The sequence below is a fragment of the Lissotriton vulgaris genome, chromosome 11 (assembly GCF_964263255.1).
Source record: "Lissotriton vulgaris chromosome 11, aLisVul1.2, whole genome shotgun sequence".
In the NCBI taxonomy this organism is placed as follows: Eukaryota; Metazoa; Chordata; class Amphibia; order Caudata; family Salamandridae; genus Lissotriton; species Lissotriton vulgaris.
Window position 1 is genome coordinate 53,230,167 of NC_141699.1, and position 243,793 is coordinate 53,473,959.

Consider the following 243,793-nt stretch of genomic DNA (forward strand, 5'->3'; position numbering starts at 1 on the left):
CATTCTAAAAATGGACGACATGTCCGCAATAGCTTAAATAAAAGTTTGGGTGGGACAAAATATGCAGATCTCACGATCTTAGCGAAGAAACTTTAGATGTTCTGTCTGGAGCACAAGATCGCACTGAAAGAGGAATATCTTCCAGGGAAAATAAACACTTCTGTCGATTGGAACTCAAGATCCCTTTTAGATCACATTGAAACTCAAGGTATCTGTTTTTTAAGGACCCTCGACAAAATATGGGGCCCACTTGAAATAGATCTCCTTTTGAGCAGACTAACCTTCCAATTGGAGAAATACTTTACCTGGATGCCAGACCCGGGGGCTCTTGCAGTGAACACATTTCTCCAATGCTGGAAGAAAGTCAAAGCATATGTTTTTCTTCCTTTTGCAATGAAACAGAGAGTTCTACAGAAAGTCAGACAAGATCAATGTTCCCTTGTACTAATAACTCCCTTCTGGCCATCTCAGGCCTTGTTCTCCTTTACTCTGTAACTAGCTTGCAACATTCCCTTTTTAATTCCAACCGAACCAGAACTTCTAACAGACATGGATGGAAGGGACCACCCCCTAGTACAATCGGGTAATTTGAACCTTCTTGCCTGGAGAGTGTCAGGAAATTCACTGAAACTCTACCCGGAGAGACTTAGTCCCCAGGCACTCACTACAGGAATAACAACCTTTGGAGATGCTGGGTACCTTGGTGGCTGGAGAGGAACCAATAATCTGCGGAGGCTCCTATTGTCCATGTAGTTAATTTTCTTATAGAACAGTTTGAAAAGTGCCCCAGTTATAGGACAAACAAATGTTATACATCTGTTTTCTCTGCAGGCCATGCCCTATTCAATGGTAAGACTGTAGGTAAAAATGTCAATGTTTGTAGAGTACTTAAAAGTGTTAGAGTTAGGAGACCTCCTAGACTCAAATACGAATTTCTTTAGGATGTTAAACTAGTATTAGATCTTTTCACTTATTGGCCGGATAAGACCCATTTGAATAGAAACACCTATCCATTAAAATTTCAACCTTGTTATGTTTAATTTCTTGCAGAAGGGTTTCTGATGTCAAAGCTCATGAAATCACAAATAGATCTTTTAACATATTTGGAGTTAAATTTGAGATAATTAGAAGAACCAAGACTGTGTCTGATTCATCTTTTACCCACGTTTTGATTTATGCAAAAACTTAGCATGGTAGATTGAATGAAGGAGTACGATTGCAGAATGAATGATCTCTGTGCTCATCCTTTTTTAACCTTACAGAGCTATACCTTCATCTTCATCTTCATCTTCTATTACCAGATGGGTTAAACTGTTATGAATCTAGCTGGTATTGATCTAAAGAAAATCCAGGCACATTCCCTTAGGGGTGCTATGGCCAGTAAGTCTGTCTGGTCTGGTGGTAAGTTAGACGATATTCTTAAAGCAGCTGACAGGTCTAATGTTAATACGTTTGAACACCATTCCTGAAAACCAATAGAACACTTGTCTGATGTGGTCCTTTAAGGCTACCAACATGCATAATGGTAGCCTGCTGTCTTGTAATGACAGTGCCATTCTCCTATTACCATTACTAGAGAGTCTGGATTTCATTAAAGACACAGAGGCTAACATTCTTCCACCCATCCCTTCCCTTGGATGGTGACGCTTTACCTTATAATTCTTTTTTATTTACTACTTCACCACATTTAAAAGTGGCCGACTGTTCTGTGCTCATGGCTATTGTATGAACTTAATGTTCTGTTCTGGAACTTTACTTTTATGATGTATGCTTTCAAGTGGCTCTTTGAAGTACACATTAAAAGAAATATGCATAATCATAGCTTCTGTTTCTTTAATGAAATCCAGATTTTTTAGTCATGGTAGTAGGAAACTTGCAATTGTGGAGTGGAGTGGTGTGGCTCACTGGTTAGAGGCGGCAGACCCGTAAGCAGAGAACGGCCCGGGACCAGGGTTCAATCCCCGACGCGGCAGGGTCCAGGACCAGGGTCAAACAGACTCGATAACTCTCGCTTCAGTGCCTACTCTAACCAGGGAACACACTCGGCAACTCTGGGCATTAAGCTTGCCTCATCTCTACAACGGCCCCCCACAGACGCCGGGGATGCCTGGTTTCACCTTGGAGATACCCAGAAAGGGACCATCTCACAGGGAAAACCAGGATGGGTTCCCCAGCGGTCTTCAGCGCCAGGATACTCCTTGGAGTGACAGTGCGCTTTACAAGTACACCCGTACACCCACATTTACATTTACATTGTCATGATTGCTGATATTTAGATTATATGTACTACCAAAGGATTTTTATTTAAAAAAAAATAAATCTACCTTTTTTCCCCTGGTTTTCTAGTGTTCTGAGTGTTTCTGCCAAGCCATGTCTTCCCGCGGCCAAACGCGGTACAAAACGGGGTGGTGATGGACGGAGCATCTGAATCAATCAAACACTCACACCCAGTCAAAAGATTTGTACCCCTTTTGGCCGCCATAAGTGTGGCAGGGTATGCTTAGACGTGAGTCCCTTGCTCACTTTGCCACAGGATTCAAGCAAGCCAGGCTGAAGACGGCTGGAATGCCAAAAACTGATCCTCGGAAGCTTGTTTCTGGTCCAGAGAAGACATGGCTTGGCAGTTCGGGCTGGACTGTTCCCATGAGGCACAGGGTCAGACTAATTTGTATATAGACATGTCTGAACTGGGGTGGCAGAGTGGGCTAAAGAGCGGTGATGGATTAAACCCAGATCTTTTGACTGGGTGTGAGTGTTTGATTGATTCAGATGCTCCATCCAATACCATCCCCTTTTGTACTGTTTTTGGCTGCCATAAGTGTGGCAGGGTATGCTCAGACGTAAGTCCCTTGCTCACTTTGCCACTGGATTCAAGCAAGCCGGGCTGAAGACGGCTGGAATGCCAGAAATAGGTCCTCGGAAGCTTGTTTCCGGTCCAGAGAAGACATGGCTTGGCAGTTCGGGCTGGACTGTTCCCATGAGGCACAGGGTCAGACTGATTTGCATATAGCCATGTCTGAACTTGGGTGACAGAGTGGGCTAAAGAACGGTGATGGATCAAACCCAGATCTTTTGACTCGGTGTGAGTGTTCGATTGAATCAGATGCTCCGTCCATCACCACCCCATTTTGTACCGCTTTTGGCCGCCATAAGTGTGGCAGGGTATGCTCAGACATGAGTCCCTTGCTCACTTTGCCACTGGATTCAAGCAAGCCAGGTTGAAGATGGCTGGAATGCCAGAAACCGGTCCTCGGAAGCTTGTTTCCGGTCCAGGGAAGACATGGCTTGGCAGTTTGGGCAGGACTGTTCCCATCAGGCACAGGGTCAGACTGATTTGCATATAGCCATGTCTGAACTGGGGTGGCAGAGTGGGCTAAAGAACGGTGATGGATCAAACCCAGATCTCTTGACTGGGTGTGAGTGTTTGATTGGTTCAGATGCTCCGTCCATCACCATCCCATTTTGTACCGCTTTTGGCCGCCATAAGTGTGGCAGGTTATGCTCAGACGTGAGTCCCTTGCTCACTTTGCCACTGGATTCAAGCAAGCCGGGCTGAAGACGGCTGGAATGCCAGAAACCGGTACTCGGAAGCTTTGTTTCCGGTCCAGGGAAGACATGGCTTGGCAGTTCAGGCTGGACTGTTCCCATCAGGCACAGGGTCAGAGTGATTTGCATATAGCCATGTCTGAACTGGGGTGGCAGAGTGGGCTAAAGAACGGTGATGGATCAAACCCAGATCTTTTGACTGGGTGTGAGTGTTTGATTGATTCAGATGCTCCGTCCATCACCACCCCCTTTTGTACCGCTGAATATTGCCAGCATGTGTTATGGGTATTTTCACCTGTTGGTTAGTTGTGCGTGTGTGGGATGTTTTTGCATAGAGGCATTTGCAGGATAATTGGACTGCTTTTCCTGTACAGAGTAATTTACAGCATGTTGGGTATGTATTTTCAACATTACGTATTTGCATTATCTTCGTTTTGTATTTCTGTAGGGTTCTTTTGTAAAGTATCATGATTGTATCTGCAGTTCAGGGTACAGCAATCCTAAGGGCGTTTTGCAGTGTCACAATTTTCCAGAGTTATCAGTGTGCACCCGTTATGATGTGGTATGTTAAATGTGCATGTGCTGTCTTGGGATATTTGCGGCATTGAGTGGGTGTGCTTATGGGGGGTGGATGTTGAGTGTGCATTTGATGGCCTGAGGTTATTGCTGGAGTATTTGCAGCATGCAAGTGGAGGATTGCTATGGTAGGTATTTGGATCATAATATTAATAATATTAATAACATCTTTTATATAGCGCCTGGTTACACTAGAAACAGTGTGTCCCCGCGCTTTAAAACTAATTACTAGCACAATACCCCAGAGAAAGAAAAAGGAGGCCACAGAGGAAAAAGGACAGGAGGATCTTATGATTTGGGGAAGAGGTAAGTTTTCAGTTTACGCCTACAGCTTATCTCAGATGGCTCCATCCGAAGCTCAATGGGGAGGTCATTCCACTGTTTGCTGGCTAAATATCTGAATGACCGTCCACCCATCCGTGCCCTCTGAATTCTAGGGATCTGAAAAAGCATACAGCCCTGAGATCGTAGGAGACGATTGGGGTAGTACTTAGTCAGTAACTTTTGAAGATAGACAGGACCTCTCTCATAAGCAATGCGGTGGGTCATACACATGCTCTTAAAGATAATATGCTCCAGTATAGGGAGCCAATGGAGTTGTGCTAGGTCTTGTTTCCCTGAGGATCTTCTAGAAAGGTTGAGTGCAAGTCTTGCTGCCGAATTTTGGACACATTGGAGCCTATGTAATCCTTTCCTACTCAGGCCTAAGAACAGGGAGTTGCTATAATCGAGATGGGGCGTCACCAGTGTATGGATTAACATTTTCCTGCTGTTCACAGGGAGTGAGTCCAGGGTCTTGCGTAATGTCTTCAGAATCCCATAGCATTTCCCTGCTATCCCTCTAGTGTGGTGATCGAAGGATAGAGTCTCGTCCAGTTTGACCCCTAAATTTTTTACCTGTTCCAATGGTTTAGGGACAATGCCGAGTTCATTAGGCCACCATGCCGATGACCAAATGGATGGAGATTTCCCCAACACCAAAAGCTCAGTTTTATTAGCGTTAAGGCATAGGCAATTAGCATCCATCCATCCTGCTAACCCGCTCAGACATGATGAAAAATTGGCTGAGGCCTCTTCCGGGGGCTTAGACAGTGTCACCACTAGCTGGGTATCATCAGCATATGACACTATCTCAACCCCGTATGCTGCAACTAGCTTGGCCAGGGGTGCCATATAAAGATTAAACAAAGTTGGGCTCAAAATTGAGCCCTGCGGCACCCCGTGTCTGAGCGAGCGCACCTCGGACTTAAAAGGAAGACAGTATACTTGGAATTGCCTGTTCGCCAAAAATGAACACATCCACTCGAGAGCCAGACCCTCAATACCAGCCTTACTGAGGCCAGAGAGCAGTAGGGGGTGGGAGACGGTGTCAAACGCCGCTCTCAGGTCTAGTAAAAGGAGCGCGGCTGTCTTCCCCTGATCAACTCTACTCCTTAAAAGCTCAGTGGAGAAGAGGAGTGCCGATTCAGTAGAGTGGTGCACTCTGAATCATGACTGCGAGGGATGCAAATGCAATCCATTCTCCAAATATTCCGAGAGCTGCTTGTTCACTATCTTTTTCACCACCTTAGCACAGAAAGGCAGCAGCGATATAGGTCCGTAATTATCCAACTGCATAGCACTCAAATGTTTTTTTTTTTTTTAAGGGAATGACCTGCGCTATTTTCCAGTCTTCAGGTATATGACTGATAAGAAAAGACTGTTTCGCCATGTGGCCTATATGAGCTGCCAAAAGCTCGAATTGATTCCTAAGGAAGTTAGGACGAGCCATGTCCTTTGTGGAGCCGGATTTAATGCTGCGTATAATATTAATGTAATGTAAATGTAAATGTAAATTGATACTTGTATAGCGCACTACTCACCCGCAAGGGTCTCAAGGCGCTTGTACGAATACAGCTGTGGAACCCGTCCTGGCTTTCCCTGTGAGGTGTCCACTCTTGGGCACCCCCAGGGTGAAGGCCAGGCATCCTTAGCGTTGTGGGGGCCGTTGTGGAGATTAAGTAAGCTATTGCCCAGAGTTGCAGAGTGGGACTCTATGATTAGAATAGGCACCGAGGCGAGAATTATCAATTCCGTGGAATTTTGAACCCAAGACCCGCCGAGGCAGGGAATTGAACCCTGGTCCCAGGCTAGACCTCTGCATCAGGGTCTGCCGCTCTAACCATTGAGCCACACTTCTCCATTCATATTCAGCAGCTCACTGGTGTTAGGGACCGCAAACTGATTAAGGCACCCACTGTTCATCCTCTCACTACCAGTGGAGGTAATCCTAGGGGGTTCTACCAATACCTCTGGAAAAGTTTTGTATATGTTGTCCACTTTCTGCACAAAACAATCGGCAATAGCTTCACACATATCCGTAGAATACAGATCAGGAGCTATAGTTCTCTTCAATGAGGCCAATTCTTTGTAAAGGACAAAGAGTTCTTTGGTGGAGTTATCAGCCAGTTCAATTCTGTTCTTTAAGAAATTGCGCTTAGTAGATCTAATCAGTTTATGGTAACTCTTTATACTTGTTGGACATTTATTTGCAGTGCGGTGACATCTGCAGCATGAAAGCTGCACATTATCAAAAGTATTTGCAGCACCTTGTTTGTTATCTTTGCTTGTTTATTTGCTGCATGCGGCAAAAGAGACCTTCTCTTTTCTACCAATCTGACTTTGCTGCAGGAAGTGCATGTAGACTCGTTCTCTCAGTTCAACGTTGCCTTCGCCTTGTAACACACGTTTGCTTATTGTCTTAGTTACTGCCACAGTATGTCTTTACATGCAGCATGCAGCGGTACCAACATGCAGACAGCGGAAGTCCGTGTAAGCACAAGGCCTTCTTTGATCTTACTCCACCTGCAGCATGTGTGCACCAAATCTCTCCACTTCTCTGCCATTCTGCCTTCACCTGCAGCGGGGATGGGGTAGAGGAGAGTAACCTTTAACCGCATATACAGCTGCTGAAAATATAGTCTTGGAAAACATGCCGGAGGAGTTCTTTCCATGTAATTGGACAACCCCTTAATGCATAGATTAGCGTTGTGGAAGGACTCAAGGCGAGCTGAGGGAAAGTGCTGATACCAGTGAAGGTGCCTTACTGCTCTCCCTGGCTCAAATAACATGAAGCTATAGGCTTTGCATACATGTTTTAAGGTCTACTTCTCATTGCTTCTTGTAATTACTTTATTTAAAATTTACTTCAGGTTTTCGGTCTTTTAAATGTATTATTATTATCCTAATTTCTCAAATTTGCTTGAAAATACACCATTTGTCCACTCTTTTTTCAAAATTTTCTCGGGGGGAGAACCCCACCGAGCCCCCCCATAGGGTGTTTGGGTACACTCACTCGCTACAGTAAAGTACAACGATTATTTTACACCTCACCACTTTCAATTGTCACCAGTCGCCACTGAACACATTTAGAATTTGGGTGAGTGTTCCTGTGCACTATTAGGGACCAGTCTAAGAGTTCATGAAAGAGCTGAAATTGGATCATAAATCCAAAGCTATTCTGAACAGAGGTCCTTAAAATTTGTTTGCCCAGGGCCCTAAAAAAATAAGTTTGTCCCAATGCCCCCAAAATCCTCAAGATGTCCCTGACCTTGCATACCCCTTTCATTCATATACCGCCGAGAGAGTGTACCATATTTACAAAGCAACATCAAGTGGCTTAACAGCACTTTTAAATATGGTGCAGTACATTGCACCACAGGATCGCAAAAGAATTGACATTCCATTGGGGCAATACCCTGGGAAATATGCCCCCTCATGTGTTATATCCTGTAGGAAAAAAGAAGGAAAGTGTAATCGAGTGCATGATAACACTGCCTCATTGCTGCTGATTTTAACATTGCTGCTTTTAAAAATTACATTTGGCTTCATGATTACTATGTCGCCCCCTGTTTCAGTTGTATATTTTAAAACTGTGTTGTTACTTTGCCTTTTTGCACATCCCTTCGCGTTTCTTACCTGCCTCACGTTCCTCCTGCCTGCGCCCCGGTCCACCACATGTTTTCCTGTTTGCTGTGGAGGGCACAAGCAAGAAATTGGTGTCTCTGCCCTCATTGGCCTCAGAGAGTCACGTGGGGCTCGACACTCAGGCCCAACCTTATTTATCTCTATGGCTTCCTCCGCGCTCAGCGGACGCACGCAGTGGGCGCGTGCCAAAGTTGCGCCTAAGTTCAGCCCGTCAGCGCTGAGTGTGCGCCAGGGGCCAGGGATGCTATACCTAGTTCTCTCTGTTCCCAAGTAAGTGCGCTTTACTACTTTGAAGCTCTCCTGGCCTTGAAGCCCCCCAGAAAGCTTTGTTACTACTCACTTTCCCCTGAGGCGCTTTTACGTGCTCCCACTTGCAGCTGTAATGACAAATACAATCGCCTTAATATACTGAGCACTCTAAAGATCAAGCCTTCTACTGAGATTCCTGAGTCCCCTCCTTTGGTTATTGAAGAAGGCTTTCTTATTAATACCAGATCATTAATTAAAAATAACATCGCCTTCAAAGACTTTGTTTCCTCCAGGAAACCGTCCTGGGTATTTATTTAGGAAACCTGGGCGTATGAATCCTCTGGTCCTGAGCGTGTTGATGCTATTCCTGAGGGCTATACTTTATCTCGGATGGACAGAATTGGGCAAAGGGGAGGAGGACTGGGTATATTACATAAATGCTCCTCCGTCTGCCGTAATGTAAATGTAAATGTAAATTGATATTTGTATAGCGCACTACTCACCCGCAAGGGTCTCAAGGCGCTTGTACGAATACCGCTGTGGAACCCATCCTGGCTTTCCCTGTGAGGCATCCACTCCTGGGCGCCCCCAAGGTGGAGGCCAGGCATCCTTAGCGTTGTGGGGGCCGTTGTGGCTTTAATTTTCACCTTGAAAACTCGAACTCCAGTGATATTTCCGTTTTGGTGGAAACGTTAGCCTCGTGTGGTCTGAGCCAGCTTGTTGATAGTCCCACTCATGTTGCCGGCCACACGCTGAATGAAGTTTTCTCTAATGATCCCAGACTAAAGACAGGTTCCTCTATCCCTTTGGCGTGGTCAGATCATCTGACCATTCCGTTAGAGCTTAAATTCTCTCTTTCTGTCCCCACCTCTACCGACCGTAGTAACTGGGAACTAAGAAGGAGCTATAGGGAGGTCAACAACGAGACACTTGCTCCATTTATGAACAGACTGAGGCCTCTCATCCTGAGGAATACTGATGCCGCTGCCCTGGAAAGTTTCCAACTCCATCTCGGGAGCAGTAGACATCTTGGCCCCTGCTAAACAGCACTACTCTGCCAGAAAGAGTCCCTCGGCACCCTGGTTTTCCGACTCCCTTAGGCTGCTAAGGCAGGGCTGTAGAAAGCAGGAGAGGTGTTGGCTGGCTCATTTTGATCCTAAGGAGAGAGATATTCACAAACGCCTCCTTAAAGAATATAAACTGGCCATAATTGAGGAAAAGAAGGCTTGTTTTGTTAATCTGACAGCCTCCCTCAACTCTCCCAGGGATCTGTTCAAGATTTTAGACTCCCTTTCCTTTCCTCAGATATCAGACCCTTTAGTGGGCTCTCAGGAGCTCTGTGATAAGATTTCCATCTTATTTCATGCTAAAATAGCTGATATCTATACATCACTACAATCACTTACTGTTAATCTGCCTGCACCCCCTTCTATTGCCCCTTCCTTTCCTGACTGCCGGCCGAAGGATTCCTGCCCCAGTTTTCTAAACTTCCCCCTTCTTACCCTGGAAAGGATTAACCTGCTTCTCGATAAAACAAAATCGGGCTCCCCTCTGGATCCCTGCCCTCTTAAGATACTCAAGAAGTGTAGGGAGGTGCTGATCCCTCCTCTTTTAGAGGTGATGAACCTTGCAATCCTGGAAGGAACTTTCCCACTTTCTTAAACCTTTCCTTAAAAAGGCCTCGTTGGACCCCGGGGTGACGAAGAACTTCCACCCTATATCTTTGCTACCCGCACCAGCAAAGATACTGGAGTCACACCTTAACTTCCACCTAAGTTCCTTTTTGGATGAATCTAGCCTGCTGGATTCATCTCAACACGGTTTTCATAGAGATCATAGCACTGAATTCGCCCTTACAGTGGTCATCAATAACATCCGTTCGAAGGCCGACACGGCCCAGACTACCCTCTTGATCCTGCACGACCTTACGGGAGCATTCGAAACCCTGTCTCCTACTGTCCAGGTCACTCATCTCAGGAGATCGGTGTCCGAGGCGCAGCTCTGAGCCTCCTGACCTCCTCTCTCAATCAAAGAGAACAGAGGGTGAACCTGGGTGAATTCCTTTCCTCTTCCAAACCTGTACAGTGTGGGGTCCCCCAGGGATCTTCCCTGAGCCCCACTCTTTTTAACATTTACGTGGCCCCACTCGCCAGGTTAGTAAGATCTTTTGGGTTGGAGGTACTGTCATACACCGATGACACCAAGATCATGGTCTCCCTCTCCCATTCGGTGAGTTCCTCCGCTCTTAACTTCAGGAATTGTATGGATGCTCCAGAATTCCTTGAAGCTAAACGGAGAGAAGACAGAAGTTCTGATCTTTGGGGGCAACCAGGTTAACTGGTCAAGTGACTAGTGGCCATATTCCCTTAGGGCTTGTCCCATTCCCTCTCAATCTGCTAGGAAACTGGGTGTGCTGATAGATACCTCGCTCTCCTTCGATCGTCAGGTCAGTAGGACGGTTTCCACCTGCTGTGGTATCATCAGGATTTTGAGAAAGATCGCTCATTACCTCTCTCCTGAAGCTCGGAAGCAAGTCACTGTTGTTCTCGTCTCCTCGAGACTTGATTATTGTAATGCACTTTACTCAGGCATTAATAAGAACCTCATTCAGCGCTTACAGATTGTACAAAATTTGGCGGCCAGAATGCTTCTTAACCTTCCTAGACTCTCCTCAGCCTCTTTAGCCAGGAATAATCTACACTGGCTTCCCATCCAGTCTATGGTCTCATTTAAGATCCTGTGTCTTGCCCATGGGGCCCTGTATGGTTCAGGCTCAGAGGGCATTAGGTCCCTCTTACATGCTTACTCTCCCTGTAGAACTCTTCGCTCTTCCAGTAAAAATCTTCTGGTAACCCCTCGATTTTACAAAGTGAGGTGTGGAGGGAGAGCCTTCTCTTCCCTGGCGCCCAGGCTGTGGAACACTCTTCCCCCTGATTTGGCCGGACAACCCTCTATTATGCTCTTTCGCAAAGCACTAAAAACCTGGCTCTTTGCAGAGGCGTACCCGTAGTTCTGCACTAGAAAATTTACAAGTTGTATGATCTTTCAGGCGCCTTGATGCCCTTGGGCTAAGTTGCGCATTACAACACTCCATTCATTCATTAATTCTTTCATTCATTCATTCTGTGCCGCTCATAGCTCAAGCTTGCCTTCATCTGCCGTGTCCGACTTCCTGGGACACCGGAGGGATTTTGCTGCTGTTTTAGACCTTGTGCAAACCGGAGGGTTCTCTTGAGGCTGTTCACGGTTCCCGCTCCGCGAGTGCCGTCCACGTGGATTGACTTTCGAACTTACACTCACCGAGGGACTGCGAGGCCCAGCAGGCTATTCCAGCCACACCTTCAGCCTCTTCCCTCGGTGGTCACGCCCCTGCCTGCCTCCTTATTACTTTTCGCGGCCCCCGCTTCGCGGGAGCAGCTCATAGCCCAAGCTTGCCTTCATCTGCGTGTCGGACTTCCTGGGACACTGGAGGAATTTTGCTGCTGTTTTGGACCTTGTGCAAACCGGAGAGTTCTCTTGAGGCTGTTCTTAGTTCCCGCTCCGCGGGTGCCGTCCATAGGGCTTGACTTTTGAACTTACACTCACTGAGGGATTGCGGGGCCCAGCAGGCTATTCCAGCCACACCTGCAGCCTCTTCCCTCGCTGGTCACGCCCCTACCTGCCTCCTTATTACTTTTCGCGGCCCCCGCTTCGTGGGGGCCGCTCATAGCCCAAGCTTGCCTTCATATCCTGTGTCAGACTTCCCGGGACACCGGAGGGATTTTGCTGCTGTTTTGGACCTTGTGCAAACCGGAGGGTTCTCTTGAGGCTGTTCACGGTTCCCGCTCCGTGGGTGCCGTCCACGGGGCTTGACTTTCGAACTTACACTCACTGAGGGACTGCGAGGCCCAGCAGGCTATTGCAGCCACACCTGCAGCCTCTTCCCTCGGTGGTCATGCCCCCCGGCTGGATTACTAAAAATCGCCTCATTTGCCCCGCGTCGCGGGACCAGCCGGGCTAAGCCTGGGCAAAGGGCGGGCCGTCTGAGGCCGTCCGAGGTCGGTTGAGGTTGGGTTGGGCCACCTCCTTCGTCCTGTTCATCCTGTCTTTCTCTACTTTCCTGGGGAGGTATTGTTGTTCACTTTTGGCTCCCTATAAAAACTGTTTGTCTCTCTTGTCTTTTTTAATCATGCCCTTACATTCGGGAAATCATTCATCAAAACAACATGTGGTCCTGAGCATACGAAAATAGGGAAAACCGTAGATATATATAGATCACAATGGGGTTCTATATAGTTCAAAATTCCTTGACCAGCCGGCCAAAGAATATTTATTGGTTCAATAAATTTATAATCTCACAGATACAACAAATAACCCGTGAGTTACGGGTTACATTGGGGTACAGTCCTGTGCCATGCAAGGAGGGGAAAGGTGAAAAAGTAAAGGTAAGTGAAGAAAATTTATCAGGCAAACAGTGTGAGCTTGCAGGTCACTGGTATAAGTTATACATTTAACGGTGTATCCTGGATTCATTCATACAACCAATAGTATCAGGGAAGTACATGTATGAACTACTCTAAGGTCGACGTTTCGATCCCCAGCTCGGATATTACGGGATCATCATCAGGACAAGTAAAATAATATTGCCTGAACACAGTTATATAACACACCTGTTTTGGGAAAAATCAGAGAAGGAGAAAACAAAAAGATATATGTACAGTCAATACTTATGCAGTCAAGGCTCACATTATTGCTACAGACTTTGCATTCGGAAACGCGGTGGTAGGTGTTGCCGTGAGGCGTGACTATTCCGTGCCCGGACTTTGATAGTCATGCAATTTAAACAAATTTTTAAAAAATTTTTTTAAAAAAAGGTCATCCATTCTGGTGTGGGGGGTACTGACTGGACTTGTGAGTGAAGGTGCTTTTGGAATCTTTCAGTGAGTCGTGCAATTGGTGATACTTGTGACAGTGAGAATTAAGGTGTGTTGGTAGGGGCCGCGGGTTGGGGGGGGCTCATGAGGCTTGTCAGAGTGAACCTACCAAAGTGGTGGCTTGAAAGCGGACCTGTCTTCAGATAGGGGGAGTACTTGATCGGTCAGCCGAGTTGTTCTGTTGGCAAATAAATGGGGTTAGGGGACGTCACCAACCAGGATCAGAGGAATTATATCATTCAGGCCATTATTTACCTTAAGGGGTATAAATTTCCATAGGTTGTTATGGATTCTGCGTTGGGGCTGGGATTGATGAAGCCCAATCTAAATTACCAACTTCTCCTCGGTGTTGGTCACTCGATCGAACTTACATTCGGGAAAAGAACAATCAGTACAACTGCAGACTTCTAGTGGGGTGGTAACTGGTCCCCTGGACGCATTTTTAATTAAGGCGACCGGTATTCTGGAAAAGGAGATAGCCTTTGCTGAGAAACGGCTATCGCTAGATCTTATTACGGGGAAATGCTACTCTATTGGTCGCATTGCTTCAATGGTTAGCCCCAATGCATCCACTATGAGTCCTATCCTGATTCCGGACCCTGTGTTGGTAGATGTTCACCCCGAGGTTGAGGGATCATTTTTGAACTCATCTGATGGTGGCTAACAATCTAGTGTCTCTATTGGTAGTGGTGGTGGGGAAAGCGTGTTAAATGCTAGCCCAGTGCAACTTGTTTCTACTAATGGAGAGTCCCAAAGGAATATGCCCTGCAAGAGGAAGAGAAGGAAGGGCCCTCAGAAGGGGTGTACTTCTAAAATTCCCAAAACAAATAGTACACTCCAGCCTATTTCTGTCCCAGAAACAACTACCTGCCCCCAGCCCACACTGGAATTTAGTTACTAGCCCTGAGTGTAATTGCAAAGATGATGGCCTTTTAATCAAAATGGAAATATTAGTAAAAACACTTATGCTACCCTTATTAGAACGAACTAGACTAATGAACTCAAAACTGGATTTGCTGGAGAATCTTGTTAATGCCAATACTGACATATTAAACAAGTTAGTAAATGCTCAAATCACACCCTCTATTCCATCTAGCATATTAAAACCCCCAGGAGCTGTTGTTACAACTAAGCAGCCCCCTCAGGCTTTTGTTAAACAAACTGATGCCAGGCCTGCCACAAATAATCCTGTAGGGGTATCTTCCAGGGGTGGGAGCTTGAAAGATGACACAAAACTTAACACTAAGTCTGCCACTGTTTTGTCCAAGCTTTGAACCCTGCGAAGGGCAGTTCCAAATTGACCCCACTGACTAAATCAAGTACCAGAGCATCGGGGAGTCAAGACAAAAATTCCATCGCCTTAGCTCAGAAGGTTAATAAACAGGGCCCCCCTTGCACCGACTTACCTCCTGAGGCTACTCCTTATACGATTGTCCTAACAAGTGTCTCAACCATTAGGGAACATATACCAGAATCCTATGGGGATCTTAAAAATAAAGTTGTTTTCTGGTTAAACAAAAATAGACCCCTTCCACCCTCCTCTGCCACGGAGATACTGAGTGTCAGAAGAGTAAACTTGCTGGGACACAGCCCGAAGGACCTGGATGGGGATTGTATTATAGTAAATTTTAGGGATCCTTGGGTGGTGGACTTCATACGTAGGGAAGCTAGATTAGGGAGGATGGGTGACGTGCAGTCATTGGGTCTTAGTTATTTTTATCCCAAAAGAAACATTGTGCCCTTTGCCAACCTCCCAATGCCTAGAAGAAATGATGGGAGATACCCAGTAGACAGGACCACATATACCCCATTCATTCCCCAATTGTTTAACCGCTTTGAACCACTCTCTGGTTTGGAGGGCATTGACTGACTCCATCCCGTATTTGGCGGAGAGAGTCACTCTGGCAACTTTGTAAATAGGGAAGTTGGTTTATACAGTATGGCTCATTTTGCCAGTCAAAAGGGGGGGCATTCGAAGATAGACGAAGTTCCTGGGAGAGTTATAGATGGTAACTCCCTGGCTGGTTTTCCGCCTATTGAGGGTGGGGATCTAGGCCGAGAGCTGAGGGCTTCAAATCAAGATGCTCCTTCCACTCAGGATATGGTACTCAAAATAGCTTCATGGAATATTGCAGGACTAAAGGGGCGAATAGGTTCTGATGACTGGGCAGATTTCATAGATACTTTTGACATTTTAATATTTCAAGAGAGCTGGGCTCCCGATCCAAACTTTCGGGCAGGCTTTCTTAATTTTTATAAACCAGCAATCCAGGGTACCAAGGGTAGAGCTTCAGAGGGGCTAGTAATTTGGGTTAGGCAGTCCATTAGTTACACACCGGTAGAAATTTTAGTGAATACTCCCGATATTTTGGGGATTAAGTTATGTAGGGAAAATCACCAGGATATTATTGTTATCAATATATTTGCTCGAGGCCGTCCCGGCGGGCGATGCCCGGCTATTATAGATGAGTTGGACTCCAACCTTGAATTGATTGGGAGAGATAATTTAATACTTATAGCGGGGATCTAAACTGAACCTTTGAACCCCTGATGAGTGAGGGTGAGGACTTGTGGTCTGAGGAAGATGCTGTGTGGAATATCCCGAATTTGTACTGAACTATGTTAAAAAGGGTACAGAGGCTGCCTTGCACTGGTTAGGGCTGTGCTTAGAGTGGGGTTTGAGAGCGGCCAATGGTCGAACGATTTCTGATAAAGTTGGTCACCCTACTTTTGACAATGGGGTTAGTAAAAGCAGAATTTACTACATTTTGGTTAAAATGGAGTTTTGGTCTCTCCTGGAAGACATGGTAGTCGTGGTCCGTCCTGAGAGTGACCATAACCCGTTGTCTTTAAGTTGAAAGCTTCCTGGTGGCTTTGGCAGGTCTCCGGAAGCTACGTGCATTACTACAGAGGCTGTTTTAACCAACAATAGAAGGAGGGCCAGATGGTCCAGGGTCGTGGAGGATCCCACCTTGTTTGATGGCATATCTTTGGAAGTTTCATCTACCTTGAGTGCCATACATGATCTATCTTCTAATATGGAAGCAGTCCACCAGATCAGCGACCTACATGAGCAGTGTTTCAACAAGTTGAAGGCCCTCCTTACCTTACCTACAAAGCATGGGAAAGAGAAAGTAATTGGCACTAGCATGAAATGGTATAATAAAAAATGCAGGGAGGCGCATAGTGGGCTTATAAAAGCTATTAAATCTAGGGTAACCCTCGATATTAAACTGGCATGGCAAATGTACAAGCAGGTTCAGTGGGAGGCAAAGAGATAGTGGGACGAGTGCTATTGGTCCGACCTCTATGAGGCCTGCCTATCATCTAACCAAATTAAGTTCTGGGAAGTTGTGAAATGGGTCACAAACCCTGACTCACAGACTCCAGTAAATTACGTCTCAGCGGAAGCATGGGTGGACTTCTTTTCTTCCCAGTTCAAAGATCCAGAGCATGCACTCCTCGATGTCCCGGTGAGTTGGGCATCATTGCCTCCTTCTCCCCGTCATTCCTTGGTGTTTACGAATCATGATACAGAGTCTGCTCTCCGTTTGGTTCAAGTAGGGAAAGCACCTGGGATGGACTGCATCCCGGCAGACTTATTCAAGACTGCCCCCCAACTTTGGGTTGCTAATGCTATTGCCAAGGAGGCAAGGATCCCAGAGTCCTGGAAAGGTGCGGAATATTCTTCCTATTTTTAAAAAGGGGGATCGATCGGTCCCTGGAAATTATCGCCCTATTAGTCTCATAGATTCCCTGCAGAAAATTGTCGCAAGGATGGTCCTTGCCAAAGTCCAAGGGTGGATGGAGATGGAGAGCATTCTCTCACCGCTGCAGGCTGGCTTTAGATCAGGCACCAGCACCATCGACCAGGTCTTCAGATTTACTCTGACATACTGGAAGGTGGTGCTGTTGGGCGGAGGGTCCATCTACGCTGCCTTTGTGGACCTTAAGTCTGCTTTTGATCTTGTGCCTAGGGCAAAGTTGTGGGCTGTCCTGGGTAAGTTAGGATTGCCGCCCAAACTCCTTGAACTCATGGTAAGATTGCACGAGGGCTATTTTGCTAAAGTGAGGTGGGGGAGACAGTGGCAGGTGACGGACAGCTTTCCCGTAACGCGGGTTGTCCGCCAGGGGTGCGTTTTGGCACCTACCCTCTTCCTATTATTTATTAACCAGGTGGTGAAGTTTTTTGCAGACACCCCCACTGATGCACCCACATTGGGCGGGACTAAATTCCCATTGCTCATCTTCGCTGATGATACATTACTCCCCTCCAAGACACGTAGGGGTCTTCAAATAGTGATTAACAGATTTGAGGATTTTTGTAAATTAAATGATCAGCAAATAAATGTTAGCAAGACTAAATTCATGGTTTTAACTAAAAATCGCCCCATTAAAAGCCACGTTAGCATGAATGGAGTCGACCTTGAACAGGTGGATGTCATGACCTACCTTGGAGTGACCCTAGACTATCGCCTACGCTGGAAGCCTCAGGTAGATGCTCTCCGCTTAAAATTTGTACGCCTTATGGGATGCCTAATCCAGGAGCAAAGAATGTCTTTAACCAAAAGGGTAACACCTGCACTAAACATTTATGAAGCAAAAATTAGTTCTGCCATCTTGTATGGGGCTGACCTGTGGGGTTTTATGGACCTAACCCCCTTGGTAAGAGTCCAAAATAAATTCTTGTGCAAACTGGTAGGATTACCCCAATCCACACCAACAAACCCCTTTTGTTGGATATGGGTTGTAAGCCGATAAATGAGATGGCACGGTACCGGCTGGTAGCATTGTGGAGACGGATTTGGACTTTGCCAGATCTAAGCCTATTTGCCAATGAACTCGCAGAAGTGAGATCAATTTTGGGTTCTGGTAATATTCCATGGCTCCGTGAGGTGAAATTAATCTTGGAAAGTATGGGACTTAGCCAATTGTGGGCTAACCCGGGGTTTACTGCTTTCCCCCTAAACAAGAATTTAAAATGCTCTATTGGGCATCTGTTAGATACCAATCTGGTGAGCTGTCAGATGCTGCCACCCTAACAATTAGATTCTTGGTGCACACATTGGATCCCTTATTGGAGAACTATTAGGATGTTATTACCAGGAGTTTGGACAAAAAATTATACCATCAGTTTAGAGTTGGGTCCCTGCCAGTAAGGTCCTTTTCCAAGAAATGGCATGGCCATTCAACTGAGTTCTGCCCCTGGTGTAATGATCAAAAGGAGAGTGTGGGTCATTTCTTCTTTGCTTGTCCTGCCTATTCAGCCCAAAGGAATAAATGGATTAGGCCCATTTGTCGTCAGATGAATATTGGAGGGAGTGCAGAGGCCATGTGGGCTCTAAGAACAAATACCTCAGAGATTGTGATCATAGGTCTAGCAAAGTACCTAGGGTGGGCTTGGGTTATCAGAGCTAGACACCTTCATGTATCTTGATTATCAATTTTAATTACGGGTATTTCTTATACTGCGTCTTTAAAATTACTGTTTAATCTTTTTCTTAAAATGATTAACTGTTTTGGAAGAAAATATGATGTTTTGAATAATATGTATGTAAGATCTGGTTTTTATTCCTTTTATGTAGACTGTCTTTTATGATATAAAAATCGAAATAAAGACGTATGAAACTGAAAAAAACATTCATTCAGTAAGATTCTGCATACAATTTAGAACACAATGTATTGGTCAAGCATCCTGTATAATGATACAGATGCTGAGCATCAACTCGCATTTCATTTATTTTTTAAACATTTATTTAACTTTTTTACAACATGGCACCATTTGGTGACACAATAGGGCTGTTTTTAATTACACAAAATAGGAACATTGCCTCACCTCGCCGATGGGAAGTTCACAAACCCAGTTGAATAAATGTATATATCTTTCGAGTTTTGACATATCAAACCCTTAATCTTTTTATTTCAAATTAAATTCTGACTCAAATATAAAACTCATGCTTACCCACACTAAATTGGTATATTCTGATTTGTTCATCCTTAAATTGGTGGTGGGTGGCTATGACCACTGGAAAAATACAGTTGATTTGAAATCAGTTTGGGGTTCCAGAACCTGGCAGATGCAGGGCACAGACGCTTTGTATCATGCCTGTCTCATTCTGACACAAATGTAAATGCTTCCATGTATCAAACTACCTGTTTGGGTTTAAGCTACTTCTAAACAGCTGAATGCTCCTGCCATTCGGTCCCTTGCGGAATGTTACTGCCACTTACACCATTGAGGAGTTGCTGTCCTTCTTTACGAATGTAACATTCAATATCTCGATTTTTTTACTCCATGGGGGAGGGGGGGTTGGTTTAGCAACCTATTGTAGATGCGTGTCAACTGCATTTCCATACTAGGGCTCCTGGGTGCACATAGGATAGGCCTGGTCCAAGTTTTTCGAATGTACATTCAGTTACAACTCATTCTGTTGGTAAATTATGTCAAAGTTGCTTATTACACTCAACCCTAGCTTCTGTTAAACAACATCTATCAATTTTATCAAATGGTTTGGATTTATCTGATTTTATCAAAGGCCCGGTAGACCTAAACATTTTATTTATGCTACTCACAATGAAATATGGAAATTGTCTCAAATTGAAGCAGCTTCACGTTTAAGGGCAATAGATCAAGCTAATCTTGAAAAGTTCTTGCTGTGGTCGATAATAGTATTAATACCTTTCTTCCAGGATATAAACCTTAGACAGCATTGTTTCATTTGTTGTTGATATTGTACAGGATGATGTATCATTATTATATCATGGTCAGAACCAATTACGCTCTATTATGCAGTTAGCATGGACTTTGTAGACACTTAAGATGGGTGGCGTCCCATGGGACAATGTCAACTCATCCTCATTGTTTTTACCATTTAATTTGACTGAAAGACAACAATCTATGTCCATGAAAGATGCCACTTACACCCTTTTACAAATCGAGAAATTAGACCCCTTGCCTTTCTCAGTAGTGGAAACAAAATCTGCTGTGTGGCGTGTTCATGGGGTGATAACACTGCCTTTCTCATTATTTAAATTTACATCATGCATGAAACATTTTTCCCCAGGCCGCTTTGAGCCGTTACGAAATTCTTTCCTCAACAAAATTTGGTCTCTACCTTTCACATTTAGATGTTTGTGGGATGACACAGAGGTGTATCTGACTGGTGAATCTTGTGACTCAACCATTGGCCACTACCTCATGTGTAAGAACATACAAATTCATGGAGCTTGTAATTTAGAGGCACCAAATTTGGCATGTATTTTAAAAGGTAAACCAATCCCCTCTATCAAGCCAACTCTCACGCTCTTGTCAAATGGCAGTTATTTAATTTTAAATAATGAAAATGATATGTCATGTTAAATGGGATCCCATACATTGTGATTGTATCACAACGTGTAGTTTGCTGTAAAAATGTGCTCCTTCCTCCCTCACATGGGAGTTTCAATACCTCGATTTGGCCTTCTATTCCTACCTTGAGGTCAGAGTTCGACAAGCTGAGCCGAATAAGAGCCTTTTTGGCCCAGAAGGAAGTTTCTTTCACTTTTGCCCGAGAGACCTATGTCTTGCAGGTGGCTAATACAAGAGCAGCAGTTCCCGCTCTTTAAACACTGACCTCTCACAACATTTAGTTGATCTAATTCATTCTATTTTCAATGCATCACATACAACAGGGCTGGTGCATTTTTTTAAGGTTGTAGGCTCCGGCCTTGTAACATCTTTTCAGACTATTTTTGGTGTGATCCCAGCTTTAATTCAGTTTATTTTTTCCAGTCTCTTTGGTGCGTTGCCAATAACACTCGCCTTAGCTGCTCGCGTTTTCCTGTTGATCTCCATGCTCATAAATAGCTGCTCCTCTTGTGGTCGTTCACAAACCGGCCTTGCTACAGCTGCGTCGCAACTGCATGCTTGAATGCTACAGTTCCTTGCCACTGGCATCTCTAAGCGTGGCTTATAGTCTGTCTTTCCACTTTCCATCATTTACTTGCGTGCAAATGATTTTCACATGCTTCGAATGTCAGTTTCAGTGGGCTTTGGATCTATGCCTCACAAACACAGCGTCTCCTGACCCGGATTTTGAGCTACTGATGAACCCTCTGGTGTCTCACGAGCAGGAATATTCTGGTTTTGGTTTGAAGGCATGTGCTGCTGTGCTCAGAGTACTATTAGCTCATGATTTCCTACATAGGAGTTACATCGAGTACCATACAAGTTATCCACCTACTGTACTTGATGCACCTATGTACTTGATGCACCTATAATTAAAAAGCAAGCCTGCAGCTTTGAACTTTTGAACTGGATGGCGTCTACTTTTTCGGATGAGAACAACGATTTCCCATTGGAAGCTGTTGCAACTTACTGTGCTTATACACTGATGGATTGATTTTTTTGCCACCATGGAGTTTCTTTTTTCTTTTCTTCTTTCCTCTTTCACATCCTGTTGGCTTTTTTCGCTTTATGTTCACTCCAAAATGGATCTTGGCTCTTCTTTGCTCAGACCTTTTGAACTGTGTTCTACTAAGGTGACTGTGCGTAGGCCTTATCAAAGGGGAGGGTGTAAGTAATAGTAATACTAGAACAGGGGTACAGGGCGAGACACTTAACTGCACTCTATCCACTATGTCTTGGTCTAGTTATATTTGTGGGTGCCAGAAACCTGAGGCCACATACCCCTAGCCCTACAAAGTCAATGCCCTAAGGCACTGTATACAATTCAACAAAAAATGGTTCAGCACACCATACAATATATAGTAACAGTGTTAATAAAGTTAATAATATCAATAAGCCATGGAGTTTTCTTTTCTTGTTTTATTCCAAATCTTTATCAGTGAGAACCAGTCTCCAGATACTTTAATGGGTAGTTCAACTACCCATTCGCGGCTACGACCGAGAAGAACGGAGATATGCTGTTTGTCTAAGGTGAATATTGATATCACTGCCAATGGATGTGAATCTTGGCATCCAAATTTCGTTTCCACTCGGTACAGCATTCACAGAAATCTGACTAGTACATCTTAAAATAAGGATCTTTTCCATTAAAGTATCTGGAGACTGGTTCTCACTGAGAAAGCCCTAGAACACAGAATCCAAGACGTAACCTTTGATAACTATTCGCCCTGAAGAAGTCCCTCGGACGAAACGCGTTGGCTACTTGTGTGTGGAGATTTGGAATAAAACAAGAAAAGAAAACTCCATGGCTTATTGATATTATTAACTTTATTAACACTGTTACTATATATTGTATGGTGTGCTGAACCATTTTTTGTTGAAAGGGGAGGGTGTTGTGATGGTTAGGAGGTGCCAGCGGACGTTGCTAACTCAGCATGAGTTTGTGCCTTGCATCACAGCCATGTTGCCGCTTTTGCACACAACACTACATACATTGGTTCCTGTAAATACTTATGTTTTCGGTGCTTCACATGGGAGCTGTCTGCCTTGCACTATTCTGCTGTGCACTGAGTTCTCGTCTGTACATCGTGTTCAAGGCCAGAAAACAACACCGCTGGTTTAAACAGCTTTGGTCCGTCCCACGCACATATAGACATAACATGGAACGCAGCTGCGCTTCCGAAGATTTTAATTGCTCTTAATATGGCAAAGGTTGCATGTTAGATGCACTTGGATTGTTATGTGTTATGTTATGTTACTTTGGTTTGTATAGCGCCAGCTCACCTACAGGTCTCAAGGCGCTTTAGACCAAAGGAACTACATCATATTCTTACCAGCAGGGGATGAAGTAGTGTATATACTATCATATAGATCCAAAGGCCTCCCTAAACAGAATAGTTTTCAGCTGCTTTCTAAAGCGAAGAAGATTAGCCTCTTTACGCAGGGAAACTGGCAACTTATTCCACAGCAGTGGGGTAAGTATTGAAAAGGATCTTCCGCCCTTTGTCGCCATTTTAAAACGAGGACAGGTCAACAACTGAGCATCAGACGATCTTAAAGATCGTTTCGGAATGTAAGGCGTCAAACGATCCTTTATATAAACAGGTGCCTGCCCATATATATTGCCTTATGTGCTATGCACAAGCTTTTAAACTCCACCCTCTGTTTCACGGGGAGCCTGTGAAGCCTGAGCAATAGAGCCAGGTTCTGAAACTGGGATGGTGCAGTGAGCTAAAAAACGGTGTTGGATCTAGCCCTGATCTCTTGACTGGGTGTGAGCTTTCTGCTTAATTCAGAGACTCTGTCCCTCACCACCCCTTCTTGTAAATATTTTTGTCCACCCTAAGCGTGGAAGGGTATTCTCAGATGTGAGACCCTTGCTCATTGCACCATCAGGATTCAAGCAAACCGGGCCGAAGACGGCTGTAATGCCAGAAACCGGTCCCCGGGAGCTTGTTTCCTTCCCAGTGTAAGAATTGGCTTCTGTAGTTTGGTTTGCCCTGTTCCCATCATGCACTGGGACAGGAACAGACTAATTTGCATACAGCCAGGTTCTGAAACTGGGATGGTGCAGTGAGCTAAAAAACGGTGTTGGATCTAGCCCTGATCTCTTGACTGGGTGAGAGCTTTCTGCTTAATTCAGAGACTCTGTCCCTCACCACCCCTTCTTGTAAATATTTTTGTCCACCCTAAGCGTGGAAGGGTATTCTCAGATGTGAGACCCTTGCTCATTGCACCATCAGGATTCAAGCAAACCGGGCCGAAGACGGCTGTAATGCCAGAAACCGGTCCCCGGGAGCTTGTTTCCTTCCCAGTGTAAGAATTGGCTTCTGTAGTTTGGTTTGCCCTGTTCCCATCATGCACTGGGACAGGAACAGACTAATTTGCATACAGCCAGGTTCTGAAACTGGGATGGTGCAGTGAGCTAAAAAACGGTGTTGGATCTGGCCCTGATCTCTTGACTGGGTGAGAGCTTTCTGCTTAATTCAGAGACTCTGTCCCTCACCACCCCTTCTTGTAAATATTTTTGTCCACCCTAAGCGTGGAAGGGTATTCTCAGATGTGAGACCCTTGCTCATTGCACCATCAGGATTCAAGCAAACCGGGCCGAAGACGGCTGTAATGCCAGAAACCGGTCCCCGGGAGCTTGTTTCCTTCCCAGTGTAAGAATTGGCTTCTGTAGTTTGGTTTGCCCTGTTCCCATCATGCACTGGGACAGGAACAGACTAATTTGCATACAGCCAGGTTCTGAAACTGGGATGGTGCAGTGAGCTAAAAAACGGTGTTGGATCTAGCCCTGATCTCTTGACTGGGTGAGAGCTTTCTGCTTAATTCAGAGACTCTGTCCCTCACCACCCCTTCTTGTAAATATTTTTGTCCACCCTAAGCGTGGAAGGGTATTCTCAGATGTGAGACCCTTGCTCATTGCACCATCAGGATTCAAGCAAACCGGGCCGAAGACGGCTGTAATGCCAGAAACCGGTCCCCCGGAGCTTGTTTCCTTCCCAGTGTAAGAATTGGCTTCTGTAGTTTGGTTTGCCCTGTTCCCATCATGCACTGGGACAGGAACAGACTAATTTGCATACAGCCAGTTTCTGAAACTGGGATGGTGCAGTGAGCTAAAAAACGGTGTTGGATCTAGCCCTGATCTCTTGACTTGGTGAGAGCTTTCTGCTTAATTCAGAGACTCTGTCCCTCACCACCCCTTCTTGTAAATATTTTTGTCCACCCTAAGCGTGGAAGGGTATTCTCAGATGTGAGACCCTTGCTCATTGCACCATCAGGATTCAAGCAAACCGTGCCGAAGACGGCTGTAATGCCAGAAACCGGTCCCCGGGAGCTTGTTTCCTTCCCAGTGTAAGAATTGGCTTCTGTAGTTTGGTTTGCCCTGTTCCCATCATGCACTGGGACAGGAACAGACTAATTTGCATACAGCCAGCTTCTGAAACTGGGATGGTGCAGTGAGCTGAAAAACGGTGTTGGATCTAGCCCTGATCTCTTGACTGGGTGAGAGCTTTCTGCTTAATTCAGAGACTCTGTCCCTCACCACCCCTTCTTGTAAATATTTTTGTCCACCCTAAGCGTGGAAGGGTATTCTCAGATGTGAGACCCTTGCTCATTGCACCATCAGGATTCAAGCAAACCGGGCCGAAGACGGCTGTAATGCCAGAAACCGGTCCCCGGGAGCTTGTTTCCTTCCCAGTGTAAGAATTGGCTTCTGTAGTTTGGTTTGCCCTGTTCCCATCATGCACTGGGACAGGAACAGACTAATTTGCATACAGCCAGGTTCTGAAACTGGGATGGTGCAGTGAGCTAAAAAACGGTGTTGGATCTAGCCCTGATCTCTTGACTGGGTGAGAGCTTTCTGCTTAATTCAGAGACTCTGTCCCTCACCACCCCTTCTTGTAAATATTTTTGTCCACCCTAAGCGTGGAAGGGTATTCTCAGATGTGAGACCCTTGCTCATTGCACCATCAGGATTCAAGCAAACCGGGCCGAAGACGGCTGTAATGCCAGAAACCGGTCCCCGGGAGCTTGTTTCCTTCCCAGTGTAAGAATTGGCTTCTGTAGTTTGGTTTGCCCTGTTCCCATCATGCACTGGGACAGGAACAGACTAATTTGCATACAGCCAGGTTCTGAAACTGGGATGGTGCAGTGAGCTAAAAAACGGTGTTGGATCTAGCCCTGATCTCTTGACTGGGTGAGAGCTTTCTGCTTAATTCAGAGACTCTGTCCCTCACCACCCCTTCTTGTAAATATTTTTGTCCACCCTAAGCGTGGAAGGGTATTCTCAGATGTGAGACCCTTGCTCATTGCACCATCAGGATTCAAGCAAACCGGGCCGAAGACGGCTGTAATGCCAGAAACCGGTCCCCGGGAGCTTGTTTCCTTCCCAGTGTAAGAATTGGCTTCTGTAGTTTGGTTTGCCCTGTTCCCATCATGCACTGGGACAGGAACAGACTAATTTGCATACAGCCAGGTTCTGAAACTGGGATGGTGCAGTGAGCTAAAAAACGGTGTTGGATCTAGCCCTGATCTCTTGACTGGGTGAGAGCTTTCTGCTTAATTCAGAGACTCTGTCCCTCACCACCCCTTCTTGTAAATATTTTTGTCCACCCTAAGCGTGGAAGGGTATTCTCAGATGTGAGACCCTTGCTCATTGCACCATCAGGATTCAAGCAAACCGGGCCGAAGACGGCTGTAATGCCAGAAACCGGTCCCCCGGAGCTTGTTTCCTTCCCAGTGTAAGAATTGGCTTCTGTAGTTTGGTTTGCCCTGTTCCCATCATGCACTGGGACAGGAACAGACTAATTTGCATACAGCCAGGTTCTGAAACTGGGATGGTGCAGTGAGCTAAAAAACGGTGTTGGATCTAGCCCTGATCTCTTGACTGGGTGAGAGCTTTCTGCTTAATTCAGAGACTCTGTCCCTCACCACCCCTTCTTGTAAATATTTTTGTCCACCCTAAGCGTGGAAGGGTATTCTCAGATGTGAGACCCTTGCTCATTGCACCATCAGGATTCAAGCAAACCGGGCCGAAGACGGCTGTAATGCCAGAAACCGGTCCCCGGGAGCTTGTTTCCTTCCCAGTGTAAGAATTGGCTTCTGTAGTTTGGTTTGCCCTGTTCCCATCATGCACTGGGACAGGAACAGACTAATTTGCATACAGCCAGGTTCTGAAACTGGGATGGTGCAGTGAGCTAAAAAACGGTGTTGGATCTAGCCCTGATCTCTTGACTGGGTGAGAGCTTTCTGCTTAATTCAGAGACTCTGTCCCTCACCACCCCTTCTTGTAAATATTTTTGTCCACCCTAAGCGTGGAAGGGTATTCTCAGATGTGAGACCCTTGCTCATTGCACCATCAGGATTCAAGCAAACTGGGCCGAAGACGGCTGTAATGCCAGAAACCGGTCCCCGGGAGCTTGTTTCCTTCCCAGTGTAAGAATTGGCTTCTGTAGTTTGGTTTGCCCTGTTCCCATCATGCACTGGGACAGGAACAGACTAATTTGCATACAGCCAGGTTCTGAAACTGGGATGGTGCAGTGAGCTAAAAAACGGTGTTGGATCTAGCCCTGATCTCTTGACTGGGTGAGAGCTTTCTGCTTAATTCAGAGACTCTGTCCCTCACCACCCCTTCTTGTAAATATTTTTGTCCACCCTAAGCGTGGAAGGGTATTCTCAGATGTGAGACCCTTGCTCATTGCACCATCAGGATTCAAGCAAACCGGGCCGAAGACGGCTGTAATGCCAGAAACCGGTCCCCCGGAGCTTGTTTCCTTCCCAGTGTAAGAATTGGCTTCTGTAGTTTGGTTTGCCCTGTTCCCATCATGCACTGGGACAGGAACAGACTAATTTGCATACAGCCAGTTTCTGAAACTGGGATGGTGCAGTGAGCTAAAAAACGGTGTTGGATCTAGCCCTGATCTCTTGACTTGGTGAGAGCTTTCTGCTTAATTCAGAGACTCTGTCCCTCACCACCCCTTCTTGTAAATATTTTTGTCCACCCTAAGCGTGGAAGGGTATTCTCAGATGTGAGACCCTTGCTCATTGCACCATCAGGATTCAAGCAAACCGTGCCGAAGACGGCTGTAATGCCAGAAACCGGTCCCCGGGAGCTTGTTTCCTTCCCAGTGTAAGAATTGGCTTCTGTAGTTTGGTTTGCCCTGTTCCCATCATGCACTGGGACAGGAACAGACTAATTTGCATACAGCCAGGTTCTGAAACTGGGATGGTGCAGTGAGCTGAAAAACGGTGTTGGATCTAGCCCTGATCTCTTGACTGGGTGAGAGCTTTCTGCTTAATTCAGAGACTCTGTCCCTCACCACCCCTTCTTGTAAATATTTTTGTCCACCCTAAGCGTGGAAGGGTATTCTCAGATGTGAGACCCTTGCTCATTGCACCATCAGGATTCAAGCAAACCGGGCCGAAGACGGCTGTAATGCCAGAAACCGGTCCCCGGGAGCTTGTTTCCTTCCCAGTGTAAGAATTGGCTTCTGTAGTTTGGTTTGCCCTGTTCCCATCATGCACTGGGACAGGAACAGACTAATTTGCATACAGCCAGGTTCTGAAACTGGGATGGTGCAGTGAGCTAAAAAACGGTGTTGGATCTAGCCCTGATCTCTTGACTGGGTGAGAGCTTTCTGCTTAATTCAGAGACTCTGTCCCTCACCACCCCTTCTTGTAAATATTTTTGTCCACCCTAAGCGTGGAAGGGTATTCTCAGATGTGAGACCCTTGCTCATTGCACCATCAGGATTCAAGCAAATCGGGCCGAAGACGGCTGTAATGCCAGAAACCGGTCCCCGGGAGCTTGTTTCCTTCCCAGTGTAAGAATTGGCTTCTGTAGTTTGGTTTGCCCTGTTCCCATCATGCACTGGGACAGGAACAGACTAATTTGCATACAGCCAGGTTCTGAAACTGGGATGGTGCAGTGAGCTAAAAAACGGTGTTGGATCTAGCCCTGATCTCTTGACTGGGTGAGAGCTTTCTGCTTAATTCAGAGACTCTGTCCCTCACCACCCCTTCTTGTAAATATTTTTGTCCACCCTAAGCGTGGAAGGGTATTCTCAGATGTGAGACCCTTGCTCATTGCACCATCAGGATTCAAGCAAACCGGGCCGAAGACGGCTGTAATGCCAGAAACCGGTCCCCGGGAGCTTGTTTCCTTCCCAGTGTAAGAATTGGCTTCTGTAGTTTGGTTTGCCCTGTTCCCATCATGCACTGGGACAGGAACAGACTAATTTGCATACAGCCAGGTTCTGAAACTGGGATGGTGCAGTGAGCTAAAAAACGGTGTTGGATCTAGCCCTGATCTCTTGACTGGGTGAGAGCTTTCTGCTTAATTCAGAGACTCTGTCCCTCACCACCCCTTCTTGTAAATATTTTTGTCCACCCTAAGCGTGGAAGGGTATTCTCAGATGTGAGACCCTTGCTCATTGCACCATCAGGATTCAAGCAAACCGGGCCGAAGACGGCTGTAATGCCAGAAACCGGTCCCCGGGAGCTTGTTTCCTTCCCAGTGTAAGAATTGGCTTCTGTAGTTTGGTTTGCCCTGTTCCCATCATGCACTGGGACAGGAACAGACTAATTTGCATACAGCCAGGTTCTGAAACTGGGATGGTGCAGTGAGCTAAAAAACGGTGTTGGATCTAGCCCTGATCTCTTGACTGGGTGAGAGCTTTCTGCTTAATTCAGAGACTCTGTCCCTCACCACCCCTTCTTGTAAATATTTTTGTCCACCCTAAGCGTGGAAGGGTATTCTCAGATGTGAGACCCTTGCTCATTGCACCATCAGGATTCAAGCAAACCGGGCCGAAGACGGCTGTAATGCCAGAAACCGGTCCCCGGGAGCTTGTTTCCTTCCCAGTGTAAGAATTGGCTTCTGTAGTTTGGTTTGCCCTGTTCCCATCATGCACTGGGACAGGAACAGACTAATTTGCATACAGCCAGGTTCTGAAACTGAGATGGTGCAGTGAGCTAAAAAACGGTGTTGGATCTAGCCCTGATCTCTTGACTGGGTGAGAGCTTTCTGCTTAATTCAGAGACTCTGTCCCTCACCACCCCTTCTTGTAAATATTTTTGTCCACCCTAAGCGTGGAAGGGTATTCTCAGATGTGAGACCCTTGCTCATTGCACCATCAGGATTCAAGCAAACCGGGCCGAAGACGGCTGTAATGCCAGAAACCGGTCCCCGGGAGCTTGTTTCCTTCCCAGTGTAAGAATTGGCTTCTGTAGTTTGGTTTGCCCTGTTCCCATCATGCACTGGGACAGGAACAGACTAATTTGCATACAGCCAGGTTCTGAAACTGGGATGGTGCAATGAGCTAAAAAACGGTGTTGGATCTAGCCCTGATCTCTTGACTGGGTGAGAGCTTTCTGCTTAATTCAGAGACTCTGTCCCGCACCACCCCTTCTTGTAAATATTTTTGTCCACCCTAAGCGTGGAAGGGTAGTCTCAGATGTGAGACCCTTGCTCATTGCACCATCAGGATTCAAGCAAACCGGGCCGAAGACGGCTGTAATGCCAGAAACCGGTCCCCGGGAGCTTGTTTCCTTCCCAGTGTAAGAATTGGCTTCTGTAGTTTGGTTTGCCCTGTTCCCATCATGCACTGGGACAGGAACAGACTAATTTGCATACAGCCAGGTTCTGAAACTGGGATGGTGCAGTGAGCTAAAAAACGGTGTTGGATCTAGCCCTGATCTCTTGACTGGGTGAGAGCTTTCTGCTTAATTCAGAGACTCTGTCCCTCACCACCCCTTCTTGTAAATATTTTTGTCCACCCTAAGCGTGGAAGGGTATTCTCAGATGTGAGACCCTTGCTCATTGCACCATCAGGATTCAAGCAAACCGGGCCGAAGACGGCTGTAATGCCAGAAACCGGTCCCCGGGAGCTTGCTTCCTTCCCAGTGTAAGAATTGGCTTCTGTAGTTTGGTTTGCCCTGTTCCCATCATGCACTGGGACAGGAACAGACTAATTTGCATACAGCCAGGTTCTGAAACTGGGATGGTGCAGTGAGCTAAAAAACGGTGTTGGATCTAGCCCTGATCTCTTGACTGGGTGAGAGCTTTCTGCTTAATTCAGAGACTCTGTCCCTCACCACCCCTTCTTGTAAATATTTTTGTCCACCCTAAGCGTGGAAGGGTAGTCTCAGATGTGAGACCCTTGCTCATTGCACCATCAGGATTCAAGCAAACCGGGCCGAAGACGGCTGTAATGCCAGAAACCGGTCCCCGGGAGCTTGTTTCCTTCCCAGTGTAAGAATTGGCTTCTGTAGTTTGGTTTGCCCTGTTCCCATCATGCACTGGGACAGGAACAGACTAATTTGCATACAGCCAGGTTCTGAAACTGGGATGGTGCAGTGAGCTAAAAAACAGTGTTGGATCTAGCCCTGATCTCTTGACTGGGTGAGAGCTTTCTGCTTAATTCAGAGACTCTGTCCCTCACCACCCCTTCTTGTAAATATGAGCAATAGAGGGGACGCATGAGATCTTCTAGGAAGCTTAAAGATTAAGCGTGCAGCGTCGTTAAAAACAATCTGCAGTCTGTTAATTAGGTTCTTAGGCAAGCCTAAATAAAGGACATTGCCAAAGTCCAATCTTGATATTATTGTGGCCGAAACCACAGTTCGAAGCATAGATTCGGACAGGAAAGGGACTAGTCTGCGCTGTTGCCTAATTAAGCCGATGCAGGTTCTCACGACGGTAGAAATCTGGGCAGCCATTGACAGTTCTTTGTCAATTTTTATACCCAGACTTTTTACATTTGACGCTGGTATTGGAGTGGGCCCAAGTTCTTTTGGCCAAAACAGGTGCCCCCAAGTTGATATGCCAGTTGACACCACCAGAACCTCCGTCTTCTCAGGGTTGATTTTCAACAAGTTGTTAGTCATCCAACTGACTGTGTATCTAAGGACCTCTTGCACATGTGTCTGTGCCCCATTTGAGTTCTCAATACTAAATAACAATTGGGTGTTGTCAGCGTAATTAAACACTCGACAGCCCATATGTACTAGGGACTCAATAAGGGGCTGCAGGTAGAGGTTAAAAAGCAGTGGTGATAACGCAGAGCCCTGCGGGACCCCACATTCCACATTTCCCGCCTCGGAGATCTCCTCTCCCAGTTGGATCCTCTGCCGCCTCACTATCAAAAAGGACTTTAGCCATTTATAGGCCATGCCCTTTACTCCAAAGCCAGTCAGTCTGTCCAGGAGAAGATCATGGCTGACAGTATCAAATGCCACTGATAAGTCTAAAAGAATCTGGGCACTTGGTTTCCTACTGTCAGCCATGTCTCTGAGCTCATCCAGCACCGAGAGCATCACCAACTCGGTGCTGTGGTGTGCCCGAAAACCTGCTTAACGCCCCTGGAGAAGATTGTATGACTCCAGAAAGGCAGACATCGACTGCAGCACATGCTGTTCCAGAATTTTGGACATATATGGCAGCTGAGAAATCGGTTGATAGTTTTTTAGGTTTGCTGGGTCAGCTCCTGGTTTCTTTATCAGGGGTCTGACCCAGGCCTCTTTAAGCCTCATTGGGAGGTATCCCACCTGCAGAAGGCTATTTAAGAAGGAGACTATGTGATCTGCCAAAATAGGGAGCGCTACCCGGAAGACACTTGGGGGACACGGGTCCGCCGGTGATCCTGATTTTATGGAGGACATGAGGTGCTCAAGCTTAGTAGAATCAAGCTCTGGAAAAGTCGAGATAGTACAGTTCTGAGGAATATCAGTATTCTGTCGCGGGGTAAACCCGCTTACTGTATTGCTCTTTATCTCAGAGAGGATAGTCTCTACTTTCTCTAAGAAGTATATTTGGAAAGTATTACAATCAATCTTTGTATCTGCATTTACCGGTTTCTTTGTCAGTTCTGACAAAATATTGAAGGTTTCTTTCTGCACATTATGTGCCTGCTTAATGCGGATATCAAAATATTCCGCTTTAGCAGCCAATATGCCTTTATTATACCCATTTAGTGAAGTTTTATATTGCTCCCTGTCAGTATCATCCTTTGATTTCCTCCATCTCCTCTCCACGCAACGGAGCTTCTTTTTATATTCTCTCATGGAGGGAGTATACCAGGGCGCACCCTTCTCCAGCCCCTTTACTCTTTGTAACTTCTCCGGGGCTATCTGATCGATTGCCTGAGATAGAGTCTGAGTTAAAAGCAAGTAGTCCTCATCTAAATCTCCAGTAAATGGAGTAAAATGTTGTGGAAGAGTATCTAACAAGGCTTGTGAATCAACCTTCTTCCATTGACGTACTCGCTTCATTTTTGGAGCTTTAAAAGGGGGTTTCCCATTAATGGGATAGCACAATAAATAAAGTAGTGGTCTGACCAGATACAGGGTAGAACACCTTCTATGGTAACTTCGGGATCTGAGGTCCAAATCAGGTCAAGCTTATGTCCTTTGATATGTGTGGGGCCTTTTACAAGTTGTTTCAGGCCAATTGAGGACAAAGCAAGTTCGAGTTGTCGAGATACTGAGTCTTTGATGGATTTTTCCCAGTGTAAATTAAAATCACCGGTTACCACCACTTTTTGGTATCTGGAGCCGATATCTGATATAATGGGGCCAAAAAGATCATTAAATGCTGGCGTAGAATTAGGGGGTCAATAGATTGTAAGAATCACCAGACATGAATTCTCAAAGACAAATTTTACACCAAGTAGGTCTGCTAGATACAACGATTCTGCTATTAGGTTTTCCAGTAACAGGTGCTTCTTAAATAAAATTGCAACTCCTCCACCTTAAACCTTTCCAGCATGAAGAGCTGTGCTTGTCCGGAGATGTAAAACCTATCATCTAATACTTGAGGTAGGGGGTTCCACTGTCCAAGCCCAGAGGTCTTCCTTTGATATAATAAACATAGCTCGTAGCATGGGGAGGGTGGTAAGCACAATAGGGCTTAATCCACTGTCATTATAATAATGCTTTCCCCATTTGTACTTTATGGTATTGTAACTATGCTGATTAAATTGTTTGCATGCATTTCTTTGCTTACATTAGCATGTGTACTGCATCACAGAGCACATTAGTTGAAATAAACATTTTAAACTATACAGTGTCTCGGGTTACAAACATTGTGAACAGGTATGAGTGTCTAAGCGAAAGAGTGTCTTGTACCCACAAATTCTGAGAGAACCTGAGTCGCATTGTTCTAGGATATCGAATCACTGGTTGCACTGCTGTAGTACGGAGAACGATGAGATACTTCAGCCAGCCGGTATGGGTTTTCTGGGCACTGAGGCATATTTTTGGTGCCCCACAATGCACTGAGGTCCTGGTTTCCTGTGCATAGTTCTGTGTATATGCAGAATCCCTGCAAAACTCTCTGAAGTCTTCCACTTCAAATACTCAAATAGGTAAAAGTAATGGACCGCTGTCACCACCAATTCAGAATTTTGCTGGAACCTAGGACATTCTGCTAGGAAGGAGAACTGCTGTGCTGGTGATGGGACTGCCACTGTTGTTAACTGCTTTGCTACGTTGGCCTACCGCCTGTAATTACTGTGCTGTAGGAGGGACTGCCACTTTCCTACCTGCTTTGTTGTGGTTGGCCTGCAGATTCTTGTCTGGGAGTTAGTATAACTGGACCTCATCTCCACGTCCTTGCAACCAGGTTCTCCAAGTACTTGCTGACTAGCCTCCTGTTTTTGAAGTCTCAGGGCTATCACAGACTTCCTTTCACTCTGCTTAAGCTGCTGGACTCTGCCAACTGTGAGCCCTGCCCTGCCAAGGGGTGTCAATCCAGTCTTGTGCCTTTAAAGAGGGTTCTGAAGCTGCTTTACTACAAAACACAACACAGTATTGACTTTGTGCCAATTGGAACAGACGCAGTAGCCTATGAAGCCGGCTCAGAGCCTACGGATGATATCCCTGGGCAGCTCAAAGACAACACCGGTCTCGACTTTGCAGTTTGACACCAACACAGCACCGATCTGAACACATCCCAGTGTGGTTTGATGACGACACATCCCCACATCGAAGACACACCCTTGCAGCTACATTACGACGCACCACCATGGGTTTGATAACAACACTGAACCTGACTGTGAGGTTTGACTACGATGCATCGATCCAACTGCATGAATCGGAACTCACAACTTGAGTCTTTGGTGCCGACGTTAGCTCAAGCCAATGTACTTTTTCACCAAGCCGTGCAAGGGGCCTGTAGCCAGCCTGCTCACCATTGCGGTTTCCCGGAAACTTCGGATTTATCCCAGGCCAGTGTGACTTCAAGTAACCTGTACGCGTTATTGAATTTTAAGCACTATATTGCATTTTATTCTTTTAAAATGCATAGCTAAAGTTTAATTTTTTTGTTGTTTTGTTTTTACTATGATAAATATTCTCTATTTTCCTAACCTGGTGTGTAGTTGTTTGTGGTGTTTTCTCTTTGTTACTGTAATTAAAGTGTGAACAAATACTTTACACCTTGTCTATTAAGTTAAGCCGGAGTACTCTGTGCCAGCGTCGAGAGGGTGAGCACATGTTAAGTGCACATGTTAATTCAGGATGTTCATTTGGCTTGCAGCTGTGAAGGGCATGAATCTGAGGCAGATGGGTATCTGTTTTTTCCATCTACAGTCCCGACAGCCATAGTGGGGTTGCTAGTGTCTCGCTGGTACAAGTGGTTTGTTTGTGCACAAGTGTAGCCAGATGCCTACTGGTTAGTGAGTGTCACCAAATTGCCCAGTTTGTTTTTGTGTGGCAGCAAGGCTTGATATTTTAATGCCAAACTCCTGCTAGCCCACGTCCCCGGGAATTGCTGTTGAAGGCGACAAGATGTCCGGCCAAAGGGACATGCACACTTTCAAAAGTGCATGGCCAGCCCAGCCTCCTCCCTGCTGCTGTCCCTCTATTCGGGATGACAGGTGCAAAATAAAATGGTAGTAAATTATTATTTTACTATTCATCTCGGGTGCTTTGTAGGGGAATTTAAGTGGGGGGCGCTCCTACGCTCCAATGGAAGAGCGCCCCCTGTTTATAAGGAACTGAACTGCTGCAGGGTTACTTGTGTGTCCAACATTTTTCAGACAGCAATAACAGTGTCACAGTTAATTGATTAATGGTCCTGCTGGAGAAAATATAGTGTTGTCTAGTGGCAGTTTGCTCTCACCATACATTAGTAGTACAGAGGGTTAATAATCGTGGTCGCCCCCTTCCGAGCGGGGAGGGTCTTCCCGCCTCCGGCTAGAGTTTGGTCCGGGCCCTCATGGATCCGGCTTCGCCTCCCCCGGCCCGGGTTTCCTCTCACTCCAACCAGGGTTTGAGACTCTAGTGGTATAAACCTGCAGTGGTATCATTTACCAGTTGGCCAGACCTGCCACGTTTGACACTAAATGTACGCCCCGAATTCTAAAATAAACAAAAGAATCATTTGCACGTGGATTTTCTGTCTCCCCATGCATGCCTCTATGAAACACACGGGCCTGCTATAGAAACATGCAACAACATTTGGGGGACTTCCAAAGTATTGTACACGGTGTAAAAGAAAGGTGCTGTGTTTAGTTATTTATTTTGTGTTACTGAACAGGAGTGTTGTGCGAACCATATTGAGAGCTCCAGCAGGTGGCGCAGTGTCTGGACTTACCCTTGCTTACGGCACATGACGTGGGCACTATATGAATGAAAACCCTTCGCTGAGCCCGTGGGAAGCAGCAGGAAGCAGCCTGAGCAGCCGCCTCTGAGCCCTGGGGATGCCTCTGGACGGGAGCGGGGTGCTCCCGGCCGCTGCCTGGCTCTGCGCCGCCGCCTTGATGCTGAAACTCGTGGCGCTCTATCTTCAGCATCGGAAGCTGGCCGCAGGCTTGGCAGGGTTCCCCGGACCCCCCAAACACTGGTTCTTTGGTCACGCCGGGGAGGTAAGAAGGGGCGGGGGAAGGGGGGGGACTTCCCAGCGCCTTGACTCGTTGGCTCAGCCGGACGAGGCGCAGTAAAGAATCGAGGGTGCTGCTGCTGTGACTTCTAACACCGACAGCCGCTTCTTGAGATGCCACTAAGGAGACACCAGGGGGCTTATTTACAGGTCTCTTGCGCCGCTGGTACCTCACTTCTCCCTATGTTACAAGTGGCACGCCAGTGTCACATGGGACTTGTAAATAAGCCCCATTTATGAGAAATGATGCGTCGCTGCGTGAAAGCAGTGATGCGTCACTTCTCAGTGCGCCCTCCTTGCGACATTCCTGATGCGTCATATTTAATGTATGACGCATCATGGCGCAAGGAGTTACAGATACGTCAGTATTTCTGACGTATCTGTAAGCGCAAAAGTGACGCATTGCTGGAGTGTGTCACAAAAGTGACGCAACTCTAGCAATGCGTCCTTTCACATGGGGCAAGCCCCATGTGAAAGGGCTTGCATTAGTCTTACGCCTGCTGTGAGGCAGGCGCAAGTTTTTGACGCAACGGCGTCCTAAAAGTGACGCAGTGAAATCTCATAGATTTCACTGCGTCACTTCTACGACCCTTTCTTGCGTCAATACGCCCCCCTGCATACATTATACCTGGCGCAGGTATAATGTGGCGCAAGGGTTTACAAAGTGACGCATCTATCTAAATGCGTCACTTTGTAAATATGGCGCAACAAGGCGCATTTTTTACGACACTGGTGCGTCACAAAAAGTGACGCACCGGCAGCGTAAAAGTGACGCAAGGGCTCATAAATGAGGCTCATATCTTTAGAAGAGACAGGGACAGCATTTAAAGGTTTGAGCCAAGGGTCTGGTTTGGTTCCAAAGCCCGAGCTGAGCTATCAAAGGATGAAAATGGACAAAAAAATCTCACGACAATAATAATAACAGCTTTCAGACCGAAAAACATACTTTTCAGCATTGAAAATGTATTTGTACCACATGCCTTAGCCAATATATTTGAACTCTTCCAAGACATCCATTCTTTCTTTCGAAAGATTAGACTAAGGAAATGTTTTGAATCGCATGCACCAGCTGATAACCCTCCCAACTATAGGCCGATCTCCTTACTTCCCTTTCCCATTAAGATCTTAGAGAAGTGGGTAACTCGCTCTCTTTCCGGCTACCTGGAACATATTGGGTGGTTCGATGAGGACCAGTTTGGCTTCCGACCTGGTCATGGGACGGAGACCGCACTTGTGACCGTGCTGGACAACCTGCGTTCGCGTGTCGACAGTGGTCGGGCACCCTTCTTGGTGCTGCTCGACATGTCGGCCGCGTTCGACACGGTCTGCCATCGGACCCTGGTTCGGAGGCTGGAAGAGTGCGGGATCTGCGAGGGGGCCAGAGATTGGCTGATTTCATATCTTGAGGGCAGGCAACAGCTGGTGTCACTTCCACCTTTCAGCTCGGAGCCAAGGAAAATTGGACAGGGGGTGCCACAGGGCTCGGCCATCAGCCCGATATTGTTCAACGTGTACCTTCGTCCACTTATCCAGCTAATAAAATCTTTTGGGGTCTCGGCATTTAATTATGCCGATGACACTCAGCTGGTGTTTTCCTTAGAAGGGAACAATGCGATTTCGCTGAGTACCTTCCATCGCTGTATGGCAGCTACAGCGGACTGGCTTCGAGCAAACTCTTTGCAATTTAATAGTGCGAAGACGGAGGTGCTCCACTGCTCCACTGATCGGATCCCGCGGCCTTTACCCACTGATTTCTGGCCTAGCACCTTTTCTGAACCAGTGTTGGCATCGGAGTCAGCCCGTAATTTAGGGGTCATGTTTGGCCCTAACTTACAATTAGACCTACTTGTCAATAAAACCACGGGAACATGTATGATGCTGCTCCGTATGCTACGCAGAGTTTTGCCTTTGCTCCCCGCCCAGTCCAGGCCGGAAATAGTCCGTGGGACTATTTTAAGCCGGCTTGATTACTGTAATGGTCTTCTCCTGGGGGCCCCAAAAAACTTGATAGGGAAGCTGCAGAGGGTGCAGAATATGGCTGCTAAACTGGCCCTCTCACGACCCAGATCCAGCTCTTCTACTCTTGCGCTCCGCGATCTACACTGGCTTCCGGTAGATCTACGGGTCCAATTTAAAGCGGCCTGTTTGGTGTTTAGAGCGGTTCACCTCCTAGGCCCTATCCCGTTACAAAACATGTTTTCATGGTATTCTGCCCCACGTCTTTTGCGGTCGTCATCGGCTCACCTTTTGGTGGTGCCTAGGTTTCAAAGAGTGAGGATGGGCGGCCGCTCATTCAGAGTGGCGGCAGCCAAATTGTGGAATTCACTCCCACTCACTCTTAGGAGCCACCAGGACTATCTTCCATTCCGGAAGGCTTTAAAGACCTATCTCTTTCCCAAGTAATGGTTGTGCGTTTGTGCTGTTCAGTGTGGGGGTTCTCTGATCAAAGCGCCAGGATGCCCTCTGGGTGACAGGTCTGCGCTCTATAAGTATGCTAAATAAATAAATAATAAATAAATACTAGCAAAAGTTTATCCTTACCCTCCATTTTTACCCCCACCCTTGAGCAAATAGGACAACTAGAACTAGAACAACACCTCAGATTCATCCCCAAGCCCATATATAACCTTAATAAAAAATACATTTCAGCCATGAAAGACCTCACAGCCAATAAATCACTTACCATAAAATGCTGTGACAAGGGAGGAGGAATTGTGATCCTAAATACCAACGATTATGAGAATAAAATGCTACTTATGCTAGAAGATGAGAACTGTTATTCAAGCAATTACACCAACCCTATATTAAAAATTCAAAAAAGGATCCTACACCTCACAGATCAGGCACTAATAGAAGGCTCAATTATGACCAAAGAACATGAATACCTCAACCACTCAAAAGGCAAAGCAGCTTGTAGATACGGGGTGCCCGTAATTCATAAAAACATACATAATCCCCCATATAGACCAATAGTCTCCACAATAGGTACCACAACTGAACCACTGTCCAAATTTGTAGATAATCTATTAAGACCATACATCCCTTTTACTAAAACACTAGGGATATAATCAACAACGTTGAACATTTGCCTTTCAATTACCACCATGAAGTATTAGTGACTCCAGACATCGAGTCACTATACAGTAATATACCGCAAGTAGGAGCTATACAAGCTACCAGCTGGTTTATTGACACATTCAATAAAGCATGCTCTAAACCTTTTATCTTTGAGCGCCAGGACACCTCCTGGTAACAGAGCGCTCTACAAATGTGATGAATAAATAAATAAATAAATAATACTTACTGGAAACATTTTTTCCTTTGGCAGCCACACTTCCCGCCAAACCAAAGGTGTGAATATGGGCGCATCTGTAGCACCATCACTAGCCAACATTCACATGGCCATGTGGGAATCCAAGTTCATCTTCAATGAAATTGCCCCTTTTTTTGAGTCTGTCACCCACTGGTCTAGATATATCGATGATATCTTCTTTATCTGGACCGGTGGGACAGACACCCTAGCTGATTACATCGAATGGCGGAATCTCACAGACCCCAATTTAAAATTCACCTCTAACAGCAGCAGTTCCCAAGTGGAATTTCTTGACATCAATTTACTCAACCGACTAGGACAGTTAGAAGTGGACTTACATATCAAACCCACTGCACGCAACACACTTCTCCATTTCAAAAGCTTTCATCCACGTAACCAAAAAGATAGCATCCCATTCTCCCAGTTCTTGCGAGTCAGGCGCAATTGTTCCACCCTTGCTGACTTTGACAAACAATCTGTAGCAATGAAGCTTAAATTTCAAGAAAGAGAATACCCACAGAGGCTCATAACAGAATCATATAAAAGAGCGAGATTCTTTGATAGAGACAGTCTCCTCAAACCACAAATTTAACTAGCAAAGAAAATAAATTAGTTTGCATACCCAGACACACCACTTCTGATTCCACGGTGAAATATATAATCAACAAAAACTGGCATATTCTGAATTGTGATGCAAATGTCACTACCAAATTAGAGAAACCTATTTATGCCCACCGTAGGAATAAAAATCTAAAAGATATCATAGTCCATTCGAAATTTGAAGACCAAACTCCCAAAATGCCCTTTATTCAGAAATCAATAAATAATCAGCTCCCCATTCAAGGTACCGTCAAATGTGCTCAATGTAAATCCTGTGACTCTATTATCCCAGGAGAGACATTCACGCACAATGTAAACAAAACTCAGGCATCAAACATGTGGAACTGCAAAACACAGAATGTACTATACCTCATCCTGTGTCCTTGCAATTTAGCCTATGTAGGAGAAACAGCAAGAGCCATACATGTTCGCATTGCTGAACACAGATCGTCCATCAAAACGTTAAAAATAAGGGCACCTCTAACCAAACATTTTCACGAACATAATCACAAACCAGAAGACCTACGCTGGCGCATTCTTGAAAAAATTAACACAACTGATTCCAATAATGGCACCGGTATAAGAAAAAAACACGAGGTCTTCTGGATTTCTACGTTAAATACTTTCAAAAAAGGTCTCAATAATGACCTGCCTTGAGAGAATGCCATAATGTAGCTTAATACCCAACTCCACGCTAGTGCTAGCCAAACTGCATCAATACATAGGACCATTGTCACACTTACGTAATAGATTTCCCCCACTAAAACTCGAATCAGTGCTTCTGTTTAATATCTTATAGCTCATTACATTATGGCACTCGTAGAACCCATCTCAAAACATGAATCTCGTGCCCATCTACACCCCTCTGATCCCCCCTATTGTCAGAGCCCCTCACACATACATGTTCCACTCACTCATCAGAGTGGAACATGTTCTATACCTCCATTTGCTATCTGACACATGGGTCCCCTCATTGCATTACTGCATTCTGCATGTTAGCATTTACAGTTTATTTATTGTCATTATCATTTCCCTGTTGTGAAATGACCAATTAAAGTAAGATATAATACCCCATTCCGCTATTTGACACATCGGATCCCTTCATCTTCAACTAGTGCATCCTAATATCGGGTCCCATCATCTCCAACTAGTGTATCCCGTACGTCATGATTTTATAGATTATTAATTTATTTTCATTATTTCCCTATTTTGACATGATATATTTAAGAAATAAATAAATTTAGCAATTATTTGCTGTACTGCTTTCAGCTCGACCCGCAGCCTCCTGCTAACATCCATGGTGATGGCTGCTTCCATATTTTGCCGAGCTCATCCACTCTACCTTTCTTCTATGTCAACGATGACGGCTGTCACGTGACACGTAAGTCGCCCAGTAATCTCGAAGCACGTCACACGCCAATCACAATTGGCATTCCCTCGGTTATTCCGCATTTATAACCGCAAGAGTCACCGCGTTGCTTCTGCCATCCAGTAACTCTTCTAATTGCCCCGACAGCCATGGCAGCAGCAAAGGAGGTGCCAGTAATTGTCCATATGTACAATGCCCATGTGTCTACATGGGAGATTGAATGTTTTTTAAACCGGTTTTGCGCAAAGGTGAGGGGAGATATATTACAGAGAAATAAGTTTGGAATCTGGAATGGCAAGAGAAAGTTTTTTGTGATACTTAAACCAAACCCTGCTGGGGGAGTGACCCACCTCCCACAAACCTTTGCATTGGGCCCAAACAGAGGCTATTTAAATTACCCAAGCCAACCACAATATTGTAGGAACTGTTTAAGTTTTGGCCACCTTAAAGAAGAATGCAAAAATGAGGGTCGCAAGTTATGTGGGGACATAGGCCACAAACACACCGAATGTAAAGCCCCCATATCATGTAACCTATGTGGATCCAAAGAGCACCTTTATAGAGCATGCCCAAAGATTCTCATATGCGGCATCTGCAGCTGCCAAACATCACCAGCCAGACGATAGTAAACCTTACGCCGCAGTACTGGCACCATTAATCTTTAAGACAGTTAGTGATGGAGGCACCAGGTAAACACCCAACACAAAAAAACAAGTAATACAGGTTGCACCTACCACTACCCCACAGGCAGAACAGGATCAAACCAAGGAAAGTACACAGGTAGTAGAGGAAACTCAAATGACAGAAATAGTGGAAAGTGAAAAGAAAGTTAAAGAGATGTCAGACATAGACTCACAAGTGGAAGACAGGGAAATAGATTCAGATTGTACTCTTATCCCTACAGATATATATAACATCATCAAAGAAGCCAAGGACAGGGCACAGGAAAAAAGGGAAAGAGAAGAACAGACCTCCTCAGAGGAGGAAACAAAAACCACTGAGGGCCAAATGCAGATGGTTAAAAAAAGAAATAAAATCAAAATTAAAAAACAAACGGCGGACCCAAGTTGTCCGGCCGCAACAGAACAGAAGGAAACTAGGAAGAAAACTCTACCAAAAGAGAACTGCTCAGGGTCCAGGTATAGTGTACTAGGGGACCTCTCAGACTCAGAAGACCTAGGATATAGCTTATTCTCACAAGAGGTAGGAGTAACCCCCCACAAAGATCTTTTGCTACAGTCCCCATACTTAGGGGGAGCAGAAGAAATTGGCGGGCAAGAGACGCAAAATAGTGAAAGCAATCAGCAAATATGTGACAGCATCTGGTCGCCATTGAGCTTTGAAAATGTTCAGGTTTAACATGTATTGTATACCGTGCAGAGTAATCACCATTGCAAATATAATGTTTAACATCATATCATGGAATGCCCGAGGAATGGGCTCACAAGTGAAAAGAGCGTCAGTGTTTGAGCTCTGCAAAGTACAAAAAGGGGACATTATATGTTTACAGGAATGTGCAATTCCCCACTCCACGGACTACAGTCACATATCCAAATATTGGGAAGAAGGCCCCTCCAAATGGTCTGGGGGTGGAAACAAGAATGCTGGAATAGGCATTCTCCTAAAAAACAAAGAAATGTCAATCCTTGATACTAAAATTATACAGCCAGACAGGGCTATGATGGTCACCATACAATACAGAAACACCACCTTTAAGGTCTGTAATATTTATGCACCAACCGACAAGAATGAAAGAATGTCCCTGTTTGAAATGCTCCCACATTTTATTGCAGGGGCAACCCCAATGGTGTTAACAGGGGATTTCAACTGCATCATAAACCCCACAGACAGATGTGGCAAGAAAAATTGTTACGAAATTGATAAGTCTACAAAATGTCTCAAAAACATGTGTAAAGATTTGCAACTGTCAGATACAGGGGCAAAATCAGGGTCAAAACAAAGGTTCACCTGGGAAGCAGAAAGTGGCAAAGTCAAATCAAGAATTGATTTCATTTTCACCTCCAAAAATATAAAAGCAAGGAATTATGAAACAAACGAGAGTGGTATGTCAGACCACAAAATCTTGAAAGCAACCGTTGAAATCTCAAACATGTGTTAAATGGGGAGGGGTGTGTGGAAAATGAACATCTTGTTGTTACAAGAGGAAAATATATGTAAAAATTACAGTGATATGTACAACAACTTAAAAACCAGAAAGGAAAGTTTCCCATCCTTAGCAGAATGGTGGGAAGAGGTAAAAAAACAAACAAAACTTTTTTACAGAAAACACAGCATGATCAAAAGCAAGGAAAGGTTTCAAAAATTTGATGAAATACAACAAAGAATGATCACGCTAGAAAACCTGGAAAGGGGTGGAATGGAAGTAGGGGAGGAAAGAGAAAAAACAAAAACAGAACTGAAAGAATGGCTGACACAATGAGGGAAAGAACACATTTTTAACTCCAGGGTCAAGATCTTTGAGGAAGATGAAAAGTGCTCAAGGTTCTTTTTCAAAAAGGCACAGCAAGTGCAAAAGGTAATGAATGAACTGAAAGACAGAAATGGACAAACACAAAAGGGCACAGAGAAAGCAGGGAAAATAACAACAGCCTTTTTTTCCCATTTGTACAAAAAAGAGCCATCAGATATAAGTGCATGTGAAGAATTTCTAGGGTCTTTGCAGAGCTTTTTATCCCAAGAGGAACAACATTTTCTAACCACCCCCATTTCAGGAGAAGAACTCTTCCAAATCATTCAGGAAGCCCCAAAAGGATCACCCCCTGGGCAAGACGGCCTTCCATGGGAGTTGTACAAAGCTTTATGGAGGCTTATTGCAAAGGATTGTTGGCTTATTGAAAAGGATTGTTGGAGTCTGTTGAAAGAATGCTTGGAAATTTTTTTTTTACCCCCCTCCTTTCCACAGGGCATCATCAAACTGCTGGAGAAAAAGGGGGACAAGTTGGACATCAACAATTGGAGGCCAATAACCCTCTTGAATGTGGACAGTAAGATCCTAAGTAAAGTCCTGGCAGGAAGATGCAGAAAGGTGCTGACCTCCATCGTGCACCCAGACCAAACATGTGCGGTCCCAGGAAGGAAAATCTGGGACAGCTTGACCATCATTAGAGACACATTGTGGTTAGCGAAAGACAGCGGGAATCCACTAGCTATCTTGGCCCTTGATTTCCAGAAAGCCTTTGACTCCCTAAGTCATGAATACCTTTTCAAAGTGCGCAGGAAAATGGGATTCCCAGAAGGTTTCATCAAAACTATTGGCTTAATATACACTGGATGTGAAAGCCAGGTCCTTATAAATGGTACACTATCTGAGGGGTTCCACATTAAATCAGGGGTCAGACAGGGATGCCCCTTATCACCGGCACTCTTTGTATGTGCAATTGAACCTCTCCTATGTGCCATCAGGAAGGACAAGTGCATAACTGGCCCTCTGGTACCGGGCAGCCAAGGCAAACAGGTCAAATGTGTACCATACATGGATGATGTCACCATTGCTTGCACTGACGCTAGATCCATAAATAGAACTATCCTTATAACCCAACTCTTTTTCCTAGCAGCTGGGCTACAGGTGAATGTGGAGAAAACGCACTGCATGACGGTGGGACAATGGGACAAACTGTCTCAGCTGCCAGTGAAACCTTCCAAAGACCCAGTAAAAATACTGGGGATTCTTTTTTCATAGGACATGAAGGGAGAAATAAACTGGGAGAAGATCCAGACAAAGCTCAAGCAGAAAATGGCGCTCTGGACGACAAGAAAACTTTCCCTGGAAGGGAAAGTCCTGGTGCTGAAAGCAATATGTCTACCAATCCTGATGTTTATTGCCATGATTTTCCCTCCATCATACAGGTGGACAAAAGGGACACAAAGACTTTTTGCAAACTTCTTTTGGGGGTCAAAAATTGAAAAACTAAAAAGAGACACAGTTTTCAAGCTACCCACAAAAGGAGGGAAAGACCTGCCATACCTCCATGACTTCCTGATGTCACATTTTGTTAAAAATGTACTGGGCAATGCAAAGAAAGACTCACATGTGGCTGCCTACACACTGTTTGCTACAAGTTTCATCTTATCAAGAGTGGGCATTTGTAAACTGGACAATACAAAGCCTTTTTTACTAGAACCACCCCCTGTGTACAAAGGCATCAAACCTTTCTTCAAGAAGCTGCAAGAGAGGCAAATTCAAGCGAAGGAAATCACACCCCAGATGGCCTTAAGCAAAGAACTAAAAGAAACGGACTCAGTGACAATGGTAAACAACTTATCAGAGAAGCAATCAGGGAAGGTTTGGGAGATGGTGAACCACAAAGACTTGACAAACTCCCAGAAAGACTTGGCATGGATGATGGTATCCACATGCCTACCAGTGAAGCAATTCCAACATGCAAGGAAACTGGCAAAAACAGCAAGATGCCCAACACCAGGCTGTGCAGCAGATGAATCCCTGATGCACTTCATTTGGAACTGCGGCGGAGCACAAAGCATGTGGAAGGCAATGGGACAGCTCATTAAAGAATTAACAGGACAGGCATCCCTGTCCTATGAACTGGTTCTCTATGGTTTGGGCATGAATTGCAATGCAAATAAGGAAAGGACGCTATGGAGAATAATAAACTGCATGAAAGAGGCGATGTGGGAAAACAGGAACCTTTCCTTATACAAACACCAAGCAATCACGGAAAAAGAATGCCAAAAACTTGTTTTCACTAAAATGTTCTCTTACATGTGCATAGACACCCATAGATTTGGACAACAGTGGGCAAAGGAAACCTGGAAAATCAGGAGTTGGTCTGGATGGGTAAAATGAGAAATCTTGATGGAAAACCACCAAAGATTGCCTATGTGCGCTTCTTTGAGAATGGTTAAATGTACAGCACCCAAATATAAGGGACTGCTTAAAATGTAAACCTGACATATAATTTTAAATATAGTATATTTTTACAAAAAAAAAAAAAAATTTGTCTACCCAGTATCAGTTTTATTTAACCACTCAGTCACCCCTTGGACTTAGCTATTTTGTTCCCCCATTAGAAATTAGATTTCTTCGCCATTCTGCACTTACCTATGTTCAGTTAGCTGGTCGTATTATGACCTGTGTCACCTTGCTCTTCCCATTAATACTAGCTACCATTCTTAAGTCAGGTATAGCTACATATAGTTACAGTACGAATACTATTATGATACTGGCTAACACATTTGCTGAGTTATCAACATGCCTCCCCACATACTCCTATTGTGGCGCCTTAATGCTACATCTTTTAAAACTGTTGTTAAAAGATAACAGCTGGCCAGTCATCCTGTTGCAATAAATGCCCCAATAAATACTTGTATATATTGTTATACCAGGGTATGAAGATACCTTGACCACTATTTACTATATGATTTCCATACCCTGTTATTAAGTTTGATACCACCTTTTCGTCCACTTTTTAGATAGCACATATATAGGGAACTCTAACCAATGTACATTAGTTTACCATTGCCACATATTAACATTGACTACTTTGGAGTTAACTACCATTAAATAGGTATACTCCACGATTAATACCACTATTACAGAGTGAGATTTCCATCTTTAGTCCCAATAAGATGCTAAACATAACAGCTAGTATTTAGACAGCTATCTAGATAGACTAATTGAAAATATATGTTCCACTGTTCCATAGGACACTTATCCCTGTCCATGCAACGTACCTTCTGACTTTTGAATCCCCCAAAGTCACAGACGAAACACCGGCTGTAAAACTGTTGTTCGTATCAAATAAGGTAATACCAACATACTTTTAGCGCATGAATGCACTATCATCTTTGTGTTTATATACTAAAACAATATTCCGCGCAAAATAACACCCAGCATTGCTATTATCTGTTTTATTCACAGATTTTTTTATCCATTTATCCTTCATACCTATATATCATTAAAAGACCACTTGTTCTGACCTCAGGACACGAAGAACCTAGAGCTTTCTTGAAATTCAAGGTCCATGATAACAAACAAGGTAATATCTTCAAACCTTGAGCTTGTTTACGCTATACCCCCCTGTTGTTTCTTTTTAAATTTAAGTACTTGGTTTCAAACAACATTCAGCATAGTTATCTACCATTTTCCAGAGATGTATTTAACCTTACTCCCTTGATGTCCATTCCCCATCAAAAAACCCTTTTTTCCTCAAGACTTGATGAATCAAGAGCTTTAATAATATCCGAGGACCTTGTTACCTACTCTTAGTCCTAACATCCTATAAAGTTTGTTCTGTCAGATATTACTTACTTGTCTTTGTAATCAGTATCATCCCAGCCCTGAGACATCAACTTAGACATATATTTTTTAATTGTTTCAGAATATCAAAGATTCTCATATACAGGATAATTAATTGCCCTACGACCATCCAGGCTTCCTGTCTTCATGTATACAGGTACTATCCATGACATTCACCTATTTGATATCTGTCACTATGACTTCGCTGGGTGTCTCAGCACTGGCAGTGTACAATTGGGAATAGAATGCAGAGATTCTGCTGATTATTTTGCTGGGGGACATAGTCCTTCCTGCAGTGTCATCTCACAGCTCTGTTATAAATGAGGAGGCGTGTGGCTTCCTTAATAGATTTGTGAGGGTTGCCTGGGGTTGTCCCCTTCCCCATATCTGCCGGCCTGTGCCTCCCTGCCTAGATATGCCACCTCTCTCTTGGCCTCTGTGTGGTATTCAGTCAACCTTTGATCTCATGTCTGCAAGTGTAGCGGGGTTAGGGTTCAAGAGGTGTTGCTGTTCCGGCAGCGTGATTTCTGCCTTTAGCCCTTCTAAGGTACCTCTGATAGATTTGCCCTAGATAGGCCCCATGCAAATATGTGATGGAGGGTCAGCCAGCAGGACCAGATGCACCGGTGAGTGGTCCGATTGGGCATGCCCCAGGTGGTCCGCCGATGTGGCCCAGGACGTGACATCTTGAGTAACGAGGCACAGATCAATGCAGGGCCAGGAGCCATGTGTGGTGGATACGCAAGTGCCTTCGCATTTGTCAGCTTGATTGTTTTGCCAGGCATTGATCAGTTTGTTGTCCTCAGTAAGCGTGCGCAGTGTAGCAGTGGCTTGGGGGTGTTATATGAGTGCAACCGAGTGATCTAATATGTTATGGGGTGCAATTTTGTAATCACCGCCCCATACCAGCTGTAGGGGGCAAATGGAAGAGATTAGTCTCCACATGTGAGTGTAGAATTTCTAGGTTGTAAACTGCTGCAAGAATTACCGACTGAGCGTAAAGAATCTCGGCAAGTACCACATATCTACCTTCAGCGTCAATGAAGGTTTGCATGGTGGGCCATGGTAAGCCTTTCCTAAATAGTATGGTGATACCTCAACCGTAATTGGAATAGAATGAAGAGTAGGATTCCCCTCAGTGTCTCAAACACATTTTGCCACTTTGGTGGCAGTGAGGTGGGGTTCTTGAAGAAATCATACGTCAGCCTTGTGTATGTTAAGATATGCAGTATGGTCCACACTTTGCGGTAATCGTTCATGCCTTCTGATGTTCCACAATAGGAAAGCCACCTAGCTCATGCTACAGGTTCAGTGGGGTTGCAATGTAATGCAGTCCATTGTCTACAGTCGTGCCAAGGATCGGTGTGCCATTGTCAGGTCCTTCGTGGTTGCTCCTCAGGATTGGATCGATGCTATAAAGGGGCCCACCTCTAGATCATCCCAAGTCTGGCTGTCAGGGTCACAGACTGTTAAGGAGATCAAGCAGGGGAAAAGGTAGGTCCGGAGGGGAACTGCTGGGCAACTGGAACCGAAAACCTGTAGATACAGAATGCAAGGGATGAGTTGTAGGATAACCTTCAGCTTGGAGACTTACTATGTACTATACTACACTTATACCTCACCTGCTAATCATACAGGTGTGCAGGAACGAAGGAGTGATATTAAGGGCTTCTTCTACTTCCCCTGGTTTCCTACTATAAGACACAAAAAATGAAAGCATAAGAATCCCAGTCCCACTCTCTTCCTGTGGCCCGATGTATATAGACAGATAAGATGTAAATACACCTACCCAGAACTGGGAATGAAGATAACCAGAATGCCCGGGACAAACACTCAGTCTATAACACTCCTATTCGGTATTTTCCTGTTTATAATGAAAGATTCCCTCTCCGAGGATATATATGAGTAACAAGTTAATTGGGTAGCACTGGAAGCGAAAGTGTCAACCCCAATATGACGCATACATCCCCTATATTGTTTGATCACCAAATAAGTTTCTGGTATAACAGTAGCAACAAATAAACCCAGCATAAAGCAAAACACAGCGTCTATACAGATCCGTCTCTGTAAGCGCAAACAGTAAAGTGATTTTCCAGAAATGAACAGGCGGCACCTAAGCCTAGGTGTTCAGCAATGACGGGAGCAACGCGCTCCCCGTAAGAAGCTCTGGAACCAATAAATCGAACACCAGGCTTCACAGAAAAGGCACTTAAACAAGCACACCACTCGAATATGTGAAAACCTGATACAAAGTTCTTCGCTCTTGATATGGGCGCTTCCTAAGCCCCACCACAGTAATCCATATTCCAGGAGTAAGAGAAGACCGGCAATCCGCTCTCGTTGCGGGCGCTTCCTAAGCCCCACCTCAATAATCCACAATCCGGTATAGCGATAACAAGCTTACCGCTGTCTACCTCCAAGAAACGCCCGCTAGAATTCAGGAAACACAAGCAGGAAAACTGCTCGCCAAGCAAAATAATCGGCAGCGCTTCCCTGGGAAAACGCCACGATATCCTTTCCGGTCGCACAGCGTCATTCTAGCGTGCCGCGCGAAGGATCATGGGAAATGTAGTTTTTTACTCCATACAGAATCGCATAGCAGTCAGTGATTTACCAGCGGCCGGGGAAACCTGACAGCCATAAAGAATAGTAAGATTTTCAATGGATGCAATCATTGTCATATTTGCAGTCAAACAATAGAAACCATTTAACAGAGCCCAGTAGTCAAGTTGCCCTGTGCTAAACCCCCAAAGAGCTATCCGTCCCTCCCCCTACTCACTCCAACCCCCCCAATTACGTTAAGCATCATGCCACCCCCCTCCAAAGGACCCCCATATTGTAGATTGCCAAACGGACATGGGAATTATCCCTTTCGGGTGTGTGACTAAGCTAGATTTCCCCTTAGCCTATAAGGCAGGGCGACCAAGCGTTAAAGTTTGCAGTTAGCGCCATGTGCCAGCCCTGAAGTCAATCAGTATCGCTGGTGCGGCAATCTGCAGACGCAGCAGGATGGTCCTGGTGGAGGCACTTTTGCAGTTGCTTGGCATCTGTCAGTGCGGCCTTCAGGTCTGTGAAGATTCTGGGTTTCTCACCGAGTCAATGCAGAGGTGCGCAGGGTATAGTAAGGCATATGTGATATGGAGTTGTTGGAGTAGTGGCCTAGTGGGGAGAAATCTCTGGGCAGCTTGAACAGTTAGAGTGAAGTCAGGGTAGAATGAAAGTGTGCTACCATAGTGCCTGACCCCGCCCATTTCTCTGGCTTTTCGAAGAATGGAGTCACGGTCGCGATAATTCAACTAGTGTCAGAGACTAAAGTGAATTCTTACCACTGGAAATTGCACATGAGCACAAGTGGACGATTCTCTATTCTCTCTTCTGTTAACTTGCTTGGATGCCTCGAAGATAGTTCTCAACTCCCTCTAAAAGATTCCCTAGAGCATGTTTTAGAACTTGACTCTCTGGAACCCTCCAGGGGGAAGGGGGAGTGGATAAAATAAGAAAATGGTAGAAGAGACTGCTCTGGAACTCTTCCTCTGCTTGTCTTGTCTAGTCTGACCTGCAGACTTTAATTCAGAGAAACCTAAATAACGATAACAGATTGATTACTCTTCAAATTCCTACACTACTCTATTCTATCTTATTTCTACTCTGTGGAAGTCTTTACCTAATTTATCCAGAGATGTGCTTCTCTTCTCTTACGTCTTTTTGAGGGTTTTTTCTTATCTTTTCTGTATTAACCTACGTAACAAGAGTAATTATTAACTTCTAATCTTTTCCTTAGTTCTCCCTGCAACTCCTAAGGTTATGGACTCTTACCTCTATTATAAGTTTGATATCTGTACATCATCCATTGTTCAGTTTGGTAAGTTCTTCTTGTTTCTACTTCCTAACTCTATTTATATGTGCCTATTTACCTATTAGTAAACTACTGTTATTCTATTCTCAGTGTTTGTGCACTACACTACTCTATTCGTGTTTATTAACCTATCCTAGTTCTATAATTGTATTTAAATATTGCTTCTTCTTCTTCTCTTTCAGGAAATTATCGTGAACTCCCAACACAGGTAAGCGCTTTTCATATCTTGATAAATATAGTCTGTAACCAGATATAACTACAGGGTACACATATTGCTTCCAAATCAGTGACTTATCTGAATCTTCATTTCTTGTCTTTTGTAGCTGCCATATCGTTTCTCCCTCTCTGGGTGACTGCTACCGGTGGAGACCTTGGGACGACTTGAAGAAGAAATTCATATTTCAGGTAACTTCTTCTTCACAATTAGAATTACTAACACTCGAAACTCCTCTTTTCTCTCCCTTCGAACTGTAAAAGTGCAAACAATATTGCGATTCTAACTCGCTCTCGATACTCTTTCAGGAAACTCCAGAATACTAAACTAGTCTCAGCGAATTCTCAGCTGAAGTGCACAGCGGTTGGCGTTCACGCGCTTCACATTACCTGAAGCACCTGGAAATTGGCAAACCACTAGACTGCCAACCCGCAATCACTAGCGGCGGCCATCTTGAGGTTCATATCGTGAACCAGTATTTTCCGATTATTTTGCAAAGGAAAATGCACATTGTCTTTCTTGCGTGATTTCCACTGCAGGGTGGAAATCACTTGATCATTAAATCTTGGGGTTCTGACAACCAGCGAGCTATTATAGATCTTGGGTGGGGGGGCCCAGATGGAGGCTGCAGGCCAAGGGATATATGCGTCCGTTTGCAATGAAATGTTTAGGCAAAACTGTACCAAAGAGTTCGCATCGCTGTGGACTCGGGAACACCAATGATGTGGATATTTTTTCTGCCGAGCGAGATTTGAGATCTTCGTTCTTTGTGCAGATGATTTTGAGGACTTCATCCATCTTGAGGAGTCGTTGCCGGTTTTCAGGACCGATGTCATCTGCATCAGACACCCTGGCCTCGAGTTGTGGGATATGGGTATCATGTGTTGATCTGCTGCTTGATTTGGTCAAGGCGGGAAGTCAGGTGATCAGTTTTAGAGTTGATGGATTTTAGGCTGTATTTAACCTCAAGCAATATGGCACGAATGCTGTCATTCTGTATATCGGGTTAGTCCATCTGAGAGGCCTGCTCAACGGCCTCTGGCGGCAGAATGCCACCCCTGCCAGTCCCTTTGCCTCCAAAGATGAGCTTGGGCTGTTTACCATCCGCTTTACCCATCGCAGTGGCTTTTGGGGTGGTTTACCAGTTGGAGGGACTGTTGGCAATGTCGACATGCAATATTTATGATGCAAGGCCAGGATCAACGTGGTGCACACAGCAGGTCCTCTTGCAGCCCTACTGCCCACCTAGGTCATGGGTCGCACAGCACGCACAGGTCACCCAGCTGTCAGCATTCAGCCTACATGCACAGTGAATATGAGGTAGCACGAGGGGAGCAACAACTCGGTATTCATAAGGCAGGGTCCATCTAAGGTTCCACTCAGAGGTTCAACATCAATCCTTCCATATGGGCTCAGCGTGGTGGGCTCGCCCGTTAGGCACAGGCTATGGCAAGGGCCATGAGTCCGGCGGACCAGTGGGCGATAAGCTGGTGCATCCAGCACTCCAGGGCCTGCAGACACACAAATAAGAGGGGAACTCAGTTATCATACTGGAGAAAGCACGGCGTGGATAGGTGGGCCGTGGTGTTGTGTTTCAATTTAAATACCCGTATATAGGTCTACCTGAATCATGTCCTTATATAGGCATAACTCGCTTTGCCCTTATTTAGGCATGAAATCCAAGCCCTTATTTAATGAGCTATGCTAACCAAATACAGGCATAGTCACCTACATCCATCCATCCCATTTCACAACAAGTTCTTAGAAACCAGACCCTTAAGCCAACCGGGACTTTCCCTAGCAAGGATTATGGATTTCTCCAAGAACCCTTCTATTATGTATAAACTACTATTCCTTAGGGGTTCATCCATGACGTCTTCCTCTGCCCGACTTTATGTCAATGCTAACATTCCTAAGTACATTTCAGGTATAAATATACCTTCCCTTACCATGACAAACCACGGCAGTTACAAGCTGCAAGGTTTGCCACGGCAAGTTCGGAAGAGACCATATCCCGGCCTGACGCACTGACCAGACACTGTCATCCCTGCTCACAGAGAATCCAGTCTCCAGTGTTCTGACTCCCTTCGCGGGTTGTTAGAATTTGAGACCCGGATATAGATTCCTATCAATCTCATTCTAAAAGTATAGAGCTGACTAGAATCTAGAGGGACTCTGGACATACAAACTTAGTATATACCATATTATAGAAAACAGCACCTACTCTTATCTCGCATCACCCTTAAGTTAGGTACACCGGGGTAGGACTATTTAGAAGTATCAGACAAGTATACACATTTTAGCCTTTGCTATTTATGTATGTATATATGGATATATGTCATAGCTAAAAAAAAACAATGCTATTGCAGTATTATTTCTTCCTACTGCTTACGCTGTGCGTATTATATTTTGCTTTATGTCTAATGATCGTAACAGCTCATATCTCTTACACAAGAAACAAGACTGTTCAATAAATGCCTTTATTGAAACGCCCATCTATTTATTTCTGTGTAACCTCTGGAGAAACTAAGCATGCACGATTGACTGAGTGAAACTGTTATCTATAGTTTCCACGATTCTGAGACATGTTCCAATTCAAAAGTGAAATAAAGTTGTCATGTTTACACGGTTGTCCAAAAGTAATCCCTTTTTGTTTATTTGAGAAGTTTCTAGTGACCTCTGAGTTACCTGGCACACACAAGTAATTAAGTTTAATGTACTCGATAGGAGTATACTGACCATAGTCCAATGCAAAAAACTATAGTGTATATTATTTCAATGTGCAGAGCCTATAAGGGAAATAGGAACTACACTACATGGCGCCCAACGTTTGGTAAGGCACTAATTTAACGGTAATTACTGAAGAAACTCAGTCGTGCTTTTCTCAGAGAGCCCTACTCATTATACTCCATAAGACGTCTGGAGTGGGTAGGGATAATATCCGCCATAGCTGAGTAGGACGAGAAACGGCCATCTATCTATTTCTGTGTAACCTCTGGAGAAACTAAGCATGCACGATTGACTGAGTGAAACTGTTATCTATAGTCTTCACGATTCTGAGACGTGTTCCAATTCTAAAGGGAAATAAAGTTGTCATGTTTACGCGGTTGTCCGAAAGTAATCCCTTCTTGTTTATTCGAGAAGTTTCTAGTGACCTCTGAGATAGCTGGCACACACAAGTAATTAAGTTTAATGTACTCGATAGGAGTATACTGACCTTAGTCCAATGCAAAAAACTATAGTGTATATTATTCCAATGTGCAGAGCCTATAAGGGAAATAGGAACTACACTACATGGCGCCCAACGTTTGGTAAGGCACTAATTTAACGCTAAATACTGAAGAAACTCAGTCGTGCTTTTCTCAGAGACCCCTACTCATTATACTCCATAAGACGTCTGGAGTGGGTAGGGATAATATCTGCCATAGCTGAGTAGAACGAGAATCCTAAGTATCAGCTGTTTGGTTTATTCAATGTTGAAGGATACAGTGTTCCAAAATATTGTGCACCTTATCTTTGTTTCCTTGAAACTTGTTCTACATTTTTTAATAAACAATGTCCACTAGGGGGGGATATTATAGATGCGGCTGACCAAGCCGTAACAAGTTGTGATGTTACAGGTTTAAATGAAACTGATGAGGGTGTTATACACATCCATCCAAATTTAAGGAGAGCCATCACTGTAAAACCTATGAAACATGTCCTAACAATAAGAGGTGGAGCAGTTTTCGTGGTAGAGGCACATGAATCTTTTCAGACAGAAGTATTCTATTCATGGATAGTCTTCCCAGACTCAAATCCAGTAACACGTGTTTCACTTCTTCAAAGAAGATGATCCACCTGAGGAATACATTCCCGTCAAGGATGTTGAATTTCCACTCACATACCAGGAGCATCAGCTCTGGTTTAAAGGCACCCTAAATTATTACAATCACATTACCAGGCTCGGTCCAGTAGATAGACCAGGGGCAACATGGCCGATGTTAGCCGGCTACATACCTCATCCTGACATTGATGCAATGTCAGATAAGGAATTACTAAATTAAATACTAAATTACATACAAAAATTAATAGAATTACACAGTTAAACCACAAACTGTCTGAGGGTCCTGAAAAGGAGTCAGTTAAAAACAATCCTACATCTTCTAAAAAAGAAGTGGGAAAACAAAAAAACATTTTCAAAAGAGAAATGATCTCAATACCGAGGTAGGTCTCCTCAAAAGGAGCACTCTGATAGGAGGTATAACCTCAGGAAGAGGGATAATTAAAAAAAACCTGACAGGAATCAAGATAATGATACACGTTCCTCGCGTACCTTTTAGACATCTTCACAGACATCCGAAAAACGAGGATGGTCAGAACACAAAGAAGAACGTGTGAAGTCCAGAGACAATCAACTCGTTCAGCAAAACAAACCAAAACCTTGTTGCACTAAGAAAAAGGTAGAAGGTCTGAAGATCAGACATGCCGAAAATCGTGAGGACACAATTCAAGAACGGAGAATGGGCTCAGACAATGCTGGACCGTGCAGCAGAAGTAACAATAGCTCACCAGAACCCGACGGACCTTCTGGAGACAGTGGACTTGAATAAGTATATAACGGGAAACATCCTTTACATCACTGGAGGGCGCTATAACCTAAGAAATAGTAAGATTTACTATTCCAACACCTTCCCTACTGTACGTAGACTGGTGTTGGAATAGTAAATCTTACTACTCCTAAGCCCAGCGCCCTCCAGCACAAGTCGTTGTATTGATTTGCGTTATAAAACCTGCAATGGTACATACCGCGATCATTTTGATTGCGTTGTTAAATCACATTTGCTCTGAGCACTTTACCACAGCTTGCCCCTGCTGACATACTTGTTTTACTAATAAGGCTCTTGTAAAGTGGTATACCTTTTACCTAGGGCCTGTACTTCAAATTCTACTAGAGGACTGCAGCACTAGTTGTGCAACCCACAGATGTATCCTTTCAAACCTGTCCATGGCCTGCATGTGCACTTTACTACCACTTCAACTTGGCATTCAGAACTACTTGCCAAGCCTTAAACTCCCCTTTCATTACAAATGTCACCCCTGAGGTAGGTCAAATATAACCTTAAGGGCAGGTTGCCATGGAGGTAAAAGGTAGGACATGTACTTGTATGTTTTGCATACCTGGTACTGGCAAACAGCTTATTTTGTCTTTCACTACTGTGAGGCCTACCCCTCAAATAGGCCAGCATTGGGACTTCTTTAATACACCTTTAAGTTGTAATTCTTGATCAGAGAGGAGTAGCTTTATCATATTTTATATGTTTTAAATAGTAATGATAAATCCCCCTCACTGATGATGTTGACGCTAACATTAATGTTTTAAAAATGCCACTTTTAGAAAGTGACATATTAAAAGGGGTTGGGCCCTTTAAGGCAGCTAGAATGAGCTTCTCAGTTATGTAAAACAACAATATGTTCTAGCTGCCTCTTCAAAAAAATTAATGATTCCAAAAGCAGGGTCCAATAAATTGATTATCTTCCATCTTGTGTTTGTTCACTTATATTCTATAATTCATTTTGAGAGATATTACAGTTTGTAACATGTTATAGCGGACCACCTTGTCGTTTTTTACACTCAAATCTGTTTTATACATATAACATACTCTACTGTGCCAAATATTCAAAGAAAAAGGAAGGAATTCAAAGAAATACAAATATGTGTGACATTACATGTGTGTGTCTTTTAAAAAATGAACTTTTTCAAACAGCCATCAAATCATGAATTGAACCAGCGGAGTCAATGACTCACTTATTCAAAAAGGTGACTCCTGCTAATAATACCTCTTGAGGACTGCTGGCATAAGTTTTAAGTGGGGTTGGGAATCTGCCAATGTTCCCACTATTTAGTCCTCTTTCAGCAGGTTTATTTCCCAAGAGATCGTGTCAACGCGTTTCGTAATCCCTTGTAAATAATAGGGTTCTCCTCAGGACAACGAGTGGATCACATCTGTAAATATTAATGTATAAATCTCTGTTAATATCATTACTCGTTCTTGCCCTCACTCCACATTTTGATGAGTTGTTTGAGCTGTATGTCAAAAAAACCTTTAGTTATATTTTGCTCCTATGCTCATGTCTTATTTAGAACGCAAGTTCCACTTGGATGAGTCATTTTCCGATTTCCTGTCGGTTGAAGTAGATTATTGGTTTCGCACTCCACAGGTTAATATGCCAATTTCTTATCTGTAGAACAAATATTTCAATTCAAAATTTCTTTATTTCGACCTTTATGGCTATAAAAGTACATAAAACAAGTATTACTACATAATCAGCACACATGATTCTTGCAAAGGGAAAGTGCACATGCATTGCAACATTAAGAGAAAGAAGAGTTCTAAATATAAAAGGAGCTAGTTCAGAGTTACTGTTTTTAAAACAATAAAAAAAGATGCTTAACAAAACGTTAATACATTTTGTTTGCGTTTAAAGACTAGAATTATCGAATAGACCCAGAATTTAAAATAGATGACCGTTCACACCACATAGAAAATGAGTAACGAGTAACTGAATACACAATGGGCAGACTGATATCATATTTTAGGATCCTATAGGCCTCCGCGCAATACTTTGTCCCAAGGTTCCTACATATCTGTTGTAATCATCGGTGTCTAGCCTTCTTGTATGCCAGGCAGACAAATAAAACATGTTGGTCTGTTTCTGGTATATCTGACTAGTGTGTCCACATTACAGCGACTGTCTGAGCAGCAGTATGCAGTGAATGTAACTCCACAGGCTGCAGCTACTGCCCAAGACAGCACGGACAGTGACTCTGAGTTGCTAAGTCATAAACCTACTGGAGAGAGAACGGGGTTCTGTCTAGTGGCAGTTTTGAGTTGACTCACCGTAAAGAAGCGCAGAGCTTTAAAATGCCTATTGCTGAGAATGTCTGTCATTATATCACAGAACTGTATTTTAATTCTGATTGGTCAGTGTGTTACTGCTTTTGTCACAGACATCCTATTGTTACTTGTGGTTCAGCTGTACCAGGCAACAATAAAAATGTCATAGCTAACTGATTACTGTTCCTGCTGGTGAAAATTGAGTTTTGGCTAGTGGCAGTTTTGACACACCATAAATTAGTACAGAGGGTTAATATGTCTGCTGCAAGGTTTAGGTCTTGGTTGATCTTTCGAGATCTTTTTAGAGGTTCTTTTTAATCAAATGGATGTAATTATCCTATGTGTTTCCAAGAACTTTATTTCTTGATTTTGCTTGTGGAAAAGCGTCACTCTCAGTATCACACATTTGGTTGTTAAATGACACCCGTAAGTACACAGAAATCCTAAAAATGTCAAACAATAGCAATTTGAAACCTTGGCAGCTATGAGGTTTGTGCTCCACAAATAGCACATACATTACATACACGTTTGTAGACTTCATAACCCCAGGCGTGCTCTGCGCTCTTCAGCTATATACTTTACTAGGTCTGGCATGCACTGCAATAACTCAGCTATGTTATGCACACTCTTGATATTGATATCCAGAACCTCCTAGCATACTTCCGTTCATTTAAGGATGGACATAGGGTGAGAAAATTGCATTTGTTGTAACTAGAAAATGGAGACAAACCTCATTCTCTTTCCATGTGATTCTCTTTGTCTTGTTAGCTCTATGGTGGAGTTGCTAAAGTTTTACGTTGAATTGGGAGTAACTGTGCATGTAGTAAGCATGGGCAAATTTTGCGAATTTGTGATCCGCGAATTTACGGATTTGCGAATTCGCGATCCGCAAAATTCGCGAATTTGCGGATTTTTGTTTTTTTGCGCGTTCACAGGGTTTTTTGCGTGTTTGCGGGGCTTTTTGCGTCTTCGCGAGCCACTTGCATAGCGAAGTTACCCATGCAGTCGTTTATGGGAGAGGAAGAGAGAGATAGATAGATAGATAGATAGATAGATAGATAGATAGATAGATAGATAGATAGATAGATAGATAGAGAGAGAGAGAAAGAGAGGGAAAGAGAGAGGGAGAGAGAGAGAACGAGAGAAAGAAAGAGAGGCCGGATCTCTGAAGGGCCAGATTCCTTCAAATTAACTTCAACTTGGGCACTTGCTGCTAATTGCTTCCTGGCGCCTCGTTGCCTACTTGTAACTATTCTCTGACCCTGCTTCAAGGGTCAGAGCAGGGTCAGAGAATAGTTGCAAGTAGGCAACGAGGCGCCAGGAATTAATTAGCAGCAAGTGCCCAAGTTGAAGTTAATTTGTTTGTAACCCTTTTGTAAAAGGTTACAAAGAAATTAGGTTCAACTTTTGCACCTGCTGCTGTAACCCTTGCTTGGCTGAAAATTCGTCCCCGCTGATTCGCAATTTCGTGAGATTCGCGGATCGCGAAATCGCGGAAAATCCGCAAATTTGCCCGCGAAACGGATTTTACACCCACCCTTAGCAAGGAGAGCACTGGAAAAACAATACATTCAGATTTTTGGGCTGTAGGCATTGTCTGTGAGTACCAACATTTTATGAGCCACTTCATTACATTATTAAACTCCCACCACACACTGAATGGTTCTTGAAAGGATTAGAGGGCAGTCCATGTATGTGCTCACCAGAGACTGGATATTTTTATGTCTAACCTGAGAATTACTTCATGTCTGTCCTTGAAATCATAAATATGTGTAATGTAATGTAATGTAATATAATTGTAGCAATTTCCCTTCTGGGCCTGCTTTGGTTCTCCCTTATTTTTTGCACCTTAACGTTTTAGATTGGCTCTGATCTGCATTGCCACATATAATAGATTTGTTTTTGCAACATTGTCCTAGGCAGTATATGATGTTTGGTATTCAGAGACTCTTCTTGTGATTTTGCCCCCTCATCTCGTTCAAGGTTGCTAGGAATACATAACAACCTATGGTACAGTTTTATTTGTTGGTTCAACAACAGCTCCTAACATCTAGACATAACACCACCACACAGCTGCATCATCTAACACAAACCTTTATGATATGAACTATATCTTGACCTCTAGGGGGCCAGAGAGGAGAATATTGGGGGAAGATTAATGTTCTGGAATGACAGCAGTGCCCGATACACAGCCCTGTGTAAATGAAGTTTACACTCATGATGCGGAACACCTAACTGCATACATTAGCTATGAGGTCCTAGGCAAATCCTAGAGATTGCAAATGTATTCCTGTACTCACCTAGTAAGGGTAGACCAAAACAGATATATAATTTTCCATGGTTGGGATGTTTGTCCTTTACAGTTTGCTACTAATGCTAATTGCCTTGTTCAGTGCATCTGCCTAATGATCGCTGCTCATGTGCTTCATAACAGACTATGATAGTTTCAATAAATGTATTGCAAACTTTGTTCGTGCCTTTCTTAAGTTTACTGTGGGCATGCGTGAGTGAGTATGCAAAGGGGGAGATCTGTTTTTATGGTTTCACTAGAGGGTCATGTTTAAAGTTGTAGAAATTACATGTTAGGCTGGAAAGGCTAGGGGTTACGGTGAGGCACTATGAGCTAGCCATGATTGGGTCATCAGGTTTTGACACCGTAGAGAGACACCGTACCTACACTATGACATCCTGTGATCCTAATCCTCAGTTCAGCATAACTATTGAAATCCGTGCAACAAAATAAGTGCTCAAAGCACTGTCTATTTACAGCTGATCCTGTCCCCATACAATATAGTAGTTCTTGATTAGTAACACATTTATTAATTATATGTAAAATCATTATAATTTGTTAAAAAGACACTTGATAAAATTAATGTCTGTAGTTCTACACATTTTCAACCGCTGTTGCATTGCAAATACCTGTTAGAACTGTGCGCAGACACTGCAATGGCAGGTCTCCGATACTTTTTCAGGGCTACTCATGAGTAACCCTGGGCAAAGCACTGCGCTATGCTCGCGTAGTTTGCGCTACTTCGCAAGTAGCACAGTGCAAACATGCATAGCGTAGCGTAGTGCAGCTGTAATTTTTTGCGTGCTCACTGTCCTCAAAGTTAAGTTGGCGATCACAAGCGTGGCAAATAAACCTCCCGGCAAGATTCTCAACGTGGAGAGGTCAGGTTTCTCATTGCGAGTGGTCGCGTATGCTCGCGACCGCTCGTGATGAGAAACTACCAGTCCGCGTTGGGAAAGCTGCTGCTCAAGTAAAAATCTACTCATGTGGAAGAAATCTACAGCTCGCACTGTGCAAGATGCCGTTTTCAATGATTGCACAGTGCCGGATGCTTGTCCGCACTGTGCAATCATTGAAAATGGCATCTTGCACAGTGCGAATAGGGTACTAAGCAGTTCGCGTAGTGCTACGCGTAGCTAGCGTAGTGCGAAGTGCACTTCGCGTGGCTAGGCATAGTGCTACTGCGCGAACTACGCCCAGCCCTACTCTTGAGGGTGGCACAATCAGTGCTGCAGACCCACTAGTAAAAGACACACAATTGATGGACAGACTGCAGAACAAATCCAAACATTCACCACCAGTCATCGGATCTGGGTTAAATCCATTAATCTTTTGCTCACCATGCCACCCCTCTCCTTTGAAATTTTTTTAAAAAATGGATACACAAATTCATTGAGAGCTTTTATAGACAAGATAGGATGAAATTGATGGCGATGTTAACATGATGCAATAATCTGTGTGTATTCTGGGAGAACTGATTTATTCTGTTTCTTCAATTCCACAGTTTAAACAAGATGAAGTGGAGCTGGCCAAGTTGATGTCATGGACACACAAATACAACTACGGATTTCCGTTATGGATGGGAAATTTCTATGCATATTTGCTCATCAATCACCCTGAATATGCAAAAGTTGTCTTCGGCAGAGGAGGTGGGTATTTATACATTTTTCACATTAGGAATATCATGGGGTTAAAAAAATTTAGGGCTACATATATCAAGTAATTGTGTGTTTGCAAATGTGCCGATAGACAGAATTTGCCTGTTTGGGAACACAAAAAAATCTTTTTACATGTACCCTTTTTGCGATTCGGACCTGTTGCTGAGTCGCAAACTGATTTTGAGATTCAGTAATAAGTAGGGGCGTGTTTAGGGTGTCTCTTACAAATACCACATTGTAACAGTATGTATGAATGTTTTCTGACCTTGAATGCGATCGCAAAACATTTGCAATTTACCACATACTTCAAGTAGGTGGTAACCCATTTGCAAATGGAAAGGTGTCCTAAGAAACCCCTTCCTCTTTGGGATTGTTTGTAAAAGCAATTTAAGAGCAGGCATTGGTCCCACAGACCACTACCTATACTACCAATCAAGGACATGGTGGTCTGCCGACCCCAGCAGGCCACCATCCTTGTGATTTTAGTGAATCCTAGGGGGTCGCAAATTGTGACCTACCTCATTATTGTTAATAAGGTTGGTCGATTTACGACCATCTAGGAATCGCAAATGAAACTCAAAAGAGTTTCATACATTAGAAATAGTAATTTCCTAATTGTGATTCGCAGTTAAAAACCAAATAGAAACTCGCAATTTCAAACTTTCCTACATATAGCCCTTTGTGTTATGTATTTTTCCTTTTTATTGTCGGTTAATTATTTGGATCTCCCTACTTGCCATGCATCAGATAACATCCTGCTTTGAGAAAGAGACCTCAGTTCAAGCCATCCTCATTTACAGCGATTAGACCTTTAAAACCCCATAGGTAACAAGGAATTGAGTGCACATTAAATTGCTTGATTTTTACTGTTCACACTTCATAAACGGGTGGGGAGTTGAAGTGGATTTGGACAAGGCAACAAGACTGAGGTATTACGAAAAAAGCAATCATTTGCAAAGCCAGTAAGCTGAGTTCCATTTTATTTATAAACCAGACTCACCAGCATTGTGTTGTGATCTTATGTGTGCCCATGCCTTCATCTTTATATATGCTTGCTCCTTTAAATGCACCTGCACGCTTTGAGTTTAGATCTCTGCTTCAGAGTAGTGTGTACCATAACAGTCAGTTGGAAACTGTGGCTTGGAAGCTGGCTGTGTCTTGGTTCTGTCAGAAGATGAAATAAAAAGTGCACATGTAAAGCTCACAAATACCATATGGGCATGTGCATCTATGGCACTAATAAAACTGCAGTTTTGGGTCCCTTTTCCTAATTTGCACATGGTTACCTTCAACTTGAATGGTCATTTCGCATTTAAGAAATGCTTTGTACATGTGCTTAGGAAATTACAAATAGGAAATCCCTATTTGTGATATCCTATTAAGGGAATCGCAAATGGTATTTCTTCTGGGTAGAAACTGCATTTTACAACCGCTTTAAGCCTTTGTACATATAGAAAGACAGTATTGCATTTCTTAATAGACTGAAATTGTGATTCGGTCTGTTAAAATATGTAATTTCCCTCTGTAAATATGGCTCTTTAAGCTTGTTCTTCTTTCACATGTGCCTACTCACAAATATATTGGCACATTACCCCCTCACTACATCTTAAAATAGCTGTCCTCCCACTCACTGTTCCTGCTAACACAGACTAGACCTACTAACCCCCTCTTAGTCTCCTCACTTCTGATAACACTCTCACTTCACCCGGACTGCATCAGCAACTTCCTATGACCCCATGTAGATCTCTCTGAAGCCAGTATAACTGTCACAGACTAAATGAAAAAAATCACTTTTTAGCAGATTAATCAATCAGTCAATCAATCAATCAATCAAAGACATTTATAGAGCGCACTACCTACCCGTAGGGTCTCGAGGCGCTTTGGGGGGGGGGGGGTGCCGCTACTGCTCGAACAGCCAGGTCTTGAGCTTCTTCCTGAAGGAGAGGTGGTCTTGGGTCAGGCGCAGGTCGGCCGGGAGAGAGTTCCAGGTCTTGGCGGCCAGGTAGGAGAAGGACCTTCCTCCTGTAGTGGCTCTGTGGATGCGTGGGACGGCGGCGAGGGCGTGGCTGGCGGATCAGAGGTGGCGTTTGGGAGCGTAGAAGTTGATTCGGTTGTTGAGGTAGCTCGGGCCTTGGTCGTGGAGAGCTTTGTGTGCGTGGGTAAGGAGGCGGAAGGTGATTCTCTTGTTGACCGGGAGCCAGTGCAGGTCTCTTAGGTGTCCGGAGATGTGGCTGTGTCGTGGGATGTCGAGGATGAGTCTGGCTGAGGCCTTCTGGATGCGCTGGAGTCTCTTCTGGATCTTGGCGGTGGTTCCGGCGTAGAGTGCGTTGCCGTAGTCCAGTCGGCTGGTGACGAGGGCCTGGGTGACGGTCTTCCTGGTCTCTGTGGGGATCCACCAGAAGATCTTCCGAAGCATGCGCAGGATGTTGAAGCATGACGAGGACACGGCGTTGACTTGCCTGGTCATGGAGAGGGAGGAGTCCAAGATGAAACCCAGGTTGCGTGCGTGGTCCGTCGGTCTGGGTGCGGTGCCCAGGGTGGGGGGCCACCAGGAGTCGTCCCAGGCGGAGGGCGAGGAACCCAGGATGAGGACCTCCGTCTTATCTGTGTTCAGCTTCAGGCGGCTCGTCGTCATCCACTCGGCTACCTCTCTCATCCCGTCGTGCAGGTTGGCTCTGGCGGCGGCGGGGTCGTTGGTCAGGGAGTGGATCAGCTGGGTGTCGTCGGCGTAGGAGATTATGTTGAGGTTGCGTTGGCGTGCGATGTCCGCGAGGGGGCTCATGTAGACGTTGAAGAGAGTCGGGCTCAGTGAGGATCCTTGAGGGACGCCGCAGATGACTTTGGTGGCCTCTGACTTGTACGGTGGTAGGCGGACTCTTTGTGTTCTTCCGTCGAGAAAGGAGACGATCCATTCCAGCGCCTTCTCCTGGATTCCGACGTTGCTGAGGCGCTGCACTAGGGTGCGGTGGCAGACCGTGTCGAAGGCCGCGGAGAGGTCTAGGAGGATGAGGGCCGCTGTTTCCCCGTTGTCCATCAGGGCTCGGATGTCGTCGGTGGCGGCGATGAGGGCGGTCTCGGTGCTGTGGTTGGCACGGAATCCGGACTGCGATGGGTCGAGGGATCCATTAGTCTTGAGGAAGGTGGCCAGCTGTTTGTTGACGGTCTTCTCGATGACTTTGGCTGGAAACGGGAGTAGCGAGATGGGGCGGTAATTCTTGAGCTCGGTGGGGTCTGCTGTAGGTTTCTTCAGTAGAGCGCTGAGTTCGGCGTGCTTCCAGCTCTCGGGGAAGGTGGCGGTGTCGAATGAGGTGTTGATGATGTCCCGCAGGTGGGGTGCGATGACAGCGTCGGCTTTGTTGAAGACGTGGTGAGGGCAGGGGTCGGTTGGAGATCCGGAGTGGACGGAGTTCATCGTGTGGACGGTGTCTTCGGTGTTGACTGGGGTCCAGGCGCGGAGGGTGGTGGTTGGTGGAGGTCCTGCGGTCGTGGCGTGCGTCGGTTGAGTGCTGAAGCTGTCGTGTATGTCCGCGATCTTGTTGTGGAAGTAGGAGGCGAGGGAGTTGCAGAGGTCTTGCGAAGGGGTGATGTCGTTGTTTCCGGCGTTGGGGTTGGAGAGCTCTTTCACGATGTTGAAGAGTTCCTTGCAGTTGTGTTTGTTGTTCTTCTGGACCTATCATGCTGGCATGTTAGGACCTTTAGGCATTGGGAGGCAACTAGACACGTGTGTGCATATGCCCCGGTTCCTAGTCCATGGCCAGTAATTGGCCTTTAGGTGAGACCACTGTAGAGTTGCATAGAAACTGTGCACATGACGTAAAATTGAATGTTTCATCTGTTTTGCAGTGCAGGTTTCATCACACTTTGATATATTTGAGTTTTAAACAACTGTAAGCCAAGCTGCAGCATGCAGATATCAGAATAAACCCTGTTAATGTTTAAAGGCCTACCTCTAATATTGAATGATTATTCCGTAGAAGATGAGGTAGAGCCGACAAATCCCAGATGAGTTGTAGACATGAAGCTTGCCACTGTCTCTAGGTAATTGGCCTAAGGACAATGACCTGCCTGCACTCGAAATCTGTAACACTCAGAATTTAGTTACATCTGAAAAACTGAGAAAGCTGCAATGGATAGGCAATATCTCAAAAGACATAACTGACTTGATTACTTACCTGTAATGTTCATTACTCCGAGTTATAGTCTTAGTCGTCACAGTCACAAAGGAGCACCCTGTGTCCCAGACACAGCATTTACCCATAAATTAAAAAGGTACTCACCCAGTATGGCGGCCTGACAAGAAGTACCTGTCACCTGGCCTATCTTGTATGTATGTTATTATTATTCCCATGTACTGTAAAGCGCTCTGATACTCGCTAGGGTCTTGTCCGCACTCATTAAAACTCTAAATAAAATAAATAAATAAATAAATGAGGACATCAGCCCGGCTAGCTTGACTCCAGTGGTGTGGAGTGCCTGGGACCCACGTCTGAGCATCCCCAGCGCACTTATGGCGGCAATTGCAAACAAAACAAGTGATGGCCCGAATGTGGATCAATGTCACACATTCACCCCAGTCCGAAGATCTGGGCCCAAATCCATAATTTTTTTGCACTCCACACCACCCTGGGTTAGACAAAGGCGATATGCAAATCAGCTCTGACCCTGTGCCCCATGGGAACAGTCTAGTCCGAACTACAAAAGCCATGTCCTTCCCAGAACGGAATCAAGCATCCGAGGACTGGACCGGTTTCGAGGTAACACCTCTCATCAGCCCGGCTAGCTTGACTCCAGTGGTGTGGAGTGCCTGGGACCCACGTCTGAGCATCCCCAGCGCACTTATGGCGGCAATTGCAAACAAAACAAGTGATGGACCGAATGTGGATCAATGTCACACATTCACCCCAGTCCGAAGATCTGGGCCCAAATCCATTGTTTTTTTGCACTCCACACCACCCTGGGTTAGACAATGGCGATATGCAAATCAGCTCTGACCCTGTGCCCCATGGGAACAGTCCAGTCCGAACTACAAAAGCCATGTCCTTGCCAGAACGGAATCAAGCATCCGAGGACCGGACCGGTTTCGAGGTAACACCTCTCATCAGCCCGGCTAGCTTGACTCCAGTGGTGTGGAGTGCCTTGGACCCACGTGTGAGCATCCCCAGCGCACTTATGGCGGCAATTGCAAACAAAACAAGTGATGGACCGAATGTGGATCAATTGTGTAACCCAGGGTGGTGTGGAGTGCAAAAAAACGATGGATTTGGGCCCATATCTTTGGACTGGGGTGTATGTGTGACATTGATCCACATTCTGTCCATGCCGGTACCACCAGAGGCACAAGCCCAACCAATGTGTGAAAACTCCTGGGAGAACCAAGCACCCCATGAGCAAGAATTAGACCCCCCAGGGGAGCAAAAGCTGAAGGAAACACCTGAGGGACAGACAGCAACCCAAAGGGGAGGATATAAAAAAGAGGAGCCGTGGCAGGGGAAGTTGGTCCAAACCCCCATTAGTAAAGCGCACGATCACCTGTAGGCAAAGAGGGACTGAAAGACGTTTGTTACCCAACTCAATGGCACACACAACATCAACCTGAGAAGGACGAAAGGCGGAGCGGGCCCTCGGTGATTGGAATCTGTGGCGAAGAGGACGAACACAGGCTACTGCAGTGGACGCAGTAGTCCACCGGGCCGCCAGCCCCTCACCACAGGTAGACCACAGCACCAGGAATAACCTGGCAGGCACACCTCTAGGAACAAACCAGGCCCAACCATGCAGCACCCATGGCAAGAACAGCAACACCTCTGAAAGAGAGGATGACCAAGAACAGACGAGAGCAGGAGTTCAAAGGACGTACGGCAGTAGGCACCAAAGAGCCAAGTAGCCAGAAGGGCCCCATAGGCATATTAAAGAATATCTTGGCACTGAATAACAGATGTATTATTGTTACCCAACTCAATGGTACTCATTTTATCAACCTCAGAAGGATGAAAGGCTGAGTGGAGCCACCGGGATACAGTTAAACTCAACTCGGCTCAATCCACAAAACCTAAAGTATGGACAAGAGACTGGACAAAACTCAACCCAAACACGTTACCCGCTTCCAGACACAATCTACTTTTGTCCCCTGCTGGTGCCTCCAATGTACATAATCTTACCAACCATTATCTTGACTCTGACTTCAATAATTAACGAATTTGATCCCCTTCAACTAAAGAGAGTTTCCACAAAAGACTCTAAACCCTGGTTCAATGGTCCACTTAACAATGACAGACTTTCTCTAACGAACTGCTAAACGCAACTGGAGATCGATCCCATCCGCCAAGCTCCTCATGACTGTAAAAAGAAAGAGAAATGCTTACTTCCGAAAGATCAAGCGCACCAATTCAGACTTCTTCAGACACCAACTTGACCAAGCAAGAAATCGACCAAAAAAACTCTTTGAATTATTCAAAACCCAATCTAAGGACGCACCTCAACTTCCACAAGACCTAACTCATCCACAACCCACTTGTGAAGAATTCTCTACCTTCTTTAATCTAAAGACAGAGAACATCAAGAAAGATCTGAATGATCTAATATCTCACTCTTGTCCGCACATCAAAACCTTCCCTCTCTCCACGAGTGCAGCACAACAAATACCTTCGAAGTTTGTTTTACAAACAACGCAGTATGGTCATCCTTTTACACCTATTCTGATGACGCTATATGCAAGTTTCACAATACCCTGAAGCGTGCCAATCACCTCACCGACCCTCTCCTCGCAAATGCGGTTAAAGAACTTACCCGGTTGCTTTTCCCTCTCTGGACCAAAATCACCAACAGTTCACTCCTACAAGGTTGCATCCCTGACTCTCTTAAGGTGGGGCAGGTCTCTCCCATCCTTAAGAAACCCACAGCTGAACCACGGACCTAAACAACTATCGCCCTATCTCCAATATTCCCACCCTGGCTAAACTTCTGGAAAAATGTGTTCACTACCAAATGACAAAACATATTGATTGCTTCAACCTTCTCAACAAATTTCAATCCGGCTTCCGAGCAGACCACAGCACGGAATCAGCCATGACACACATCATTGATAATTGCTCTACAAATACTTGATCAAAACAGAACATGCCTTCCTATCCTACTTGAACTCTCATCAACCTTCGATACGGTCAAACACAAGAACTTGATAGATCTGTTTAACCACAGAATGGGCCTATCTAGATCAGTGCCTAACTGGTTTACCTCTTTTCTGCAAAACCTTACCGAAAAATTCAAGGTCAACAACACTCTATCTAAACCCGTTCCAGTTATGATTGGAGTACCACAAGAGTCCTTGCTTTTACCAACACGTTTTAATTTATTCATGGAACTGCTCACCGATCTGCTACAAGCGTCCAACATGCAATTCCACATGTACCCTGACGATACCAAACTCTACCTTAAGACCAATACTCTTGAATACATTAATTTGCTTAATACTACCCTTAAGACCACCCAAACATGGCTGGCAGAGAATGACCTCAAATTGAATGCCTCAAAAACTGAATTCCTCCTAATTTCCCCACCTGCCAAAGTACCCATAATGCATTGTAAATTGATACTTGTATAGCGCACTACTCACCCGCCAGGGTCTCAAGGCACTTGTACGAATACGGCTGTGGAACCCATCCTGGCTTTCCCTGTGAGGCATCCACTCCTGGGCACCCCCAAGGTGGAGGCCAGGCATCCTTAGCGTTGTGGGGGCCGTTGTGGAGATTAAGCAAGCTATTGCCCAGAGTTGCAGATTTGGACTCCATGATTGGAATAGGCACCAAGGCGAGAATTATCAGGCCCGTGGAATTTTGAGCCCAAGACCCGCTGAGGCGGGGAATTGAACCCTGGTCCTGGGCTAGAGCTCTGCATCAGGGTCTGCCGCTCTAATCATTGAGCCACACTTCTCCACAATGCATGATTGGATCAAACACCTTACAGCACTCAACATTCAACCAACCATTGTAGATTCAGCACAATCATGGGGGAATTACACTTGATTGCAATCTCAATATGCAGAAACATATTTGTAACGCAACAAGGAGAGAAAACTTTCAGAATAATACACTGAAGAAGCTGAAATGCTACCGGCCAAAGACTTCAAAATGGCGGTTCAAGCTCTAGTTCTACCTCGGATGGACTATGGAAGTGTCTCGCTATGCAGTCTCCCCAAAGCTACTAAGGCTCCCCTAAGAGCCTCTACTAATGCGCCAGTGAGAATCATCACTGGCTCAAAAAGAAGGGCCCATATCTCTCTTGACCTTAAATCTCTAAACTGGCTGCCATTTGAAGCCAAAATTCACCTGAAAATAGCATGCATGACGAATAAGGCCATACATCACAATTCTCCTAGGTATCTTACACAGAAACCAGGATAAGAACCACAAGAAGTGCGGAAAACCTCCTACTGAAGCCACAAAGTTTCAACAAGAAAAAAACATACAAATGATCCTTCTCTGGAATGGCGCCCAGGATTTGGAATGCCCTTCCCCCTGAAATAAGACTGAACCCCTCCACTGCATCTTTCAAATTGGAAGTAAAAGGTATTCTTATGGCAAAATTCACTTAAACACAGACCTATTATGCCCTGAGAACATCCGTACATGGTATCAAACTAGTCAACCTAATCAATCTATTTGTCGTTACCATGTCTCTTCAGTTCGTTCCTGTTTTGCACCTTATTGCTCTGGTTTATGTTGGCTCAATGATGTTATTTTTTATTTTACTTACTTATCTTTACTGCATTACCTTCACTCACCAGGTCCCTTCTGTTCTGCTTCTTACTTCCTGCTCTATGTTTGCCCTATGGTGTTAACACTTCACTGACCTATCTTGTATGTATGTTATTATTATTCCCATGTACTGTAAAGCGCTCTGATACTCGCTAGGGTCTTGTCCGCACTCATTAAAACTCTAAATAAAATAAATAAATAAATAAATGAGGACAAACACAGGCCCCTACTGTGGAAGCATTAGTCCACTAAGTCACCAGACCTGACACAAGAGGCAGAAGCTGCACTAACACATCAACATGCCCGGAAGTACATAGAAAACCACTGTCAAGAGACCCAAGAGAGGGCAGAGACCACAGACGGGCCCGAAACATAGAGAGCAAACCAGACCCAACACCGGCCCAGGAACCATCCACCACCAGAAAAGGACCCAGACGCTGGAGACAGCGTGAGAACCAAAATGGCCCCCACCAGGAAAGAGGCAGGATGTGGCAGAGGCGTCATGAAGGGCAGCACTAGAAGGCAGAAGCCAGGAGATGGCATAGAAGGGGCGCCGCAACCGCAACCCCACCCCAAAAAGGGCCGAGAGGACCCCCGACCAAGATGGGGGATGAAAGCATGAGCCTGTGACACCAGATACACAAGAGGAACAAACAAGTAAAACCTCTGTGGGGCCATGGGCCGAACATAATATGAGAACTTTTAAAACGCACGTACCACCCAAGGATTCCAAGACACCGAACAACAGACGTATAGTGTCACCCAACTCAATGGAACTCAATGCTTCAACCTCAGAAGGAAGAGAGGCGGAGTAGACCTGCCGGGATTAGAACCTATGACCGGTTCTGCGAAGGAGGCACTACAGGTCTAACGCAGGCTCTGGCCAGTAATTCTGGCCAACCCTTGCCACTTCACAACCTTGAAGCAGAATATTGCTTAAACTAGCGAGTTTTTGAGAAGGGAATCCCCCTCTCACACATAGAAAAACACTTTAGGGCGTGTAAACACATAGTCTGAATTACACACCCACTAGTTTTAATTACACACACATAATTTTAATCCGTCCTGAAGAAAGCCAGAATACTCATAAGGCACTGGCTGAAACATGTTGACCCACCAAGGATGTAGGAGGTCGTAACTCGCCTCTAACATCCCACAGCCTTATTTTTAACCGCTGACAGTGGCCCAGGTATTAAAGTCTAATTTACCTCCGGGTACTGGGACCCCTGCCAAGCTGTTTTAATCTCATTTTCATAACACTCTTCACCGCACACTCAGCGACATACCTGCTCCGCTGTAATCAGGCGTCGAAGCACACCCGGGACACGCTAGGTGTCACTGGGTGGGCCCGATGATGAAGCATGCCACCAACTAGCTTGGTGGGTGAGGGCTTCATGAGCACACTCACAAGGTGCCACTACCCCCTGACAAAGCATACTTGAGTCCTTGGAACTAAAATTAATTATTTTTGTTAAAGCCCCCTCCTTTTACTCTAGCTAGTCTTCTTTTGATTTACTTCACCATGAGGATGAACACAGTTCCCAACACTATGCCATCATTCAGAGAGAAACACTATGGAGCGAACGCAACACCAAGGTGAAGAGGTAGAGAAGGCCACAGTGACACAATGAGGCAGAGCCAACTGTGAAACCTGTGACAAAGCACAAGGCATACGAAAAAACTCACAACAAGTGAAAATCAAATGTAGGAGGTGCACGGCATCTGTGAAACAAACGGGATGCTAGAGCAGAACCTAGAAAATAACAAAGTAAAAATACATTACTGAGACTGGACAAACAAACCGCCTTCAACACTGTAGATGGGTGTTCTGCAGGAACACAAAGAAAACAACAGGATGTTTCCTGTGTTGGTCCCACCCTTATAGGCCAGGAGACAGGTACTTCCTGTCAGGCAGCCATATTAGGTGAGGACCTTTTTAATTTATGGATAAATGCTGTGTCTGGAGCACGGGGTGCTCCTTTGTGACTGTGAGAAGGAAGACGGACAAGGATAGTAATGAGCAGGGTCCCGCCATGAATGCTTAAAAAATTTCAAAGGACAATAGCCACTGCAAGACTGGGAGTAATTTTTTGCCAAGCTGCTAAATACATTTTGGAACCCTCTGTGCCGGAAAGGCCCAAAGAACAAAAAGTCATAATGGTTTACACAAGCTATAAGAATAGCAAAAATCAGCATGAACTGCTTACTAAGAGCAGCAGGGAAGCGTCTGTCTGACACAGCAAAGCTAGAGAAATTTAAATAACCCAGACAGGCGTACAATTAAGCCATGTGGACAACCAAGAAGAGACACAGCGAAGGTCACTTGTCAAGAATACTCCACCATTTTAAAAGTAATCATCTAAGCAAATTCTGGACGAATGTTAACAAATTGGAAAGAGACCCATATGCTGCTAACCACACCAATATCAGTGAGTTAGCCTGGGTGCAGTATTTAGTGGCTCACTATAATATCTGAGTAAAATAGTCAGTAATAACAATTCATGCATGGACATATCTACGTCTCCATCAGAATGACTCAGGTGGAAAAATCTTCCACACAAGAGATTTAGAAGCTGGTAATTAAAACTAAATCATGAGGAGCTCCAGGGCTGAGTGACCTGTCAATGGTCTTTTCAAATCAAGCTTGTAGAAATGGGCAAAATATATAGTCCCACTGTATAATTACTGTTTTACCTCCAATAAAATTCGGGACTATTGGGGTGGTGCAGTTATTCACCCACAATTTAAAGTCGTAAAAAAAGTGATCCCTCAAATTACTACCTGATCGCTTCCTAGGATAATGAGGCTAAATATTATGTTGGGCTTCTACTCCGTAATTTAAACAGTTGGATAGAAAACCAGAAGATAATTCCATACACCCAGAATGGCTTTTGCCCTGGGATGGGCACTCTTACCAATTTGACAGTACTAGTATTAGCAATAAGAAAAGCTCAAAAACTTAAATGTTCCTTTAATGCCTGTTTTGTTGATTTGAAAGCCGCTTTTGATCATGTAGATAGGATAAAACTCTGGCCCAAACTTGCTGCTTGGGAGATCCCTGAAGACCATTCAACAACTCTACACATATGAATGGATTAGGATGAAAAATAGGGGACGGAATGAGGGTCTCTCAACACAACAGACCACAACAGACCTGAAACAAGGATGCATTTCAGCCCCAGCGTCGTTCATCCTCTTTCTTGCAGACCTCACAGAAGCCTTTGATCAGACAAATGCTCATGAACCCAAACAAGGAATGAACCATTAGTAAGTATGTTATATGCTGCTGATCTAGGTCTTCTCAGCAAACAAAGGTCAGTCTACAAAGGCTGTTGACCAAATTTAGTAATTACACCCTAGCAAATAACCTTTACAGTAACCTTACAAAAACAAAGTGGTAACATTAAGGTAAAGAAATAAGAAAGCAAGACCCTGATATTTAAATAACTACAAACTAACTACAAGTACCTGGGAGTGATAGTTGACACAGACTGCACTTTTTGTATGACATAAGAAACAAAATGAAGGCAGGGTATCAGCACAGCTGCTTTCTATCCCTTCAGAGGAGGATTGAAGGTATCTCGCTACTTCCATACTTGTGATATCAGAACAAAGCTATTACCTGCCATAGCCTATGGTTGCAAACCAATTTGCGCTGTGAATCTTACAGGCATGCTTTCTGAATTCCCTGGAATGCCTGGCCAGCATAAATCAGGATGGAGTTTGGACTTTGGGCAAAATATGCAAGACGAGGAGCTTTAGTCAAATTCTGCCATTAACTGAGAGCAGCTCAGGAAGATTCACTAGATCATAGGCTCTGGATTGAATTGTTTACAACCAGAATTTTATAAGCCCCCAATCGCTCTGGTTCTTCCCCCAAAAAATAATGCTTCTTGGAGGCTATTCAAAACTTTGGATGAAAGCACTATTCTCAAAACCATTGCTGCACAGAAACCCTTGTACCACTTTAGCGACCCCTTGTAATCGAATTTCTTCAGTGAGATCACTTCCTCCATGCTCCCACTTCGGACAAATATAGTAAATGCTTCACTTCTTCAAGGCTCTATTCCGGATTGCCTAAAGACTGGGCATGTCATCCCTATTCTAAAACAACCGACTGCACATGACTCTGACCATCACAGTTTCCGTCTAATTTCGAACATCCTGACTCTGGCTATGCTCCTTGAGAAATGTGTTGTCGTCCAGCTATGTAACCACATAGATGAATTTTGACTGGTAGACCAATTCCAATCCGGCTTCTGTCTGGGTCATAGCTCTGAATCCGCCCTCACTCACTTTGTTGACAATGTGCTAAAAATGATTGATCAGAATGAATACTACCTCTTGATCTTCCTCGACCTATCATCAACTTTTGATAGTGTTAAACAAGACAGCCTACGTCCTATTGGAACACAGGATGGAGCTTTCTGGGCCTGTCCTAAATTGCTTCTCCTTATTTCTTCACAATGGAACTCGTCTCTTTCTAATCCCTCTCCTGTCACTCTGGGGGTACCTCAGGGGTCCACGCTTTCACCCACTCTCTTTATCTTGTTCTTGGAGCCTTTAACAGAAATATTGCAACGGGAAACAGCATTTATAACCCGTTGTTATAAGGTGATGCCTTTACATCGCAAGTCATTAGATCGACTTGCTGTAGGGGACGCTGTAACCTAAGGAATAGTATAATTTACTATTCTAACACCTTCCCTACTATTGCGCAGGCTGGAGTTGGACTAGTAAATTATACTAATCCTAAATCCAGCACGCCCCCTACAGCAAGTCGATCTAATGACTTGCGATGTAACGGTATTGCGTTCTAACAACACGGTCGTTGTAAAGACCTCATTGTAATAGAACGCGATGTTAAAACATGCTATGTAACATACTATATTTGTTGCAACTATCCAGCATCACATGTATGCCGATGACACCCAACTATACCTGATAGCCTCCTCCCCAGACATCAGGTCCCTCAACACTGCTCTACAGAAAAAACCTAAGTTGGCTGACTCTTAATCACCTTAAATCAAACAAGCTTAAAATGACATTTTTTAATCACCCAGCTAAACAGTCACCTATCATCGAAGAATGGATGAATCAACTAACAGCCCTTAATTGCATGCCACTCATCATTGATTCCACAAGCTCAGTGGGAATAATGCTAGATACGAGTTTGAACTTTGGTGCTATCATTAAAAAGGAGCAAACTTCCAACTGAGCATCTTAATGAAAATAAAACCTTTCCTTCCCACCAATGACTTCAAGGCTGTGGTGCAAACGCTAGTGATTTATAAGCTGGATTATGAAAGTGCAAACCTATGCGGTCTTCCTAGAGCAAAGATAGCTCTATTAACGGCCTCCCTCAGCTCTGCTGCTAGGCTCATCACATGCTCAAAAAGAAACAATCATATCATGTCTTAGCGGAAATCCCTCAATTGGCTCCCTTGTGTAGCAAGGTTACAACAAAAAAATGCATTCATGACTAACAAATCCTTACATTTCAACACCCCCAATATACCTCACAAAAAACCTTGAGCTCTCTAGAACTCTAGAAGAGCCAGCACATTACTGCTAAAGCCATAGACATCCCATTAAAAGAAAACATACAAACAGGTTTTCTCAGGTATCGCCCTGAGAATCAGAAATTCCTTGCCCCTCTGAAATCTGATTGAATCCCCTTCCTGCTTCTTTCAAAAAGAATGTTACAGTGCTACTGATGAAGATATTTCTGTCCTCGGACCCTAGCTTCCTAAGCATTCTAGGGCACACTCTTCTCACCCTTGTTTACTATTCGACTGTTATGATTGTATGTTGATTTGTTGATTTATTGTTACTACCTCCTGTGCCATTCTTGATTGATAAATTGTAAAGCGCTCGGATACCCCCGGGGGTCATGTTCGCGCTATATAAAACCTTTTAAATAACTGAAAGATGGGCCCATACAGTGACTATATACAGTCCACAACAGAGACTTTATAAATAAATGATTTGTGGGAACTTCCAAACTCTTTCAAGAATATGTTAACAAAATTATGAGTGAGCTTGCGCATTTGGAGGGTCAAATCTTCCTAAAGTGTGCCCACTCATGGATAACCATCCAATCCTATGACACATTAAGAATACCTAAACTTCACCTATCCATTCCACAAAGAAATGGAAACAATGCATCCTCTAAATGGGTGATTGCCCAAGTCCGGACCTTTGTAAAAAATGGCATGCAAAATAAATTAATAAATCCTGTAGAGGCTGCAATCAAGTTCAAGACACCATTATGCACATTATTTGCATTTGCCCAGCTTTCTTAAAAAAGCAAGACAATTTTTATGGCAGTCTTTCATCACACTGGGAATGCAGACTTGTCGATAAGCAATAATAGCGTGTTTTAATAGGAGTAATATGAGACTAAATATGCAGACGATCACATTTTTTAGACAAGTAAACAAACTGCAACAAAAGCTAAATGAACTTTAATCCCCTGGGTATACTGGTGTCATCTTTGCTTTAATTGTACATTTTCCCTGATGAATTCTTTATGAAGCCTTTCTAAAAGCACTTTGTATCAGGATAACATTTGTCATTGACATCAATTGTATAATACCACCCAATGTGGATTGAATTAGGTCTTTTCATAGTAATATTATTGAATTATTTTTTTCATACAATTTTAATATTTAATAACGTGAATTTTGAATATGTCATTAGCATGTTTCTGTAGTAAAAGAATTGAAATAAAATTGCTACTTACCAGACAAGTTAAAACATTCACTATTTATCACAATGCAAGTTTTAGGTATTTTCTCTACCTAAGTCATGGTAGGCAAATAATGGCTTCCTCTAGCCCCCCTCCTGTAGTGACTATATTTCGATTTCTCCTAGCCCCAAAAATCGCCAAGGTTGCTCTACTCTGACAATCCGGCTCTAGTAGGAGTGATATGAATTTCTACTCCTCCCTGGTTTGACTGTCAACATACATTAAAACAAAAATGCATGGGACGTGGCCAAGACCGAACCAAGATGGCCGCGTAGTCTTGGAGCTCCGCGGTCGTTGAGCCCCGCAACTATCCTGATACACTTATCCTGAGTTCGCAGTGTCCCCCCTGAAGACGAGCAGGTGTGGGAACCGCTGTAGATGAACTGGGGGCAACTTGCGGTTGTCAGAGCCGCGGTGTGACATATCGTCGACGGCAGGCGGGCCCCTATGCCGCTGTGCCGGAACTCGCAGTGAAGTCCTAATCCGGATTCCAGAGGACTTCCATCTGGCTGGCGGAGCAGGACCAGACTCGGAGAGGAGCTACAGGGGGCCATGCGCCAGCCCGGCCGTCTGATGCAGCCACCCCTGGTCTTCATGGTGTGTCGATGAACGACCCGGATGAGTCGCCATCGTCAATCTGAAGTCATCGTGGGCGGCCCGCTTGCCAACTCACTCCGGTCCATCTGCCTGTGGCGGACGTTGAAACCGAGACTTTGCCCGAAACCAACACGCCAGATTCATTACGGCTATTTGCAGTGGTTCCCGAGCGGCTGAGAGAGGTGTTTTCCCTCTCCCTTCCCCCTCTTTTTCGTGACTCTGCATTTTCCTTTGTCTTCGGCCAGCCATTTTGGATGGAGTGAAGGGCTCACAGTCCGCGACTCTGGCAGCCATCTCCCCTCTCCTGACGATCGCACGAGAGTCCTGCAACAGACCCTAGGGGCACAGAGGGCGCTAGGGCTGTGTACAGTGCTCGACTTGAATATCATTGCAGACTTGAGGAGTGGAGGGAAGAGGAGTTTAAATATCAGTCGGCCATTTCCTTTTTTTGGGACTCAGTGCAACACTGTTCGGGCCTACTCCTGAGGGCCTAAAAGTGCTGACGCACGGTTCCCCTTTTGTCCAGGCTGCTTCCCACTTGATCCTTTCCCCCTGCTGAGAGTCCTCGAGTGCCCGATTGGTAATCTGTCGTACCATGGAATATTTTTACCTGAAAGGTGCCGGGTTTGACGTAAGGTTGGACATAAGACGTCAATAATGATGTCACTAAGAACTGGCCATTCTTACAGTGCTTCACAGGAGTTCTAGGATGAAATCAAAACAAAGGCAAACAGGGATTTCCCAGGTTGCTGGAGGTTTGGTTTGTTTAGAGAACTCGTTGTGCTTTCTAGGAGTCCGGGGAAGTAGCCTTGCTTAATGTGACTGCATGGGCTACAACTTAAAATGGATATGAGTCCTATGCCATTATAGGGATATTATTGATTATAACCGTACAAGGGCATAAAATAGAAATATCGATATAGGTTCCTAGATAAAAACACAATAGTTCCTTGATCAGCCTGAGGTAGTGCGGAGTGGCTCGAAACTTTGGGCCCTCCGGACATAGGATCCCGGGAGCGGAAGGAGGGGATTGAGTCGTGATTTTTTCATGTAGATAATCATCAGTATGTTCCGGGGCGAGGGGGAGGGAACTGTATCTGTATTGCTTTGGGTGTGGAGTTTGAAATTCTTTAGTGATGATTGCAATTTGCGGACTTATGTACATCGTGTCTAGTTGGGCTTGACCGAGGGCTCCATTGACTTTCCCCTCACTATCTTTTTCTTTGTTCTTTCTTTTGAATATTTAGGGAGACAGGTACTCTGCTTTTTCAATGGGCAGTTTGAAGCCTAATGGGCAGGGCAGCAGGGTGGGTAGTAGTTGGGGAATGTGGTTTGTTTCCTTCATTTGTTATTTGGTTTATAGCATCATGGTCATATCTGGGTTACGTTTGCTAAATACAAAATGTTGTCATCTTTCCTTCACTTGGGATGATGGGGGGTAAGGAACTAAAGGTATTGAGCTGGAATGTGAATGGGTTGGGGGACCGGATAAAACGCAGTGTTGTTCTGCAGTACCTTAAACGTCATGCTCCTGATGTGGCGCTGCGTCAGGAGACTCACCAAATTGGTAACACATTACCAATACTAAGACTGGGGTACAGGGTAAGACACTTGACTGCACTACATCCACTATATCCTGGTCTAGTTGTGTTTGTGGGTGCCAGAAACCTGAAGCCACATACCCCTAAGCTTCCAAAGCCAATGCCCTAAGGCACTGTATCCAATTCAACACAATTGGTAACACATGTAAAGCTCTACGCAGAATGGGCTACACTTTGTTAGCACACACGGGGTTCTCCTCAGGCTCACGGGGGGAGGGCATTCTGGCTAGGAGGACACTCCCACTGGCCGTAGATTCAGTTTGGACAGATGATAGAGGAAGATACGTAGGTATCACGGGCCGTTGGGAGGGACACATTCTTACTCTTATATCTGTCTATGTTCCTCCAGGTTTACAGTCCTCCTCCTTTGCCTCGCTGGGTAAACTTATGCTCGAGTTGCCTTCTAGACTGCTGGTATTGGGGGGTGACTTTAACACAGTAATGTCCGGAACCATGGACAGACATGCCCCACGTGATCTGGGACGTAGTGTCCGGTGGCTACCTGATTTTTTCAATGCTATGGGTCTGGTGGATGGATGGAGACTTCTCCATCCTGACCAGAAGGAATATACGTTTCATTCCGGAGCATTTGGGAGCCTCTCTCGCTTGGACTATTGTTTGGTCCCGGCGGCGCAGGCTTCTTATTTGATCGAGGTAGCCCATCTCGCCCGGGGTATATCCCACCATTCACCACTATGGCTCCGACTTTGTATTGCGCCGGGCTCGGCAGGTAGAGTAGCCCCTATTAGCCCATGGTATCTCCGGGACACCAAGCTTCGTAAGGACCTTGTCCAGGCTCTTGAGAGTTACTTTGTTGACAATGTGGGATCTGTCTCCTCTGCAGTTACCCTTTGGGAAGCCTTCAAACAGTTGTTGGAGGTCAAGCGCTTTCACTGATTGCGGGTGTCAGGAAGGAGAGGAATAGGGAGGTAGCAGCTATCGAAACCGAAATAAAGCGGTTGGAGGGGGAGTTGGAGACTGGGGTGATGCAGGCTGGGTTGCATCTACTGAGCCTTAAACAGTATGATTACCGATCTTTAGTTACGGACAGGGCAAGAGCGCTTTGCAGGGACCAACAGGGTAGAATTTATGACCTCGGGGACAAGGCGGGGAAACTCATTGCCTGGCTGGACAAAAAAGAATGGGCTTCTTGGGTTGTCCCTGAGATTGTCACAGAGGATGGTGTTACTCTTACTGATCCACAGGCCATGTCAATAGCTTTGCTACACATTTTCAAAGCGTTTATACCTCGGTTTCGGATCGTCCGGAGGAAGATTCCCATTTGTTGCTTAGAGACATGCAACTCCCTCACCTGTCCGATGAGGACCGTGACTTCATGGACAGCGCCTTTAGCCCCAATGAAATGGCCCCAGCCATCTGCTCTTTAAAATCAGGGAAAGCGTTAGGGTCTAATGAAATTCCTATTGCACTTTATAAGCTCAGACCTGACAAGCTCGCCCCATATCTTAACGGTATGTTTACTGAAGCTCGTGAAAGTGATGCCCTACCTTTTGACCAGAGAATCGCCACGGTGGTAGTGATCCATAAGGAGGGTAAACCTAAAACTGCCTGCGCCTCCTACAGACCGATTTCATTATTGAACTCAGAGCCTAAAATTTGGGCTAAACTCCTGTCTAATAGGTTGGTAAAGGTGGGTAGCGGACTCATTCACGCAGACCAATTGGGGTTTCTGCCGCACAGAAACACCGCAATGAACCTACGTAGACTGCATGGAGTCATAGCAAGAGCCCAAACCCTGCAGGAACTGGCGGTGATTTCTTCGCTCGACGCCACCATGGCGTTTGATGCTGTCGAGTGGCCATATCTGTGGGCAGTTTTGGCCAAATTCGGATTCGGCCCTAAGTTTATATCTTGGGTGCGCTTGTTGTACTCTGAGCCGCTGGCGCAGATTGTTGTCAACAACCGAGTCTCCTCTGTTTTTCCACTTGGCCGTGGTACCCATCAGGGTTGCCCTCTCTCTCCTCTCCTCTCCTCTTCTCCCTAGCTCTGGAACCCTTAGCCGCTTGGCTGCGCTGGGAACCATCTATCCGTGGCATACGGTGGTCCCCAGAGTGGGAAGACCAGTTATCATTATATGCAGACGACATATTGCTTTATCTTACCACTCCTCAGGCGTCCTTAGACGTAGTTTGTGATGTACTGGCATCTTTTGGTAGACACCCAGGTCTTTCCGTAAACTGAGTTAAATCAGTTTTATTTGTTCTTAAGGGGGATCCCCTGATTTCCCCACGTGGTTGCCCCATCCAGCTGAGCATGGGGGGATTTAAGTACTTGGGGATTTACATATCTCTTGACCCGACCGTCAGATATACGATAATCTCATGCCACCATTACAAAGACTTAGGGGAGACATCGTTAACTGGAGGAAACTCCAGCTCTTACTGTTGGGGCGAGCGGTGCTTCTTAAAATGATGGCCCTGCCTCGGTTCCTGTATGCTCTTCAGAACTCCCTGGATGCGGTTCCGGCTGCTTATTTCCGAGAGGTGAAGGGATTACAGCGTAGTTTGCTTTGGGAGGGTAGACCCCGTATTGCTTTAGCGAAGTTAACCTTGTCCTGGTATGATGGAGGGATCGCCTTCCCAGACATCAAGCGATATTACTGGCCTCTCAGCTGGCTGCCATTAACCACGGTACCTATGGCCCAGCATTGGACCCAGGCTACGCCATGGATAGATGGCTGTTGCCAAACAACAGTTATAACAGGGCACTATATTCTTAATTCTCCAAACTAGACTTGTCGGGACCAATCGACCATGCGGTTTGGATTTGGCACGATGCCACACGCTCGCTAGGTTGGAGCAATAGACTGACTCTAGCGACCCCACTATTTGATACGGACCGTCTCGGCAGACTCTGGAAGACTAGAGGGTTTGACAAATGGGACATGATCGGTATCTCAGTGGTTAAGGACATGTGCAGTAAAGGGAAGGTGAAGACATTTGAGGAATTGCGAGAGGAATATAATCTGGCAGGATCCGAATACTTTCGATACACTCAAATTAGGCATGCCTTACGAGCAGCCCTGCCCGAGGGTGCTGACCCTCCTGACGCCTCCCCACTTGAAGATAGGATATTAGACGGACACCTTCCTGAAAAAAACATCTCCCTGATATATAAAAAGTTAATCAATCAGAGAGCAGATCTGCTGGGCGACCTCAGGGTTAAGTGGGTTCGGGATGGCATAGAAATAGATGACGAAGATTGGCAGTCGGCTGTCAGAAGCAGTACCTGAATTGTCCAGATTTCCGTGGGAGCGAGTAGCCAAGTCTTCTACGATGCTAATTTCCAAATTCCCAAACACCCCTGCACCTGGATTGCTCCAAGCCCAGGAATGGAAGGGAAAGGGGAAGTGGATAACAAACAACAAAGAGAGGCTTCCACACTGGTGTCTTCTTCACTTACTCTGGGAGGAGTAGCTGGGGAACACCTGCAACAGTTAACAGAACATTACTAACGTTCTAACCCTTTGGAAAAACCACTCTCACTCACTCACTCTACTCTCTTCTCTCATACCTGGTTTGTGTGTGGAAATTGCCGCTCTCTTTCTGAGTCCAATAATGTTCATATGGAAGGTTGAGGACTCTTAGTTGCTTGTGTAGTGTGCCGGAAAGTAGTGATGTGAAGAATAGAGGTGGTAGACAACAGTATTACCATATGCATATAATATATACTCTCATTTACTTGTTGAATCACGGGAGCGGACTGAAACTCTCAAAAGTCTTTACAGTAGCTCTGAATATGTCATAGACATTTACAGTTCTTATCGGAAACCAGGCTTCGCTTCAGACAAGGAAACTCTGACGCTGAAGAAAACCAAATGGCACAGGAACAAGGATAGCGCCACCAAGGTCTTAGAGAATTGAATATTCTTACCGCGTAATTCTGAGGAAATGCGGAAGAATTACTTGCCCACTGGGAGGGTACTCTGGAATAGACTGCTGACTAGGACAAGGTCTGCACCGCAGAACACTGGCACACGGCGACTCGGCTTTTGCTCCGGAATGCAGGAATCCAACAGGAATGGAACGAATACACGCTCCCAAAGTTCCGAAATAAAGTCTCTGTGGATACTGACTGGGAAAAGGGCAAAACTTGGACAATACGCGGTGATTTGACGGGAGCCAAAATCAGGGCGTCGAACTGCTTGAATAGAACAGTTGAAGTGCGCCACATAGAACGCGCGGGATAAGGAAATGGCAGACTGATAGGAAAGACTAGAACGCTAACCTTATCAAATGGTGGCACAATATAGAGGCGTACTAAGCCTCAATCTGACAGTGGTCATGGACTAATTTCTGAATGGAGCCCCAGAGTGGAAATGGTTGCCAAGCTTGAAATCTTCTCTTAGCCGCAGGGACAGACAGAGGTCTCTTAATGGAGCCCAGCATGGTCCTGACAGTACCCCCACCAAAGCCCCCTCCCTGGGTTTTAGAGGATGAATCTTATGGAATTCAGTGACCAGTCTTGGAGCATGAACGTTACTGCTAGGTTCCCACGACCTTTCCTCTGGGCCATAACCCTTCCAGTCCACTAAGTAAAAGATTTTCCCTCTTTTAAGCTTGGAATCTAAGATTCTTTTGACCTCAAATTCTTCAGAACTCTGAACTTGAATTGGGGCTGGTGGTTGGACACGCCTGAAGTTTGGTGGGCTTCTTTTAATCAGCGAAACATGAAACGTTGGGTGGATCTTCAAGGACTTTGGGAGAGCTACCCTGACACTCACCGGATTAACCATTCGAACCACAGGGTAGGGACCCACAAACCTAGGTTGGAACTTCCGTTCCCTCTCAACCGCATGTGTCGAGTGGAAATCCACACCTTTTCTCCAGACTCATACATGGGACTCACTCTTCTCTTCTTATCTGCCTGCACCTTGTAAGCATCCTTTGCCTTCTTGAGGTTGGAAGAGGCTACCTGATAAGATTTCTGTAACTCTTGTATCACCTCCCCCGCTGCAGGAACCTCAACATCCACCCGACCCACTAGCATATTGGGATGCCGACCTGAGTTCAAGAAGAATGGAGAAAACCCAGTAGAAGAATGGACTGCATTGTTGTATGCGAACTCTGCTGTGCTCAATAAAGAGGGCCATTCCCCCTCCTGATCCATCAAATATAGCCGGAGATATTGTTCTAAGTCCTGGTTCACTCGTTCCGTCTGTCCATCCGTTTCTGGGTGGAAACTGGTGGACAAACGAGAGTCGACTCCCAGACCCTTAAGAAAGGACTTCCAAAATCGAGAAACAAATTGAGGTTCCCGATCTGAAATAACCACTTTAGGAACCCCATGCAGTTTGACAATGTGTTCTACGAATAGTGTAGCTAACTGAGATACTGTGGGGAGTGCCTTCAAAGGGACGAAATGACTCATCTTTGTAAACTGATCCACCACCACCCAAATGACTGAATAACCCTGGCTAGAAGGCAGGTCAACAATGTGTGCCAGGGGGACGGAGCTACAGGTAAAGGCATTAAAATGCCTTGCAGGGATTGTCTCAAACTCTTGCCCTTAACACACGGCTCACAAGTGGCGATGTACTGCCTCACCTAAGCGTCCATGCCTGGCCAGAGGAAGATTCTCTTGATTAACTCCAAAGTCTTCTTGGCTCCTCTATGACCTGCTAGTGGGTGGTCATGAAAATGCTGAATGACTTCATTTTGCAACTCCTCACTGGGAACAAACATTTTTTCTTGCCAAAATGGTTTCTCATTTCTCACACTGCGATCTGGACCTTCCGATTCCCAATTAGAAAATTCAGTTTTAGCAAATTCTTCCTTAATTCGAGTCTCCAATTTATCTTCGACTGCAATGGCTACAATTTTTTCCTCTGGAATGATAAATCCTTCCACTTTGGTTTTAGCTTCTTCTCCCATGCTCAAACGTGAAAGGGCGTCAGCTTTTCCATTTGAAGATCCGGGCTTGTAAGTTCAAACAAAATCATAGTCTGCAAAAAAGAGTGACCAGCGCAGTTGCCTGGGAGTTAGCGTGCGAGCTGATTTGAGAAATTGCAATTTTTGATGATCAGTGAAGACTGTGACCACATGTTTCGCTCCCAACAAGTAGTGTCTCCATACTTTGAATGCCTCCTTGACTGCCAAAAGCTCTTTATCAGCGATGGAGTAGTTGATCTCTGCAGGAGTAAGTTTTCGAGAATGGTATGCCACTGGGTGAAGTTGACCGGTGTCCTTCTGGCGTTGAGACAGGATTCCTCCTATTGCCAAATTGGATGCTTCAGCTTCGATGAAGAAGGGTTCATTCAGGTTAGGATGTTGCAGCACTGGAGCTGTCACAAATGCTTCCTTTAACTGCTGAAAGGCCTCCTCCGATTCACGTTCCCAGATGAATTTTACATTCTTTTTTAGAAGACGGGTAATTGGGCTCACCTTCTCCGAGAAATTCAGAATGAAACGCCTATAAAAATTGGCGAATCCCAAAAAGCTTTGAATCTCCTTCACTGACCTTGGCGCAGGCCATGACTTGATTGCCTGCAACTTATAGTCATCCATGGATACTCCTTCCGGAGACAAAACAAAACCCAAGAATTCCACCCTGGAGGAATGAAAGACACACTTCTCTAGCTTGACGAACAGATGGTTCTCCAGCAGTCGTTCCAAGATAGCGTGTACATGACGAACATGTTCCTCTAGACTGTTGGAATAAATAAGGATGTCGTCGATGTAAACCACCGCAAAGCGGTCCAAACACTCTCGAAGCACGTCATTCACAAAATACTGGAAAGCAGCTGGGGCGTTACAAAGCCCAAAGGGCATCACTTGGTATTCATACAAACCAAACCTGGTTCGGAAGGCAGTTTTCCACTCCTCTCCTTCGGCCATGCGCACCAAATGATATGCCCCTCGTAAGTCCAATTTAGTATACACACAGGCATCCTTAACCTGATCTAGAAGTTCCGAAATGAGGGGCAATGGGTAACGATTCTTTTTGGTGGCCAAGTTCAAAGCTCGATAATCAATGCAGGTTCTCAAGGTCCCATCCTTCTTAGGGATGAAGAAGAGGGGCGAAGACACTGGAGACTGGGAGGGGCGGATAAAACCATTGGCTAAGTTTTGTTCTATATAGTCCTTCAAATGGAGGTTCTCGGGTTCCGACAGAGCATAGATTCGGCTGCAGGGTAAAGAAACCCCAGGCTCCAATTCTATCCGGCAGTCATATTCTCGATGAGGTGGCAATTTCCGAGCTTCTTTCTCATTGAATACCTCTTTCAGATCCTGATAATCTTCTGGAATCTCTGGAGCCCCCAAAGCGCACACCATTTGAACTTGATTGGCCAAATTTTGTGACAACGTGGAGTTGGTATTCACTGGTGTGGACTGGAAACAATGCTCTAGACAAAAGCTTGAATTCATTTCAACTGAACGTCGAGACCAATCAATCCTGGGGTTATGCTCGGTGAGCCAAGGCAAACCCAGTATTAGTTGGAACTGAGGAGCATCGATGAGATTGAATCGAATGAAACTCCGATGCTCTCCTGGTCCCACTACGGTCATCAGTTCGGTATCATAAGCTATTGGCCCCAAAGACAAATTGGTGCCATCCACTGCTCGCACAGGTTCTGGTCTTAACTTCTTTTCAAATTGTATTCCTAAAGATTTGGCAAACTGGATGTCGCAGAAATTCCCAGTAGCCCCCGAATCTACCATCACGGAAACTTCCTCCATCTGAGTCTTTCCAAACACAATTTTACATGGCAAATTCAGATGCGGGGCTGCTGATTGCAGGGTATTAGCTAAAAGTTGTGGCTTGGGAGTTGACTCTTCACTCGCTCCCACCAGTGCAACTCCGTCTACTGGTGGAGCCGATCTTTTACCCACGTGCTGGCTTTTGATCTCTTCGGACATTCCTTGACAAAATGGCCGGACTGACCACAATACATGCACAACCGACCTTGACGTCTCTTTTCTCTTTCCTCCTGGGTAAGAGGACCTCGAATCGTTCCCACCTGCATAGGTTCTTCCTGACTTTGGCCTTCATGGTTCTTAGCTACCTCCGGCCTAGACCGATCAAATCGTGGTGGGAGAGTACGGACATCCTTTCGACGTTCACTTCGTCTTTCCGCCAGCCGCTGATCTATCTGCAATACTAAATCTATGAGTTCCAATACATCAGTAGGTCTTTTGGGAATCTGGGCCAGTCCGTCCTTCAGCTCATCTTTTAAACCTCGGTAGAAAATGGCCGCCCTCTTAGACTCGGGCCAACTAGTTTCTACAATCAATTTATTAAATTGTGCCAAATAGGCCACCAAGTCTTGATTCCCTTGCTTCAACTCTAGTAGTTCATTGTCTGTGGTCTGTGAGACATTTCTTCGGTCAAAGATTCGCAAGAACTCAGCCTTGAATTCTTCAAATTTATACAACACTGGATCGTTGCTAGCCACCAGGGGCAAAGACCACGCTGCAGCATCTCCGCTCAGGTAGGACAGCACAAACGCCACTTTAGACTGATCCTCCTTAAACAAAATGGGCTTACAAAGGAAGTGTAACGAACACTGAGTCAGGAAAATTTGGGCCTTGTGGGGGTCTCCTTGAAATCTCTCGGGAGGGGCCAATGGAATTGTAGGGGACATTGCGTGCACTACCTGTGTGGTAAACTCCGAAGAGGAGGAGGAAGAAGGCGTGGAACCAAAGGCAGATGACTTAATATTCCCAAAGTTGGGGCGCGGACTCTCCGCAAGCTCATCTTATCTCTGACGCAAATAACTAGCCTCCTGATTAGATTTCCTAACTTCCTCCCTGGTCTCACTCAACTGTTTCTGTAATCCCTCTAACACTGAAGCCAAGGCTTTGACATCCAATCCTTCTGCCATCTCGCCCAGACGGAAGATAATAGAGGCACTTCAATCTGTCAGAAGCAGTACCTGAATTGTCCAGATTTCCGTGGGAGCGAGTAGCCAAGTCTTCTACGATGCTAATTTCCAAATTCCCAAACACCCCTGCACCCGGATTGCTCCAATCCCAGGAATGGAAGGGAAAGGGGAAGTGGATAACAAACAACAAAGAGAGGCTTCCACACTGGTGTCTTCTTCACTACCTCTGGGAGGAGTAGCTGGGGAACACCTGCAACAGTTAACAGAACATTACTAACGTTCTAACCCATTGGAAAAACCACTCTCAATCACTCACTCTACTCTCTTCTCTCATACCTGGTTTGTGTGTGGAAATTGCCGCTCTCTTTCTGAGTCCAATAATGTTCATATGGAAGGTTGAGGACTCTTAGTTGCTTGTGTAGTGTGCCGGAAAGTAGTGATGTGAAGAATAGAGGTGGTAGACAACAGTATTACCATATGCATATAATATATACTCTCATTTACTTGTTGAATCACGGGAGCGGACTGAAACTCTCAAAAGTCTTTACAGTAGCTCTGAATATGTCATAGACATTTACAGTTCTTATCGGAAACCAGGCTTCGCTTCAGACAAGGAAACTCTGACGCTGAAGAAAACCAAATGGCACAGGAACAAGGATAGCGCCACCAAGGTCTTAGAGAATTGAATATTCTTACCGCGTAATTCTGAGGAAATGTGGAAGAATTACTTGCCCACTGGGAGGGTACTCTGGAATAGACTGCTGACTAGGACAAGGTCTGGACCGCCGAACACTGGCACACGGCGACTCGGCTTTTGCTCCGGAATGCAGGAATCCAACAGGAATGGAACGAATACACGCTCCCAAAGTTCCGAAATAAAGTCTCTGTGGATACTGACTGGGAAAAGGGCAAAACTTGGACAATACGCAGTGATTTGACGGGAGCCAAAATCAGGGCGTCGAACTGCTTGAATAGAACAGTTGAAGTGCGCCACATAGAACGCGCGGGATAAGGAAATGGCGGACTGATAGGAAAGACTAGAACGCTAACCTTATCAAATGGTGGCACAATCTAAAGGCGCACTAAGCCTCAATCTGACAGTGGTCATGGACTAATTTCTGAATGGAGCCCCAGAGTGGAAATGGTTGCCAACCAGGAAATCTTCTCTTAGCCGCAGGGACAGACAGAGGTCTCTTAATGGAGCCCGGCATGGTCCTGACATCGGCGATCTCATCCCCTAGGGTGGTAGCTATCTCTGCAAAACTTCGACTTGTACAATTAAAAATACTACACAGGATTTATGTGACAGGGCCCTGTCTGGTGTTGATGGGACTCTCCGATTCTGACTTATGTCGTCGTTAATGCGGCCTTAATGGTACGTTTCTTCATATTATATGGGAATGTCAACATGTTGCACAGTACTGGAGTAGGATTCACACTACCATAAAAGATGTTTTAGGGACCTCTTTGCTCCCGGAAGCCAGGAGGTGCCTTCTTAATATATGGGAACCTATTGACCTTAACTCTGCACAAACACGATTGGTCACATTAAGCTACATGTTCGCAAAGAGAAATATCGCACAACAATGGGGCTCAGAACAACCTCCCACTCTCGAAACCTGGAAAACTAATTTAGACTGGTGTATGTTCTGGGAAAAATCTGTGTATGTTGCAAGGGGCCGTCCCCGAAAATGGGCTGCTGTTTGGGGTCCGTGAAACTTAGATTGAGGTGAAATCTGTGTACCACCTAGAAATGCAGTTTTTTAAATACCCTCTTCCCCATAATCATGTATCTGTATTCGACTTTGATCACCTTGCCCTCTAAAAATGTCTTTTTTATTCTTTGAGAATCTAATGCTCTGTATTGCTTTTATTGCCGATGCTTGTTTAATAAAAAGAATTATAAACAAAAAAGTATGCAAATAATTCATTTAGCTTCTCCGCTACACTGACATGGTTGTTATTTTTAAAAATGCACCACCCAGTTTTGCCATGCTTAGCAATAAAGTGAAAATATACTGAAATAGGTGACATAGTATTCCCTCTTTTCGACTCTAAAATGCAGTAGTTTGAATGTGATTATTTTACCCCATTTGATAAACGTGAATGAATAGAAATTGCAATTTAATGGGGCTTTAACATGGCAGTATATTGTGGAGCCATTAATTACCTCAAATCAGTAGTCCCTGGCAACCTGTTCCACAACCCAAAAACACAAATTGTTTCTACTTTTGTTCCATAAATATAAATATCCGTCATGAAAATACACCTTTTTTCTCATCATATATTTTATTTAGTAAAAATGTGCGCCCAAAAGCTATTTCTTACACTCCTCGGTATTTTATAATATTTTCCTAGATCCCAAGGGTGAGATGGTGTACAATTTCTTTGTTCCCTGGATTGGTAAGTATGGAAACGATTCAGAACTTCTTTATGAAATACTGTGGCAAGAAATTACAATAGGAAAGAAATTATGATTTGGTGCATTGTACATTCCCATAGGAGGCTTTGACGGATTTGATGGATTTCTAGAAATATTTGGCAGAATTTTTACAAACTACCTGTGCTTTATTTTTAGAGTACATCTAATTTTCAAGAATGTTCTTTCATTAAGCTATTTCTTGCAATGATGTGATTTCGCACTCTTTGGGAGATCTAATGTTGTACTCGTGTGGCTTGACTTAGAAAGGGCACGCCGAGGGTTCATAGGGATTCATATGTAAGTGATGTCCTGAGGTTACTGCTTTTCATTTCATAGACACGATAGAAGAGAGGTCTGCAAAGGCAGGTGCCGCTGAGGCTGATCCGCACAGCGACTGCTGATAATGAGTCCAAATAGAGGGGTATCTGAGCTCGAGGGTGTGCAGTGTTTGGAAAATAAAATGTCCATGTCACTGCCCACCCTACTATTTCATTTCTTCTGCATTTAGGACCAGATATATTAAACTTGCTTACAGTCCCAAACACACTGAGTCAGAGTTTAATACTTTAAAAAATGATTTCCCATGAACAAGCTTTAGGAGATGATAACGTTTTATCGACTCCTAAACTAGGATTGTAAACATTGTCGCTCTAAGTCATACGAGCCCTACCCTTAGTAACCAGTCTTCATTTATAGGCACTGAAGTGGTGCCTAGAAATACCCCGGTAACACCTCTCCTGCACATAGGACAGTGGGACGCCAGAGGCAAGTTACCCGATATATTGGATGAGCAAACGGAACTCTGCCTCACTTCATCCAAGTTGGCTCTGATATCGTGGAACATTGCAGGGCTGAGGTTAAAGGTCGCATCTCCTAACTGAAATACCTACATTGAGCACCATGTTATTTGCCTTTTTCAGGAAACTTTGCCGCGGAACCCCTTTTATCGTATAGGTTACATAAACTACCATATTCCTGCCACCAGCAGAGACAAGGCCGACCTTCAGGGGATTGACAATTTGGATACACCACGTGATTGGCTACAATATCCAGGTGTCTATGCGAGAGGCTTAAGCGGGGGGAAGAAGTCGAAAGTTTTAGCGGCTCTCAACAAACTTTTAGAGCTGCAGTCCTGGGATTCCCAAGTCTTAATTGTGTGAGACCTTAACTCAGCCTTTGATCCTTGCCATCGAGGAGCACTATGTTACACCCAGTGGGGCATTCCAAATTTGGAACTTGCACCTAAAAAGAAAATGGCCTGATGCAGCAATCCAAATTAACTCCCTTTTACCTCGAAAAAGGCAGACATGGGGCAAATACATCCAACGACGATCACAAAGCTAGCCGCGTAGACTATCTTCTAAGTAACCTGCGGCTATGGCAAGCTTTTAGGGACATGATCATGAAGGACAGGGTAGAGAGGGATCATAAGCCGTTATACACGACCTTGGATCTATTACCCGAGAAGTTACCCACACAGGAAGGCAACAAACTGTCTACCCTTGTTGTGGTCCCCACAAATGACATGAGATGATTAAAATGGGTGAAGATACTAGAGAAGCCCGAACTCCTAGCAACTATTACTAATCACATCAGTAGAGGCGTAGCTGAGCTAGAGGCCTGCTCTTCTAAGCCTGAGTCTTCTGAACTTACAACTGTCACCCATAATACATTTCTTGTCCATTTACGCTCTCACTTTCTCACGCACCGTGAGGCTAAGAGCACACACCAAATGAAAACAAGCCATTGGTTTAATGGGTAATGCAGACTGGCCCACAGGTCTTTTATGGATCCTGATAAAGTATCAATCACTAGGCAAACATACAGGAGGTCCAAGAAAAAGGCTAAGAAAGCATGGGATGAAAGCAGATGGCAGGACCGCAGACTGGCATGTACCAGTAATTACTCCAAACAATTTTGGAATATGGTAAAATAAGATAGGGGAGGCCAGCCACTACCGCCACCAAATCATGTAGCCCAGGGCCAATGGGAAAACCATTTTATTGAACAAATCTGTTTATTGAGTTATTTTGTAGGTGACTCTACATTTGCACACAGCCAATCACATCCAACCACAGGGGCTGGCGGCTAAAGACATGCATTGAGTGTGTACATGGTTTACCTTGTTAATGCAGACATCCCGGATGCTAGCAACGCACATAATCAAAGCTACCAAGTAGGTACGGCAAGCATTTTCCATTCCAGCATTTAACTGAGGTGTGCAGCCTGTAGATATCTGTGAACTAGTGGCAGCTTCACCCCTCCATCCTCCTTGGGACGCAACAATTGTGCCACCGAAAGACGTGCCTTCTTATTGCCACAAATGAATTTATTCAGAGCAAGCTGTAATGCTCGCTAGGCTTTAGGTGGTGGAGTTAACAGGAGGGTCTGGAAGAGATATAGTATGTACGGCAGAATCATCATCTTGACTGCGGCGATGCGTCCAAACCATGACCGAGTGTGTTTGGCCCATCCATCCTGTGCCTTCTGTGCCTGCGCCACCATAGCTGTTTAGTTAAGCTCCAGCATGCTTGGGAGAGAGTCGGTCAGAGAATACCCAAATAGTGCACAGGGTCACTAGACCAGTGCAGGGGAAGAGACTGTTTGAGAGCCTCAACCTGTATTGGTTGTAAGGACAGATTAAGTACCTGGGACTTGCCAATGTTGGCTTTGAAGCCGGCGATACAGCCAAAGGACTTCAGTTCTCCAACCAGCGTGGGAAGGGATATAAGAGGCTGTGCAAGGGACAGGATGACGTTGTCTGCATTGAGGCTTATCTTGTAGACGTCACTTCCAAATTTAGGCCCTAGATGCCCGGGAAACCACAGATTTTCTCTGCAAGTAATCCCATGGCTGTAAAACAGCTGGAGGATTTCTGGCACAGTCCCCCAGCATCCAAATTAACGCTGAGTTAGCCTGCTCCCAACAATCCTGGAGCTGCTCCTAGAACGAGAGAAGTTCCAGGATTGGTTGTATTGGGAATTCCTTCCCTTTCCTGCTCATGGACACCAATCGGCGGGAAAGGTGCGCACTGGGAGAGGAGTGTACGATGATTTTGGCACTGTAACACCCTACTATATTTTTATTTCATAGTTTACCCGCCACTGTGTGAGAGTATGGGACAACAATACGTTAACGCATGGAAAAAACATTGAATTGTATTGGTGGTGGTGTGGATGAATACGTTTCTTTTCACATGTTCTGACCTTTCGTATTATTATGCTGAATGTACCCATCTGGTGATTTCTTTGTCTCATAGGAAGAGGATTGCTGATCTTGTCCGGGCCAAAGTGGTTTCATCATCGAAGACTGTTGACCCCTGGGTTTCACTACAATGTTTTAAAACCTTACGTGAAATTGATCTCGGACTCTACCAAAATTATGCTTGTATGGATTTGTATGGCTTATTATACCTACTTACCTTTTGTTTGCACATCCATTTCAATGGGAACTTCTGCACATACCCACGGTTAAATACCTGCAGTGGGATAGAAACAATCTTTATGAGTATTTACAGAATTATTTTCCAGTGTAAAGGCATTGTAAATGATGTCTGTTACTAGTGAGCTTTGTTGCCTCTCCTTAACTTATAGTGTGGTAATTGCATGGGATATGAACTTTGTACTAAATACTAAATATAGCATTTCCAGTCTAAATAGAGTAAATGATACATGAGTTTGACAGACAGGACATCATCCATTCTAGGAGGCATGTGCCACATTTTACAAAGTAACTATTTATGCCAGCCAAAAATGTGCATGTCATTTGGAAGACTCTTAACATGTGTAGGTTACTCTTGGTATTTTTAAATTGCAGATCACTCAAGGCAGGAACTTAAAAAAAGTTTAATTTGCTATTAACTGTTTATTCCTGTGTTGGGTGTGACAAATTGTGTGCAGATTCCTGAAAGGATGGTGCTAGAGCTCTTTCTGAATATTATTCTGCTATTTTGAAAACTCCCATTTTGCTGTGCAAAGAGATGAACCAGCCAGTGGGCTGAAGCAAGAAAGTGTCTGTCATTGACAGCGGAGTGAGGTGGCATTTATGGATTGGGAAGAGACGCCCACCTTCTAGAAATCTCCACTACCATCTTAAAGGAGGAAATGAGTTTTTTGTAAGCTAATATACGTTAATCTGACTAAAGTTAGTACCAACATAATGGCTCATCAACTGTTTTCCTGAATCTGAGGAATTTCTCCCAGAAGCCTTAGGGCCTGGTTTAGGTCTTGGTGGATGGTGTTACTTAGTCACAACAGTGACAAATATCCAGTCCACTGAAATATAAATCCCACTATATCCTATTAGATTTACATTTGCGTGGGAAATCCTACACTGTTGTACCTATCCAAGACTAAAATTCTCTTTTCATACTCATCTTTTGCCTGATGTCTCAATTGCCTAAAAAAAACTTAACACATATAGGGCCAGATGTATCAACATAGCTTTTTGCAATTCTATGATAGCAAATTTTTCTGATTCACTATTATAGATTCGCAAAATGCAATGTATGTAGGTTTTGCAAAATACATAGCGATTCCTACATACTCCTTAAAAGCGAATCACAGTTTGCGATTCGCAATTAAGGAATGCCTTCTCATTCATTCCTATGAGCCTATGGGCCCATAGGAATGAATGAGGAGGCATTCACGATTTGCGATTACCTAATTGGTAATTGCAAGTCCCAAATGCAATTCAGTGGCGCAAGGGGTGCAAAAGGTCACCATGATGCACCCCCAAAAAAGACATGTGTGCACATGTGACACACACACATGGCCTAAGGGCATGTGTAACGCCACATGGCATTTGGAGAAATGAGGTTGTTTGCGATTCCTTATAGCAAGTTCTCAATTTTTAAATGCTTTCTGCATTGCATTTAGGGAATTGCAAATTGTGTTTCCCTAAATGCATTTGCAAAATAGGTAATCACAAAAATTGTGATTCCGTATTTTGCGAATCACACACTTTTTACAGTTTGCAAACTTGCGAATTCTGCTAATCGACCCATTTGCGACCGGTGATAGGCTTGATACATCTGGCCCATAGTTTCTACCATTATTCTCAATTCCCCTCGCTTGTCCATGTTAATATTCATTGCCCTGTGTTATTCATGTGTAGAATCCTCATTGGTTTTATATATTTTACACTTAAAAATATAATAGGAATGAAACAGTTCGAGTAAGTGTTGCATCAAGTCCTTTTGGTTTCACAGCCCCACATGGAGGTACCTTTTGTTTATGATCTGAAAGCCTCCACTTAAAAGAGAAACATTGCCTCAGTTGTATTCACTTAGTATAAACATTTCATATGTATTTCACTTTAGGATAAGTGGGAAAAACTCATTAATAAAAACAAGTCAGTGGAAGTGTTCCAGCATGTCAGCCTAATGACCCTAGACAGCATCATGAAATGTACCTTCAGCTATGAGAGTAACTGCCAAGCAGACAGGTGAGTTTCTTGACTTTTTCCACTTTTGTTGCTAACGTTTCTAAGGTGATTGCGGGCTCTGTATTTAAGACTGTGAAGATAGAAGACAATAGAGTTTCTCCAGCAAGTTCTTGTATCCACATCCAGAATGACAAATCTAAGGTGGAGATGGAGGCTTCAATAACACCAATCTGGTGGTGGGATCTTGACCACCAGAAAAGGGACATCCAACAAAAACCTTTTTAGTATGCGGTGGCATAACTTGAAGAATGATTATCTCATTTCCAAGGAAAGAAGATGGAATGTGATTGAGGAGAAATGGGCTATATTAGCAGGGAGACCACAGGGAGGGTGAGATAGCCTATTATGCATATGTGATGGGCTAGGAGTTGCTTGGAACTTTTTGGCTCAAAGAGGAGGAGGCTGTCCTTGTGTCCCCTCTCACCATGTAGGGGCCTGGTAATCCTCAGATTGACCTGTGGGTAAACTCATCTCAACAGAATGGTAATGCCATCATTTTCATTTTGCTGGTGAGCATTTGTACTTCTCAGAATAATTAATAATAATGTTTATTTTCCTGCCCAATCCCTTTGGAATTGTGTGATTTCCCCAGAGCTCAGCTTTATGGAGAGCTATGATCTTCCCAGCCAAATTACGGATTGATTCTGAGGGCAAACTATGGTTCTTCACTAGGCCCGAATGACACTAAGGACTGGCTTGAGGCCTTGAGAACTGTTGGCAAGAGAACCCGGGTGTCGTCAGGCAATGGTGGAGGCCATGGCGGCCGAGGGAATTGGCAGGGATCACCGACCATTGTCACATCGCCATCACAGAGCCTTGAGGGTTGATGTGCGGGACACTGCAAGTATGAGAGTCTACCATTGGAGGTGGAGGACCTCCCCAAGGTTTACACTTAGACGATTATGGTTTTACCTGACTTTGCACTTTGTCTGGTTGGTTGTGTTTTATGCTCACATAGTCCTGATATAGATGGCTAGCTTGCCATGGGAGAGATGATTTTGATGGCAGATTGCAGTAACAGATTCGGGGCGATTGTTTATGTTATGCACCACGATGTTGGTTATAGGTGAGTGGGATCTGCCTCTTATGGTTACCCCCACTATTTGCTGGTGCTTCACTGTTTTTCGACTTTAGTCTGGCTGGGGCCCTGCTAATCAGGACCCCAGCCTAGCTGCTTCCTCTGTATATGGATTCCTAGTATCATAGGTACACTTCAAATTTGATTCTGGGGTGCCCTTATAAGTCCCTAGTATATGGTATACTATGTACCCAGGGCATTGGTACCCAAGGGTCCTCCCAGGGTCTGCAGCATGTATTGTGAAATCCATCCGCATCTCAACCAGCTCAGACGTCAATCTTGCCAACTCTGAACACCTTCACTTCCAGATCCACATCGACCCCAAGACCACACTCAGAGGCACCCTCCTTTACAGGCCACCAGGACCCCGCGCACAATTTAGTGAAGACATCACGGACTTCATCACTCCACACGCGCTCCCCTCCGAGGACTACATCCTTTTGGGAGACCTCAACTTTCACCTTGAAAAGAACAACGACCGCAACACCACCACCCTTTTGGACAACCTCGCAAACCTCAGACTTAAACAACTTGTCACTACCCCCACCCACATCGCAGGTCACACACTCGACCCTATCTTCACCTCCAGCAAGCATGTTTCCTTCAGCCACACCACAGATCTCCTTTGGACTGACCACAGCTGCGTTCACTTCACCTACAACAAGCCCACAACCAACAACCACCCCCAACCCACTCTGCAAAGAAACTGGAACAAAATCACCATCGACCAGATCTCCTCATCGCTTCTTCAAAAGCCCCCCGCCCACTCCTCAAACCCAGACCAAGCAGCCACCATCCTCACCCAATGGTTATCCAACAGCGCCGACATCCTAGCACCACTGAAAAAACGACAAATCAAACTAGGCAGCAAGAAGGCCTCCTGGTTCAACGATGATCTTAAGAAATCCAAGAAACTCTGTCGCTCCCTCGAGAAGGCCTGGAAAAAAGACCCAACCACCAGCACCAAGGACGCCTTCAAAAACGCCACCCGCATACACCACCAACTAATCCGAAATGCCAAGAAAGCAGCCTTCAAGGACCGTCTAGATAACAACGCCCACAACAGCAAGGAATTATTCAACATCGTCAAGGAATTTACCAACCCCTCAGCCAACTCCAACGACATCACCCCCTCTCAAGCCCTCTGCGACTCCCTAGCCTCATTCTTCCACAACAAAATTGCAGACATCCACAACAGCTTCGACAACCAACCCGAAGACCAACCCACCCAATCCCCTGCAGGACCCCCACCCCCCCTGAACATCCTCAATGACTGGAAGCCAATCTCCACTGAGGACACCATCCGTCTGATGAACTCTATCCACTCAGGATCCCCCACAGACCCTTGCCCTCACCAGATCTTTAACAAAGCAGACTCCATTATTGCACCGCACCTCCGAGACGTCATCAACTGCTCCCTCAACTCCGCAACCTTCCCGGAAAGCTGGAAACATGCCGAACTCAGCGCCCTCCTGAAGAAACCCACAGCTGACCCCACCGAACTCAAAAACTATCGCCCTATCTCACTCCTTCCATTCCCAGCCAAAGTCATCGAGAAAGCTGTCAACAACCAGCTCGCCGCATTCCTCGAAACCAACAAATCCCTCGACTCCTCACAGTCCGGCTTCCGAGCCAAGCACAGCACCGAAACCGCCCTCATCGCAGCAACAGACGACATTCGAACTCTACTGGACAATGGAGACACAGTCGCCCTCACCCTCCTCGACCTCTCCGCAGCCTTCGACACAGTCTGCCATAGCACCCTTCTACAGCGCCTCAAAAACATCGTCGGAATCCAAGGAAAAGCACTGGAATGGTTCACCTCGTTCCTCTCCGGAAGAACCCAGAGAGTCCGCCTTCCACCATTCAAGTCAGAGGCCACTGAAGTCATCTGCGGCGTACCTCAAGGGTCCTCACACAGTCCCACCCTCTTCAACGTTTACATGAGCCCCCTCGCGGCCATCGCACGCCAACATAACCTCAACATCATCTCCTACACCGACGACACTCAACTGATCCTATCACTCACCAGAGACCCTAACACGGCCAAAACCAACCTACACGAAGGAATGAAAGAAGTAGCCGAATGGATGAAGCACAGCCGTCTGAAACTGAACTCAGACAAAACAGAAGTCCTCATCTTAGGTACCTCCCCCTCCGCCTGGGACGACTCTTGGTGGCCAGAGGCCCTTGGAAAAGCACCCATCCCGACGGACCACGCACGGAACCTGGGCGTCATCCTGGATTCCTCACTCTCGATGAACAGACAAGTCAACGCCGTTTCTTCATCTTGCTTCAACATTCTTCGCATGCTCAAAAAAACATTTCGCTGGATCCCTACCGAAACTAGAAAAACAGTCACCCACGCTCTGGTCACGAGCCGACTGGACTACGGAAACACCCTCTACGCCGGCACCACCGCAAAACTCCAGAAAAAACTACAACGCATCCATAACGCCTCAGCCAGGCTCATCCCGCGTAAAGAACACATCTCTGATCACCTGAAAAACCTCCACTGGCTCCCCGTCAATAAGAGGATCACTTTCCGGCTCCTAACCCACGCACAAAAGGCACTCTACGAAATCGGACCCGAATGCCTCAACACACGACTATCCTTCTACACCCCCTCCCGCCAGCTACGATCCTCCAACCAAGCCCTTGCCACTGTACCTCGCATCAACAAAACCACCATGGGAGGTAGATCCTTCTCCTACCTAGCAGCTAAAACTTGGAACTCACTTCCCACTCACCTTCGCCTTACTCAGAACCACCTAGCATTCAGAAAGCAACTCAAAACGGGGATATTCGACAAGTAACTCCCCACCCTTCTACAAGCGCCTTGAGACCCTCTGGGTATGTAGCTCGCTAAATAAATCTTTTGACTTGACTTGACTTGACTTGTGCCACCCTGGAAGGCCTTTCACAATTACACCACAGGACTGCTACTGCAGCCTGAATGAGGTGGTGCATGCACACCTCACTGAGATATAGGTTCACAATATCTCACTATCACTGCACATATAAACCTATCAGTCACCCCGATGGTAGGCCTTATCAATCCTGAAGGCAGGGTACTTGGTTTTATGTGAGGGGGTGCCCAGGCATGAACTGAGCACCTCTGCAGCTTTCAGAATTTATTCTCCGAAGTTATCTGATGTGCAGCCTGACCATATACTCTTAGGTGCATTATGTCCTCACGGTAAATGCTAACTTTGGGATGGCTGCACAGAAACATGTTGTGTTTGGTGTCAATAGCTTTGGAATCATACCCCCACACCAGTATCTGGTGTGGGAGTATGATCCCACCCTTCTAGAGGGAGAAACATGACTGTACCTGCATACCCAGTAGAAACCTTAAGGAGCCTTGGCATCACAAAATTGATGCTGCAGCCAAAGTCACAAGTTTGACCTCCTGCTGCTGACCGAAACTCCAGCAGGGGAGGCCTGGACAATAGTTTTCCTGTCACAGAGAGGTGTGACCACCTCCCAGATAGGCCTTAGTGTATTGGAGCTGGGTGGGAAGAACCTCTGTAACCAGAACTTTAGATGTTCCTGGACGAAACTCTGCAACTGAATCCTGGGCCTTCAACAATCTGCTAAACACCAGATGACTGAAGAATCTCCCTTGGAGTAAAGGAGCTACTCCCCTGCTTGGCATGCACCAAAGAAGCATCTGACTGGTGTGCATCTCTGAAGCTCCCGCGGGTCTCTGAAAAAAATTGCATTCCAGGAGGTGGACTTCCAGACTTCCCTAAGCCTGACCCTGGTCCCCAGCAAAGCTGAGACCCGTAGCTGTCGTGGGTCACGTGGAACCGGAAATCCTGCCACTGTGCACATTTGCCAGTGCATTGGCTTATCAACGTCCCTCGAGACTGTGCGCTGGGATACTTGTAGCTCTGATCCCAAGCATCAACTGTACAGAAGAATGTGGGCCTACACTGCATGAGTGTTCCGTGGACTCACCATTTGTGTTCTTGCTTGAGGTGCCTTCATTGTCCCTGGTTCAGCGGCGTGCGGGTCCCTGAGACGGTGACTCTAATTTTCCTTGGGCTTCCCTGGTTTCTCTAGATATGCCCGAACTCCTCCTTGCAGGGAGAGTCCCTCGGACCTTGCTGATCCACACCAAAGCCTTTTTACTTTTCTTGCCCGGGTTGCTGTTGCCAAGGCTTGTTGTGTCCATTCCGGGCACCAACACTGCAACACTCGACATCCTTCATGGGCCAGGTCGAATCCAGCTCCTGTTCATCGTCGACGCATCCTGGTCCTCGTGGCTGAAAAGTCAAGGTTTCCCTCTATGCACCTGAAACACCCGACATCCATGGGCATTCATCTATCGTGCCCCTGGTCACTGGCTAGTGACCAAGACTCTGTCCCCTTTGCTCTCAGGTTCTGCACATCTTAGATCTCTTTGGACACTTTTCCTCTTCATGGCATCAGCACTTTCAGGTCTTCTACCATTGAAAACAATGACGCGACCCAACACCATTTGACACCAATGCACCCGGCTTCCCTGGGTGAGGTAACACGAGTACTCTGGTGCTTCCGTGAGTATTGGCCCTAGAACCATCGAAGTCCAAAATGGTTTGCTCCTCGTCCACTCCTAAGTGTCCTAAAACCTTAAAATTCCAACCGTGACATTCCCCATAGAAGATAACGGGTGCTCGCGGCTGTGTTCTCACACTGCACGCGTCCCCTGTGGGTCTCCTGTGTCACTGCCTTGGGTGGTTACTTTGGGTACCAGTGATTCTACAGGCTCTAGGCCTGGTGTCTAGTTAGGTCATGGTTCCTATACCACTTTTTTGATATATGGTTTGGTTCGCCCCTAGGGCCATTCGTATATTGTGCTGATTTAATGTGCTATTTGCTGTGTAACATATGTTCTTTTACCCTTAGCCTCATAAAGAGACTAGTAGGGTGTGTTTTAGAATAAATATATATTATATATATATGTACCTTGTGTAACCTATCATCAATAAGGCGTTGCTTGGACTGGTGCAAGGTGCCCACTATCACTAGTGGACATAATATACCAGGCCGACTTCTCACATTGGTTGGCCAGGAAGTTCACAGATTTCAGTTACAGCTGCTCTAGGGAGTGGAGTTGTTTCACGTTCCCCGAGCTGTTAAGGGTGGGCGACAGGCACTTTGCAATTTTGGGGATGCAGGAGGTTCTTTTTCCACCATGGAGGGAGGCATGGAGGTGGGTTGACGTTGGGGTGTTAGGGTGCCTCCGGGACAGGTGTTCGTTTTATTCTGTACATGGTACATGTGCAATGTTGCTTTTCGTTGTGTCTCATGTTGCGATTTTATCTCCGGCGTTTCCACCTGCATGGCAAGTAGCCCCTGTATACGAAGGTTTCATACTCCCACTAATTACACTACTTCATCCCCTAGGGGCCACAGTAGTCGCTTACTGAGTCCGTCACCAGACACTACATTAGCCTAATCCCACTACACTTATGGGGACAGGATCTTTCCAGCAGGGGGCAACAGAAGTACAACAATGTTTGTGTGTTGCTTTTGATTGTGTTAGAAAGAATTCACCCCACTTAATGCCACACTTAATTTATGCAGACAAATAATACTTTCCATTTCCATGTAACAACAAGTATCATTGAAAGTTTTATTTTGTATCCTGAATGTGGAGGTTTATAAAATGTATTATAAACTTCTTTAAATGGAATGGCGTCATTGTTCTGAAAAATGGGATCCACTGTACTGTTCTAAAGCATAGAATTAAGTTACATTAGTCCACATGAGTGTATCCTGGGCCAATTTAGGTCAAGTGTGATATTTATAGAGCAGAAATTTACATCCAAAGAGTTTATTGATTTTAGAGCCTCCAAATATACAAAGGTCAATCCTAACCAGACATATTCAAGTGGTCTGAGATGATTTGAAATTAGTCAAACCTGGAGAGTGGGTAATCTCCAGAATTCTGACATAAGCAGACATCGAGTAATGACTTTAAAGTGATACAAGGAATATAGGGAGGGCTAGGAAGCTAAGGTGTATATTTCCATTTTCCAAGAACCCGAAAGGTACCCAAAATGTGGAACTCCAGAGGTCAGCACTACCACCCTCAACTGTTACTTCAATTTTATGCACATTGCTATAGTTCTAAGCTATCCAGGCTGAAGATGGCTGTTAGCCGGAAACCGGTCCTAGGATGCTTGATTCCGGTCCAGGAAAGACATGGTTTGGCAGTTCGGGCTGAGCTGTTCCCATGAGGCACAGGGTCATACTGATTTGCATATGGCCATGTCTGAACCCGGGTGGCGGAGTGAGCTAAAGAACGGTGATGGATTAAACCCAGATCAGTTGACTGGGGGTGAGTGTTTTGCCATTGTGCAACATTCCGTCCATCATCTTGTGTGTTTTATAGTTCAATAACTGCAAGGCGGATATCTTTGCTCTTCAGGCTAAAAACCAGAACATTTTTCTTTGCTTTCTGAAACCAAATGACTTGACAAACGCGGCGATCAAGGCTGCTAATGTGGGTAACAGAGGCTGCTGCTGATAATTGGACTTGCTGCTGATTTTAAAGCACGCTTTAACAAAAGCTTTTTATTTTAGAAATTGTGTATGCTACTTTAACATCTTTTTAAAACGCGTCTTACTTGCACTCTCATCCGCTTGTGGCCCCGCTCCGCCCCGGCTTGGTGCCATTTGTTGCGGAGGGTCAGCTTCTAGAGCGTCACTTCTTGCTCGCTACAGCACTTCCGCCCTGCACGCAACCTTTGCAGATCAGCTGTCTAGTGCTGCCGAGCCTGTTTGGGTATTTAATTCCTGCTCTGTGCCTCCGCCCATTGACAAACGCGGCGATCAAGGCTGCTAATGTGGGTAACAGAGGCTGCTGCTGATAATTGGACTTGCTGCTGATTTTAAAGCACGCTTTAACAAAAGCTTTTTATTTTAGAAATTGTGTATGCTACTTTAACATCTTTTTAAAACGCGTCTTACTTGCACTCTCATCCGCTTGTGGCCCCGTTCCGCCCCAGCTTGGTGCCGTTTGTTGCGGAGGGTCAGCTTCTAGAGCGTCACTTCTTGCTCGCTACAGCACTTCCGCCCTGCACATAACCTTTGCAGGTCAGCGGTCTAGTGCTCCCTCACCTGTATAGTATTTATGACGACATGGAGGAAGCGCAGCGGGAGCGCCGACTTCGCGCCGAAGTCGCGCATAAGTCAAGCCCGTCTGCACCCGTCCGCCGCCGACCAGGCCCAGGGCCCTGTCGTAATGCCCAGTTTGTTTCCTATAGTTCCTTGGAACTACGCCACCATAACTCTACCTTCCCCATTTCTGCCCGCACTGCTAGAGCGGCCCAGGACTGCGGTATTCTGGTTAGATCTGATGCCCCTGCCCCTGCTTCCCCGTCCACTCTTACCTCAGCCCCCCCCTGTGCCATTTGCAAAATCTGTCTCCCTTTCAATTGTGTATCTCAACACCCGCTCCCTAATCCGCCACCAACTTGAAATATTTCAATTATTACATCAGAGTACCATTGGTATCCTCCTCCTAGCTGACCGTGGATTACGGAGGACTCTGGCCCTGATATCCTAGCCGCGATTCCCACAAGCTATTACATTATGTCAGTCAATCGGCCTGCTGGCAAGACGGGCGGCGGAGTAGCGGCTATTATCCGCACCGAGCACATTTTCTCACAGCTTACTGTGTCCCCCATCCCTAAAACTGACTGTCTTGTCTTGAAGTTTTCCTCTGCTATTTCATCCTTTGTATGTGTCCTCGTCTACAGACCCCCTGATTACATGTCTCTCTTTCCCCAACTATTCAGTGATTCCATCTCTCATTTAGCGATTAATCACGCTAATATGTTGATTATCGGGGACTTTAATTATTGGCCGTCCGACGCCCACGAAAGTCATTCCTCGGTGGAATTCACCGATCTCCTAACCAGTCTGAATTTCTCCCAGCATGTCCGCTCCCCTACTCACCAAAAAGGCCACACTTTGGATCAGGTCTGGACGATCAATCTAGACATTTCCTCTCTTGACGTCCTCCCCTGCTCATGGTCTGACCATTTTCTTATTTCTTTTTTTCTACACCTTAATTCTCCCTGTCCTCCTCCCCTGGCAAAGAATTTTTCAGCTCGCAACTGGAAAAGGGCTAATCTGGCAGACTTCCATGCCATATTGACTTCCACCCCCCCACCCCTGCGACCTCGCCGGAGGACCAGGCTCTCCATTTGAATGAATGGCTACGCGTCGCCAGTGATAAAGTGGCTCCTTTTAAAACAATCAAAGCCAAGCGTCCCCACAACGCCAACGTTGGTTCTCTGACCAACTCAAAACCGACAAACTTGCCCTTCGGCAAGCGGAACGTCGCTGGAGGCGCAACTATGACCCCTTGCTTAATCGTGTCTATGTTGACACCCTACAATCCTACAAACGTTCGATCCAGTCAGCCAAAACTGCCTATTTCTCTCATAAGATAACAGCTTCTAATAACAAGACTAAAGAGATCTTCTCTATCGTAAATGAGCTCTCCCTGCCAGACAGGGTTACCCCCCAACCTCAGCCAACTCAAACTCTTTGTGACTCTTTAAATTCTTATTTCTCTGAAAAAATTATTACCATAAAAAACAATATCCACATCCCTCCCGTCCCTTTCTCTTCCCCCCCCCCCCCAGGAATACTAGCCTTTTGACAGAATTTCCACCTATTTCCTTAAAATAATTTTCCTCATTGCTTCTCAAAGTCAGCTCAGGTTCACCCAATGACTGCTGCCCTCCTTTGATCCTGAGGGAGGCCTTCCTGGCCTGCCCGGACCCTCCTCTGGCCCTGCTCAACCACTCTTTGGCCACGGGAGAGGTCCCTCGCTCCTTCAAACAAGCAGCCGTCCTACCTATCTTGAAAAAACCTAATGCGGACCCTACCATCTTAAGTAATTACCGCCCCATATCCCTTCTTCCCTATTTAGGAAAGATTTTGGAGACGTATGTAACCCGCTGCTTGACCTCTTTTATAGAGAAATCCTCCTTCCTGGACGTCCAACAAGCTGGATTCCGACCCCTCCACTCAACCGAGGCGGTTATAGTAGCAGTCATGGATGCCCTCAGGACTGGCGCTGATAAAAACACCTTTCAGGCCCTTGTCCTTTTGGATCTTTCTGCAGCTTTCGACACGGTCGATCATGCTATTCTGATCGACCGTGTCCACAATGCTGGCATCCAGGGAGTGGCCCTAGACTCGCTAAGCTCCTTTCTTGACCAGCGAACTGAAGCTGTCCACCTGTCCACCTTCTCTGCACCTCACACATCCTTAACTTGCGGGGTCCCCCAGGGCTCGGCACTTTCCCCTCTTTTGTTTAATTTGTACTTACAACCCCTTCTAGCTCTCCTCAGGAACTCCCCGGTCACAATTTTCAATTATGCAGATGATCTTCAGTTAATCTTCCCCATCGATTCCCAACCTTCTTCCAGTTTTCATTTTCAGTCTACTATGTTGACCATTTCAAATTGGATGTGCCACAGTCAAATAAAACTTAACCCCACTAAGACTGAGCTGGTACTCACAGGCGGTCCCGCCAACCCTTGGAATGACACCTTTTGGCCACCTTCCCTAGGGACGGCTCCCACTCCGGTCAGTACAGTCAAGAGTCTAGGGGTGATGATTTCTGAAGATCTCTCGATGAGGCCACAAATAAACTCAGGGACTTCATCGTGTTTTTTCCAACTCAGGAGGATCCGTAAAATTAGTAGGTTCCTCACAAGAGACGCCCTGATTTTAGTGGTCATCGCCCTCATCACCTCTAGGCTAGACTACGCCAACCTGTTGTACGTGGGGACCCATGCATGCCACCTCCACCGGCTGCAATTGGTGCAAAACCAGGCTGCTCGCCTGATCTTTCACCAACCCAAGTATCATCATGTCACCCCCCTCCTCCGCAGCCTGCACTGGCTTCCTGTTTCCTCTCGGTGTCTGTTCAAGATGGCCTGTACTGTTTTCAAGGCACTTACCGAGGCGGCTCCCGCCTTTATATCATCGCGCCTGGTTCGCTACACCCCCCCAGAGCTCTTCGCTCCTCTTCTCTCAATCTCCTTGTAGTCCCCAAATACAAACGGAAAAAACACGGTGGCTCGAGTTTTTCTGTTTTAGCTCCTTCCACCTGGAACTCCTTGCCTCTCACTCTCCGTCTGTGTCCCAGCTATGACTTCTTCCGTAGACAGTTGAAAACCCTCCATTTCCAGTCAGCATTCGAGTAACCCCCTCTCCATGACCTCTGCTATTTGTCAAGAGCGCCAAGAAACCGTTGGTGTATGTGCGCAGTACAAATATTTTTAATGTTAATGTTAATGTTGTTTTATATGGTAGGGGAAGTGGTGCTTCCTTTGGTCTAGAATCTCATTTTATTTTGTGAGCATTTTTAACAGTTGCACCCATCTTATTTCATCTTTATTCCCTCAAAATGTGTGCAAGTCATGACGGCCTCCAATATGTAACAATATCTTTGTGCATAGGTCTCTTATGTGAGTGGTTCAGAGCAGGTTGGATCTGTGACACAATCCCAACTCCATGCAGAATGAATACCTGTGGTGTATGTCCTTAAAATGTGCATCAAGAAGTAAGTGCATCCTTATACTAAGTTATATGATGTCTGTTTGAGCTTTCCTGTGATGCTATGGAACTATTTCATTACTGCAAGACACATTTATCATGAATGCTCGTGCATTCGAAACGGTTTCCTTGAATTTCTCGAGCCAGTATTTTCATGTAACCTCTCCTTTCTCTCTGATTACAGTGATTCTTCCTACATCCAAGCAGTCTATGATTGCTCATACCTGGTGCAAAGAAGACTTTACAATTTGTCTTACCACAATGATCTTATTTACTACCTCAGCCCACAAGGCTACCGCTTTCGTAGATCCTGCAGAATAGCCCACCTCCATACAGGTAACTGTAATGTTGACATTCACATGTTTTGACTATGGTTCTTTGATTCTGATATTAAAATAAACTGTGTTATAAACCATTACAGATATTAACAATATCACTTCTAAAAAAAAACAATAGTCACTGATAGTCGTACTTCTTGAACTTGCATCTGGATTATTTACATAGATTTCTTAGCTGGTTCCTACAATATTCCAAAAGGCTTAATTTGGAAACCTTGGAAACTCATCTGAATCCTTCTAACTGTATGAATCTTTGAGCATTGTTTTCAATATCTCCTTTTACAAAAGGGTGCACAACTAAGTAATGCCTTCCTTCCACCACCTTACAGACCCTCTTCGACTCTATATATCACATTTACTTTAAATCCAAATCCCTCAAAGCCTTGGACCCTGAAACACTCATCCACACATAAGCCATTCTAACAAGCATCACCAGTGCCTCTAAGACCCTTTTAAAGACTTTCATTATTCCTGTAAAAATCTCCACCCAGGATAAGCTTGTTTCCAGAATAGTTCTTTGCATGTTCTTTGAATAAACAGGTTAAAGATTGGTGGACAACTAAAGCAATACAAGGAAATTCACCAAATCAACAACACTTGCCACCATCAGGCCTGACATCATAGCACACAGTTGAGTAGCTCTCTGCTCCTTAGTGATCTGTTTTCACCATTAATGCAAGTTGTGTGCAATTTCTAGTACACAAAGTGCAGTATATAATCCAGAATCAAAGAGCAGTTTTTGTTACAATTTGCTCTCTTTTAAATACATTTCATTAACTGACCAATCAAATGCAACTGAAAAAATAAAAGTGAAAGAAAACAGCTGATGCAATGTGTCAAGCTGCAACTAATGGGATAATAAGTAAGACAATGAGAATCAGCCTTTATCATAGCCATGCAAAGATGCTGGGCCAGGATGCTGGGAGAAATGACAGAGAGAATGGAAACACTTTTAAGCATGAGGAAGAATATGCTACAAAGACAGATGTTATATCTGCATAAGGGAGAAGCAGTGAAGCTGTTTTACAAAAACGTATTTCTGTACACACAAACCTTCAATCAATCAATCAATCAAGAAATGTGTATAGCGCGCTACTCACCCTGAGGGTCTCAAGGCGCTAGGTGGTGGGGGGTTGGTCCGCTACTGCTCGAACAGCCAGGTCTTGAGTTGCTTCCTGAAGGATAGGTGGTCTTGGGTAAGACGAAGGTGGATGGGGTGTGAATTCCAGGTCTTGGCTGCCAGGTAGGAGAAGGATCTTCCTCCCATGGTGGAGTTCTGGACTTTTTGGTTCCGTCCAGAGGTGTCAGGGAACAACACCCAAAGACCCCGGAGTTCCACCTGCCTTGGTGCGCAAATGAACAGAAACACGGGCTTCTCGATGGTGGCGTCAAAGACCAAAGGTTTATTACTGCAGGGACACAGAAATCACAGAATCTACACACGGGCAGAGACTAGGAGACTGTTCGATTTGTACATTGAGGGTTTCTCCTTATATACCAAAAATTGTGCTTCAGGCAAATATTTCACATGTCAGTACATTCCCAAACCTTTGTGTCTTAAACAATAAATATTTGGCGTTACACAGGAACTGTCGATAATATCTGATGCCAAACATCACGAAGAGGGGTTCCCACTAGTCCATCACAATCCCTTGTCAATATTGCATTCAAGAGCCGGACCGCCTCATCGTAAAGTTCGTTACCTCCCCCTAATAAAGGCCCAGAAGGAAAGGAGCAGAGCCAGGTGCAGAAGATAGAAAAACGGGATAAGAGATGTTTGTGGGTTGTAAATGGGCAAGGCTACCGGCTTCGGCCGCCTCATCATGATCGGGACAATGGACACGAGAACCAGTTCAGGTGGGCTGGCCTCGGGCAGAGGAGGCAGCCTTTGTCGAGTCATGCAGCTTCAGCGTGATCTGGTTTAAGGTGTACGTGTCATGTAAGAGGTGAATCTCCGGCTAAGGCTACGTGTCCTTAATCAAAGTGGAGTGAATGAAGTGATCAGAGGCTATTGCATATGTGAGGGCAAGGAAACACAAAATGGCTGCCATGATCTAAGATGGATGCCATGGGTAGATCAGAAATGTGTTCATAACAGGAGTGCTCTTGCTCGTATCGTAGCGAAAACACCAGGATATGCTAAATGGATCATTTGCGGTTCGCTGATACTAATATTATGTATTTCCGACAAACTTGAAAACACGGGTTCAAATCGTCACGGAACCTCAGACCCTCCTTTTGCCCTTACATAGGCAATTACTCAGTCTATATCAGAGTCTAGTTCTATACTCATCAGGTCAGTGACATGTTGTTGTATCATCATCCTTTCTCGTGCCTTTTCTCCAAACGCAGGTGGTTTCCTAAAACAGGTTGCAGCACAAAGGCCACACAGGGCTGGACCACACTGGATAATCAGGCAGCATGAGAAGAGGAATACTAAGATGACACCAATGACCATTAGAACCTTCCATCCCCACGCTGAGATCAAAGTCCAAACCCACTCCATAAAGGACCAGTTTCCCTTGTCTACATGTATAGAGTCGGAAATCTTGTGTAGCTTAGAGATCGCCTCATAGACTGTTGGAGCATTATTAGGAATAAAGACACAGCAGCTCGATTGGATCATTCTGCATACCCCACCTCGGTCTGCAAGGATAACGTCTAAAACCATACGGTTTTGCAACGTCATGAGTCTATCCGCCTGAAGCTCAGCTGTCAGGTTGCTAAGGGCACCAGCAGTTTCGGTAATAGTAGATTCAACTACCCGTGTTAGCTGACGTATGTTTCTACTATTGGCCATAGGCCCCCAAAACGGAAGGAAGCCTTTGAAAAAGTCTCCAGCTTCCTGACCAGCAGTATCTTCTTTGCTGAAGACACCTCTCGCTACTCTTGTTCTGTGGTAATCAGATGAAGCAGTGTATGTTGGAGGCAACAATCGAGCAATATAGCATGAACCTGAAAAGTCTGCAGGCAACCATGTATAAGCTCGGTCTCGACAAATGAAATAGGTACCCCTAGCAGTGAGGAAGGCAGGGGAAGAGTTAGCCGGAAACACATAAGTCTCAACGCACTCACTCCTCCCTAGCTGAGCTCTCGGATTTCTCCCATTACCTTGCAAACAGACCTGACCTCGGTGAGGTACGACCCAGATTGGAGTTGAGCTTTTACGCTTGCTTTCTCCTAAACTAAGGCGATACTCTGAAGTATTCCAACTTAAATACACTCGTAGTTCGTCTCTAGGGTATGATGGAGTATTATTGACATCCTTGATCATGTCAATAATTCCCTGGACTAAAGCTTTGTTGGCAGAGTTATATTTAGTGGAACGTGGTGGACGCGGAGGATAGGTCTCAAGGGCATAAGCAAAGATGGTTTGAAGGGCCTGAAATGATCCATTGTAGCTGAAAGGCAAAACCAGATAGGGAATACCTTTATCCATAGTGTGGGGTATCAAGCCACACACCCAGCAGTCTGTAGTGTTAACTACCAGTTGGTGTTGGTGCAAGAGCTGTACAAAAGTGTTGTTAATGAACTCTGTACGTCGGGCTTGCTCATGTTCGGGAAACGAGTGAAAAGAGTGTATAGAAGAAACAGTAGAAGTAACAGGATCAAAGGGAGGTACTGTAGTAACTGGCACAAAAATCAGATTTATACTAAAGACTATTCCACCCACCAATGTTGCTAAAATAATCAAAAATGTAACGGCACATTGCATCAAAAAGCATTTGCTACGAAGAATTTTGTACAGTCTGTTTCTGCGAACATAAATCACATTTTCTCGTTGCAGCGCAGGAAGCTCCATCTTCTACAATCCGCTCGCGACCACTGATGATGTGTACGTAGATGAAAATGCCTCTGTCAGCCCTGGGAGTTCCCAAAACCAACAGAAAGATCGACCTTGTGTCAGACCCCTGCAAATTCAAACTAGGCACACAGCCACGACCCTACGGCTACCCAGACGGCAAGGCAATTTAAAAAAACAATAAACAATAGCAAACTTCCTGGCTGAAAAGCAAAAGTTCAATATATATATATATCAAAATCACAATATGCAGTTGCCTGCTTTATTAGTCCTTTTTATGGCTTCTAAGGTTGTATCTCTTCTTCGCTGGTACTGTCTGATCGGAAAATAGTGTATCACTAGCAGCTGTTGCAGAGTTTAAGTTCGCAGATAACAAAGTTTCTTCTGATGCTGGAGACAAATGTTCAATGTTCGAAGGAGTTTTCTCAGGAGGAGAGTCAGGTTTCAAAGTGTCAATAATCAAATCGGCATCGCTGAAAGGGATAAATTTCGGGGTGATTTCAGATTCGGAGGCACCAATTCCCTTCTTCACCCAGTCGTCGTAAGGCAGCGGCAACGGAACACGCTTTACGTGAGAAGCGTGAATCCAGTGCTTGCGGCCAGCAACACGTACGGCTGTCCTCGTTGCCAGCAGGACCTGGAAGGGGCCGATGTAGCGAGGCTGAAGATTCTTTGTCCTCGCGAAGTTTCTGACCACCACGTGGTCGCCGGGTTTCAGTTGATGCCCTGGACTCTCCGGAGGCTTTGGTAGTGCATCGAAAACCTGTTGATGAATAAGACTCAATTTAGCAGTCAAGTCGTAAAGGTAGTCTATCAACATAGGATATTCAATGGAGCAAAATTGTTTAGGCCTTGGCACACCCCAGATATTTGCCGGGCGGCCAAACACAATCTCGTATGGAGAAAGCCCTATTCTAGAATGCACTGTCGCTCTTGTAGATAACAGAGCCAAAGGAAGTGCGTCTGGCCAAGCCAAACCTGTGGATGCTTGTATCTTAGCTATCTTCAGCTTGAGGGTGCCATTATAACCCTCCACTAGACCAGCTGACTGGGGATGGTTCGCACTATGAAATGTTTGTTTCAAACCTAGGCCTGCACATACACTCTGCATAACTTTCCCTATAAACTCACTTCCGTTATCTGACCATACAATCCGTGGCATTCCAAATCTAGGGAAATATTCTTTGAGAAGAATTTTGGCAGTTGATAAGGCGGTATTGTCCTTCAGTGGGTATGCTTCTATCCACCTGGAAAAAGCACAAACCACCACCAAGACGTATTTCAAATTATTACAGCGTTCCATGTGAATGAAATCTAACTGAATCACTTCAAAGGGACAGGAAGGAGGAGCGAAATGACCAGCTGGAGTTGGAGTTCCCTTGCCAGGGTTATGCATCAAGCACACCATACAATTTTTCACCACTCTCTCTGCACACTTACTGATCCCATCATTCTTCCAGACCGGAGCCAACATCTTACAGATGCCTTTAGAACTTATATGCGCTACTCCGTGCGCCATTGTCACTACTGCAAGCACATACGCATCCGGCAACATCCAACGTTGCTGCTCTGTCAAATCAATCCAACATCCATTCGAGTCCAACTTGCCCAAACCCTCTCTCCATACACGTTTCTCTTCCTCAGTTGCTTCTTTCTGAATCTCCTTCACACTTTCCATTGTATCTTCACACATCCCAGACTCAGCGATCCATCTTGCAGACGTTGCAACATACATTCTACTCATCACATCTCTAGCTGTCTGTTTAGCAATTTCATCAGCAAAAGCATTCCCACGTCCAACATCATCCGTGATTGCTTTATGAGCACTGCACTTTACAATCGCAACTTCAGTCGGCAAGGTTAGAGATTCCAACAAGTCGTTAACTAGCTGACCATGCTGGATCTTAGTCCCATGGGACGTAATGAAACCTCTTTCTCTCCACAACCGGCCAAAACTATGGGCCACGCCAAATGCGTACTGACTATCTGTGAACACATTCACTCTCTTTCCCTCAGCTAAAACACATGCTCTCGTTAGAGCTATTAATTCTGCAGCTTGGGCAGAATTCTGACTCACTCTTGCAGTCTCCACAATCGTCTTCAAAGTCGTCACCGCGTAAGCAGCAGTCACATCACCATTCTCCAATTTAAAACATGACCCGTCCACATATAGCGTACCATCCGGATCTGACAATGGAGTATCTTTAAGGTCAATTCGTCCTTTTGTCTCTTCCTCCGTTTTAAAATAGCAGTCATGTGGCTCAGAATCACTCGACTCTTGATCAGTCGGCAACAGCGTTGCTGGATTCAATACATTACATCTTTTGATCTGAATATGACTCGCTAGTAGTGTTAGTTCGTAACCAGATAATCTCGCACTGGTAAGGTGTTGTGTCTTCGTTCGGTTCATGAGTGTATCCACTGCATGAGGAACCATGACCACTAGCATGTTGTTCATCACCAAACCAGCAGATTGCCGAATGGAAGCCGCAGCTGCCGCTGTAGCCCTCAAACAACTAGGCAACGCTCTGGCTACCGGATCTAATGTTGATGAGAAATACGCACAAGGGCGTTGTTTATCACCAAACTTCTGTGTCAGGACACTCAACGCGCAACCTTCTCTCTCGTGAACGTAGAGCGTGAATGGTTTACTGTAATCAGGTGTACCCAATACAGGAGCTGAACACAAGGCTTTTCGTAATTCGGTAAAGCTCTCTTGACATTCATCAGACCATGGCACCGGACTCAGAACATTTTTCCTAGTCAAAGCTACCAATGGCTTCGCTAAAAGAGAAAAATTTGGAATCCACTGCCTACAGTAAGAGGTAATACCTAAAAAGGCACGTACTTCTCTCTGTGTGCGTGGAACACTCATTTGCGTAATTGCTTTTATTCTTTCTGGGGTCAACTTCCTTCCCTCCTTTGACAAGAGATGACCTAGGTAGGTCACTTCTTGGCAGCAGTATTGCATCTTGGAAGGTGATACTTTGTGATTTAAATCAGACAAATGATGCAACAACGAGACTGTAGCTGCTTTGCAAGTTTCCTTGTCATCGGCAGCCACTAAAAGATCATCTACGTACTGTACTAGGGCAGAACCTGGAGGAAGGACAAAAGAATCTAGCTGACTTTTTAATGCTTGACTGTAAATAGATGGACTCTCACAGTAGCCTTGTGGAGCGCGTTTAAATCTGAAGCTTCGACCTCCTAGACAGAAGCCAAAAATATCCCTGCTTTCCTCGGCTATCGGAATGCTGAAAAAGGCATTCTTCAAGTCGATGACTGAGAACCAATTGGCTGTAGCAGGAATCAATGTTAACAAGGCAGTAATGTCTGGAACCACAGGAAACTGCGGAACCACAATCTTATTAACTTCTCTAAGATCTATGACAAACCTATATACTGGAGGTTTCGTAGGATCAGTTCGTTTCAGAATTGGCAATACAGGACTATTACAAACATTTCCTCGAGTTTCTTCAACCACACCTTTCTTAATCAAATCTTGCACAATCAATAAAAGTGCACGTTCTCCTTCACTCGATATTTTATATTGGGGAATTCTGGGAAATTTTACATTTGCTTTCAAAGTTACTACATACGGTGGTATTTCCAAAAGGCCTACATCATTAGGACCAGTCGCCCAAAGAGAATTAGGGAGTGAGTGCAGCTCTGGCGGGAGTGCGTCCATTGACAAGTACATCGGAGAAGTGAGTCTTTTACCCAAAGTAAGCTGTACTCCTTCCGGAGAACAGTACAATGTCGCATATAGTCGTTTTAACAAATCTAAACCAAGCAGATTTTCATTACAACCTGTCGTCAAAATCAAGGGTGCTTTCAATTGGCATGGTCCAACAGAAATAGACAAAGGATTAGATATCGGGTTGTAAACAGGGGCGCCTGAAAAACCTACGGAAACATTTGTTGAGCCAGACAAAGGTGCGCCAGGGAGTTTCGCATGAATTATAGAACTTTTTGCGGCACCAGTATCCAACAGAAACGGTTCGACTACACCTGATGTTGCTACTGCGACATAAGGCCCACTCTGATATACTGGAACTGATACTACTCCCTCTCTCTGTCCATGGCTGTCCTAGTACCCATTTTGCTGGAATCCCTCATCAACTTCACAATAATCCTCAACAAGATATTGCTGAGATCTATTCTGTTGAGCTGACTGTACGTTTCGTTGATCAAAGTGATTAGAGGGACGATCATTCGTTTGCGGAGGCATAGCACCTCGCCCTCGACCTCTAGAATTCTGCGCAAAACCACCACGACCTCTCTGAGCTGCTGCCGCATTATTTTGTGCTAAAATCGGACATTCATTCTTGTAGTGTCCCTCTTTCTTACAGTACGCACACTGATTCCACTGATATTGAGGCCTGGTTGAACTATAATCTGTCCTCTGATATGAATTCTGTTGCATATTAGTCTGGTTCGTGCGAGGCGGATACGCCTGCTGTAAAAGAACTTTAGTCTTTAAATCTTTCGTTTTCTTCTCTGATTTCTCCTTTTCCTCTTTATCCCTATTTTCGTAGTACTGCGCAGTCGCAAGTATTTGCGCAGTCGTGGAAACAGCCCACGCACTCTCTGAATCCTTTAATTTATTGCATAATTCAGGTAACAAATTATGCACAAATTTATCGACAAACAATCTCTGTCCTCCTTCAGTGCTCATATCCTGTCCACTATGGTCTACAAAAGTCTCTTCGAACCTCGTGAAGAAGTCGGAGACACTTTCGTCTTTCTTTTGCTTGCATGCGGATAATTTATCCCAATTAACACGCAACGCAGGCATCAGAGTCTTCATTAAGTCAATTATTCTACCAGGAAGATTAGCAATTAGGGGTTCGGGTTTTGCACCACCCGTTTGCTGACCATCCGCTGCAGTGATAGCTGCCCAATCACCACCTAAAGCTGCTTGATGATCCTCTCTACGAATTTTAGCCCACACTGGTTGTGGAACTACATTGCCAAATAGCATGTCAATGTCTGCCAAGTTCATTATACAAGCTTCAACTGTCTGTGTCAATTCCTTGTAATATCCGGCCGGATTCTTACGCGGATCTGGTAAGGCCTGTTTCACTGCTAGTACTTCAGCTCGCTTCCATGGAATGTGTATCCACACTCGTTGGAACTGTGCTGGAGCAGCTGCAATACCTGCATTATCATCACGTTGTATTGCTTCGCGCCAGATTGGAGGAACCTCCCTCATAGGATATTGGCGACTTAGCTTCATTTTACCTTTCTCTAATTCTCTCGGCGAACGAAGAGATGGATCATTCCTAAAACTCAAAATAAGTTCCATCGCTTCTTTTATATTATCACCCACTATCATTCCTGCAGCAAACTCTTTTTGCACCTTAATTAAATCCTCCAAGTCTGATTCAACATCATCTTCCTCTATTTCCTCACGTAACAACGAGCACATCTCATCAAAGACGTATCGTTGCGTTGGTTCCTTCCACTGCATAAATGTATCTAATACATCTCTCGTATTATATCTTCTAACTTTCGTAATCCATCTGAGAGCCGTTGAATCTAAAACTCCCCGTTCTTCAGTACTTGGCAGCTGACTACGTCTCTGAACTGAATCAGAAGTAGGAGTCTTAATTAAGGATTTATATAAAGGAGACAGAATATTAGCAACAGAATCAGTTATTTTTCGACGTACAGAAAGTGGAGTTAATACACTTGCAGACGTAGAGAACACAGTAGAGGTAGGAACAGATTGCGAAGCAGTAGGAGTATCGATGAAAATAGTTTGTGAAGTAGTAGGTGTAAGCGAGACAGAGACAGGTATAGAAGTCGGCAACCCAGGAAGAGGAGGAGCCGTAGGAACATTCACATTAACCACAGGAGGTACAGGAACTAGATTCTGAGGAACAAGAACACCAGGTTGTCCAGCAACCGGCAATTGAACATTCGGTCCAAGTTGAGCCGCAGCACCTTGTGCGTACGGTGGAGGTGAACGTAACAGATAAGACAACAGAGGATCGTTTTCGGGATCCTCCAGTATCTTAGCTGTTTTCGATGGCAAGGCAGGGTAGCACTTGTCAATCGCTAAATTATGCTCTCTAATTGCTACGTCTATAGCCTTTTCGCACTCATTATCTTGCAGTTGTTTAGTTGCTTGCTCTAGAGTTAACTCTTCTTGCTCTTTTTGTACTTTCTTCAACCTTTTCATTTCTCTCTGTTTAGATTCTTTTCGCCAATAACGGAAAGAATCAAACATTGCCGGCCGGGCTTTCTTACTAAACAATTTCGTTTCTAAATTATCAAGGATCTCGGGTTCAAAACTACCATGTAGTGGCCAACTAAGGACACCATCTTTCTTACAATAACGGACCCACATCTCGTTATAGGATATAGGACCCACTCCAAATTTGCAATATAGGTCATAAAGGGGAGTCCCAATTGGAGGAACCAAACAAGAATCCTCCAATCGTGAGTCATTGTTGCAACCGAAACAAGACAACATTTTCCGACTTACCATTTTCAGTCTGGAACACAAAACAAACAAAACACGAAACAGATATGTGCACTTGAACCAAGAACTTAGGCCTACCAAAACCAAACTAATGTATCGATACCCAAACTGAACCAAATAGATTATCTTAACCAGAACAACTATTGATAATCTTACGAAACCAAACCAAACCAAGAACCGATCAAGGATTTCTAACAATCCTCACAAAGTAACCAGCTAGCGATCACTAAATACTTAACTGAGGCACTGAAGACGTCACCAAGGAGAAACCCGTCACGTTTCGCTGTACTAAGGCTGCACCTCGGGTCCAAGACAGGGCGACGGTCAAGGCAACGGCCCACTGCAGCCGTCCTGAGCGGGAAACCCTCGTGGAAGAGAACTTCAGGGCCACTTTTGCGATATGCCGGGATCGATGAAGTGGGGCGCCTCCCTCAGGAATCTTCACACGAAGCTTCTCGAACTCTTCAGGCTTTTGGACCGGTACCGAATGACGTCGCCCCACGTTGGGCGCCAATTGGAGTTCTGGACTTTTTGGTTCCGTCCAGAGGTGTCAGGGAACAACACCCAAAGACCCCGGAGTTCCACCTGCCTTGGTGCGCAAATGAACAGAAACACGGGCTTCTCGATGGTGGCGTCAAAGACCAAAGGTTTATTACTGCAGGGACACAGAAATCACAGAATCTACACACGGGCAGAGACTAGGAGACTGTTCGATTTGTACATTGAGGGTTTCTCCTTATATACCAAAAATTGTGCTTCAGGCAAATATTTCACATGTCAGTACATTCCCAAACCTTTGTGTCTTAAACAATAAATATTTGGCGTTACACAGGAACTGTCGATAATATCTGATGCCAAACATCACGAAGAGGGGTTCCCACTAGTCCATCACAATCCCTTGTCAATATTGCATTCAAGAGCCGGACCGCCTCATCGTAAAGTTCGTTACCTCCCCCTAATAAAGGCCCAGAAGGAAAGGAGCAGAGCCAGGTGCAGAAGATAGAAAAACGGGATAAGAGATGTTTGTGGGTTGTAAATGGGCAAGGCTACCGGCTTCGGCCGCCTAATCATGATCGGGACAATGGACACGAGAACCAGTTCAGGTGGGCTGGCCTCGGGCAGAGGAGGCAGCCTTTGTCGAGTCATGCAGCTTCAGCGTGATCTGGTTTAAGGTGTACGTGTCATGTAAGAGGTGAATCTCCGGCTAAGGCTACGTGTCCTTAATCAAAGTGGAGTGAATGAAGTGATCAGAGGCTATTGCATATGTGAGGGCAAGGAAACACAAAATGGCTGCCATGATCTAAGATGGATGCCATGGGTAGATCAGAAATGTGTTCATAACAGGAGTGCTCTTGCTCGTATCGTAGCGAAAACACCAGGATATGCTAAATGGATCATTTGCGGTTCGCTGATACTAATATTATGTATTTCCGACAAACTTGAAAACACGGGTTCAAATCGTCACGGCTCTTCGGATGCGTGGAACGGTGGCAACTGCGTGGCTGGTTGATCGTAGTCGGCGGGTGGGAGTGTAGAAGTTCAGGCGGTCGTTGAGGTACCTGGGGCCTAGGTTGTGGAGTGCTTTGTGTGCGTGGGTGAGTAGGCGGAACGTGATTCTTTTGCTGACGGGGAGCCAGTGCAGGTCTTTCAGGTGTCCGGAGATGTGGCTGTGGCGGGGGATGTCCAGGATGAGTCGAGCGGAGGCGTTCTGGATGCGTTGGAGTCTTTTCTGCAGTTTGGCTGTGGTTCCGGTGTAGAGGGTGTTTCCGTAATCTAGTCGGCTGGTGAAAAGTGCCTGGGTGACCGTCTTCCTGGTTTCGGTGGGGATCCATCGGAAGATCTTTCGGAGCATGCATAGGATGTTGAAGCATGAAGACGAGACAGCGTTGACTTGTCTGGTCATCGACAGGGAGGAGTCCAGGATGAAGCCCAGGTTGCGTGCGTGATCCGTTGGTTTGGGTGCGCTGCCTAGGGCCGGGGCCACCAGGAGTCGTCCCAGGCAGACGGTGATGGTCCAAGGATGAGGACTTCCGTTTTGTCTGAGTTCAGTTTCAAGCGGCTGTTCTTCATCCATTCGGCTACCTCTTTCATCCCTTCGTGTAGGTTGGATCTGGCGGTGGCGGGGTCATTGGTGAGGGAGAGGATCAGCTGGGTGTCGTCGGCATAGGAGATGATGTTGAGGCTGTGTTGGCGTGCGATGGCTGCGAGGGGGCTCATGTACATGTTGAAGAGGGTGGGGCTGAGTGATGATCCTTGTGGCACGCCGCAGATGACTTTGGAGGCCTCCGATCTGAACGGGGGGAGGCGGACTCTCTGTGTTCTTCTGGCGAGGAACGAGATGATCCACTCCAGGGCCTTCCCTTGGATTCTGACGTTGCTGAGGCGTTGTACTAGGGTGCGGTGGAAAACAGTATCGAACACTGCGGAGAGGTCCATGAGGATGAGGGCCGCTGTTTCCCCATTGTCGAGCAGGGTTCGGATGTCGTCAGTAGCTGCGATGAGGGCGGTCTCGGTGCTATGATTGGCTCAGAAGCTGGACTGTGAGTGGTCGAGGAATCCGTTCGTCTCGAGGAAGGCGGCCAGCTGTCTGTTGACGGTCTTCTCGATGACTTTGGCAGGAAACGGGAGGACCGAGATGGGTCGGTAGTTCTTGAGGTCGGTGGGGTCTGCCGATGGTTTTTTCAGGAGGGCGCTGAGTTCGGCGTGCTTCCAGCTCTCCGGGAAGGTGGCGTGTGGAAGGAGCAGTTGATGATGTCCCGGATTTGGGGTGCGATGACAGAGTCGGCCTTGTTGAAGACGTGGTGAGGGCATGGGTCGGTTGGTGAACCGGAGTGGATGGTGTTCATCGTCCGGATGGTGACTTCTGTGTTGACTGGGGTCCAGTAGCAGAGGGTGGTGGTGGGGGGCGTCGGTCTGTGGTTGGGTGCGTGGACTGTTCGCCGAAGCTGTTGTGTATGTCTGCGATCTTGCTGTGGAAGAACGTGGCGAGTGAGTCGCAGAGGCCCTGTGAGGGAGTGATGTCGTTGTTACAGGCGCTGGAGTTGGAGAGCTCTTTGACGATGCGGAAGAGCTCCTTGCTGATGTGTGCGTTGTTGTCTAATCGTTCCTTGAATGCTGTCTTCTTGGTGGTGTGGATCAGCTGGTGGTGTTTGCGGGTGGCTTGCTTGAGGGCGGTCATTTTGTCTGTGGTCGGGTTCGTTCGCCAGGCTTTCTCGAGGGTGCGGCAGTTCTTCTTGGAGTTCTTGAGGTCGTCGTTGAACCACGGGGCTTTCTTGCTTCCGGGCCTGTAGGGATGGGTTTTCAGGGGTGCAAGGTTGTCGGCGCAGTTGGTCAGGTTGTGGGCTGCTTGGTTGGGGTCCGTTGATCTGGCAGGAGGGTTCTGGTTCAGGGATGCGGTGAGCTGGTCGGTCGTGATCTTGTTCCAGTTCCTGCGGGGAACTTATTGCGGGAGGGGGTGGGTTGTGGTCTTTGACGTAAATAATTAATTTACTCTCTTAATTTCTATGCAGGTAAGTACTTAATCAATAATAACTCAATCGGAAAGAAAGAAAACAGAGTCCGTGGTGTTAGAGTTCTTAGGGGTTTTATTCCTCAAAAAGGAATGGTCTAGACCAGGATATCATGTTCTGACCACCACAGGGGTGTCAGAAGGGATAGAGCTCTTTTATTACATTACATAGCTTATATACTTAATTCATGTCATAGGAAACAGTTATAATGGGCGTAACAGCTGAGAGAAGACAAGATAACAGTATACACGTGTTACAAGTACGTAATCAGAAGGCGTGAACTAGAGGTGTATGCTAGAAACGTCACAGGTAGGTGTCACAAAAGGGGTGGCACTAACAGAAATGTTGCAATGTCAGCAGAAATCGGAAGCTTGGATGCGCGCGCAGCTGCATGACGTGTGATTGACGTGAAGCTGGAGGGTGCAGGGGACTTGACATTTACACTGACGGAAAGAGACAGAAGTCTGGCATGTCAGATCAACTTGTGCTTCTATCATATCTGATATCTGGTGTTTAGGAACTAAGCTATCTGGGCGGAAAGGTCTCTAGGGCAGAAGTTATTCTATACTTGCTGGGAGTGCGTGTATAAGCGCCTGAGTGTCTGTATGAGAAGCGTGGGGGCATGGGCCTTCCATGGGAGCATGGCAACAAGGACTATGAATTACTTGAATTATTTGCACAGAGACAGGCCGGCCCTTTGGCTCTGCAGCTGAGGGGAATGTTTACTGAAGCTAGCAGGCAGGAATGTATTTTTGGGGAGCGGAACAGATAACTCGAAGGTTATAGTCAATCTTGGCAGGCAGCAGGCTAAGCTGAGCGCGAGGGGCCGCGCTGAAAGTAAGTCAGAGTTCACGGGTACAGAGGCAGCCTGGGCAGAGGCCCTTGGAGTCAGAAGCCAGGAAAGAGGCTCGGTGGCAGAAATTCAGGGCCTACTCAGCTAGAGCTGAAAAACGTGGAAGTACACTACAAAAAGACGTTGGCATAGCATACTTAGGAACGGACCATTCAACCCATTCAGGGTGGGTCTGAAAGAGGACATGTTGACGTTGGACGCAAATGTATTTGCGTCTTCATAGCTGGTACAGGAGGGAAGTTACATGCACTTTAACTCGTACATGGAGACGGTGGGGTACGCGCTAGGGAACACATCTTGACCATAAAATTTATATTTCCTCATTCCCTCCTTGTTCCCTACGGACCCTTCATGATATATTAATCATCATAAATTGATCAGTTTGTTCTTGCAGCATCATTTGCTCATCTTTCTTTCTTTGACGGTTTGAGAGGAAACTGGAATGTTCAATGCACGATGTGGCACACAGTCCACATATCGCCGGCCCACACTGTAGGCACAGGCAGCAGCTGAATACTATGACAAGGCCAAAACCTAGGAAGGATAGGATCTTCCATCCCCAAGCAGTTAACGTTGTCCAGAACCAACCGGACCAAGTCCAGGTGCCTGGATTCTGATGTATCTGATTTGCAATTTTATGCAGACGGGTAATAGCTTGATTGCTCCTCTGTTAAGTTACCTAAGGCGGAGGCAGTTTCATGTACTACAACTTCAAGTGTTCTAGTTAATCTACGTATTAATTTACTGTTTTGGACAGGTCCTAAAAAGAAAAAGAATCCCTTATTAAAATCGGTGTACTGTTCCCATGCCGTTTCTGTGTAGTCGACAAGTGGGATATCTCTTCTGGGTCTATTCTTTACTAGATTTGTATTTCTATGGTAATCAGGGGGAGCTAGAAAAACAGGTGGCAGAAGGAATGCAATATAACAGGTACCATCCCAATCTGGAGGCAAACGTATGTATGCGGTATGACCACAAACAAAATAGGAGTGATTGATAGCTTTGAAGGATGATTTACCATGATCACTGAATTCGACCACAGTAGTGCATTTACTATGACCTAAGTGTATTGACCCTTTCTTTCGGACACATAATTCCCCAGTGACTGGTAATACTAGCATATGGGGCAGGACTGGTGCAGCTTCGGATTCAACAGTAAGGATCATAAGGCTAATTGTGTAGTTACCTAATCCATATACTTCATTTTCTAGATCAGTTCCTATTCGAGTGGGGAGTCCCTTCTTATCAGGGTAACAGACGTCGAGCAGGACTAAGTTCAAGTTTCCCCAAACCCAGCCCCCATCGAAAACTGCAACATCAGGATCTAAGGAATTGATTATTTTAAACCATGCACCACAGGAGCCATTGTGAGTGAACGGGTACGGAAAGAGGGGCAGAGCTCCCTTGTAATTCTGGTAGGGAGGGAGTCGGCCACATATCCAGCAGTCTGTAGCATTGTTAGTCTGATGGGAATGGTGTAACATACTAATGAATGTATTGTTGCGCAGCGCAAGTCCGTAAGAGAGTTCGTGTAACGGTAATTCACTAAAAGAATGTTCAGCAGAAACATTGTAAACAGATTGTTCACGCTTGAAAATAGGCCAGTAGATAGGTAGCAGAATGCTAGCAACAATAACTAAAATACTTAGAATAAACATGATTAATAGTGTCACTATACAGTGACTACGGAGTGATTTACAATATGCACTTTTCTTAACTTGTCTCTCTCTCTCTCTATCTCGATCTAGGGGATACATGTCAGAGACTATTTAACCGATTCACCTAGGGGAGGACTTAAACAATTAAACTGTCTGACTTGCTAGATCGGAGTTTCGACCTGTACTCCTCTTGGGGAGTTTTTCCTCGTTCGGATACTGTAAAGTCTTTTGGCTCAACACAGTCTTTGGTGGGGGTGGACGAGTCACGATCAGGTTTCAGTTCACAAAATTTTTTCACATGACTCATGTGGACCCACCCCTTTCTCCCTTCGATCTTCACGGCCGTCCTCGTGGTGAGAAGGACGGTCTTCGGGGATTTCCAGCGGGGCTCCAGCGGACTCTTCCTGTCGAAATTCCGCACCAGTACCAGGTCCCCAGGACGGACCTCGTGCGGCTTTACATCTGTGTTGTCGGGGAAGGCTGCGGCAACCTGTGAACGACATGATTGGAGTGCAGACATCAAGGAGGCAAGGTAATCTGTCAACATGTTACAATCAACATCAGTGATCTTTTTCGGAATGGGCGTCCCCCACATATTCGGTGGTCTGCCAAAAACCACTTCGTACGGGGATAGCCCTGATCTCGAGTGGGCGACCATCCTCATGTAGAATAGTGCCACGGGCAGGGCGACTATCCAGTCGACCCCTTTCTCCTGACATATTTTTGCAAGGCGTATCTTTAGTGTCTGGTTATGCCTTTCTACAAGGCCTGCGGCTTCAGGATGTCGGACACAATGAAACTTCCACTGGTATCCTAACAGTAAAGAAACTTGTTTCATTAGCTCGGACGAGAATGGCTGTCCGTTATCTGAGTACACGACACGAGGCAAACCGTATCGTGGGAAGAATTCACGAACCAACTGCCGGGCAGTGGTCGGAGCAGTATAGTCTGGGACTGGGTATGCTTCGGTCCAGCGGGACAGAGCACAAACAACTACAAGGACATACTTGAATCCTCGACAACGGTCCATCTGGATATAATCCATTTGGAGGACTTCAAAAGGGTGATCGGGAGGATGAAATCCACCTTGCTCTACAGGGACGCTTTTACCTGGATTGAACTGACAACAGATCATGCAAGTACGCACTTTCTGTTTTGCTGCTGCTCGTAAGTGTTTATTGCTCCAGAGATTTTGTAAACTGTCTAACATCGCTTTCTCTCCTAGATGTGCTGGGCTATGTGCTGTATTAATCATGACTTGAACCATAGAGTCAGGGAGAAACCATGTAGATTTTCCCTTCGTCATCCAACCTTGATCTGTCTGGATCCCTCCTAGTTCAATCCATTTCTTTATTTCTTCTGGGGTAGCATGTGCCTGAATATCAATTACATCTAGAGCGGGATCCTTGACTGCCATACACTTTGTCGGTACTATTGTCTTTGTCACATCAGTTGTCTGGGTGTGAGTCAGTGCTGTATGTTTTGCTGTCTGGTCTGCCAGGTCGTTACCCTGGGAAACAGAATCTGTGACCTTAGTATGTGCTTTACACTTCATGACTGATATGCCCGAGGGCAAATGTATTGCTTCTAGCAGGGCTTGAATGAGGGGACCGTGTTGTATCTTGGCACCATGGGAGGTCAAAAAACCTCTTTCTTGCCATAACATGCCGAAGTCGTGTACGACTCCGAAAGCATAACGGGAATCAGTGTATATGTTGACATTTCTGTTCTTGGCTAGTATACAAGCTCGGGTCAGAGCGATGAGCTCTGCTGCTTGAGCGGACAATGTGTCAATACGATATGTTTCTTTAACTTCATTTTCAGTGGTCACTGCATATGCGGCCACTAATTCTCCTGTACTTGTTCTCATGCATGAACCGTCCACATAAAGTGTCAGGTCTGGATTTGTCAGTGGAACATCTGTTAAATCTCGTCTGGGCTTTGTTACTGCATTAATGATTTCTATACAATCATGCGGGGCTGGATCTGTCATAATTGTAGGTAACAGTGTTGCGGGGTTCAGAATACTGCAGCGCCTGATTTCTATGTGTGGCTGGAATAGCGTTAATTCATAACCTGTCAGTCGTGCTATAGTCAAGTGCTGAGTCTGGGTTCTGTTTAACAGAACCTCAACAGAGTGTGGAACTTGTACTGTTAATTGATGGCCTAACACAATTGAATCGCTCTGTCTGATGGCTAGTGCTGTTGCTGCTACTGACTTCAAGCACGCAGGGAGTGCCTGGGCTACTGAATCCAATGTACTTGAGAAATAAGCGCAAGGCTTATGTGAACCTGCTTGATCTTGAGTGAGGACAGACAATGCTGTACCATCACGTTCTGTAACAAAAAGTGTAAACGGTTTGCTGTAACATGGTGTCGCTAAAACTGGTGCTTGGCATAAGGCTTTCTTTAATTCTTCAAAAGCTTGTGTGTGTTCCTGAGTCCAAGGGAGGGCAGTCGAAGTTGCTGCCTCCTGTGTCGTTAACTGGATGAGTGGTTTAGCTAGAAATGCATATTGAGGAATCCATTGTCTGCAGTATGAGGTGAGGCCTATGAAGGCCCGCACTTCCTTTTGTGTCTGGGGTTGTGGCATATTTACAATTAACTGAATGCGATCGGGAGTGAGCTGTCTCCCCACTTTGGACAGCAAGTGACCCAAGTACACAACTTGCTGAACACAGAATTGTAGCTTCGAAGGAGACACCTTGTGTCCCTTGTCGGCTAGAAAATGCAAAACTGTCAGTGATGCTTGTTCACATTCGGGCTCACTTCGTGCGGTGATCAGTAGATCATCGACGTATTGCAGTAAAGCAGTGTTAACTGGCATTTGAATACAATCTAATTGTCTTTTCAGTGCTTGACTGTAGATGCTGGGGCTTTCTGTGAATCCTTGAGGTGCGCGTGAAAATTTGAAGCTGCGTCCATTTAAACTGAATCCGAAGAGATATTGGCTCTCTGGATCAATAGGCACGCTGAAGAAGGCGTTCTTGAGGTCAATTACAGTAAAGAACGTCGCTTCTGAATCAATAGCAGTCAATAGGGATGAGATGTCGGGAACCAGAGGGTACTGTGGAATAATGCATTTGTTCAGTTCTCGAAGATCAATCACCAGCCGATATACTGGCGGTGCATTAGGATCAGTACGTTTAAGAATCGGAATGATGGGTGAATTACAGACATTGGAGTCGGTCTCTACGACCACTCCTTGGGCAATGAGCTCTTCAATGATTTTCAGTAAAGCCACTACAGCATCGGGTGGTAACTTGTATTGTCTGATTCTTGGTAAAACAACACCTGCCTTGAGTGTAACGCGGTATGGAGTGATGTGCATGCAACCTACATCAGTTGGGCCTTTTGCCCACAAGTAATCTGGCACATTTTTCAATCTGACATCGAATTCTCGCAAAACATAATGACCCTTGAAATCCCGTAGAAAGAGTCTAACTCCCTCCGGGGAACAGCATATTATAGCTCCTAGAGCCTTCAATGTTTTAATTCCTAACAGATTTTCCGGACATGATTTTGTAAGTAACAAGTCTGTAACACGTGATAATGGACCCACAGCCAGGGGGACTGGTTCTGATACCTCATTTACAATAGGCTGTCCTGAAAAACCCAGGGAAACATTCTGTGAGCCTGAGAGGGGTGCCCCTGGGACTTCATCATGGCTGATCGTAGTGCGACTTGCCCCTGTGTCAATTAAAAACTTTCTGTCTTTTCCCAATACGTGACTGTGTACATAAGGACCTTCTTGATCTACAGGAATTTCAATAAGAGGCAAGCCACCTTCCCTCTCTAGGCTGTTTCATGTATATCGGGGATAATCTGGATATGCGGACTGGGCATACTGGTACATCTGCTGTGAAACTTGCTGAGACGCGGCAATAGGCTGTGGCTGTGGTACCGCTACTGTCTGTGCTGGAGGTGAAGAAGCATGCATAGGCTGTGTATTCTGTGTATTCTGTGAAGACTGATGCTGGTTATGGTCTTGTCTAGGCGGATGCGGTCTTTCTTTAGTTTTACCTGTCGCTATATTATGTTTCAGGACTGGGCATTCATGTACGTAATGACCTGGCTGCTTACAGTAATTACATGTCCCTTTAACGGGAGCTGTAGTGTGACTTGTCTGGGTCCCACCCTTTCTCTGACCGTCGGCTGGGACCGTCTGAGCTACTAACATTTTCATCTTCGTGTCTTTCATGCGTTTTTGTTCCTGATCTTGTTCTTCCCTAATTCTGTTCTGATGATATTGGAGCATCTGTAACATCTGGGATGGCGTATTTGCCTGCCAAGTACTTTCAACTTTGTACACTCGGTTTTTAACTAATGGTAGGGAATTCTCGACTAGTTTTGATACAAAAAGATGCGGATATGACTCGCTACTTGGTTTGAGGCCACTATTAATAATGAAAAATTTCTCGAATCTTGAATAGAAGTCACTAGTATCTTCATCATGTTTCTGTTTACAGGACGAGATCGCGTCCCAATCTTCCTTTCTAGTTGTCAATAATCTTGGCAGGACCTGTACTATCAAACCTGGTAATGCTTTAGTTTTGTCCCCAAGGCCTACCCCTGGGACCCGTTTACTTTCTTCATCTTCTATTTCTGCCCATGCAATCTTTGTGTCTCCCACCTCCCATTCCTTTTCCTTTAGTTTCTCGTAGATGCCCGTGGGCAACAGTACTTTTAACATTTTCATGATATCATCATATGTGTAATCCCCCATCAGTAACATGTCTTTAAGCTCTCTGTGAAAACCTGCGGGGTCTTTATCATGACACGGTACTAGTTTCTTCATTTCTAACAGTTCTAACTTGGTCAGAGGCGTGTGTACATATACACGTTTCAAAAGGTGATCCGTACCCATAACAGGGTGTACTTCTCGTAAGGGGTTCTGACTTTCAATGCCACCCCAGCATTGCATGTGATACATCTTCCTTTCTGGAGGCGGGGCGGGAACATATTCGGAGCTGATGAAAGTGTCATATCTACGGCGTTGTTCTAGAATTATTTGTATTAACTTGGTACTTAAGCCTCTCCATCTATCCATGAGTAGTGCTTCTAGTGTTTCGTGTAAGGGACCTGGATCAGAATGATGTTTTCTGTATTTGATGAGGAGGTGCTGAATCATGTATACACCTGCTAATTTCTGCTCGTCTGGGGAGAGGTTCAGAAATGTCTGCGCTACTGTGTCATCATTATATATGTCTGGATTTTCGGCCCATGATACAGCTGATCGGGCTAGTTCTTGTTCATCCATAGAATTGAGCACGTGGTACCCTACTCGATCTCGAAGCCTTTTATCAGTTTCCTGGAACTGATGCTCAGCAGAATTCGGGTTTGTCAAGGCAGAGAAAAAAACTCTCTTGCTTTCTGGACGGATGCCTTTCCTAAGGTAATTTCCCTTACCTACATATGCTATAGTATCTGCTGCTCTTTCTCGTTCTTCAAGTTCTTCTTCCTCCTCGGAGGAAGCTTTTTCTTTCTCTTTTTGGTGTACTGCTAGCACTGCTTTCCTAATTTTCCTGTACATAGTGGCTATGCAAGTCCCCTTATCATGTTTTCCTTCAGCTATATTTTGACCCCACTTGTTCAGTGCATCTAATTCACTCTGATCTGTTCCAGGCCTATCTCGTTCTCTTATTAGACAGTTTATGAAAAATCGTAGTATCTGTGCTTGAATGTCAACTTTCTGTTTCTCCATGGCCTCCTTAATACTGTCAGGGTCTTTCCCTGTCTGAACAAACTCATATATTCTATCTAGACGATCCTTCATACCTACATAACATAGCAAGATATCAGTAGCAGATCTTAACCGTAGTGATGCCAATATCATTAGGTCGTCTTTTCCGGGTACTGGATCGTATCTGCAAACTGAAATGTTTTCTTTAAATGCGTCAAAGCGGGGTGACCTGAACGTGAGAGGACTCTGCATATCCCTGAGATTTAATCTGTGTGTCAATGGCGGGGTCCGAGGACCCGCGGTCGCACCTCCTGAAGCGGAGGCTTGTGCATTATCTCCCTGTGGAGTCTGTTTTTGAACCTGAATTTGTCGTTTTGTTAGATCAGGTAAACGTGGTTTCGGTAGGTCTGTTTTGGGTGCGGGAAGTGGCGGGGCTGGCGGAACGGGGGAGGTCTGTCGCGGTACTGGCGGAACATGATCTGGGGGCGGGGTGCCCCCGTCCCCGTCAGTAGGCAAGGTGCGAACAGGCAGATTGGTGTAAGCCGGTGCTACATCCTCTAGATAAGAATTTAGGAATATATCTTTGGTAGTCTTATGCATTACTTTAGTTGGAACTAATGGTGGCGGTAAGTTTTTCGGTATTTCTGATAGGGCCTCAGGTGTACCCTCGGCCACAAGATACATACCGTTTACAAGATTATGTCGTGCGCGGTCTATCTGTTCAGTTTTTACTCGGATCCCCTCGGTAACTAGTTCATTTTCTTGTGCTTTCTCTGATTCTTTAAGTCTGTCTTCTCTACGGAGTGCTCTTTCAGCACGTTTATGTGATTCCTTACGCCAAAATTCTATGGCGTCTTTCTGAGATTGTCTGGCTTTCTTTTTCCATAGTGCTTCCTCTACCTTCATGATGCACTCGGCATCCCATGTTCCGTTAACGGGCCATCGGTGTCTTTCGTCTAGGTGTTTAGTATAGTCAGTCCATAAGTCTAGATACAATATGGCGTCTATGCCATGTTTATGGTACATAAAGTTACCTGGAGTGTCCCTAGGGGGGATAGGAATTTCTTCCTCTAGTATCCCTTTCCTAGTTCCTATCTGCTTTAACTTGTTGAAAAATGGCATTTTGCTTACTTAGTACTGAATGCTCAATCCTTAGTTTACTTAATACTGGGAATAGCTAATTGTACAAGAGACACAATAATTCACATTAAAAACGGTCACATTCACATTCATACCACGACATTAATCACATGAAAAGACATTTGAGACATAGATGACTACCCCCTATACTGGATGTACTGCTAAACAGTACAGATACACTGATGTAACAGTGCAAAAATTCAGAAATTCAGAATACTAGATATACTGCTAAACAGTACAGATACACTGCCTAAAAACAGTGCAGACCGGACTTGTGTACCCAAACCCGTCTAGATACGTCCCAGCAATGGTACTCACCGGGAAGCACGGAAAACAGAAGGCCTCGGAAAACTCGACTGGACTCGACTCGACACTTCAGAAAACTTCGGAAAACTTCGGAAAATTTCGGAAACCTGGTGGGCCTCTCGACACCTCGGACCTTGCTTCTTTCGGCTAGGCTCTGGTCGGGATCCTCCGCACTCCTCACCGCCTCGTCTGGGTACTGATCGCAGTCTTCGTCACCTCCGTGGGTCAGAGGGAGATGCAGGAAATCCTGCCGGTACGCGTAGTTTCCATCTAACTGATGGCAGGGGACACAGCTTGCAAATGCACCAACCGGCGCGTGAGGTGGGGGAGGGGTCCCTGTTCGGGCGCCAAATGACGTAAATAATTAATTTACTCTCTTAATTTCTATGCAGGTAAGTACTTAATCAATAATAACTCAATCGGAAAGAAAGAAAACAGAGTCCGTGGTGTTAGAGTTCTTAGGGGTTTTATTCCTCAAAAAGGAATGGTCTAGACCAGGATATCATGTTCTGACCACCACAGGGGTGTCAGAAGGGATAGAGCTCTTTTATTACATTACATAGCTTATATACTTAATTCATGTCATAGGAAACAGTTATAATGGGCGTAACAGCTGAGAGAAGACAAGATAACAGTATACACGTGTTACAAGTACGTAATCAGAAGGCGTGAACTAGAGGTGTATGCTAGAAACGTCACAGGTAGGTGTCACAAAAGGGGTGGCACTAACAGAAATGTTGCAATGTCAGCAGAAATCGGAAGCTTGGATGCGCGCGCAGCTGCATGACGTGTGATTGACGTGAAGCTGGAGGGTGCAGGGGACTTGACATTTACACTGACGGAAAGAGACAGAAGTCTGGCATGTCAGATCAACTTGTGCTTCTATCATATCTGATATCTGGTGTTTAGGAACTAAGCTATCTGGGCGGAAAGGTCTCTAGGGCAGAAGCTATTCTATACTTGCTGGGAGTGCGTGTATAAGCGCCTGAGTGTCTGTATGAGAAGCGTGGGGGCATGGGCCTTCCATGGGAGCATGGCAACAAGGACTATGAATTACTTGAATTATTTGCACAGAGACAGGCCGGCCCTTTGGCTCTGCAGCTGAGGGGAATGTTTACTGAAGCTAGCAGGCAGGAATGTATTTTCGGGGAGCGGAACAGATAACTCGAAGGTTATAGTCAATCTTGGCAGGCAGCAGGCTAAGCTGAGCGCGAGGGGCCGCGCTGAAAGTAAGTCAGAGTTCACGGGTACAGAGGCAGCCTGGACAGAGGCCCTTGGAGTCAGAAGCCAGGAAAGAGGCTCGGTGGCAGAAATTCAGGGCCTACTCAGCTAGAGCTGAAAAACGTGGAAGTACACTACAAAAAGACGTTGGCATAGCATACTTAGGAACGGACCATTCAACCCATTCAGGGTGGGTCTGAAAGAGGACATGTTGACGTTGGACGCAAATGTATTTGCGTCTTCATAGCTGGTACAGGAGGGAAGTTACATGCACTTTAACTCGTACATGGAGACGGTGGGGTACACGCTAGGGAACACATCTTGACCATAAAATTTATATTTCCTCATCTTTCTGAAGCTGAAGTGGACGCAGTTGTGGTCTGTCCAGTGGAGTCCGGTGGAGTGGCTGAAGGAGATGTACTGGCTGGAGGAGAAGTTTGGGTCAAGTGTGTGTCCGGCGTAGTGGGTGGGGGTGTTCACCAGTTGCTTGAGTCCGAGGTTAGCGAGGTTGTCCAGGAGGTGGTGTTGTTGTCGTTGTTGTTATCCAGGTGGAAGTTGAGGTCTCCTAGGAGGATGTAGTCGGCGGAGGGAAGGGCGTGTGGGCTGATGAAGTCTGCAATGTCTTCGCTGAATTGAGTGCGGGGTCCTGGGGGTCTGTAGATGAGGGTGCCTCTGAGTGTGGTCTTGGGGTTGGTGTGAATCTGGAAGTGAAGATGTTCTGCGGTTGTGAGGATGTCGTCGGAGTTGGTCCTGATGCGGATGGTGTTCTTGTGGACGATAGCGATGCCTCCTCCTGTACGGTTGGTGCGGTCCCTCCTGGTGAACTTGTATCCGTCCGGGATGGCGATGGCGATGTCGGGCGCTGAGGAGGCGTTCATCCAGGTTTCCGTGAGGAAGGCGACGTCTGGGGATGTGGTGTCGAGCAGGTTCCATAGTTCCACAGCGTGTCTGTGGACAGAGCGGGTGTTGAGCAGGATGCACTTCAGGTGGTTGCTGTTGGTGTTTGGCTTGGTGGGTGCGGGTGGGTTGCAGGTCCTGATGCAGGCAAACTTGCAGGTTTGGCAGGTGAAGGGTCTGTGGGTGCGTGGTCCGTGGGTGCGTCCTGGGGTGGCTCGTGGCAGTCGGGGAGGCGTCCGGTGTTGAGTGCACTGAGGGTGGCGGCGTCGTACGTCCGGCAGGTGGGATGGCATCTGCGGGGGCCATGGGGTCTGGCACTGGGCGCGGTCCAAGCGCGGACGGGCGCAGACAGGCTTGCCTATGGCGCGCCTTCAGCGCACCATTGGCGCACCCGCTGCGCATGAATGCTGCGCGCACGTGCGGACTCTGCCATAAATGGGGGGGGAGTGAGAAAGGAGCAGCTGGGAGGCGGGAGCGGGGTGGCGAGTGGGTAGGGGAACGGTGATGCTGGAGGGAACGGGGGTGGGGCCGCGGGGGAGCTGCGGCAGGGAGCGGGGTGGGTTCAGCAGCAGAAACGGCGGTGAGGGTCACAAAACGAACAGGGGCACGACGAAGGGAACGATAACAGAGCACAGGGGCCCAGGGGTACACAGTTCACGATGGAGAAGAGAAGACGATTACAGGCACAATGCAGGGGGCAGAAACAAACTTGAGCAGGGGTACAAAAGAAGATGATTACAGGCACAATGCAGGGGGCAAAGCAAACTTGAGCAGGGGTTCAACAGTTAACGGACTAAGATACAATAACAGGCACAATTCAGGGGGCAGGATACCAACTTGGCAGCGGCAGCGGTGGCAGCAGGCGGAAACGGGACACACTCGGGGTGGGCCACGCGGCGGGAGGAGCTACCGGCTCTGACCAGGTCAGGTCGGGTCACAGCTCCCCGCCTCCCGGGCCTTACCTTTTGTGTTCAGTGGGAGGGAGGAGCAGCTGGGAGGCGGGAGCGGGGTGGCGAGTGGGGAGGGGAACGGTGATGCTGGAGGGAATGGGGGTGGGGCCGCAGGGGAGCAGCGGCAGAGAGCGGGGTGGGTTCATCAGCAGAAACAGCGGTGGGGTCGCAGAACGAACAGGGGCACAACGAAGTGAACGATAAAGAGCACAGGGGCACTGAGGTACACAGTTCACGAGGGAGAAGAGAAGACGATCACAGGCACAATGCAGGGGGCAGAAACACACTTGAGCAGGGGTACAAAAGAAGACGATTACAGGCACAATGCAGGGGGCAAAGCAAACTTGAGCAGGGGTACAACAGTTAATGGACTAAGATACAAAAACAGGCACAATTCAGGGGGAAGGACACCAACTTGGCAGCGGCAGCGGTGGCGGCAGGCGGAAACCGGACACACTCGGGGTGGGCCACGCGGCGGGAGGAGCGACCGGCTCGGACCAGGTCAGGTCGGGTCACAGCTCCCCGCCTCGCGGGCCTTACCTTTTGTGTTCGGTGGGAGGGAGAAGCAGCTGGGAGGTGGGAGCGGGGTGGGGAGTGGGGAGGGGAACGGTGATGCTGGAGGGAATGGGGGTGTGGCCGCAGGGGAGCAGCGGCAGAGAGCGGGGTGGGTTCAGCAGCAGAAACGGCGGTGGGGTCGCAGAACGAACAGGGGCACAACGAAGGGAATGATAACAGAGCACAGGGGCACTGGGGTACACAGTTCACGAGGGAGAAGAGAAGACGATTACAGGCACAATGCAGGGGGCAGAAACACACTTGAGCAGGGGTACAACAGTTAATGGACTAAGATACAAAAACAGGCACAATTCAGGGGGCAGGACACCAACTTGGCAGCGGCAGCGGTGGCGGCAGGCGGAAACCGGACACACTCGGGGTGGGCCACGCGGCGGGAGGAGCGACCGGCTCTGACCAGGTCAGGTCTGGTCACAGCTCCCCGCCTCGCGGGCCTTACCTTTTGTGTTCGGTGGGAGGGAGGAGCAGCTGGGAGGCGGGAGCGGGGTGGCGAGTGGGGAGGGGAACGGTGATGCTGGAGGGAATGGGGTTGGGGCTGCAGGGGAGCAGCGGCAGGGAGCGGGGTGGGTTCAGCAGCAGAAACGGCAGGGGGGTCGCAGAACGAACAGGGGCACAACGAAGGGAACGATAACAGAGCACAGGGGCACTGGGGTACACAGTTCACGATGGAGAAGAGAAGACGATTACAGGCACAATGCAGGGGGCAGAAACACACTTGAGCAGGGGTACAAAAGAAGACAATTACAGGCACAATGCAGGGGGCAAAGCAAACTTGAGCAGGGGTACAACAGTTAACAGACTAAGATACAAAAACAGGCACATTTCAGGGGGCAGGATACCAACTTGGCAGCGGCAGCGGAGGCGGCAGGAGGAAACCGGGCACATAAATTCTTGTTTAAAACATCTGCAGCTTTGTAATTAAGAGCAGTTTGAGTGATGAGATTTTTAATCTAAATGTACAATCCCATATCTCCTCCTAGAGGAGGAGTACTGCCTTCATTATCTCGACCCTTTGTATAGGGTAGACCTATTCATGGTGGAGCACTGGTCACATCGTAAACATAGCCTGCAGCTTGTGTACAGCTTATTGAACACCTTCATATCTGGGCCTGAGTGGGCTCTGCTGCCTTTTGCTGATTGCAGAACCTGTAGCTTAAACTTGCCTCCATGCTCCTTCTTAATAAAAAGCCTAAAATTTCCTGCAAACTCTGGTTGGTGATTTTGACTGCAGGTAGTTCGCAGGTAGACTAAGCAGTCCAGAGTCATAGACAGATCCCCATAAAGACCTCTCTACCCCTGAACAGAGCCGACTAGAGTGACCTGTGAAGACTCCCATTCTTTATGATTATCTGTTATTCTCTAACTTTGTTGTTGTGTTATTCGCCCTTTTCTTTCATAATTGCTCTAAGGTTTCCAGTCAATTAATGATCGTGAGGAGCATATAACATGCATATCCAGGAAACCTGGTTTATCTACTATTGTGTATTGCATTACAACTCAGTTGTTCCATATGCTTTATGTCCTTTCTACTATTTATATTACCATTTGAGCTGTTACTGTCTTTTTTTTATTTTTTTCAGATTAATCAGGGGAATAATATTCAGATCTTTAACTTTTTCAATTCCTAGATACCTGAATTCTCTACTTATGGGGCCTTGACTATACACTGTATTCCAACACATAACCTTGGTTTTAGCAGAGTTGGCGAGATATCCTGAGATCGAGCCAAAATCTATCAACAAGGTTTCAAGTAGCGGAATAGAGATATCTGGGTCAGCAGTATAGATTATAACATTGTCCGCGTATACAGCGATTTTACACTGATAATTTTGTGATTTAAAAGGGCTTATGATGTTATCCAGCCTAATTGCCTGTGCACGGGGCTCAATATAAATATTGAACAGAAGGGGAGATAGGGGACACCCCTGTCTTTTCCCTCTCTGGATTGCAAAACTTGGAGTCAGGGAGCCATTTAACAAAATATTCTCTGAGGCCCCAGAATAACAGTTCTTTAAAGTCTGGACAAAGATTGGACCCATACCCATGACCTCCAACACCGCCCAAAGATATCTCCAACAAACACGATCGAAGGCCTTAGCGGCATTTAAGGCCGCTACTGCCAGGGGATCCCCTCTAGTTTTAGCAAGATCAATGTTGCCAATAAGTAGTTGAGATTGTTCCAAGATGGCTTCCCCAACCATAAAGCCTTTCTGGTCAGTATTAATCAGGCTTGGTGCCAATGTTGCCAATCTCCCTGCCAAAATACTCATAAAGATCTTATAATCAGCATTCAGCAGGGAGATTTGACAGTAGGAATCAGCCATCTGGGGATCCTTACCAGGCTTCAATATTAAAACAATTGTGGCCTCCTTCCAAGATTTGGGGATCACCCACGCAGAGCTATAGACCAGATTAAATAAGGTGTGGAGTGTAGGCAAAAGTTTGTCAAGTAATACTTTATAAATTTCATTAGGAAGGGCATCTAAACCCACTGCCTTCTTGTTTTTTGCCCTCTTTATTTGGTCCCTAATCTCCTCCATAGTTGTGGGTGAATCTAAAAGTTCTCTGGCAAATTCTGTAAGAGCAGGAATAGACTTGTCCCTTAGCCACAAACTTATTGAATCCTGTGAAGGGTCAATGTTCTCCTTGTAGAGATTCAAAAAGAGGGACAAAGGGCAATTCTGAATTTCTGCGGGCTTGCTGGATTTGGTTCCAGCACTATCGATAAGAAGTTCATTGATGGTGTTTTTTGCCCGATCTATCCTTGCCTTCCAGGCCAATAAGGCACCTGCTCTTTCCACATACTCAAAGTTTTTGATATTATAGACTTGCCATTGGGCCTTACATTTTAAATCCAGGAGGATCCTTAGGTCCCGTCTGACCTCCTCAAGTCTCTCCTCTATCTGTACTAATTTTCCTAAACTCTCCTGAGTAGTCTTGCTCCTTTCTTCTTCAAGAGTAGAAATTCTACCCTCCAAAATCTATAGTTCTTAAGCATTACTCCTATTCTTTGAGCGTATTAGGCTGCGTAAGGTCCCTCTCAAATTTGACTTTTAGGCATCCCACACAAACTCTATTGAAGTAGAGCCTAATTTAAAGAAGATAACATTGTCCTGTTCAAAGTCCACCTTGATTGTAAAGAGGTATTATTCATAGAGTATAAGAACAAAAGAGGAGCATGATCCGCGAGATAGCTTGGAAGTACGGATATACTAACAACATTATCTGTGTTATCTCTATTTATCAGAACATAATCTATTCTTGAGGAGTGACTATATTTCTTACAATGAAATGTAAACCCATCTACACTCCCCATCTTGTCTCTCCATAAATCTGCTAGATTAATATTGGATAGTAGGTTTTTCATGACCCTGCGAGACCGGTATTGGGCAGTTCCAGATTTTGAATTATTCTAATCCTTTCTGTGGTAACCTTCCTGACACCTCTCTCTATATGTTTCCCAAGATATTTCACTGAGGAGGTACAGAACTGTAATTTGTCTGGCAACACTTTATGTCCTCCTTCACTTAAATGGTTCAGTAAGGCAATGGTGTCAACAACACTGTCTCTCCTACTTTTAGACACCACCAAGAGTTCGTCCATATATTGCACCAGGACTGATTCTCCAGGCAATATCAGAGATTCAAGGCATTTTTTCAGAATTTGATTAAAAATCGAAGGACTCTCTGTGTACCCTTGAGGATTCCAGACGTAGACATGACTGTCAAATTCAAATGAGAAAATACATTTGCTGTCTGGATGCAATGGAATTGAAAAGAATGCACCATCCAGCATTCCATTGTATTTGGTACAAGATCACTGCCGGGTTTGGCACAACAGGACAGCAAGGAACAACGATTTTATTAACCTTGTGCAGGTCCTGTACGACCCTGTACTTACCAGGTGGTTTCTTTATTCCAATTATGGGCAATTTACAAGGACTGCTCAACACCTCTTGCAAAATACCTGCTTCCATTAACTTTTTATTTCAATAGCAACCCCTGCTTTTACTTCTGCACTCATTTTAAACTGCTGAGTATTCGGGTAAACTGCATCTTCTTTAATGGTTATTTTAATTGGTTTAACATTTGCCATTAATCCTACATCTTTTCCAGTAAAATCCCATACCTCTGGTTTCACTGTCTGTTGGAGCTCTTCAGGTAAGTCTTGTAGTGTCAGTCTTTTCATTTCTGAGTCGGCTCTTATTAGCATTAATTTGTATATTCCGTCTTCATCTGGGGTCTGAATTTCTATACCATTTAGAGAGCAAAAGATGGTACAATTCATTTTGCACAGCAAATCTCGTCCTAGTAAGTTCACAGGACTTGAATCACAGACAACAAATCTATGCATCCCTTTGAAATTCCCTATTTTAATTTTCATAGGTTCTGTAACTGGGGTACTAATTAATTTATTAGAAACGCCCACTACTTGGATCGCTTCTCCCGAGAGTGTTAGGTTTGGAACGTCTGCTGTTCTCACAGGAGAACGGGTAGCACCAGTGTCCAACAGAAAGGTGACATAATTTCCTTCAACCTTTCCTTCAATGTATGGCCCTGACTGGTCCACCAGCAAGGAGGCGCCAAGCACGCACTCCTCGTCCTCCCCCCTCAGGCACAGTCAGTAAGGTTCGTCACAGAGGAATGTAGCATTTAACAGAAATTGCGAAGTTGCTGCATTTCTATCCCCCCTTCCTTCCCAAATTTCGGTGTCTTCACCCTGTTGTGCTTTGCTCCTGTAATTTGGCCTAGGTGCACGAGGCAACTGATTCTGTTTTACCTGTTGCTGGGTCTTCTGTGGTACCTCATTCAGCGTCTGTAGATTTAAATCAATAATTTGCACATTATCATTCTGTACAGCCTTACACTCGTCCCTCCAGTGCCCCATTTTTCCGCACCCATGGCAGGGAAACTTTTTTCTGGCCTCTTCTCTACTCATTTTTACCCTCGGCTTTCCCCCACTCCCAGGGCCCTGATTCTGTGTATTTGTCATTTTGCTTAACTGCTGTTCTTGGTGCTCTGCTAATTTTACCTGTGCCCACATGACCTTTTCTTTTAATTCTTTTCGCTTATTTTCCAGCTCATCTTCACAGTATTTAGCATATTTAAGGACTTCATCAATTGGTATTGCAGGAAACATGGCTGGATTAGCCTTTTCACCTACAAGGCTTCAAATCATACCATCTCCCAGGGACTAGAAACTCAAAATTTGGTCATTTGAAAGGCGGGCTCACAACCTACGCTTCAATTAAATCGATAAATTCAGTGAAAGAGCTTCCAAGCACAAATACCGCCACAAATGGAATAAAAACAATACAGTTTCAAATTTTTAACCGCAGAAATAAAGAAGTTTTAACAATTGTTAATTCCTACATTCATCCTCATAATAAAAGAACCGGTGTAAACACTTTAGTAACTGAACTGACAAACCTTATCACTGTGGAACCTTCTGCAAATTTTATCGTCTCGGGCGACTTTAACATGTCCCTCACAGGAGGGATTGACCCGGACAGCCCTGCAGCAGAACGACAAGCAGCATGGGGCATCCCAACCCAGGACGCCTGTAGATGGAGCAAGACATCCAAAATCTCGAGGGGACTCCTAACTGAGCTGTCGAATTTGTCTTTGGTTGCATTAAACGGGCGTCTCGCAGGAGACCGTCCACTGGCTGCCACCTTTCACACAGCCCAATGTAATACCGCAATCGACTACACTTTCACGTCCTTATCAACGTTTGGCTTAAATAAAAGGGTTTAGGATCGGAAATCACGAGCACAGTGACCACCAGCCCCAAGAGTTCATTCTTGATGCTTATGGAACAGCAACCACTTACCCGATGGAGGTCACTAACTTAACGATATTAGCAAACCATCGGAGAATTAAATGTAACACCCGCGATCCGGAACAACTCCAGGCCCTCGTGAAAAAAAGATGGAAGGAGAGTAAGCAGTTAAGTACCACCCACCTAAAAGCATGGGAGAACTTTTTGGACAGCTTCAACCCAACCAAGTCTGAAAATAAGTCAAGAGATGGTCCTGTAACTCCAAAATATCCCGGGGCCGCATCACGCAATCAGGCACGAAGCAATTTACTCCACCTTTCACAACATCAAGTTGCAGAATTAAGAGATTTAAAATCCAACATCAACAGGGCAATGCGCAGTCTACGTACTCACGACCCAGCTGAGAACATCCAGTCCGAATTAACGAGCCTTATAGCACGTAAGAAGAAATTAATCTGGCTCGCTAAAAAAGAAAGGGACGAATCAACATGGGCTAAACTGACATATGACGCAATAAATAACAACAGTGCCAGGTTTTGGCAGACCATTAGAACCCTAGAGAATCTATCTGCACCAGGAATTAGCTCATATATAACAGAGGACATCTGGGCAATGTTCCTACGGAATCATTTCAACCCAGAAGCTCCCGAATTCCCGGTAATCTTTCCGGAGCTCAAAAGTGACCAACAACAATCAATGACTGAAGGACTGGTCCTTCCCATGGAATTCACAATCAAGCAGTTTGCGGGTAGAATCAAGAAAGGAAGCAAAGACGGAGCTCCTGGCCCCAATGGTCTTCCAACTATTTTATTTAGGCAGGATTCGATCTATTGGGGTAAAGTACTCCTTCCCCTTTATAATAACATCTTAGAAAGGGAGCGAATCCCTGACTCCTGGAAAGGATCAATTATTTCCCCTATCCACAAAAAGGGAGTTGTGTCAGACCCAAAAAATTATAGGCTCATCGCCTTAATAGACATCGAAGCCAAATTCTATGCAGGGCTCTTACTAAATGAACTCACAGTTTGGGCTCTGGAAAAAAACTTAAATCCCATAAATAAAACTGGTTTTCAGGAAGGTCTGGGGACTTCAACAAACATTCTCGCCCTTTCCCTCCTGTCTGATGCCACCAAAAAAATGAACAAACCGCTATTCTTCTGCTTTATTGATTATAAGGCAGCTTTCAATAGCATCGACAGGGGGCTACTTTGGGCCAAACTGGCGAGGTGGGGAATCCCTACAAATCTTCTAAACCAGCTAATCCTGCTTCACTCTGAAACTTGGGTCCAGATTAAAATTGGAGCAGGAGACACGCTGTCTAGAAAAATTCCTACTACCAAAGGGCTGAAGCAAGGTTGTGTACGCAGATAAAAACGGGCTGACCATAAATCTGGAAAAATCCAAAGTAATGGTACTAAACCAAGGTCCAAATAAACCCTACCTACGATGGTCAATGAACAATTGGCTGCTGGTCCCGGTAGAGGAGTACAAGTATTTGGCAATCATATTCGAAAGAAACGGCTCATTTTCTAAACAGAAAGCCTCTATTAAAGGCAGAGGAACTGTATTGGCAGTTGCTTTAAAAAACATCAAGCAAAAAATAACTGGCCCCAGCCTTCTCCCCTTGCTAGAAGTGCTTCGAGCGCACCTCCTTCCCTCCATCACCTACGGAAGCGAAGCAATGAGAGGTAGAGATGAAGTCACCCTGGACATTGTGGTTGCTAAGGCCCTAAGAATAATATTCAATCTTCCGCAATTTACCTCACCAGCGCAAATAAGATTAGAATTTGGACTGCTAAAGCAGGAAATCTCGCGGAAAGGGGCCTACGCCAATTGCTGGTTCAAAATAAAGGGGGCCGCGCCAGGCACATTGAACTCATACCTGTGGTTGGAAATCGCCAAGAGAAATGAAAGCCCAGCGAAGACCTACCTCCAATCAGCATTCAAGCTGTTAGCTTTACAGGACCTATGGGACTTATGCCCATCCCAGAAAAGTTTTAAGGTCCTGGTAAATAAATCAGTAAAGATCGCATCTCTCGCAGAAGACAAAGCTGCTCTTAGTAGGAGATCCTACGGCTGGTCTGTAATTAGAGCTATGTGTCAACAAAGCCCCAACCATACCTAGGAACAGGTTTAGCAAGATCAACAAAAGAACGGTTCCTTCATCTGAGGTTGGGAATCCTACCAGCAAAGCCCCACCTTCCTCCATGGAAACACACAACCTCTACCAACTGCTGCAGACTGTGTGGAAATTTAAACGAAGATATAATACATCTACTATGCATCTGCAACGGCTTGAGAGCGGAAAGGAGACAGTTTCTCAAACAGCTCCTGATTGCAAGTCAGGTTCGATCCTGTAGGGAAGCGGTAAAGGCCTGTTTTGAGGGCAGCAACATCCGTCTTTCCTGCAGCCTTGTTCGGTTTATAAGGGAAGCGAACGCTAAGCTAAGTCGGGAAGACACCCAAGTCATCGGCCTTTGTCCTATGGCTATCGTACCTTTGTGCCAAGGTCAACAACAGTCTCTACTAGCGCTTTGATTAAGTCCTATGAATACCTCCCTGGCTGCTAAGCTCCCAGCAGCTCACTGACTCGTTCTCTCCACAAATATCATTTCTTGGTGTGGATCCGCCAATGAGAACAAGCCCTATGCTGACTTATCTTTTTTACTAAGAAGAACTATTTTACCTATACATTTTTACTCCTTTGCAATTTTAACGAACTACAACATATTTGTGATCTTTTAATATTTTTTTAAGGAGAAGCTGTATCTTGCAAATTAATATTTCACTTGTTTGCAAAGGTTTTAATTAATCATGCAATAAAGTTATACCATACCAATTGGTTTCGCCTGCCAGCAGACTTTATTGTCTTTGATCCACTGTGAGATCTCGGGCCTTAACCCTAACACAAATCAATAAATGAAGTGGGTCATGTCTTTCATTTCGATATTGTCCAGGTCACTATACGTTTTGAACACTTGTAACAGACGCTCATAATATGAATGTACAGTTTCATCTCGATTCTGAGTAGTTCTATCTATTCGGGTCCAGTCTGTCTCTTTTGCAGGCACCTTTCCTTTCAGGTACAACATCACCTGATTGTACTTCCTCATGACATCTTCGGAAGGAGCCCATGTCTTTGGGTCTCTAGGGTATTCCTCACTTGGCCAATGAACAGCAATTTTACATTCTGTCCACAGATCTACGGGAACTAAAATGTCAAAGTAACCATCTAGATCTTTCAGGAGGCATTTTGAAACTTTCACAAATCTTTCGACCTGTCCGTACCACTCTACAGGTTTCTCTCGCAATTTTGGGAAGTCATTTTTAAATGATACAATATCTCGTCGGGACCATGGCACATGTACAAATCCTCCACCTGGTACTTCTCGCATGGGACATAATTTTTCTACTTTTTCTGTCTCCTTTAAGACATATTCTGAAGCCAATTGCCTTGATCACACTTTCTCTTTTTTCTTTGCCCATCTTGCTTTCCATTTCTCTAGTTCACCCCATTTTTGCATCAAATTCATCAGCTCTCTGATCTGGACCTTTTTCCCTGACACATTCATGTTTTCTAAAACTTTGTCAGAAAATTCTACTCGATAGGGTTTCTGCAATACTTTAGATTTACCAATGTCGATTCCCATGCTAGCTGCAGTATCCATTAATTTTTCGTGTAACACCTTTGTATTTCCAGTGATGCTTTTGCAGACAAACAGCAATTTGTCTCCACTAAGGGTATTCAATTTTTCCAATCCCACATTTCCAGTCATCATTTCTTCTATTTCAATTCTTAATTTATATATGTCTAATGGCTTGGGCTGTATCTTTGATCTCTCTATTTCCCGGGTCCATCTGTCTATTTCTTCTGGAGTTACTACAGTGGCATTTCTCGTACCTAATGAAGTTTCTATCTGTACTTCCCTTGTGGGTACAGGAGTGGTTTTCCTAATTGAACCACCTTCAGGCTCCCGTATTGGTAAATCCATTAAGGAAATCACTGATTCACATTCACTTGCCCGATCATCTATTATCAGGGGTTATTTTCTTGGCTGTACTACTGATGTAGTTATAACTGGAGCTTTTGGACTAGCGTGTTTATCTCCGTACAACGGAACAACTGGGCCAATAGTTACTGGAATTGTCAAAGCCTCAGGACTTGTATTTAATTGGGAAATCTTCTGAATTAATTCACTTCTCTGTTTATTTAAAGCTTCCTTTTCTCTTTCTTGTAATACCCTTTCGAAAGAGGTCTCATGTATCACTTGCGGAATTAAAGGTGGCTTAAAAAACGGGGCAGTCGGGTTTGATGTGATTGACCCCTCATTACAAGGAGGCCTAAAGAACAAGTTATTTGGATTTACTATTCTTGTTTCTTCATTAAAGGGTGGTGGATTTTTCATTAATAAATCCTCCATGTAATCATCATCGGAATCACCACTAGTCATTAAATGTCTAGTTTTTCAGTCCTTTTACCTCCCAAAGGTTCCTCTACCGTTAGTACCGGGTAAAGTCCTTCCACTAACATATTCTGTCTCCATTCTTTCATTCTTTTTTCTTTGGTATCTCTTTTAACTTTTGGGTAAAACTTACTTAACCCTTTATCAATTCTTGGTCTATCCCGCTCAAAAGCTTCTATTTCCCATTCCTCTAACGCCTCATATTGTGTCAATCTAGGTTTGGGCTGTAAATCATTCATTCGGGTCCTCAGGTTGAACAAAATTCTTCCATTAAAGGTACCTTCTAAGGGAAATGCTAAAATTCCATCATCTTTAGTATATTCCACCCAATTCTCTAACCATACAAAGAATGGTAACCTCTGTCAAACATCATAAAGGATGCAGGAGTGTTTGGTGAGGGAATAAGAACTCCTTCTCTAGTTTTAATGGGCTTGTCTTTCTTGAAGTAATTTTTAACTTTGTCTATGAAAGTCATTTTCCTCTTGCTTCCATACATTTTGCGAGGTCTACCTCGTATTGCCTGTTCTCTAGCAAATCCCTGGCATGTGGGATCAGGTCTAATCTACGGAAAAGTTGGATACCACATATACTTTCCGCAAATTTCCTTTGTCTACAAAATCACTGCCAATACTAGCACGTCTTATTTTCCTCGACAACCAATCAATAGTGTGGTTGCAAGTAATTTTCAACCAATGGGTGCGCGGCCTTTCCCATGAGTCAAGTTCTCACGCTCCTGCGCCCACCCCTCCTTTACAATGCTATCTCAGCTACACACCCGCTGTTTTGACCAATCCCAGCGCGGCACTGAGTAACGTCAGTGCAGCTCCGCAACTGACTCCCTCCTTCACAAGGTAATGGAAATTCAATTTCTTCCTTTAAAGTGCAAGTGCTTTGTTTAATTTACAACGGAAAACATTCGCCACTGTACTCGAGTGTCTAGAAAAAGATTTATTTCAGTGCAAGTAAACCTCTTCTGTTTACTTTTCATACACTGCAGATAGATCCCTTCTGCCTACCCTTCACACAAGCATTAGAGAACCTGCTACTCCCTCGACTCATCCACTCAGGGATATATACTAAGTCTAAAGTTTCACCAGCGAACCCTTTTGCTATCAATCAAGCTCCGATGAACCTGCTACTCCTTCCGTTTGACCCTTATTAGGTTATATCACAATAGAAGTTTTGCCAGCAAACTCTTTGCTATCACTTATTCAAATCATTCACAGAGAAAAAAACCCTAATTAGCGCTTCTGGTTCTGCCCAACCATGCACAAATTTTCCTCGAGCCACTGACCTCACTGCGATGTGGCTTCTATTTACCACCCGCTATTCTGCCCCCGGGGATTCCAGACAAAACATATAACAGGTACGAACAAGTTTGGTTAATACATAAACTTCAATATAGCAGCATCAAATAAACATGTCAATAAAAGCAAATTTGATCGATCAATAAAGTATGAATTTTAACCTACTAACTACCTAACTTTAGCTAATCCCTAAGCATAGCTCTGCTACCAGAAAAGTATACTGATAGAGCGCGCAGGTCACCCAGCTAGGAAATTTTACTAATACTCACCTGGGTCCAATATTTCTAAACCACACACCTTAGCATTATTTATGTAACTCACGCTCTACTATCAGTATATTTGTGATTTATCTCTAATTCCTATATCTATAACCTGCAATGTAGATACTAGGAACCTAACCACATAGGATCAGGGAGTTGAGTTTAAAGATAGGCACTCAAAACATTTATAACATTTTGTAAAGATGAAATAACCACAGACTCTGAGTAGGTTCAAACTTTTATCTAATCATCATCATCATCATAAGCCATGAGCAGAAGATTAAAAGCAATGAGACTATCTATAATCAAAATCATAAACAGCGTATAGCTATGAATAAAATAGAGTATGCTAATCATTTAGAAGTGTAAGTATAAAGGGAAGGTAAAATAAGGAACATGCTAAATTTAGAACACAAACTTTCACAACTTGTTTAAAGGCGGGTAAGAAAAGGGAACATACTAAACACAAAGACTTTCGCAGTTCAGATGGCAGTTTAAAGAATACCTTATTGCAATTCAAGATTTTAATTTAACTCAATACTATAGGGAAGGTAAGATGTGGAACATACTATTAAATTCAGCTTATCTCCTAAAAGGGAGGGTGAGAAAAGGAACATATACTATATAGAAACGATTTAGCATTTGGCTAAAGGTGGGTAGAATAGTGGAACACACTAACAATCAATGCAACATGTGAAAGTAGCATTTACCAAGGGACGGGAAAAAAGGAACATACAATTAAGCAAACTTTGCAAATTCGGGTAGGGTAAGAGATAGGAATGCAAGTTAATTTACCATCACCCACACAGACTTATATTTACCTAGCATAGAGTGAAGACCAACCCTGGCCACGGGTCAGTTGGAAAAGACTGAAAGAACCCCAAGGACTTAAGTGCTAGTAGGCGATCAGGTGCAGCTCACAGACAGTCCGGACTGTATAACCCCAGGATTTGGATCAGGACCGGTTCACCAAAGGTTAAGACCAACACCTGTAGCTTCGGTTGCATAGCCTGCGCTACTCCCTCTCTGCAAGGAATCTGCCGAAACCCCAATTGGGTTATAACTTTTATCAGCAAAGTGCTTCGCCAGCACTTTCACTTCCCTTAAACCCCGATTGGGTTCTCGAACCTCCCAACAGAGTGCTCCGCAGCTCTCTGTTTTCAGTCACCTATTGAGTGCGTTGGGTCAGTGACAGGTCAGCTATTCGGACAAGTCGGACAATTTCTCTAGCTAAACCTACGCTAGTTATACTGTTTTTCGGGTCAGTGTACCACCCCCCAATAATGCAAGTGTAAGGATCCCCAATTTTGATTGGTCAAAGGAGGAGGACAGGTCATCACACCACCTAATATTTCAGAATTTGCAATCTCTTATTCAAATTAAGGTTCCCGCCCATTGAATTTGGGTTCTCATGATGTCTTCATTTCATATAACAATGAATGTTCTATTTACAAATACAATGTATTCGTCTAGAGTTCATTAGGTGAAGTTCCCAGGAGGATCTTCTCAGTTAGTCAGCTCCTTGGCTGGGATTCAAAGGTCACTGCTCTGAAGACTCGCAGATCTCGCGCAGACGCAGTCTCATTCAAGATTGAGTACAGCGTAATGGGACAGGCCAAGTTTCGAAGTGTTACATAAAATGGAAAAGAAACAGTTTTTGAACACAGAATAAAGGATTTCACTGTATTCCATGAATCTCTACACTACTCCTATTACTTTAATATAAACTATAGCATTAGGATTAAGCAGAATGAACAGCTTTAGCGAAAGCAGCAGTGCAAGCTTCTCGCATGTGAGAACACAGAACAGCCATTTTAGCACTAGTGCGCAGAAGCAACAGATTCCCTCCAAAGCTGCGAGTACGTCATGTCACGTGGGCATGACAGACGCATGCACAGTAGAAATTCCAGCGTAGCTGCGGCCATTTTAAGTTGCAAGCGTATTAATATTAATAGACACATAAGCAAGCTTCTCTCGGACACCCAAAAATGTCAGACGAGGGGCAGATTAATAAGATAAAACAGGTTGATTACTTGATTAACATTATTTCGAGGTTCATGACTTCAAGCAAGTCACTTCACGTGCGAATCCTTGCTCCATCAGGTGAACCAGACATGACTTCAGATGCCTCTCCTACTCCAGATTGAAGAGGAGGTAGGGATGGTACTTTCGTTGAAGAGAGGGACATGACCTGAAGGAAAATTTTCAGTGACAATGTAATTTTAGACTTAGTAGAAGCAGCTTTCTTGTCCCGCACTTTTGCCTTGCCTTTTTAGAGTTTGTCAGTTTTCTCTGTTTTACCGAGATGTTTACTTCTGCCACTGGGGTGGGACACTCGCTGTGGCAAAATTGGATGTGTTATCAGGTTACTAGATACCAAATGTGCCGCCCTTGCCCGCAGTGAGCATCTAGTCTGCTTGGGGGGAGATGTTACCTCTTGAAGAGCAGCCCCCCTCTCCATGCAGTCTGGAAAAACCTTGCAGAGAATATTACTCTCTTCAATAGTCAGTGCCCCCTCTCTCGAAAGTGTAGAGTGCTACTATCTGATTTATCAACTATAACACCATGGAGTGACCTTCTCACTACAAAAGAGCGCTCAGGAGATTTAACAACCTTAGAAGCCCTCCCTAAGGCATTGCATCGAGCCCCAGCTTCCCCTACCTGCTCCGTGGGAAAATCAGAAACTACCAGCCTATAAGATCTTCATCCTGTGTCGCACAACAACAGGGGAAGAAGCTCACTCCACTTCCCTCGCTGGCAGCAACCCCCACCTCCAACCAGAGCTCCATGCGTCTGGATTAGGTTTGCCGATGCTGACGCAGCCGAGGGTAGCTGGAAAGACTAGTGCTTTGACCGTCACAACCTTTGCCTGAGTCTGTGAGGTTGACTCCCCTCGTGCGTCAACCATGGAGAGAGAAGAACCGCATTGGGACGCTGCGGTCCAGGATGTAAAAGGTACAAATTCAAATTAATCCAAAAACCAGAATCCAGTTTTAAAAGGATATATTTTCCCAGCAATGGTAGGGCATTGGAGACATTTAGGAGAGGTCATCTGAACCTTGGGATCCCACCCACATTAGGAGCCTGAGGGGATGTGCCCACGGGAATTCAAGAGGCAGCCGCCATGTTCCTCCTGCTGTCGGTTTTTAGAAAAAGACATTGACTTTCTCTTGGCCAGGTGGAAAAACCTCCCTTGACGATCTATTGAAGGGTGATCCTGGTAAAGATGTTGGTATTACCCAAACTGACTTTAATTTTTAGTGTGGTGCCAGTTATTGTTCCCCAGAAAAATATTAGTAAGATCCAGGGCAAAATTGGTAGTTTTATATGGGGCCAGAAAAGTGCTAGGCTATCCTGGAAAAAACTAAGACGGAAACTTTTAAAAGGTAGCTTGGCACTTCCTGATATTATTTAGTACTTATTGGCTTTCCAATTCAAGGGCATAAGGATGCTGTTGTCTACTCTGGAGGAAACTACATGGGGTAGACTCTTGGATGAGTTGGCCTCAGTAGAGGGTGGTAGTGGGCAAGTGGGGTTTCTATATAAATTTGGGGCACCCTGATTCTTCAAACGTGAATGCCTCAAGGTTTTGAAAGCTGCATTGTTGACTTGGAACAAATTAAAACGTATTTGAGGCATAGGCTATTTCTCCGCCTTTGCACTAATTTGGGATTCCCTGTGGACACCCCCCTGCCTGGGTGACAGCTTGGCGATTCAGATTAGAAGAGCAGGTTTTTCCAGAGGTGGTCGGATTTCGTGGATTCAGAGGGGGTTCTCCCTTTGGAAATATTGCTAGATAAGATCGGTCCCTCTTTCTCCAGGTTTAAGTACCTCCAGTTAAAATCATGGCATGTGGCGGAAGCTCGAGAAATAGCGGGGAATTGGGAACTTGAGCGGTTATTTCAAGACTCACGCCCAAGGAAGAAAGAAATATCTTCATGGTACTCTAGCCTTTTTGAAGCAGAAGATCACGGGGTCCCCCCTCAGTCATCAGTAAGGAATTCTTCCCCACTTGTCCATGATATAGAAAGCTTTTTTTAAAACCTCAGTCAGGCTACTGTATACGTTTATCAAGCCTGCTAGGCTAAAGAAAAATCATTTTTTGTATTAAACAGGCTTTATTACACCCCAGCCAAAACAGCCACATTTGCACCTGTTCCTGCTCCAGTATGCCCAAGGTGTTCTTTCAGTAAGGCAGATGACATTCATATGTTTTTTGAATGTGCAGAACTAGCCCTATTTTGGAAAAACGTGGGGGATTCCTTGACAGCCATTATTCAAACGCGTTTAGAGATGGATCTCCACCTGGTGATTTTTGGTATAAATAATCATGTAAAAAGATCGCTGCTACAGCCCCATATGGGCCTGCATCTATACCTTGTGATGCTGGCGAGGAGGGAGATTTGTATAAGATGGAAAGACCCAGCTCCCCCACCAGAGAAAGTTGGTTGAAAACTGCACTGCGCATGGCCAGTCTAGACCAAGAAGGTATATTGGAACCGCATGACAACATCTGGTCTCCCCTGTTAACTTGGGGTCGCCGCCTGCACCTGATAACCTGTTAAGAACTCTAACTTTATGAGTGCGTCCAATGATTACACCAGTCCTCGGGATCAAGAGAAGGCCGTGGTGGGCTAGACTAATGCAGTGAGTTGAGGGGCGCCCAGTTAAGCATATGTCGACTGCCAGAGTCTTTGGTGAGATGAGGACAAAAAAGAACAATTGGAGCTGTTAGTATTTTTTATATTTTCTGAGATATTATTAAAGTATTGTTTTCTCATACTAGTCTGGATATTCAGATGATTAGTGCAGTTGTAATAATTGTGCTGTACTCTACCTCCACTTTTTACCTACACCACGTGCCTTAAACTAAGGCTTTGAATGTTCATCTGCATCTACCTGTAGATTAAAGGAGGTACGATGAGGATATATTTCTGTCGCAGGCAGGACCCCAGAATATACGTTAATTGTGGCCTCATACAGTCTCACTTTTAATTTATTGTGCATGGTAGACCCTTATAAAGAGTTCCCTTTAGTAAAAGGCTGATGTTGCATGAATACTCAAGTTTAGGGGTCATCTTCACATATATTTCCTGATTTCAGGTGACTCCATTCCTTTTGATGCTACACAAGCCACAATAGTGTGTTAAAAGAAGGCGCAAGAGAATACAACAAATGCAGAGTGTCTAATCGATATTTGTTAATATCTGTAGAGAATTGTGTTTCGGTACTTTGCAAGTATTTTTGTAACATGCTATGTCGAGGTAGATTGTTTCAGAAACACCATCCTGTTGCAATGAAACTCAGAACTCCCTTAGAGCAAAGATGTAGTTTTGGGGTCCTTTCTACAAAGGGTCATATGGCCGGGATGCCTGTCACCCCCTCCAAACACAATCCCCAAGGAAGGGAAGACGGACGTAGTTCTGAACTTTTTGGAAGGCGGGAGGGAGTTACCCTCCCGGCCGTATTTATTAAAATATGAAACAAAATAAAACATTAAAATAAAAGTTTCATATCATGTACAATTTTCATTTATTACATTTCGATGCAGACATGTCCATTGGCTAACCTTAACAAATCTCTAATACAAAGGTTTTCCTAGCCGAGTCTAGCATCCTGCAAATCATACTTTCTATATTAAAATTGTACACCCTAGCATTACGGGCCAACGGCAAGGTCGCAACCGGTGTCAGATCCCTACTACCAAAACTCTCGCCCTCACGGTATGAGTGGCGTCCGCGCAGAGGACTGTACCCTCTGTGCCAACTCCAATTTCCCTTGTCTTGTTGGGGGCCCCCCATTTAAACTCGACGCCATTTTAAAGGTCGTCCGAGGACCCGTGTGAGGTGTCTGTAAGAAGGCCGCATGGACTCCCCCCCACCCCACACTGTCTATCACATCCGCCGTCGCGGATATCCGGGCCCCGGGAAATTCGTAGGAGGGGCATATAGCCGCCTCCTCCCCTGGAAGGGGCCTATGGCCGTCCTCCCCTAGGCGACCCATAGTTAGTGGGTGCCGCCTCCCCGTGGGAGGGGCCAATGGCCACCTCCCCCCGGGCGCTCCCATCCATAGTGGGTGGCGCCCCCCTCTAGGGACCTTGAAATTACTGCTCACCGATCATGACCTTACCGCCCGACCAAAAAATAAATACGACATTTGATTACCTACTAAGGGAGAAAAACAACCTCGTCTACTTGCAACATTTTGTTTATACTCCAAAAACAGTACCTTCAGACAGAAGTCGTATCGTTAAACTAGACCTTCATATACCGCTAAACAGAGGGAAGAAGTTGTTATCAGAGAAAAAAGACTTTATTGCAGAACTAGCATTGCCATAAGGGGCTGGTGGGTGGGTCAAAATTGATTCTTGTTCCGTCGAGGGCTCACGTGCAATGAGTGGGTGCAGCTTCCAAGCACAGGAACAAGAGGATGCTTCTTCGGATTCCCGCTCTCTTAATTCCTCTTCGGGAGGGCGTGAACCCTCCGCCAGTACGCCTACTGGGCGTGGCCATCGGTGTAGGTGTCTAGGACAACCCCTCTTGGGCGGAAAAAAGGCGCGCCCCGGCTACGCCTCTTCGGGCATACCAGCCGTGACATGCCCCCCGCCCAAAATGGTTTCCCGGGAGGATCCGGGCCCCCAACCATACGTTCGGGGGGACCGAGTGGTCGCCCCTTTCCATATGGCCGGGATGCCTGTCACCCCCTCCCAACACAATCCCCAAGGATGGGAAGACGGACGCAGTTCTGAACTTTTTGGAAGGCGGGAGGGAGTTACCCTCCCGGCCGTATTTATTAAAATATGAAACAAAATTAAAACATTAAAATAAAAGTTTCATATCATGTACAATTTTCATTTATTACATTTCGATGCAGACATGTCCATTGGCTAACCTTAACAAATCTCTAATACAAAGGTTTTCCTAGCCGAGTCTAGCATCCTGCAAATCATACTTTCTAAATTAAAATTGTACACCCTAGCATTACGGGCCAACGGCAAGGTCGCAACCGGTGTCAGATCCCTACTACCAAAACTCTCGCCCTCACGGTGTGAGTGGCGTCCGCGCAGAGGACTGTACCCTCTGTGCCAACTCCAATTTCCCTTGTCTTGTTGGGGGCCCCCCATTTAAACTCGACGCCATTTTAAAGGTCGTCCGAGGACCCGTGTGAGGTGTCTGTAAGAAGGCAGCGTGGACTCCCCCCCCCACCCCACACTGTCTATCACATCCGCCGTCGCGGATATCCGGGCCCCGGGAAATTCGTAGGAGGGGCATATAGCCGCCTCCTCCCCTGGAAGGGGCCTATGGCCGTCCTCCCCTAGGCGACCCATAGTTAGTGGGTGCCGCCTCCCCGTGGGAGGGGCCAATGCCCGCCTCCCCCCGGGCGCTCCCATCCATAGTGGGTGGCGCCCCCCTCTAGGGACCTTGAAATTACTGCTCACCGATCATGACCTTACCGCCACAGGCCGGATAGTTGACCGGCTATCCGGCCCCCCCACAAATCCTCCTAAAGGTCATACTTCCTCAAACCCCTTAGCCAAGCTATGAAGTCACCTATGAGTAAGACATTCCCTTCCCGGGACAAGTGAACCCCATCCTCTAGATACATGTGGTCACCTCGAATACACCCATGCGGAATACTGTGCAACTGCGCCAAGCGAAACAACCTACCAATCTTGTTATTGACCTTCTTTACTGAATGGTTCAGTGCCGATACCGAAAGGCCCCCCCGCCATACCTTCCTGGGAATCATGTGGGACCATGCAATCGTGCACCCGGGGATTCTTTTCGCCAGCCAGCTAACTGTGGACTAAACTCGTTCGAGTAATACTCTCCTACCGAGTGTCACCATGTCATTGCCCCTCAGGTGGACTATGATTACAGATGGCGGTGACCTCTGCCGCCCTAAGAGTCCCTCGACAAAAGATTCGAACTGGTCAATACAGAGCCCGCCCCTTCCGTGGAAGGTCACTCTGTACCCGTATTCCCCAGCTGCGTGAGTCGCGTTACCTGCTTTGAATACGTCCCCGGCCCGCCTCACGTATGAGTGGCCCACGACCCACACCTCTCTCTCCTCAGCCGGTGATCTCTGACCGCTGGTCCCCTGGTGCTGGGTCGACTGCAAATTCCGCCCTGCATAACATGCTCGCGAAACTGTAAATTAAACATAAGACAAGAAGCGTGAGTGCATGAAACTTGACTTCACAACATGTGCAACCGCACATACCTTTTAAAACAGTTCGAGGACCATCGTTCTAACAGTTTCACCTCTTCAGCACTCCGACCCCTGGCTGTAGCCTCAGTAGCAGTCCCTATCCTAAAGGAGTGGGTCCCAAAATCGCTCGGGTCCAAGCCCGCCGCTGCGATTGCCATTGTTAACACCCTCTGAAACTGAAACCTCGTCAGTGGGGTGGCATCGATGTGTCTCAGCAAACTCCCACCCCATGTATCCGCCCTCAGCGCCAAATATTCCTCGATACACATTATCGGGCACATGGGGGACCCTCGCATGCGCTGGACAACAACACTGTCTCCCATAGCTCTTTGATCAGTCTTGGACTTAGCTATTGTGACTACCATGGAATCACCCCTGATCATGATGTGATCCCGACACAGACCTCCCTCCACATCCTTCTTATTCTTGGCGACCTGTTCGCTCACCCGCATAGCCCCATGGAACGCTAATGCGAAAGCAGCCCGGAACAAGACTGCTTCAAAATGGGAGGAGCATGTCTTGGGTAGTATCGCCATAAGCTGGGACAACCTTTCTAACCCAATCGGGCGCCTCTCATCAACTCTACGACCCTCAAGGCGTTGCCAGCCACGAAGGGCTTTCTTTACCAAAAAGGAAGCTGTCGGGTCCTTGATGCCATGCACCTGCGCCATGAATGCAATGGCCGCCCGGTGCCTATTGGCCGTTGCCACTGATCGGCCTTCCCTGTGTAATGCTACCAGAAACTTTAGGAAGGAATCCTCCTGACCCCATTTCTGCTCCCCTGCCGGACCCAAAAATGCACAATAGGAACAAAACGCTCCTTCGTATGCCTTCCTTGTCCTGGGGGCTAAGCTTGCTGCCACGAGGTCTTGTAATCCGGGGCACCGAGTAGCCAGAGTACTTCGGGGAATGGTGCCGCCGCTAGGTCCGCTGTAGGTAGATAACCCCTGAACGCCTGCATATGTGAACGAGAGAGTGCATCAGCCGCATGATTCAGTACACCCGGCACGTGTTTTGCCCTGAACTGCACATTCAGTCTCATGCAAAGCAGTACAATTTCCTTCAACAATCTCAATATCTACTTGCAGCGTGCTGCCTGATTATTTATACATTCCACAACGGTCATATTGTCGGACCAAAATACCACAGAGCGATCTCTGAACTTGTCCGGCCATGCCATCAGAGCCACAAAAACAGGGGATAACTCGAGACCGCTGGTGTGCCACCACGTCGGCCATGTTTGTGCCGACCATCGATTACCCAAGATGGCGCCAAAACCACACTCCCTGCCGAGTCCGTCCACAACCCCAGCTCGTCTGAAGACGCTGGTGGCTTGCTCCATACCACTCGACCATTGAAGTCCGCCAGAAATGCCAACCAGATGCGCATGTCCTGGCGAACCTCTGCAGACAGTCTCGTGCGGTGGTGTCCTTCCTTGAGACCAACCATAGCCTGTGCAATAGAGCGGGAAAAGGGGCGGGCCATTGGTATTACTCTCAGGGCGAAGTTAAGCTGACCCACTGCTTGTTGCAACTGATGCAGGGTCACCTTCTCCTTACTAAGGCACAGTTCCAGGGAAGCCCTGAATTTCGCTACTTTCCCTACTGGCAAACGGAAACATCCCTCCACAGAATCTAGTTCAATTCCCAGAAACTCCAGTGAAGTAGCTGGTCCAACCGTCTTACCTGGTGCCAATGGCACTCCGAAATCCTTCATGAGGATGCAAAAATCCTGTAAGGCCTGCGCACATTTTGTGTCGCCGGCTGCCCCCAAGAACAGAAAATCGTCTAAGTAATGCATAACATGACTATGTCCAGTGGCTTCCAGGAATGCCCATTCCAAAAAACAGCTGAATTTCTCAAAGTAAGCACAAGAAATGGAGCAACCCATTGGCATAGATCTATCCATGTAGTAATGACCCTGAAACACAAAGCCTAATAGACGCTGATCCTGTGGGTGTACCGGGAGCAACCGGAACGCCGACTCGATATCCGACTTCGCCATCAGCGCTCCGGGCCCCAGGCGATTCAACATGGCGACGGCTTCATCGAAGGATGCGTACCGCACCGAACAGACTCCCGGGTCAATCGCATCGTTTACTGAGAGACCCTTCGGAGCCGACAAGTTATGGATCAGCCTAAATTCCCCGGGGTCTTTCTTGGGGACCACTCCTAACGGGGAACAGATAAAATTTGATACTGGCGGGTGCCCATATGGACCCGCAACCCGACCCAGGGCAACTTCTTTTGCAATCTTCCTCTCTACCACCGCTGGGTTATGCTGAACCAATAGTTGGTTTCTACATAGTGCTTCCCCCTGAAAATCCCCCGCTGGGATGCGGAAACCATATACGAATCCATTCCACAACACCCCAGCGGAGACATGATCAGGGTATTCGTTTAGCCAGGGGATCATTACCATGATATCGACGGGGTAGGTAATGGTACACAGTGGTCCCCCTCAGTCCTGTTTGGACCCTCCTCTACCTCCCGACCCGCCATTCTTGGATCTGCACGAACTCTCGGGGTGCGAGGAGTTCCCGCAACCTGCACACGCATGTCTGAACTTACAAGTCCCTTGAGGTCTGGTGCAGTTGCCCCTGTTAAAGCTCCAACAGACCCCTCTCTTTCCCCCATTACCACCAGTCCATGCTTGGTGATCTCCACCGGGGCCCGCTCGAAAGGGCACCGTGGGCTGTTGGCGGGAAAACCCCGACCCATTCCCGCCTGGCGAGGATGTCTTCGTCGCGCCCGGCAGGAGCTGTTTCTGCCAAGAAACCGATTCGAGACAATCCCACGTCAGAGATGAATCATACTCCTTGGCCTTACGAAACTTCATATCATAACCCATCCACTCATTGCCTTCGTATGTTTCATAAAAATCCATTATTCGGGCCTGATAGCAAAACAATTCAGGCAAAACCTCGGGCTTACGTTCCCCCATAATTGCAGTAAACATCGCAAAGGCCTTGGCCCAATTTGTGATTGTCTCATCAACCCTGAATCCCGCCATCTTGGCTCGCCAGACACTCGGGTGCCACAAATCTTTCTGCGCCTTAGCATACTCCATCTCGCGATGGTCAGTCAGCAGAGAAAACATATTTACATATTTGTCAGCCCATATCAATTCTTTCGTGGCCAACGGGATATGTTGAACCACTTTCTCCCGTCTTGAGGGCAAAGAGCCCCCCCCCGCAATAGGCAATGCCTGCTTACCCGGCTCCGTTGATGTTCCCACCGTTTTTTCCATGCCAGCTGCCGGTCCTTCCGGGGTCACCTGTGGTGGGACAAAAGGGAGATTCGCTTTTGCGGCATCTCGCGACTGCCGCAACTGCTGTATTAATAGCCTGGCCTCCTCGGCCGTATCTCCAGGCGCCGTAGCACCCCCTGTCTTTTTGCCGAGCCATGCAGCCAACTGAGCGGCTAATTCGGGAGGCATGTCCTCCTCGTTGGCGGGCGTCACCACAACCGGAATCGGTTGACCCGCGTCAGGGATTGGTACCGGGGCCTCAACTGGAATGGCAGGGGTCGCCGGGGGTACTTCAAGAATCGGAACCTCCCCCCCTGCCGCCCTATTCCTGACCCGTTTACCCCTACCCTCAGGGACAACTCCCGGCAATGCCGGGCCTATTACCTTCTTTGGTTTACCCGTATTGTTCATTGCAGCCATCTGCTTCTTCATGAGCGCCATATCTCGGCCAAGAGCCGGGACCATAACAACGTTCCGTTCGATCTTCGCCATTCTGCTCACTAGCATGCGAAGCACCTGGTCATTTTCAGGCTTCTTTCCTGCCTTTTTGCCAGACATTGTTTTCGGATATCCGATCCAAACTTGATCGACACGGTCCTGGATCCTTAGCCTCGAAGTCGCTGAAAGAGAAACACAAGAATTACAAGTTCTCAAAATTGCTTCTTGTTCTGTCGAGGGCTCACGTGCAACGAGTGGATGCAGCTTCCAAGCACAGGAACAAGAGGATGTTTCTTCGGATTCCCGCTCTCTTTATTCCTCTTCGGGAGGGCGTGAACCCTCCGCCAGTACGCCTACTGGGCGTGGCCATCGGTGTAGGTGTCTAGGACAACCCCTCTTGGGCAGGAAAAGGCGCGCCCCGGCTACGCCGCTTCGGGCATACCAGCCGTGACACGCCCCCGCCCAAAATGGTTTCCCGGGAAGATCCGGGCCCCCAACCATACGTTCGGGGGGACCGAGTGGTCGCCCCTTTCCATAGTATTTTTATTATTTTATAGGAATTAGATGGATGTCAGCATGCATTTCCCCAAGAGGTGGCCCTGGTGACCATTATCTCCCCCATCATGAATCTCACAACATGCATAGATTAATGGACAAAAGATAAAAAAACAACTCATAAGGTAAATATATTAAGAGCACAAACCAGGATAAGGCCTCTTGTTTGAGAATAATTATATCAAGTGTGTAGCTTGATAGCCAAAACATGATAAAGCTGTAATACAGATTTGCCTTCTCAAACAAATGTTTTTGAGCCGGTATTATGATTGAGAGGTCAACAAATCAGTATGCTCTAGGTAAGCTACATATCTGGAGAATGCAGATGGAATTCCATCATGATGGAGGCATTGGAAAAGGGTCAGCTTTAGTGCTGGTGGCGCCCAATGCACAATCTATGTTAGCTATCCAAAATCTCCACATATTCGCACACTACCATGCTCCACCAGTGCCCCTCATCTCTCCAAAGCCCTTCTCTGAGATGCATTTCTTTTGCTTTCAATCTCATTGCGCTACTCAAATCAGTGTTGGACGTCAGAGCACTTTACATCACAGGCACATTATACGGAGACAATGAATCATACGTGTTTAAATCAATTTATAGAAAATGTTGCATAAGATAATGAGCATTACAAGCTGTAGGAGTTGCATGTCACCAATACAGGTATGTTTAAAAATTGGGCCAGCAAGGAGTTTGTTTGTTAAGGATTCTCAGTTACAGCACAGAGTGAAACTGTAATGAATTGAGTACCCACACTACTAAAAATTAGTGGCTGAATAAATTTTCACAAATATACATCAATAATGTTACCACACTAACACCTTAAAGAAGTGAAAGAATACAATAACCAGGTATTTTTGAAACAAAAAATTGTTATTTTCTTTGCAACAGGGAAATGAAATCAACAGTGCAGCTAGGGTACAGAAAAATGCATTTTGGATATAAAAAGGGGAGCGTCTTATATGTTCCTATGATATATCACAAAATAAGTCTATACTGCTAACTAATAATGAAACGATGATTTCAAATCAAAAATAAATGAAAATCAATAGTGGTTAATAAATATCAAGCAGAATTAGACTCAGTAGTCGACGTTTCGGTCTTTTGGAGATGATTTCATAAGACCATCATCAGGACTTGAGCTTTAAGCATTTATAGTTGATGACCCTGGAAAAAACAGTGACAAAATAATATTGCATTACAATCTGGTTATGTAAAAAATCGAAAAACATATCTATTCTCAAGTCAAACAGAGAAAGAAAGCATTTTTAATGATCAAATGTATTAAAACAACTATTTTAGTCGGTGTGGCGACTAGATATAAAATCAATCATGGCTCATCAATAACATGTTAACCCTCAAAGAAAATCGCTGGATTGAATCTGCAGACAGTATCAAACATGGAATGAACTCCTTTACTGAATGGCATACTCTTGCTTGTCTGAACTGATGCAATCCACTTAGGTCTGCTCCACTTGTAAATCTCTTTCATTATCACCCATAGATATGTTAAGGAATATACAATGCCCAATCTAGTTATCATAATCTTTATTACAGCTTCAACCATTTTGATATAAGATTGTGCGCGCACTACCATGGCGACAGAACGCCCATGAAACAGTCCCTTGCTCATTGCACCATCAGGATTCAAGCAAGCCGGGCCGACGACGGCTGAAATGCCAGAAACCGGTTCCCGGAAGCTTGTTTCCTTCCCAGTGTAAGAATTGGCTTGGTAGTTTTGTTTGCCCTGTTCCCATCATGCACTGGGACAGGAACAGACTAATTTGCATATAGCCAGGTTCTGAGCTGGGATGGTGCAGTGAGCTAAAAAACGGTGTTGGATCTAGCCCTGATCTCTTGACTGGGTGAGAGTGGTCTGCTTAATTCAGAGACTCTGTCCATCACCACCCCTTGTTGTTAAACATGAAATAGTCATGGCATAATTGTGTATATATATTCTATGTGGTTTATCAATGTTTGCCTCTGATTTCTCTATACAACATCATTAGCCATGTTTATCAGTTGTTCACTTGTCAGCAATGATTGTATAACTGTTCAATTACCATATGACCAGTTTGGATAATTGTATTATGAAAGATGTCATTCAGCTTAATCTCATCTACCTCTATAATCAATAATGTTCAATTTTGTTGCCCTAAGTCATGTTATGTCTCTTTCTCTTTTTTTCATCCATTTTTGGTTCGAGATTGTGTTCGCATAAATATGGTGACAGTATCTTCTGTAACAATTGCTTTTTCATTGAATGTTGTTCATCATTCAAGAAATCTTCATACCTTCACATTCACCATCCAAAAATGTATTTAGGTTACATAAATTGAAAAACGAACCGTTTATCACTGATTTCCATATGACTGTTTCTTTAAGACATCAATGTCAAAGAATTTTAGCTATTACAGCATCTAAACAATTACTTTTTAGATGTTGAAACATGGCCGCCGTAATCACATCTACATCTGTGACATACCAACCAGTCCGTCGCTTGTCTCTCAGAGCCGTAATCTCGCGATAATTCGAGCCCCAAAACCCGCGGAAACTCATTTAAATGGCAAATTCCCTTCGAGGAAGTTATCAGCTGTTTTGAAAATACGCTGCCATCTCTCACGTCGTGATCGCGTGTTGCCTCGTCCATTCTATCATTTAAGTGTCTGCTTTGACTGTTCAGGTTTAGAAGGTACCATGGCTGTTAACCTCGATTTGTCTAAAATAGTATTCCCTGTTCTGCCTAATTTCACTAAGCTCCCTGACTTCGCGTTAACTCTTTGTACCAATTATATCGTTGGCACAAATGAAACCCGACCATTTTGGTCTAGCGTCTCTTAATATACTATGTCTGTTTCGTAAATTGAGGCTTTTCCCTAATTAATACCCTGAGGTTATTTTACTCCTCTTTACGAATCATCAAGTTCAAATTGTTAAATATCGATGGCCCCTGATTTTTCCACAAGCACTGTGACCATCTTTGCCAATGCATATTTGTTGTAATTGTTGTGCCCCAGGCAATTACTCGAAAAACTACGAGTCAACATCAGATATACTTCTTCATTTCATTCACCTGATGTTGCGTATTCTTCATTTTTTCGTGTTTATCTTTAACAAATACCTGGCTGTCAACCATTTGTTTTGGATATTGTGTAACTAAATCCCTTAAAAGGATTTCATGCCTGCACCAATCACTCAGAATAAACTAGATAATTCTAATAAGAATTACCTTCCTTATTTACAGAGTATGAATATCTACCAATTACTATTGAAGTAATACCTACAAGTGATATCTGGACCCCTCTTGCTGTGTATATGAATTCTATGCACAAGGTAATTTCAAATATCAAGATGGTTCACCACCCCTAAATTAGACATTCTTGTTGCTATATCGTGAATCTGCAACCCTTGTTTTTCTGCATTTTTTGCTTTGGATGCTCCTGATTCAATCCTTCAAAGAGCATTGTTGATCTATTTCAAGCAGCACCACTGATTCCTTCTGGGAAGTGTTCGTCTCAGAACCTTAATGTAAGCAAATATCAAGATGGTTCACCACCCTTAATTCAGATATTCTTGTCGCAATATCGTGAACCTGCTATCCTTATTTATCAGCATATTCTGCTTTGTATGCTCCTGATCAAATCCTGTACAGAGCATTGTTGATTTATCTCAAACAGCACCACTGTCTCCTTCTGGGAAGTGTCTGTCTCAGAACCTTAATGTAAGCAAATATCACCCTTAACTACATGTTATTGATGAGCCATGATTGATGTTATATCTAGTCGCCACACCGACTAAAATAGTTGTTTTAATACATTTGATCATTAAAAATGCTTTCTTTCTCTGTTTGCCTTGAGAATAGATATGTTTTTCGATATTTTACATAACCAGGTTGTAATGCAATATTATTTAGTCACAGTTTTTTCCAGGGTCATCAACTATAAATGCTTAAAGCTCAAGTCCTGATGATGGTCTTATGAAATCATCTCGAAAAGACCAAAACGTCGACTACTGAGTCTAATTCTGCTTGATATTTATTAACCACTATTGATTTTCATTTATTTTTTATTTGAAATCATCGTTTCATTATTAGTTAGCAGTATAGACTTTTTTGTGATATATCATAGGAACATAGAAGACGCTCCCCTTTTTATATCCCAGATGCATTTTTCTGTACCCTATCTGCACTGTTGATTTAATTTCACTGTTCCAAAGAAAATAACAATTTTTGGTTTTAAAAATACCTGGTTATTGTATTCTTTCACTTCTTTAATGTGTCAGTGTGGTAAAATTATTGATGTATATCTGTGAAACTTTATTCAGCCACTAATTTTTAGTAGTATGGGTACTCAATTCATTACAGTTCCCCTCTGTGCTATAACTGAGAATCCTTAACAAACAAACCCCTTGCTGGCCCAATTTTTAAACGTGTTAATTGCCCAAGCCCGCAAGGGTATATTGGGTTGCTCACCCCATTCAAAATTTTACCAATACAGGTAGGCAGAATGTTTTAAGTGTGCTACGTCTGGAGAAACACAAGCTCAGGTTTTGAAACGTACCGCAGTGGATGGCTTTACTAATGTTAAAGTATTTCTACATGTGACAGAGAACCAAAAAATGCTCCAATGCAGGCCCGGATCTAGGGCGGTGTGATCAGTGCAGCTGCACCTGACGCTGACCTTGTGGGCAGTGGCCGTTTTTGGAACTACATTTTTTACAAACTTTCTTAACTTGATAAGGATAGAAGAGATTTATTGGTGTGTAGAAAGTTGCATTGGTCCAGGGGGAGATTATTATTATATTTTTGTCAAACAGAAAATAACTTACTAGTGCTCCTGACATATTGGAAACCAGCGTACTGGAAGCTACTTGGCTGTAGCTTCCATGTGACAATGAGGTAGACTCACTAAACTAACACTGTTCTACTGTTTTACTCTCTCAACTGGACACTCCTGCACACTCCATTTATCTCAAAAGTTTAATTAAAGAAAATGCTTCTTTTATGGTACTCTGTTTGCTGTAGAATATAACACCAGTGTTTTATTGTAATTTGAAAGCAATCCGTTATTTTTATTGGCAGATAAAGTGATTCAACAGAGAATAGGTTTACTGAAAGCGGAAAAAGAATTGGAGAAAAACCAACAGAAAAGACATTTAGACTTTCTGGATATTCTTCTTAGTGCCAAGGTATAATATATAATCATGTTTATTTTCACATAGCTCTCTGTGTATTTGCATATTTGTTTGTTGTGACACAGTAGTGCTATAGATGGTTTTATGGATTATGGCCAATGTCTAATAGATATACTTAGAAAGAAGTTAGGAAGAGTAGGCTTTATGTGTAAAGTACATCACATCAGAAGCAGCCCCATCAGTTTACACAAATTAGCCCCTCTGTGGTGTTGTAACCCTCCCTATTCTTTAGGTGTATGGGCCTGAGAGCCCACCCAGTGGCATGTTCTTTAAGACAGAAGGTTGTAATGTTATTCCTTAATATGATGTCCAGATTCCGCGAATAGGACAAGTTATGTGCCCTTTACTGATATTAACTACATCCTAGTCAGTCTGTGCGTCTTTATGTGCATCACCATATCCCCTCTGTTACAATTGGCTTCTCTTGTGTTAGACAGTGGTTAGGTTATCTTGAGAGTTAAACATTTGTCTGGGGGCCAATAGCATTTATTTGATTGTGTCACCTAGTGTATTGCTAAAAAAACTATCATGTTTGACCAAACTGTTACTGGCTGCCAACATGTTTCACTGCCATGAATTTTTGAGAATTTCATCAGGGATTGAGGACTAAAATCTGCTTAAAGTCTCCCACAACCTTTAGAAAGAAAGAAAACTAGGCCTTTCAGGACATGCTCTAAAATTACTTCACTCCTGTTCATATATGTGACCTACTTTAAGCATAATTGCACTATTGAGGTTCCATACTAGTGCGTATCGGCTTAGCCTTGTGGTTTTTTGGGGAATAGTAAGGTTTACTAAAATCTAAACTAGAGTTTGTTACAGGCAATCCTGTTAATATATGAAGGTTATTAAACCAGTCCACATTTTGTGATGAGGTAGATTGGAATTGATTGTTCTCAGAATTTATTTCCTAGAATATACAGTCCCTTCCCTGCCTGATATCTCAGTTATTAGAACCCCTAAGCAATGTCAGTGTTCTTGCTGTTTAGTAGCTATTTTTTGTTTTTCCATCAATGCTTTCAAATTGTTTACCAGGGTATGTTTTGAAATTGATCACTTAAAATTATGCTTGTTCTTTAGTAATCCACATTTTATAATGATCTGCATCTCTCAACTGGCACTGTTATTCTTCCTACCTATACAAGAGAGGTTGCATAGATAGGTATCATTCTCGTTGGTATTTGCAAAAACAGCTACGCCTTCTTCAATATTGCTCAAACTACCCAGTGAAAAGCTTGTGAGATGACAACTTTGAAACCCTGTATTTTCCATCACTGGAGACTCTTCAGCTGGGGCAGACCAAAAGAAACTGCAGTTGCATCTGTTCTTGTTTATGGTACTTAGCTTCAGTTGTTAGTTGGTTTTTTCTTTTTTTAAGTTCAAGTTTATTGAAACCAAACGCAAAAGAAAAACAAACAGAAATGCATCATACAGGATATTATCAACAGGTATATAAAATACATAATGGGAATGCAGGAATGAGATGATTCAATAAATGAAAGTATATGAGTGGAAAAAGGGAGGGTAAGGAAGGGGAAAGTGAAGGAAAAGAGATATATTGGGAAGATGACAAATAAACATTATGGTGGAATCTATAAAAGAGGCATTGTATGCATATACATAACAATTTAAGAGAAAAGTATCAATAACGATAAAAAATAGAGTAAATAACATCAATGTGTAATTTATAAATAAAAGACAACAAGGAAGTGATCATGGTGGCTTTCGGACTTCATCAGATACATGTATCAGAACATTAGTATGAGGATGCGCGGAAGGGGGTGGATAAGTACGAAGTAGGAGGAAGCCATAGCAAATCTCTCTTAACTGTCAGGGAAACAGGAGTGACATAATTCGTATCTAGTCTATGATGGAAGCATATGGCATTCCACCATGCTGAGTATGTGACTTTTGAGTAATCTTTCCAGTTAGAAGTTATCAAGTGAAAGGCTATAGCTATGAGGAGGTCAATTAGTTTAAAATGAGATGGTGAGTGAGGCCAGGATAAGGATAAGGAGCCTAGGAAAACAATTGATGGTGAGAAGGGAACTTTTGTATTAAAAATAATGTTTAGGCAGGCCCAAAATTGATTTCCAAAATGTAGAAATGTGAGGACATGGAAAAAGCATGTGCATTAGGTCAGCATTGGGACATGAGCAGGTCCAACAAGTAGATGAAATGTCAGGGGAAAAGGACGCTAATATTGCAGGAGAGTACAGTAGGCGCTGATAAATGAAATAAAGAGTTTGAGTGGTGTTAGCTGCTCTTGAAGTTTTATTAATTTTTAGCCATATTTTATCCCATAAGGAAACCGACCAGGAAAAAGACAAATCCTGTTCCCAAGCCAATTCAGTTTTTGTCTTAAGACGTTCTGAAGGAGATAGAAGACATTTGTAAATACTGGAAGCTGAAGGAGTTGAGCTTAGAAGAGGAAAAAGTGTGGAGCAGGAAAGAGAGAGAGCAGGAGCAGAAGGGACTGAGCTAAGATAATGTTGAAGGGCCGGAAGTAGAAGATCATAATGTTTCCTGTAAGAGTTAGGAAGGTGAAACTGAGATTGAAGATCGGAAAAGGATAGAGAAGTATTTACATAAAGAAGTTGAGAAATCCACAAAAGGCCTTTAGATCTCCAGGATTTCCAATAAAAAGAGTGATTCTTAATACGTAAAAGTTTGTTGTGCCAAATAGGTTGGTGAAATAGGTTGGTGAGATAGTGAGGTCAAAGAAGGATAGGAGGAGGGTAGAAGGTGAGAAAAGAGTTGGCGAGTGTGAGCAGTGACCGAAGAATGTAAAAAGGTAGAATTGGTAGTAAATGCAAGTGTTTCAGGGAAATCAAAGGGTGAAATAAAAGATTTCTCAATGGACAACCATACTGGAGAATGAGAGGGAAGATCAGTAGATAACCATTTGGAAGCATGTTTAAGGGAGAAAGCATAGTGATAAGATTTAAAGTCAGGAAATTTGAGACCTCCATTGAGTTTATCTTTCTTGAGATTCGATAACGCTATCCGAGGAGATTTATTTTTCCAAAGAAATTTTAATAAAATGGAATCTATTCGTTTGAAATTGTAACCTGGGACATGAACAGGAATCATGTAGAGAGTGTATAAAATGATAGGGTCCAGCATCATTTTAATAGAGTCTAGTCTTCCCCACCATGAGAGAAAGAGAGGATGCCATTTGGAGATTAAATCGGTTAGTTTTTTGGTAATATAATCAAAATTAAGTTTTAAAGTATCGGGAATAGTAGAGGAAAACCACAAACCTAAATATTTTAATTTAACTGGCTGCCAAGAGAAACTCGATTGTTTAAAATAGTGGCGAAGACATAAGACGTTAAGGGGTAGGACCTCACATTTATCTCGGTTAAGGCGGTAGCCTGAGACCTGCGAGAATGCATCAACTTGTTGGAGAAAGGAAGGAAGAGAAGTTTCAGGGTTAGAACAGTACAAAGTATATCGTCAGCATAAACTGATAATTTAACGAGGTCAGAGCCTAGTTTGAAAACCAGTAATATGATTATCTTGATGTATTTTCGTGAGAAAGGGTTCCATTGCCACTATAAACAATAAAGGGGACAAGGGACAACCTTGATGAACACCGCGGGAAAGAGAGAAATAATCTGAAACCTTACCATTGGCAAAAATAGATGCTCTGGGGCCAGAATATAAGAGAGAAATAAGGGAGATTAGTTTTGGGGGGAAACCAATCCATATGAGAGCATAAAACATAAAATCTCAACCAATCCTATCAAAGGCTTTTTCTGCGTCCAAAGTAATGGCTGTTAATGGATACTGTAAGGAAGAAGCCTTGCTGAGAACATTAAAAAAGACTCTAGAATTATCAGAGGATAAACGACCTTTGACAAAACGAGATTGCTCTGGTCCAATAAGTTCGGGTAAAATGGGGTCAATACGTAGAGCTAGTATTTTTGCGAAGATCTTATAGTCCGTATTTACAAGAGAAATAGGACGATAGTTTTTGCAATAGGAAGGATCTTTATTATCTTTGGGAATTAAACAAATTACAGCTTCTTGAAAAGTTCCTTGGGAAACACCATTCATAATGAAAAAATTAAAGAGAGAAAGAAGGTGTGGAAGAAGAAGTTTTGAAAAATTGTGATAGAATTCTATGGTAAAACCATCAGGGCCAGGAGCTTTACCCCTTTTTAAGATAGAAACTGCATGGGAAATTTCATTTAAAGTAATATCTTCTTCGAGTGAATCAAAGTTAATATGATGGGAAGAAGGGGAAGTAAGATTTTGAAAGTAAGAAGATAAGTCAGCGGGAAGAGGGCGTGACTCAGGAGTGTAAAGGTGTTTATAAAAAGTTACAAATTCTTGTAAAATATCCTCATCTTTAAAAAGAGAATCACCATTAGAGTTTGTTATAGATGTAATCCTGGTTCTGTCGCAACGAGTTTTTAAATAAGTAGCCAAAAGCTTACCCATTTTGTTCTGACCTCCATAGTACCCTGCACTACTTTCCAAAAGATAAGAAGCTGCAGCATCAGTGGACAACTTATTAAAATTAACTTTAGCAGAAATTAGGTCTTTCAAAGATGAGTCATTAAATGAATGGTAATAGGCTTGTTCTAGGTGCTTAATTTTCGTAAGAAGTTGGGCAGATTGTTTTTCAAAATTCGTTTTCTTCTGTGAAACATAATTGATCATGAAGCCTCTTGCAGTTGCTTTAAAAGAGTCCCAAATCATAAGAGGAGAAGAGTCGGAAAACGTATTTGTGGAGAAAAAGTCTGCTGCAAAAGAACTGAATTGGCTGGAGAATTTGGAGTCAGCGAAAAGGGAGTTGTTAAAGCGCCACCTGTTAGAAGACGGTGAAAAGGGTAGTATATCAAAATCGACAAAAACCGGGGCATGATCAGAAAATGGAGCCTATTTCTGAATTAAGAACATGTTGGCTAAGGGATTTACTAAAAAATATATAATCAATTTGGGATTGTGTTTTGTGTGGGGGGGAAAAATCACTATATTCTTGAAGATCTGGATGACATAGTCTCTAAATGTCGATTAATGATTTACTACGGATAGTGGAGGTAAATTGGGAATGCATTGTAGAGTGTATAAATTTGACTGAGGAGCGTCTGTCTAAAATGGGATCATGAACTTGGTTACAATAACCACCAAAAATAATACAGTCATCATCAAATGTGAGTAATTTATCAGAAACATGCAACCAAAAAACGTTATCTACAGAAATTGGAGCATAAACATTAAATACAACTAATGGGACATTATCTATTAACAATTTGATAATTACCCAACGACCATTAGAATCAATTTCTTGATGAACTATAAAAATATTAAACTTTTTGTGACACAGATCTACAACTCCATTCTTTTTGCCCAAAGCTGGGGAACAGAATACATTGCCTACCCCAAGACCTTTTTAACTTAGAAGCTTCAGATTCAGATAGGTGGGTTTCCTGAAACATGACAATATCTGTTTTTAATCTGGCTAAATGAGATAAAACTTGTTGTCTTTTAATGGGGTTGTTTAGACCTTTAACATTCCATGTAGTAACTCTGAATAGGCATGAGTGAGAACAGCATCAATAAGTGATAAGCATGCAATGAAACAATGAAACAAATCGATTGAAAAGGTAAACTAAGCGTCTTATAAAGGTGTAAAAAATGAAGGATAAGGGTATAATACAAAAAACGGTTGAGAAGAAGTGATGAATGAGAAAAAGAGAGGGAAGAGAAAAAGCGAAAAAGTGAAGGATATCGAATAGGGAGGAGATAAAAAAGAGCAAAGTAGGATAATAAAGAGATGATAAAGAAGGGGTGGAAGAAAAAAGTTAACCAGGAAAGGTAAAGGAAAAAATGACAGAGCAAAAGGGAAAAAATAGAAGGAAGAAATAGAACTTACATAAGTTCCAGACCATATGAAACGAAGGGTGGGAGGGTGGAAGGCCACACGGAAGGATGACGGTACCCAAAATCACGAGGGAAAATGGGGAGGAGAGCACCAACGAACTGCTGGTAAACAAGGTAAAAGGGAGGAAACTGGACGAATAATCTGTAAAAAGGAAAAAACTAGATTAACATCAATAAGTAGAAACATGTTTAAAAAAAATATGAACTAGGCTAAAAAAGAAAATAGAAGAGGAAAAGAAAAAAAAACATAAAAAACAAGAACTGAGGAAGTGCAGTCATATTAACATCAGTCTGAATGAGACATTACAGATAAATTGACAACTACATCAATGTTACAACTACATTGATGTTACCAAGGTATCAGAAGCATACATTGGTAACATCAATGCAGGTAAAGGATTACATATAGATAAAAACATGAATCATCAGTTGTGAAAGAGATTGTAATCCATAACTGTTGTAAAAATTGTCCATATTATCGCTATTTGTATTGAAAAAACGTTTAACCATATAATGTAATATGTTGTATGATATGGTTGTGAAAATCAAAACAACAGAAGAAGGTTCCAATAGAGGCGTGACAAGATGCTTTTAAAATAAGTTAATATAGGAGCTGATGTTGCAGTACATCTGAATACATGTAAGGAGCTGCGTGTGCATATAAGAGACTCAGAGTTTCAATAAAGCGTCATTTCACCCCTTTGGCGTAAGCATCCGGCTGTGAATGATGAGGAAAATAATAATCACATTAATTTCAGTCCACTGTGAGCATATTGACTGTAGGAGACGTGAGGAGAAAAATCTAAGGGTCTCTGAGTGACGCGGCGAAAGGATCAGTAGTAGCCATGATTAACAGCAGTTGACAGCTAATAGGGAAATAAATGTGTCTTCACATTCAGGCATTAATACATTAATAGCGGCAGCAGCAGTGCAGCGTTGGAAAAGGAAAAAACGTTTGAGGGAGATCCCATGTAAAAGAAACCAGCATCACAAAATGGCGGCAGAGTGCTTAAAATACCTCAGAAAACCGCTACCATGCTTTGTATTTGCTGGTAAAGGTCTCCACTTAGCAAGCTTAATCAGGTAATAATGATGTGAGGCAAGGGGGACCCAGCGCGCAAGGTGAAAATTCAGCTGCGGAGAAAAGCCGTTCCGAAACCGGCTTCGCAAAATGGCAGCAGGCTAAGGCAGAGAGAAAGGCTGGCAGGTACACTACCCTGAACTATGGTGCTCAGCCATGGGTCCCAGGATGGTCTTCGCTAGTTTTGGAGTAAAGTCCTCCGTTTTGGGATCAAACAGTGAGAGCCATGACCAGCGCTGGCCGTGTCCTCTCCTGTAAGTCCCGGAGAGCTACGGGTGCGCTGCCATCTCCGTTGGGTGCAAGCCACGCCCCCTGTTAGGTGGTTTCTATCCTATGAAAATGCCCAATTTCATTTGCATGTGGATATCTGTCTTTTGGACTCTGTAAGTTCTGTATTAAAAAGGATTAAAGCTGTAACCCTTCAGTGGTGCCACCTTTTGAATAAGAACTGTGATCTACATCTGAAGTGAGAGCAAAATTTGAATGTATTAACAGGATTTTGAGCTCACATGCAAAACAAGGCTTCCTTTCATAACATAACATAACATAGCATAACATGTAACATGTAAAGTGCACGTTCACCACTACGGGTATCTTGCCGCTGAATACCAGATGTTTTTTTATTTCCCAACTCAATGGTACTCATTTTATTGACCTCAGATGGATGAAAGTCTGAGTGGACCCTCTGGAATTTGAACCTGTGACCATGAGGTCGAACACATGCCCCCTGCAGTAGACGCATTAGTCCACTGAGCCACCAGACCCAGCCATATAAGAAGAATATATATTTATATATAAAGTGTATAAATGCAGTATAAATAGCACACTTAAAATGATTAGAAATGATTCTATTACGGGCATGGTCAGCAGCCGCTGAAGGTGGCTTCTTTGTAAGAGAGCTGCGCTAGCCACCACAAGTCTGATAAATCCTTCACGATCCGGCATTTAAACAGCAACCAGAGACAGGAAGCTACTGGAATACGAGGTGTCTGTCCTGCAACTTGCAACGGCTGCCTAAATAAGTGAAAGACAGCAGAAAAGTGGAGAAACGGTGGAGCGCAGATCAGGAACCCGGCAGCCGGTTTGCTGGAGGGCGTACTTGAAGTTTGTGAATACACTCCTACCCTCACTGCAGATGCAAGAAGAGAACTGCCTTTAAATTGAATGGGCCCACCAGTGTCTCAGGACCGGTGGTGGGCATGTGGGTGAGGGGCTGGATTCTTAAAAGTGAGCACAGTGAGAGCCCTGCACAACAGCCTGCGTGAGTACCTGGGCCAGGCGGGGTGAGGCTCTGGTAGGCGGGGCAAGGTGAATGCCCCGTAGAACAACTGAGACTGTGGGCCACTTTCGGATTGTGAGGTGAAAGCTGTGGTGCACCTCCTAGTACCCCAGGATAGAATCATACTGGTTGGAAGTGTTAGACTCCGTCAACACAATGCTTAACACAGACACCCAAATTCCCGAGCTACATGCTATTGAGCCTGTCCAATCCACTCACCTTCCCACTGAAATCACCTAGATGCAAAGCAATCACTCTTTCATTGGCGGCAGCGAAGCAATTCCTTCTTGCTCGGTGGTGGGCAGATATGATACCCACCAACAAGACTGGCTGCATAAAATATGGGAAATACTGGGATTGGATAAACTGGCTGCTGTAACCACACAACAACTCTCCCGGTTCGAAAAGATGTGGCAACCCTGCCTGTTATACCTGTCGGACAAGATTTGCAAGCTATCCTGCCCCAATATCTACGGATACTACCGCTGACAACACCTTCACACGATATCTTCTTATTAGAGAAGCAGGACACATCCTTCTCCCCTCCTTCCTTCTTGTTGTTTCTATCTATTTTTCTGCTTCCATATATTTTGTCTGACACCTACCAAATAATCTTTCTTTGCAACTACCACCAGCCAAGTGTTGCAGGTGGTTTATACTGTATTGTTTTCATTCTACATAAAATCAACAAAAAAAAGATACAAACCTAAATTCACCTAAATTCTCAAATGGATGTGATCAACTTATTCAATGCCTGACAGCTATACCACAAAAATAGAGATAACAATGTAAGTGTGCCTACTGTTGGAGCAGACCTGTTTCAAACAAATTTACAATTTGCGTATGAGTATGGATTTTGAAGTCAACTTCATCTTCTATAGCTAAATAGTGGACCAGTTTTCAATATAACTTGACAGTGTACTCAAACATATTTTCTAAATCTTTTTCCGCAAATTGACAGACCTTCTTCAACAACCAAAATACCTTAATTTGACATTTACAGTATGCACTTGTGTATGATGTAGTCTAATCAAACACTTTATTTTCTTTAACTCTTAACAAAATAAATGTCTCAATTTCATTTGATGATTTATGACTCGAACTTCCAAAGGACAGGTGGTATAATTAAGGTATTTAAGGCTAAATTGGCTTTGGATCTGCTTTTTAATATGTCTGTTTTATTAGGATGAAAATGGAAAACCATTATCTAACAAGGACCTTCGGGCTGAAGTGGACACTTTCATGTTTGCAGGTCATGATACAACAGCCAGTGGGATATCCTGGATGTTATTCTGCATGGGCCAAAACCCAGAACACCAAATGAAATGCAGGGAGGAGGTTAAGGAAATCCTGCAAAACAAGGACACCATTGAATGGTGAGATCAGGCATCTTTCTTACACATTAGTTTTACTGTTTTCATTGCTTCAATTGTGGTGCACAGATTGGTTGAACTGTGTGAGCTACCAAGCAGGAGAGAGCATACAGCTCTCTGCTCTGGATGGACCTTTGTAAGTGGAGAAGTCAGAAAAACAGAAACATTGCACGTACAATGGAAGTGGCAACTCCTACTTGCGTAAGCACACAAAGAATGTAGAAAGGGGGCGACATGTGGGTTCATATGTTTGTGGGATTTGCTATTCAGCTGCAGTTTGTCTGAGCAAGTCAAACAAGGACAGTGTAATCAGGCTAGCCCAGTTATCGGTATGACATGCTTATTGGCGAGAACCTCCCATTGGATGCTGTAGCAAGCTTTATTCACAATGAGGGCAGCGACCGTACTTACCACACACTTTGGCTCTCTCACATATCTTGTGTATATAACTGTATTGTTTCCTTCACAGCCATGGAACCCTGAAGGCGGAAGTCCAAAGTGCGCGCTTCACATACATTGGCATGCTTGATTTTTGATGGCATTTGGATTAGCCTCTCCCTGTGGGTGGGGTGGGCTTTTGAAGTGATCCTCCCAAAAGAGGTCTAGGCTGCCACTTCAGAACCACTGCTGCATGAGCTTGAGAGCCATGCCCAGGTGAAATCCTGCAGGCCCAGTGGGCATAGACCAATAGTAATCGTGGAGGAGTATTCGCTGGGTGAGGTGGCATTGGCCTCCGGGCCCAAGTGCTTCTCCTTTGAGTTCCTTCTGAAATCCTGGCTGAGCCAAACTGTTTGTATGTAAGTTCCTGGCCACTGCAAGAATGGCTTTCATGGGCTGTGGAACTGATCAATAAAGTAATGTTCCCATTGTAACTCCCATAAGAATCTTTTTCTCTCCAGTAAAGAAAAAACCCATTAATGGAATTACTCCAAATATGGCATGAACCTAAAACTTTATTCATGCCTTTTCTTGGTTTGGTGTAAATCAGCCCAGTAAGTAAATTTATTGTCCATTCAATCAATTGAAATCTTTACAGTAAATTAAGCATAAAATTGTTGCAGCCCCCTGCTCCAACCCGCATTTCGTGTCCCATAACAGCTTGGACCTGATGGTCATGCGTTCCTGCAGTTTGTTGTTAATTTATGCATGCCAGTGAAAAAGCTTGTTTTATGTTAAGTGACATTTCATTTAAAAAAATCCAATAAAAAAATTAGTAATTTTTAAAACCCTTAAAAGTTTAACTATAGAGGACTAAAAATCAATTCATTGGTACTGGTAGGCACAATTGACGATACTGACCCTACCCAAGTTAGAGGCGTGTTTCGCGTATGTTTTGTTGGGCTTTCCCCTGAAAGTATTACATATCCAGTGCCATCAGAATAGGATGATAATGAGAAGTAGCCAGGACCCGCACCTGCTGCTTCACTGTGTTTTTCCAAGCGGATATCAGAATCTCGGATGAGAACAGGCTCTCTGTTTCAAACTTCAAGTTACCAATTGCTTGCCACAGCTTGGAGTGCTAGGGGAAAGTTGGGTCCTAATTGAAGTTTAAGTGTGTTGTCTGGGGCTCTAAAGACCCTGTTATAGAACTTAATTAGGTCCCCCTGTAGTGCCAAGTCTGCCCTGCTGAGACGAAATTTCAGCCTTAGCCTGGCTTTCCTACCGTGTCTCAGAGTTGCAGCACTGATTTGTATGTTTTAATCTGTGCCGCAGCTATGAATGGTTCCAGGGCTCCCGGAAAGACTCATTGAGTGGACTGTAATTGGTGGTCAGAAGGAGTTTAGCCTTCAGGACTGTCAGCATTGGCTCTGCTGTTGAGCTTGCCAGGCATTGGCATAATCGCTTTAATGTAAAGATTACACAGTCAGCTTTTGACTTTGATGTTTTGTGTGAGTTGTCAGTTTGGCCCTTTCCGAGAGCCAAACCCCAAAGCAGTAGTTGGCAGATGTTGTCCCTAATTGATGTTCCCCAAAATTGCCAGGAGGCTTGACTTTTGTGTGGTTATTTACCAAATACGACTATCTTGGTTTTGCTCTGGTTAACTTGCAAGTGTTTCTCCTGGTTGTACTTATGAAGTTCATTGAGGGCTCCCTGAAGACCCACCCTGGTATGGTCCCAATCCTCACCTAGCATAGCCTCGGGCCACTGTGCTGGCACCTTTCAGGACAGACTCCAGGTAAGTAATGTAAAGGTTGAGGAGTAGGAGGGCCCAAACACAACCCTGCTTGACCCCATTGTTGGTGGAGACTCTTGATGTTACTGTAGTAGGGCTTGTTTTCATCTGGACTCAAGTTCCCTCATATAAGGATGTAATCGCTTTCAAGAACATGGGCGGGATCCCCTAAGCAGTCAATTTTCCCCAAAGACTACCTTGGTCGACCCAGTCAAAGGCCATTCTGTAATCTGTGAAGCAGGAAAACAGGGGTGGGTGCTTTTCCTAGACCACTTGTTTGAAAATATAAGCCAGCGCAAGGATGTTGTCCATGGTTGAGCTTTTGTCCTAAATTCTGACTGGTAAAATGGGTGGATTGTTTTGTTATTTACCCAAGCCTCGATTACCTTCAAAAAGATTTGGGTGTAGACCTTAGCTTCTAGGTCAAGCAGGGAAACAAGCCTGCAGGTTTAGAGTGGTCACCTTTTTTATGGATGGGGAATAAGATGGATCCTCCCAATGACTGTGGTGTCATTGCTATTGAGAAAGCATAGTTTAAAAGTGGGGTCAGGATTAGAACTTAGTATGCCTGAGCTAGTTTAAATATTGGGGCAGGGATCTCATTCAGTCCTGGGGCTCCATTATTTCTCATTTAGTTAGAAAGTGGGTTGTATTGTATTGTATTGTATTGTATATTGGATTTATATAGCGCTTATCACCCAGGGGTCTCTAAACGCTTGCCTTGGGAACCCGTCCTGGCTTTTCTCTGTGAGATAGCCCCTACAGGGCATCCCCAAGGTGAAAGCCAGGCATCCCGCCGCAGGGGGCCGTTGTGAAGATTAAGCAAGCTTAATGCCCAGATTTGCAGAATGTGAACCCATGATTAGGTCAGGCACCGAAGCGAGAATTATCGAGTCCATGGACATTTGAGCTCAAGACCCTGCCACGTCGGGAATTGAACCCTGGTCCCGGGTCTGACCTCTGCTTCAGGGTCTGCCTGCTCTAACCAGTGAGCCACACTTCTCCACAGGTTCAAGATTAGAACTAGGTATGCCTGAGCTAGTTTTGAATACTGGGGTGGGGATCCCATTCGGCACTGGGGTTCCATCATTTCTCATTTTGTTGATGTTCTTGATTGCATCGCCTTCTGTGAATGGGGTGCCTTGGGCAGTATCTTGTCCTGCTTCTGGCTCATTCTTTTGGATGATTAACAACCACAGGGGCTGTCCAAAAACCCCGAACCCGGGACAAATACTAACTATATCAAATAAAAAGGCTCAGGGGAAGAGAAATTGTTAAAAAATTGGAAGAATATCCATTATGATAGTTAGAGAAGCCCAGTAGTATCAAAATTATACATTTATTAATTTTAACAATTGAAAAAGTTTAGTTTAGACATACAAATAATCTCATGCAAGAAAAAACGCTGGTATACAAAAAAAGCAATACATATAAACCAGACAAGTGGCAACAACGATACATATCACAAAACAGAAAAAGGAACACCATAAACATAAATACTGTGTCCTTATAATAACTTAAGCCACAGAAAAGCGTCGACGGCGTTTCGACCGATACATTATTTAGCGGTCATCTTCAGGACTCAAAAGTATTCTTGAACAAGAGATCTGTACAATAAAAGATATAGTTTTAGCAATAATACTAATAATACTAATAATGAATATTACAATAAAGTCAAGGTAGGCTTCTCATGAAGAAAAGGGCGGCCCCTTTAAGCTTTTTTTAATTTTACCCACTCCAATCTTTTGGAATCTACTTGTTTGAGGGTTACAAGGTGGCCAACTTGCAGAAGGATGTTGGATCTGTTCAAAATGTCATGAGAGTCCTTCATATAGTATCTAGGGGTGATCATTACCTCATAAATTCAAGGCATTTTCTTTGGAATAGGTGGATTTGCAGTGCTCCTATCCTGGGCGTGTGTGCAGATTTGGGGGTCTAGATTCGAGGGAGCTCTGTAAGAGGTTCTGTTCTGCAGTCGACCAGCTGTCCCGCTTGAAGTGCCTAGCTAGACTATATTTTATTTGCTGTTCCACCTGGGAAAAAGTGTAACACCCTTCAGGGCTGCACTGCGTCTCAGGTCTTGAATGGTTGGTTGCCCAGATCTGTGTGCTAGCATTCACCTTTTCAGGGCTAACCGCCGGTTCTTCTTTGAGTCCAATACTGATTTTGGCCTGGAAACTGGCTGGGAAGTATAGCACTTATTACGTAACTGCAAGGCCTCGCTCCCTTGAGGATTTCCTTCATTTGGTCCCAGTGACTTGTTCTGGTGCTTAACAGCAAATATGGGAGGAAGTGGCCATGGGTTGTCACGCTCCACTAATCTGCAACTGTGCAAAGTTGGTGACACTATTGATCTTCTTTTGAATTTTGTGTTTTGTTGTTGTTTTTTCAGCTTCTTCTAGCCTTCCTGGAAAGGCTGGCTTCTGCCTGGGCGGGCCCTATGGTTCCTGCTGCACCCTGGATGTTTTTTTTTATCTCCTTCCCTTGGCATGCTCTGGGCTCCCATTGAATAGTTAGGTCTTTAGGCATTTCTGCAATTCTCTGGGTTTCCTGGGTGGTCTTACTTTGACCATTCCTTGATTTCTGGACTTGCTTTCTAATGTTGGTCTGGAGAATCCACTGGTCGCTGTTGATGCTTTCCTCTTGCACCTAGATTTCGCTACCATATCCCCTAGTATCTCCGGCTACTCAGCCCACTTGTCAATAATAGCAGCACATTAACTCAAACAGGCTTTTGTGGCCTGATTTCTGAGGATGCTTGCTTCCATGTTTTCCATCTGTTAACCTGGTTCACCAGGTGCTGTGCGATTGATTGTCGGAGGTCTATTTGAACCTTCATTTTTGTTGACTGCCATAACATAGCCGTGGCTAAGGGGTTTTGTGCTTTTCTAATGGCTTTCAGGTGAGGGTCTAACTGACCATTGGTTTGCCCGGTCTCGATTAGAGGTTCCTTTGCTTCTTCTCTTTTCCCAAATAAAGATCGGTTGTGGAAGAGGCAGATGAAGTGAACCTTGGGGTAGATAGCGTTTGGCCCTTAATTAAGACTTCAGAGTCTTGATCACTTCACCAGTGAATTAGGGCTTCAGTGGAATGGAGACCATTTTCCTTGATTAATGTCTCCCTGGTATTCTTTATGTTCCGTGAGTTCTTTCTCGACAGTGTTACGTGGCCCTTTTCTTGGGGGTTGATGCATCTGTTGCCTTCGTTTGCCTCTTGTTTACCCCTGGGTAGGGCTTGATCAAACGCTTCCCATTCCCTGGGGCATGAGTGTGATCTATGCTAAAGGGCAGGATTACTTAACAAAAGGGAGTCAGCCTTACTCTGTCTGGAGTCTGCCCATGAAGTTTCATATTTTATCAAATCCTCTGCCCCCTCCAGAGTTTTTGCTTGACTGTTGGGTGTTTGGAAGTACTGTGTTGTTGGGGTGAATTCGCTGGGGGTTGCTCTTGCGTTAATGACAGAGACGTACTTCTTATAAACCTTGTTTGTATTAGCCCAAAGAGTTCTTTCTCGACAGTATCTGCCCCTAAGTAGTGAGAAGTCTTCTTTTTGGGGACCATTTTATGATCAGTAAAAATTCAGACATCTTAAACAATGACAGGGTGCTAGTGCGTGCTTGACTTTTAATATGTGAGTTTCTCTTGGTTGCTTATTGCGTTGATAACAAAAGACTCACTTTAGCTGATGTGCTGGAGTGTTATATACTAAATTGCGGCCCTAACATAGGGCCGCAATTTCAGAGGCACAAATCCTTCGTGCCAAAGAGACAGGCAGGCCCTTTCACCCAGTTAAGGCTCTTTCACCTAGAGTAGCCCTCCCTTTACAATAATGAGCAACAGTGGGCTGTCCCTTATCTGACGTGTGCTCTGGGGGCAGAAGACGGTCCATCCTAAATACGTCATCCCCATGTCTAACAGTGACTAAGCTAAGTCACAACAAATTCTTGGAAACAGGCGCTTTCTCCAAGAACTCCTCTTCCTCTGACCAACTTTACGTCAATCCAAGGCACCTATCCAGTATAAATATACCTACCTTTAACCAAGCAAGAGAGAGGAGACCGAGACTTCCATGCCAACACTCTGATATCTGAGACGCTGCAACCTGCGTCATGCTGCAGCTCCAGCTGGCAGAAGTCCCTCACCGACCCTGGTGGGTCCAGCTCGAGAATCAGGATGAAGTCCCACTAAGGTAATGGGGATAGACTAACTCCTAGGGCGATTCTTGGCTCTCTAAGACCTACACACATGCTAGGTACACTTAGGTACATCTAGTTAAGCATCATAGGGGTATAGGCTTTATCTTAATGCATTCTGTATTTCATGTATGTATCATTACTATTGCAAAATGGTAGAAATATACAAAGCCTTTTTATTTAACTGCACTGCTGGCCATAATTCTCTGCTACTGTCTAACAGTTGTCGCAGCACATATAACCAGTACTAGAATAACAACTGTGCAATAAATTTTATTGTAAACACACTGACTGTTTCTTCTATGTACTTCTCTGAGATGAGTGACTGAATGAAAAGTAGTATATTGTTTCCATGATCCTGAGGGATGTGGGTTTTATGTTATGTTGTTGCCAGAAGCTATTCCCTTCTTGTCTTCAAGAGGTTTCTAGTGGCCTCTGAGCTAGCTGGTACACAGTAATTAAGTTTAATATACATAATAGGGGCATACAGACCTCAGTCCTATGCCAAGCCTATCGTGTATGTTATTCCAATGCGTAGAACCTATAAGGGAAATTGGAACTACACTACAGTAGGACCTTTTGATTCCCTCTGTCCACCTCCTTTCTTCTTTTTCTGGCATTCTTGAGCCCTTCCCCTTGATATATACAGCACCAGAAGTCCTTAATGGTGGCTTCAATGTTGTTTGGTTGTGTCTGTTTCTGTATGCTGTGCCGCAAAAGGTCAGGTCAAAGCAAACACAAGGTGATGATGGACGGAGCACTGAAACTTTTCCGACTCTCAATACCAGTCACAGATCTGGATTGAATCCATTATCATTCTTTTACTCACTTTGCCACCCCAGTTCAGACCCAGCTATATGCAATTCAGTCTTGACCCTGGACCTCATGGGAAAACAGCAGCCCGTACCCTCAAGCCAGGTCTTCCCTGGACCAAAAAGAAGCATCCTGGGACCGGTTTCGGGGTAATACCCTAATCAGCAAGGCTAGCTTCAATTCAGTGGCTGAGTGAACAAGAGACCCAGGTCAGGGCATACCCTGCCAACGTAGGGCAAGCTAAGCAAACACAAGGAGATGACAACCGGCATGCTGAAACTTCTCAGACACTCACCCCAGGTAACAGATCTGGGTTGAATCCATCATTGGTCTGTAGCTCACTTTGCCACCTCAGTTCAGATCCAGATATATGCAAATCAGTCTTGACCCTGTGCCTTATGGGAATAGTTCAGCCCGAACTCCAAAGCCAGGCCTTCCCTGAACTAGAAACAAGCATCCTGGGACTGGTTTTAGGGTAACACCCCTCATCAGCAAGGCTAGCTTGAATCCATTGGCAAAATGAGCAAGGGACTCATGTCTGAGCATACCCTGCCACACTTAAGGCGAACAAAGCAAACACAAAGAAATGATGGAAGGAGCGCTGAAACTTTTTAGACACTCACCCCGGTCACAGATATGGGTTGAATCCATCATCGTTCTTAAGCAAATGGTCAGGTCGGCAGGTTATAAAGCCAGGCAGGGGTCCAGGCACTCCTCCCCATAATTCCACTTGTTCCTGCTGCCCCTGGTGATTCCCAGTAGGCTCTGTGGTTGTTGATGGAGCAACCCGGGGCACTCCAGGCTACACAAGCTGCACCCAGACTATCTGGGCCACCTCGGTGGAGCTTTACTGGTGCACACACTCAGTGGCGACACTCTAAGTCTGCAACCCTCGCTTGACCGCTCACTGTCATCAGTCACAGCCCAATCTGTAGCCCAAAAGAACCCTTCAACACCAGGGAACCAGGGCTACCAGCTGTCACCTACCAGGTCCACCGAATCCGGGCCAAATCCTCTGCTGTCCGGAGCCACGTACCGCAAACTCGGTGATGTCCACCCTAGTCGCCCAGCTCTGCTGCCTCTCGGTCACTGCCCTCTTCTCAACACAGGAGATCACTGTCACGGAAAAAGGCAGCCTCCCAGCAGCAATCAGGAGGAGAGAGCAAAGAGCAGCAGGTGGGTGCAGCTTCTCCTCCTCTGGCGTCCAAGGTACTTCTTCTCATGAGCATGCCAGTCCACTCAATGAGTCTCTTAAGGTAGTTGTCATAATGCACGTTTGACAAGCTGAAAATGGGGGCAGGGTTCTCTGCAGTCCGAGGTTAGTGAGCCCAGTAGTTTTTTAGAGATATTAGCTTGAGAAAAATGTAGAATTTTCCTCAAAGGGCTAAAGTTAGTTATCTAGACGGGTTGTCTACAGATAAAAATTCAACCATGGTTCGCTCACTATTTGTGGACCTAAATTAAAAAATGAAATTTAGATGAGGGAGCTCTCTTTTCTCATCATTTATTTCATTTTTGTGTTTTTTTTAAATTAGTTTTAAATATTGCTTGTGAGCTTTAAAGTGTTAGACTATAACGATACCAAGAATGTGCTCCTGAAATTTGGAGAATAAATCAATAGTTTCACGGATCTCCAGAGGTCCAAAATGTAAAAAAAAAAAAAAAATATGATAGAAAATGGATTTAAGTCTCCCTTTTTACATTCAGGTATGTGACTTATCATGGGGTCCATAGAATCAAAGCTCTCTGATTGGCTAGCCAAAGCATCAAGATAAATGTTCAGGATGCAATTACTGGTACCTGAAGTCCTGTAAAAATAAAAGGGTGCATAAAGGAGCAGGGTAAGTGCACCCTCATCTCCCAGACTCATTAAAGGATCCCAAAGGAACAGCCCACCACACTGAAGGCAATAAAAAAAACTGACGTTGCAGCAGGACTCACACCCTCTGAAGCCCAGCTACCTTAATGGACATGTTGGTCTTTTCTCACGTTCACACACCCTCAACAAGAGGCAATGGAGCCCCCCAGTGGTCCAGGAAGCTTGTCACAGGTTCGCAGTCAATGGCCATGAAGCTTGGGATCACAAACCCTACCATATGACACTTCAACCCTAATGAATCACATTTTTTTGAAAATGCTTGGCCAAAGATTAAAATGTTCAACTGTCGTGCATTCGAAAATGTTGCTTCCCACCTGCGTGTAGCGTGAGATCATAAGGAGGGGTTGTACTGGCTGGATCCCACGGTGCCTTCATCCAAGCCATGCACCAGCTACGAGTGGGTACAAAGGCCAGACACAGAGCGCCGGACCACCCATAATGGGATGGAAGTAGAAGGCACATATCAGCATAAAAAATATAACTGAAAAACAAAGGTTTAAGTGAAGATATGGTTATCTTTGATTCTAATATCTATTCATTGGTTGGGAAAAAAAACCTATGAAATGCACTGAAATAAACACTGTTAAAGAGAAGTCATGGTTAAGAATTCTAATTTGCAAGATATGTTTAGATTGCAGTTCATGATTCGAACAGCAGGTATGCCAACCATAACTCACACCCAGGTGCAATGTTTATGATCTCACAATATTTAAAATAATAAATAAGATATAAACACAGAATGAAATTAGCTAACAACATATATTTAAACCTCTAAATTACACTACATTCTTTATTACCTATCTTTCATAGTATTAAGGATAACGTTGTATGTCACATCTTCTATAAGAATACTTACAACTTTTTTAAGTGCGTCTCATATCAAGAGTAAAGTCATGAGTATTTTTTGGGGTGTGCGACCCATAGCTTTTGTGGAGGCAATCATAACTTGCAAATTACCGTTTTTATTTTTATATATGAACTTGTGTTACTATGAAAGGGAGGAAAACCTTTACAGATCAAATTTTAAGGTTATCACAAATGTTATCAATAGATGTAAAAACATATAGAAATCCGTGTTATTGATTTACATGTTTTAAAAACGATTGCTAGACAGCGATTGCAGCCTGCGTTTTGAAAAGAATGATCCATCTCTGTGCAAGGTAATGTTAATAATGCATTAGTAATAGTCTATACACTATTCAGTCGCGCTTTAAACGTCATTTTGCGTCTGTAACCTGTCCCACAATTTTTCTATCACAATACCGAACTATTTCAGGGATGATCTTGGCAAGATGACTTACACCACCATGTGCCTGAAGGAGTGCCTTCGCCTCTACCCTCCAGTCCCTGGCATCAGGCGAAGTCTCACCAAACCAATGACATTCTTTGATGGGCGGACATTGCCGGAAGGTATGAATGTTACTTCATATAAAAACAGGTATAAGAATAACAAAGGTTCTTTCTCATGGAAATATGATAGAGCCATGCTATTTTAATACAATAACAAGGATCAGTTAACATGAAAACCCACGAGCATCTCCCAATCCCTATTTCAAGTCCCTTTCAAGGATCCTTAAAGTGGGGGAGTACCAGACATTCTGGGCCTTATTTATGAGGCCTTGCGTCAGTTTTGCGCCGCCGGTGCGTCACTTTTTGTGACGCATCAGCGGTGTAAAAAATGCGCCTCATTGCGCCATATTTAAAAAGTGACGCATCTAGGTAGATGCGTCACTTTTTAAACCCCTGCGCCACATTATACCTGCGTCAGGTATAATGTATGCAGAGGGGGCGTTCCCCCGCAAAAAGCCTCGTAATAGTGACGCAGTGAAATCTATGAGATTTCACTGCGTCACTTTTAGGACGCTGTTGCGTCAAAATCTTGCGCCTGCCTCACAGCAGGCGTAAGACTGACGCAGACCCTTTCACATGGGGCTTGCCCCATGTGAAAGGACGCATTGCTGGAGTTGCGTCACTTTTGTGACACACTCCAGCAATGCGTCACTTTTGCGCTTACAGATATGTCAGAAATACTGACGTATCTGTAACTCCTTGCGACATGATGCATCATACATTAAATATGACGAATAGGAATGTCGTAAGGAGTGCGCAGTGAAAAGTGACGCATCGCTGTTTTCACGCAGCGATGCGTCACTTTTCATAAATGAGGCCCTCAGTTCCTTCAGGGCTGTGTGCTGCAGCCGAACCCCTCTCATCTGCAACCTACTTCGTCAATCCAGCAGCCTTGATTTTAGTTGGACAGGCTTTCGGGTTGTAGCTGGCATCTTTTTGGCTGATAAAGGGGCTCAAACGTTATACATTTAATTCTGGCATTCCAAAAACGATACAAGCTCAAAATCTGATGTGCTTCATCTACATGCTTGACTCAATTTGTATTTCCTATAGGGCACACATTTTATATAGTGCTGTTTAAGGAGTGTTTTTGTAACGTAACCAGTTATATAACAAAGGCCAACAAACCAAACACGCAGTTATCAGAAATGACCTGTGGGCTCCAGGTTTCTTTGTGTTTTGTGATTTAAGGAGGGCTTTGTGCGCGGCTCCCCTGGCTGGGTCTGACGGATCCCCAGGGAGCCAAGGCGCACAGTTTGAGAACCACTGGTTTATGCCAAAGAGGGCCCGCCACTCCTAGGCATCTGCCAAGCAATAGGGTGGTGTCAGAGGAGAAATGTAGGATTATGCTGTTTCATCAGCTGCAGTTCTCCCTCCTTTACTGTTTCGTCCCTTGGAGGAACCTACAGCCTGATTCATCAAGCCGAAATGGGCTTGCAAAGGGCCAGATCAGAGAACTTTGCGAGTGCGAGTTTTGCATTTGGGATTCATCATCCCAAATGCAAAAATCGGTAATAGCGATTTCGCTATTTTGCAAGGAATTACATTTAAGGAATCTCTATTTGAGATTCCTTAAATGCAATTCATCATCCATTTTAAAATTGCGAATTCTCAATTTCGGCCCGCTATTTACCGCGAGGTCAAACCTCGTGGTAAATAGCGAATACTTAGAAAAATGCTTTTAAAAGCATTTTTCTGAGTTGCATGTTGCACACACACATGTCATTTGGACATGTGTGTGCGCAACACCTGTTCTTATTTACTTTTAAGGGGTGTTACAGGGTGTCCTTTGGACACCCCTGGCACCCTTTAAATCGCTATCTTATTTGTGATTAGCAAATTGCTAATCGCAAATAAGGAATACTTCCCATTCATTCCTATGGGCCTTTCGGCAAATAAGGAATACTTCCCATTCATTCCTATGGGCCTTTCGGCCCATAGGAATGAATGGGGAGTTATTCCTTATTTGCGATTAGCAATTTGCTAATCGCAAATAAGGAATATGTAAGAATCGCATTTGTTTTTGCGATTCCTACATGAATGCCGTTTTGTGAGTCTGGAATAGCGATTCCTTATGAATCGCTATTTCAAACTCGCAAAACGGCACTATGATGAATCAGGCTGCTAATCTCTACTTTTTGGTGTGGCAAGGTCAGGAAGGGATGAGTTTTATCTCTGTACCTTTGATATGCACACCTCCATCCACAAATAACTATTACAAGGGCTCATGCAGATATGTAGTAGAACTAATTTGAAAATCACATGGTTTAAACTAGATCATTAATGTGAGAAATTGGGCTTTTGGTTGAGTGGGGTAGAACTCAGGCAACACCGCAATCCTTCTCCTGGTGAACTATAAAAACTCCCTAAATTAACCTGTGCTTAACTTTCTGGTAGCTTGACAGAAAAGCAGTTAGGGTTAACTTAGAGGTAATGTGTAAAGTGTTTATGCAGCACATACAATGTAGTAAAATGAAAACAGAACACAAGAAAAATCTCACACCAACTAATAGACTACATTTGAATAAACTGACACCAAAACAAACAACATCCAATCAATAGAGACAAAGCTATACATTTTTAAAGTTTAAACTGAAAAATAGTGCCTCAATGATCAAAGCGCCAACCCCGGAAACCTAATCATGCGAGATCGGGGTCAGGTTGAAAATTATAGCCCTACACAAAGGATCACGGTTTGGATACACAGGATTGGACCTGGTCTCCACTTATCATTGGACTTAGAAGATTTGTTGAAGAAAAATGTCTGAGAAGGTAACGTTCAACAGGGTAAGGCTGATGTCGAATAGGAGGTGTCATTATTGGGAAGCCGCTGGACTAAGTTACTGTGAAGATTTCTACGTTCAGACTTAGGGCCTTATTTATATCTTGGCAGAATTGGTCCTGCCATTGTTTATCGATTTGATTCCCCACCTGTCTACTAGGTGGTACGCATGCTCTATTTAGATGCTGGCGAATCACTGGACAGAAGACTGTTGGAGTGCCATCGTCTTCTCCAGATTTTTCACTGCGTCAATGGCTGCATAGGCAAAAGCGGCTGTCTGAGGGAGTAAAACCACTGTATCCATCAGGCCAATCCTGATGCGCCTCCCGGTGACGTAAATGTGGCAGAGAATCCTCAACATGAGTTGGCGGATTGGAACAGATGGAAGGCCGAAACGTATCTTTCTGTTTCACGCTTTTTTTTCTGTCGTGAGGCGGATTGTACAAGTCCTTCCTTTGCTGCTGCTACTTGACCAGAAAGCAAACCAACCGCATCATCGGAGGAATCAAAGGTCGGCTTCTATTTTTTACTTGTTACCTTTTGACTTGCTATTTAAATTTGATCTGGACTTGTGCATGTTGAAATCTCCCTTACAAGCAATACCATACCACCGTGTAATGCATATCTGTGTAATATTGTAGTTTAAGAAAATTAAAGAAATACACCTGTTTAATTTTATTGTATTCTGCAATTTGGTGCAAGCTGCCATCGTGATAATGGACACTTACACATAAATGGACATCAGTTCAAAAAGCAACAACTGAGCATACAGGTGTGTTAACTGAATTTTCCTAACCTATACTGCATTTGACAAGTTGAAATGTTTGTTTTAAAAAAACTTAAAAAACAATATTAGTTTTAGCACTTTAACCAATTTCTCAAATTAACATTTCTGCTTGTAAGTGCATGTCCTGTATTTTATTAAATGTTATTTATTACTTTAAGGTGCATTGCATTTGTGTTTATTTTCAGTTCTAATCAAGTACAAATAAACACATCCAAATCAATACTTAAAAATAAAAATGACAAGGGGGCTTGGCTGGGAGCTACAGCATGGTTGACGCGTAGGTGCTGAGCTCTGTCCCGGTCAGGAAGAAATCCTGCAATTTTCTGTACAATGGAGCAGAGTTGTTCGATTATGGGGATATCTATTAAATTCCCTAAAGCTGCTCACCAGGTTTGAGACTTCGAAACCAGGGACCCTGAGCTGGAGGAGATCTAGAGCGTCGAGCAGTGACCCCGATTGCCGACTGACCTGTGGGCCCTGAGAGGGCAAAAGTGAAAGTTGCAGGTGAAGAAACGCCTTCTGTGCCAGCCCTGCGGAGGTCTGTACCGCAGCACACTGGGAGAGTCTTTCTGAACCACGTCAATAGGTGACTTGGCTGCACCTGAAGAAATAGGCCAAAAGACCTCGGGGGCCTTAGCTGAGCCTACCCAAGCCTGCTATAAGTGCTATTTAGTACCTGAGGACACTGATTAAGTAAGAGGGTCCAACATACAGGACAATAACCTCCTTCTGAGACCATAACTAAACTAGATGTGAGGAAAGAATAAGCAGCAAACTAGAACAAGGGCCCCAGAAGTAGAGAGAGACACTGCAGCTGCAGCAGTGACCGGGGAAAAGAAGCTACCTTCAAGATAAAGTGGGGTCCCCGTCGTGGGCTCCCCCAGTAAGTCCAATCCCTCAAAGCACTTGAAGACTTTGAACCATAGGCTCCTGGAGTTAATTGTGCCATGCTGAAACAAAAGAGCAAAACTGGGGCATCTCAACCTACCACGAGCGAGCCCTCTCTGGACCCCAGCATGTGCAGCACTAGTGGAAGTAGGTGGGAGTCCCCGAATAATTTTGAGAATGCAATTCTTGTTGTTTACCTGCAAAGTATTTTAGCGCAAATTTGGTATCAAATCATCCAATGTCCAAGAGAAAGCAACTTAGGCCAGGAGCTGCAGTCAGGAAAATAAAAGGACAATTTCCTTTTCTACACAATATATGTAGGACATTGTTCAATATATGTATGATGAACAAGTGTACTTTATGATGTGAAAATAGAACCTCATGCATTGGAATGTAGTGAGAAGGCAAAGGTTGAGTCCTACAACCACCAGACAACAGCATGAGAGTTATAGTTCTTTTTGGAAGGAGAACAAACTGCATTTGTGTAATTTTTTATGCATAGGTAACAATACATCTTGTAGAAGGCTGTGCTGTCAAGCCAGAGCAAAAATTCTGAAAGAATGCAAGGGGCAAAGAAGGCCCCAGATGCATAGGTGCCCTGCATTATGTAAACAGGTGTGGCAGGTAACAAGTATTTCATGTTGTATAACACTGTAGGCATGTTTTTGGTATGCTGGTCCCTGAATGCAGAGGCATCAAGTGTTGGACTCAGAATTGTGCAACCTGTTTTTCATTGAAGAAGTCTTTCAAGTCATGAGGTATGGTTACCCCTTCTCTTGCTTGCATTGCGCATGGTCCTCAACTCCAATGTTAGATTGTTTTTTTCACCATCCGGTTTGGTTGCATGCTCCTCTGCTCCCTCTTGACATTGTAGTTTCCTGGCTTGCAGGAATTTCCTGTCGGTATTATCTTAAATCGCAGTTATTCATAGCTCTACATTGGTCACTCATTAACACGTTTCCATCTGACCAAGGCCCAGGGGGGCTTCACTCTTTGAGGCAAATTTCTCGATATTTCATCCACACCATACCCATTTAGTAATGAAATATGTACCCTTTTGATTTTGCCCTTGTTGCCACGCCAAGTTTCCAGAAACTGACCAGCACCTGGTTTTTAACTTGTGCCTTTCTCCAACTCATCAGGAATCCATCTGCAAGGATTGTAAATCCTTTCGATTGAAAACAAACGCTGAGCGATCGGCACTCCAGACTCCTTGAAATGCCAAGACATACCTTCAATGACATTCCAGACATATTTGGATCTGAAGAATCCCACCATGAGGGTCACTCAAAGGTGTCGGCAGTGGATGATGGCTCATTCTTGCCTGGCGACAGTCAGAATCCTAGCTTGAAATCTAGGACCTTCCACTGAGACAAACTGTGAGTGCTGTGCCCCATCCATACTGGTCTCAGCCTCATCAAACTATTACAAAGGGCCGACCATCCAGTTCTGACCGACCGAAGCCCAACATCTACCCGTGGTTGAAATTGAACAGCTGTATAGGGCATGCCTAGCCTTGGCCATGTGCCAAAAGAGCAGCTCACCTGTTATTAGCCTCAAGCCAAGACTGGAAGTCGAGGGCCCCAGTACCACAACCTTAATCCATCTCTGCACCGAAACCAAGTACATTGGACCAGAGACACTTGACAATGAAACCCTCGGTATTGAAAACCTCTTGTAGATGTAGATGTAGGGGACACTTTTATAGCGCGTCTATCACTCCATGGAGTATCTTGGCGCTCAAAACCAGATGGCATGGTTTAAGGAAAAGATTGACCAATGGAGACGCTTACACTTTACACCAATGCTATGCAGGCTGCATCTGTAAGAGAGAACACCCAGGTCTTTAGAGCTTTCCTAAACTGTGTTTCGTGGAACAGTGACCTGAGGTGAAGTGGGAGCTTATTCCCGGCTCTAGCTCCCAAAACAAAAAGAGATTTTCCACCTTTGGTAGCCAGCCTGAATCTGGGGATGATTAGCAGCTTCTGATTAGCAGACCTCAGTACTGAAGTCTTACACTTTCTCCAAGCAAAGGCCCAGCTCCGTAACCTGTGGAACCCATAATTGAAAGGTTACAGGAACATCTCGATTTGAGACAGAAACAGCTGGTTATTCACCCCGACATAGGTCGCATCCTGAATATACCTCCTCATACAAAGGAAAACCCAGCAAAAAGACAATTGACTTTTAAGGAAACTCTGGAGATCCCCTGTCTACCAAAGCATATCAAAAGAGTGTATAAGGCCACAAGCCCACTGCCCCATCAGTCCACCCCACCACCTGTGACACCATGGACTCACTCTCCACCACATTCACCCCCTGCAAACATACAGTATTCTCCACAGGGTTCTATTCAGTCTTTTAGGGAATATGGGGAGGATGGAGACCAATTCTTTCTTCCCCCTCAAGACTACTTGTGGACACTTACAACACGGACCCATATAAATACACAGACCTGAATCTGTATCCGTTAAAGTCTTCCCTTTCAGTTAATACCACTACATACCTTGTGGTTATAGGTAGGGTGGGGCAGCTTTCATAAGATTCAGCTACTCACCTAACCACCCAACAGAACTCAGAGCATCTGCCTCCCCCTTTCTGCTCTGAAGCCACCGAGATGAGCTGTGGCATACCCCAGAGCTCATCCTTCAGCCCAACACTGTTCAACATCTACATGGCACCGCTCACCCACGTCGCCCGACTGCATGACCTCAACACCATTCCCTATGCCTACGACGCCAAGCAGAACCTCTCCCTCACCAAGGACCCCCACACCACCAAAACCAACCATCACAAAGGAATGAAAGCCGTCGCTGAGTGGATGATGAACAGCCGACTGAAGCTAAATTCAGACAAAACAGACGTCATCATCCTCAGCTCCACCCCCTCGGCCTGGGACGATTACTGGTGGCGGACCACACTGGAAACAGCCTCTATACCCACGGACCACGCAAGCAACCTAGGGTACATCCTGGACTCCACCCTCTCCATGACAAAGCAGGTCAACGCCTTCTTGTCCTCCTGCTTCAACACCCTCTGCATGCTCCCCAAGATCTACAGGTGGATCCCCACCAAAACAAGAAGAAAGGTCACCCAGGCCCTTGTCAGCAGCAGGTTAGACTACGGAAATACCCTCTCTGTAGGAGCCATGGCCAAACTCCTGAAAAAACTCCAGCGCATTTAAAACGCCTCTGCTTGCCTGATCCTTGACATCTCTTGCTCCAGCCATATCACACCCCACCTAAGAAACCTGCACTGGCTCCCCGTCAACAAGAGGATCACCTTCAAGCTCCTCACCCAAGCACACAAGGCACTCCACAAGACCGGACCAGCATACCTCAACAGAAGAATCAACTTCCACACCCCCAACCGCCAGCTCTGCTCCACCGACCTCGCCCTCACCACAGTCCCCCACATCCAAAGAGTGACCTCCGGTGGCAGATTGTTCTCCCACATCACTGCCAAAATGTGGAACTCCCTCCCCATCCTCCTACAGCACACCCAGGACCTGCTGACCTTCAGAAGACTCCCCAAGACCTGGCTATTCAAGCAGTAGCAGCATCCCTCCCCCAGCGCCTTGAGACACTCATGGGTAATTAGTGCACTTTACAAATGTCCTGATGGATTGATTGGCCACTGGAGGATGAATTTATATTTGAGACACTTTCATCCACCCAGCGCTTGGCACAATACTTGCCAATGCCTAAAGGTATGCTGTGACATACAACAGACATTTTTAAGTGCCGGGTGAAAGTTAATACACCCTGGGTAGATAAAAAATATAAAATGTACCCTACTGACTTAACATACATATAGGGCCAACCACCACCTAATTTGCCTGTGGTCACAGCAGCAAGGAAGAGGGCAAACTCAGAAATATCTGGTGACGCTTCCCCACCAGATAAGGAGGGTAGAAAAATAGACCCTGAGGGGAAAAGAGGGGTTGCACAATCAGTCAACCACTGTGGAATTGCCAACTCTTTTGGTCTCCTCTCACATTATGACAGAGCACACTGCGACAATATGTAGGGGACTTCTACATCTCCTAGAGAGGTACAAGAAATCATAATTTGCGATTGCCTCAAAAGGGAAATTATTTGTTAATAAGTCTATTTGCTGTGCTCTGCTCTAGATGTAGCTGATGTAGCCACAAGAGGCATTAATACAAATGTCCTTACTAGACAACATGGCTCGCTTAAGGTTTCAGATTTCAAGCCTGAAGTGCAACCAAATATCCTCAACATCCTTTTGATGGGGAACAACATTTTAGCAAAATTAAAAAGCATAATGAGATGGCCAAAGCTATGGGGACATTACAGACATCTGCACAACAAGGTACTTTTCATCGTTCACCCTATTGTGGAGTAGCAAAAGCCACATCTCCAGATTCCTCAGCATTCCCACTAACACAATACATCGCCTAGGGGATACTATAAAGGTTCCTATGGAGGCAACAATTCCAAAGGCAGAGGCAGACGTTCAGTTTCCCTAAATCATCCTTTACCACCATAAAACCTTGACTTACCTGCCATTCCCCCTGATCGCACTTCACCTTTCAGGGGAAGAATTCAGCAGTTCTTTCTTGCATGGTAGAATATCACCTCTGGCCAGCGGGTGTTCAATCTTATCGAACATGGTTATTGACCAGAGCTCACTTCACCACCTCCAAACATTCCACCTCACTCCTGCAGACTGTCAACAGCCGCTCAAAGAGGAATTAAAAGGCCCTTTACAAAAGAGAACAATGGAGTTGGTGCAGTTACATCAACAAGGCAAATGGGGTCTACTCACTGTACTTCCTTATTCCCCAAAAGGGTGAGTCTCCAAGGCATGTAGTGCTGTAGATTCACAAGTGTGCACCTGCCTCCCCAGAGACCTGTGTGGATTGCAATTGTAAGTATATACATCTTAGATTTATTTTGTGTGGTCATCTCACTAGGATACATCATCCTTACACTCCACCCTCACTCACCAAGCAGAAAACAATCTAACAGTAGAGCTGAGGACCATATGCATTGCAAGCAAGAAGAGGTGTCATCAAAACTCATGACTAAAAAAACTTTTGTGAAGAAAAAGAACTTGCACACTTTCGAGCCCAACATTAGATAGCAGACTTATGAAAAGCATGTGAATCTACTGCACTTCATGCCACAAAAAGATGCTTACTGGGTAATTAACATTTTCTGTCTGGGTGTCTGCTTAAGAAAAGAACTGTTTGACACAGGAGAAAATGTAATGAATAAAAGTCTCACAGATTTTTACAGAGTGTGAGGAGAACATATGTTAATGAGCAAGCAATTATATTTTTTTAGCATAGTGTTTCCCAGAAGAACTAAAGTGGCCTCAGGAGCTTTCAGAGGTTAAATGTTTATAGTTTATAAAACATTCTTGGTGCCACTTTTATTAACAAGTTTGCACAGGACATAAGCATATGGTAATCGAGGAACAGGTTTACAGACAGTCCTAAACTTTGCTAAACATTGTTAAACAGCGTTTAACATTTCCCGTTTCCTGTTCTTAAAGTCTCAGGTGTAAGTAGAGAACATCTATGATAATACACATTTTCTTGCATGAGTCAGTTTCCCTTAACCTTAATGTCAGTAGTGCAGTATATATGTCTTTGAAGGTCTGTTATCTGTGCAAGCTTAACAGAGGAAAGGATTCACATTTGAAACTCACTCACCATCTGGACCTTAATGATAAAGTCTAGAGTCTCTAGTGGTCACAGATACTAGCTCACCAGAGACCCTGTCATCAAACAGAAACTTAGCATAGGTCAGATTAGAGTCAGCTCTATGTTTAGTTGGCAGGATATATTCTAGGATATTCTAAAGCCACTTAGATTCCTAATTCACCACATTCACTCCTCCCATTGTAGTATAAGCTGGGCATTTATTCTCCTGCAATTGGTTAACTTTAGAGCTAGTACTTGTGTTGGATGGTCTAAATCTAGGCATGGAAAGGCCAGACAACTAAGCTGAGCTGGTCGAACATTTCTGAATGGTTCTGTGTCAGGCAAAAACATTGCAGATGACTAGTTTAGTCTCCACTGACTCAAATGTGACCCATCCTTGATGTACTGAGCTCCGGTGTCTTTTAACAAGGTGTATACAACACTGGTGCCCGAAAAACTATTGTACACTGCTATGGTATGCCTGTACTGGGGTTGTACATGGATGTGAAGCTCTCTGTAAATGGATTTCTTTTTATTTTATTTTATTTTTTTATTGAGATGGTTCCGGGTATCACATAAATACATAAATTCATAATTTAACAGGATAAAATCAGGCATTGAAAGTATAAAATACATCTTATAACTACACTCGTAGGAATCATAAAACCTAGATTGTTTCAAACAGTAATTCATAAGAGAATACGTTCAGTGTCACAGCTAGATCTTTAAATTCTTATTCATCTGGTTTCTCTCCAATTTTAAAGCGGAGCCCATATCTTCTTACTAAATTCCCTCGACCTCTTCCCTTTAAAGTCATACAAACATTCCTCAATGTTGTGGGTTCCCAGCAGTTTAGGTAACCACATCTGGAAAGTGGGAGCTACAGGGTCTTTCCAACCAGCCGATATTAAAATCCTAAAAACAGCCATAGATATAAAAATAAATGCTTCAACCTTGTACTCTAATTTTAGGTTTTCTTCCCTGCCGATCAAAACAGTAGTAGGGGATAGAGTGATCTGTTGCTCTAGCAGCCCCGTTAAAAATCTTTCAATTTCTTTATGTACAGGAATTAGATTCTGACAATTATAAAACATGTGGGGTAAATCTGCAGGGCTTTGATCGCACCTAGGGCACCTATCATTTTCTCTCTTACCCCACTTGAACAACTTAGCAGGCGTGTAATATAGGTTAAAAATAGTCTTATAGTGCTGTGCCTTTAAATTTGAAGCTCTTAATATCTTTTTATTCATTGCTGGGTCAAAATCTATATCTATATCCGGATCCCCAATTCTTTCCGCCCAATCTGATTCAATTTGTCCAATGTCATCCCCCAAACCCTGCAAGAGATAACTAAAACCGATTTTAATCCTCTTGCCGCCATTCATAACATACTTCAAAATTGGGTTAAGCTCCTGAATTGAAATCCTCAGTCTGATAGACTTAATTGTTTGTTCCAATTGTCTGTATAAAAGCCATTGGGTAGCAGGTATACCAAATTTTTGCTGAAGCATGTCAAATCCCAGTAGTTCATCCTCATACATAACATCGCCCAGACACCTAATCCCCGACTCCTTCCATAACCTACTATTACTGTTCTGTCCAAGATGCACAAAAGGATTTGACCGCCATATATCTATCATGCTATTAATTTTCGGAATCTTCAAAAAACTCATTATTGATTTCTATGTGCCCCAAGCACTCAACATCACTCTGCTTTTACCCCTTTTAAAATACCTACAATTTATTTCTCGTGTAAGTAGGCCCACTGCTTTTCTTCCTACTAGCAATTCATAAATTGTAGGGCTTCTATCTAGATCATTCGATACATCAATATCATCATATTTAAAAAGCACATTCATTTGCATCATTAGACACACCCAGTGATACAGCCTCAAATTTGGTGCAGTCAAGCCCCCTCCCTCCAATGGTGCTGATAGTCGAGCCAAAGATCTGCGTATTTTCCCATATTGCCACACAAATTGTGAGAAAACAGCTTCCATTTTCTTCAGGAGACCCTCTTCTACTAGCAGAGGTATGGCACGAAAGAGGTACAGTATTTTCGGAAACATGGACATCTTCAAAACGTTCACTCTGCCAATCAGAGATAAGTGTAAAACGTCTATTCTTCTTAGCTCTTTATCTATTGCTGTGATCAAGGGTACATAATTTTCTTGTATGATTTTCTCCACATTTGCATTGATCCCCACCCCAAGATAAACTGCAGATTCCACATACCTCCGGTCGGCTTTATAGATATTATTAGTACTGATTATTATGGTTTTTTCTTCATTCAGCTTGTACCCAGAGCGAATTCCAAATGTTTTAGCCAGTTGACTCAGTTCTACTATAGCCGTCTGCGGGTTAGTAGTGACTATTGCCAAATCGTCCGCATAAGCCAGTAATTTGGTAGTATGTTCATTTAATATGAGAGGGGAGATTTGATCTGAGGCTAAAATTTCCCTTATTAAGGGATCTATGTAAAGTGAGAAGAGTATAGGGGGAGCAGGGACATTCCTGAAGAGTGCCTCTCCTAATTACCACCTCTTCCGACTGTAGTCCCATTGTTGTAATTCTAGCTACCGGATCTACGTACATAGCTTTTATTGCTTTCCTACATTTCTCTCCGAGACCTCTACAGACCAAAACTTCCCACATAAATTCCCAGACCACACGGTCGAAGGCTTTTTCAGCATCTAGGAGGATCATGGCCATTTCTCCCCCTGTGACCGCCGTAGCATCAAACAGCGAGATCGCACGCGAGGTGTGGTCTTTCATGCCTCTCCCTGGAACAAACCCATGCTGCCACGGAGAGATGAGTTGACCAATGAACCCCCCTAGCCTCTTTGCCCACAACTTAGAATACAATTTGGTATCTGCATTTATCAATGATATTGGCCGATAAGAGCCCGGATTTTAATCTGGTTTACCTTTTTTATGGAATACTACAATATTGGTCTGTTTCCAAGAGTCAGGGATCTTCCCAGAGCAAATTATTCCATTGAAAAGATCTACGAGTAAAGGCAGAATTTCCTCCCCTAGGATTTTATAAACTTCTATTGGTATCCCGTCTGGACCTGCAGCTTTACCTGCTGCAAGATCCTATAATGCTGTCCTAATCTCCTCTAGGGATATGTCTTTTTCCAACTGCTCTCCATCTTTATCCTCTAATGTCGGACATGCAATTCCGGACTCTTGTCTAGATGGTACCCACCTGACCTCCTGATCATATAACTTTTGGTAAAATCTTTGGAAAACACCCATTATCTCTCTTGGATCCGTATATTCTATTCCATTCTCTTCAATCTTATGAATGTTGTTTTTATTGGAATCTTGCCTTATACGCAGCGCTAGTGCTCTACCAGCTTGTTCACCTGTCTCATATCGTTTTGCTCGAGACGTCTGATATTCTCTAGTCTCCTTTTGCGTGACCACTTTTAAGATGTCTCCCTTGATCAACGCCATAGTTTTAGCTGTTTCACTCCCATCCTTGCCTGATCCTATTTCCTCTGTATGCCGATTCTCTGAAACTACTAACTCTGAGATTAGTTTTTCCACCTTGCTTCTATCCTCCTTCCTTAGCCTGGCGGAGCAGCTGATCGTCTCCCCCCTTAAAGATGCCTTAAAGGCTTCCCATACCCCGTTCCGAAATGAACTATATCTATTTATGTCGAAGAACTCCTTCGCCCACTGTTTGATGTGCTTAACAAACCTTTCATCGTTTAGAAGTTTCCTTTCAAATGTCCATTTAGTTGTTCTCCTGGGTATATTACCTACTTTATATGTCATTATCAGGGGATTGTGATCCAAGACTATTCTTGGAAGCTTAGCAATTCTAACTTTGCATAGTTCTCTCGTCGAGACAAAGAAATAGTCCAACTTAGAATATTTCTGAGCTGGAAATGAGAAATAAGTAAAACCCGGGTCCCCGGGTACTTTTTCCCCCCAAACATCTGACAGACCATGAGACCGTAAAAGAGAGCCTAATGCCCTATATACCTTCTGTTTGCGTCCTGTATATTTACTTCCTTGCCTCCAATTAGCCGAAATATTCATATCTCCACACAATACCAAAGGAGTACCCCAGTTAGCCAACTCCTCTTCCAGCTCATCAAATACTGCTGGCTCATCTTCGTTTGCTCCATAAATCACACACAATGTGATGCCTAAGTCCAATTCAACCGAAACCCATCTACCGGACCCATCCGTTTTGGTACGTCTTACCCCCCCCCAGATTACATTTCCCCATAATGGCCACCCATCTTATTGTAGATGTTTGTGACGAACAACCTAACAGTCTATATCCAGGCATATTCAATAGCTTCCTTTTAGCCCAAGGCAGATGGGTTTCTTGTATACACAATATGTCAATATTGTTAAACTTAGCAAAGTGGCTCAATCTCTGTCGTTTCTCCCAGTCATTTAGGCCCCCTACGTTGATAGTACATATCTTAATGTGTGACATTATTGACAAAGTTTTTACTTCCAGCCTGTCTATTATCCATGAATCTACTATAGATCGACATCAAACCCTTTTCCATCTCAAAAAGTTTCTCTTTTTTGCTCCCCCCCACTACCCCCCCTCTGCCCCCCACAAACCCCCCTCCTCCACACTTCCCCTCCCCTCCCCCCCTACAACCCCTCCAACCCCCCCTCCCCTCCACCCCTCCCACCTCCTCTTTTCAGAGGCGCTCAGACCAGCCGGTCTGTGCATGTGATGGTTCGCAGTGATAACCGAGGAGATTTATACAAAGTCCATCATAGTGCCTGTGGCCCTATTGTCCCCTCCACCCTACACACCAAACCACACCACACCCTACCCGTTATTACTGATTTACCTTTTGTTACCTTTTGAAATTAATTATATCTACCATAGAAATTTCCTGCTCACATCTGTGGAATACCCTAGGGACCCTGTGTGTCCAAATACTCCTTTGCTTTCATTTCAGAGGAGAAGTACAAGGTTCTCCCACCATTAAATATTTTCAGTTGTGCCGGATTGATTAAGTATGCCTGCATGCCCTTGTCCTGAAATGGTTTTATCATCTGCCTTAATCTCCAGCGTCTCTCCACCGTGACATGGCAGAAATCCGGACGGACAAAAAAGGAGAAGCCGTCAACATTCTTTTTTAGGTCCGGTCTTGCTTTTTCTGAAATTGCCTGCCTCAGGTTATAGTTTCCAAGAAATATTAAAATTGCTCTGGGCTTATCTCCCTCCTTGGCATTTTTGTGAACTTTAAAGGGAATACGATGTGCCCTCTGAATCTCCTTTGCCCAATCCCATCCCTTCAGTTCCGTGAAGGCATGTTCGAACAGCTTTACTACAAAGGCCCTCATGTCTGTATCTTCTGATCCCTCGGGTATCCCTAGTATGCGTAGGTTATTTTATCGGGATCTATTCTCCAACGCCTCCAGTTTCCACTGCACATCAATCATCTGTTCGCCTTGTTGATCTACTTTGCTAGAGGCAGCTGCAGTCTCTGCTTCTGTCGAGACCACTCTTTCTTCAAAATTGGTGACCCGTTCTCCCAATTCGTACACACCTTTGCCAATTTTCTTACCGCACCTTGTATTTTCCTAACCGCAGCCTGTGATTTGCGACTTTCCTGTCGAGCCTCTTCCCTATGTGCAATTATCTCCTGGTGTATCACCTCCAGAAGAGACATTTGTGCTGCCTCCCCTCCAGGGCTCTCCAATAGGGAGTTAATCATCGAGTGATCACGTCTCTGACCATGCATTTTTAATCCTATATTGGATTTTACAGCAGTTGTCGGTGGGATGTCATCTTCCTTCTCTGGTTCACTGTTGGTGGCTGAACCACTGTCCTCTCGTTCCAGACTACCCTCATCTTCGTCTGACCATTCCCCCCCCCTCTGAGACTGAAAAGAAAGCCTCACTGGGGACTTCCTTCTTATCACCTGTACTTTCACTGGCCTCTTCTTCCAGCTCCTCTTCCAGCATTAGGGGGGCAATATCAGATTCTGGGTTCGGAATAGCCTTAGTGATATTTTCAGTTTCTTCCACTACCTCAGCTTTCCCTTTAGTGTACTCCTCTTTGTTTGCAGAATCATCGATCTGGGCAGGTAAATCTACTTTTTCTGCAGCCATCCTCTTGCCTTTTGGGCTACCACGCTCCACTGACACCGCCTCCAGAGCCTCGGTATTAGAGTCTTTATCTTTACTTATTTTTTTAAAGATGTCAGAAATCGGGGTAGTGCCATGATTACCCTTAGCTGCTCCTTGTTGCTGCACTGTTTTCTTAGTAGGGGATGTTTGGTTTTTCCTCTTATTACCATCTGCCTCCCTTTCTGACAATAACTCTGCCTGCTCAGCAGCAGCCTTTCTTCTTGCAGCAGCTTTGGCACTAGCACTCATTTTCGGAGCCATAATCTCCTTCCTCCTCTCCTTGTCCCCAAACTGCTCCTTACCGCATGCCTTGCTGTCCCAATTGCTTTCCTCAATCTCTGCTGACGCTTCCAGAGTGCTCTGTAGTTTTTTCCCTTCTGTTTGCAGGTACGCGCTTGTCTATTTGGATTTCGAACGCCTCTGCCTCTGCCTCTGCCGGTTCCTGAGTAGCAGGCGCCGCCCGCTTCGTGAACTCCGCTTCCACTCGGCAAACTCAGTGAGCTCTGCTAGCAGACCTGCCCCTGTTACGCCGCCCGACGTAAGCCTCCTTGCAGTCTGCGCTAGCTCCCATAGAAGCCGCTTGAGCGGCCGGTGACAGGTTAGGAGCATACGCCGATTTTTTTTTTCCTCTGACAGTTACTGTGCTCCGGTTACAATCCGCGGGTGTTGTGGGGTTGTGGTATCTTACACCTGGTTACCACATTATGTCCAGACCGGCATCTCCCCGGTCTCACTGCTGCCCGGCCGTCCTAAGCGGCCACCATCTTGCCTCCAGTCGCCTAGGCAATCTAGGCCAATCGCTCAGTTTACCAGCTCTCTGTAAATGGATTAGTGGAGTTGTATTCTCGCTGACATTGTGCACACAGCTGCCCTTCACTTGAGATGGGTGTACATAACTACAGTGTTCATGGCATTTGTGTACATAGCTCTGGTCCTCCTGTCATTTGACTAAAAGTGTGAATTAACACTGATACTATGAGGAAATCAGTGGTACCTCTGAGCTGTGGTGATTCCATAATTTGAATGGAGCACTGCAGTGCTCCCATACTGTTGAGGACTGTGGTGCACCTGACTTCAAGATACCCATCTATTGCTGCCCAGCTCCTGATGTGCGCTGCAGAGTTCTTGATTCATGTTGCTAGTTACACTCAGTCACAATGTATGAACTTCGGAACCTCCCGAAAGTTTCTTTCTGAGCACAGGGAACTAAAAGATCTTTACTGCCTTCCTGACTATCTGGATCAACGTTGTGCACTGATCACTAATAGCTCATTTCAAAGAAGACTGAGGTTAGGGTGCATTCTACACGCTCAGTTGGATGGTCCAAAAACTAGTCCCACTTCGGGAAGGACCTGGTCTGCTTCGTTTTGTGAGGAATTTACTAGGTTGGATGATCACAGCTGACCTTGTAGATGGAGATTGAGAAGGTCGATCAGGCAGCAGTTTTTCACTTGAAGACATTCGCGTGGATTGGTGCTGGCTCTAGTCCTGTCTCCAATAGACAAACATTGTGCAATCTTATCTAGCTTATAACCAGAATTTAACAGTAGCAGAATGCGGTATCTTGAATTGCTTTGCATCTGAAAAAGAGAGACGACTAATCTCCTACCATGGTGGCACCGGCTCTCTGTTAAGACACTTTCTTTTTTAGTCTCTATGTACTTCACATGGCTCTTTTCCTTTTTTACAAAAGTCCAAAACTTTATCACATATATTTTGTGTTCCAGAACTTAAGATCGGGTCTGGTTGCTTGTAAGGCTGTATGGAAGTTTAAATGATGCAATGTGGTGGTTGGGCCCCTTGAGGTCCAGGATGCAGAACGTTAGAAACCTCTACAGTTGAGTTTAGGAACAGGCGTTGACCACTTAAGGGCTCATTTAGTTCTTTGCGAAGGGGTTACTCTGTCACATCGGGGAGGGATATCCTGTCCGCCGAAATACAAATCCCATAGGATATAATGGGATTTATATTTTGTAACCCATAAGCTAAGATCTAAATCAGGTACTTTGTTTTCAGAAAAAAGTTAAAGCTGCATGTCTCATCTTATGGTTTAGGCTGGTTTTGGTTAAGGTCTGTTGGTGTGTAAAACAGTACACCAAAAATCTCCAAGAGATTTTATAAATCATATGACTTTACATCAGAACACAGCACTAGGCCTAAAACAGACTACATAAGAAAGAGGGACGCGGGGGAGATAGTGGAATGACAGGAGGACCCTCTGACTAATTTGAACTGGTCGGGGCACAGACACGGATTTTCCATTTTTTACTTCATCTACGAGGAAGAGATGGAAAAACAAAGTGGAATGATGGAAGAAGAGAAAGACATCAAAAACGTAATAAAGCATAAAAGCAGGAATCTACCAGAATAAGATAAAATGACAAGGAGTGTCTGATAGTTGATTCAAGAGGGCTGGGCTGGGACTCTTCGATGTGGCTGGTCACATGACCCACTATGTCTGAGCAAAGAGTGAGGCGAAGTTATGTGAACAGTGCAGGACTGTTGATCTGTGCAGTCTGTTGCAGCTCCAAGAGCAACCAGACAGGGTGAAGAGACAAGGAGGTGCTGGAGTGATAGGCAAGTGATCACCTGAAATGATCTTTTGGCATATCTGAGTGACTCAGTCGATGGGAGAGGGGGCAAGCCGGCCATTGCATTTGCTGAATCACCGAGTGACTGCCACTGCATGCCCTCGCTCTAATCCTAGAGTTTGCAAAATCAATGATTGCTTCATCACGCTTTGCAAAACACCAGCAACAATTGTCCAGAGCCTACAATATGAGTGGCAGTGCTCAGCACCAACAAACACTGGTACAAATTAAGCACCACCCAAATTGCAGTGTGTATACAGTACAATCTTTCAAAGCAAAACTGATTGACCGTCCTTTACAGCGTTTAAACATTAAAGGGTTGCTTTCCATCCCCAGCAATATTATAGTTATACCCAACAGCATAGCATGTGCCATGTGTAAAAGTGAAATTGTTTATAAGAGCAACTACATATCATCATCAGATCTTCCCTTATGTGGAGAGATCTCTTCCACATGTGTGGACTGGTTGGTTTAGTTCTTAATGTTGCCATTTAATGAAATGCAAAACTACCTTTCTGACACATTCCTGTCTATTCCTAAGCTCGAAAATGTAATTATGCTCAATAGTTAGATTAATATTTAGAGTATCATTCTTTTTTTGCAGGATTTTGTGTATATTTGAGCATTTTTAGCATTCATAGAAACCCCACCGTGTGGAAAGACCCAGAGGTACAGTAATCCCATTTATATTATAATTATCTAATTTATTGTTTCCTTGAGCTGTGAATGTTAGTACTGATGCTCAGACCATTGGGGTATGGTACTAGTTTGTTGAAAAGTGATGGTGTATCTCTATTTTTGGTGTTTGTGGGTGTTTATGGTGGGAAAAAGTAAATATACTCGCAAAAACACATATTGAAATGTCAAGGCCAAGATGCCGTATTGAAACCTCAAAGAAAAATTATATGTTGATAAGGCAAAGAAACGCGTCAGAAATCACCAAAGTGATTTACCTCCTGCTGAACCAGGAATCCACATTAGCACTCTAAGTACCAGACATATTTATGGTAACTGGCACAGCACTGTAGGAGGCAAGACACGTACACCAAGCCCCACTCCCAGATCTCACCAAATGTCCACGTCCCAATTTCCAATCCCTAAATTAGGTGCCTCAAGTCATTCTCTCCAAAATCTGCTACTTAGATCAACAGCCCTGTGCACTGCGTTTATTGTCCATAGCTGCAAGCAAAAGCCTTTGTGTCAGCTATAAAATTGTAAGCCATATAATAAAACACGTCCATGACTGTGTATCCCAAGCCTGACCTATCCACATCCCACAGAATACATCATATTACCAAGTGCCTACCTACTAGCCCACAGTCCCAAGCACTGTGTCTTGAATTCTTTGTTGCGAATTCCTTGGAACGTTAGTTGTCCTTGCATATGTCCCCCCCCTCACCTACAGAGTCCAGAGTACAAAATGTTACTCACGTCATATTTATGAATCAATTCCCTATGTTATTTTCTAACAGATGTCTTTAGGTAGTTTGGTTGGGAGTGTGCAATACACAAAAAGATGCACAAGAGGTGAACCCTCGCACAAAATGTCAACTCCCAACTCTTCTGTTTCAAGCCCCATACAGCAAGTGATCCGCTGTGTTCCACCCTGCAAGTGTTGTGTCCAAAGTCTTATGGCCTAAGCTCTGCACTCACTTCCTTTGTGCTAAATGTGTTGTTACAGAACCCTGAAGAAATAAAAAAGAAAAGCATGCTTATTTGACCCCCTCATTGTCCTTCTGTACTATTTGACTCACTACGGGAATTCTGGAAAAAGGTTGGCTGTAGACTGATATGAGAGGTGGCCACCTAGACTCCCCTTGACTCTCTACAGTGATTTTGAGTAGACTCAGAGACACACTGATGACAGAGGAGGCCACCAAGGTAACCCTTGAGTCACTACAGTGATTTGATTTCATTGCAAGACCGGAGGCTACATTATGCATTACCCTTTTAATGCAGTCACAAGCAGCAGCACTACATCAAAATAAAACAATTCTAAAATGGAATAAACAAAAGGTATTAAAGGCATGTGCCACAAACAGACTACCTCTTTTAAATGTGGCTCACAAGCAGATAAGTTCCCTTTACTTCTCTGTACTAACTTTATTTATACTGTTTTTCACTGTTATTTTCTAAAAATGTGATGTTTTATATCTTTCTATTGTGCAGTTATCTTCTTGCTTAACTTATTATTGCTGATTCTATAAGTCTTCCTGATTTTATCATTTTTCTGGAGCTTGTTTCTCTCGATTTTTTGCAACCCCTCCCTCCTTCCCTCCTCCATCTGATTTCCAATGTTTGGTCTTCAGATTACCCGCCCGCCACCCCCACCCCTTCTTCTTACCGGAGTTCATTTTTCCTTCTCTGTTTCGGGTGGGACCGCGCTCAGGGATTTTGTACATTTAATTCTATGTCAGGACAGGAGGCTCCGATTATGCTTTCTCATTTCTTTAATGAAATGCTCAGCAGCCAATCAAAAAACAGAACTACAAATCCCATGAACACTTGGGAATGACCCTAGAGGAAACACTATATAAGGTCCATAAATCAGTCTTTCTTCCTCTTTCTTTGCTGCTCCGCAGCCAGTTAAGTCACTTTTACCTTACTTGCATTGCTTTACTTGTTAATTGCTCTGCTTTGGTTGTGTACACTTGCCTTATATTGCGCTGCTTGTCCTTTAGTGCGCGTCGCTTGTGTACTCTTGTTCGGTTTCATTGCCGATATTTTTTCTGCGTCCGTTAGCGACGTGTCTTCCTGGGAGCGTGTGTTCACCTCCCTGCGCCTGGCCGCGTCCTTGTGCCCGGTTGCTTTGGTGGAGTGGGAGCAGGGGTCGTCGGCTTCTTAGGAGAGCGCGAGCGCTCTCGAGCCGGTGTTTCAGCGGCAGCGACGTCGCGCATGCGCGTTGCTTGTTTCCGGTTTCTGGCTGTTCGCCTCACGCCGGTCGAGTGAAGGAACGCTTCTCACCAGCGCTCACACCCACAGCCCTGAACTTTCGACCCCGTCTACGCCGGAGCACAGTGAAGTGTTTTGGCTGATAATTGTTGCATAGGCTCTGCCTAGAGTGGTTTTTTGTTGGCAGGCTCTCTCCCTCCACGTTCTACAGTTTTTTCTGGAGTTTGGTATTTTACCTACCTCTATCGGGCCTGCTTTGGGGTTCTCACTCCCCCTTACTGGTATCACTGATACTCAATATTTTAGTCAGTCATCTAGTGGGCATTCATTTTTGTACCTTGATACAATGTCTGAATATTACGACGCAGATGATGACTGCTATTATGACGAGGAGGAGGATGACTCCATGGAGTACAACCTGGTCGAGGAGCTGGACAAGGGTGTTCAGTTTTTGGTGAACAAGGCCTTGGTTAGAGCCATAACCCCTCTAAAACGTCATCTCAACGACTATGCTGTTCAGCAAGGGTGGTTGCCGCCTTCTCAAAAGGCCGCGAAATCTCCTCACAACCCGCACAAATCGGACTTTCAACGGCTGGCGAGGACCTTGTCTTCCGACAAGCCCAAGACTTCTGCGTCACATACTGTGGATGAGTCGGACCAGGCTCAGGCCTCTTCCGAGCACGACTCTTCGCCTCCGAAGAAGCGTCTCCGTAAGGAGCGTTTCGTCGACGCTCCTGAGCGTCCCCTACTCTTGAATTTTGTACCGGAGGATATCATCCATCCTAATTCCACGTCCTGGTTGCCTGCCCCGGCAGTGGCCGTATATCTTGAGGCGCATGTTCGCCATCCCTTTGAGGCGCCGGTCAGGGCTCGTCTGCGCTCTGAGTGTCCGAGACCGGACCTTGCGGACCACATTGCTGAAACCCCAGAGGTGGATCCCATGATGGTGACCTACCTCAAGAAGTACTCCAAGGACCCTAAAAAAGGCCTCGACCGCTCGTGGCGGTCCTGTCAAGACAAGTTAATGGACATGTTGGGCCCCCTCTCAAAGATCCTGGATTTGGGCTTCAAGGCAAAGGAGGCTTCTGCGACCGTCAATCCTGACAAGCTTATTGAATGGGCTCAAAGAGCCGTCTGCATGTTTGGCAATGTGAACTGCGCCATTTCTGCTGAAAGGCGACGGTCTATTCTCCTCAAACTAGACCCAAAATTGGCCGAATTAGCTACATCTGAAGCCGGTCCGGAGGCGCAGGGCCTTCTTTTCGGTCAACCCTTCCTCAAGGAATTGACTAAATTTGTTTCCGCCTTCAGCGGCATTGACAAGGCGCAGGCATCTTTGCGCCGGGCCATGCGTCCGGTTTTCAGCAAGGCCGGACGACGGGGACAGTCGTTCGGCCGTGGGTCGCAGCAGCAGTCCCACAGAGGTTCTTCCCAGCAGCGCGGTGGTCAGTACGACTCCGGTTACTCCACCCGCGCAAACTTCTATCCTTCCTGGAAAGGAAAAGGCCAGTACGGCAAAGGAAGATCTGGTGGCCACCAGGGACAATATCAGGATTCCGGAGCTACAGGTGAGCCTACTTCAAGCATGCGATGTGATGTTGGGGGGCAGGATAAAGTTTTTTCTGAACAATTGGCGCTTAATCTCCAGCGATGCTTGGGTGCTGGACACCGTTCAAGGGTTCAAGATCGAGTTCTATCACCCAATTCATCAAACCCGTCTGCCGACCCCTATGCTTTTCTCAAGTCACTCTCAAGCTTGTATGTCGGAGGAGATAAAGGTGCTCCTCAGCAAGGGGGCGATTGTTCCAACAGTGCGCCATCCTCAGGGCTTTGTCAGCTCAGTCTTTCTGGTCGAGAAAAAGGGAGGCGGATCTCGCCTGGTTCTCAACCTGAAAGACTTCAACAGCGGGGTTGTGTACAGGCATTTCAAGATGGAGGGCATCCATCTTCTGCGGGATCTCCTTCGGGAAGGGGATTGGATGGTCCGTCTGGACCTGAAAGATGCCTATTTGTCCATCCCGATATACAGCCCCCATCGCAGGTTTCTCCAGTTTCAATGGCTGGGTCAGTGGTACGAATATCAAGTTCTCCCGTTCGGCCTTTCGTCAGCACCGTGGTGCTTCACGAAATTGCTGAGGCCGGTTGTGGAGCATCTTCGTTCCAGGGGGGTCAGACTGATTATTTACCTGGACGACATTCTTTTTATGGCAGATTGTCCTCTCCAGCTCCTACAACATCTGGAGTGGTCCATCACCCTTTTACAATCTCTGGGTTTTCTAGTCAATGTTCCTAAATCGGTTTTGGTTCCCGCTCAGTCTATCGATTTTCTGGGTTTTCGGATAGATTCGTTGACTTGCCAACTACTCTTACCCAACCAGAAACTCCGTTACATCAGGAGAGAGTTGACGTCTGTTATTTCCAGACAGACTGTGTCGTTGAGGTCGTTGGCGCGTGTAGTGGGCCTTCTAGCGTCCTCCATTCAGGCGATCTTTCCGGGTCCCTTACATTACCGGGCGATGCAACGCTTGAAGATCCAACATCTCCGGAAAGGTCTCCGATATTCCGATCAAATTCCTCTTTCGGAGGAAGTGCGGATGGAGATGCAATGGTGGCTAGACCACATGAAGGCCTGGAACGGTCGAGCCCTGTTCGGGTCTTCTCCGGAACTGGTGATCGAATCGGATGCCAGTCAATGGGGCTGGGGAGCCCGTTGCGGGTCCATCTCGACGGGGGGTCGTTGGTCGCCCCAGGAATTATCTCTCCATATCAATTGCCTGGAACTCCTGGTGGGTTCCTTTGCGATTCGGTGTTTTTCCCCCCTGCAGGCGAACTGTTGCATTCTTCTCCGAATGGACAAGGTATCTGCAGTCCGCTATGTGAACAAGCTGGGCGGGACACGGTCCAAGATTTTAGCGGAGATTGCCAAAGATTTTTGGCATTTTTGCCTTCACCGGAAGATCACAGTTATTGCCGAGTATCTTCCGAGCCGCAACAATCAGGTAGCGGACTGGCACTCCCGTCATCTTCGGGACTACAGCGACTGGAGACTTCACCCTCGAGTCTTCCGCACCATTCTTCATCAATGGGGCCAGTGTCACCTAGACCTTTTTGCATCTCGCCTCAATACGCAGCTTCCCTGGTTTTACAGCTGGAGACCGGACCCATCAGCTCTGGCCACGGATGCTTTTCTCCAACAGTGGCCCTCGACTCTTTGCTATGCATTTCCCCCGTTTATGATGCTTCCCAGAGTCCTGGCTTACGCCAAACGCTTTCGAGCGGAGCTGATTCTGATTGCTCCCTTGTGGAAAGCTCAGGCATGGTTCCCGGTTCTCCTGGAAATGTGCTGCGCGCCTCCTCTCCTTCTTCCCCAGAAACGGAATCTGTTGCTGGATCCTCTCGGGTATCCGCATCCCCTCATTCTCGCCGGCTCTCTCCAGTTACTAGCGTGGCGAATTTCGGGGATCGTTGGTCGGTCCCAGGCATTTCTAGCGAAGCTGCCAACTTCATCAGTAACGCCTGGTCTCCCAATACCCACAAGCGGTATCGAGGAGCATGGAAACGCTGGAGTGATTGGTGTGTTCAACGGGAGGTTGATCCCGTTTCGGCGGATATCAGTCTAGTCATAAATTTTTTGACTTCCTTGGCCACGTCTGGTCTTGCATACCGGACTGTTAATGGGTTTCGGTCGGCCATTTCGGCGGGTCATGTCCACGTTGATGGCAAACCTGTTGGAGAACATCATTTGCTTTCCAAACTGTTGAAAGGAATTCGCCTTGCGAAACCTCCCACTCCGAAGTACGTGTCTCTATGGGATGTTTCGATTGTCCTGAGATACTTGGAGGTCTGGCCTTCTAATCTTCTATTGTCCCGGAAACAGTTGTCTGCAAAACTAACAATGTTATTATGCTTAGTTTCTTGCAAACGTGTTTCGGATATTCGGGCTTTAGACCTGGCGGGCCGCTCCTTCACTCCCGAAGGTGTTACTTTCACTCTCTCTAGAAGGACTAAAACCAACACCTCATCCATAACGTATCCGTCCTTCCCGGATCACCCCAATCTGTGTGTTGTGCAATGTTTGAAGGATTACGAGGTGAGTACCGCTTCTTTGCGTGCAGATATGCAAGGTCAGCTGTTGATCGCTTTGCAGAAGCCTTTTCGTCCTGTAGCACCAGCTACCTTAGCTCGCTGGGTGCGCTGGCTTATGTCCGAGGCGGGCATTGATGTTTCTGTGTTTGGGGCGCATTCTGCTAGGGGAGCAATGGCCTCCAAAGCCTTCTCCATGGGTGTAACTCTGTTTGACATCATGAAGGCTGCAGACTAGTCAAGTCAAGTCAAGTCAAGTCAGAGAATTTATATAGCGCACTACATACCCAGAGGGTCTCAAGGCGCTTAGGGAGGGGAGGAGGATTACTTGTCAAATATCCACGTTTTAAGTTGCTTTCTAAATGCTAGGTGGTTCTGGGTAAGACGAAGGTAGGTGGGGAGTGAGTTCCATGTTTTAGCTGCCAGGTATGAGAAGGATCTGCCTCCCATGGTGGTCTTGTTGATGCGGGGTACAGTGGCGAGGGCTTGGCTGGAAGAACGTAGTTGGCGGGAGGGGGTGTAGAAGGACAGTCGTGAGTTGAGGCATTCTGGTCCGATGTCGTAGAGTGATTTGTGTGCGTGGGTTAGCAGTCGGAAAGTGATCCTCTTATTGACGGGTAGCCAGTGGAGGTCTTTCAGGCGGCCAGAGATGTGTTCGTGACGCGGGATGTCTAATATGATCCTGGCTGAGGCGTTTTGGATTCGTTGGAGTTTCTTCTGGAGTTTAGCGGTAGTACCTGCGTAGAGGGTGTTTCCGTAGTCCAGTCGGCTTGTGACCAGAGCATGGGTGACTGTTTTTCTTGTTTCGGTGGGGATCCAGCGAAATGTTTTTTTGAGCATGCGAAGAATGTTGAAGCAGGATGAGGATACGGCGTTGACTTGTCTGTTCATTGAGAGTGAAGAGTCCAGGATAACGCCTAGGTTCCGTGCGTGGTCTGTCGGGATGGGTGCTTTTCCAAGGGCTTCCGGCCACCAAGAGTCGTCCCATGCAGAGGGGGATGTACCTAAGATGAGGACTTCTGTTTTATCTGAGTTCAGTTTCAGACGGCTTTGTTTCATCCATTCGGCAACTTCTTTCATTCCTTCGTGTAGGTTTGTTTTGGCGGTGCTGGGGTCATTGGTGAGAGAAAGGATCAGTTGAGTGTCATCCGCGTAGGAGATGATGTTGAGGTTGTGTTGGCGAGCGATGGCCGCAAGGGGGCTCATGTATACGTTGAAGAGGGTGGGACTGAGTGAGGATCCTTGTGGTACGCCACAGATGACTTCAGTGGCCTCGGACTTGAATGGTGGAAGGCGGACTCTCTGGGTTCTTCCGGTGAGGAACGAGGTGATCCATTCAAGTGCTTTTCCTTGTATTCCGATGTTTCTGAGGCGTTGTAAAAGGGTGCTGTGGCAGACTGTGTCGAAGGCTGCAGAGAGGTCGAGGAGGATGAGGGCGACTGTGTCTCCATTGTCCAGTAGAGTTCGAATGTCGTCTGTTGCTGCGATGAGGGCGGTCTCAGTGCTGTGTTTTGCTCGGAAGCCAGATTGTAAGGAGTCGAGGGATTTGTTGGCTTCGAGGAAGGCGGCGAGTTGGTTGTTGACAGCTTTCTCGATGACTTTGGCTGGTAAAGGAAGGAGCGATATGGGGCGGTAATTTTTGAGTTCGGTGGGGTCCGCTGTGGGTTTTTTCAGAAGGGCGGTGAGTTCAGCGTGTTTCCAGCTTTCCGGGAAGGTGGCGGAGTTGAAGGAGCAGTTGATGACGTCTCGGAGGTGCGGTGCTATGACGGAGTCTGCTTTGTTGAAGATGTGGTGAGGACATGGGTCTGTGGGGGATCCTGAGTGGATAGAGTTCATCAGGCGGATGGTGTCCTCAGTGGAGATTGGATTCCAGTCGTTAAGAGTGTTCGAGGGGGGAGAATGTTCAGCGTATGGTTGGGTGGGTTGGTCTCCGGGTTGGTTGTCGAAGCTGTTGTGGATGTCCGCAATTTTGTTGTGGAAGAATAAAGCCAGGGAGTCGCAGAGGGCTTGAGAAGGGGTGATGTCGTTGGAGTTGGCCGAGGGGTTGGTGAATTCCTTGACGATGTTGAAAAGTTCCTGGCTGTTGTGGGCGTTGTTGTCTAGTCGATCCTTGAATGCTGTTTTCTTGGCCTTTCGGATTAGTTGGTGGTGTGTGCGGGTGGCGTTTTTGAAGGCGTCCTTGGTGATAGTGGTTGGGTCTTTTTTCCAGGCCTTTTCAAGGGAGCGGCAGAGTTTCTTGGACTTCTTAAGATCATCGTTGAACCATGAGGCCTTCTTGCTGCCAGGTTTGCGTTGACGTTTTTTCAGTGGTGCTAGGATGTCGGCGGTGTTGGATAGCCGTAGGGTGAAGTTGGCGGCGGCTTGGTCAGGGTTAGAAGAGTGGGCTGGGGTGTTTAGTAGGAGCGATGAGGAGATCTGGTCGATGGTGATTTTGTTCCAGTTTCTTTGCAGAGTTGGTTGGAGGTGGTTGATGGGTTTCGGCTTGTTGTAGGTGAAGTGAACGCAGCTGTGGTCAGTCCAGAGGAGATCCGTAGTGTGGCTGAAGGAGACATGATTGCTGGAGGTGAAGATGGGGTCGAGTGTGTGACCTGCGATGTAGGTGGGGGAAGTGACCAGTTGTTTAAGTCCGAGGTTGGCGAGGTTGTCCAAGAGGGCGGTGGTGTTGCGGTCGTTGTTCTTTTCAAGGTGAAAGTTGAGGTCTCCCTGAAGGATGTAATCTTTGGAGGGGAGCGCGTGTGGAGTGATGAAGTCTGTGATGTCTTCACTGAATTTTGCGCGGGGTCCTGGTGGTCTGTAAAGGAGGGTGCCTCTGAGTGTGGTCTTGGGGTCGATGTGGATCTGGAAGTGAAGGTGTTCAGAGTTGGCGAGGTTGACGTCAGAGCTGGTTGAGATGTGGATTGATTTTTTATGAACGATAGCGATTCCTCCTCCTGTGTGGCCGGTACGGTCCTTGCGTGTGATCTTATAGTCTTCAGGGATGGCAATGGTGATGTCTGGGGCTGAGGAAGCGTTCATCCATGTTTCTGTAAGGAAGGCGATGTCTGGAGAGATGGTGTCTAGTAGATTCCAGAGGTCAATGGCATGCCTGTGGACCGAGCGGGTGTTGAGCAGGATGCATTGTAGGTGGCTGGGGTCGGGAATCTGTGGTGTGGTTGTAGCGGAGATGTTGTCGGTGCCAATGAATTTGCAGGAGTAGCAAGAGAAAGGTCCATGAGTGTGTCCAGGAGCGGCTTGGACGCAGTTGGGGGCGCGACCGGGATTAAGGGCTAGGAGGGTGGTGGCATCGTAAGTAATGCAGGAGGGCTGGGCAGCGCGAGGGGCAGGGGCTCTGGCGCTGGGCGCGGTCCAGGCGCGGACGGGCGTAGACGGGCTTACCTTTGGTGCACCTTCGGCGCGGCCGTAGCGCGTGGACGCTGCGCGTTGGGACATCCGCTATAAATGGATAATGGAGGGGGCGGAGCGTGGGAGGGGCAGCTGGGAGGCGGGGAGCGGGGAGGAGCCACGGGCCAATGAAAATAAACAATAAGATGGCCGTTCGCTATTAAAATCGAAACTGGGGCAGAGCTGGGTTTCGAGTTCGAGTGAGGTATACTAATAAAGTATAAAGTCCTGCTCCTTAGCCGCACTACAATGCTCTGTATGCAAATCAGTTAAATGCTAGATAGAGCGATAGCGCGCGCGTACAATGTAGCATAAACAGCGCTTTTACATTGATTGATAACGATACCAGGCGCTTTAGATAGCGCAGTGCGCTGTGTCAGGGCAGGCAGGCAGCAGGTCTCAGGACAGGCAGGCAGCTGGAAGAGAAGCCTCCGTAGTGCTAGCCGAGTGCAGGGTGAGCGACCGCAATGGAGGGGATCCAGGTGGTCACAGGGAAGGAGAGGACGGGGCGATAGTAAACTATCCTTTATGTGGGAGGGTCAGCTGGGAGGCGGGGAGCGGGGAGGAGCCACGGGCCAATGAAAATAAACAATAAGATGGCCGTTCGCTATTAAAATCGAAACTGGGGCAGAGCTGGGTTTCGAGTTCGAGTGAGGTATACTAATAAAGTATAAAGTCCCGCTCCTTAGCCGCACTACAATGCTCTGTATGCAAATCAGTTAAATGCTAGATAGAGCGATAGCGCGCGCGTACAATGTAGCATAAACAGCGCTTTTACATTGATTGATAACGATACCAGACTGGTCTTCGGACTCTGTTTTCAAGCAATTCTATTATAAACCTATTGCTAGTGTTGCCTCTGTAGTAATAGACGAGCTTTGAACAAGCATAATCTGAGCCTCCTGTCCTGACATAGAATTCAAAATTTGCAAACATTCGTGACAAGAATTTTCAATTCTATTAAGGACAAGGAGGCGAGGATTATCCCACCCGGATTGTACTTTGGTATTATCATGTACTGTATAAAATTGCATACTGTTACAGTTGTGGAATTTTCTGTTTTCCCTTCCCTGTATACCTTATTTTCACGATGTTGGGATATTACGGCTCTGTCTCTGTTTCAGGTTCTGACCAGAAGTGATATGGTTACTACGCCTCGTGAGCCTCCTCTGTCTCCTTGCGCACGGATCCCAATACTTCCATCTTTGTCTACAAGATCCTGTGGATTTCGGCGGCTTGTTTGGAGCTGATGCTGTTGCTTTACCTTGGATTGTTTTTTGATGTCGAACTTATTACCCAAAGAAAGAGGAAGAAAGACTGATTTATGGACCTTATATAGTGTTTCCTCTAGGGTCATTCCCAAGTGTTCATGGGATTTGTAGTTCTGTTTTTTGATTGGCTGCTGAGCATTTCATTAAAGAAATGAGAAAGCATAATCCTCGCCTCCTTGTCCTTAATAGAATTGAAAATTCTTGTCACGAATGTTTGCAAATTTTGAAATCCCCTTTCTTCGCGCGTAGACCTTAATCGTTTTCCAATGTTTTGGAAAGCCCTCCTGAATCTCCCCTCATGTCCGCATTGCTCTGCCTTGAGCGTCGGACATTCTTGAGCTTTCCTTCTTGCTCAGAGCTAAGGAATGCCCCTTGGGAACAACAACTCTACGCGCTCGTGTTTCCAAGGGTCATTGCTCTAAGTTACCAATTGCAGGCTCTTGCACTCCAGTCAGTTGCTCCGCTACTGTGTTCTCGATGTGATTGATGCCAGAAGGCTCGTTTTTTTATATAATTACTGAACTCCATATTATTTATTAATTCGTTCAAGAAAAAAAAGGGGGGAAGATTATTATCCCTTATATTTATCGATCATTACCTTATAAATTAATATAGCGACCATTACCTTATAAATTAGTTTAATCAGCCACATCTTCCTTTTACTTTCTGACTGCAATAATGCCAGATTTTGACTCTGATGATGCTGCTCAAAGCTCTCCTAACATCAATGAGGAGTCTCTAAAAAATATTTTTCAAAAGGAAATGAAGTCCCTTATGTTTGATACACTCTAAGAGGTTATGTCCTCTAAAAGGCACCTTCCCCCTGATCAGGCCGACTTCTCTGACAATCTCAATTTGGATAATTTTTCACAAGGGAAAAGAGCCAAGAAAACAAATCATTCTGAGCCTTTGATGAGCACTATGGGAGGTCCTAGCACCTCTAATACTTTGGGAGGTCCTAGCACCTCAAGTATTCAAGGAGGTCCATGCACCACATTTACTACTGGTGTCACTAGTGGCACGATTCATTCTGGTGTCCTACACGGCACAATCAATACAGCTGCCCTCTGCGGCGCAATTAATATGGGTGTCCCTAGCGACACAAATTTTGAAAGTGCTCAAAACATCCCAGAGAGCAATTCAGAGGAAGAAGGAAACGTCCTTAATCCTCATGATGTGTTTGTCCTTGACCTGGACGATGAAGAGCTAGATTTTAATAGCCAACCTGGTATGACATCTCCCTGCTCTTGCAAGGATGTCATTCTCAACCCCCTGGTTGAGGAGATCTTCTCCCCCCTTAATATCTCCCATCCCAGAAGCTCCAAATGGTTCTCTTAGGAACATTTTGCCAAGGTTATTCAAAGTTGGCTCAGAAACTCTGGAAAAAGAAACTCGTAGTACCCTCAGGTCAGAGTTCCCTAGACTGACAATTCAGGATAAAGTTTGTCAAACCCCCAACCTAGATCTTTTTTTGATCAAGTTTTTATTCAAGTAGGGGAGAGACCCTAGAAAGGGTTTAGAAAGGTATTTTAAGGGCTGTCAAGACCACTTTTTGGACGTTCTAGGTCCCCTGAGTATAATTTTAGACTTGTCAGAAGAATGTCATATCATTGACACTCCCCTTGATGTTGACCTTATCAGAGGCTGGAGTAAAAGAGCTTTAGTTCTCCTGGGCTCTGCTAATTTGAGCCTTAACATTGAGAGACGAAGAGCCCTTCTTACTAAGATTAATCCAAAATTGGGAGACATGGCCAAAAAAGAACCTCCCCTAAACCCAAAAGGGCTACTCTTTGGTGGAGACATGATTAAATGTATTGGTATGTCTCTACCTTCACCGCCCTCGATAAGGCCCAATCTAATTTAAAACGTGTTTTCAATCTAAATCTTTTTGGACGGGCTGGAAGAAGAGACCTTTCCTCCGGACGGGGCAATCAAAAAAGGCCCTATTTAAGATTTAGAGGCTCAGGAAGAGGCTTCTATACCTACAACCAATTTTACCCACAAAGAGGGGGAGACTACGCTACAGAGGATCCAGATCCCGCGGATTTACGAACAAAACAAACTCCAATACTCAAAGTAAGTATTCTTCCACCTCTTTCCTCTTCCCCACCAAAGGTAGGGGGCAGACTACAGTTCTTTTTCCACGGATGGGAAACTCTAACACAAGACCCTTGGGCTTTGGAGACTGTTCATGGTTTCAAAATAGATGTTACCAATATTCCAACTCAAACATTCCTTCCCGGAGTTCTTTCTCTTTGAAAAGATCAACAAAAAATTGTAGAAGAGAAAATTACGTCCATGCTCCAAAAGGGTGCAATCTTAGAAGTCCCTTGGAGTTTGAAAAGCTTTGTAAGCAGTCTCTTTCTTGTCCAAAAAAAGGAATCGTTTTCCTGGTCTACAGACATTTCAAAATCGAGGGAATCCACCTCCTGAGAGACCTCCTTTTAGAAGGAGATTAGCTGGTGAAACTGGACCTGAAAGATGCCTAATTCACAATTCCTATGGCCAAGAAACACCTACCCTTTCTTCAGTTCACTTGGAATAATCGCCTTTTTCAATTTCAAGCCCTTCCTTTCGGACTTTCATCTGCCCCTTGGTGCTTCTCCAAGATTTTGAGAACTATTGTCTCTCTTCTGAGGGAAAGAGGTATTCGCGTAATCATTTACCTTGACGATATTCTCATTATGTCCCAAGACCATTAGCAGATCTTGTCAGATCTGAGGACCTCAATGGACCTCATAGAGAGCCTAGGGTTTATTATAAATTGGGTGTGTAGAAAGCTGTGTGTTTTGAATTGTATTTCGGAATATGATAATGAACTAAAAGAGCTTTGCCCTCCTGGCGCTGATCAACTGCTTATCTCTTTTGTTAAACCTTTCAAACCCAGCTCTTCTTCTTCTATTGCAAGATGGGTTAAGTGTGCTATGAACCTGGCTGGTATTGATTTATCTAAATTCCAAGCACACTCTATTAGAGGCGCTATGGCCAGTAAGTCTTTCTACTCTGGTGTTAAATTGAACGATATCCTAAAAGCTACGGATTGATCCAACGCATCCACATTTGCTCGACATTAATGCAAACATTTTGAGCACATGTCTGATGTTGTTCTTCACGGTTACCAACATGCATAATTTAGCCTCCGGTCTTGTAATGAAATTGCGATTCTCCTATTAACATGACCAGAGAATCTGGATTTCATTAAAGCACGAAGGTTACTATTATCCCTCCCTTGGACGGTGTATTCTTGCATAGTATATTTTTTTTACAATATCTTTGATTGGGATTTTATCATTCTCATTGTATTGTTTTATACTATGCTCTGTGATTTTATTTGCCACCTTTTTTCAATCTTTCACATGTTCTCCATTCCTTTCAGATAATTCGGCTTAAAGAATTTCTCCTCTCCTTGGGCTTATTGTGCCTGTTTTGGATTCTTCATTCAAGAACTTCTTCACTTCAACTTTTGTTATGGATTTTTTCTCTTGTTCTCCTTTATCCAAGACTTAGAGATCCTTTGGAACTTTATTTATTCGTCAGCATTTAAAAGAGGCAGTCTGTTTGTGGTCCATACCTTTAATACCTTATGTTTATTAATTTTGGTATTGTTTTATAATGATGTAGTGCGGCTGCTTGTGAATGCATTAAAAGGATAATGCATAATGTTAGCCTACGTGTCTTTAATGAAGTCCAGATTCTCTGGTCATGTTATTAGGAGAATTGCAATTCTAGAGTAGCCCTAGTTGTACAATTATATCAGAGAAGGCCACCTAAGTACCCCTTGACTCACTACCGTGATTCTGGATTAGTCCTAGGTGAACAATCATATCAAGGGAGGCCGTCTAGATATCCCTTGTCTTGCTGCATGGTTTCTAAAGTAGTCTTAAAAGTACACTGATATCAGAGGAGGCCACCTGGGTTATCCTTGTCTCGCCATAGTGTTTCTGAAGTAATCTAAGATGTATACTGATATCGGAGGAAACACACACATGTCCACTCCCACTTACATGTGCAGGACTATGACTATTAGAAAATAAACATAAACTCTTCCTTTGTGTTTTTTTGTCCCCTTCAGTACTTTTCTTTGTGCCCCCTTTCTACAAACAATTTCTGAAGAGCACAGGGTGACTGAAAACCTCTCAGTTATGGGTGCCAAATAGATCACTGGATCTGTATTCTCGATACATTCCTTACAGAGTTTCTCATCTTTGTCAGTGAATGCATGGGTACCAGAAGGCATCATTAGTAGACCCCAGTGTTGCCACCTAAGCTATTACTTGACTCCTACTGCCTTTTATAGTAGAGTGCGCTTTGAAGGTACCTATTATAGGTGGTGACCTAGTTCTAGGACACCCCCGCGCCGCACGGCCACCAGCTGCTGCATGTGCCTCCCTGCCTGTGTGCCTCGCTGCCGCCGCGTGACCACGCCCCCTGCCTTAGAGCGGCGTGGTCCGTGCTCGCTCGACCTGCCCTTGTTGTTTTTGCCGTTTTTGCATTGTGTTTTTGTCTTTCTGTATTGCCGGTATTTTTTTCCCCTTGTAACTCGTAATTTCCTTCCTGTTTGCCTTTTCTCTGACCCTCGTCCTCCCTCCCCGCTTCCCGCCACCGCCGCTAACCCCGCCCCTTTTTCTTCTGTACCCTCCTCGCTCCCGCCTCCCAGCTGCTCCGCCCACACGCGCACTTGGCCATATATGGCGACCGTGCGACGCAGGTGAGTGTGACATAGCTCTAGGACACCCCCGCGCCGCACGGCCACCAGCTGCTGCGTGTGCCTCCCTGCCTGTGTGCCTCGCTGCCGCCGCATGACCACGCCCCCTGCCTTAGAGCAGCGTGGTTCGTGCTCGCTCGACCTGCCCTTGTTGTTTTTGCCGTTTTTGCATTGTGTTTTTGTCTTTCTGTATTGCCTGTATTTTTTTCCCCTTGTAACTCGTAATTTCCTTCCTGTTTGCCTTTTCTCTGACCCTCGTCCTCCCTCCCCGCTTCCCGCCACCGCCGCTAACCCCGCCCCTTTTTCTTCTGTACCCTCCCCGCTCCCGCCTCCCAGCTGCTCCGCCCCCGCGCACTTGGCCATATATGGCGACCGTGCGACGCAGGTGAGTGTGACCTAGCTCTAGGACACCCCCGCGCCGCACGGCCACCAGCTGCTGCGTGTGCCTCCCTGCCTGTGTGCCTCGCTGCCGCCGCGTGACCACGCCCCCTGCCTTAGAGCGGCGTGGTCCGTGCTCGCTCGACCTGCCCTTGTTGTTTTTGCCGTTTTTGCATTGTGTTTTTGTCTTTCTGTATTGCCTGTATTTTTTCCCCCTTGTAACTCGTAATTTCCTTCCTGTTTGCCTTTTCTCTGACCCTCGTCCTCCCTCCCCGCTTCCCGCCACTGCCGCTAACCCCGCCCCTTTTTCTTCTGTACCCTCCCCGCTCCCGCCTCCCAGCTGCTCCGCCCCCGCGCACTTGGCCATATATGGCGACCGTGCGACGCAGGTGAGTGTGACCTAGCTCTAGGACACCCCCGCGCCGCACGGCCACCAGCTGCTGCGTGTGCCTCCCTGCCTGTGTGCCTCGCTGCCGCCGCGTGACCACGCCCCCTGCCTTAGAGTGGCGTGGTCCGTGCTCGCTCGACCTGCCCTTGTTGTTTTTGCCGTTTTTGCATTGTGTTTTTGTCTTTCTGTATTGCCTGTATTTTTTTCCCCTTGAAACTCGTAATTTCCTTCCTGTTTGCCTTTTCTCTGACCCTCGTCCTCCCTCCCCGCTTCCCGCCACCGCCGCTAACCCCGCCCCTTTTTCTTCTGTACCCTCCCCGCTCCCGCCTCCCAGCTGCTCCGCCCCCCGCGCACTTCGCCATATATGGCGACCGTGCGAACGCGCAGCGATCACGCGCAGCGGGCGCGCCGATTGTGCGCCGAAGGCGCGCCAAAGGTAAGCCCGTCTGCGCTCGTCCGCGACTGGACCGCGCCCAGCGCCAGGACCCCTGGCCCTCGACGACCCCGGCCCTCCCGCCTGACGTACAACGCCGCCACCCTCATCGCACTCAACACCGGCCGACCCCCAGGATGCTTCCAAGCCACCCCGAGACGAACCCACGGACCCTTCAGCTGCCACGCCTGCAAGTTCACCTGCATCCGGACCTGCCCGGCACCAGCACCTGCTAAGCCGAACACCAGCAGCCTCAAGTGCATCCTCCTCAACACCCGCTCCGTCCACAGACATGCCATCGAACTCTGGAACCTCCTAGACGCCACAGCCCCTGACGTTGCCTTCATCACGGAGACCTGGAGGAACGCCTCTTCAGCGCCCGACATCGCCATCGTCATCCCAGAGGGCTACAAGATCACCCGGAGGGACCGCACCGCCAACCAGATGGGAGGAGGAATCGCCATCATCCACAGGAACACCATCCGAATCACGACCAGCACCGACAACACCCTAACCACCGCCGAACACCTGCATTTCCAAATCCACACCGACCCGAAGACCACCCTCAGAGGCACCCTAATCTACCGACCCCCGGGGCCACGCACACAATTCAGCGAGGACATCGCCGACTTCGTCAGCCCGCATGCCCTCCCCTCCGTTGACTACATCCTCCTGGGAGACCTCAACTTCCACCTGGAGAACAACAACGACCTCAACACCAGCACCCTGCTCGACAACCTCGCCAACCTTGGACTCAAGCAACTGGTGAACACCCCCACCCACCTCGCCGGACACACACTCGACGCAGTCTTCTCATCCAGCAAAGACATCGCCTTCAGCCACGCCACGGAACTCCACTGGACGGACCACAGCTGCGTACACTTCACCTTCAAAAGAACGACGATCCACCACCACCAACAACAGGTTGCCCGCAGAAGCTGGAACAAGATCACAGCCGACCAACTCGCCGCTTCCCTGAGCCAGCACCCTCCTGCCAGCTCAGCGAACCCCAGCCAGGCCGCCGACAACCTCTCGAAGTGGATCAGCAACTGCGCGGACGAACTCGCCCCCCTGAGGACCCCGCCCAGCAGACCCGGCAGCAAGAAAGCCCCATGGTTCACCGACGAACTCAAGAGCTCCAAGAAGAACTGCCGAGCCCTCGAGAAAGTCTGGAGAAAGGAACCTACACCAGACAACATGACCACCCTCAAACTCGCCACCTGGAAACACCACCAACTCATCCGCGCCGCCAAGAAAACTGCATTCAAGGACCGGCTGGACAACAACGCACACAACTGCAAGGAACTTTTCAACATCGTGAAAGAGCTCTCCAACCCCAACGCCGGAAACAACTACATCACCCCTTCGCAAGACCTCTGCAACTCCCTCGCCTCCTACTTCCACAACAAGATCGCGGAAAAACACAACAGCTTCAACACCCAACCAACGCATGCCACGACCACAGCAACACCGCCCACCACCACCCTCCGAGCCTGGACTCCGATCAGCACCGAAGACACCGTCCGCATGATGAACTCCGTCCACTCCGGATCTCCGATCGACCCCTGCCCTCACCACGTCTTCAACAAGGCCGACGCTGTCATCGCACCCCACCTGCGGGACATTATCAACACCTCCTTCGACACCGCCACCTTCCCCGAGAGCTGGAAGCACGCCAAACTCAGTGCTCTTCTCAGGAAACCTACAGCAGACCCCACCGAACTCAAGAACTACCGCCCTATCTCGCTCCTCCCGTTTCCAGCCAAAGTCATCGAGAAGACCGTCAACAAGCAGCTGGCCGCCTTCCTCGAGTCGAACGGATCCCTCGACCCCTCGCAGTCCGGCTTCCGAGCCAACCACAGCACCGAGACCGCCCTCATCGCCGCCAAAGACGACATCCGAGCCCTGATGGACAATGGAGAAACAGCGGCCCTCATCCTCCTAGACCTCTCCGCGGCCTTCGACACTGTCTGCCACCGCACCCTAGTGCAACGCCTCAGCAACGTCGGAATCCAGGAGAAGGCACTGGAATGGATCGTCTCCTTCCTCGACGGAAGAACATAGAGAGTCCGCCTACCGCCGTACAAGTCAGAGGCCACTGAAGTCATCTGCGGCATCCCTCAAGGATCCTCGCTGAGCCCCACCCTCTTCAACGTCTACATGAGCCCCCTCGCGGCCATCGCACGCCAACACAACCTCAACATAATCTCCTACGCCGACGACACCCAGCTGATCCTCTCCCTGACCAACGACCCCGCCGCCAGAGCCAACCTGCACGAAGGGATGAAGGAGGTAGCCGAGTGGATGACGACCAGCCGCCTGAAACTGAACTCAGACAAGACGGAGGTCCTCATCCTGGGCTCCACGCCCACCGCCTGGGACGACTCCTGGTGGCCCCCCGCCCTGGGCAACGCACCCAAACCGACGAACCACGCACGCAACCTGGGCTTCATCCTGGACTCCTCCCTCTCCATGACCAGACAAGTCAACGCCGTCTCCTCGGCGTGTTTCAACATCCTGCGGATGCTACGGAAGATCTTCTGGTGGATCCCCACGGAGACCAGGAAGACCGTCACCCAGGCCCTCGTCACCAGCCGACTGGACTACGGCAACACCCTCTACGCCGGAACCACCGCCAAGCTCCAGAAGAGACTTCAGCGGATCCAGAACGCCTCAGCCAGACTCATCCTCGACATCCCACGAAACAGCCACATCTCCGGACACCTGAGAGACCTGCATTGGCTCCCCGTCAACAAAAGAATCACCTTCCGTCTCCTCACCCACGCACACAAAGCCCTACACGATCAAGGCCCGAGCTACCTCAACAACCGAATCAACTTCTACGCTCCCAAACGCCACCTCCGATCAGCTAGCCACGCCCTCGCCGCCGTCCCCCGCATCCGAAGAGCAACAACAGGAGGAAGGTCCTTCTCCTACCTGGCCGCCAAGACCTGGAACTCCCTCCCGACCGACCTGCGCCTGACCCAAGACCACCTCTCCTTCAGGAAGAAGCTCAAGACCTGGCTGTTCGAGCAGTAACGGCACCCTCCCCCCTAAGCGCCTTGAGACCCTACGGGTAAGTAGTGCGCTCTATAAATGTCTTGATTGATTGATTGATTGATTATATGGGCTGGACCGCGACTCATCGAGTCTCTAGCTGACAATAGAAAGCAAAGAGAAGAAAAGGGGATGCAGACATGTAGGGCATGAAGGAGACATCTACAGTTTGTGAAATCTTTTTTTGTACTTTAGCCATGCAGATAAGATAAAATGTTTATTCAGAAAACATTTGATACACAATGGTAAATGTTGTCACATAGCATACCCTTGATACCCAGAAAAAATATTTTAGTTACTGTATTTCCTAGTGTTATCTTATGATACCAATGCTATGTTACCTCATACTCTTTCCCCATTCATCAGTAGCAGTTGTCTCCTTTCTATGAAGTGCTTCCATACCTTTTCCCTTTGGTTTCCTGTACTGTTTTTCAGGTGTTTGACCCCTTACGATTCACTCCTGAGAACTCCTCCAATCGACATTCTCATGCGTTTGTGCCGTTTGCTGCTGGACCAAGGTACAGTTTACCCTTTTAAAATACTGCTAGTGGTCCTGACTCTGGAAATATGTGTCTGTTGAGGTAGCCCTTCCATAAATAAAGGTTACCTCTCTTACCTCTTGGCTTCAGGATACAGTTTCCACTTCTCTTCTCTTCCTTATGTCACCTTGAAATCAGTAATTGGCTCCCTGGCCTGAGTTTTACATTCAGCAGATACTTGACTGTAACATGCAGGCATCACAGGTGTAAGTGGCTGTTTGTGCACCCAGAGACTGTACCAGAACCACAGTGGCAAACAAATCACTCTGCAGTGGACGAACTCTGAGAATGAAGTCAGAGAAGGATAAAACAAGTGCCCCTACACAGAGAACAGCTGCCTATCTGCGATTAAGGATTGTCATCACACTGGCATTTATACTTGTGCCTTTATATGTATATTCATCACAACACCAGATCACCATCAATCTTAACTCCAAAAAATACCTAGTGGGAGTCAGATAAGAAGGCTCAGTGAGAAAATATTGATGTAAAAAATATAGAAGTAAAAAAATATCAATGAAAAAATATAGAATGCAAAAGTACGACTCACTATATTTAAACAGGTTGGTACAAAAATATCTGAAAACATATTGATGTAAAAAATATAGTTGTGCAAAATATAGAATTATATTCACTGAAAAAACCATAGGTTATAGACCATATATAGTTAGGAATTTGCATTTACAAAACCTTGAAAATTCACTGAAAAAAAACATAGGTTAGAGACCATATATAGTTAGCTGGGCATTTTATTGATATAAAACCAATGAAATTCCATATATAGCTAGTTGCACTAACTATATATTTCGTGCATCCGCAATCCAATGCTGATGATGTCACATATTACATCATTCATGACATGGTCAGTGACATCACTGATGACATCTCAAATGACATCACTGATGACATATATATGCTCACTCTCCACGGCTCGTTTACGGGGAAACCTACCGTAGTCTGGTGGCGCGTCACACTGGCAGAGCCCCACCAGCCATTCAATTTTCAATAACCTCCAAGTTATAACGCACGCTCAGAAACAGGATAGTACACAGTGTAGCTTTATTGCTGTTACGCGTTTCGGAAGCTTTTGCTCCCTTGCTCACACCACTGACCATGTCATGAGTGATGTAATATGTGACATCATCAGCAGTGCATTGCAGGCGCGCAAGTTATAGTGAGTCCAACTAACTATAACGTGGGAATTTCAATGGTTTTATGTCAGTAAAATTTCCAGCTAACTATAACTGGTGTCAAACCTATGGTTTTTTCAGTGAATTTAATAGGTTTTTTAAATGCTAATTCCTAACTATAACTGGTGTGAAACCTATGGTTTTTTCAGTGAATTTCATAGGTTTTTTTAAATGACAATTCCTAACTATATATAGGGCCTTAAACCTATGTTTTTTCAGTGAATTTCAAAGGTTTTTTAATATCAAATTTCTATTGAAATATAATATTTTTAATAATGAATCCTACATTGTATATTTATGTAATACTATTTTTTTGTAATGTATATTGTTCATGTTTTTTTTTTTGCCCTGGAGCGCTCCAGGTGCGCGTACCGGTGAGCGCTCCGGTAAGCGCAGTCTTGCGGCATGACCCGGTGCGCGTACCGGTGAGCGTCCCGTTAGCGCTTTTGGCACGGACGAAAACATAATTGTGACGTATCGCGTAGCCGCGTCCCGTGATATGCCTGGAAGCACCCACGCACCTACGAACGCGCTACGTAAGCTCCCCGGGGCGCGCCCCGGGTCCGTAGCGTAAGCGCGTCGGGTCATGTGACCTGGAAATAACACTTTTCATTGGTTCAGAACAGTTTTGGTTTCCAAATGATGAAAGCCCGAGTCATGTGACCTGAAAATAACACTTTTCATTGGTTCAGGACAGTTTTGTTTTCCAAATGATGAAAGCCCCCACCTATTTTCCTCATTCTCACTTTGTACTTTGATTGAGGAAGACCTGTTTGCAGACCTATTTGTACCTATTTGTACTGACAAATGGCTACAGTAGCAGCAGCAGCAGGAGCATCTCAACCACCACCCCCACCACAAGGACCACCACAACACCACAGTGGTGGAGATGAAGAAGAGGAGGAGGAGGAGGAAGTGGAGGAGAGGAGGAGGTTCCTGCCTGAAGATACTACCCCCTATAAGCCAAAGGAGCACATTGTATGGGAGTTTTTTAAAATCCCAAAGGACCTCAAGAAAGTAAATGCGCCAAAGGTTACTTGTCTAATCTGTGGCACTGTACTTTCCAGGGGGAACCCTAACAAAAAGTACTCTTTTGGCAACAACACCATGATTCGCCACATGCAACGACGGCATCCTAACAACTATGCTGCCGCAGAGGTCAGAGAACTGACCAGAAACCCTCCCCAATCTTCTTCCAGCACCTCCCAAAGTACACAACCCACTCCATCGGGTCCAGAGACAAGGGAGATGGTCCCAAACATCCAAACCTCGTTTGGAGATTTCAAAATTGTGTGTACATTTTGTGGAAGAACAATTTGCTATGGTGAGCAAAGTATTAAACTCATCAACCTTGCTGGTGACAACCACAAGTGCCCAAAGAAACCTTAATTTTTTCCTGATTTTTTTGGCTCCAGTTGAGCCATTTACAATTCCCTGTTTTTTGTTTGTCCCCATAAAAATTCCCCCAAAAATATAAAATTGTTCATAAAATCCAAAAAAAGTAAAAAATGTTCCAAAAAACAATAAAAAAATTATAAAACAACAAAAAGAATAATAAAAACAGTTCTTTTTAGAACTACCCCAATTTATAAAAAAATGCTAAATTTTTTTTAAAATCTGTCATTCTTTTTTCCCCATGGTACGCTCCCCGGTACGCTTCGCAGTGCGCATACCGGGCGCTCCCCGTGCAAATTATGGCCCCCACATCAAACCTAGGGGGTCAGGGGGGTCTACCCTGCCTTCTTTTGGTCATTTCCCGCTTTGTTTTTGCCAACTCTTGTGTCTCGATCCAACCGAGACACAAGATGCCGGCCGCTCCGGACTGTTTGGAATGATGACGGGCACCCGAGAGCCCATCAGCTTTCCGCTCGCGAACTCGCGTAGCGCGCTGGAGCGCGCCCCGGTGCGCGTACCGGGGCGCGCTTATAGATATATTTTTTTTTTAACATAAATTACTCAAAATCCACTGGAGCACATATCTTGAGACATCGCAAAAGCACATCGAGCTACCAGTCCCTACAATTTTGCCAAGTTTGGTGGAAATCCATTCAGCCATTTGGGCTAAAAGTGAGTCCAACCGCCCTATGGAAATTAACATGGGGAAAACACGTTTTGGGACCCCCCTTTTATCTCGGCCCCTGCTTGACGAATCCACCCCAAACTTTCAGGGAAGTTGCGGAGCGCAGCGAGGCAAATTTCAGGAAAATTACAGGCAGATCCCTCAATCAATGCCAAAGTTATTCCCAAATGAATGTTGCGGATTCCCTATAGAAAATAATCCTAACTATAACTACCTACTGACGACCGCCAGTAGGTAATATTTAATATTTATATATTTTTGGAGTTATTAAAAAATATCAAACAAAATGGCATCTGGACAGCAGCAGCAGCCGCGTTCTTCAGCACTAATCATCATTTCTATGGCAAAATGAAAAGATACAGGTGCACAATATTTTGGAACACTGTATCCTTCAACGTTGAACAAATCAAAAACCAATACATAGGAGTTTTCGTCCTACCCAGCTATGGCGGATATTATCTCTTACCCACTCCAGAAGTCTATTGGAGTATTATGAGTAAAGGTCTCTGAGAAAAGCATGACTGAGTTACTTCAGTATCTAGCGTTGAATTAGCGCCTTACCAAACCATTGGGCGCCTTGTAGTGTAGTTCCTATACTTCCTTAATAGGCTCTGCGCATTGGAATAATATACACTTTAGATTTGACATAGGACTGAGGTCAGTATGTTTCTATTGAATACATTAAACTTAATTGTGTGTGCCAGCTAACTCAGAGGTCACTAGAAACTTTCTCAAATGAACAAGAAGGGATTAGTCTTTGACAACCGCATAAACATGACAACTTGGTTTCCCTTAGAGTCAGAACAATATTTTCAGAGTCGTGGAAAGAATAGATAACTATTTCACTCAGACAATCATGCATGTTTTGTTTCTACAAATTTGCATAAAAATATAGAGACATGCGTTTCAATAGAAAGGGTTTATTGAACAGTCCTTTTTCTCATGCAAGAGATATGAACTGCTACCATCGTTAGACAGAATGCGAAGTATAATGCCTACAGCGTGAACAGTAATCATTGTCTGATGTTATGACATATAAAAATACATATATAAATAACACAGGCTGAAATACTCAACTGGTGCTTACCCCAGTGTACCTAACCTAGGTCTATTACGAGGGAAGAAGTAGGTGCTGTCTTAGCTCTAGTTTAGTTTTGCCAAGAATTGCCAAAGGTTTCTCGAGGTTCTTATAAGCTCCATACCTTAGAATGAGAGGTTGGTATCTCTTTCCCGGGACTTGAGTTTCCAACACCCCAGAAGGGGAGTCAGAAACATTGGAGCTAGATTCTCAGAAGGAGGTTGACAGCTTCTGGTCGGTGCATCACCTGGTGATTTGGCTTCCTCTGGTACTTGCTGTGGCAAGCTGTGTCATGCACGTAGGTAGTCGAACTGCACTGAACCACGCTGTTCTTTGCCATAGCAAGTGAAGGTATATTTATACGTTGAAGGAGTTTAGGAATGCTGTCCCTTCTTGTTTATTCAAGAAAGTTTCAAGTGTCCCCTGAGTTATCTGGCACACACAATTAAGTTTAATGTACTCGATAGAGACATACTGACCTCAGTCCCCTGTCAAATCCATAGTGTATGTACCCTAAGGAATAGATGTTCATGCATAAAAAATGAATTCTTGGAGAAATCAATATCTAGGCAAGAGGATGTCCCTAAAGCATAAGATTCTGGTTTTCCAAGAAGTTATTGTGACGTCGATGAACGGATGTAAGTACCCATGCCTGTATTTGGGTAACATGGGCTAAGCCTAAATAGGGACCGGCTTTCTATGCCTATGTAAGGGCAATGTGAATTATACCTATAAAAGAGCATGAATCGGGAAATGCATACGGAATCCAAATCGATACACAACAGTATTTGGGTCCTTTTTAAAAGTAAGCAGATGTTATTCTTTTTTAGGAAATCTAGGAAGAGAGATCCAAAGTTTGAAGGTGGTGTATGCAAAACTTGTTCCTCCCCATTTAACTTTGTGTGCCTTAGTGATGATCAGTTTGCCACTGTCTGATGATCTCAGTGATCGTGCCGGAATTTAAGGATTGAAAAGTTGTGACAATTGCCAGGGACCAAGGCCATGTGTAGCCTTAATCGCAATGCACAATGCTTTGAAATGAATGTGTTTGTTAATGGGCAACCAGTGTTATTCTGCAAGGACCTTGGATACTGAGTCATAGTGAGTAAGCCCAAGCAGGACTCTAGCTGAAAGCATTCTGCGTCATCTGGAGTTTATGTATGCTATGCATGCTTGTACTAGTAAGAAGGGTGTTGCAATAGGCCAGCCTAAAGGCAATGAGCGCTGTGACTACTGTTTTTCTTAGCTTAAATTTGATAAGTAGGAGTACTTTTTTAACGATTTTAAAAATGAAAAAGCAAGCCGATGTAGTATGATTTATCTTGGTTTAAACGGACAGTTTGGTGTTGCAGAGAACTCCAAGATGTTTTACTTTATTTATATCGGAGGAGAGCCTATATGATTAGGCCACCATCTGTCTGACCAGTTAACTGTTTTTTTGCCAAAGAGCATGACTTCTGCTTTAGATGTATTAGGCTTTAAACAATTATTCTGCATCCACTTCCCTATGTGGCTCATGCAGTCTTTAAATCGAACTGCAGTGTCAGAGGACGAGCTGTTGATGGACACTATTATCTGTGTGTCAAGACACCAGTTTGAAGCCAGACTTCTTATGAGCCAAGCCAAGGGGGTGACATACAGGTTGAAAAAAGTAGGGCTTAACAATGAGCCCTGTGGGACTCCACAGGGGAGTGAGAATGCCGGGTAGACAAATGAATCGTGTGCCACTGACTTAAACCTGATTTGAACCTGTTAGACAGGAAGGAGATAAGTAGGAGGAGTGCTTAATCCCTAATTTCCAGCAAAGTGAGACGCTCAACCAACACATTGTGGTTGACCGTGTTAAATGCCGCTGAAAGGTCTAAAAGGATAAGTGCAGCGGTCCCCCCTCTGTCAAGAGTTTGCTTTAACTCTTCAGTCGCTGTGATTAGTGCCAATTCAGTACTGTGATGGGCCTGAAACCAACATTGCGAATAGTCCAGAATGTCACCCTCCGCTAAAACAGCAGACATTTCTTCATTAAGATATTTTTCAATAATCTTAGCTGGGAACAGCAGCCTTGATATGGGTCTGTAGCTGGAAAGGTCCTCCGGATCCAAATTCGGTTTCTTTAAAAGAGGCAGAATGGAAGCTTTTTTCCATTCCATGGGAAAGTGACCTGAGGAAATCATAGGATTAAAAATGGGTCAAAGTATGGAAGCAATGGTCTCGGGACCAGGAGGAGAATTTTTGGCGGCTATGGGTCTGACAGAGAACCAGAATTAAACAAAGAAATTAATTTGGTGGTACTTTCCAGCATAATTGGTGGGAAGACTGAGAGTGTAAGAAAGGTGGATTTATCCGCCTTGGTGGGTGAAACTGGACTGCTCCTTGGCGGCTTGTGGGACAGTGCTGAAAGGCTTGATTAAGATACAAAAGTATCAAAGATTTGTTTAAATTTTTGCTGGAAGGAGTCTGCTAACTTATTGCAGAATTGCTGGCTACTTTCTTTATTTAAAGATTCAGGGAGCTTAGATAGTTGCTTAACTGTGGTAAATAGCCTTTTGGTGCAGCCGTGGGCTGCTTCAATTCTTTCTTTGAACTAGCCTGACTTTGGCTTCAGAAGAAGATTTTTGTACATTTGGATGGCTAGTCTGTAGTCTGATTACATCTGGGCATCATTCTTTCACTTCCATTTTCTCTTTAGTCTTCTACATATTTGTTTCTGTGCCTTCATGACTCGTTAAACCAGAATGTGACTGGGCTCAGGGGGTGACTGCCTGACTGCTCTCCACGTGGTCAGAGGAGCCAGCTGCTAACCGGCAGCGACAGTCCAGGAGTGATAGCTCCTCACTGCTTCGTCCAGGTCTGCGGCGGCAGGGAGAAAAGAGGAGATGAGCGACTTGTTTAGCTCTTCTCCCTTTACCTTATTCCAAGGTTGAGAGCTAAAGACTTTCTGGATATGTTAGTGGACTCTTTAGGTGACAGGGTAACCTCAAACTTGATTGCCTTATGATCAGACCAGATAATTGTCAATACTCTATTCCATATAAGATTGTGGTGGTCCGAGAAAATCCCTTCCAGACAATGCCTGGCCAAGTGTGTGGTCTTCTTAACCCGCTGAGTAAGTCCTGTATTAGCCATCTGGTCTATAGGAGATTTGGTATCTGTGTCAGCAGTATGTTCAAGTTGAAAGCTGTCAGTCATAAGTGGACAGTTGGTGTGTTGCTCTTGTGTTTTGATGGGTGACGATTTATCACATGCCCTAGTATTTGTTTGTTCTCAACTCTTCCCAGGAGGAAGTTAGGAAATGGTTAGACATTGCAGCTCCCTTTCACTAATCAATACATTTATCTACAGAGCCTGTAGATGCATAGAAAGGTGATAGCTGGAGAGTTTGGAAACTACCAATTACTCATGGTTGTGGGGTGCATAGAGTAGACTTGTTAGACCTGTGGTATTTTCTGTGTTGGTCCATTATTGTGGGGTCTCCAGTATAATCAGTTGGGGACTGACCAATCTGTGCAAGGTCATCCAAACGTGTGCAGGTGGCACAAAATGTTTTTGATGAGTTCAAAGTAAGCCCACCACTTGTCAATGAGCAAGGAACCACAGCAAAGTATGTTCCCTTTCAAAAATGAGAACCACAAGGTAGAAGGTATGCAGGGAAGTTTGAGGATGACAAGCAGTTGATGTTAGACATCACCAACGTTCTTTAGTAATTTGCATATGTGGTCAGGTTGTAATTGATTCTGGAGCTGCTGCCAATTTTAGTAGGCTATATTGAATATCATAATGTTTGCTAACAGTGTCAGTGAGCAATGAGGAGTTCATTGTCCTGTGCTTGAATCTAGCTGGCTGGGATTCCCAAACTGTTCACTTGGCATTATTTTTTGGACTTTATAAGGGAGCCTATGGACACTGGGACAATGAGCAATATCTAAAAATGATTTAAGTCTTGGTAGGATTTGTATTAGGCTCCAACAGGTGACAGTGATGGCAGAAAGGCAAGCAGTATTGGCAAAAGTTTAGTGTTGGTCAAGCCAAGACTCCTCCAAAGCTGCGAGTCACTAGATCAAGAAACATCAAAACGTCTCTGAATACGTTCAGCACAAGACACACTTCTACCTTGTGTCCAGCAGTTTCAATTTCAGTTTTTTTTTTTGCTGGGTTCTTACACAGTGAATTTTTAACTTCATTTTGCCAAAGTAATTAGAGGTTTTAACCTCAAACTGGAATGTCATGAGATTTTGGAACGAGTTGGATGCCATATTGGGTGGCACATGTCATTTAAGGAGGCAGAGGACCTATCCAGAAACCACTTACCTATCTTTGCGGATGTCAACGGAGGTGGAAACGTCTCGTATCGCTTCTTGTAGCACAAATATTTTTCTGCATAACATGGATGTTTATAGGTGAGATACCCTGGCATGAGTTTAGGTCTTCCAGATAGTCCTTCTTGATATATTTTCAGAGAATTTGATCAGGATTAAGTGATCTTAGACTTGTTTCTGTAAGAACTTTAGAGCCTTTGATTCACTCCTTACCATGTTTGTGTAGTATCAATTAAGCCTTACCAGAAACCAAGTGAACCTCTCCTCATTAGTGACTACATCTCAGTCTATTTTTGGAGCGGGGGAAGGGGTTTTAAATTACAGTTCCGCTTATATAATCAGAAACTTTGCTGTTCTACCGCAATTGGCTTTGCATAAGTCTGGTCTTGTGGAAAAACTACCACAGTCATCTCCTTGAACACAGTTTATAATTAAGAGGTCATGGGTTGATAACCATAGTTTATGAGCTAACTTGTGGCCAAAAGGTGAAACTTAGGTGCATAACTTCACCTCTGCCAGAAACACAGCCCTCCCTCATTCTATCACAATTTGCAATTTGGGTGAGTCATTATTTTTCCTATATCATCTTGGGAATACATGTAGGAGAGCAACATTATTCTAAAATTACATACCAACTAATACAATCAGGAACTGGTAGTAACTGCATCTTCCTATCAAAGGATCAGCTGCCTAGCATCCCTCCTGTAACCCCTCTTCCACCTAAGTCTTGTTGTGGTAGTCCATATGAGTATTTATCATGGGGAAACAGCCTTTACTTCGTAGTTTTTATTTCGGAGTACATTAACCACACAATTTATACTTCGATTAGACTGTTTCCACGCTAGTCTTAAATCGCAAGACTTTACAATGCATTTTGGGCACTAGGTGATGGTGTTCAACTATAAAACTGAAAGGATTTCAGAAGTTATAATAAACAGATTAAACAGTATTTTTACAATACATGTATGCAAAAACTGGTGGTGAGACTCCTGGGACATTCCGGGAAACAGCGTTTTCCACAAAGTATTTCCTATGAAATGCTATTACTGCACATGTTTTGCACCAAAAATATTGTTTCTATGCATGTCACTAACAATGCATGTTTTTACCACCCAATTCCAGTAACTGCTAAGGAAAATGTATAAAAAACCCTTTCCTTTTGTTGTTTTCCCACCTGCTGTTTGATATATAAAATCATTTTCTTTTTGTAGCCTGCGCTGAGGCCAAGAGCCATGTATATGGTTCCCTACTGCCGTTTAATGAATCAGACCACATTTGTATATAGTAAACACATTTTAAATTGTGCTGTTTCCATTAAAAGGCTCTTTTAAATATGCTTCTGAGGTAATTCAGCCGACATGGCACAGTAGATTGATGTATGACATCGAATCTTCAAGAGCACTATCCCACTGACTTAGACTCTTACCTCACTTCTTTGTTTATACGGCTTATTCTCCCAGTCATGTACAAGCATTAGGGGAATGTTATGAAGAATAATACAGATAACATAGAAACAAAAAAGAGTACTGCACAAGCCTGGGAGAGAGTAGTACTTCTGATTTGTTGAGCAAATTTAACTGCTGTTGTGATTAACACCAAACAAGATGCCCCTTCTTCAGACCAAATTAATCTTCTTCTGGAAAAGAAATACTACAGATATTTATTGTTAATATTTAGTTTTCCTAACTGTACTATTGTTGTAGATAATATTGTTTTTTTACTCTGCTGTTTTGAAACTTAGTGGTCCAGTAGGTGGCAGGCAGTGTTACTCTGTGAATCCTGGTCAGAACGTCCCAGCACAAAAGTAATATGAAATAACCAAAGTAATAATATGCGTGGTGACAGTGAGCATGCTCATTGTTAGTGTGGCAAGTGTAATTTGAATGTATGCCAATTTAAAAGCATGCTATTGGTATGTGTGATAAAAAATATGATGTAAAGACGTGCGTAGTAAATTCACGGGTGGTAATCTCATACATCTGTCTCATGGCTCTCACTTCATGTGTGGCGTCTGATCACAGTCTATTTCTGAGTTAGTATTCTGGATGGCAGTTCTCTCAGATTACTTTGTGGTTTTATAAATTGCAAACATTTATAAAACTTCACAAATTAACAATGGAGATGCCATTTATTTAAATCAACTTGTTTCTAGTTAGTGATTTTAATGAAGTCTGTTTTCTCTGATGTTAACTTCTAGCTATTGAACTTCGACTCCACTGCTTTCTTGTTTTTTTTTCTCTAAAACATCTATTATTGCCAGTTTCGTAAACACAATGTAACAACATTCCACCGACTCTCGCACTGAAGCTCGTACATCCTTTAATATTCTAGTTTATACAATGCCTACTCCGATTGCCCCAGAGTGTCCTGTCGTTTGTCTGCCCCATTCCTACCAACATCTCCAAATATGCCCCCTGCCTGTGTATAGCTGTTTCATGTGGGTCCTTTTCCATTATATGCCTTCCAGATGGTCCAGACGTTACCCTATTTCTTTTGCCAGCCTCTCCCTTCGCATATCACTTTTTCGGTCAACATACACCAGTCCATGTCTGTTTTTTCAAGTCCCTAATGTAATGAAGCTCCCTGGCACAACTGCTCTTTCTTTTTGATTTGATTCTACTCCTGAACTTTTTAGCAATTTCCCTGTGTGACCATCTATGAGCAGCATATTTTTCTCTATTGCTTAAACACTGTCCAGTGGTTGCAAGCACCAATCATAGCTGTAAATGTCTTCAATCATACTGCATCCACTCACCTTTGGTGCATGACAATTGCAATATTCATGTTCTGTGGAATATGATTTTAGTTATATTTACAGCTTGTCACCCTATGGCCTCTTTTATGAGTTGGTTAGAATTTTCCAGCCCCACAGAATTTTAAACAGATATCCATCGCCAGGCAGAGATGACTTAGCCGTTATGGCGGATGAGTGTCACCCCACTGAAAAATAAAATTAAAAATTAGAATGAAGCCAGTTTACCATAATTTTATTTTTTATGCTGAGCTAGTTGCTAGCCTTAAGGTGTGCCATCCTGATGGAGCATCACAGAGGAGGGAGATGAGTTGTGCATTTCGGTTCTGCCAGCTGTCTAAAGGCGGCCTAACTGAAATGCGCAGTTACATTTCTCGACCCAGCTGTATTGCATAGCCAAGTGGAGAAAAGGCACAATCTCTCAGGGCCTGAGCAAGTATTAGTTCAGGCCACTGAATCTAATCGCATTGCTGCTCTCCTGCTGGTGTTACCAGCAGGAGAGCGGCACTATTATTGACCACTGGGAGCCTATGCAATATGGTGAGCGCCAGGAGAGGAGGTGGAGAACGCAGCGGCAGGTAATAGATTTTTAATTATTTCCCCCACGAACCCCGGTTCCCCCGGAGTTCGTGTTGCCCCACCGCTTTGAGGTTAGAGCAGCTACCACTGTTAGCGGGTCATATCTGTTGAAATATTACTCGGTGAGAGGGCCTGGTAAAAAGTGGAATATGCTGATTTTGGTACAGAATACAAAAATTATAATAGGTGCTATTTATCACATCAGTGAGATTCTAGTCTCCTGGGTGTCAGTATTTAAACAAATAGCACCTGTTGTACAAGGCACTCGAGGCCTAAAACTATTGAATATTGTAAAATATGTACAAGGCATGGGTTTACGCAATTAATGCTCGCATTGGTCTATTTAAGGTAGGAGCTACTTTGCTTCAGCTTCCCAGATTCTCTGAGTTTGGTGTGTGGACCCCATCTTATATATATATATATTTATATATATTACCCACTGGTGGTCGCCATGGACTGCTTTAAACCCCTATAGACTTGGCTTGCAGTCTTCTATGCACCTGCAAACTTGTCTTTTATACCTTCATTTCCCTGGTCTGTATCCTTACACTTGCAGCAAATACTCTGCCATTGCTGATTCAGTATTGCACTGAGCCATTCAGTAGAATGTGCTTATCTATGCATTGTTCTAAATATGAAGCTCTTATAAATTCAGTTAGACACTATCCTTACAGAAGTGTAATCATCCAGGCAGTACCCAAGTATTTATGGAGCAAAGTAGGCCTTAGACAATGGACTGCTTTAAACCCCTATAGACTATGCTTGCAGTCTTCTATGTATCTGCAAACCTGTTTTTTATACCTTCAATTCCCCAGTCTGTATCTTTAGACTTTCACCAAGCACTCCCACACTAGTGTTTTAATATTGTACTGAGCCATTCAGCAGTATTTGCTTATCTATGTACTGTGGTAAAACTGAAGCTGTTATAAATTTAGTCAAGCACTTCCCTTGCAGAACTGTAATCATCCACTCAGTACCTAAGGTCTCATTTTTTAAAATAGGCCTTAGACCTTAGAGTGCTGGAAACCCCTATAGACTATGCATGCAGTCTTTCATGCACCTTCAAACTTGTCTTTTATAACTTCAATTCCCCAGTCTGTATACTTACACTTTCATCAAATACTCTGTCATTGCTGATTCAGTATTGTACTGAGCTATTCAGCAGAATGCCCTTATCTATGCACTGTGCTAAAAATGAAGCTCCTATAAATTCAGTTAGCCACTCTCCTTGTAGAACTGTAATCATCCAGTCAGTACCTTAGTAATTATGGAGCAAAGTAGACCTTAGGCCATGGACTGTTTAAAACCCTTATAGACTATGGTTGCAGTCTTCTATGTACCTGCAAACTTGTTTTTATACCTTCAATTCCCCAGTCTATATCCTTACACTTTTACCATTTTACCAAACACTCTCACACTACTGTTTAAATATTGTAGTGAGACATTCAGCAGTATTTGCTTATCTATGTACTGTGGTAAAACTGAAGCTGTAATACATTCAGTTACACACTCTATTTGCAGAACTGTAATCATCCACTCACTGCCTAAGTACTCAGGCATGAAAACAGGCCTTAGGCCATAACCTGCTTCAAACCTCTATAGACTATGCATGCAGTCTTTTATGCACTTGCAAACTTGCCTTTTATACCTTCACTTCACCAGTCTGTTTTGTTACACTTTCACCATACACTTCCACACTACTGTTTCAGTATTGTAGTGAACCATACAGCAGTATGTGGTTATGAATACATTGTTCTAAAAGTGAAGCAGTTATGCATTCAGCTTGATACTACATGCAGAACTGTTATCATCCTGTCAGTACCCAAATATTCATTCAGTAAAGTAGGCCTTAGAATATGGACTGCTTCAAACTCCTATTTACTATGCATGTACTCTTCTATGTACTTGAAAACTTGTCTTTAAACCTTTAATTACCCAGTCTCTATCCTTATACTCCCTCCATACACTTTCCATTACTGTTTCAATATTGTAGTGATCCATACAGCAATATGTGCTTATCTATACACTGTAGAAAAGGTGAGGCAGTTATACATTCAGCTCTACACTCTCCTTGGAGAAGTGTAATCATTCAGCCTCTACCCACGTAGTCATGCTGAAAAGTAGGCCCAAGGGCATGGACTGCTTCAAATACCTATAGATAATACATGTGCTTTTCTAAATATCTGCAAACTTGGCTTTTAAACTTTCAATTGCCCAGTCTGTATCCTTATACTTCCTCCAAACATTCTGCTACTGCTATTTTAGTATTGTAATGAGTCATACAGCAGTATGTTCTTATGTATACACTATTCTAAAAGTGAAGGCGCTATATATTCAGCCAGCCACTCTCCTTGTAGAAGTGTGAGCATTCAGTCAGTTCCCAAGTAGTCATGCACCAAAGTAGGCCTTACGGCATGGACTGCTTCAAATCTCTATAGATTATGCATCCACTGTGCTATACACCGGCAAACTTGTCTTTTATACCTTCAATTCCGCAGTCTGTGTCCTTACAGTTCCACGAAACACTATCACACTACTGTTTCAGTATTGTAGTGAGCAATTCTCCTGCAACCTTTCGAAGTTGTTGTGGTGCAGAGTTTTTACGTGTCGCACCATACTCGCTGTCCCAAACGAGTAATTTTTGGTTGGATTGCCCCTCAAAAGAGTAGTCTTCCATATTTTGCAAGTTACTTTGGGTGCATTATCCTTTTTTTCACCTTCAGGGAAAGTAACATTTTTCCAAATTAAAGCTTCTTTTTTTTTTCTTTGGAGGCTCTTCAGAAATAAATTCTTCCTCTGCAGAATGATTAGAAGAAGACCCCACTGGTGTAGTCATGGTGATCTTCTCTCTATTTTGACAAGATTCACAGAAGAGATGCTTCTCCTTAGAAAGTCAAAGTAGAATGATTAAAGTGGGAGGGGTCTTTCAACCGTTGGAATAGGAAGTGTTATGAATCAATCAAATCTCTTCTTTTAAAGTCACATGGCTTTACGTACTCTTACGGTGCTCTTACGATGCAAGTATGTACGAAGTACGGACACGATTTCCGTAATTGCTTTTAAAAGGAATATACGCTTATTAAAAGTTAAAAAAAACAATTTTCATGATTATTCCAGATAATATCTTCCCTTAATATATACATTTAATACATAAATATATGTTTTTGAACAATTGGAAACTTTTGCCACTGTACGTGTACAGGGCGCCATACATGACGTCACACGAAGGCGTTGATGTGAAGCGTAACGTCAAAGTGTATTCGTAACGTGTGCACTGGTACGCGCAGAGTACAATTACCTGTACAAAGCATAGTGCGATCACCGTACGCGTATGGTATGATTATCCCCCCAAAAAAACAATGAAAAAGGAATTATATAGAATTTAATTTTAATATATTGGAAAAAAATTGAAGTAATAAAAAAAATGTAATTTACTTTTGTTATTATTTTAAATTAATAATATGAAATGTCACTTAAAGAATAAAATAAATATAAATATTTATAATAAAAATATAGGATATTAGTATAAAAAGAAAGAAATATAACAATTAATATATTTAAAAATTATCATTTACAAAACCTTTGAAATTCACTGAAAAAACCATTGGTTTTACACATGTTATAGTTGGGAATTAGCATTTAAAAAACCTGAGAAATTCACTGAAAAAACCATAGGTTTCACACATGCTATAGTTAGCTGTAATCATCCTTGTGAAAGAGTGGCAGAGCTCCTCTCACCCTAATATTACCTTTAAAGCACACATTCAAAAATAGAAACTAAAACTTTACAATAAAATGGAGATACCAATACCAGTTAGAAAAACCTATTCAGTAATTCTAACATCTACATACACATCCACTCATTCACCAACAGTTCTATTTAGTCACTCGTATATGTACCCACTCATCATATGTACTTACTCACCTATACATCTGTTACACACTAATACTCATCCATATAGTTACTCGCACATATACTCACACATGGAAATAAACATCCATTTACTTGCATATACAGCTTTACACATACCACGACACTTACTTCCACAGAAAAGTAAACATGCTTACTCTCTTAAACAAACACCTATAGAATCTGATACATATTTATACAGGAACTCTTCCAATCTCTCACTCTCACATATACTCACTTATATACATCAATACTCACATATACTAGTTTAAAACATATGTAGTTACTCGAAAAGGCACTTGAAACAGTCAATCACTCACTAACACACCCATACAAACACTTATCCACCCATACAGTCCTGCACACATGCTGTCTTCAAAACACATACAAACAGTGAGTCACTCATTCATGCATCTATGCGCTAAGTAATATCCCTCATGGAACCATACAGACACTCATACTGATACTAATAAAAACAACTAATAACCCATATGGACACTCATGTAGCTACTCACCAACCCATGCAGCCACTTATACACAAAGTGAGACACTGATACAGATACTTACATATTTAAACATTACTTGCTAATACATGTATTCACTAAGATACACGTAATAAATCAGTTATACAATCAATTTTACAAAAAAAAACATCCATTTAGACACTTATTTACCAATGTATTCTTCCATCGACCTTTAGATATACATATATAAAAAATATTTATTTTTCAGAAAGACACACATTCACTGGATGATGTCATCAGTGATGTCATTTGAGATGTCATCAGTGATGTCATGAGTGATGTCACTGACCATGTCATGAGTGATGTAATACATTACGTCATCAGCAGTGCATTGCGGGCGTGCGAGTTATAGTTAGCTGAATTAGCTATAACGGAGGAATTTCAATGGTTTTGTTTGAATGAAATTTCCTCCAAACTATAACATGTGTGAAACCTATGGGTTTTTCAGTGAATTTCTAAGGTTTTTTAAATGCTAATTCCTAACTATAAAGTGGCTGAAACCTATGGTTTTTTTTCAGTGAATATATATATATATATATATATATATATATATATATATATATATATATATATAAGAATGTGTCTATCCTTTCACTAAGCCTAGGCACCATCTCAAAGGTAACCATTTCCTAGAAAAATGTGAAAGAACCTTCCTACTGATCTTATTATTACTAAAATGTTGAAAGTTTTGATACAATGTCTAATGTGGTCCTTTTTATGGTACTATAAATACTAAATTACTGGGAAAACCTCAGATTAGGTAATAGGCTGCCGAAATCTTGTGTGCGAACACTATTGTACATATTTTGCTTGATTAAAGCAATAATGCTGTTGTTTCTTAAATTCCAAGGAGCTGCATTGGGCAGAACTTTGCCATGAACGAGATGAAAGTAGCTCTTGCCTTGACACTGCTCCGGTTTGAAATTCTGGCTGATGAATCCAAGCCTCCCATTATGATATCTCAAGTAGTCATCAGGTCTAAGAATGGCATACATGTTTTCTTGAAGAAAATTGACTGAACCTGTGGCTACCACCCATCAGCAATGTTACCCCTTCAATGAAATTCTTTTGATCAATGTAATTGAATAAAATGTGAGGTTGTTAATTCATCATATGTGGTTTTGTAACATTTTCCACATCACTAATGCACAGATACGCACACACTCCCATCCCTACTCCTTGTTGGAACAGTATGTTCATTTCTCTGCCTTGCTGACTGTATGATATGATGCTACAAGCAGGAGACAATTTTCAACTTTAAAATCAGGCATTTTTTAAAAAGCCCCCTGCCAAATACTATGGAGAGTCAAAGCATAGACTTGGAGGTTTTTCAAGGCTTGATTGGCTGCTCTAGGAAGTTCAGTCATTAAAGTCATTTACACAGGCCCCATTTAACCCATATACATTAGGTCCTCACCCAGGCACTTTTTCCAACCCACT

General features: G+C 44.8%; 1 protein-coding gene across 1 annotated transcript; it reads left to right on the plus strand.

The window, feature by feature from the left end:
- Positions 1-36,320: 36,320 nt before the first annotated feature.
- On the plus strand, positions 36,321-243,372 carry LOC147678944 (cytochrome P450 4B1-like). Its single transcript, XM_086944700.1, has 12 exons — positions 36,321-36,506; positions 62,822-62,966; positions 91,881-91,925; positions 95,204-95,331; positions 97,265-97,389; positions 109,227-109,378; positions 165,808-165,914; positions 175,361-175,551; positions 185,882-186,015; positions 205,405-205,469; positions 225,824-225,906; positions 243,204-243,372. Exons 1-12 carry the CDS (start codon positions 36,342-36,344, stop codon positions 243,370-243,372), a joined length of 1,509 nt encoding a protein of 502 aa, XP_086800826.1. The 5' UTR covers positions 36,321-36,341.
- Positions 243,373-243,793: the final 421 nt, after the last annotated feature.

Bases quoted from the DNA above. Each gene is read 5' to 3' on its own strand.
- LOC147678944 (XM_086944700.1), top strand. From the start codon at position 36,342: ATGCCTCTGGACGGGAGCGGGGTGCTCCCGGCCGCTGCCTGGCTCTGC. The intron at 109,379-165,807 runs GTAACTGTAATG...TTTTATTGGCAG, and splicing joins AATAGCCCACCTCCATACAG to ATAAAGTGATTCAACAGAGA. The intron at 175,552-185,881 runs GTGAGATCAGGC...GAACTATTTCAG, and splicing joins AACAAGGACACCATTGAATG to GGATGATCTTGGCAAGATGA.